The 228,223-nt window shown below is 43.9% G+C and overlaps 7 protein-coding genes, 1 long non-coding RNA gene, 1 other non-coding gene and 1 pseudogene across 24 annotated transcripts; 6 read left to right on the plus strand and 4 right to left on the minus strand.

The window, feature by feature from the left end:
- The first annotated feature begins 45,743 nt into the window (after positions 1-45,743).
- On the plus strand, positions 45,744-154,282 carry ITSN2 (intersectin 2). 9 transcript variants are annotated; one of them, XM_059660415.1, is made up of 40 exons: positions 45,744-45,861; positions 67,338-67,401; positions 75,615-75,707; positions 76,640-76,703; positions 77,749-77,912; positions 79,262-79,468; positions 79,610-79,706; positions 81,011-81,150; positions 82,661-82,724; positions 84,009-84,146; positions 84,589-84,674; positions 85,382-85,644; positions 86,430-86,579; positions 89,041-89,181; positions 90,648-90,735; positions 92,252-92,391; positions 93,390-93,470; positions 101,025-101,161; positions 102,461-102,597; positions 104,260-104,357; positions 104,754-104,926; positions 106,151-106,295; positions 107,940-108,145; positions 108,922-108,986; positions 112,950-113,116; positions 114,914-114,959; positions 115,046-115,167; positions 117,730-117,826; positions 118,263-118,454; positions 141,165-141,286; positions 142,442-142,548; positions 143,599-143,782; positions 145,964-146,062; positions 147,740-147,907; positions 148,295-148,510; positions 149,572-149,693; positions 150,367-150,449; positions 152,307-152,390; positions 152,786-152,959; positions 153,388-154,282. In XM_059660415.1, exons 2-40 carry the CDS (start codon positions 67,371-67,373, stop codon positions 153,543-153,545), a joined length of 5,049 nt encoding a protein of 1,682 aa, XP_059516398.1. In that variant the 5' UTR covers positions 45,744-45,861; positions 67,338-67,370; the 3' UTR covers positions 153,546-154,282. The 9 variants fall into 9 exon arrangements, with proteins under 9 accessions (XP_059516398.1, XP_059516399.1, XP_059516397.1 ...); XM_059660416.1 differs by lacking the exon at positions 45,744-45,861 and adding an exon at positions 45,916-46,049; XM_059660414.1 differs by lacking the exon at positions 45,744-45,861 and adding an exon at positions 46,019-46,157.
- On the plus strand, positions 97,264-101,008 carry LOC132213592 (uncharacterized). Its single transcript, XR_009448032.1, has 3 exons — positions 97,264-97,758; positions 98,000-98,849; positions 99,133-101,008. It is a non-coding gene; the product is annotated as an uncharacterized LOC132213592 (long non-coding RNA).
- A 600-nt stretch (positions 154,283-154,882) lies between the features above and the next one.
- LOC132213591 (protein FAM228B-like) lies at positions 154,883-167,308 on the minus strand. Of its 2 annotated transcripts, none has more exons than XM_059660424.1 (9): positions 166,607-167,305; positions 165,840-165,908; positions 164,583-164,774; positions 163,846-163,926; positions 160,831-160,918; positions 160,580-160,736; positions 158,822-158,929; positions 155,906-156,044; positions 154,883-155,045 (listed from the first exon to the last, which is right to left on the minus strand). In XM_059660424.1, the coding sequence occupies exons 1-9, from the start codon at positions 166,703-166,705 to the stop codon at positions 155,016-155,018; spliced, it is 963 nt and encodes a 320-aa protein (XP_059516407.1). In that variant the 5' UTR covers positions 166,706-167,305; the 3' UTR covers positions 154,883-155,015. The 2 variants fall into 2 exon arrangements, with proteins under 2 accessions (XP_059516407.1, XP_059516408.1); XM_059660425.1 differs by lacking the exon at positions 154,883-155,045 and adding an exon at positions 155,245-155,314 and having other exon boundaries at positions 166,607-167,308.
- Positions 159,949-160,055, plus strand: LOC132214142 (U6 spliceosomal RNA). Its single transcript, XR_009448219.1, has one exon. It is a non-coding gene; the product is annotated as a U6 spliceosomal RNA (small nuclear RNA).
- Positions 167,309-172,645: 5,337 nt separating the features above from the next.
- On the plus strand, positions 172,646-179,544 carry TP53I3 (tumor protein p53 inducible protein 3). Of its 2 annotated transcripts, none has more exons than XM_059660427.1 (6): positions 172,646-172,803; positions 174,456-174,598; positions 175,655-175,922; positions 177,146-177,358; positions 178,246-178,442; positions 179,182-179,544. In XM_059660427.1, the coding sequence occupies exons 2-6, from the start codon at positions 174,461-174,463 to the stop codon at positions 179,362-179,364; spliced, it is 999 nt and encodes a 332-aa protein (XP_059516410.1). In that variant the 5' UTR covers positions 172,646-172,803; positions 174,456-174,460; the 3' UTR covers positions 179,365-179,544. The 2 variants fall into 2 exon arrangements, with proteins under 2 accessions (XP_059516410.1, XP_059516411.1); XM_059660428.1 differs by having other exon boundaries at positions 172,651-172,807.
- Positions 179,545-180,594: 1,050 nt separating this feature from the next.
- SF3B6 (splicing factor 3b subunit 6) lies at positions 180,595-185,416 on the plus strand. Its single transcript, XM_059660451.1, has 4 exons — positions 180,595-180,814; positions 183,818-183,936; positions 184,847-184,985; positions 185,154-185,416. Exons 1-4 carry the CDS (start codon positions 180,785-180,787, stop codon positions 185,241-185,243), a joined length of 378 nt encoding a protein of 125 aa, XP_059516434.1. The 5' UTR covers positions 180,595-180,784; the 3' UTR covers positions 185,244-185,416.
- Positions 185,417-189,366: 3,950 nt separating this feature from the next.
- Positions 189,367-199,309, minus strand: FKBP1B (FKBP prolyl isomerase 1B). 2 transcript variants are annotated; one of them, XM_059660450.1, is made up of 4 exons: positions 199,117-199,309; positions 194,815-194,862; positions 191,602-191,714; positions 189,367-190,188 (listed from the first exon to the last, which is right to left on the minus strand). In XM_059660450.1, the coding sequence occupies exons 1-4, from the start codon at positions 199,151-199,153 to the stop codon at positions 190,144-190,146; spliced, it is 243 nt and encodes an 80-aa protein (XP_059516433.1). In that variant the 5' UTR covers positions 199,154-199,309; the 3' UTR covers positions 189,367-190,143. The 2 variants fall into 2 exon arrangements, with proteins under 2 accessions (XP_059516433.1, XP_059516432.1); XM_059660449.1 differs by having other exon boundaries at positions 189,367-190,143; positions 199,117-199,304.
- A 1,333-nt stretch (positions 199,310-200,642) lies between these two features.
- On the plus strand, positions 200,643-215,019 carry WDCP (WD repeat and coiled coil containing). 5 transcript variants are annotated; one of them, XM_059660440.1, is made up of 4 exons: positions 200,647-200,905; positions 203,596-205,450; positions 209,625-209,742; positions 211,336-215,019. In XM_059660440.1, exons 2-4 carry the CDS (start codon positions 203,615-203,617, stop codon positions 211,551-211,553), a joined length of 2,172 nt encoding a protein of 723 aa, XP_059516423.1. In that variant the 5' UTR covers positions 200,647-200,905; positions 203,596-203,614; the 3' UTR covers positions 211,554-215,019. The 5 variants fall into 5 exon arrangements, with proteins under 5 accessions (XP_059516427.1, XP_059516423.1, XP_059516424.1 ...); XM_059660441.1 differs by having other exon boundaries at positions 200,890-200,960; XM_059660443.1 differs by lacking the exon at positions 200,647-200,905 and adding an exon at positions 201,070-201,173.
- Positions 212,235-216,074, minus strand: LOC132213725 (cytoskeleton-associated protein 2-like; annotated as a pseudogene).
- MFSD2B (MFSD2 lysolipid transporter B, sphingolipid) lies at positions 215,173-227,971 on the minus strand. Its single transcript, XM_059660446.1, has 14 exons — positions 227,870-227,971; positions 225,169-225,294; positions 223,363-223,487; positions 222,736-222,859; positions 222,374-222,452; positions 222,161-222,291; positions 220,671-220,761; positions 220,449-220,570; positions 219,670-219,753; positions 219,327-219,407; positions 219,114-219,223; positions 218,582-218,725; positions 218,020-218,196; positions 215,173-216,884 (listed from the first exon to the last, which is right to left on the minus strand). Exons 1-14 carry the CDS (start codon positions 227,954-227,956, stop codon positions 216,854-216,856), a joined length of 1,512 nt encoding a protein of 503 aa, XP_059516429.1. The 5' UTR covers positions 227,957-227,971; the 3' UTR covers positions 215,173-216,853.
- Positions 227,972-228,223: the final 252 nt, after the last annotated feature.

The raw sequence follows: 228,223 nt of genomic DNA on the forward strand, positions 1-228,223 counted from the left end.
ACAATTTAGGTCAAGTATTAGTAGATCATAGTAGAAATGATAAAAATAAATGTATGCTTCTGATGTTCAAGGAGCAATATTAAGACTAGTAAAGGGTAACTAAAAAGAGCCATTAAATTGAAGATATCTCTACGTAACTGTTATCTTTCAAATTTAATCTGTAATGATCTGTTTTAGTAGTTGCCTGACTAGTAAGTATATAGTTGTAATAAATGTCTTTTGTTTTATTAAAGAGAGCTGGTCTTTACGGGGGCAAAAAAAAGGCTGTCCCACATATCAAACAATCTTTGCTGTATTAAATAAGGAATTATTTCAAATGCTTACCATGGACACTACGTAGAATCAAATTAATTCCCTAAAGGCAAATTACAAGTTGGGAGAACGCAGCACAAGATATTCTTAATGTCTCCATTCTGATTCTGAGATGGAACCTGTACTTGATATGTGCCGATTCTATACACGATTAAGTGGAGCTGACCCTTCCCTCTCAGAAAATGGTTATCCTAGTTCCTGGGGAAAGAAACCGCTTAGTTGCTTCAAAAGAAGACCATTGAAGCCGGGATTTATCCAGGGGCAGGTGAGCAGAAATGGGTAATGTAAGATGAAAGCCGAGACACTGACAGGTTTTTGTACTGGGCCTCTAAACCCAAGGCCATTATTTAGGCTTTAGGGGCCTAGGGTCTCATTCAATCTGCAAACTTGTGTTTTGATTTAGCTCCAACATGTTGGTGTTTGTTTAATTTATTTGAATGTCCTAGGAGAGGCATGAAGTCTAGTTAACCCCAACTCCCTCCACTCCCAGTTGTTTCCGTACCCCTAACTCGTTCTGATTACTTACCTGGCCCTGAAATCTATGGAGTATGCAACCACTGTTAAAACAAATATGTTGCTTTAGGAAGGTGGTTTTGTTTTGTGGTCCCAAACATCTACTTCCCATCCACTCCCACCATTGATCCACGTATCCCCTGAAGAAACAAAAGGACCGACATTGTGGGTGAGTCAAAAATCTTGACTTTCTAGCACTTCAAACCCATCCCACACTGGAATATAAACTCTATAAGAGAAGTGATACTGTGCTGTTTTTGTTTTTTGTTTTGTTTTGGTTTGTTTTTTGTTTGTTTGTTTTTTTATGTCACCTAGTATCTAAAACTGGCACCTGGGAGGCAATTAGTAAATATTTGTTGAATTAATGAATGAATAAACAGCACCTTCTAGTCTCAGCATCAGCAATGCTCTACATTTGAAAGTTAATTACAAAACTTCTTAGTGCTTTTCTTTTGCACATATTTGCTGTTGGTGCCTGCTTTACGTGTAAGATAAGACGAGAAGAGCCGAGGATGCACCTGTATGCTCTGTAAAGAAGCCTGCACATGAAAGGGAGTTGGGGTTCAACACTAGGGTGACAGAAAGCAAAGAGGATGACAGGGAGAAGACCGTGTCTGGTTTTTAAATTAGCTCTAAAAGGAGAGAAGAAGGCAGAAATGGCCAAAGAGAGGGTGAGACGTGATGAAAAACTTCTGTCCCATCGATCCCTTTGATTGCCTAGCTCAACATTGTCCAATAGAAATATAATGGAAGCCACATATTAAATTCTCCAATAGCACATTAAAAAGATAAAAAAGGAACAGGTAAAATTTATTTTAATGATATATTTTATTTAACCCAATATACTCAGAAAAGAATTATTTTAGTATAGGCACCAGCTACATTTCAAATGTTCAAAAGATGTATGTGGCTAGTGGTTACCACATTGGACAGCACCATCTAATGTCCCAGAAACCCTTTCCTAAACTCCCAGGCCTCCCAGCACCCTGCTCAGTGATCGGCGCCTCTAGCCAAAATGTTTCCCCCCATTCTGGGTTCTCTTGCCATTCAACTTCCCCAACTAGATAAAATCTTCCTTGCTTTCTCCATCATTTTCTCCTTTGCCTTAAACAAGAATCTCACCTTCAGCAATGTACTCTATTTGACCTGCTCTAGTGAGAGACAGCGAGATTCCTTTCTGTCTTCCTGTTTCATCTTTGTATCCCCTGGCGTTTAGCGCACTGCCTGGCACACCTGCCTGCCTCGCATGTGGGTGGCTTAGGGGACATGACTAGGAGGGAGGTTCAGAGGCCGCTTCTGCAGTTGGAGGCAGCAGCGCCTGGTTTCGAGGCAGCGCCTTCCTGGGCAGTGCCGGCAGTGGCAGCAGCTAGCTCACCAGGCCAGTTCCGCAGTGTGTTCTGAAAGTCGTTACTGGATGCTTAGCCTACAGCCTGTTCTTTCAGCCTTTCCCATGCTTATAGGAGCTCCCCAAGAAATCCCTTTCTGCCTAAACTAGTTAGTATGGATTTCACTGTTGAAACCAAGAAACTGACCCAATTTTAGTTGACTATAGTATCCGTCTTAGGGTTTTTCTTTGTGCTGCTTAGCGTGTTCTACCTCTTTATCTGACTTATCTGCTTTAAATGCAATCTTTTGAGCCACCTGGCCTACAGAATATTAGGAAATCAGCATATATAGCCTCCTTAATTTTTATTATACAATCTCCCTCTGGCCCCAGAGTTCCCGAACTTGATAACTTTCCTAGGTAATGTCTGTAGATAGTCATGATCCTAACCACCAAATCTAGACTTCTTGGTGCCCAGTGGTCTGATTATCACCCCCACAGACATGATCGCGTTCATGCTGGCCCTAAGAAGGAAGAGTAATGGGGAGGACAGGGGATTCTTCCATTGAACATCAAAACCACTCTGTCCAGCTGATTACCCAGGTGCTAGTATGTCTCTCAATAGGATAATGAGAAGATAGAGGACTACTCACTTTTTCTCTTCTTGCTGATCCCTGGCTTGTATGTTTGGCCAATAAAATCTGATTTTTAAGTCATACTGCATGGTGTTGAGGGACTCACTTCTAGCCCCGTTTCACAAAGGGCGGTGAAAATGAAGGGGCTCACCTTGCTTTACAGTGAAGATCACTCCTCAGGATGTAAAAACCCAGAGGCCATCAAAGAAGAGATCCATGGCTACAAATTCGTGAATTAAAAAAAAAAATCAATGGAGCAATAACTACTATAAAGCGAAATAAAAAAAACAAGTGACAAACCGGGGGAAAAATATTTGCAACTTACATCACAAAGGGCTCATTTCCTTAACATAAAGAGTTCCTGCAGCCGAGGCCGGTTTGGCTCAGTGGATAGAGTGTCGGCCTGCGGACTGAAGGGTCCCGGGTTCGATTCCGGTCAGGGGCATGTGCCTGGGTTGCGGGCATATCCCCGGTGGGGGGTGTGCAGGAGGCAGCTGATCGATGTTTCTCTCTCGTCGATGTTTCTGACTCTCTATCTCTCTCCCTTCCTCTCTGTAAAAAATCAATAAAATATATTTAAAAAAAAAAAAAAAAAAAAGAGTTCCTGCAAATCAATACCAACACCCCATAGGTAAATGGGCCCATGATACAGATAGACAGTGTATAGAAAAGGAAGTACAAAGGAAACACTAACACAAATGATTCTTAAACATATGAAAATAGAAATATTATTTTAAAATATACAAATACAATACTCCATTTTTTGCCTCTTAGAATGGCATAGAACACAACGTATGATAAATAGTCCGGGGTCTTGACAAGGGCCTGAGGAAATGGGCAGACTCACTGATGGGAGTATAAATCGATACAACTTCTAGGAAGGGGATTTAGTAATATCCGTTCCAAGGAAAAATGCACATATCCTTTCAACCCATATTCCAACTTTAGGATTTATTCTGCAGGTACACTTGCACATACACAAACTGAGTGATGTACAGTTGCACTGTGATGAGAGCAAAATATTTTAAATCACCTGAAAACAACAAGGAGAACAAGAAACTATATCTTGGATGAAATGGCTAAGCCACACTTACCCTGAACCTTGACATGGATGAAGAAAGGTTCTGTTTTCTGCGGTGATAATCTAACCCGAGGCAGAAAGGAGATCCAAGCGGAGAGATTGTACACAGAGCTGGCAGGACTCAGAATATATCAACACTAGTGGATGCTCGAGGCGAAAAACCAACAAGGCCTTGCTCAGACAAGACTTTGTGCGGGCCAGCTGTTGAGGTTTCCCTGCGCCGTTTGAGATCACCGCGGAGGAGGGGCAGCAGGTGAGGGAAGGAGGCTGCAGACCCAGGCTCTTGGCATAGTGACGCCCGGCAGAGGAACAGCTGTCAGGAGTCAGCTGCCCTGCAGTTGCTAACCTTTTTCTGTGAAGAGCAGGAAAGGCTACACCAGCTTACATAAGCGCACATACAAACTCTGCTGGGGTCACAGGGGCTTGGGAGAGGTTTGACACATCACCCTGGCCCCTTCCCCACAAGCTTCAGCAACTAGGTTGTCTAGGCAGTGGGGTCTCCGGGACACACTATTCATGTGGTATTTTATGTGAACGGTGCCCCCCTGGAGAGAGTACAATTTGGATGTGGCCTGTGGCGGGCTGGCACGGCCATGGCATACTCAGCCCCACATTGGGCACCTTATGTGCGCCAGCTCAGCCAAGTTCGGTGAGCCGGGGGAGGGGGGGGGGGCGGCGTGGTGAAGGATTGAGAAAAGACAGACAAGAGAATGAAGCTGGGTCTCGACAAGAGGCTGCCCTCTCTGATGGAGACAGTGCCACGGACAAGCCGTGTCTTTATTTTATAGCAGATGCCACGAGGCAAAGTAAGGGCGTGGTCAAGATGTTTACAACATTCTCATGGGTTTCGATCCTACTCAATTACATGCACCTGAACTCTATCAAGCCCACATCACTCAGGCATGTGGGGTCACGTGTTCGGACCATAGGTTCAAGCTCGCAGCTATAGCTGTTGGCTATAATTGCGCTGCCCTCTCAGCTGGGACTCGCATGTGGCCATGAGAAGACTGTGCCCTCTCATTAGTCCGAGGCTTGAACCTGTCCAAACACTGTAGCCGCTCTCCACAGTTGTCCCTTGGAAATGTTTGGTGGGTCAGCTGTGAAGGAAAAAGTGCCCGTACCTAAAGGTGAAAAATAATCAAAGGGGAAATAGCACGGATCTTTGTTCTTTGTTTTTTGTTTTTTACAAAGAGGAAGGGAGAGGGATAGAGAGTTAGAAACATCGTTGAGAGAGAAACATTGGTCAGCTGCCTCCTGCACACCCCCTACTGGGGATGTGCCCACAGCCAAGGTACGTGCCCTTGACTGGAATCGAACCTGGGACCCTTCAGTCTGCAGGCCAACGCTCTATCCACTAAGCCAAAACAGTTAGGGCATACAGATCTTTACAAAATACAAAAAAAAAAAAAAAAAGGTGGGGGGGGGGGTGGAGGGAGAACATCAATAGGGAAAATGATTGGCAGACAAAGAACTGCAACAGAAAAATCTTGCCATAATGCCTGTGAAAATTGTGACCAAACAAACTCTAGGAACTAAAAAAAAAAAAAAAAAAATCAACAGGAAAAAATAACCTGTCTATAACAAGCACTCAAAACAGGGATATAAGTGTTCAAGGAGAAAATAACAACTAAAGTTTAAAAGCGAGTTAGCAATAACTTTGCTTCTTTGAGGTAGAATTTATTTGCAGTAAAGCCTTGGATGTATAGCTTGATGAGTTTTTAAAAGCTAACCACACCCAAGTAACCATCATTCTGACATGGAGCTGGAACATTACCAATACCCAAGAAGGCTTCTTTCTGCCCCCTTCCAGTCAAAGTGATTGCTCTTTTGACCACTATCATCTACCATCAAGTAGTTTTATCTAGTGTTGAACACCCTATGAATGAAAACATACATATATTCATCCACATTGTGGTGAACAGCAAGTCATTCTTTCTCAACATTACACAGTATTCCGTCATATGGATAAGCTGCTATTTACCAGTACCCACTAACATTAGAGTTCTTTCCAGTTTATAACTATTATTAAAAAAACAAAACAAAACTATGAACACTCTTATACATATCTTTTGGGATATATAAACATTCATTTCTGTTGGGAGTGGAATTTCTAGGCCATAAAGAACATGTATATTTACTTTAGAATCCTTAAAAAGTTTTCCAAAGTGGCTATACTACTTTAAGCCAGGGACGCATCCTCCACGTTTGAGCCTCGCCTCGGTATTGTTCATTCTTTTCATCTTAGCCATTCTGGCAGAATCACTTCTTTGTAGTTTTAATTTACATTTCCCTGGTGACTCATATGCAGAACCTTTTTATGTCCATCTTTTTTTTTTTTTTTTTTTTTGACGCACTGGTTCACGTCTTTGCCTATTTTCTATTGGGTATCAGTCTTATTTTTATTAATATGAAGGAGTTCTTTATATATTCCAGGTAGGAGTCCTTTGTCAGATTTATGTATAGAAATATCTTCTCCCAGTCTGGGTCTTGCCTTTTCACTCTAATGATGTCTTTTGATGAAAGGAAGTCCTTAAATTTTCATTGTCCAAATTACCAAAATTTAAATTTTTATTTAGTGCTTTTTGTAACCTATTTAAGAAATCATCGCCTACCTCAAAGTCACAAAAATATTCTTCCTTTTTTTAACCTCACCGATCTGAGGGAGGCGCTCTGGCAAGAAGAAAGTTCATGAGAAAGAACTCTCTAAGTAAAAGGAATTTCGGAGGAAAAAGAGAAAAACAAACATGACAGGATGTTTAATTGGGAGGTTTGACTGATGCACCAAGTTTTGATAGATTTCAGATTCCATAGTGAGGTGTGAGGCCATATGGAATTTCAAAGTAGGTGCCAAGAACAGGTTAGACAACTGACCCACACTGAGGCCCTAAGGTGCTGAGAGAGGAGAGAGGGAGGATACTTACTGTGAGGACGGTTTCTGTGGAGGCAGCTGTGAAACCTCCTCAAAGGCAGGGGGCCTTCAGCAGGCCCCCCTGAGGCTCACCATGCACTCCTTGTAGGATTTGTTACGGGGAGCCCGTGACTTGGAAAGCTTAAAAGGTTCTGGTGGTGGAGAAGAGGGACACAGGAGCCCCGACCCTAAGAGCACAGGGCGGGACTTCTGTCGTCCAGAGGACACAGGTGGAAAATGTTGGCAGAACAAGGGCAAAGCAGGTGCAGACAACAAAAAGTAAGGGCAAAGGGGTTGTCAGTGAAGGCCCAGGAGTGGGGTGTATGCTGGGCCCACAAAATTGCCCGTGAGCGCGTTTCAAACATTGCTAGGTCCAGAGAGGGATAAGACAGCCAGTATCAGTGAGTAAATATTTTCTCGCTGGTCACTTCTCTCCATTCTGACTCCCGGCAGAGCTCCTTGCAAGTCAGCAGATAGCTGTAGGGGGAGGCAGCAGTGAGCAAAGAGCAGCTATTCCCTCCCCCACCTTTCCTGGATCACAGACTCACCGGCAACAACCCCAGCTGAAGGAAGGGAGAAGTCTGAATGACTAGGTTGTAGTTATGGTTGTGACTTAACGCCACCGTAAGGATTTTTATGGCCTGAGAGTGGCCAGAGATCTGATGGAAGAGCTTGAGTCTTCACCCAGAGAGGAAGGCAAAGGCTTCCCACACCCCATGAAGAGCTTTAAAAGGACAATAGGAGATAAAAAATAAAGTTGCTTCTGGGAGCGCAAAGCACAAGCCCTGCTTACTCAGTGAGCTGGTTACACAGAAGGTTTAGTTAACATGGTAAATTCAAAGGCCCAAATTTAGTATATAAATTTTTTCATTACTCTTCATTCTAATTATTGCTTATCATGAGTGATTAGAGAGATCTATTAAGATACATAAAATGCAGGGAGTGATGGAGACCTGTGCAGACATCAAGAGAAAGAATAAATAGACTGAATGGCAGAACAACCAAACAACCAACCAATCAAAGTGTAATATGCTAATGATATGCTAAGGCTGCTCAACTGCTCACTATGATGTGCACTGACCACCAGAGGGCAGACAGTCAACTGGTCGACCAGTCGCTATGACGTGCACTGACCACCAGGAGGCAGATGCTCCGACTGGTAGGTTAGCTTGCTGCTGGGGTCCGGACTGAGCCAGATGGGCTGGACACACCCTGGAGCCCTCCCGCAGTTCCTCCCCAGCCCAATTGTGCACCAGTGGGGTCCCTTTGCCTGGCCTGCACCTTCTCACAATCCAGGACCCCTTGGGGGATGTTGGAGAGCCGGTTTCAGCCCGATCCCGCAGGCCACTCCCCTTGGGAGGGCACCAGACGCAGGGCTCATGGCTAGTGAGAGCTGCTACGGCAGCTGGGCAGCTCGAGCCTCTCCCGATCAGGACTGATTGGGCGCTAGCCCTTGGCAGGCACAGGGGGGCCGGGATGAGCAGGAGCAGCAGGTAGGAGCTGCAGGCAGTGTTGAACTGCAGGTTTCGGCCCAATCCCTGCAGGCCACTCACCTGTGCACAAATTCATGCACTGGGCCTCTAGTATTACAGATAACAAAACATTAACTTTTAATCCTTGTAGGTTATCCAAAGTCAATTGCACAGGTCTGTTTATTTTATTTTTGTTTCAGAACAATATATACCTGATTCTTTTCAAAAAATATACATGTATATATTTTTTATTTATTTCAGAGAGGAAAGGAGAGAGATAGAGAGCTAGAAACATCATTGATGAGAATCATTGATTGGCTGCCTCCTACATGCCCTCTACTGTGGATCAAGCCCACAACCGGGTCATGTGTCCTGACCTGGAATCAAACTCACGTATATGTTTGTAAGTGCACATAACTCTAAAAGCAGTGGCTACCTCTGGGGAGGGGACTTGGAAGTCAAAGGGTTTGGGGAAGACTTCTTTCCCATTTTCACAGTGGTTGGTGTTTGTTTTTCTCGCCATGTGTATATGCTACTTTTTCAAGTACAATAAAACCTTAAAAAGTGGGAATAAATACAAACACACATGCCCTCAACCCAAAAACCTAACTTCTAGAAACTTACACTCACCCAAGTGCAGATGGATGTGTCTTCCAGGTTGTTCACCGGAGCATTGCTTGTAAGAGCCAAAGACTGGCAACACGGTAAGTGGCCACCAAGGGGACACGGGTGGAATCATGCGATTATGAAATTGTGGAAACCATAGTCCCCCCATATCTGCAGCTCCTGACATTTCAGGCACCTACGGTCAACCACAGCCCAAAAATATTAAATGTAAAATTCCAGAAATAAACAAATCGTAAGCTTAAAATTGAGTAGGGTGGTGAGATCTCACGCTGTCCTGCTCCATCCCACCCAGGATGTGAATCATGCCTTTGTCCAGCACATCCACACTCTGTACTCTACCCGCTACTTAGTCACGTAGTAGCTTCCTTATTCATCAGATCGCTATCGTAGTATCACAATGCTTGTGTTCAAGTAACCCTTATTTTACTTAATAATACTTCATTCACATAAATTTTATTATAGTATAGTGTTATAATTATTTGATTTTATTACGAGTTACTGTTATTAATCTCTTACTGTGCCTAATTTATAAATCAAATTTTATCATAGAGATGAGCAGGAAAAAAGCAACCCTATATAATAAAAGCCTAATATGCTAAGTGTCTGACCTTTCCTTCAACCGTTCGACCAGTCGCTATCATGCACACTGACCACCAGGGGGCAGACGCTCCAACTGGTAGGTTAGCTTGCTGCTGGCATCTGGCCGATCGGGATGGGGTAAGATGGGCCAGACACGCCCTGGAGCCCTCCCGCAGTCCCTCCCTGGCCCCGTTTGTGCACTGGTGGGGTCCCTCAGCCTGGCCTGTGCCCTCTTGCAATCCGGGGTGCCTCCAGGGATGTAGGAGAGCTGGTTTTGGACAAATCTCCACAGGCCAGGCTGAGGGACCCACCAGTGCATGAGTCCGTGCACTGGGCCTCTAGTATTTATATAGGGGGGTTGCTACTATCCATGGTTTCAGGCATCCACTGGGGGTCTTGGCACATATCTTTTGTGGATAAGGAGGATTACTGTACTTAAAGACTATAAGAAAAAGAATAAAGGAGCTCTTATGAACCAAAATCAAAGTACATAAGTATTTAATGCAAGATATATTTTTAAAAAATATATTATTATTGATTTCAGAGAGGAAGGGAGAGGGAGAGAGAGAGAGAACCATCAATGATGAAAGAGAATCATTGATCAGCTGCCTTCTGCATGACCCCCACTGGGGATCAAGCCCACAACCTGGGCATGTGCCCTTGACCAGAATCGAACCTGGGGCCCTTCAGTCCACAGGCCGATATTCTATCCACTGAGCCAAACCGGCCAGGGCAAGATATATTAAGTTGAAGTAAAAGGGGGAAGACAATACTTACATTCATTTGCTTAAATGTGCATAAAATCACCTTGAGAAAGTAGGTCAAAAGCATAAAATGGATTGCTTCTCTGGAGGGAAACTGGGCATCTGAAGAACAGGAGTGGGAAGGAAAGACTTCACAAATATTTGTTTGTACTCCTTGATTTTTGAGCCATTCGAAAGAAAGAATGATCTATTACACAAACTCTGGATTTCCCTGGTGTAATATTACCAGTAAAGCTGCATGCTATCCCACAGAGGAGCTCACTACGAAAATAACCTTCTTTCTAAGGTCTCCTTTACCACCCTGAAGAAGTGGACCTGCCTTACCGTTTCATTCATGCCCGAACATGCACTGGGCCTGTGTCTAGCGGATGCTTCAGGTGGACAGACTGGCTGGCCAGTTCTCATGCGAGAATGTCACTGTGGCCAATGACAAAAGATTTCTCCGCCTTTATCAAGGGTGGGGACGCCTGGGTGGAAAGCACTGAAGTCACCAGAGGGAAGGCTAGAGGCACTGACTTAGGAATGAAGCTCTTCTGAAATGAACAGCTTATCTCCTCCAGGCTCAGCTGGCTCTCAGCCAGGCACAGAGATTATGGTCACACACCTGGTCACACGGGCCGGTCACACAGCCGGGCCAGCCTGTTGTGCCTGTTTCCCAGGACAATGCTGTTTGAGCAAAAGAAATAGCCAGAGAGATGCAGGCATCACAGTCTAAGGCCACCACTTTTTATAATGATCGGCTTATGGATGCCAATAATTTATCAATATTTTAAATGTCTTCACGATGATTTAATTCCATGAGAGTGAGAAATAACATAATTCAAAAAAGAAACTAATGCACATGCTCAGTCTTGAGGAAACTGTCCTCAGAACACATCGCCATAATGATGATTAGACTACACTGAGTATGTAACATGCAGAATGCTAATTTACATTCTTTTCTATGTTGTAGTATATGATGAGTGGCCATTATTACTTGAAGAAAAGACAGTAGAAATATTGCACATAATAAGCTATAAGTGCATTTATTCTCTATTAAATATGTTCCATATTCATTTTTATCACAGTGTCTGAGAATATTTCTTGGTCATAAGAGATCCTGGACCTATGCATAAGTCAGAACTCTTTGGGTAGTGAGTAAGACAAAATCTGGTCCAAACACTGGCTTAAACAAAACAGGAACTTCCTTGATTATGTAACTGAACAGTCCAGGAATAGGGCTTGCTGCTCGGCGGCTAACTCGGATGAAAAGCTGAAATGGATCACCAGGGTGCCTCTCTCTCTCTGTCACAGCTCCACTCTCAGACAGGTTCCCACACAAGAGATCAAGATGGCCACCACAAATCTGGGTCTTTCATTAAAGGTAAAAATATGGAAAGACAGAGAAAGAATCTCTCTTCCAGAAGTCCCAGCAAAAAGTATCATTATTTATCAATGATTCGGAATAAGACTTCTGTTAATCGATCAGTCTGGCCGGGAGAATGCAATATTTGGATTGATTTAGGTCACAAGCTCTGTGCCTGAGCCAGGCGTGGGCCCCAGCCAAATTAACTGCACTGGGGAGGCAGGGACTTCCACAGATGGGAACTAGAGCACAGTGGCCAGCAGAACGGTGGCTGCAGGGTGGGCATGAGGAGAGCAGCTGCCAGCAAACAGCTGTAGCCTGAGATAATTGGTATGCAAAGGAAACCCAATAGGAATGAGGATCTACTGAGAACAAGAAATGCACACTGAAAGCAAAAAGGTGGGAAATAGGAGATGTTTACATCTATCACTGGATATTAATATTTTACATTAAAGAGTCCATGTTTTGGGACTGGATAGGCAATTCCAAAAAGAAAGAATAATTCATGTTTCGGGACTTGATGTGCAATTTCAAAAAGAAAGAATAATTGCTTTATTCTTCAGAACTTAACAAACCCTTCATAAAATGAGCTCTGAGAAGAAAATTTTATCCTGAGGATTACTGCAAGTGTAAGATGACTCGCGCCTGAAAGCATGTCAGAAATGAAAGACAATGCTGGGAATCAGCTGCTGTCAGGTCTAGAGGGACTGTCTCATTCGAAAATGGTTTAGTCTTCTCCATGTAAGGCTCTTCCACAATATGTAAATTGGAGGTGATTCGTACAACTCGAGGAGCGGTAAGAGCTTGAGTTAAAAGTTTGGGTTAGAAGCAGAGTGACTTTTAAAAATACTTTCAAAGTCAGTTTCTATGCTCATCAAGCATTTAACGGCAAGAAATTTAATCCAAGAACTTTTTCTAAATCACTGCAGAGAATTAATAATTATCAGAGGAAGAAAAACATTGTACTAGTTTCTGAAGAGGTATTGTCCTGCCGTTGGCACAGGGCCGGATGGATTGAGCGTGTGTAATTTCTCCGCAGCGCCTCTGGCAGGGGCTCCTAGTACCTACCCAACGAACAGCTCTGCCCCACTTCTTTCTCGCTTAAAAAATAAATACACAAATAAAATAAAAGTCTTATCTCCCTTGGGCAATGATGCGCCCAGCTTCAGGGTCTGAGTAAATCATGCCGCCCTCATTTCCCTTTTGTCATTCCAATGATGGTCATGCGGTCAAGTTCTGGCCCAAGAAGATGGCTGAGAGCCTCGATGTTTCTTCCTGCGTAAGGGGACTTACAGGGAGAGACAGAGAAGGCCCTTCTCTTGGTCTCCTTCCTGCCTGCCTGGAAGCAGCGAGGCTATAATGTCTAGAGCAGCTGCGCCATCTGGCGGTCAGAAGGGGCAGGCCACGAGAACTGCTCGTTTGTGCAAGACACCTTCCAGCTGCTGAACACCCCAGACGTCACCTGCTTCCACCCGGTTATTCAGGGCATAGAATGGGTCATACGGTTTGAGCACTTTCAAGTGGATATCTTGTTGCTTTCAGCCAAAATCATTCATAAGTGATATAGCTCTCCCTCAAATTTCTGACTTGTGATTGCCATACTAAAAACCACACAGCTAAATTTGGAGGTTACATATTTGCCTTGCAAAACCTAAAACGAAAACCTCATTTTTTTAAAAAAATTCATTCTTGAAGAACATCTATTTCCTATACTGTCCTATTAAAGTTTGTCCGGTGTTCTCAGCACCACCCCCCAAAAATGTCAAGCCAGACCCTTTTTATCATTTCCTTTGGAAAGCCATTAAATAAATTTATCATTCACTATGTCATTCCCTCACAGCTGACACCTGTCCTGCTGTTTCAAATGTGACAATCAGTAAGATCTGAGGAGGAAAGTTCTGAGAACACGATAAGGAAAAGCCTTCACTCATAGCCACACACAGACACAACAGGCCGCTCCTGAAGGTGGTGGCAGGCGTCACACACAGAGGAGCTTAAGTAGAATGGTAGGACTTCATAAAGGAAGTTTAAGTATCAAATGGAATTCGACTGAATAGCCATTTTTGTTTCTATCAATTCTAATACTCAAGGATGGTATGTTCTAGGATCTCACACCTTAAAATGAAAAATATCTATTTTGTTTGATTCTACAGAACTGTTTTATTACCATCATCCCTCCTTAAATATTTTATATATACCTTTTTGTTCTTTGCTTTTTGAGTGCCTACTCATCATCCTTAATATTATGTAACCCAAATTCTATATCCAACTCTGTACTGAAATATTTTTAGCTTATTATTGACTAAAGATTCAGGTCAAATCCAACATATTTTTCTTAATTTTTATAATTAGATACTTTTTTATTATTAATTATTTTATTTCTGCAAATGTTGCAAAGAATCTACATGTATTTTTAGGATCCTCATTCTTATATATATACTAGTAGCTCTGCGCACAAATCCGTGTACCAGTAGCTCACCAGTAGCTCGCTGCTGCCCTCCAGTAGCTCTCCGCCTGCTGCCCCGCCCTCCTGTAGCTCCCCCCACCCCTCCCCTCTGCCCCTCCTCATAGCTTGCTGCCTTGCCCCCTCCTGTAGCTCTCCACTGCCCGCTTGTAGCTCACTGCCCCACCTTCCTGCTGATCCATGATTGGTCATTACACGGTCGGTCATTACGCTTCATGGCTTACTGACCATTTGCATATTGCATCTTTATTATAGAGGATGCCTACAATTTTAATATTTTGTTTTCTTATTTATTTTTTTCATTAGATTCCACACATAAGTGAGACCATATGGTCCTTGTCTTTCTCTGACTGGCTTATTTCACTTAGCACAGTACCCTCTAGGGCCACCCATGCTGTCACAAAAGGTAAGGTTTCCTTCTTCTTGATGGCTGAGTGGCATTCCATTGTTTAAATGTACCAGTTTTTTATCCACTGTCAGAGGGGAGGGGAGCTGGAGGGCTGGGTGAAACAGGTGAAGGGATTAAGCAAAAACAAAAATTAGCCCTAGCTGGTTTGTCTGGGGACCAAAGGGTCCCAGGTTCGATCCAGGCCAAGGGCACATGTATCTCAGTTGCAAACGCCTCCCCTGCCCAGGCCCTGGTCAGGGTGCATGCAGTGGGGAGGCAACCAATTGATGTGTTTCTCTCACATTGATGTTTCTTTCTGTCTTTCCTTCTCTCTTCCATTTCCCTAAAAATCAATGGAAACATATCCTCTGGTGAGGATTAACAACAAAACAAAACAACAAATAAAATTAAAAAGTCTAGTCACAGTATGGTGATTATCAGAGGGAAAAAGAGGATAGAAGAGGTTAAGGAGGGATAAGAGGTGACAGACAGATGGAGACCAGACTTTGGATGGTGAACACGTGATATAACATGCGGTGATTTTTATAGAATTGCAAACTTGAAACCTATAGAATTTTATTAACCAATGTAATCCCAATAAATTCAATAAAAATATATTTAAAACATGTTTTGAAGGCTAATTATTTAATCCATCATGCCTATGTAATGAAGGCTCCATAAAAATCCAAAGGCTGGGGTTGATGAACATGTGTTGGTGCTGGGGGAGTGGTTTTCCCCCGAGAGGGCATGGAAGCTCTGCGCCCCTTCCCATGTACCAAGCCCTGTGTACCTCTTCCTCTGGCGGTCCCTCAGTTATACCTTTTAAAAATATATATTTTTAATTGATTCAGAGAGGAAGGGAGAGGGAGAGAGAGAGAGAAACATCAATGATAAGAATCATTGATCAGCTGCCTCCCGCATGCCCCCTACTGGGGATCGAGCCCACAACTAGGGCATGTGCCCTGACCAGGAATCGAATCATGATCTCCTGGTTCATTGGTCGACGCTCAACCACTAAGCCATACCAGTTAGGCTATACCTTTTATAATAAATCAGTAACCTAGTGAGAAAAAAAAAAAGTAAACAATGTGGAAAAAAAACACACCTCTGTAACAGTTACTTACTATCATTGATATACTTGCTGCCTATTCTTTCTTGTTAGTTTTCACATGTGCCTTGCATTATTTTTCCAGCTTTTAAAGGTATTATTGACATATAACATTTATAATGCTTAAGGTGTACAACGTGATGATTTGATACACATGTACACTGCAAAATGTTTACCACAATAAGGTTTGTTAACACTTCCATTGCCTCACATAATTATCTTTTTGTGTGTGTGGTGAGAACATTTAAGATCTACTCACTTAACAACTTTCAAGTATATAATATAGTACTGTTAGTTACCGTCATGCTGTCCTTTAGATTCCCAGAACTTGCTCATCTTCCATCTGGAAGTTTGCTCCCTTCTTAATCTTTATCCTCCCTGGACTTCTCCTGCATCTGAGCCTGTCTTCCAACCCCTGCTTGAAAATTCTCTTGCTCCTCCCTTCCAGGACATTCCAGACACTCCAGAGGGCTTATTCCTTGTAGTTCTTATCGAGATGCAAGTAAATCATCCGGGGGAACTTGAATTCCACACTTGGAAGTTCTAGTCCAAGAATTCTGATTCAGTGGGTCAAGTGTGCGATGCCTTTGGCCGGTCACCCTGTTATTAGGGCAGACATTTCCCCTAATCCCTCTCCCATCAATTCTGTTTTGTAAGCAAGGGGAGGTGGGCAATGGCTGTTGGTTAGGCTATACAGTTCTGTTCAATATTACACAGTTACATTTGGATTTTAAACTAACAAGGAAAAAGGCTTGCCAGGGGATGTTAAAAAGGGGAACTTCTCAAGTAGTAGAAAGCCCACTAACCATAAGGAAAAGAAGGGTAATTTAAGCTGTGTTAAAATTAATAGCTTCTATTCATCAAAAGATTCCATTAAGAGATTGGAAAGTCACGGAATGGGAAATGATCTTTGTATCATATGTTATTGAAAAAAAGACTTGTATCTAGAATAAGGAACTCTGACGAACCCATAAGAAAACTATGGACAACCCAATGGATATTCACGAAGACTGGAAACTGCCCATGAGAGAGCGGTTTCTAACATTTACTAGCTCTAGATCACGTAAAGCCGTCTTACAAACATGTCAGCCAAGGAAGAACTTCTTACCCCTCCTCTTGCCTTCCCACCACTCCTGTTCTCACTTTTCTCCTGGCTCCTTTTAGAGTTACTAACAAAGAGCACATATCGAATAGTCAGAAAGGAGGAGAGTGAGAAAAAGAGAAAATCAGTACACACAGGGCTGTACCTGCAGCAGGTAGTAGCAGGGAGAAGATTTAATTAAGGCTGCTTTCACACAGTGTTTTAGTGGCCTTTTCACTGGGTATATAATTCTATGCTGACAGCTTTTTACTTTAGCACATTAAAGGTTTCATTCCTTAATACTTTGTCTTGCATATAATTGCTGCTGAGAATTCAGCAGTTCGTCCAACTATTACTTCCTTGAAAGTAAGTTGTCTTTTTGCCTCTGGCTACTCTTAATAGTTTCCCTTTGCCTTTGGTGTCCTCTGTTCCCTATGGTATGACTATGTGTGGCTTTCTTTATAGGATTCTGCTTGTGATTCATTGGGCTTCCTGAATTTGTGAGTTGATGGCTAAAGCTGAAAAATCCCCAGCTATTACCTCATTAAAAGTTGCTTCTGCGCCATCCTTTTATACTTGAGACTCCGATTGAACAAGTTAGACATTTTCACTCTATTGTCTTCTATCTTTTGCCACTCTTTTCTTCTCTTTGAACTTCATTTGAAATGGTTTATTTTTACCTGTCCTCATGTGTACTAACTCTTTCTTAACTGTATCTAATTTGTTTTTAAATCCATCCATCGATTTAATCTAGGTTACTCTATTTTTTTTGCTATTAGAATTTCTATTTGTTTGGTTTTTTTTACAATTCTATGTCATTTTTAAAAATACTGTACAGTTATATTCAAACTTTACTTTTATCTATTTGAACTTTATAAGCCTCGTTGCTTTATAATTTATATCTGGAATCCTTGAGGGTTTGTTATATTTTTCTTGTTCATGGTGTTTTATCATCTTATATACCTGGGTACTTTTTATTATGTTCTGACAATTGTATTTTTTATTATTAGTAAGCCTCCTATGATGTTCTCTTTCTACAAAGATAGTCTCTATTACTTCTATCAGGCAGTTAGAGGCACCAACAATCCAAGATAACCCCACTCCAGTTTTAGGACTTGAGACTTTCTAGGTTACCCAGATGATTCAATGCAAGGGTTGGTTTACTACCAATTCACCTTCATTTCTAGTATCTGTTCTTTTAGTCCCAACTCAAGGTGCTGGGCACTTACCCCTGGTGGACCCTAGATGCCAACTTTTGTCTCTGGATTATGAAACATCGTCAGGACAAAATGGTACCACACCATGGTCATCTTTGTGGATTTTCATCTTTCCAGGACCTTAGCCTAGTAAATTCTCACTATCTGTTACTTTGTTCATTCTAGAAAGATGCTTTTATATTTTGTTCAGCATTTTAGTTGTCTTCAATGGAGGGATGTGTCAAAATTACCTAACTCATCATTCCTAGAAGTGGAAGTCAATCTCAGCTTTTTCATTTCCTCCTACTTACCATCCTGTAACTTTTCGAGGAAGCACAGACATAGTAGAAACAATTAAAGTTGGGGTTTGCGCATTGCCCTCTCCATTAATTTGTTGTATGGATTAAAACAAATTAAAATTAACCCCTCTATTTCTTTAAGGAAGTTAAAGGAAAATGTTGAAGAAAAATATATCGCTTAGTCTTGAAAGAACTTTTGTACTATCCTCCAAAATGGTTTAGTCTGTGCTGATAAATATAGCAAATTGACAACCTATCAACTAAACAAACAAACAAAAATTGGGGTTACCCAGTTATTCAGATTTAATAAAAATGTTAAATAAGATTAAATTTGACCATGTTTTGTGTTATTCATACATGATATATTTTTCTATTGGTCTTTCTTCCCAGTCAAACATGAAAACATAAGATTTCCCTTGCTGCCAATATTTTTGATAATAGATGTTTACCCATATAAGTATTAAGCTTTCAAATCTGTATGAATGTCAAGGATCACAAATTATGTTTTAAACAATTGTGGACATTTTAAAACAAGGCTAATGAAAGGTAGAATTGTTCATGTGATAACCAAGCTAGCCTAGGTTATGCTGCAGAAATTGGCTTAACCCACTGAAGTTTATTTGTCACTCACATGAAGTTGGCTGCAGGAACTGTGGCTCTTCCAGGCAGATCCCTTCCAGGCATGCCTGACATCCAGGCTCTTTCCACCTTTTGGTTACACCATCTCGACATTTGGCCTTTGCTGTGGTGGTGGCAGGAACAGAGGATCAAAAACGAGCAAGTGCTCTTCTCGCTAGGCTTTGTCCCAGAAGTGACACACGCCACTTCTACTGACAGTTCATTTGTCATAACTAGTCACACAGACCCCCCCTACCTGCAAGGGAGCTGGGAAATGCAGGGGAGCACATGGATATTCAGTGATTAATACATTAAAATAAATCAGATCACTTCAGATGCGATTGAACTTAAGATGAACTCCTCGAAATATTTCCAAGTAAAAGTTATTCCCGAAACAATAGAAAAGCCATGATGTGATTTCCAATATTTGAAGCCGATCCCTCCCCCCTCCTCCCCACCCCCACCCCCGCCCCCCGACCACACACACACACAGTGGTTAATTTTTTTAAGAGGTTCTGACAGCTTCAAAACATAAAACACAGAACTTTGTTTATTCTTGGATAGTTGCCTTATATTTAAAAGAAAAGAATTTGACAGAGTAACCTCTCGTGTCACTTAAGAGTTCTTGAAAAGATTATTTAACAACCAAAGACGGTTACTTATTTCAACGCAGTGTAACTGTTTTCAAAATTCTAGTTTTTTAACCAAAACTTTAACTGTGCACCAGAAATTCCAGTTCCTTTAAAAAAAAAAAAAAAAGCATTTGACAAATGAACTGGAGACGCAGGTAAATCCCATGCATCTGGTTTGTATCACACGGGATTTCTATCCAAGGACCTTCATTTTTTTAAAGAATGCATTTTGTTTCACAACATAAGTTCTTAAAAAGTGAAACACCATTCCTCAGTGCAATGGCAAGGGGTGGTCAGCTTATTCAAAAATTAACAAGAACGTACACCCATAAAGCTCCTCTCTTCATATATAACATAGTGTGTCCGAGTTTTAGCAAGAGAACACTTCCGTAAGAGAATTTTGCTAATAATGCTTCCTGTGTTCTGTGTATTGGTAAATATATATATATAGAAATTACTGGTAATAGTCTCTAAACTTGTGGTTGCAAAATCAGATGTTATAGGGTCTAAACGGGTAGATGAAGCAGATACGTGGGAGTTGTGGAGATAGTCCAATTATTTGGAGTTCCTTGGAATATACTGAATTATGACATTTCTAGGGAAAGGCATAATATTTTAATTTTAAAACACCAGTAGGGCTGGAATTTGCGGGGCGAGCCAACTCGAGGGCTAGCAGGACAAAGGAATTGAGCTTTATACACGAGAGTGGTTATCAAGATGGGGTGGAATCTGAGCTGGGGAGGGAGCCCAGCAGTTCTGTTGCTGCAGAATTCATTACTGGGATTAATTTATTATGGGGATGACCCCGTAGGGCAAATCTCCCATTCATAGTTTTTCATTCAGACTCCTGAAGTCATTGCTATTTGCAATGTGATGCTTTTACTCTTGGTTTGTACTACTCATTTTAAAACATGCCTAATGAAATTAGCACTGCGTTTGTCTGTACTGCTCATTTTAAAACATGGCTTTAGGAAGGACCTTATCCTCTGCCCGGCAGGAGCGCAAATGAATGAAGAAGGACCCCACTTGACAGGCTGCTTTCCAGTCATGCTCCCATCTATCTTCCTCCGCAATGTGTGGTTTGGGCGGAAGCGTTTCTTCTCTAGCCAGGTGTCTGTCCTGCAGCAAACACAGGGCCTTGCATGTGGTCCCGCTGTGATAATGTGATCCCTTTCGTCTTTCCTTCGAGCTCATTCCTTCATAGTCCTTCGTTTTTTATAGGAGAATGCGTGCGCGCGGGATATCACACGCATGTTTCAGCGAAGAAAGATGCTGTGGGGACACGCTCGGAGCACGCGACCGGGTTTCCACGTGGTTGCAGCCGTGCGGCCTCCATTCACAGTCTCCCTCCCAAAGGCTGGTCAACAAATCCTGAAGGTGAGTATTCAGTGAGTTCTGAGCTTGCCTTATCGTGCCTTATTTTAAGCTGCTTGTCAATTCTATTATATTTCACTACAACACACACACACACACACACACACACACACACACACACACACACACATACACACACACACACATTTTTGTCTCCATTGTTTTAAGGAAAAGCCGCTTGGGCTCTGAGCCTGACAGTCTCTGTGCTCTGGGAAGAGGGTACTCAGGGTCAACGGTCAGATCAGGTGAGACTGCAGGCAGGTGAGCAGGCTCAGGTGGAGACAGCTCCTGTCAGGCCTCCCACAGCGAGCTGACTGCCAAGGCAAAGGACCTTGAAATTAGGGCGAGAATCTGATTCTGCTGAATCCAGAAAACCTCCCCAAGACAGGCGAAGGTGACGTTACCAGCTAAAAAAAAACCACCCCCAAACCTGCTCTGTCTGGTGTCCTAGGGCCCTGCAAACCAGGATCGTCCTCCCTCCGCTTTATCCAGGGCAACTTCTAAACACCAGGCCGACCTTGGGTTCATCCCAGGCGAGACTAATGCTAATTAAAGTTATTTGTGAAAGAAACAGAAATCAGTTGTTCAGTTAAGTCTTTAAGCCCTGAAGAAGGCAGGGGAAATTCCAAGAATTCTGGGTCTGAGAAAAATCCAGGAATTCCAATTATGCAAGGGGAACCTGTATCACAGTGTAATGACCACAAGCAGTAAGTCACAGTCTGTAAATCCCAAGAACTATTATGAATTGTGGAGGTGAAGGATGAGGAGAAAGCAAAGTAACAATCACCATGACCTATAAAGTTCTGTCTATCAAAGAAAGAGGTCAGAGATAAACATTAGAGTTGTATATCAATGTAATATCAATATTCTCAGTGAAAATAAATGACCTTTAAAATCAGACTGTACATTAATACATTTAATAGGAATAAATAAATATGAATATGTTAATCCCCTAAAAGCTGGAGTAGCTATAATTATTATTATCAGACAAAGTTGACTTTAAGGCAAAACCATTACTAAGGATAGAGAATAACTTCATAATGATAAAAGATTTTATTCACCAGGGCGATATAAAAATGTTTAATGTATATGCACTTTATAACATAGGCTGGAAATATATAAAACAAAAATAGAACTAGAAGGAGAAAGATACAAACGAAAAATCATTATGATGGATTTTAATATAATTCTTTCATTAATTCCAGGTAGATGATAGACAATTGTGAAGGCAAAACTTTAAAGCTCTTAGAAGATAAGTTAGGTTAACAATTTCATGAAACAATTTTCTTTAAAAAGATATAAATATTTTCTACCAAGACATAGAAATGTACTGATCATAAAAAAGAAATTTGATAAATTTGACCAAATTAAAATTAAGAATTTTTGTTTATCAAAAGATACCATAAAAATCTGAGGGGAAAAAGCTATAAAATAGGAAAAAATACTTACAATACAATACAACATTACAGTGTTGGTGATGTTCTTTTCTTTGACCTGTGATGATTGCATGGATGTTTGCTTTATAAATTATACTTAAACTATGCACTTATATTTTATGCATGTTTCTGTATGTATTATATTTAAAATAAAAATATATACAAAAGAAAAGAAAGTTGGAAAATTACTAAGTTAAGCATCCAACTTAAGATGTTAGAATTACAGAATAAAAGCAAAGAGTAAAAAAATAATAACCTAAGCAAGATATTATATAATGTAGCATATATTATATATGTATTATATATTTTATATGTCTATAAAATACATTATCTGTTTATATATAAACGTATTTATTTTATACAAAAATTTCATATTTTGTATAGAAATTATATATATTTATATACATATAATACATTAGATATATAGTTAAATAGAAAATAGAGGAGCATCGAAGCCAAAAGTTTAGTCATTGAAAAGACAAAACTCTTTTGGTTTTTTTAAAATATATTTTTATTGATTTCAGAGAGGAAGGGAGAGAACTAGAGAGATAGAAACATCAATGATGAGAGAGAATCATTGATCGGCTGCCTCCTGATTGATTGCCCCCTACTGGAGATTAAGCCCACAACCCGGGCATGTGCCCTTGACTGGAATCGAATTTGGGACCCTTCTGTCCGTAGGCCAACACTCTATCCACTGAGCTAAACCAGCTAGGGCAAGACAAACCTCTTTAAAGAATAATCAAGGCAAAAAAAGAAGGTAAAAATAACATTAGAAATAAAAACTAGAATATAACTACAAATGCTTAAGAGATTTGAAAAGGTAAAAACATATTTTGAACAACTTTTTTAAAGAAATAGTTTTAACAACTTTTAAAAATATATATATTTATTAATTTCAGAGAGGAAAGGAGAGGGAAAGATAAATAGAAACATCAATGATGAAAGAGAGTCATTGATTGGCTGCCTCCTGCATGCCCCAAACTAGGGATTGAGCCCACAATCCTGGCATGTGCCCTGACCAGGAATTGAACCCTGACCTCCTGGTTCATAGTTCGACACTCAACCACTGAGCCATGCTGGCTGGCCTTAACAACTTTTTGCAACAAATTTGAAAATAGAAAAATATAGCTCACTAAAACTGACTCAGGAAAAAATAGAAAGCCTGCAGGGTTTTATAACAATTAAAGAAAACTGAATCAGTTTAAAATATTCTCACAAAGAAAACAATAGACCCAGACAATTTTAGGAATAAGTTCTCTCAATAATTCCAGAAGTAAATAATTTCAGTCTTATTACAAACTATTCTAGAGGCTAAAAAAAGAATAAATACACATAACTCACTTTATGAGGCTAACTTTACTTTGGCATCAAAACCTTGACAAGGAGAGTACATGATAGGAAAATTACAAACCAAACTCATTCAAACAGAGAAACAAATATCTTAAACAAAATGTTAGGAAAAGGAATTTAGCCATATATGAAATAATGATATGCCATGTCCAAGTTAGACTTAACTCAAGAATGCAAGATGAGTGTGTATTAGTTATCTATGCTGCATTAAAAACAAAACATGAAAACAAAATGACAATACTCAAAAAAATTGTGGCTTGAAACAACAATTTATTGCTTCTCAGAATGCTATGGGTCGGCTGGGTTGGTTTTGCCTGGGCCACTTGCATGGCTGCCATCAGCTGGGAACTCAGCTGAGGGGGTGTGGCCTAAGATGACCCCACTCACATATCTGGGATCTCCTTTGGGATGTCTGAAATGGCTGGGATTCAGGGCCTCTCTCTCCATGAGGTCTATCACCCTGGGCTTTTCCATGTTTAGAGGAGCATTCTAAGAAGGAGAGAGCAAAACAACAAAGCTTCCTGAAGCCAAGGTTTAGAAATTACGGAGTGTCACTTCCACCATATTCTAATCAAACAAAACACAGGTCCAAGTAGATTCAAGGGGATGAATGGCGGGTCACAGGGCAAGAGGGTCGGAAGGAATTACACTACCCAATATTAAGACTTACAATAAAGCTTACTATAAAGTAATCAAAGTAGCTACCACGAGTTCAGTCCTCATATAGAGATTTTAATAAAGAGGAAAGTTTTCTTAAATATAAAAACGTTTATTATTTATTTAATTCAGTGGTTCTCAACCTTCTGGCCCTTTAAATACAGTTCCTCATGTTGTGACCCAACCATAAAATTATTTTCGTTGCTACTTCCTAACTGTAATGTTGCTACTGTTATGAATCGTAATGTAAATATCTGATATGCAAGATGGTCTTAAGCGACCCCAGTGAAAGGGTCACTCGACCACCAAAGGGGTCGCGACTCACAGGTTGAGAACCGCTGATTTAATTGTGTATATATTCCCCCTTCCAAAACAAAAAAGGATTTGAGTCATTTAAATAAATACAGTCTTGATTGAATGAATGAATGAATGAATGACAAGTGAAAACATGAGGGTAAAACAAAGTCCAAAAGTCACTTAGAAGTAATACACAACATACCTCCTCTCCACCCTCCAGAATTGCCAGCAGATTTAGCTTTCTAGCAGCCAGTCCAAAGAAAGAAGGAAAGTCTGTTGCAGGTCTGTAGTAGTTATAAGATAAACGATAAAAGCAGATGCTCAAAAGAAAATATTCCCTAATTCTGTGAATGACAGAAATGTCTCTCATTTAGGAGGACAACTGTGGAGGCAGTGAGGGTGCCAAATGTCGACAGCCTTGGAGCCAGCAGCCAGCAGCTTCCGTGGTGGCAAGAGGGAGCATTGCTGGCACAGACATCGATAATTTGACACCAGGTGTTGGCAGCCTGGGAACAGAGGACAGTGAGAGGCTGCGGACGGCAGTGGTGTGGCCTTCCGTCGGCCTCTGAAGACAGAAGAGCAAGAACCGGACTGTCAAGACAGCCGAGAGAACAAATACACACAACACTTGTGAGATAGCACGTAGAGGGTCCAAGACCTCTTTAGGCCAGTGATGGCGAACCTATGACACGCGGGTCAGAGGTGACATGTGAACTCATTTTTTTGGTTGATTTTTCTTTGTTAAATGGCATTTAAATATATAAAATAAATATCAAAAATATAAATCTTTGTTTTATTATGGTTGCAAAGATCAAAAAATTTCAAGGGGAGGGCAGGGGATTGTCAAGGGCGGGGAAAAAAAGGAGACATATGTAATACTCTTTGTAATACTTTAAGCAATAAAACAATAAAAATAAAAAATAAATTTCTATATGTGACACGGCACCAGAGTTAAGTTAGGGTTTTTCAAAATGCTGACACGCCGAGCTCAAAAGGTTCACCATCACTGCTTTAGGAGGAAACTGAGGAGGAAGAGAGAGATTGCTCTGTGACTATTATTTGGGACCTCAGATCACACATGTGATTTTTTTTCCCCATTTTTGTCAAATCAAGACATATATCTCTTTTAAAAAATTAATAGAACTGTTAGCTTACAGTGGGAAAAAAAAGCAGAATTCAGCCCCATTTGTGCTCACCCCCAAATTCCCATACCTTTTAAGGAACTTCTTTAAACTTTTGGTTGTTTCTTCTGGCTTTATCTCTATGTATCTAAATTATGTGCTTCCATTGCCATTTCTAGATTTTACTTCAGCTATGACACACTGATTTGCTACTATGGTAAAGATTTAGCTCTCTTAAATCGTCTCCCTCAAATGTAGCCACTCACATGTATTTACTCATTCCCATTTTCCAAAATTAGGTGACATTGGGCATTTTTTTCTAAATAAGTATTTATTATGTATATTATTATTATTAGTGTCTATTATTCACAGCTCTGATAGTATATAACAACATTTCCTTCCTGAACAACTTTGTGTTTTTCCAGTATTAATAATTGCCTTGATTTTTCTTACTTGTTTGCTTATGTATCCATGTCAAAATCACTAACGCAACTCCAAACTATATATATAAAAGCCTAAGCGACCGTTATGACCAAACAACCAGAATGACCGGTTGACCAGACACTATGATGCACACTGACCACCAGGGGGCAGTGCGCTCCCACGGCCCCTCCCCCGCCCCTTTCCCCCCCCCCCCAGCTGCCCCCCACATCAGCCCTGATCATCAGGGGGCCAGCCAGCCAATCTCCCAAGGTTCCTCCCCCCAAGCCCGATTGAGGGCAGGGGGGGTGGCAGGCCAACTTCTCACAGTCCCTCCCTCAAGCCGGCTGGCCCCCCAATAGGCCTTGATCACCGGCCAGGCCAAAGGACCCCACCCGTGCACGAATTCGTGCACCGGGCCTCTAATCCAATATAACTAAAAATTATTTCTGAATACATTCAAATAGTTGGAACTCCATACATTTAGTTTTCTCCCTTGGAGAAAATCTCTCTTGGAGCCCTCTGCCTTCATTCTCTTATCTCTGCCTGATGTTTACTAGGCCTGCTGCCCAGCTGTCATCCTGAAGCTTCCCATCACTAAAATCCTGTGAGTTCTTCCCCTCTTGCTTCTGTGTCAGATCTTCTGTTTCTTGGATATATTTTCTCTTTCTTGGAGTCTTCCCTTTTCACATCATTTAGTATTTCTAAGTAAAAGTGTCATTATTTTACCCTCATACCCAAGTGATAATTTGCCTAGGTATAGAATTTTAGATCGGAAATATTTTTTTCTCATAATTTTAAGGCACTGCTATACTTTCCCCCCTTAGACTACTCCAGTGTTCTTGTGTTTTGTTTGGCTTTTCTGAGTCCTGAATTGCTTCTCCCTCCTTTGAATTCTTGTTATGGCGTGTTTGCTTGTTTGTGCATTTAGTGTTAATTGTCTTTGTTTCTCTTGTTTGTCTTTTTTAAGTATCTAGTGATCTTTTGTTGTCCATTCAGATTTTAAAATAAGGCACTAAACCATTAATTGGAAGATCTGAGTGCATGTGCTGGATTTGCAACTGGTGAACGTTGCTGTGGAATGACTGAACACACATATTCAAATTTCTTTAGGGCTGTTCACTTTCTCCAGAGAAGAAAGCTTGAACCTTCTGGTTGGTAGGTTCAAGGGGGCAGATCCATCTGCATGCTGCCTTTCAGCTTGCTTGGCACTAAACATGTCAAGAGAGAGGGGTGGAGCGTCTTTCTTCACTATATGGACTTTGTCTTAACCCCATTCTATGGTGTGGTGCTTCTGCTTTGCCTACACTATGCTTGTCCCTGAATTGGGACCTGCTTTTTTTCAATTTATTCATAGATAAACCTCCAGTCTTCTGCTTTGGGCATGATAAAGAAATTACTATGTTATATCAAAGAAAATAGAGTCATATACTTCTACATAGGAAAAGATATTGGAAAAGGAATATTTGACAGCTAGACATGGCAGATTGAACATACGGCACTTATTTTTGTTGCCTTTAGAAAGTGCTAAAATGAGAATGGAAATTTTGAAATGAATAAGCACAGTAAAGGAAGAACATGAACAGTGATGTACCAGAGTTCTGGCAAGAAACAAATTGGCACACTCAAGGGAGAGCTGAATGGAATTTAATGAGGAAACTGTTTTAGGAGGTATGGACAGGATTAAGAGAGCCAATAAGGGGTGGAGAAGTAGCTGGGGACTGACAACATTGGGAAGCTGTCACCATCCCAATGTCTGAAGGGGCAAGTGGGAAGAATGACACTGGAGTCTGGTAAGAGCTATGGACGCAGGAGATGTGTGCCCAATAGGAGCTGTGAAATGGGAGAAAAATATTCTGCCACTACCAAAACAGTGGCCTTTCAGGGAGGAATTGTGGGAGAAGGTGGGAGGCAGCAATGAGAATAAACACTCTTACATCTACAATCCTGTCTCCTCCCACTCTTCAATCTCTGCCAGCTCCTCCAATTAGCTGAATTCAGTTCGAAGCCAAAATTCCAAGGGGCCCAAGTCCATAGAAGTTATGTTTTCAGGACACAGAGTGGGGCAGGAACAAGATGGCAAGTGGGTTTGGAGGAACACACCCGATAAATAACAGAAGTGCAGGTAAGAGATGTCAACAGATTTTTTAAGGATGAAAATGGGATGAAGGAATTACTAGAACTGTCACAGCTTAATACCAGAGGGGCATGCCACTGAGAAGAAAGCTGCCGTCAGCAGAGCATCTTGGAAATGCCCAGAATTTGGAGGCACCAGTCATCTCTACAGGCAGAAATTCATGGCACCACTGAAAAGGAAGGACTGGTTGAAAACCTTAAATGGCTTGCTCAGTTCTCCTGAACTCCATTCGGCAGAGATAGGTGGACCCTCTTTCCCACTCAAAACCACAAATTTGTAGGGGGAAGCCTACGAATTCGCATTTTTAAATGTACTCCTAAAAAAGAAATTATACTCAGATTTTAGGCAATAGTATGTATGTACATTTAGTTAGGTTTTCTAGATTTGGTGAGAAGGGCCTGTTCCTGGAACTTTGGGAAGATGGAACACTTGGACTTGGGTTGAATTAACCCAACCCTGGAGTAGCTGACGAGGTAAATAAGATATCTCTATCTCGAGATATCTTATGAATATCTTATGAACAGAGTAAGATAGGAAAGGGGGAAATATTTTCTACATATTTGAGGATTTTGATTCAGGGGTTGAATAGGGAGAGGGTGTTTGCTGTGTTCTGTTTTCAGGATGAAAGGTTGGCATGCTATATTATTCTAGTATGCTCATTGTGTATGTAACCCTGTCTGATGAGTTGGATTTCAGCATCATACAGCATAATTTAAAATGAAATAGAATGGATAGCAGTGGCTTTCAAAATTTAATGTGCATAAGAATTGCCTCAATCCCAGAAATTCTGATTCAGAAGGTTTGGGGTAGGACCCAGAAATCTTCATTTTAAATAAACACTCTAGGATATTCTATGTCCACAAAACACACTTGGAAAAACACTGGGGTTGCACTGGGCAGAACGTCATAACCTAACTCTCTGGCACCTTGGGTAGAACATTAAGGAAAACTTTATTAAAAACAGCTAAATTACCCATTTCATGAGTCCCAAGTGGAGAACTAGCCAGGACTGAAGAATCAGCTGCATAAAGTGGCACCCATGATATTTCTGATATTCTGCTAAGCTCCCTGGAGAACGAAAGCAACACCTTAGATTTCCTGACTTTAATAATAAAACAACAGCAACAACAACCACCGTCCGTCCTCCAACTCCCCGACCCAATTCGCCAGTCTGTAGTGTATGCACACTCTAACCACTAGGGGGAGCCCAAGGATTTTCATACACAAACTCCACTCCCGTGGGGCAAGAAATCTGATACTAGTCAAAGACAACTGGGGCTTTATTGCAAAGTGGGAAGCAAAGGATGGACGGAACTAAAAGGTTAAAAGCATTTGCTTAGCTTACACATGGAATGCCCTTTCCTTCTGTCTCCTATTTAAGTCTTTGCACCTTAAAAAGTGGTTCTTTCAGGTAACCAACCTGAGCTTGGTTTGCCAGGGTTATTAAAGAAAAAATTATTCTTACAATATGGTATATTTCTAAGTTGCTAAGAAAGTAAATCTTAAAATTCCTCTGCACGCCAATACAAAAAAAGTACTATGTGAGGTGATGGATGTGTTAACCAACATTTTTGTGTATAATATGTGTATGTGTATGATACCATCATGTTGTTCATCTTCAATTTATACAATGTTATATGGCAATTACATTTCAATAGAGCTGACACTTGTTAAAATGGTAAGGAAGACTTTATTCAAGATGATTGCAATCGCTGTCAAAACTATTGCAGTGGTTAGAGTGTCGGTCCACACACCAAAGGATTATAGGTTCGATTCCGGTCGAGGTCATGAACCCGGGTTCTGGTTTGCTCCCTGGGAGTCAACCAGTTGATGTCTCTCTCTCTCTCTCCCCCTTGCTCTTTCCCTCCCTTCCCCTCCTCCCCCCCCATCCACTCTTGCTGCAAAGCAACAGAAAAAATATCGTCAGGTGAGGATTAACACACACACACACACACACACACAAAGTTTAATAGGACTTGGCTGAAATAGTGGGTAGTACCCTCTTTTTCTCCTTTGCCAATAGAACCATAAACACCACAAGTGTGAGATTTCCCCTTCCCAGGACAGTACTATTTGGATGGACACTGCCAAAATTTATCTCAGAGATTCTCTTTTTATAAAAATATCCCCAGACTAACAAACCTGGATTTCTTTCAAATTACATCCTTAATGTCTACCGTCATAATCTGCACAGATCAGGAGCTATTCCTTAAAATAATTTTAGCCTACCTTTTCTTTGCACCTTTGTGTTTGGGTAATTTAACTCTGAAGATTTCCTTAATTTGAATGATAAGATCTTGTTTCCTTAATTTTCCTTTATTAAAGGGCATCTTATTTATTCCCCCATGTACAACAACTCTTAAGTATTAAATGTACTTTTTCAAAAATTAGGACAAAATATTCCAAACCAGAGGTGCAGGGGATAATGGAAAAATTAGGAATCATCACTGAGGCATCTAAAACTGCTCACCACTCCTCAATCAGGATCACACTGGGGCAAAATTCTTATGCTCAAATATGAAACTGAGTCCCTCCCACAAGAGGTAGAAGACAGTGGGCACAGGGCCCCTCTTGAGGTGGTCATAAGGCATTGCTCCTTAGTCATGGAATGGTGGTCTTGACTATGGATGGATATCTGGTCCCCTGATACAAGAATGGATTTTGTTTTTGAGGACTGAGACCTGGGGTGGCCTTCTGAGCCCTGGCACGAAGGTCTGGGACCCGCATGTAGGTCTGATACCCGGATGAAGGTCTGGGTCCTCGTACGAAGTCTGACCACTGGAAGGTGGTCTAGGGCCCGGGATGGAGGTGTGGGTCAAGGGCAGGACCTCTGGATCGTGGAATGTTGGTCTGGACTACTCTCGATGTCTGGACCCCGATAAAGGACTGGATACTGGGTTCGATGTCTCCGTTCGGGCATGAAGGTCAGGGACTCGGATGAAGGTCTGGGCTGCTGATGGAGATATATGTCCTTTGAGGGAGGTCTGGGCCCTGGGTAGATGTCTAGGCCAGGAGCTGGTCCTCTGGGTCATGGTATAGTTGCCTGGACTACTATGCAAGTCTGGGCACAATAAAGGACTAGATAGTGTGTTCGAGGTCTGGGCCCCGGCATGAAATTCTGGGACCCGTATGTAGGTCTGTGCCCTAGATGCAGATCTGGGTCTAGGGAGGGAGGTCTGGGCACTAGGGGGCTGTCTGAGCCTTGGGGGCAGGCTGGGTCAGGGACAGGGCCCCTGATAATGAAATGCTCATCTGGACTACTGTGGATATCTGGACGCTGATAACGGAATAGATACTGGGTTCGAGGTTAGGGCCCCAGGATGGACTTCTGGGCCCCAGAATAAAGGTCTGGGGCCCAGAAGGAGGTCTGGGTCCAGGGAAGGAAGTCTGGGCACTAGAGGACTGTCAGGGCCCCAGGGCGGTCTGGGTCACAGGCAGGACCTCTGGATCATGGAATGGTCGACTGGACTAGTATGGATATCTGGACACTGATTAAGGAGTAGATACTGGGTTTGAGGACTGCTACCAGGGAAGGAATTCTGGGCCCCTCCATAAAGGTCTGGGACCCAGATGTAGGTCTGATGCCCGGATGCAGGTCTGGGTCCTCGGATAGAGGTCTGGGCACTAGGGGGCAGTCTGGGTCCCGGGAGCGGTCTGGGTCAGGGGCAGGATCTGGGGATCAGGAATACTGTGGATATATGGACCCTGATAAAGGACTAAATACTGGGTTTGAGGTCTCAGTCCTAGGATGGACTTCTAGGCCCCGGCATGAGGGTCTGGGACTCGGATGGAGGTCTAGGTAGAGGGCGGGTGCTCTGGGCACTGTGGGGCGGGCTGGGCCTCTGGGAAGGTCTGGGTCACGGGCAGCACCTCTGGATCATGGAATGGTCGACTGGACTACTGTGGATATCTGGACACTGATTAAGGAGTCGATACTCGGTTTGAGGTCTGCTCCCCGGGAAGGAATTCCTGGCCCCGCCATGAAGTTCTGGGACCCGGATGTAGGTCTGATGCCCTGATGCAGGTCTTGGTCCTGGGATGGAGTACTGGGCCTAGGGGGCGGTCTGGGCCCCGGGGGCGGTCTGGGTCAGGGCAGGACCTCTGGATTATAGAATGCTCCTCTGGACTACTGTGGATATCTGGATCCTGATAAAGAATAGATACTGGGTTCGAGGTTAGGCCCCAGGATGGACTTCTGGGCCGAACCATGAAGGTCTGGGGCTCAGAAGGAAGTCTGGGTCCGGGGAGGTAGTTCTGGGCACTAGAGGGCTGTCAGGGCCCCAGGGCGGTGTGGGTCACGGGCAGGACCTCTGGATCATGGAATAGTCATCTGGACTACTCTGGATGTCTGGTACCCCATAAAGAACTGGATACTGGGTTCGAGGTCTGGTCCCCAGGATGGACTGTTGCCCCCCACCCCCCCGCCCCCGCAATGAAGGTCTGGGACCCGGATGTAGGTCTGATGCTCAGATGCAGGTCTGGGTCTTAGGATGGAGGTCTGGGCACTAGGGGGCGGTCTGGGTCAGGGGCAGGACCTCTGGATCAGGGAATGGTCATGTGGACTACTGTGGGTATCTAGATCCTGATTAAAGGACTAGGTACTGGGTTGGAGGTGTTGGCCCCAGGATGGACTTCTGGGCCCCGGTATGAGGATCTGGGACCCAGACGTAGGTCTGGGACCCGGATTTAGGTTTGGGACCGGGATGTAGGTCTGAGCCCCAGATGGATGTCTGGGTCCTGGGAGGGAGGTCTGGGCACTAGGGGGCAGTCTAGGCACACACACAAAATTTTAGGTGAGCAAATCCTTATTTATTTTTAATCCTCACCGGAGGATATTTTTCCTTTGATTTTTAGACAGAGTGGAAGAGAGAGGGAAAGACAAAAATATCTATGTGAGAGAAGCACATCTATCAGTTGCCTCCTGCATGAGCCCCAACCAAGGCCCGGCCGGGAGGAGCCTGCAACTATGGTACGTGCCCTTGACTGGAATCAAATCGGAATCAAACCTGGGAACCGTCGGTCCGCATGCCAACGCTTTATCCACTGAGCCAAACCGGCTAGGGCAGCAAATACATATTTTAAAATGAATAAGAATCAATCCATGTTTTCTGGTAAGTACAAAATAAAATAATCTGTCCAACAAGATAATGACTAAATGATCATTTTAAACAACTCTCTTCTGCATATACTCTATAAAAAAAATTCCACTGAGTTGGTAAAACAAGAATACCATAATATACTACTATACATGGACAGAGAATGCAAATGGTTCACAAAAGAGCCCAACTGGCATGGCTCAGTGGTTGAGCTACTACCTGTGACCCAGGAGGTCACAGTTCAACTGTTCAATTCCGGGTCAGAGCGCATGCCTGGGTTGCAGGCTCAATCCCCAGTAGGGGGCATGCAGGAGGCAGCTGATTAATGATTCTGTCTCATCACTGATGTTTCTCTCTCTCTTCCTCTTTTTCTCTGAAATAAATAAAAATATAAAATAAATTAATTAAATAGTTCACAGAAGAAAAAAATAATTTTATTAATAAAATGTAACAAAAATGTTTATCAGGAGTAATGATTTAAGAAAAACAAATTAAGTTGAAAAATTATTTTGCCTAACAATTTAACTTTTTAATGTAGTGAAATATAGTTTTGAGGAAGGTGTAGTGGAACTCGTATACTCCTACATGCAATGGCAGATAAATTAATGTATTTTTATAGAAACTATCAGTAATTATTTTCCTGTAGTAATTAAAGTTGTGAGAATTAATCCTAAGGATGAACACCAAAAAAGGAAAAACAATAACTATAAAATTTTTTTTTTAAATATATTTTATTGATTTTTTACAGAGAGGAAGGGAGAGAGATAGAGAGTTAGAAACATTGATGAGAGAGAAACATCGATCAGCTGCCTCCTGCACATCTCCTACTGGGGATGTGCCCGCAACCCAGGTACATGCCCTTGACCGGAATCGAACCTGGGACCTTTCAGTCCGCAGGCCGACACTCTATCCACTGAGCCAAACCGGTTTCGGCAACTATAAAAATTTTTATTGTGAAATGTTTTTTACGTATGTATAGGTGCTTAGAAAGGAAATATTATTTATAATGATAAAAAGTTAAAATCAGCCAGTGACAGGAGAATCATTAAGTAAACTATGGTGCCTCATTCAATAGACAGTATGTAGTTTTTTAAAAAAATATATAGAAAGTATATTATTATATTTGATATAACATTAATGAAAAAAGCTGAAAATAAAATTATTTTACATTATGACTACAGTCAGATAATAAGTACATATCCATATACACAAGTCCTAGAAGTAAATGGAAGAACTTTGATTTATTGAAATGATGCAACTACATTATTTAGAAACAAGATGTAATTCTAAGCTTACTTAGAATTATTGATATAATGTCTGAGTAATGAAAATAAAAATAATCCCCTTTTTCTCTGAATAAAAAAGGGAACTTTAGGAAAAAGAACATTATACAGAATTAAAGCTTGCTGGCTATGGGGAGTTTGGTTAGCAACTTTCTTAAGTACCAAAACAATGCAAAGCATTTTTCCAGAATGTAGAATTGAAAATTCTTTGTGCAGCAAAACAAAGAACTTGAAATTATTTTTTTGGAACAAAGTGAAGGATGGACATATAGATGGATGTATAACATTTACACAAAGGTTCTCATTAAGTACTTCTTGATGAAAATGAGATAATAGGCAATCTCTTAAAAACTACTTAATCTGAAATCCTTTTAAATTTCTCCTCCCACAAATGAGTCAATTCTAGGAAGAATATTTCAAAGTGTGGTAAAAATTCTGTTGCTTCAAAATGGACTGCCTACAACATTAAGCAAAAGAAGGCAGGCACAGATAGGTACTTGATTCTACTTATATAAAATTTAGAAGCTGGCAAATTTATGATGTGTGTATTTCACCACCTGTAAATTCTACCTCAATAATGAAAAAAAAAAGTGTGTAATGGGATAAGATCATTTCACAGAATTATAAATCAGATAGACATTAAAAAGATTTTATTTTCCTTAAACTGCCTATTTGGAATGTAATGAAGCTTTTCTAAGTATTTTGAATAATCTGACCTTAGCAAATTACCCTGGGTCAAGGTGGGTGGTCATGAATGGCAAGATGTTCATTTAATTAGTTATTATGGCTCACATTGGCAGGACTCAGTGTACATCTTTAAGGCCATTGCTCCCACTCCTCTTCAAACAATCAGGTGGATTCTCTTTTCTAAAGAGTTATGTTATTTATTTACCTGACTCTTAAGGAATCTAAGCAATAAGACCATGCAAAGCTGCACCCTAGAAACCCATGGCCAGCACAGAGAACAGGGGTGCACTGGACGTAGAGGGAGGAATCACAGGCTCCAGGAGGATCACACAGTGTGTCTGACTGCAGAGTAGAACTTGACCTATTTTGCATCTTATTTAGAATCAAGATGTAATTCTATGTTTATTTAGGATTACTGATATAATGTTGTATTTTGGGTAACTGTTCTTCCAAGATAAGTTATTTTGGAAGTTTTTACTCATGCATATTTAATACAAAATCAAAGAAATTATTGACACCGTAATATAGTGAGTGGAAGCAATTACAGAGGAGAAGGAGCATGGCCTTGATAGTTATAGAAATCAGGAGTCATATTCTAGCTTTCCCATTTCCTAAATGTGTGACTGTGAAAAAATGATCTAGGAGCCTACTTCCAGGCGCGAGGCTACGGCTGAGAAGAGCGGAGCGCGGCTGGTGGAAGCCCGTGAGGCAGAGCTGCGATTTTCCACGTTCCAGTTCTGTATGGAGGGTCTCGCACCGAAGCTGGCCCCAGAGGAGATGAAACGGAAGATGCACGAGGATGTGATCTCCATATGGAACTTCCTCACCTACGTAGCCCTGCTGCGAGTCATTCCTTTTATCTTAAAGAAATTGGACAGCATATCAAGACTGGATATTACATGTGAATGCATGATATGAAGAACCTGGCTACAGTTTCTACTCTGCAAATGAATAGGCCCAGAGAGATGTAAGAGACTGGCTGAATAGACATAAAATTTCTACTTGTTAAGAACAAGTTTGGTTGTCGTAACTGACCTTTGTAGCTAAAACTGAAAACTACTTGGGAAACATGGAAACACGTTTCTTATGCCTGTGATACTCAGCCTCCATGAATGTTGGTATAATGGTAAATAATGTCAAACTCCATTTTCTAGCAATTATTAATTATACAAGGGAATTATGTCTGCAGTGGCCCTGTCTTGTCAGTCATTTCTAGTGACCTTTTTACTTCTGTCAGGAATATATTGAAGAGCTCCTTATGATTAGTTATGTTTTATTGAAGCCAGCACACATCCACAACAACATTTAAGCACAGGACCATTAGTCTATATTTTTAATAAATGTACCAATTAAAAAAATGATCTAGTTTTTCTAAACTTCAGTTCTTCTCCTGTGATATGAGGTTTATAATACCTGCCATACACTGTTACCTTAAGGATTAGAGATGATATATATATGAGTGCCTGAAATATTCAGCAAACAATGGCGGTGGTGATGGTTAAGTGTTAGGACAACTGGATACTAGCCATTTTCAGCACACACGGCTAACTGGCTTTGTTCAAGGCCTGAAGTTTTTCATTTACAAAAGGAGCCCAAAATATCCACCTGTTCAGGAATAGCTTCTGAGGTTAAATTAATTTGCAAGTAGTCTATTTTTATTCTTTCTTGCCCTCCTATATGGGTCTACTGAATTAAGTACTTTTAACTTATAGGTACTAGTAAAAGGAAACTGGTCTATTTATTGTATATACATAACACAAAACGGGAAAAGAAATGGCAAATAGTGCCAAGTAGCCAATCGTCTGAGTTCCAAGGCAGAAAATTCTCCTGGTCTGGTCATTCCTCCCGAGAGTGGATGAGGATGGCAACCACCTTGAGGTTGCTGACCCCATTTGGGACAGTGATTTCATTGCTCTAATTTTTAGATATTCATCTTGTTCTTGAAAAGTCAAGACAGGACTCTCAATCTAAACAAGCAAAATGTGGCCTCCCATTTGCCTGGGTCTAGGCTCCTAAGTTCTCTAGCCCCAGAACACAGAAGGCTACCTCATCTCTCGCTCCGGAGAGGAGGGGTGGAGGCCAGCAGAGGGGCATTTACCCTTTTTTTATTTTACTGACTCAGGCTATCTTACTTAGGGAGAAGAAAATGGCAATACTGGAAATAAAATGTTTGCTAGCCAGGCTGGGCCAAGCAGTACAAAATGATCTGATCCATTGTGTATTTTAAACTAAAACATTGTTGCTATCTGAACCCAGAATAGTATCGCCTGTATTTCTCTACTTAAAAGAGGAAAAGAAAATCAAAACAACTAGGCATGAGAAAATTCCCAGCATAAGGCTGGCGCCTGATTTTACCTCTTTTTCCTCATACCAGCCAAAGTTTGATGATCACAAACAGAACTTTACCCTGCTTCCCAGAACTGTTGTGAAAATTAAATGAAATAACAAAATTACTCTGTCAAGTGCAAAATGTCACATAAATATCAGTTAGGCTATGACAAGAAGGGAACTGGTATCACTCCAAGTTTGTGCCAGAGACTGCAACAATAAAAGAAAAGACAGCTGAGCAAACTGCCAGACAGGAAGCCGCTCCGCTCAGGAGCCCAGGCTGGATTCCCTCTCGCTGAGCTACACCTGCCAGACTGGAAGCCCCTGGTTCTTTAGTCATGAATGAGCACGTCCTGGCCAGGAACTTTGGCTCCACCCTGCAGTGCGGGCCCAGGGCCATGTCTGGGCTAACTCCCCCTCTGGCTTGCTTAGTACTGCCTTTCCAATACCTTAGGCCTTAAGCCAGAGTCTCAAGTTTTGCCCCATACAAGTGGCCTAATAATGAGAACACCCTTTCCCCCGTGCCTGGGAATTTCCCTTCCTCCTCTTTCTTCGAAGACACTCCTATTTCCACTCCTTCTGTTTCACATCAGCCCAAAGTTTCCATTACAGGGTGTGGGAGGTCAAGAATCTGAGAAGAGAGCTAAGGAAGAAAATTTGTCCCATTGACTATTTCTCTGAATTGAGTCTCACCTACTCCCCACTGGTGCTAATTCCTAGCTAACTCCTTGTTTCCAGTAAGAACATAATAGATTCTTAATAACTACTTACTGAATGAAAACAAATATCAGATAATGAATCAGCAAACACTTGTCAAGTGAAGCCCCAGGCCTTTTCCTGACCTCCCCGCCCCATTCCTAACCTGCCTTTGGTCTGCTCTTATGGTCAGATTCTAGGGCAGCCTAAGCTTGGTTTCCCAGATTGCCTTTGACTTTAATTCTTTGTGCACAAAGGACTCCTGTCAGCACATCTATTCTTTTGTGTGAGTTTTGAGAGGAAAAAGAAACTGAAAAAGGAACAAGTCTCACTTTCCATTTATTTTTTTGAAGGGATGGAATCAATGTGACAGTATATAAACGTGTGTGTGTGTGTGTGTGTGTGTGTGTGTGTGTGTGTGTGTGTGTGTGTAGGTATGGTATGGAGAGATTTTGAACTTGTGTTGTTTTCCGCAGAAGAGATACCTTGTCTGGAAAGCACAGCTGCTGACAGTAGAGGCTGATTAACTCCTACCAAAGTTAGAAGTTAAAGGGCACAGCTTTAGATGCCCACCACTCACCATAAAGAGGCCAGGTCTTTCTGGATCACATACACTGGGAGAGCATATTTAACATAAACCCCAGACAATATTAGGCAGTCAAATATACAAGTAGGCCAATAGACATACTAAAAGACGCTCAGCATCACTACTCATCAGGGAAATGCAAATTAAAACCTTAATGTGATACCACCTCACACCTGTCAGAAAGGCTATCATCAATAAATCAACAAACAAGAAAAAGAATCCCTCGTGCACTATTATGGAATTATAAATTGATACAGCTATTAGGGAAAACACTATGGAGAGTCCTCAAAAAATTAAAACCAGAACTACCATATAACCCAGAAATTCCACTTCTGGGTATTTATCCAAAGAAATCCGAAACACTAATTCAAAAAGATATATGCACTCCTGGGTTCATTGCAACATCATTTACAATAGCAGGATATGGAAACAATCTAAGTATTCACCAATAGATGAATGGTAAAGAAGATATATATATGTGTATGTGTATGTGTATGTGTATGTATATGTATATGTATATGTGTATGTGTATGTGTATGTGTATGTGTATGTGTATGTGTATGTATATGTATATGTATTAGATAGACCTAGAGGGTATTATTCTTAGTGAAAGAAGTTAGGCAGAGAATGACAAATACCATATGATTTAACTTACATATGGAATCTAAAAAACAAAATAAGCAAACAAAACAGAAATAAACCCATAGATACAGAGAACAAACTGATGGTTGCCAGATAGGAGGGGGGTTGGGGAAATGGGTGAAAAGGTGAAAGGGATTAAGAAGTACAAACTGCCAGTTATAAAAATAGTCATGGGGATGGAGAGTACAGCATAGGGAATATAGTCAATAGTCTTGTAATAAGTAAGCTTGGTGTCAGATGGGTATAAGGCTTATCAGGTAATCACTTTCTAAAGTATATAAATGTCTAATAAGTATGTTGTACACCTGAAACTAATATAATATTGTATGTCAACTGTAATTAAAAATTAATGTAAATATAAATAAATTTAACAAGTTTATAAGCTAAAAAATTACATGTAATTGGAATGAGATGAGAGAGCGAATGGGGCAGAAAAAGTATTTAAGAAATAAATACTGCCCTAACCGGTTTGGCTCAGTGGATAAAGCGTCAGCCTGCGGACTGAAGGGTCCCAGGTTCGATTCTGGTCAAGGGCATGTACCTTGGTTGCGGGCACATCCCCAGTAGGGGGCGTGCAGGAGGCAGCTGATCGATGTTTCTTTCTCATCGATCTTTCTAACTCTCTATCCCTCTCCCTTCCTCTCTGTAAAAAATCAATAAAATATATTTAAATAAATAAATACTGGGGGGAGATTTGAAGATGGTGGCGTAGGTAAATGCTGTACTCACCGCCTCCCACAACCACATCAAAATTACAACTAACATATAGAACAACATCATTCAGAACCACCGGAAAGCTGGCTGAATGGAAGTCCTACAACTAGAGAAGTAAAGAAGAAAGCTCACTGAGACTGGTAGGAGGTGCAGAGGTGCAGAACAGGCTGGTCTGACACCCACGTGTGCCACTTTTTTAATAGGGAGGGAGATCATTTCTGTGGAGGCAACCCAGAGGAGCAAGGGGTCCCAGCCCCACATCAGACCTGTAGCCAGGGTTCCAGAGCTGGGAAAAGAAGTCCCTATGGGCAGTAAGAACTATGGGCTGTAAAAACCAGTGCAGATTGGGGCTCAGTGACACAGAGGCTGCTGGAGACCCAGCTATTCCTCTTAAAAGGCCAGCACCACAAACTAAACTTACAAGGTCCTGCTTCCTCTGAGCTCCAGCACCAGGGTGAGGCTCTAGGGACCACAGAAACACACAAGGAGGAACTGGATTGTCTGGCATCGGGGAAAGAACTTGGGGGCAGCTTTCTCCCAGATGGAGGTGCTCACAGAGATCATTATTCCTATGTTGGGACATCCCAGTTGGTCGCAGGGCTGACTGGTAGCCACTTCTGTTTGTTCTGCCCTGGGGATTCTCTAAGAGCCCGCCTCATCCAATTTACAACCCCACCCAAACTGTGTGCAGCAGCTTTTGCATATGAATGGCCTGTCCTTGTTCATCAGGCTAAAATCTCTCAAACAAGCTGCAGCTGGGTCAGGGAGCCACAAACATATCAATAAAAGGCACAAGATCCAGCACCAGCACCAGCCTGCCTTGTTTCATAGCTGGGTCTCATCTGGGCACTTCCAAATCTGATACAAAGAGGAGGATCTGCAGATCTCTCTGTAGCTCCTGCTGGGTGGCCCCAGGCAGTGGCTGACTTTGCACCTCCTTGGAGATCCAAGAGCCAGTGTACCCAGTGACTAGTGTCAGACCATACCAGATTACAACTCTACACATCCATAAGTGACACACTCAAGGGGCAGACTCAGTGAGCACCAAAGCCCCCCTGAAGCGAGTCCTGCTCCATAGGGGTATCTCCTGCAAAGCAGCTCTCCCACTGTAGTCCAAGCTGATCCTCACAGCCAATTGGCCTAGAGGTCAATTCCTCTCAGGGACACCAACAACAATCAAGGCTCAACTACAACAAGACTGTGCTCACAGCCCACAAAGAGGTGCACCTATAGCTCCCAGCTCAGGTGACTGGGGAGGCCGAGTCACTGGGCCCTACAGAATACATACTATACAGGCCACTCTACCAACTCAAGGAGACATAGCAGCTCTACCCAATACATAGAAACAAACACAGGGAAGCAGCCAAAATGCAGAGACAAAGAAACATGTCACAAATGAAAGAAATGGAAGAAAGCAAACTACTGGATATAGAGTTCAAAACCATGGTTATAAGGTTACTCATGAATCTTCTAGAAACCTCCAAAAAAATGGGAAAGGACCCATCAGAAACTAAGCATACACTGACTGAAATAAAGAATAATATACAGGGATTCAACAGTAGGGTAGAGGATTCTGAGAATCAAATCAACGATTTGAAATATGAGGAAGCAAAAAAAAAAAAAAAAACACCCAAAAAAACAAACAAAAAATACCACCCAACCAGAAGAGCAAAGAGAAAAAAGAAATTAAAAATATGAAGATAGTGTAAGAAGCCTCTGGGACAACTTCAAGTGTATGAACATCTGAATTATAGGGGTGCCAGAAGAAGAGAGAAAGATATTGAAAACCTATTTGAAGAAATAATGACAGAAAACTTCCCCTACGTGTGGTGAAAGAAAAAGACTTACAAGTCCAGGAAGCACAGAAAACCTCAAACAAGAGGAATCCAAAGAGGACCACACCAAGACACATCATAATTAAAATGCCGGGGCTAAAGACAAAGAGAAAATCTTAAAAGCAGCAAGAGAAAAGCAGTTAGTTACCTAAAAGGGAATGCCCATATGACTGTCAGCTGATTTCTCAACAGAAACTATGCAGGCCAGAAGGGAGTGGCAAGAAATATTCAAAGTGATGAATAGCAAGCACCTACAACCAAGATTACTCTACCCAGCAAAGCTATCATTTAGAATTGAAGGTCAAATAAAGAGCTTCAGAGACAAGAAAAAGCAAAAGGAGTTCATCACCACCAAACCAGTATTATATGAAATGTTGAATGGTATTCTTTAAGAGGAGGAAGAATAATAAAAAGAAAAAGATAAAAAATATGAACAACAAAATGGCAACAAATACATACCTATCAACAATTAAATCTAAAAATCAAAATAAACAAATAAGAAATCTAATGATCAGAATAAACTGGTGAATAAAATAGAATCAGAGGCATGAAAATGGAACAGATTGGCGATTCTCAGAGGGAAGGGGGGTGAGGGGCAGGAAGAGATTAAACGAAGATCTTATATGCATATATGCATTACCTATGGACACAGACATTAGGGTGGCGAAGGCCTGGGACAGGGCGGGAACCTGGTGGAGGTGGGTAAAGAGGGACATCTCGAATAATCTCAACAATAAAGATTAAAAAAACAACAACAAGGATTAATGGCTACCCTGGCTCAGTTGGTTGAGCATTGGTTAGATACGCCAAAGTTCTGGGTTTGAGCTCCCATTAGGGCACATACAAGAATCAAACAATGAACACATAAATAAATGGAACAACAAATTGATGTTTCACTCTCTCTCCCTTCCTCTCTTTCTCTGAAGTCAATATTTTAAAAAAAGAAATAATGGCTCAGAGTTTTCTTAATATAATGAAAGACAGAAATTTAGAGATATAAGATTGGAAATAAACACCCAACAGAATACATCATATGCTGATATACATCACATAGGTACAAATTATCGAAAACTAAAAATAAAGCATAAATCTTCAAAGTAGCATAAGAAAACAACATATTACATAGAGGAGAACATTATTTGAGCAACACCAATGTTAAACAGAAACCTTGGAGGCCAGAAGATAATTTTTTAAAATCTTTGTTTTTGTTTTTTTTTTACAGAAAGGAAGGGAGAGGGATAGAGTTAGAAACATCGATGAGAGAGAAACATCGATCAGCTGCCTCTTGCACACTCCCTACTGAGGATGTTCCCACAACCGAGGTACACGCCCTTGACCGGAATCGAACCTGAGACCCTTTAGTCCACAGACCGACGCTCTATCCACTGAGCCAAGCCGGTTAGGGCTTTTTTTAATCTTTAAAATGCTGAAAGAGCCCAGCTGATATAGCTCAGCAGTTTAGCATTGAGCCAAGAACCAAGAGGCCACCAGTTTGATTCTGGATCAGGGCACATGCCAGGGTTGTGGGCTCGATCCCCTGTTGGGGGTGTGCAGGAGGCAGCTAATCAATGATTCTCTCTCATCACTGATGTTTCTCTCTCACCCTCTCCTTTCCTCTCTGAAATCAGTAAAAATATACATTTTAAATAAATAAATAAAACCAAAAGACTTTTTTTATTGCCATTTTCCTCTTAATTTCTTTATAAGTTGTTTGTTTATAGCATTGTCTTGGGAGATTTAGTAATAGCAGATGTATAACATATGAGCTCCAAGTTCTCACAGCCTTCCAACTCTATAAGACAATATATTTATTTTATGGGATGCTTAGAGTCTCTGGAATTACTTCTGTTCTTTATTTTATCCTCTTCCCATCACTGTGGGTTTGTTGTGAAGGCAGACTAAGTAGGAATGGGGTGAAGAAAACGAAGGAAGAATGATAGAACATAGGATATAGAATACGGTTGGGGGTGAGGGATGATCAGTGCAGGGAAGGAAAGCAAATTGAGATTAAATGCTCCCATGGCAGAAGTAGGTTACCAGCAACAGGTCCAAGAATCTATCCTCAATTGTGGCAGACATGGGGAAAGAGAAACGTAAGATACCTAGTCCCTCACTAATTCCTAATCTTCTTTAGACTTGACAGGTCTGTCTAGATATCTGTAGGACTTGGCTCCCCAGGTATCTGATCTCCAGTTGGTGGGGAGATAAATAAGAAGTGGCAGATGCTGACACTAAAGAGAGATACAGTTCCACGGCTTGCCCTATGAGAAGGGGAAGTCAAAGAACTGGGATGGTGGATGGATCACCTGTGTGAATCATGAATATTGAAACAGTAGGATCGGATGAACAAACTAGCCTTAAAGTTCTGAATGAAACCCTGGGATGCTACAGTGTCTGGGATACTGTGAGCTCCTGGTTGTACACAGGACACCGATTTCCATCAGAGGCTGTTAGCTTTAGGTCTATTTTAGGGAGCGATAAAAAACTTTCTTTCTTTATATAAACGTTCTTTTCCAAACTGCACTTTTGTTCCACCACGGTTCTGGCACCTCCTTCAGAAAAAGGACTCGGGGTGAATCGCGCCAGGCCCAGAAACCAGAGACACAGATGACACTGATCAAAGGGTGGGCGGGAAATCGAGCCTGGCTCTCTGCCTATCAGGAATAAAATTTAAAAAATAGGTTTCACTTTCCAGGCTAACCCTCTGCAGCATTGTGCGGAGGAGGATTCCGGGGCTCCGGCTCCTGAGCAGGGGCGCTAAGAGGGGGCACCACGATCGATGGACCATGGACGTCTGCCCTGGCGATGAGGCCATGCGCCCGGCCCGGCCCTGCCTCGGGTGTCTTGTTTGCAGACCGACGGTTCCGGGAGGATGAGGCACCTCCCAGCCTGATGCAAAGGGTCAGGCCTCCGTGTGTCACTGCAGCCCGGGACCTGTCTGTCAGGTCTCGGACCGGTCCAGGTCCAAGAGAAGAGGAGGAAAAACACTGGGCGAGCGCGCGAAGCCTGCTCAACACCCACCCCTGATGTTTGCTGAGCGCACCGGCCATCCCGCTCCGGCCGGCCCTGCCGCCACCTGCCCCGCCAGGTGAGGGACGAAAAGCTCCTTCAGCGACACCAGCCGCGGGGACGGGAGCCTGGCGCCGGGCCAGCCCCGCTCCCCCGGAAAAGCGCACCGGCATCCGGGGTCGTGGACCCTGTGGGTTACGCCCCTAGGAACCAGGGACTCCCCCTCTAACCCCGACTACCAGCCAAGCCTCCCATATGGGGGGGGGGGGGGGCGACAGGAGCTGGAATTTGGGCTCCTGCGAGGCCAGGGGCCGTCCGGCGGCTGTGGGTGCGGGGTGTTCGCCACTGCAGGCCGGGAGGTGGGGAGAGATGACGGTGCTCCCGCTGCTCAGGGGGAGGATGGGGTTAGGGGGGCCCCTGCCTTGGCCTTTTGTGTGTGTGATGGAGGCGGGTAGGGGGTGCTGGAGCATGGCCACGGGGCACGGTTAGTCTTCCTGGGGTCCCAGGGGAGGGTCCGGGGTCCCTGGGAGGTCCCGAGGCCGGTAGGACCCCGAGGCAGGGCGGGAGCGGCCTTGTTCCCCACCGCGCCCCCCATTCCCGGGAGCCGCGCCCCCAGAGCAGCACGGAGACCCGTGAGGGAGGGGGCTCCCGGCCCCCGCAGGACGCCGGTCCCTTCCCAAACCTGGAGTCCGGCGGCAGGAAGCGCACCACCCAACCAACATGTCACCTCGGGGAGGAGGAGCCAGGGCCGTCCGGCTCCTGACGGGCCGGGCCGCGGTGCGGGCGTGGAGGCCTCCCGGGGAGCGCGGGGCCGGGACCAGACGCGGGCCGGGCCGGGCCTGAGGTGAGGAGCCGCCCCCGGCGGCCGACGGCGGGCCCGCGAGGGTGGGGAGCCGGGCCGCCGCCGGAGGGCCGTCCGCTGCCCGCCGGCGCCGCCTCCCCGCCCCCCGGCTTCCTGCGGAGGCCGCGGCCGCCATGTTGTCGCGGGGCTGAGGCGGCGCCGGCGGGCAGCCGTGACAGGCTGCGCAACAGGTTCGCGTTCGGCGGCGAGCGGGGTCTCCGGCGTCCGCCCGCCCGCGCTGCCGGGGCCGGGGTCGCGGGGTCGCGCTGCGACGTGCGGGAGGCGCGCGGAGGCGCCAGGTGGGTGAGGCGGCCGCCGGCTGCGGCGGCTCCGGGCAGGTGCGGGCGGCTCCGCGGCCGGGATGGGGCGGCTGCGCGCCGCCGGGGGCGCGGACAGCGCGGACGGGCCCCCGATGCCGGGCTGCCCCGAGCTAGGCCCCTGGCGGGCCGGGCGGCGCCGGGCGGAAACTCCGGACCCGGTTCGTGCCTCCGCCGCGCGGCCGGGGGGCTGCCACGGGGCCGGGGCCGGCGGACTCCCCTCGGCGCCCAGCCCGGCCGCGGCCTCTCCCGGCAGGTGCGGCGCCGCCGAGGGCCGGGGCCGGCGTGCCCCTCGCTCTCGGGGTCCCGGCAGAAGAGGTCCCTCCGGGGCACCCGCGCGCCTCCTCGGGGACCCACTCCGTCCTCGCGGAGTCGGTTTCCCTCCCCGGGAGTCCGGGTGCGGGACCCGCGAGCCGCATCCCGGTGCGTCCGCGGAGCCGGAGCGGCCGGGGCTCGGTGCCCGGCGCCGCCGGAAACCGAAGGTGGGAGACGGTACGACCCGGCGCGAGCGTCGCCGACCCGCGCGCGGGGTGTGCGGGCAGCTCGGGGCGATGCGGCCTCGGAGGCCGAGTAAAGTTCGCGGCTTTGCGTGATTATCTTTAAAATGACGCCTGTCACCCGTGTGCGTGGCGAAGGGGTCAACCGAGGCTCACGCCACCGGCGGCTTTGCCTGCTGTCAGAAGATGCCGGGCTTCATCGCCCAGCGAGGACTGCCGGGGCTGCAGTGCTCCGTTTGAGACTCGTATCAGTTGTGAATTCGGGATATTTTTGATAAGAGGCGACCGCTTTGTGATAGGAACTGAGGTTAACACAGAAGGTGGTTGCTTTACTTACCAAATGCTCTGGCTCGTGATTGCTGGTGTTGGCTCGCTTACCCGGGATGGGAGCGGTGCGACTCCAGATTCCGTGCGGCGTTCATCAGCTTAATTTCGGGGCATGGCTGGGGGCTGAGCTTCCTACCTCTCCCCGGGCGGGTTTCCTGTGTTCATCAGGGACAAAACCTAAACGCAATCATAAACCCTTACCTAAATGAAGAACGACGCCGTTCACATTTTAAAGGTAGTAGCAGCTCTCATGTGCACGCCTTTAGTTTTGGGTGTGTTTTTTTGTTGTTGTTTGTTTGTGTGGTTTTTTTTGTTGTTGTTGTGCCGACGATTTCCCTTGTAATTTCTCCCCCCCCCCCAGCTTTATTGAGATATGATTGCCGTATATCCCTTGTCATTTCCAAAGTATAGAAAGCGGGAGTTGTTTTTAAAAGCTTAATTTAAGAGCAAGCAGAATTTCATGTTTTTGAAGGACATGGGAAAATGTGCAGTGCCGCTGTTCTCATGTAATATAAATAAGCAGCTGAAAAGCTTGCCTTTTTTTTTTTAGCCTGTAATGCATGTACTTACTCCTCTTGCTCACCTTTATCACGAAAGGTAGAATTGTCTGAGAAAACTTGACCTGTACTGAATTATTGAGCAGGGAAGTGCTATTGTTAGTTCAACATATTTCAAGGCAAACATCCTGTTCCTCGCTTGAATAGGAAGAAATGTGTTAGGTATGCTTTGGGATTGGAATTATAGTTTGATTTCTTTTTAAATTTTTCATAAAGTAGAATAGTATAAGGAACCACCATATACCCATCACTCAAACCCAGCAGCTTTCAAGATATTCTTTATGCCTCTCAAGAAAACGATTGGCCTTTTCTTTCTATATTATTTGGCCATTTCACCCTATATATTTAATACTTCTCTTTTTTTTTTAAATATATTTTATTGATTTTTTACAGAGAGGAAGAGAGAGAGATAGAGAGTTAGAAACATCGATGAGAGAGAAACATCGATCAGCTGCCTCCTGCACATCCCCCACTGGGGCTGTGCCCGCAACCCAGGTACATGCCCTTGACCGGTATCGAACCTGGGACCTTTTAGTCCGCAGGCCGACGCTCTATCCACTGAGCCAAACCGGCTTCGGCAATACTTCTCTTTTTTTAAATACAAGGTGAAGATTTCTTACGTAACCTAGGATTTTTCTTTTTAATGTGTCTTTAAAATAGAGTTCCACAAATTTCCATCTTTCTAGTAAGGCAGAATATTTCTTGGCCATCTCCGTTAATGACTTTTTTCAGTATTGAAATATATTTGCCATGCCTGCCATATTTTATGTATTTGTAATATATAATATATACATATATATACATATATATATAATATATATATGCCATGCTTGTCACTTACCACATGCTAGGTCCTGTGCTGTTTTACATAACCCTTTAAAGCTCACAAACATTCTGTGAGTAGTTATTTTTCCTCCCATCAAATAGATAAGTGAAATGTTAACCTGGAGGTTAACTGACTACTCTAGGTCTCTGAGCCAGTAAGTACCAGAGCCAGGGTTTCACACCCAGACCCTTCCAACTGCAGCACCTGTGCAGGTATCTGGTATACTCATCTTCATTCAGGAATGTGTTTGTTTTTAAATGTTATTTGGGCATGCAATAAATATTTGTTGAGTAAATGAAAGTACATGTTAGTCCATTGATAAGTAACTACCATTTTTATATACTATATTTACTTGTAAAGCATTTGTATAAAGTTTTAGAATTATTCAGAGTATTATTCAGAATAAACTAATTACATTACTAAAAATGTGATATATTTATTACCATCTAACAGTACATTTGCTTGTCGTTTTTTCTCTCTTTTTTTGGCGTATGTGTTCTGATCTTTTTAATACCTTATTTCTGGACAAAACTGTGGAATAACTACTTTTGAAGAAAGGCTAAAAAGAAAGGCAGACACTTTTAGTGTGCTAATTGTTGAAGGTAGGAATCCAAGTGTGACATAGGGAAATGTTTAGAGTTCTGTAAGTGAATAGATCTAAACACGAAGATGCAGGAGAAATGCTGTGTTTTTTACTTGAGTGCATTTTTTACTTTATACCATCTTATAACTGCAGAGCACAGTGACTAAAGTTAGAGTCCTGTTGCTTAGAGTGTGCCTGTGGGTACTCTTGAGAAGGAGGAACTGGCCTGAAGGATCTGAAGGCAGAGAGGAAGTGGGGGAGGAAGGGAGGAAACAGCAAAAATAGGACTGTGAATACATCAGGAAATAATGTATTTTTACAAGTCTAAGAGGGCAGCATATTTCATTTGCAAATGTGTAGTATTATTTTGAGAAATTCACTTAAAAAAATTTCACAGTATATCAGGACACTGAGTGATTTATTTACTTGTGGAGCTATTCAGCCTTGGTTATGGTAGACATTGAGGGATGTATTACCAGATGGTAGACATTTAACTTGTTTCATTTAAGCAACTGTTTTATGTTTTCTAGATCATTTTCTTCGCTCATACATATTTATTTTAGAAAAATGCATGCTGTTTAATAAAAATTTTATTTCTTTTCATTATTATAGTAGATAGGGTACAGACTTTCAAGCTCCCAGCTCCAACACCAAATAACTTTGAGAAACTTATTTTAATTCTATAAGCTTGTTTCCTCATCTCTAAAGTGGGGATGATAATAACTATGTCTTACTATTATAGTATGTAATACGGAGTGCTTAGCACGGAGACTACTGCTTAGTATATTAAGAAATGATACCTGTTATTATTCCAACTTATTTTAATGAGAAACTTCAAACTAAATTGGCCTGAGTGTGTGTGTCTTTTTTAACCTAGTGACTGGAAAATAAATTAGTTTTTTCTCCTTAAGTTTTAATGTTACCTTCAAAAACAACCCATATAAGAAGGCTGGAAAATAGAGTAGAACTGACCCCCAATCTTATCCAACAAAGAATTAGCCCTTTGAATCCCCTTAATTTGGGGGGTGCGGACGGGGGAGGAGGACACCAAAAATATAACCTAAAGGAAGAAATGTTCTCTATCTGCAAAAGAAGCTACACTTCATCTCTTCAAAACCTTTTGAATCCAGGTGCTTATCTGATTTCCACTTTTCAGTGGGAGGAGTGCTTGACTAGTATGAGATTAATAATGGTCAGGACTGGTCAAGAATGGTAGCCATGTCAAAAGAAAGAGAAAAGAATAGTGGGCAGTGTCGGCTTGCAGATCCGGAATAGATAAGGACCCAGCAGGATTTGCTCTGGCGGTTTGGAGGACACTGATAACTGTTGCTTTATCATTTCTTTTTGGCATAGTCATTTGGACACTTCTCACCACCCTACCTACTCCTTCTCTCTTAAAAATGACTGCATAGCCCTGGCCTATGTGGCTCACTCAGGTTCAGTTCAAGGCCAAGTACCTGGGTTGCAGGTTCAATTCCAGCCCCAGGCAAGTGCAGGAGGCAACCAGTCCTATGTTTCTCTCTCTCCCTCCTTCCACTCCTTCTCTCCCTTCTACTCTAAAAAATCAATGGAAAAAATATCCTCAGGTGCAGGGAAAACAACAACAACTGTATAATATATAAGAATTAAGTAGGTCAAGTTAATACATTTCACAACTTATGTAACACTTAACAAGTGTAAAATACCTTTGGTGAATATGAGTGAGAACTTCAAGATTAATGAAATTTGCCCAGAATGATGCAGGCTAGGAATGCATGTGTAGCCTTCATTCTCTAACTTTGTGGTAAGTTCTGAAAACCTGAATCATAGAAGAAAGGCCCTTTTCTCACTTCATTGGCATGCTCATCTCTGGTCGGGTGGCTCAGTTAGTTGGATTGTCATTCCCTACACCAAAAGCTTGCAGGTTCCATTCCAGTCAGGGCACATACCTATGTTTCTGGTTCGATCCCTGGTCTGGGAGCACACGGGGAAGCAACTGATCAATGTTTTCGATGTTTCTCTCTCTCTTTCTCTCCCTCCCCCCCTCCGACTCCTCCCTCTCTCTAAAGTGGATTTTAAAAAATGTTTACTACTCTTTATATAGGTGTAAATTTTTTTCCAAGTTTGTTTCTTAGTTTTGTTTATAGATTTTTATAGTACCTCCTATGTATAGCACTATTTTAATTCATTATATTTATTAACTCATTTAATTTTTACAACATCCCTATGAAGTAGGCGCTATTATTAGCTCCATTTACAAAGTTCTCTGGCTTTGTCTTTTTTTTTTTTTCTTTATATTTTTATTGATTTCAGAGAGGAAGGGAGAGAGATGGAAACATCCATGATGAGAGAGAATCATGGATCGGCTGCCTCCTGCACACCCCCTCCTGGGGATCGAGCCCACACCAGGGCATGTGCCCTGACCAGGAATCAAACCTGTGACCTCCTGGTTCATAGGTCAATGCTCAACCACTGAGCCACACCAGCCAGGCTCTGGCATTGTCTTTTAAATCCCCACACGGCTTTTCCCTCTGTGTTTGCCCATTTCTGCTCCCAATTCTTAAAAATCTCTTTTCTCTTCCTAGCTTACTGGTTTATACCTATTTTTTAGTTCTTCATTACTGAGTTTAGGAGTCATTTCTTCTGGGATTGCTCACCTAACAACTTTCTAGTGGCCTAAGGTAAAGGTAGGTGCCCGCATTCTGTCCTTCATACCTATAGCATTTATGGAATTCTGAGTTTTGGTCTAAGTCCTCTTCTGTGTTCCTCGCTCTAATACATTTTGTACATGTGTTACACATCTTGTGACTCGGTAAATATTTGTGGATTTGAATTCAAGGTACACGGTATGTTGGTGATATCAAAAAGAGAACCAACCTTCCAAGTATATAGTCAAATAGCGAAACTTATACAGAGGAAGTAACATTGGCTTTGAAGGACAGTGGGAAGGATGGAGAAAGGGAGGGACCCAGAGACTAAAATTGAATGAAAACAGATGTGGAAATTTCCCATTCTGGGAACAGCATGTTATTTAGAGTGGTTTTGAGGATTATTAATCTTGCCTCTGGAAAGAGCCTGATGAAATAAATCCCTCTTTCACCCCAGTATGCCTTTTTTAGTGTTCAGAATATTTTAATTTTCCTTCTAGATCTCTTTTCCTATGAAACGGCTCAATTTCTCATCTGACATCCCCCTTTTTCCAATGTAATGGGGGAAGTTTGGAGGGCCCTGATGTAATCTTGATAAGATTTTAAAATGCCCAGAGAAGTTTGGTGAATTGATGGTGTGGGCATACTGGAAGACTTAGGGGAGAGAATAAATCCTGAAGCTTTTGTTTTTGGAGACTTCAGGTGCCATTCACATCTTTTCCTGACTGTTAAGACATTTGATTAGACCTCTCAACTCCTTTTCTCTCCAGCCTTCATTATGTTTCTGTTCTTCTAGCTATGATAAAAGACATTCTTTTAATTTTGAGGTATACTGCCTGCTGGTCTTAAAGAAGAATGGGTGAGCACTTTATATATTAACAATATGATTTATTTGTCCTCTAAAATAAATATTCTTTCAAACCCCTTTTCTCTTTGAACTTAACTTTATTTCTCATTAACTTAAATTTTTTCATTATGGAAATAATACATACTGAATGAAAAAAAATTGTAAAGTAGGAGAAAAAAATGGGACGTAAAAGTCATTCTAAGTCCAGCAACCAATGACAACCACATTTTTTGGTGTGTGTTTTAATTTTCACTCAAGGATATTTTTCCATTGATATTTAGAGAGAGTGTAGAGGAGAGAGGAGGGGGAGAAAGGGAGAGAGACACATCGATTGATTGCCTCCTACATACTCCCCTACCAGGGCTTGGGAACCCGCAACTAAGGTATGTGCCCTTGACCGGGAATCGAACTGGCAGAATGGAACCTTGTGACCCTTCAATCCATGGGTGGTCGCTCTAACCACTGACCCACTGGCCAGGGGGACAACCATTTTTTGGTGTCCTAACAACCTGTCTTCATTTTGTGTGTGTGTGTGTGTGTGTATCTACACTAATAAAAGAGAAAAATGGTAATTGGCGTACAGCGATACCCTTTTCATTGGCTAATCAGGGCTATATGCAAATTAACTGCCAACTAAGATTGGCAGTTAACTGCCAACAAGATGGTGGTTAATTTGCATATGTAGGCACAATGCAGGGAGGCGAAAGGGAAAGCAGGAAGAAGCCCCCTGCCACTGACAGTGATCAGAAACCCAGCGGGGAGCTAAGAGCTGGGGGGCAGGGCAAAGGCGGCCCTGGGGCCGCCTTTGCCCTGCCCCCCAGCCATGATCGGAGAATCAGGTGCCTTTTCCGCCCTGGCCAGTGATAGCAGGAAGTAGGGGTGGAGCCAGCGATGGGAGCTGGGCACGGTCGAAGCTGGCAGTCCCAGGAGCTAGGGGTCCCTTGCCTGGGCCTAAAGCGAAGCCCACGATCGCGGGGCCGCTGCAGCTGCGGGTCCCCGCTGCCCGGGCCGGACGCCTAGGCCAGAGGCGTTAGGCCTGGGCAGGGGTGGAGCCTGCAACCGCGGGGAGCTGGGGGTCCCCTGCCCAGGCCTGACACCTCTGCCGGAGGCCTCAGGCCTGGTCAAGGGGCCGATCCGGTGATTGGTGATCGGAGGCTGATGAGGATCACCTCCTCTGGCCGAGGCATCAGGCCTGGGCGGGGGCCAAAGCCAGTGATCGGGGGGAGATGGGGGTCCCCTGTCCAAGCCTGACACCTCTGGTGGAGGCATCAGGCCTGGGCAAGGGGCAGAGCCAGCAATCGGAGGGGTCTGGGGGTCCCCTGCCCAGGCCTGACGCCTGGGCCAGAGGCATCAGGCCTGGGCTGGGGGCAGAACCAGTGATGGGGGGAAATGAGGGTCCCCTGCCCAGGCCTGACGCCTCTGGCAGAGGCGTCAGGCCTGGGCAAGGGGCCGATCCTGCGATTGGAGGGTGATGGGGGTCAACGCCTGAGGGCTCCCAGTATGTGAGAGGGGGCAGGCTGGGCTGAGGGACACTCCCCCCCCCACACACACACCCAGTGCACGAATTTCGTGCACCGGGCCCCTAGTGTGTGTGTGTGTGTGTGTGTGTGTGTGTGTGTGTGTGTATATATATATATATATATATATATATATAACGTGTTTTACAATACAACATTGTAGCTAGAAACGTGACTTTTGCTGTCTGGGATTTCAGTTCCAGCTTTACCTTTTATTCGCTTTGTGAGTATAATAATCTCACTAAGCCTCAGTTTTCTTTAAAAAGTAAAGATTTCATAATAATAATTTATCCATGGGGGTGAAGATGTTTGTTTAGAGTGACCCTCTCATAATAAATTCTCCATAAATGTTACAGTAATAATCAGGCCTTTCTTTTGGTTAGGTTAGCTAAGTGTCTGCTGTGGACTGTGCATGGAGGGAGGGGGCGATTCAGGAGCACTGTTCCTTTCTTTTCTGAAATAATTAAAATTCAATTTCAAAAACAATTTTTAACATTCTCAAGGGCACTGTGAAAATTTTTATAGTGAGGGCTCCTTTAAAATGTTATTTGTCTTGGGCCAGGCCTTTGACCCTTTTAGAATGTCCTTGATAATGATGAAAGCAATAATAACATGTAAAGACCTGAGTGTAGGGCTTGGCATTTGGTAAGTATTCAGTGATTGTTGGCTTCTGTTATTATTTTCATAATGATAAGTACATATTTGCATTATATCATACATTTTAAATTATAAAGAAATATAACCAGTTTCCATGTTATTACATAGTCTAGCTGAACTTGTTTTTTTAAAAAATAGGTTTACTGAAATATATTCACATAACATTAATATGACTTAAGTGGCAGCATAATAATTTGGCTCAGTTCATTCCCCCATTGTTGGACTCTCATTTTCATTTTTTTTCTATAATAACAGTAACCATAGTGAATATCTTTATAAATAAGGCATTCCCCATATTTATTATTTCCCTATGATAGATTCCCCGAAGTGAAATTATTGGCTTATTAGAGGCCCGGTGCATGAAATTCATGCATGGGTAGCGTCCTTAGGCCTGGCCGGTGATCAGGGCCGATCGGGGCCTTCTGGCTGCCGGCCAGGGCCTCCCTTCATTCCACGCTGCCCCCTGGTGGTCAGCACACATCTTAACGAGCAATTGAACTCCCGAGGGGACACTGCATATTAGCCTTTTACATGTATAGATAGGATATGAACATTGGTAGGATTCTGTATATTTTTGCTTTGCCTTCTGGAAAGCTATACTAATTTGCACTTTCACAAGTGATGTCCGCAACTTTCATTTCCTCACACCTTTGCAGCCCTGAGTAGCCTAGGCTTGTCTTTTGAAAAATCAGTTTATAAGGAGAAACAAAACAAAGCTGCTTTTGTATTTTCTTGATTATTAGTGATGTTAACATTTATTAGCCAGTTTTGTTTCCTCTTTGGGAAAGTGTCTATTTTTTTGTGATCTTAGTTTTTCATTATCTATTTTAATACCTCTCTCTTTGTATATTAAAAATATTGACGATTCCCAATTGCTTACTTTTGAATTTTATTTTCAACTTTATAGTATTTATATACTTGAATCTTTTTACTTTTTACTTCATGTTTTTTGAATGGCTTCAAAACTTGGAAAGTTTTCTTGTTTCAAAGAGGTGATATTTTACTTGAAGGTGAAGCATCTGTAAGAGATTTTTTCCCTCTGTACTTCAAAGTCAAGTAAGTAGTTTTGCTTTAATATTTGGTCCTGATAGGAGATAGTAGAGAATAGGTCAAATAGTTGGCTCCCCCCTCCTTACCATCCCCTTATAGCAGTGAGGGGCTGAGTCACAAGCTATTCTTAAGTGCTTTTTTTGTGTGTGTATGGGTGAATTTTCTTGTTCAGAGTTGTTGACTAATTCTTTTAAAAGTTGGTTTAATTCAAATCTTCAATATAATTGTACATACTATTTCAGTGTTAGTTTACCATTTCTGTTCTTTTATGACCTCTTTATAAGCTAAATTTAATGTTTATAAAAGTCCAAACTTAGAATTTATATGTAAACATTGTAAACTAGAAATGCAAAGTTACAGATCTAGAACTAAGAGTTACCTTCTTCAAAGCTTTTAAGTCTTGATATGCTGTGTGAATTTGGGTCCCTACACCTCTAGGTAGAAATAATAGTAACCCTTTACTCAAATATTGATTAAATAAAAACATGTCCTTTTTATTAGTAATCTGTACAGCTGTATTGTATCAATTCAGTGATATCAGGTTAACTGTTGTAGTTGAAATAATAGTAGTAGTGTTGTTATCAGTGGGGTGCTCTCCTGATCCCTACATATTACCAGTGAAAGTGGAGTTCTTGCAATGTTGCAAGGAATTGAATTTCCTTATACTCTCACAGGAGGACGAGTGATCTTTATTTCAGTGGAATTAAACCCCTGGGTTTATACTGTTGCGTTTTCCTTCACCCCACCATGGGAAAAGTCCAATCTTATCTTCAGCAGGCAAGAATTAAGGCCTCTGCCCAGAGGCTTTGCTCCATATTAAAGCACAGTCCAGTCCAACATCTGGCTAGTTTAGTTTGTGTTCCCTGCTGCAGTCCATTGCATGTGGGGATCATGTGGACTTCTACCACATGGCAGAAAATCCTATCCATTCCAACTCTGAAATGCCTACCATATTTTCCTGTGTATAAGACACTATTTTTTTCTAAAATCATTAGACTGAAATCGAGGGGCGTCTTATACATGGAAATCAGCCAAGGAGGGAGCCGGTTTGGTGTGTAGCTGCCCATACCTTGTCAAACAGGCTTCCTCCAATCATGAGCCTTATTGTTACTGCCGTCAGCTGATGCAGTAATTGGAGGTGGAGGCAGAGAGTGCGCAAGATGCAACAGGGACCAGAGCATTCTGAGCTCATAAAGATGTCAAAAAATCTATATATATAAAAGCACATAATATGCAAATCGACTGGATGGTGGAACAACCAGTCACTATGACATGCACTGACCGCCAGTGGGCAGACGCTCAATGCAAGAACTGCCCCTAGCCCACAAGCCCCAATCGCCTGATCAGGGCCTGCTGGCCCACCTCTCAGCCCCTCCCCACCGCCAGCAAGCTCCAATAGCCTGATGGGAAACAGGGACCCAGGGGTGGGTGGCGGGGGTGGGTGGCGGCAGACGCAGGGGGTGCCAGGCCAAGGCGGGTGTGAGCAGGGCCCCGATCACCCCACCAACTGCCCCACACACAGAGGGCGACCAGCGGCGGTGGAGGGCGGGACTGGCTGCCGGCAGCTGGGGAAGATCGGCCTTGATCTCAGGCCAGGCCTAGGAACCCTACCCATGCACGAATTTCATGCACCGGGCCTCTAGTAAAAAGATATGTACCAGTAAGCAATTGTCTTACTCTGCAAAATTCAAACTGAATGTAATCAACTATTCAAAAGAGCTACAGAGAGGAATCAACAGAGCTACAGAGAGGAATCAACAGAGCTAAGGAGAGACAATTTGGACCTCCAGCCACTGAGTGTATGAACAGACAGTGGAGGAAACAGAAAGAACAACTCCTTACGATGCCAGATAAAGAGGAAGGCCTTAAGAGGAAAACCAGCAAAACGTTTGAAATACTGATTTCTTAATTTGGGGTTGGAAAAGTGGGAGGTGTCTTATACAAGGGGGCATCTTATACATGAAAAATGCGGTATTTTTTATTGCTCAAATTCAAATTCTCACCACTTGGATTATGCCAGTTACTTCATAACTGGTGCCCTGTCTCACAACATTCAAATCTAGTTCATTTCCTATACTGTTTGTCAGAATTCTCTTCCTCTGCCTTGAAAAGACCAGGTTCTTGTTTCTTATATATGCTTTCCCTGGATGATGTCATTCTTTAACATGATGACAACTATTCCCCAATCCCTGGTGACTACCAAACTGGGTCTCTAGCTCAAACATATACTATGCTTTAAATACTGGCTTTCCATGATTTGCACAGTGAAGTTCAAAATCAATAGTATGACATACTTTGTTCCTTAAATTGTGTTCTCTTGGCAAGTTACTTCGTTGCTTTGGTTTCTCTTTGTTTCTAAAATGGAGATGGAATTCAGTATGTTAACTCTTTTTTTAAAAAAATCATAAGGTAAAATATAGATAAGCCTCAATATGTAAAACACAAAAACAAAGCTACTTTCATTGAAGTTGCTATCCTCTCCCAATCCTCCATTCCTCCTCCCTACTCCACTTCTGTTGTTATCTCCTTGAAATTTCTAGAACGCCAAGGAGCACATTTTGAAACTACTGGGTTTCTTAAGTTTTCTTCTAACACTTACGATTAAGTGAGTTCTTTGAAATCACATCACTCTCAAATCGCACTCTCTTTCAATGGGAAAGATTCTGTTATACTGGCTATTGTACTTTCCTTCTTTTTACCTTAGGCTCAGATACTTTTCCTTTCTTTGTTAACAGTGCCACACACACAATGTCTATCACTCCAAGAATACTTAGAATCCACTTAATTTGCCACTGACCCCATGTTAAACGATTCTTACACAAATATTACCTCCTTTATGATAAATACTGTGTACATTGATTTACCTTCCAGTAGTATTAGTTCTATCCTTTGGATTCTCATAGTATCCCCCCCCTTTTTTTATTGTTTACACTATGACAGCTGTCCCCATCAACCCTCCCCCCTTAGCTCATAGCATTATTTAAATCCTTACGTTGCCGAAATCGGTTTGGCTCAGTGGATAGAGTGTCGGCCTGCAGACTGAAGGGTCCCAGGTTCGATTCTGGTCAAGGGCATATACCTGGGTTGCGGGCACACCCCCAGTGGGAGATGTGCAGGAGGCAGCTGATCCATGTTTCTCTCTCATCGATGTTTCTAACTATCTCTCTCCCTTCCTCTCTGTAAAAAATCAATAAAATATATTAAAAAAAATAAAATAAATCCTTATGTTATAGTGACTATCCATGTTTGATGAATAAATAAGTAGATGAATGAAAGAAAGAATAGATGGGGAACAGGTATGGAGAATAATATGTGTACTCTGTAAATTTCATCTTACTGTACAAACTATAAAGAAGTAGGTAATTTTGCTCCAATCATTCTCTCCTAGAACTGACCTTATCTCCTTGGAAATCAGATGAGGAAGGAACATTTTCCCGACTAATCGGCAACTTTCGAGAATTGGCTTTGTGTACTTAGCATGTAGAGTGGAGGAGGACTGGAGAAAGTTTTACAAGCTGTGCTCTCAGGAACTTGATTATCTTGCTTGTGAATGTCAGACCTTCAGTCAAATTTATTTAAACTTACCAGCATGATTCGAAGTATAATTGAGAAACCTAAGGCTTTCTTCCCCTCCCACTGTAAGGCTGTCAGAATTCAATGGGAAATAAACCTTTATCTCTAAAAGTATACTTCAAAGAAAAAGAAAAACAAGTTACAGAAGGGCCATGTTGCAAGGGACAGTTTGCTCTAAAATCCACAGCTCTGGTGCCTGCAGAATTTCATGGAAGAAATTTGGGGCCTGCTCTGCTTTCCTACCGGTTTCTCTGGTGTAATATTCAACTCAGCATTGCCCTTCTCCATGCTTCACTGACTTTGTTTGCTTTTTTTTTTGACATCCCAACCATGTTACCATGTTACCATGTTACTCATTTACCCAATTTATTTGTTCTACAAACATCTATTGAGCATTTTCTCTAGGAAATCTGGTTTAGGCATTAGACATATAGTGGTAAATAAAAATGATCTCTGCCCCGTGCAAGTAAATAGGCAAATGTGTGAAATATGTGAAATTGAAATACAGTGTGATAAATGAGCTATTTCGGGATGAATAAATGTATGGACATACCGAGGAGACAGTGACTAACTACCTGGGAGGACAGAAGCCTTTTAGAGGAGAGGTGAGTCCTGACCAGTATGGCTCAGCTGGTTGGAGCGTCGTCCTGTGCAGGGTTCCATTCCTGGTTAGGGCACATACCCAGGTTGCAGGTTCCATCCCCAGTTGGGGTGTGTGCAGAAGGCAGCCAATCGATGTTTCTCTCTCACATCGATGTTTCTCTGGCTTTCTCTCTCTTCCTTCCTCTCTCTAAAATCATTTAAAAAAAAAAGAGGTGACATTCGAGTTGGGAGTTGAAGAATGATAAAGAAGTAGTGATTGACAGGAAACAGCTCTTTACAGAGGAATAGGGAAGTGAAAAATACTGTTTCAAAGGTTGGTATACTTAAGACATCTGAATCAAGGGGAAGTATCTAGACATGTATGTGGTAAAGTAGATTGGGGTGAGATTCTGAAGGGTGCCATATTTCATACTAAGAAGTTTGAGCTTTAACTTGTAATTAGTTGATGAAATTAAGCAAGAGAGGGTCATTAATGGGTGTGGTTTTTTTTTGGGGGGGGGGGTGACACAAAACTAATAGCCCCGTGGAAGGGTCTGTTAAACAAAAATAAAAGGCCAAAATGAAAGGCAACAAACATTTATTTGAGATCAAAGAATAGCTATTCAGAGAGCATTGATTCAGGTAGAAGCCCAAATAAAGGCACGAAGTACTTCTGAGAAAGAGTTGGGAAACAATTACATCAATAGAAGGAAGGTATTTCTATTGATGCAGATATGCTAACATAGTGATGCTAATTCCAATGTTTTTAATTTTCAGTCCCATCTGCTTTATCTTTTTTTAATTAAAAAATTTTTAATTACAGTTGCCATACATTATATTAGTTTCAGGTGTACAGCATAGTGATTAGACATTTATATAAATCATGAAGTGATAGCCCTGATAGGTTTATACCCATCTGACACCATATATAATTATTACAATATTAGAGGCCCAGTGCACAAAATTTGTGCACTCAGGGGGTGGGGTGGTCCCTCAGCCTGGCCTGCACCCTCTCACAGTCCAGGAGCCCTCAGGGGATGTCTGACTGATGACGTAGGCTCGCTCCCCGGAGGAAGCGGCTCTAAGCTGGCAATCGGACATCCTTAGTGCTGCCGCAGAGGCCGGACAGGCTCCCGCCACTGCCACTTTGCTTGCCAACCGTGAGCCCGGCTCCTGCATTGAGCGTCTGCCCCCTGGTGGTCAGTGTGCATCATAGCAACCGGTGGTTCTGCCATTTGGTCGCTTTGCATATTAGCCTTTTATTATATAGGACTAGAGGCCCGGTGCACAAAAATTTGTGCACTCGGGGAGGGGGGGGGGTCCCTCAGCCCGGCTTGTGCCCTCTCCCAGTCTGGGAACCCTCGGGAGATAACGACCTGCTGGCTTAGGCCCGGGTGGCAGAGGGCAGGCCCAATCCCTAGGTGCAGCCCCTGGTCGGGCTCAGAGCAGGGCCATTTGGGGAGTTGGGGCACCGCCCCATGTCATGCACAGAGCAGGGAGGATCAGGAGGTTGCGATGCCACCCTCAGTCACGCTCAGGGTAGGGCCGATTGGGGGATTGGGGCACCGCCCCCTGTCACACTCAAGGCAGGGTCGATGGGGAGGTTGCGGTGCAACCCCCTGTCACGCACAGAGCAGGGCCAATCAGGGGGTTGGGGCGCTGGCCCCTGTCACTCACAGAGCAGAGCCCATCAGAAGGGTTGGGGCGCCGCCACTCTCACACTCAGGGCAGGGCCAAAGGGGAGGTTATGGCTCTACCCCGTCACACACAGAGCAGGACCCGTTGGGGGGGGGGGAGGGGGTTGGGGCACTGCACCCTGTCACACACAGAGCCGCAGAGCGATCAGGGGGTTGGGCAGCTCCCCCCTATCAGGTACAGAGCAGGGCTGATCAGGGGGTTGGGGCGCCTTCCCCTGTCCCGAACAGAGCAGGGCGGATAGGGAGGTTGTGGCCCCGCCCCCTGTCGCACACAGAGCCGCAGGGCGATCAGGGGGTTCAGGGGGTTTGGGCACTGCCCCCTGTCACACTGATGCCGGTGCCGGGAGGCCTCGCGGCTCCGCTGATCCCCGTGCACTGGGTGTGTGTGTGGGGGGGGGAGTGTCCCTCAGCCCAGCCTGCCCCCTCTCACATACTGGGAGCCCTCAGGCGTTGACCCCCATCACCCTCCAATCGCAGGATCGGCCCCTTGCCCAGGCCTGATGCCTCTGGCCTAGGCGTTCGGCCCGGGCAGCGGGGACCCGCAGCTGCAGCGGCCCCACGATCGTGGGCTTTGCTTTAGGCCCAGGCAAGGGACCCCTAGCTCCTGGGACTGCCAGCTTCGACCATGCCCAGCTCCCATCGCTGGCTCCACCCCTACTTCCTGCTATCACTGGCCAGGGCGGAAAAGGCACCTGATTCTCTGATCATGGCTAGGGGGCAGGGCAAAGGCAGCCCCAGGGCCGCCTTTGCCCTGCCCCCCAGCTCTTAGCTCCCCCTGGGTTTCTGATCACTGTCAGTGGCAGGGGGCTTCTTCCTGCTTTCCCTTTGGCCTCCCTGCATTGTGCCTACATATGCAAATTAACCGCCATCTTGTTGGCAGTTAACTGCCATCTCACTTGGCAGTTAATTTGCATATAGCCCTGATTAGCCAATGAAAAGGGTAGCTCGTACGCCAATTACCATTTTTCTCTTTTATTAGTGTTGATTATTGATGATATTCTGTTGTATTTACAGAATACATGATGACTAGGTAGATTATCAAACTAATTAAGGCTTTGTGACTGGGATGCTATTCCTTATTTGTCTTTCATAAGTCTGCTTTTCTCCAAGTGATCTTTGGTATTTTACATGCTTTTGTGCAGTTATAAAATGCAGGTGAAGAGGTTTCTTTGGGACACAGTGTTGCTTTAGGCCCAATGCAAAGTTTATTAAGCTCTGTTTTAATAATCCATAGGTTTGAGGTCTAAAACATGGAAGGAGGCTCCTCTGGGATAGCAGCTCTGGCTCCATTTTAAAGTGGCTCCGTTTATTTTATCTTTTACAGGTCTCAAGGCAGGAAGAACGTTTTAGGAGGTTCATACCCTCATTCACATAATGATCTTCTTAGTCACAATCTCTGAGTGATAGGCCTCAGAATCTGTAGAAATAGTAAATGTCCCACCCAGGTTATATAATCAGGGAAGTCGGGAAACTACAAAACAGGATATTGGACATAAGAGATGAGGTTTCGAGGACCAGTTTTGCTACTGAGTCTGTGAGCTTGTACAGATCTCTTAGTTTTTACATCTTGAAAATTGAGGGTTTGGACTCAATAATTACTGGAATTCGTTACTTCTGTAATCCAGTGCTTCCACTCAAACAAAAAAATCCAACTTTAATTGAGCTACTTTTCACTTATAATGGCTACATTTTTTCCTCTTCTTTTTGGTCTTATTGACCCTTTGTAGCAGAAGGATTTCCTACTCCTATTCAAGCATTTCTACTTATGTGTACCTTAGTATGAATATATTTCCCACATTCTCCAAATTGCATTTGGATTATATTAAATCAAAACAGTCTTCTTTGCCTTATTCCTGTTTTCTACTATACATATCTTAATTTCTAAAAAGGTAACAATACCAGTTCTCAATTTATAGTAAGCAAGAAAACCTGCACATAAATATTCTAAAACCATAGGTAATTGACAGTGATTAAATTATATGATAACTGCAAGCTCCAGGATTGCCTTTCATTACATGTTACCCCCTCCAAGGAGCAGAGAGGTGTTTATTGGATGCTGCCTTCCATCACATGTGCCTAAAACAGGCTTCAGACATGTAACTTGGGAAATGCTGCTTATCCTTTTCTTCCTCTCAAAAGGTTACACCTAGAGGCAAGAAATAATTAGCACTCCCCACTTGATGTATGTGATTGATGTAGACTCTCTGACTTGTTTTTCTTCTCCTCTACAAATGCACCAACATTAAGTTGACCTACTGCTTGCAGGAACCCACTCACTTGTCATTAATTATTATCCATAAGAGAGGAAAAGGCAGATAGAGCCCATGGGAAGTTCATGGGCTTTAGAATTAGACAGATTTGGGATTGCATACTAGCTTCTTCACTTACTGAAGTTAGGAAAGTAATTTAACCTTTCAATTTCTTTATCTATGAAATAAGTACTCTGTCATCTGCCTTGCTGTGATATTGTGAGGATTTTTAGTATTATCAAAGGGATCTAGCAGTACCTGGTCCTGGTAGACTAGTCTATAAGGTCCTCTTGGTCTGAAGCTCCTTGTATAAAACATAGAACATATTGGGTTCTCAATGAATATTGAGCATGACACATAGTAACTAAGGACTTAGCAAATGGTAATTGTTATGACTACACAAAGTAAGACAGTTTTACTTTTTTAAAAATAAAATATACATGTTACATTTTTTAAAATTTCAATTGTTATTATTTCTCTGCAAGTAGATAAGAATTGTTAAACATGAGGTAATTATTCTACAACAGGGCAGAGTTGATGTAAACATAAGAGATATGAAATGGTATGCTTTAAAAGTTTATTGGTTCCAACAAATTATGTTATTCAGATGTTATCACTGTAAGTCAGATGTTCCATCCATCCATGTGTCCATGTTACAATACACTGTAGTACAGTGATGGCAAACCTTTTGAGCTCGGCGTGTCAGCATTTTGAAAAACCCTAACTTAACTCTGGTGCCATGTCACATACAGAAATTTTTTGATATTTGCAACCATAGTAAAACAAAGACTTATATTTTTGATATTTATTTTATATATTTAAATGCCATTTAACAAAGAAAAATCAGCCAAAAAAAATGAGTTCGCGTGTCACCTCTGATACGCGTGTCATAGGTTCGCCATCGCTACTGTAGTACCTGCATGCATGGGTGGCTAAATCCCTTGTACAGGTGAAGGTTCTGTAATACCAGGACCTCAGCTTCACTGAAGGGCTTTGCCCTCCCTGTTCATTATATTGTTATATTATTTGGTTCATTCTTTGATTTTATTTAAGGATTATACCTGTGATTATTAGGTAGCATTCTGTTTTATTTACAGAATACATGATGACTAGATAGATGATCTAACTAATTAAGGCTTTGTGACTATGGGATGCTATTCCTTATTTGTCTTTTTTAAGTCTGCTGTTTCTCCAAATGATCTTTGGTATTTTACATGCTTTTATGCAGTTCTAAAATGCATTGCAGGTAGTGCTTGGAGGATTTTCTCCTGCATTTTAAAATTCTCTCTCTCAGTTACAGAGACCTGGTAAAATAGGGGCCCTTACCTATTGCATCTCTATAAGGAAATAGTTTCTTGGCAGGCATATGATGTATTTTGGTTTAACATTACTTATGATAATTTAAAATTGGGGAAGTAAAAATGTGCTTGTTTGTAGGATTTCTTTATTTGAAGTTGTAGTCATAACTTGATTTATGATACTTCCTTCTGTACCCATGTTTTTGTTTTTTTGTTTTTAAGACAGTTCACCCAGTCTCACAAACCATAATTCTGAGAGTCATCTCTTTGATTCCTTTTACTCCATAATTTAAACAATCCCTGAGTTCTACCTTTCTTAAACCATTCATTGTTCTCCATCCAATTCATCCCATCTTCTCTGTTTCTGCTGCCACTATTCCACATCAGGTGCCAGATACTGTTCTCAGCTCCTTCCTAACTGATCTCCCTACTTCAAGCGTGCCCTTTTCTTCACAATTGATTGTCTTAAGTGATACCTGACTCTATCCCTCCTCTTAAAACCTTTTAAAACTCCTTGTTAACCACAGATTCAAATTCAAGGTTCTTAACATTACAATTATAAGTAACTCTTACTCTTTAAATCTCAACACAATACCTCCTTAAGGGGTTTCTGACCAACCCACCGCGGTTTATATTACCTTTGAGAAAGAAGTGAAGAAAATCAACTTGTGCGTGGGTGAAATTTCCTCCTACTTAAGAATAGTATAGTGACAGGTGAAGTCAAGTGTGGTAGCAGGTTTAAAGTTCCATTGCAGTAAAGGTTACTAACATCTAAAGAAGGAGTGTGAACTTTGAGAGGAGAGTGATATACAGTGGTAACATAGAGAAAAGCTGGGAGTCACAAGAGTAAAACTGGCAGTGCCAAAGCATTACTGGAGGCCTGCCCATCCCTGTTACCCAGCTTTTGCTATTCCTGTTGTGTAGGTAAATGTATCAGAGTGTCTGCCTGGTGCCAGTAAGTATTCTAATCACAATTAAGTCCCTTTGCACAGTTTAGTAGATGATAGTTTGCTTTAAAGGAGGAAATAAAGCTGTTAAATTTCTTGTTTGGATTTATATACCAGTGTTTTTGTTTGTGTGACTCACTTTTGGTGGTTACACTGATAGAGCCATATTTCTTCTTGAGCACACCGAATTCACTAAGATATAGTACCTTGTAAACACTTCCTGGCAGCTAATCAGCCAGCTCCTCTGGTGACGCCATCCACCACGATGTGCAGCTCTTTATGCCCACCTTGTTCAAATGGCTTGTGCAAACACTTTTCTGTAGGCTTCTAAAAATATTAATATTGAAATGATTTGAGTAAATAGATGAGCTACTGAGTAGACTATTAATATAGTAGTGTTTCCCTACAATGTTACAATTCATGGTTTATATAACTCAGTATATTACTATAAATTTGTTAGGTCTTCACTCTCCCTAACTTTTCCTACCCTTGAGTTTCAAGGAAAAAAATTTAATTTACTCTGAGTAAATTAATGAATTTAGGGTTCAGATTTATATTGCATTCTCCCTTCCTGGGCACCCAGAAAGCTATTTATTAAAAACCCACTGTGTGTCAGGCAGTGTACTGCATTATGTTTAATACTTTAAAAAATATTCCTGCAAAGTATTTTTACAGATGAATTGGAGACTCAAAATAGGTTAAATAACTCTTCCATGATTACAGCTGGGAAAATAACAGAGTTGGGATTTGAACCCAGAGCTATTAAATTTCTGAATTTCCTCTCTTCAAGTTCAGAGCACTTGCCTAGAACATTTAATTATGTTTAAATAAAACATACTTCTAGACCATTTTTCTAAACCTGTGGAACTTGATTAAATAGCTATGCTATATTCATTTTGGGGATTTTTCTCGTTTGGGGATTTTTTTTTTTTAAGAAGAGTGTTATGGATTTTATTGTTACTTACATTTAATTTATACAGTTGATTTTTCTGAAATAATTTCTTGCCTAGTTATAACTTCCCTCTTTCCCAAATTAATTTCTACAAAATTAGTTCATGCCAAGAGTTTATTCAGTATTTGCTATTAAATATGTGACTGTTTTTCTTTTAAATGGTTCCATTTTAAAGGCCGATCCATTGCCCAACAAAATCTCCTCCCCTTTCCCAAATGTAAATTCTGCCTGTTCAGCAGCAGCAGCAGAAGCTCTGCATTGTTTTCTGTTGGAAGTGTAAGCTGAAGGGGACAGACATTCCCACTGCTTGGCGGGTGCTCTAAGCTGTGATCTGCCCTTGTTGTATTATTAATGGCACAATGTTTTTATGTTGCAGATGGCTGAGAGCTAGCAAGGAAAATTCAGGAGCATGATGGCTCAGTTTCCCACAGCTATGAATGGTAAGCGTAAGCAGCTTTGTGCTTGTCGGAAGATAAAGAGGTTATGAGATTGGGGGTGGGGGGGAGTAGAGGTTATAAAATATTCTTTTGTGATATTTTTTTTTAAGTGTAAAAATGCAAAACTTAAATTATTTTTTTAACTTAAAGTATTCTTATTGAAAATATTTGGGCAGTCTATTTCAAAACACTGCATATAGCTTCTATTACAACTCATTGTAAGCATGTTCTGCTGTATCATCTGGAATGTATGCTTAAGAATAACTTAAATTGGGCGGGGGGATAAAATGGATACATATGTAATACCCTTTGTAATACTTTAAGCAATAAAAAAAAAAAATTAAAAAAAAAATAAAAAAAAAAAAGAATAACTTAAATTGCCCTGACCGGTTTGGCTCACTGGATAGAGTGTCGGCCTGGGGACTGAAGGGTCCCAGGTTCGATTCCGGTCAAGGGCATGTACCTTAGTTGCAGGCACATCCCCAGTGGGGGGTGTGCAGGAGGCAGCTGATTGATGCTTCTCTCTCATCGATGTTTCTGACTCTCTATCCCTCCCCCTTCCTCTCTGTAAAAAATCAATAAAATATATATATTTTTAAAAAAGAATAACTTAAAGCCATATTGTGTTTGATGTATAAAACTGGAGGACAAAAAGCAGAGTGCTATGAGCAGCAGAATATTAAAGGTGTTTTTTATAGCATGGGATGATTGTAAATTGATTAAGCCAATAATTGTAGTGATAATGTGCTCTAACAAATTTGAGAATTTCTATGCCCCATACAAAGGAATTTGCATTAAAAACAGTTTAGTTATAAACTTCAACATGTTAAGCAGGTTTATAAATAAAATGAACATAATAGAAGGCAATACAGCAGGTCCTCAAATAATGTCCTTTCATTCAATGTTTCAATGTTGATGAGAAAAAGAAAATTGATTCCTACCCGGGACTGCTGTCTGTGTGGAGTTTGCATGTTCTCCCCACGTTTGGCTGGGTCTTCTCTGGGGACTCCAGTTTCCTCTCACATCCCGAAGACGTGCATGTGAAGTGAATTGGGTGTCTAAATGGTCCCAGTCTGAGTGAGTGTGGGTGTGTGTGTGAGTGGCCCTGCTATGGAAGGATATCCTGTCTAGGGTCTTGAGCTGTCAGGAGAGGCTCCAGCCACCCGGGCCCTCAACTGGAATAATCCAGTTGGAAAAGAATTCTCTTTTTGGTTTTATTCATCTTTCATAAATATATAGAGCTCTACATTTATTTCAGTGTTTAGTATTAGAAGTGTTTTGGGTCTTAATTTAGAAGCTTGGTGACATTTTTGTGACCAAAAATATGCCATAGGAACTTAACTCTTGTTTATATCAATTCGCCTATGGAAACATTAGTTTCATTACACATGATTTTGCTTAAAGTCACGGTTTCCAATAACCTATTGACCATGTTAAGTTAGGGCACACTGTACATGCCCAATGTTTATTCATTTTGTTTCTTCCATTTCCTTAAACATTATGTTATTGTTTTAATGGCTAATACCATTTGAACTTATCTCTGAGTGCCCTAGACCAAGCTGATTGTCAAAATGCTTCTGACGTGTTCCTCAATTTTTGCCATGTCTACTTTATTATCCTGAAACTAACCATAGATTTTTGGACTTCTTTGGTTCTTACAGAGCTGCATTATCTAAGATAGTAGCCACTAGCTACATTTGGTTATTTCAATTTTAATTTAAATTAATAAAAATTAAGTAAAATTAAAAATTCAGTTCTTTAGTCACACAGCATATTTCAAGTGCTCAAAGCCATACGTAGCTAGTGGCTATTGTGTTAGTGCAGACACAGAACTCACCATGGATTTTTGTTTCCTCACCTGTAAAATGAGGATATTAATAATACACAATTTTCAGGTACTGGTGGGAGTCAATGAATTATTGCATATAAAGTATCTGAAGGGTAGTCAGGGCTCAAGAAAGGTGAGCTGCTTCCATCTTTGTCATCTTTTGTTATTGTCATGTTTTACCATCATTTTTCTAGAGTCATATAGTAGTAAATCAGTCTGTAGCCACACTATTTGCCTTCCTAGTCACAAGAATCGTGACATGTTAATTTATTTATTTTATAATAAACTGATAAACTAAGTAGGTGTTTTTTTTTTTTACTGTGAATGTGGTATTTCTTTATTTAGAAAGTGTGTAGGTGTAGCTATTTTAGGTTTCTAGTTCTTCAGTACATATGTTTCTTTATTTTTAAATCTAATCTTAAAACTTGTCTTTAAGAGAGGATGCTTATAGATTTTTTTTAATCCAATCATTTAGGGCTAATAGTGTGTGTGTGTGTGTGTGTGTGTGCAGTAAAGACTATGTGACCTGGGCTTAGCAATACATTGCTTAAGGCAGACAGTCATTACATGGAAGAATTAGTGTTTCTTTGGCTCTAAATAATTTATTGGGGGTGACATTGGTTAATAAAGTGATGTAGGTTTCAGTTGTATAATTCTACAATATAGCATCTGTATATTCTATTGTATTGTGTTCCCCACCCCAAGTCAAGACTCCTAAGTATGTATTAAATCAAATATATCATAGTGTTTTGAATTATAGTGGACACCTACATTTCAATGATAAGCATTCCTGGAAACAACTTTGTAAGGGAAATTTTTTTATAATGTAGGCAGCAAACATACATGAGTTTATATACCTAAGCATATTTAGTTTCTTATTGGTAGAAGGTGAATTTGTAAAGTAGTCAGAAGTGAAAAATAGATGGTTATGAGCCACATTGAATGTATTGAGCTCTAAAGACCTGCTTAGAGGGCTGGTATAATCGTATGTGAAGGATAGACCACAAAAAGATTGTGGCTTTTGTGCTCCCCAAGTCCTGATCTTGCCTGTCTTGTTTTCTGCTCCCTCTTTTATTCATTCACATGTTTATTCCTCAATCACTTTTAAGTGTTTGTTCTGTGCTGGGTACTCGGCTGGTTCTGGGAATAGAACGGTAAACACACAAAGCTCCTGTTCTCCAAGGGCTCATAGTCTGGTAGGACAGATGGAGAGAAAACAATTCCTGCACCTTTCTAAGTGCTCTGTGGAAGCATGGAGTAGCCTCTTGAGAATCTAGAGGAGGAAACAATTAATTTGACCTGCAGGTATTAGCGACCTCCTAGAGGAAGTGACATCTGCCCTGGACCTTGAAAGATAAAGTTTGAAATAGAATGGGGTGGTGTGACTGTCCAAGTAAAGGGATGTTATGTATATGGGATTTGTGAGGATTTACTTTTCTGAGATAGTGGTATATCAGCATTTCTTTATCCTAGGTTGTTTTTTCTCTTGTTATATATTAAATATATTTATAGTAGTGTCAGTTAACATTGTTTCACCTATTTGTTATATCACCCATGTTCAAAATTTTTTTAAGGTACAATTCCAAGGGAAAATTTGGTTTCTTTGACATGTAAAAGAGACTCATCAACACTAATAAAAGAGAAAAATGGTAATTGGCGTACGAGCTACCCTTTTCATTGGCTAATCAGGGCTATATGCAAATTAACTGCCAACTAAGATTGGCAGTTAACTGCCAACTAAGATTGGCAGTTAACTGCCAACAAGATGGCGGTTAATTTGCATATGTAGGCACAATGCAGGGAGGCAAAGGGAAAGCAGGAAGAAGCCCCCTGCCACTGACAGTGATCAGAAACCCAGGGGGAAGCTAAGAGCCGGGGGGCAGGGCAAAGGCGGCCCAGCCATGATCGGAGAATCAGGTGCCTTTGCCGCCCTGGCCAGTGATAGCAGGAAGTAGGTGTGGAGCCAGCGATGGGAGCTGGGCATGGTCGAAGCTGGCAGTCCCAGGAGCTAGGGGTCCCTTGCCTGGGCCTAAAGCGAAGCCCACGATCGCGGGGCCGCTGCAGCTGCGGGTCACCGCTGCCCGGGCCGGACGCCCAGGCCAGAGGCGTCAGGCCTGGGCAAGGGGCCTATCCTGCGATTGGAGGGTGATGGGGGTCAACGCCTGAGGGCTCCCCGTATGTGAGAGGGGGCAGGCTGGGCTGAGGGACACTCCCCCCAACACACACACCCAGTGCACGAATTTCATGCACCGGGCCCCTAGTATTTTTATATTTAAATATCCATTTAGTTGCATCTCCTTTACATTTTGTTACTTATTTTTAAATGACAAAAATAATACTGCTAAACTAATATCAATATCAAAGTAATCAGGAAGGTAATGTGGGTAGTAATTAAGAGCACAAATTTTAGAGCTATAATTCTAAAGTACAAGAAAATTCTAGCTATAAGTTATATTAGCTGTATGGTATTAAGAAAATTATCCAACCACCCAATGCTTCAGTTTTTCCTTCTGTAATACATGTAAAACCTAGTCCATGTAATTGTTATAAAAATTAAATGTAATATTAATATACTTAGCATGGTTGCTGGCATAAAGTAATACTCAGTAGATAGTAGTTGCTGCTTCTACTAAGTACTGCTATTACTCTGCTCATGTTAGACTTTAAAAATAAATGATAGAGAAGGTTATTTTCCTAAGATAGCTGGTCAACAGTTGAGAGCAGTATGGTAAAGGGGATTAAAAAAAGACCTGTGTGAGTTAGGTGAGATGAACTCATCTTTTAACAGGATAAACGTGAAGGGTGTTTGCATCCTTAGGAGAAAGAATTTTCAGATACTGGACCCTATCATTCACTTTGACAGCACTGTTGGCCAGGTGGCCAGAGCTGGCTGGGAGGTAAAGGTGGAGCAGACTGTTCTGTGGAGGGATGGAAAGAAGAGGAGGCCGTGTGCAGCCCTGGCTACACAAAAGCACCACCTGGAGAGCTTTTTTAAAACTCTGAAGCTTGTACCGCATCCCCCAGAGATTCTGATTTAATTGTTCTGCTAGAATCGCTTCCCCCTGCCTCCAAAGCTCCCCAGGTGATTCACCTAGGGGTGAAAACCTCTGGCGTAGGACACTGGCTAGTCAAGTATTGCCTGGGACTACATATACCATTCTTACAACAGTCCTAGGTAAGGATTCATGGAAGACCTGTCTAAGTCACAAAACTGGTTAGCGTTCAGACAAGGGCAGAACCTCCCTCCACCCTAGTCCTTTATGCTCCCCTGTGCTGTTAACAAAGGAAGAGGGCAAAGGTGTATTTGGAGTAGTAGAAGTTGAAAGAATGGGTCTTATTTTTTTAAAACAAATGGAGAGCATTGTTAAAAATCATTGTTTGCTTGTTTTCTGTGGTTTGAGAGAACCTCAGAAATGTTCAGATTTAATGAGCCATTTTCTGTTTTAACATCTCTAACAAAAGAATACTTTCCGAGGAGTTGGATCCCTCTTCAGTAACAGCCCTAACTTTCTCAAATATGGTTGTCCTGTTCCTAATTCCTATAGGGTATCAAATAACTGTATTATACATAACAGCTTTTAAAAATACTTAAAGTGGCTACCATGTCTTTTTTTTTTTTTTAAATATATTTTATTGATTTTTTACAGAGAGGAAGGGAGAGAGATAGAGAGTTAGAAACATCGGTGAGAGAGAAACATCGATCAGCTGCCTCCTGCACATCTCCTACTGGGGATGTGCCTGCAACCCAGGTACGTGCCCCTGACCGGAATCGAACCTGGGACCCTTCAGTCCGCAGGCCGACGCTCTATCGACCAAGCCAAACCGGTTTCGGCTACCATGTCTTTTTTAATCTTTGATTCCTCTTGCCAATATTTTAGTTTTTTAACTGCCTTATAGAAAAACTAGAGGCCAGTGCATGAATTGGTGCACAGATGGGGTCCTGCTGGCCTGCCCCTATTGGGGCGATGGGCCCGGCTGGCCAGAGGAAGGGGCCGTGGGCGGTCCTGCCCCCTGGCCGAACTCCCAGTTGAACTCCTGGTTGAACTCCTGGTCAAGGGGGCAATTTTCATATTAGCCTTTTATTATACAGGATATTTCTAGACCCTTCATTTTCTTGACCACATTTTTTCCTGTAGCTGCATCATTGTTCCTGTTGTGTTCACTCATAAGAACACTAAGTCTTGTTTCAAATTAGTGGTTTAAATTCATATTTTCTTTTTTCCTGGATCCCATTTAAATTATCAAAGAAAACATTTTGTTTTTAATCTGAGGTAGCTTTAGGACAGGAAAGGCAGTGTATCAGAAACTTTGAAGAGTTTCCAGAATTTATGTAGCTGATTAGATTGGATTCAATACAGGCATAGGTACAATTCCATTAAATGATACAAAGTGTAAAAGCATAGGAGATTTGCATCCAGTAAGTAAGTGGACTAATGTTTTCAGCAAAGCTCTAGAGTAAAGGGGGCTGGAGTTCAGAGTATACCATGGGACTGATGGCAAATCAAAGGATTTCCATACTCCACCAGTGGAGTTGGAACATTTTCTACAGAATCCAATCTCAGACTTTAAGGATACAATCAGTGCTCTAAGTAAAGTGGAGGAATGTAAAATGTATAAAATGATGTTACAGAAATCAGTTAAGATTCTAGTGAATTCCAAACAACAAGTGAAGACTAGCCTGTCAGTCTGGAAGAACTGGGGCCGCAGACCCAAGGGGCGTTTATACTTACTCTCAAGCTGTTTCCTGTGGGCATCAACCAAAAAGACTGGGGACGGTGCAAGAGACCAGAATGAACCCCCACCTAATATTGCAGGCAACTGTAGGGGGACAGGCACAAAATACCATGCAATTTTCTGCATCCTTCTACTCAGCAAAGTCTTCTTTTAAAATTATATTTTATTGATTTTTTTACAGAGAGGGAGAGGGATAGAGAGTTAGAAACATTGATGAGAGAGAAACATCGATCAGCTGCCTCCTGCACACCCCCCACTGGGGATGTGCCCGCAACCAAGGTACACCTTGGTGTACACTTTGACCGGAATTGAACCCGGGACCCTTCAGTCTGCAGGCCGACGCTGTATCCACTGAGCCAAACCAGTTAGGGCTCAGCAAAGTGTGAAGCTACTGTGGTCACTGGGGAAGGTGTTAGCGACGATCCATCCCAAGGGCACAGGCAGAGACCATTGCTGGGGTAAGGGTAGAAGAAAAAGCTCTGTCACTGAGGTGGGGAGGGAGCCTTCTTGGGCCTAAGATTCTGTACTGACGCCAAGTAGAGTTACCGTTCCTACTGCTGTTGGGGGAGAAGCAGGAAAGCCCTTCCCAAGACCAAGGAGGAGGAGACACGAGGAGTTTGGATGCCACGGGATGGAGGGGCCGCAACTTAGAAATCCACACCCCTTGGGTCCAGGTACACAGGGCCTGCGTAAGACTGAGTGTGGATCAGGACCAAATGGTAGTCAGAGCTGTCTTGGGGGTGGCAGGCTCAGCAGTCAGTTAAACTTAAGGTGCCTCCAGTAGTTGAGGAGAACCACACCAGAGCATTTACCTTTGGGAAGAAGGCTCCAGGGCCAGCCTGGAAGTTAAAGTTTATTAATGCCGCTTCTACCCTCAAACCTCTCCGTGTCGAAGGTGTTTCCTCCTCAGATGCCTGGTTGTTACTCTCTGCCACCACAAAATCTAGGTGTTCCATTTGGCTATAACTTCACTGTGATCAGAAGGGTTAGGTGAAAGAAGGTCAAGGATATTTCCGTACACCTAAACAGAATTAACTTTGAATCCTCTAAATCCCATTTTAGCTGAGCTGCCTGAAGCTGGAGGATGTACCAGCCAGGCCTTCCTGCAGTTGCTGTTAGAAAGAGGGATGCATCATGTCCAATAATGGTCAGGCTAGAATCCTGAATTTTCACCATAGATCTCTATGTTCCCTTGGGCCAGTCTGTCTATGTTCTTGACTATATCATTTCTGTTGGACAAGCAAGGCTTTTGGGTTCTTCTCACTTCGTTAGTTGTGGAATTCAAGTTGACCCATTCCAAGGATGCTTCACAGTTTTACATGGAAAATACTGGAAGTTGTTTTCTAGAGTAAGAGTTCCTTGAGGATGGGAACAATATTTTATTCATCTTTTTGTTTTCAGTATTTATCTTGTTGCCTGTTTCCGGTGAGTGGTATACAGTAATAGTTCAATAGATGTTAACTGGATGAATGAGTGAAAAGCCTTGGGGCTGTGCTATATATGTTTGTGATAGAGCTTTACTCTTAGTGTCACTTGGGTATTAAGTACTGTCATTAAATGGGCATTTGTGATTCATATTTACATTTTAGAATTGTGTATTTTAAGCACTCTCATATGTACAGTATAATTTCTTTGTCTTCCATTTATGTTTTAGGAGGGCCAAACATGTGGGCTATTACCTCTGAAGAACGGACTAAGCATGACAAGCAGTTTGATAACCTCAAGCCCGCAGGAGGTTACATAACAGGTTTGTGTTTATATTTTATTTGTGACTTATGCTCCTTTTCATGTCATATCTTAGAAATAGTTTTGATTGCTGTTAAGTTTGATTAAATGGTAAAATTTATACCAAGATGAAATATTGCCATTTGCAACAACATGGGTGGATCTCGAGAGTTACATGCTACGTGAAACAAGTCAGATAGAAAAGGACAAGAACTATGTGATATCACTTACCAGTACCCGTGAGATATAAAACAAAAGCAACAAACTTTATTATTAATGACACAGCTGTTAGCATGAGCACTAGCATGTTTCTGTCAAACTCCCTTGTACCCTGAGTCACACACAGACCATGCAGAGATCCCAGAAGGATGCTACACATGCAGAGATTGTGTTGTAGGAGAGGAACACTTAGGTGAAGGAACCCACTATGTTTTAGCAAGTGGTAAGTTAGTTTATTCTTTGTCCCAGAGGGAAACATTACCTCGTCCTTCAAGATAGCTCACTGTAAACCCAATTCTGAGAAATGACCCAGGTAGAGAGCAGTTAGGATCTCCCATTGTTAGCATACACAGCCCTATATATAAGATTGTGAGAAGATCCACGGAGAGCTATTTAGAACTCTTCTAAGGAATAGTGTTTTAAACTATACATTTTATTAAATAGAAATATATCTAATAAGACTTCAATTATTGTGAAAAAACTGAGATGAATAATGTAATCTTTTATCACTGATTAATCATATAACTAGTTGTGACTTTTTTTAGAACATCTAAGTCTTATTAAAGTAATATAAATAATTTTATATATGTATTTCTGTTTAATTTTTTAGTGATTGGAATTAAAATTATAATAAACCAATAACATTATTGTTGCCCATTATTATTATTATTCAGAGGCATTGGAAAAATTCCTACCACTAATATGCTGCTTGATTTTTGTTTTTATTGCCTTCAGGTGATCAAGCACGTACATTTTTCTTGCAATCAGGCTTGCCGGCTCCTGTTTTAGCTGAAATATGGTAAAATAATTTTGTTGTAGATGATCTTAAATTGCCAATTGTCTGGTTTTGTTTTGTTTTTAATACAGTTTAACATAAAATTGTTTTTACTTGTAATCTGTTATTAAGTAAGAGTATTTCTTCAGCTTGTTAGAAATACATTTGATTGAGTAAATGATTGAAAATCAATTGGGGTTTTATTCTATAGGACAAATTTTCTAACCTCCTTAGAATTTCTAAGGAAAGAAAATGTATACATTTTCATCGAAAAACATTTCTTTATAATTTGACAGAATCTCAAAATTTTCTTTCTGTTATTTTGTTGTTTCATTTATTTCATCATCTACAAACCCAAAGTTATTCCTCTTTTCTTCTGTTCCTACCTTAAAGAAATTATGCTTTATGATATCTATAATAACATTTGTTTTTTTAATGTACTTAAAATATCAATTTCTACTCCATTTTTCTCTCCACTTGCAATATTCCCAGCTTGGCCAAGTACCAGGCATATAGCAAGCATTCAATAAATATTTAAACAAATGAATAAGTTTAGAAGGATTATCCTTTTCTAAAAAAATTCTAACCCAAAGATATGTTTTTATTGATTTTTAGAGAAAAGGAAGGGGGAGAGAGAAAGAGAGAAACATTGATGTGAGAGAGAAACATTGATTGATTGCCTCCTATATGCACAGGGGAATGAACCCACAACCTAGGTTTGTGCCCTGACCGGATATCAAATCCGCAGCTTTTTGGTGTACTGTATAATGCTCCACCCAGCTAAACCACCCAGCTAGGACAGAAGGATTATACTCTTGAATAATTTTTTTCCATTTGCATGATGGAATTAATTTCAAAGGTCTCTAGATTCTGTATAGACTAACAGTATTTTATTATATACTATTTCTGGTCAGTATTTCTTAATGTATAGGTTCCCGCTTTTTGAGATACACATGCACATACTTAATTGATGATCGATGTGTGAATGCTACATCATTGTTTTTATTTTATCATCCTCAAAAGTAATGTTAATGCTATGTACAATCTACCCACCTCATTGTCCTTTTAGGGCTTTATCAGACCTGAACAAAGACGGAAAGATGGATCAGCAAGAGTTCTCCATAGCCATGAAACTCATCAAACTAAAGCTACAAGGCCAGCAGTTGCCTGTGGTTCTCCCTCCTATTATGAAACAACCTCCTATGTTCTCTCCATTAGTTTCTGCCCGTTTTGGTATGTATTTATTAGTTTAATTAGCTGCATTTGATAATTAAACTTGATTCCTAGGCATAATATTTGGTGATCAAAAAAGGATTTGTTGGTATAAAATGACAATCCCCAGACTCCAAGTTAATTTCATGTCTGAGATAAGAAATATTAAATTCGCTGTCATACAGATGATTCGACTTTGGGTGGTGGGCACACAGCACAATATACAGCTCTTGTAACATAGAAATCCATACCTGAAGCCTATATGATCCTATTAACCAATGTCACCTCAATAAATTTGATTTTTAAAATGATAATAATAAAATAAAATAAAAATTGCTGTCATAGCTAGGGTGTCCATGTATCCCAGTTTTCATAGGACAGTCCTTATTTATGTCTGTTGTCCTGGCTTCCATCTGGTTAGTGTGCCCTTTCATAATTCCAAGTTGGATGATAAATTATAATATCCCCCTCGCCATAGTTGATCCTAAATACTATTCTTAATAAGTTTCCTCTATATTTTGTATGAGTAACAGAAAAAGTGTCAACAGTTTTAAACTCACTTGAAATAGTTTAATTTGGGAGGGGCGTAATTTAAAATTATGCATAAGTAGAAATTTCTTTAATTTAAAGGTTAGCCAGCTAATTTTAGGGCTAAAGGTTGAAGACTGTGCTAATTAATTTACATATTCATCAGAGATAACCAGTTTTCCATTCATTTTCATTAGCCAATTTGTTATTTATTAATTATATGTGAGAAGCACTCATTGAAATGGAATATTCAACTAGATAGCTCTGTGTACCTGAAACATGTGCCTCTACACCAAATCTTAGATCTTAAAATGCTAGCTAGCTTCTTTCACTATTGTAGTGAACTCTAGAGATAAATACCAAAGCATTGTGTGACTATATTTATATAATGTACTTAGTATTCTTCAGTTAGTAAATGAATAAGAGTTGTCACTTTGTTCCTTTGGGTGGGGGCAGTTTGGCTGTGTGTGTGTGTGTGTGTGTGTGTGTAATTCAATAGCACTGTATTATCCTCACATTGGATCAGGTGATACAACCTCTCTCTGAGGTTACTAATATTTAATTGGAAAAGACTGCTTAATTTGGTCATGATACTGGAAGAGAATTTTTAACTCCTTGGTAGGCATTTTCTTAGTTCACGCAGGTCAGACTATTGATATTAAAAGCAGTAGTTTACCTTCCTCACTGCTGGGGTAAAGCTGCTTTTGTGTATTTTTAAGACTAGTTTGCCCATAGTGTTCCTGTGAATATGGGGTCTGCTCATTGCACTATATACTTGTTTTCTGGCATGTGTTTTATAATTGATTTACTAGCACTAGAAAATATGTTCTTTTTGCCTTTAGGAATGGGAAGCATGCCCAATCTGTCCATTCCTCAGCCATTGCCTCCAGTCGCTCCTATAGCAACAGCTTTGTCCCCTGCAACTTCAGGGACCACCCTTCCTCCCTTAATGATGCCTGCTCCCTTGGTGCCTTCTGTTAGCACTTCATCCTTACCAAATGGCACTGCCAGTCTCATTCAGCCTTTATCCATTCCTTATTCTTCTGCAAGTAAGTACTTTATGTCTAATAAATCAGTAGTTCATATGAAGAAAGAAACTGTTCATGTTCCAATAGAGGCAAATTTCTTTCATAATTTGTAATATTGTTTAGTGTGAACCTTCTTCATTTTTTCTTTTCTTTTCTTTTTAGCATTGCCTCATACGTCATCTTATAGTATGATGATGGGAGGATTTGGTGGTGCTAGTATACAGAAAGCCCAGTCTCTGATTGATTTAGGATCTAGTAGGTATGAATACTTAAGCTTCCAACTTTTTATGTTTTAATAAGGAGTATTTAACAAATGACTATTTTTTAAATCTCTGACCTTATCCAGGTTTTACTTTATAATGGCCAAATGTAAACAATTAAGGTAAATTTACTTATTTATAACTCACATAAAATAATTGTTTTTATTTTTAGAATTATAAATGCCTGTGGTATTTTACCTTTGAAAAAATGTTCCATGTAAACAAAAAATATTTTGCTATGTTTTTAATCAGTCAAATTTTTTGCCCAGAGCTACATATTTTTCCTTTAAAAAAAAGTATGCTTTTAATAAATCTTATAACCATTGTACATTCTTAATTTCTTTCTTGAGCAAATTCTTCTGCTTGAGTATTCTTTAATTTCAGAAAACATTAATGTTCATTCCTCACCCCTTCTATAAATCACAATAATACCCTTTTTTTTATAAATTAAAAAGTTTTTCAATTATGCAGATATTCAGAATTATATTAGCTTCAGGGGTATAGCATAGTAGCCAGACATTTATACAATTTATGAAGTGATCCTCCCCCAAAAATCCAACACCCCCTGACACCATGCATAGTTATTACAATATTATTGACTGTATCCCTATGCTGTACTTTACATTCTTGTGACCATTTCTGAACTGCCATTTTTACTTCTTAATCCCTTCACCTTTTTCACCCAGGCCCCCACCTGGCAACCATTGATTTGTTCTCTGTATCTATAAGTTTCTTTCTTTTTTATTTGTTCCTTTATTTTGTTTTTTAAATTCCACATATAAGTGAAATTATATGGTATTTGTCTTTGACTAATACCATCTAGGTCCATCCATGTTGTCACAAATTGTAAGATTTCACTCTTTTTTATGGCCTAGTAATATTCCATTGTATATATTGACCACATTTTCTTTACCCAGTTGTCTCACAATAATGCTCTTTAAAGCAGTGACCCAGAAGAATCTTTGAATCCTAGCTTACTCACTGAATGAATAACCTTTTTTTTCTTAACATCACTGAACCATATAAAAGCTGGGACAGTAATACCTTTTAAGTTTGTCAGGAGGATTAGAAGTAATATTTGTAAAGGCCCCAGCACATTATGGGGCCTGGTACATTGTAGGTTCTTGATATATGGTATTTGCTTTCCTAAGAACAAGGATAATTGTTTGAATTTTTTTCAGTATCAAATACAAAAGCAATTACTGTTGTATTATAGAAGATATTCTTATTGTCTGCCTTATATGGTTGAACTAAATATATTTTATTTAGTAACATAAAATTTTTTAAATAAATTTTGTTATAGCTCAACTTCCTCAACTGCTTCACTCTCAGGGAACTCGCCCAAGATTGGGACCACAGAGTGGGCAGTTCCTCAGCCTTCAAGATTAAAATATCGGCAAAAATTTAATAGTCTTGACAAAAGCATGAGTGGATACCTCTCAGGTAAGTGGCATACAATGCTTAAGAATGTGAGTTAAAGTTTTTTTAAATGGACTTCTATTGAAGAAATTTGAATTTGTACTTTATAGCTCATCTAAAATTTTAACATCAAAAAAATTTGGCAGGCATTGGATATATGCAAATAATGTAAGTTGTATAAAAATTCAAAAATGGATATAACCTGATGGTTTTCTTCAAAGTTCTTACAATGAAGTTGAGCACACAGATGTACATGCAAAAGACTTCACCCTTGAGAAGATCAAACCTCATCCTCCAGAGTAGGGAGTGAATGGAGATGCTCACACGACAAGAGAGAGTGTGTGGGACTTAGCCTCAGTTCCCTGCGAATCCCTGTCCTCATGGGTCTTTCTCTACTTGCCCTTTCTAAAGGCACATGAGCATTGCTTATCCTTTAATGCTCAAAGGTAGCCATAAAACCTGGCCTTAGGCCCCCATAGAATATTGAGTGCATGCTAGAACAAACATCCAAACTTTACTAGTTGAAAATAATGAAGGGGATATAAACAGAGGGTAATAGGCAAATAGACTTCCCACCTTCTGACTTTCCCCTCTTTTCACTCATCAGTGAAGTACAATGTAGGCCAAGCAAAATAAGTGTTTAAAAGTAATAGAGCTTTGCCGAAACCGGTTTGGCTCAGTGGATAGAGCGTCGGCCTGCGGGCTGAGGGGTCCCAGGTTCGATTCCGGTCAAGGGCATGTACCTGGGTTGCGGGCACATCCCCAGTGGGAGATGTGCAGGAGGCGGCTGATCGATGTTTCTCTCCCATCGATGTTTCTAACTCTCTATCTCTCTCCCTTCCTCTCTGTAAAAAATCAATAAAATATATTTAAAAAAAAAATAAAATAAAATAAAAAAAAATAAAAGTAATAGAGCTTTAAAGTGCTAGGGAACATAGAATGGGATATATTAATACTGATGTGATCAGATAAAATAGCTATAGGAAGGTTTATGTTGGGAATGTACATTTGGGAATCACTAGCCTCTAAGTGCTATTTACAGTCATAGAAATGGATGTGAATACTCAGAAAAGAATGTCCAGGATAAATCTTTGGAGAGTATCAACATTTACAAGTCATTTAGAAGAGGAAGAGTAGAGACAAAGGAATGATCAGCGGGGAGAGATATGAAAAGGCTAAGGAAGCAGTGCTTCCGGTTGCATTGGTGTGCCAGGAGGCTCCAGACTAGAAGTTGGCCTCTAAATACTTTCTGTACTGGTGGCTCAGTCCTGCATCCCAGTCACTTGTGTATGGTTATCTTCTGAGCATTTGGCTCCATTAATTCTGATTTTAAATTCTTTGGGGACAGGGACTGTGTTGTTTTGATTACTACTGAATGCTCAGTGCCTGGCACATGGTAAAAATTTTTATGTTAAAAGTTCCCAGGATAGCAACAGTGTTATTTTACAGGTACAGCTATTTAGGTTTGTGTGACTTTAAAGAGGCTAAAGAACTTTCTTTTATTTCATTTTTTATGTTTTTCCCACTCAATCAGGTTTTCAAGCTAGAAATGCCCTTCTTCAGTCAAATCTTTCTCAAACTCAGCTAGCTACTATTTGGTAAGTTTGCCCATTAATTGTGATTTTTAACTATACATCCTCTATTATAAGATAATGTTTCTATAAAAGTTTGTGACTCCAAGATGTTCCATAAAAGTAGCTGCTTGAAAGTTAACACAACCTTGAAAGCAAATAAAATTGTGCAAAATGTTATTCATGAGAACTTTGCAATTAATTATTTTATAAGTAAAACTAGTTTGCTTTATATAATGCCTTTTATGGAGAATTAGAAAATATCTCATTTTTAGAATTAAATGTGATTTGAGTCCTGGCCAGTGTTGCTCCGTGGTTAGAGGGTCAGCCTGCACACCATAGGGTCACACTTCATTTTCTGGTCAAGGGCACAAATCTGGGTTGCAGGTTCATTCCCCACCCCCAGTGGGGGCACATGCAGGAGGCAACTAATCAATGTGTCTCTCTCATATCGATTTCTCTCTCTCTCTCTCTCTCTCTCTCTCTCTCTCTCTCTCTTTCTTTCTTTCACTCTCTCTGAAGAGCAATGGAAAAAATTTCCTCAGGTGTGAATTAACAACAAAAAAAAAGTGATTTGCTAGGTGAATTAACCATGAAAAAAGGCAGTCCACATTTTCAGAAGGAATAGTTTTCTTTCTATTTAAAAGTTGTTGTTTTTTCTCTCTTTAGTGTTTTGAAATTAAGGGTAAAAATTAACTCACTTTTCTGTATCTCTACATTTTACTAAAATATGTTATGATAACTATTTTACTATAATTCTTTTTTTAAAAGATTTTTTTAAATATATTTTATTGATTTTTTTTACAGAGAGGAAGGGAGAGAGATAGAGAGTTAGAAACATCGATGAGAGAGAAACATCGATCAGCTGCCTCCTGCACATCTCCCACTGGGGATATGCCCGCAACCCAGGTACATGCCCTTGACCGGAATCGAACCTGGGACCTTTCAGTCCGCAGGCCGACGCTCTATCCACTGAGCCAAACCGGTTTTGGCATAAGATTTTAAAATTGATTTTTAGAGCGAGAGGAAGAGAGAGGGAGAGAGAGAAATATTGATGTGAGAGCATCAATCGGCCACCTCCTGCTGCATGTCCCCTATAGGGGATCAAGCCCGTGACCCAGGCATGTGCTCTGACTGGGAATCAAACTGCCAACCTTTCCATGCATGGAACAACGCCCAACCAATTGAACCACTCTGACCAGCACTATCATTATTATTGTTTTAAAAATAAAAAAATTGAATTATTTTGAAAATATTTGATTTCAAACTGAGACTTTATTTCTCACTTGTGAGTTTTCACATTTTCTTTAGGAGTCTGGCTGACATTGATGGGGATGGACAACTAAAAGCTGAAGAGTTTATCCTTGCGATGCACCTCACTGACATGGCCAAAGCTGGACAGCCTTTGCCTCTGACTTTACCTCCTGAGCTGGTCCCTCCGTCTTTTAGGTGAGTGCCCTTCACCCCTCAGGTGAAGAGGGGTGGTTTTGATCACTTGGCAGACATGAGTACTACTTTGGGATTTCCACTAGTTTAGTGGAGAGTTAAACATTTACACTGACATTTGATTTTGGAATTTAATGAATTACTGAGAAGTAATAGATATTAGAAGTAGTTGTGTTTTCATTGTTATCGATAAGAAAACTGATGACTAAAGAGAATAAATTTACCCAAAAAAACAATTGGCTGAGCCATGATTTGATCAGATCTCTCTGGCTTGACAATCCATATACTGCTGTTCATTATAACTACGGACCATACTGTGTTTTAAATATCTTTAATATAATGTTCTAAATATTAATTTGCTCTGGTCATAGGTAATCTATATAATCTAGTCTAAAAATTCTCCGACTGCATGATGCTAAATTTATTTGTTGTTTGCTTTTCTTAGAGGAGGAAAGCAAATTGATTCCATTAATGGAACTCTGCCTTCATATCAGAAAATACAAGAAGAGGAACCTCAGAAAAAATTACCAGGTAACATTGAGTGTCTAAGTTGTATATTTATAGTGACTTCTCTTAAATTTTACCATGAAATGCAAATGAATATTCAGAATTTTTATATTTTAAATATTTTATATGCTATACAAGAAACTATTTGATAAATGGGGTGGATTTTGACATCAATGAAATTAAGATTGTCAAAATTAAGAGAGTATGTATGTAGGAGGAAGAGACAGTGTGTGTATTTGGCAAGAATGTGTGTATTAGCATCCTACTTAAAGTGTTTCTCCCACTTCAGGAGAAATCATTAGAGCAAATTTTGCAATGAAATCTTGAATTTTTAAAAATAGTTTAAATATTAGTTGAAAAAGTACATATGTAGATATTGAAAAATATTAATAAGTTAATGGCACATGTCAAATAAAATAAATATATAGCCATCCAACTTTGGTTGTCCTTAAAGAAATGTTGAGAAAAAAGTTGAAAAGTATTTTTATTGGCAGAAATAGTTAACATTATTTCTCTCTTGGGTGGGTTCAAACTTAGAAATCTTTTTTTCTAAAAATGAATATTCTTAGAGCAGAAATAGTTTACTATTTACATTTGGGTTACAATGATCCTTAGGAGAAGTATCCAAAGAGTAATAGCCAAAGGGTCACAAGGCATGTGTATGTTGAAACTGAATTGCAGGTTCAGCAGGCTCTTCATGTGTGAGGATGCTTATAATGTACCTTATTCAGTTACTTTTGAGGACAAGCGGAAAGCCAACTATGAGCGAGGGAACATGGAACTGGAGAAGCGACGCCAAGCCCTGATGGAGCAGCAACAGAGGGAGGCAGAGCGTAAAGCCCAGAAAGAAAAGGAAGAGTGGGAACGAAAACAGAGAGAATTGCAAGAACAAGAATGGAAGAAACAACTTGAATTAGAAAAACGCTTGGAGAAGCAGAGGGAATTGGAGAGACAACGGGAGGAAGAAAGGAGAAAAGAGATAGAAAGACGAGAGGTTATTTTTAGGTTATTTTATTTCCTAAGAAAACAATTTCATTTAATAAGTGACTATATTTTCTTCAATTAAAAAAATGGTTGGTTTTATTGTGGCTTATCCTCGTTCATACTTACTTTATACAAATCTGAATCGTGCCTGTGAGGGGTGTTCAGGGCCAATAAGTGGTAAGAGAAAGCATGTCTTCAGGTGACATCCCAAAGGAGAACCGATTGCAGAGAAGAGTGAGGAGCTAAGGTTAGTGAGCCAGGGGAAGAAGTCAGTTTGATCGGGTCATCAAATGAACACAAGCTTAGGATCCAGAGTTAAGAGGCCAAGGAATTGGAGAGGCAGAAAGATGAGAGTGGGGAGACAGAGGTCTAGTGAGGAATCAAGAGGCTGGGCTTGCGCAAGTCCTTGGGATAAACAGTGTTGTGTGGGGTTCCTAGGAGGACAGGCTGTGTTTTAAAGGGCTGGGGATGGAGCACCGTAAATTATAAATAATATGAATAGAAGTTGTTTTCTTCCCTGGTACCAGAAAAAGGTGCAGTTATTCCTAGTAACACATTTTTTACGAAATCATCCTTTTGTTTATTAAAAGAAAAGTAACTTCCCTGTGAGTCAATCCATAAATCTGATGGATGAAGTCATTTTTGTGGAAGTTCTTTAATTAAGCCCATTGATAAAATTAGGTCTGCCTAGTCACCCACAGGCACTCAGTTCCTGCCTCACTTTTGTCATCTCATCGGTGTTTGAATGATGCAAAATTGTTTATGGAGAAATTAACTTTAATTCATTATTCTCAGGCAGCAAAACAGGAACTTGAAAGACAACGTCGTTTAGAGTGGGAGAGAATTCGCAGACAGGAGCTCCTCAATCAAAGGAACAGAGAGCAGGAAGAAATTGTGAGGTTAAACTCTAAAAAGAAGAGTCTTCATCTCGAGTTGGAAGCACTGGTATGGATAAAGTTTAAATGAAATTTATCTGAATGATGCTCGAGTTACCTGTTGAGTAATGTCATTGTTTTAAAAATCCATCTCATGACTATATCATGTTTTAATGCAATTAAACAATTATATTTTCCTATGTGCTTTTTAACTGGACAGTATAGTTTCCTAAAAAGGGGTAACTGGCTCAAAGTGCTGAGAATTATGTGTGGTCTCAGTTTAAATGCTGGCAAACCGTGTACTCTTGGGTAAGACATTTCCCTTCTCTGTGCCTTACTTTGCCCTTCTATAAAATAAAAGAAAGTGGTGCTGGCTCAGTAATGGTCTGTGGAAGGTGGCCTACAAAGGGATAGCCAGGCGGTGGGAGTGGGGAGCCATGGAGCCAGGGCAGTGCTCACCCTTCCCAGTTCTTCCCACCTTCACAGTAGGGAAGCTCCACATTTGTCTGTCTTACTTTTAGTGGCATTTTATCTAAGATTTGCTTGGAAAAATGATTCTACTGCTAAAAATAAAAAATGATTAGAAACTGCTGACATAAGTGATCTATTACAATTCCTTTTAGTTCTGTAAGACTGTAGTTATTAGCTAATATTAGCCATTATACTTACTATATTTTACACATCAGATGTCAGAGGGTCAGGTTATTAAAAGACTTTGAAATGCAGAGTGAAAAACTATAAAGGATCTGGGTAAGGCATACTATTCTACTAGATCCTAGAATCACAGAAGTCTGATCTAATGGTGCAGTAAGGTATTGCAAAAATGCATTGTAGCCATGTGGTAGAGCCAAATTTAGATCTTAATTTATTTATTTGGTGGGTGACTTGAAGTAGATTTTTTAAATTATCACAATGTTTTTAGTTATAAAGGTACTATATTAAGCCTTCAAATGTGTGGGAAAGCATACCACAATAACTTTTTTTTATTTTTTTCTTTATTGATTAAGGTATTACATATGTGTCCTTATCCCCCCCATTGAATACCACAATTATTAATCATGCCATAGTACTACAAAACAGGCCTAAAAAACTTCAATTTCTCTATGTAGTTAATTTGATATCTGTCTAAACCAGCCGTGGGCAAACTACGGCCCGCGGGCCGGATCCGGCCCGTTTGAAATGAATAAAACTAAAAAAAAAAGACCGTACCCTTTTATGTAATGATGTTTACTTTGAATTTATATTAGTTCACACAAACACTCCATCCATGCTTTTGTTCCGGCCCTCCGGTCCAGTTTACGAACCCATTGTGGCCCTCGAGTCAAAAAGTTTGCCCACCCCTGGTCTAAACCATCATCTTGACTATATATTTTTCCTTTAAAATATAATGGGAGACTACCCTAAGATTGATGATTTTTTCCTCAAGAACTGGGTAACACACCGAGCAGTAATATAGATTATTGTGTAGAGTCTGAAAAGATCCAGAACCTATGCTTACACGTGCTGAAGATAACATAAGCTCTAGGATGAACACAGCATGTATATCTTTCGTGTATACTTCTCAAATAGGAAATTTTGATTATTCATGATCTTTTTCCACATCCTACTGTATTAGTTTGCTAAGGCTGTCATAACAAAATACCACAAACCAGTGGCTTAAACAACAAATTTATTTTCTCACCATTCTGGAGGCTATAGGTCTAAAATGAAGGTATTAGCAGGTTTGGTTTCCTTTGAGGCCTCTCTACTTGCAGATAACAGCCTTCTTACTGAGTCCGCAGATGGTCTTTCCTCTTCTTCTGCATTTCTGGTATCTCTTTTGTGTCCAAATTTTCTCTTCTTGTAAGGACACCAATCAGATGGTCTTAGCCCACTCATATGACCTCACTTAACCCTTAATTTCCTCTTTGAAATCCCTTTCTCCAAATACAGTCACATTCTGAGGTACTGGGGGTTAGGCTATAACATGAATTGGGGTGGACAGAGTTCAGCCCATAACACCTCAACCCTCTTCTTAGCTTCCATTGGAAATCTCTGCTCTCTATTTCTTTTCTGCTTCTCAGAAAGAACGGAGAGAGGAATATTGTTATAGGAAGAGAATTGTAGCCAGAAAGGCCCTCCTGGACATTGTCTGATTAGAGGACATTAGATGGCAGCAATGAGGTTAGAAATAAGCTCAAAGAAGGTAATGCTAATGCTGCATGCAAAATTTATTCCTTGTTATTCTTTAAGCTTGTCTCTATTTTAATATTATAAAAGTGCCTCAATGCTGAACTCAGAAGAAACTTAGTGTGTTATATTTGTACTTTCTCATCCTAATATATGGGCTCTTACACTCTGAAAATGGTGCATTTCCTGCTAACAGTTCTCTTGAGTCAAAAGATAGAACTCAAATACATACTCCACTTGGTTTTAAACATTTATCTTAGACTGAGTATAAATGACATTTAAAAATTTAAGTAGAATATTTTCCTGATAACATTTTCTATTAGCATTTTATGTTATCTTATATTTGTATGCTCTTCCTGTAGAATGGCAAACAGCAGCAGATCTCAGGCAGACTTCAAGATGTCCGACTCAGAAAACAAACTCAGAAGACTGAGCTGGAAGTTCTGGATAAGCAATGTGACCTGGAAATTATGGAAATCAAGCAGCTCCAGCAAGAACTTCAGGTAAGTCCTTTGCTGCTGAATTGTCCTTCAGCATGAACCGTAATTAATAATTCCTCCTAGTAGAGTTGTTTTGATTTTTGGTATCAAGAACCCTTTCAGCCGAAACCGGTTTGGCTCAGTGGATAGAGCGTCGGCCTGCGGACTGAAGGGTCCCAGGTTCGATTCCGGTCAAGGGCATGTACCTGGGTTGCGGGCACATCCCCAGTAGGAGGTATGCAGGAGGCGGCTGATCGATGTTTCTCTCCCATCGATGTTTCTAACTCTCTATCTCTCTCTCCCTTCCTCTCTGTAAAAAAATCAATAAAATATATTTTAAAAAAAAAAGAACCCTTTCAAGTCTCTGATAGACCACCTTCCCAGAAGGAAGTGAATATACACAATCTTTTGTATAATATCAGGAAGTTCAGTGACCACCTAAAACTCTGGTAGACATCTGGTTAAGGTCTGCTTAATATCTATACATAAATGGACATTTATCATTTTGTGTTTTAAGTTTATATATCTTAAACTAAGGTTATTGCTACTACTTTAGGAAGTTTTGACTTAACATTATTCTTTTCAGAATTGTGGAAGAATGTTGACTATGTCCCCCAGGGACTTGGTAATTCTATCCTGTACTTGTGCATTAGGATCTAGTTCAGTTGCCATCATTTGCAGAATAGGGACTCTGAAAGCATTCTGTATCTCTAGAGTCCTCTTAGCAAATTTCCCTTTTATATGGACTAGCAGTTAATAAGCTGTTTTTTCACTTTGTCACCATGGATATAGGCAAAGATTCAATAACATTTCCCATCTGATTTAAACCTGCTTCCTTAGTTATCCCAGAGTTATTAGTCCCTCTTTGATATACACTTATTTATTCTGGAGTGTCTTGGCCTGCTTACACATACCATGTAGCAGATACCAAAGGCACCTCTTCGCCTGGGCCCACTGCCATCCATCATTGTGCTGAAAAGTTTAAGGCTCCAGTTGTACCCCATTAACAATGGCTTTCTTCACACCTTTTAATTTCAGCCAGCCATTCATAAATGGATTTATGTTTAAACATTTGTATTTTTTGTTTGTTTATTTGTTAATCCTCACCTGAGGATATTTTCTCCAATGATTTTCAGAGAAAGTGGAAGGGAGGGGGAGAGACAGAGAGAAGGAAACACATCGATTGTTTGCTCGATTGATTGCCTCTCACACGCGAGCCTGCAACCAAAGTACGTTGACTGGAATCGAACCCACAACCCTTCAATCTGAGGGCTGATGTTCTATCTGCTGAACAAAACCGACGGGGGCTAAATAATTGTATTTTCAGTCATGTGTACTCCATTCTAGTTTATTCATAAGTTGTGAGCAGTTTACAGCTACATATTATTCCTATTCTAAGTTTTAAGAGTGATTAAATCATGTTTTGAAGTTTGCAAAAAAAAGTATAGGCATTACAGTTTTAATCAAGCACTACTTTTTCTTTTTATAAGGAATATCAGAATAAGCTTATCTATTTGGTACCTGAGAAGCAATTATTAAATGAAAGAATTAAAAACATACAGCTTGGTAACACACCTGGTAAGTCTCTAAGGTTTGTTTTGCCTTTTATTCTTTTCTGAATGACTGACTGTATCAGTATATTCTGTTACTTTTTAAGATAGCATTATTCTGTTATAAATAACATTTTTTGTCTGCAGTTAAAAATTTCAGATTAATGTGAAAAATATCACAGATGTTAGAACATTATATTAATAAAAATAAGTAATAATTGTGGTATGTCCTCCAATCTTGATAAGATTTTTATTTACATATTTCAAATATTAATCAAATAAAATGCCAGAGTACAATTAAACAAGATCTAGGTTTGGCTCTAACACAAGACTGTACATTTTGGCCATATTCCTGCATGAATTGTAAAGAACTGTTTTGTAGGAGATGTTTACTAAATTTAAAGCAAATTGTTGAGCAATGTAGACAATATGAGCCCATTAAAATCCTTTGGAAATAAATATTGATTATGCACATATCTAAATGTAAATGCCTAAGAGGGGGATAAGCTGGGAGTTGAGATAAAGGGGAGTTTTTTTACTCTTTAATGTAAAAGAGTAAAGTGCCTTTCTGAAAGTGTTTTATTTTACACTAGTTTTTAAAAATATTTTATAGTTTTATACTAGATGTTTATACTTTAAAAATATAATAAAGTTTAAATATGTATGTAAATAGTAAGATTGCAATTTTAATTTATTGTAATGTAATCTGCATTATATATTTCTTTAAAAAAAATACATTCTTATTGATTTCAGAGAGGAAGGAAGAGGGAGAGAGAGATAGAAACATCCATGATGAGAGAGAATCATGGATCGGCTGCCTCCTGCAAGTCCCCCAATGGGGATCGAGCCCACAACCCGGGCATGTGCCCTTGACTGGAATCAAACCTGGGACCTTTCAGTTCCCAGGCAGACGCTCTATCCACTGAGCCAAACCGGCTAGGGTTGCATTATATATTTCTATCTAATTTCTCCATCCCTGCCTGACTCTGTAAGAAAGGTTATCTAAAAGGAAGCCCTCTGTTCTTACTTCCTTGGGAACATTACTAAATAATCCAGTTTGTAATATTAATTGAGTCCTTGCTATGAATATTCCCCTGTTCTTGGAAGCACGAAGAATATATCGAAAGCTACTTTGACAGTAGCTGCTGTTAATTGAGTATTTACTGTGGGCCAGACTCTATACTAATGGCTTTATATCCATCACCTCATAAATGAGATCAGAGATATGATGCTCATTGTATAGAAAGAGAGCCTGAGGATCAAGTTAGTGAAAAGCCTTACCCCAAGTGGAGCACCACTTCAAGTCCTATACTGTTTGAGTACACAACCACTCCTTACACATTTCTATATGAAGAGCTTCCCAGGATCTGATTTGAAAGGGGGTAATGACCACTGAGTTTTTATCTCTTCCGCTGATCCACATTATACATGTACATTCTTTGTCTTTCTCTAGTTAGACCAATTTGACCAGACAGCAAATGCCAATTACTTGTAAAGAAATGGGAATTTCTACCAAATGTAAACTGTCTGATTCTGTATTTCAGATTTAGGAATGAGTCTACTTCATAAAAAGTCATTAGAAAAGGAAGAATTATGCCAAAGACTTAAAGAACAGTTAGATGCACTGGAAAAAGAAACTGCATCTAAGCTATCAGAAATGGATTCATTTAATAGTCAACTAAAGGTATTTATTATATTCTATTACATTCATTTTTAGTTAGTTGCCTTCTTACCTTCCTAATTTTGACCTAATAGAATGAATATGTGAAATTATTTTTATAGATAGTACATTTTCATAATTTATTTTATAATTTGAGCTGTATTAGAATTGCAAGATTGTTTTACATGTTCTTTGTAGATGTAAACATTGTGTCATGTAACTAACCATCATTTACTATAGTTTTCAGTTTTTGATGACTGTTTTTATTGGGCATTTTCACATTTTAAGAATAATTGCCTTTGTCAGTATCAAAGAATGGATCTCAGCCAGCATGATCTTGGGCAAAATTCTAAAATTGGGAATATGGAAAATTTATAATAGTCCTGGTAGAAGCTCTTCTAACACACTAAATTCTTTTCTTGTTTCTTTGTTACAATTTAATTTACTTAACCTTTGTGAAATAATATAATAATCAGTGAAATCTAAAGCATACTCTGGCACTATAAACTTTGCATGAAAATAAGCTCATGATTCATTATTTGCTGCAGTGCAGAGCAGAAGTCCAAATTATATATTATATGTCTATCATTCTGTGAAGAATTAGTTGTATACTAAAACTATTCCTATGAAAGAAGATATGAAAAGCTAAAAGCCAGACTGATGGCACATCATTCAAATGTGGGAGTTATTCCTTTCTAACTGAGCATAAAGTTTTCAGAGCATAAAGTATTACATAGCTTTTCAGGCAGCTATGTGACTTTTATCTTGCTGACTATTTAGAATAACATGAAACAAACTCTAGAATAAACAAATAGAGAAAAGAGGTGATGTGGGTTCAGTTAAGGAAGAGAAATTTGAGGTGCGTATTAATAATACATTTCACACACGTATATATTTAGAAAAAAAATTTAACCAAATAATTCGTCATTGATGTACAGACAAGCCAGCCAAGTTAACTTCCCTACATTATTTTTTTAATCTGTACATAGTTTAATTGGCTTTTTATCTGCCTTATCTTGCAGTGTGGGAGTATGGATGACTCTGTTCTTCAGTGCCTTTTGTCTCTGCTCAGCTGTCTCAACAACCTCTTCCTCTTACTTAAGGTTATTTTCTAATATCTAGCTCCCTTGCTTTGAGTTACTTTACTGTTTTCTTTTTTTTTTTAACTAGACTATTTTTTGCATTTATCTGAATATCTTTGTTTGAAATAACATATACTATATAGACCCTTTTTCTTCCTGCTTGCTTGAATATCCTTCTGCTATCTAACTGCCTGTTTGAGTCTAATGCCAGAAATCAGTATGATTGCCTTTCTCATAAAGAGCCCAGACACTTGGAAATATCACCGGGTTCCCTTACATCATCCTTGTGAGCTGGGTTAGCTGATTGGATGATCACTGATTGAATTAAAAGGAAAGCTAAAGGAGTGTGAGATTAAGTCATTTACCCATATCACTGTTTAAAATAAAACTTTTACTTTCTGAAATTTAGGACTAGGTTATATCATACATATAATGGGTTGCTGCTTTCTAATACCGCTTTATGGAACGATTTTAACCTATAATGCAGGGGCAGCTTTAGTTACATCTAGTTACCAGGCTTCATGTTTAGACATGCTTGCACTTAAGATAAAAATGTTTAAATCACATGTATAAATAAAGAGCTCACTTTGTCATATATAGCATATGGGTATTTAAAATACTCAATGAATTCCTGTTTTAATATACAGCATGTCCTCAAATAATGTTTTATTCAATGTCGTTTTGTTATAACATTGATGAGATACCATAGAAACTTAACTCTTGTTTATAACAATTAGCCTATGGTAAAATTGGTTTTTCTATATGTTGTTTCACTTAAAAGTTGAAGAACCTATTGACGATGTTAAGTGAGGACTTACTGTAGTTTAAAAGAAAGGTGCTTCAACTGTACCATGTGCTAACCATAGTAGATTTTGACTGCATTCAACCTGGGACTAAAATGGACGGCTGTAGGCAGTAGTTTGCATATGCACAGCCAAGACAGGGATGTGATAAATAGAGCTCATTTGTTACCTAAGCAAAAATAGGGCAAATTGGAATGACAGCATCAGCTTTTCCTTTGTGGTTATGGCAAAATGGCCAAATTATCTGATTTGTAGAACTTTTCTACAAATTACACAAAAATTTAAACTTAAATATCTTTGTCTGTAAAATGGGTTTAATGATGACTTGTGGATTATCATTCTTTCACATAACATTTGATTCTCCACAGGCCAGCAAATTATTCTTACCTCTTGTTTTGCTTTTTTCGTTCTGCTTCCTGCCTTCTAGCCTTTCACTGCTTATTCAAACTTTCACCAGGGGCAATTAGAAAACTCAAAGGGGATGAGACCTATACTGTCAGAGTGCTCAGGAGACTGGCCGTGGTGTCACAGAAAGCAAGGATAGAGTCCCTCTGTAATCATCATGGTGAAGTGATACAGAGCAGTCAGTTAACATAGTAATGAAAAAGACCCATGGAATTGTCAACAAAGAGACCTTTGAAGGCCTTTCTGAAAGTGCCATTTCAGTTGAGTGACTAGCAGAAGCAGGATTGCAACAGATCAGGAGTGGGAGTTGAGGAAGGGTTGAGTGTGAGCAACTTTTAAGAGGAGAGTGAACAGAGTATGAGGTCAAAGGAAAATTTTGGTCTTTGGAAGAAAGACTTGAAGGATAAAGGGTAAAAAGTTTGGTTATGTAAGATGAGTAAGTTCTGGGATCTAATGTATAGCAGGGTGACTAGTTAACAGTACTGTTTTGTTTCATTGAAATTTCCTAAGAGGATAGATCTTAAAGTTCTTAACACTGAGGAGAGAGAGAGAACTATGTATATGAGGAGATTGCTATTTTAATGAGATCGATTGTGGTGATCATTTCACAGTGTATAAAATATATAAATTTTTGTCGGTTATACCTCAGTAAAGCTGGGGGAGAAAAAAGAAAAATTAGGACCAGCCTTGGAGGTTTTATCAGCTCTCTGTGAGGCATATGGCTACATAGTAAAGGGATAAGACAAAAGGATGGACATGGTGGTTAGGCAACCATATCCAACTCAATGTCTTAATGATGATTGACTAATTTCATTGTCAAATTACCAGCACCTAGTGCATGGAAGATTGTGGGTGGCAATAAGTACATGTTGAATGAATGAATGGTTTTAAATGTTCTCAGTCAGAAATATGCAGCATTTAGGGTTACTATGTAGAGTTTATGAGAAAAAAAGCACAATGAAATTAGTCAAAAAACAGCAGAGAACCATGTACTAGTATTTCACATTTTAGGAACACTTCTGACTCCATGTAATTTATTCTTTTAAGTAAAGGCTATTTTTTAAATGCAAAAGGAATGGAGGAAGAAAGACAGATTTGAAGGAGATGATAATGAGAGAGGAAGGACCCAGCCAGAGTAGCTCAGTGGTTGAGCATTGACCCATGAACCAGAAGGTCAAAGTTCAATTCCTGGTCAGGGCACATACGCAGGTTGCAGACTCAATTCCCCAGAAGGGCGTGCAGGAGGTAGCCAATCAATGATTCTCTTTCATCATTGATGTTTCTATCTCTCTCTTCCTTTCTTTCTGAAATCAATAAAAATATATGTTTTTAAAAAAGGAAGGGAGGAAGGAGGAAAGAGAGAGATTGAGTGACATTGAATATATAAAATGGCAGTTGATAGAGTAAAGTCCCTAGGGAAGCAGATTAAGATAATCCAGAATTTAATGGATTAAATAAAAAGAATACTTCCAGTATAACACATGGGGGATACAATTTAACAAAAGGAAGATAAATGATCCAAACAAAAAATGGGCAAAGGACCTAAGTAGACACTTTTCGAAAGAGGGCATACAGAAGGCCGAGAGACATATGAAAACATGCTAAAAGTCACTAATCATCCAAGAGATGCAAATCAAAACAACCATGAGGTACCATCTCACACCTGTCAGAATGGCTATCATCAACAAACGACAAGTGCTGGCGAGGATGTGGAGAAAAAGGAACCCTTGTGCACTGCTGGTGGGAATGCAGACTGGTGCAGCCACTGTGGAAGACAGTATGAGTTTCCTCAAAAAACTAAAAATGAAACTCCCATTTGACCCAGTGATCCCATTTCTAGGACTATATCCCAAGAAACCAGAAACACCAATCAGAAAGGATATATGCACCCATATGTTCATAGCAGCACAATTCACCATAGCTAAGATCTGGAAACAGCCTAAGTGCCCATCAGCAGATGAGTGTATTTAAAAACTATGGTACTTCTACACAATGGAATACTATGCCGCTATAAAAAAGAAGGAACTTTTACCATTTGCAAAAGCATGGATGGAACTGGAGAGCATTATGCTAAGCAAAATAAGCCAGTTGGAGAAAGATAAATATCACATGATCTCACTCATATGTGGGCTTTAATGATCAACATAATTTGATGAACAAGAATAGACCCAGAGACAAATGGCAGGAGTGGGAGGGGAGGTTAGAGAGCAACCAATGGACACACACAACACTGGGGCGGTGGGAGCTTGCCCGGGGTGGGAATGGCTGGATGTGGGGGAGTCAAGCGGGCAAAAAGGAGACATATGTAAACCTTGAGACAATAAATAAAATAAAAGAGAAGTACAAATCAAATAAAAAATCACATGGGAAAAAAGATGGGTATGAAGGCCGAAACCGGTTTGGCTCGGTGGATAGAGCGTCGGCTTGCGGACCGAAGGGTCCCAGGTTTGATTCCGGTCAAGGACATGTACCTGGGTTGCGGGCACATCCCCAGTGGGAGATGTGCAGGAGGCAGCTGATCGATGTTCCTCTCTCATCGATGTTTCTAACTATCTCTCTCCCTTCCTCTCTGTAAAAAATTAATAAAATATATTTTTAAAAAAAAAGATGGGTGTGAAGTTAGATTTGTTGGTGGAGAATAGGAAGTTGACAGCTTCAAGACTTAAAATTAGAAGTAAGTTGGGCTATTATAAGGACTCTTCCTGGGCAATTGAGAACATGGAGTAACTCAAACTAGACTAGAAGAAGATGGGTGCAGATGCAGGAAGTTTTATTGATTTTGAAATGGAAAGAAGAGGGAGTTGTAGTCTGATGGTTTAATGAGGCAAGCTTACTAGCTGGTCTTGCAGAGAATGGATGGAAGGAAGATTAGGAAGTTTCAGGGCAGAGAAGTAGACATCTCTGGAGTGGAGGGTGCAAGCTTAGTAGAGGAAAACAGGTGTGCTGAGCAATGTTGAATGCCTGTTTGAAGTTGGCGATCTTGAATTTAAATTGAAAACAGCATGTCTAATTGTATCATTTTTCTCCACCAATTTCAGCTGCTTGGGTATAAGCGCTGAGAAGGCTGATGAAATAAGTTCTTAGGTTTATGCAGGTTTGAGGTTTGTTTTTTTGTTTTGTTTTTAAATATATTTTATTGATTTTTTACAGAGAGGAAGGGAAAGAGAGAGTTAGAAACATCGATGAGAGAGAAACATCGATCAGCTGCCTCCTGCACATCTCCCACTGGGGATGTGCCCGCAACCAAGGAACATGCCCTTGACCGGAATCGAACCTGGGACCTTTCAGTCTGCAGGCCGACGCCCTATCCACTGAGCCAAACCGGTTTCGGCGCGGTTTGAGGTTTTAACAGAAATGGCCAAAGAGGAAGGGACAGGGGGGTTACAACCCTGTGACACAATAATTATTATAAAGAGCTCTGAAATATGGACTGGACATGAATGGATGTGAGGAGAAGTAGAGGTGCTGATGAAAAAAAGAGAGCATGATGGGGTCAACAGAATGGAGGTCTAAATGAGTTTGGAAAACTGTTGAAATGGTGTACTAGATATAAGAAAAGCTCAAAGAATAAGAAGTTGTTTGAAGAATGGGATATTTGATCAATGGTAGTTCTGTTTCTGATGTTGACAAGATGTAGGTTATAATGTGAATAATGGATTAGATGGAGTAAAAGATCATTGTTGAGGAGATCAACCTGAGAGTTGAGGTTTTGATTTGGTCATCTATGTGGATGTCAAAGACTTGGAGAATGGTAAAGAGGAGTCATTGTGGATCAGTGACCAGGTGATCAATACCTAACAATAAGAGGAAAGGGAGGGTGGTATTGCTAGATGGTACAAGCCTCACAAAAATATAGTTTGTAAGAGTGAGGAGAAATAATATTCTGTAAGTGACAACAAAGAGCAAGGAAAAATACTAAAGTCACCACTTGGCCCTAATTTTATGGACTACGTGATAATCAACTGAGAAAGAACTAGAAGAAAGGCATTATCCTAAGGGATCAGCCAGAAAGGCAAGGAGGTAAGGGACTTTCCATTCAGAGAAGATATGTGGCTTGTGGGAGTGTCCTGACCACTAAGAGGAAGTTCTAGGGCATTGAAGGGGTCTGAGGAGAGGAAGGTTGGGGGATTGGGTCAGATCAAGGGGAAAGCAGCATTAAAAGCAGAGAATTCAGGTAGTAAAGAATGACAAGGTTATGAGAAACAGCGATCAGGCTATCAATCCCCAGAAGGAAAGTAGGGGAGGGTGGGGGTAAGGGGAAGAGATCAACCGAAGGACTTGTATACATGTATATAAGCCAAACCAATGGACATGGACAACAGGGGGATGGGAGCATGAGTGTGTGCGGCGGGGGGGGGGGGGGGGGGGAAGGTTGAGGGTTAATGGGGGGGATGAGGACACATTTGTAATACCTTAACTAATAATAAAAATAAAATAAAAATCTTCTACTAAAAAAAAAAAAAAAGAATGACAAGGTTAGTTGGCAGGTGAGATGGAATTGGTCGCAATGGTCTTGAAAGAAGACAGACACTTAGTTCTAGCTCTATGACCCTTTGGGATAGTAGAGCATCTGGTCACTCCTTTAAGCTACTTATGGCGAAATATGAGTAACATTAAAAGTATCTTTAAAGCCCTAGCCAGTTTTGCGCAGTGGATAGAGCAATGGCCTGCAAACTGAAGGGTCCCGGGTTCAATTCCAGTTAAGGGCACGTACCTCAGTTGCAGGCTCCCGGGCATGTGAGAGTCAACCAATCGATATGTTCCTCTCATGTCTGTGTTTCTCTCTGTCTCTCCCTCTCCCTTCAACTCTCTCTAAAAATCAATGGGAAAAAAATATCCTTTGGTGAGGAAAATAAATCTATATATATAGAAGCCTAAGTGACTGATCAACCAGTTGCTATGACACACAATGACCACCAGGGGGAAGACGGTCAATGCAAGAGCTGCCCCCTGGTGGTCAGTGTGCTCCCACAGTGGGAGTGCCACTCAGCTGACCAATGGGTGTTAGACGCAGGGCTCACATCTGGCCACTGCAGCCCAAGACCGCAGTGGAGCAGCAGTGAGCCCGTCAAGCAGTGGTGGTGGCAGGTGCTGCGGGGCCTGGATGAACAGGAGCAGCAGGCAGGAGTGGCAGGTGGTGTTGGACTGCCAGTTTCCGGCCTGATCCCCGCAGGCTATGCTAAGGGCCCACCCCACCAGTGCACGAATCTGTGCACCAGGCCTCTAGTAAATAAATAAATAAATAAATAAATAAATAAATAAATAAATAAATAAATAAATAAATAAAGTATCTTAAGAAATTGTTTTATTGGATTCTGTAATAGACATATAGAAGATCAGTGATAATTTTTACTCCTTTGCTCAAATCACACTAAGACATATAGCAAAGCCAAAAGATGAGACATTTGATAGGCCATTATTCCATTAAGGAAATTCACACAATATTGTATCTTTAGCAGTGAGGAACAATGAGAAAAGTACTGGCCTAGGAATCTAAAGAAATTAGTTCTGGTCTCATCCATGTCATTTGCTAGTTGTGTAACTATTTGTCATTTAATCTTCAAACTTTGCTTTCTTTTTCTATAAAAGTAAGCTGACAATATCGGCTCTTCCTTCTTTGCAGAGTCTTATGAGGATTCAGTGAGAGCATATATATGTGCTGTCCACATATTTTGTTGTTCTTATTAAGAAAGGGACTATCATGAATCTTCAAAATATCTTTAGTGTGTTGGAAAGTCACCACTGTTGACTTTGGATAATGATTGGGGGGTACTTTTCCTTAGAGGGAAAGACCTGTCAGTAGAATCTTTAGTGGGTTAGGTTCTTCTTAACCTGTGCTCCCAAAGTTCTGGAGTAAAAGCAAGGTGAGATTTTAATTTATACAGGTGACAGTAGGATAACTAATTTGGAGATCAGGAACAGTAGTCCTTTGGATTTTGAGTAAAATCTTAAATAAGCTATGTACTAGATATACTCGATTAGACTACTATGTAAAAAATTGACTGAATGAAATTCCTCTTAAGATGTTATAACAAGTACATTGTTTTAAGAAGTTTTAATGCATTGCTTTTATATTAAAAATGAATTATCAAATCAAAGAATTGGTTTGTAAAGATTCTGTGTTCCTTAGAAATGAATTAATACACAAGTAGATGATTTTTAACAGGTATTTGTCCTCAGTGGCTACATGGCTTAAATATATATTGTATTCAGTTATGTTTTTAATCATTTAGATGTTTTTAAACTGTTAATATTTTTACTTTAGTTTATCTTGCTTTAAGATTTTTGTCTTTTAATGAAAATGACTCACTATATAAAAAAATATTTAAATCAGTGGCCTAATTGACTTATTTTCTTTTCTCCTTAGGAACTGAGAAAAAGCTACAATACACAGCAGTTAGCTCTTGAACAGCTTCATAAGATCAAACATAACAAGTTAAAGGAAATAGAAAGAAAAAGGTCAGAGCTAATACAAAAAAAGAAACAAGAAGATGAGGCTATAAGGTAATATAGCTGATAAAGTTATTATACTATTAGAGGCCAAGAGCATGAGATTCAGGCACTGGAGCAGGGGGGAGGCATGTTCCTCAGCCTGGCCTGCGCCCTCTCACAGTCCAGGAGCCCTCAGGGGATGTCCAGCTGATGGCTTAGGCTCGCTCCCCGGACATCCTTAGTGCTGCCGCAGAGGCGGGAGAGGCTCCTGCCACTGCCACTGTGGCGAGCCATGAGCCCGTGAGCCCGGCTCCTGCGTTGAGCGTCTGCTCCCTGGTGGTCAGTGCGCATCATAATGACCAGTCGTTCCACCGTTCAGTTGATTTGCATATTAACCTTTTATTATTTAAGAAGATATTAATCTAAGAATTCTAATTTTGTTACCTATACCTCTAGTTTGACTACAAAAATTGAAGGGGAATAAAGGATAAATAAAAGGATTGTCCTAAGATACTAGTTAAATTCTAAATTTTAGAAATTCAGTTCTTCTTTTAGGAATTGAATTTAAAGTAACCAATTTTATGTTTCATTAGTGAAAAATATGGGCTTTGGAATCAGACCTGAAAGATGAAAAAAAAAAAAATACTTAGTTTTGTAGAGTGATAAGACTGATTGTAGAATTTCATGTTGTGCAGTTCCCTTTGTACCACTGAGATTTATCAGTTGCCTCCATTTATAGCAAAGAAAAGTAGGACAGTGTGGTGTCTGAAACATAGAACCCTTCACTTAGAGCAGTGATTTTCAGCTTTTCATCTCATGGCACATATAAACTAAATACTAAAATTCTGTAGCACACCAAAAAATATTTTTTGCCCATCTGACAAAAAAAAAAAATAGATATAGCTACTCATATCTCTTTGCTATAACAAATATATAATTACCGTATAAGAGTACTAGAGGCCCAGTGCAAGAAATTCATGCACGGGTGGGGTCCCTAGGCCTGGCCAGCAATCAGGGCCTATCAGGGCGCCTTGCCTAGTCCCGATCGGGGCCCGACTGACCGGGGCCTGCAGGATGGGGGGAGGGACTGCGGGAGGTTGGCTGTGGGAGCTCACTGACCACCAGGGGGCAGCTCCTGTGTTGAACGTCTGCCCCCTGGTGGTCAGTGCACATCATAGTGGCTGGTCGACCGGTCGTTTCAGTCGTAATGGTCGCTTAGGCTTTTATAGATATAGATACTTAAGTATATATTATCTTACATCTAAATAGATGTAATATTTCTTCAGTTTGTCAAGAGCACGATCTATTTTATTTTTATTTTGTTTTTAAAAAGTTAGGACATTGTGCAAACTCTTTCTCTTTTATGTGAAGGAAAGCAAAGCAAGGAAAAGAAAACTTATGGAGAGAAAATCTTAAAAAGGAGGAAGAAGAAAAACAAAAGCGGATCCAGGAAGAAAAGACCCAAGAAAAAGTTCAAGAAGAGGAAAAGAAAACTGAGGAGAAACGATGTAAGGATGCGGGTAAAAATAAGATTTGATTTTTCTGAGACAGAGCAACAAAAGGAAAAAGAAAGATTCTGATGAAAGGCAAAAAGAAAATTAAAACAGATAATTATCTTAGAATCAGAAAAAAAGTTCTTTTCTAAATTAAACTTGGATGAGAACTGTGTAGACTTATTTAAACAAACTGAGGGTAGCCCAGCAGGTATGTCTCAGTTGGTTAAGTGTCGACCCATGAACCTGGAGGTTGCAGTTCGATTCCTGATCAGGGCACATGCCTGGGTTTCGGGATTGATCCCCAGAAGGTGGTTACAAGAGGTAGCCAATAAGTGATTCTCTGTCATCATTGATGTTTCTATCTCTCCCTCTCCCTTTCTCTCTGAAATCAATTAAAAAATATACTAAAGAAAAAAAAGACTGAGTGTAGAAATCTTAAAACAACATTGAGAAAAAAAGGTAAGTCATCACTATAAACAGACCATGATGTGGTTTTCATAATCTAAGTAAACAGTTTCAAATATTTTTTTCAGCTAGTGTAACTAAACTGTTTATATATTTTTTTTATTTCTTTATTGATTTCAGAGAGAAAGGGAGAAGGGGAGAGAGAGAGAAACATCAATGATGAGAATCATTGATTTGCTGCCTCCAGCAGGTCCTCTACTGGGGATTGAACCCGCAACCCAGGTATGTGCCCTTGGCCGGAATCAAACCTGGGACTCTTCAGTCCGCAGGCCAACGCTCTATCCACTGAGCCAAATCAGCTAGGCCTAAACTGTTTATTTTAATGAAACAATAAAATTTTAAGTCTTTGCACATTAAAATTTTTTAGAACATTACTTTGTTTTTTATATACCATTCCTAAAATATTTTTTATTATTATATCTCTTTTAAATGTATAGATCATTAAATCCTTGATAATACAGTGTGTTGAAAGTTTTATAAGCTAAAACATTTATTCTACAAATGACCAAAGTAAAATATCTTAATTTTATCAAGTCTAGTGTATTTGTGAGCCCTTCTGTGGTTTTTCTTTTAGAGCCATACTGTAAATATATAGATCTCCCTTTAGTCAACCCTGGTTACTTGCTAATCTTCTCATCTGTGACCTCCCTTTTTGTGCTCTTTTTCCCTATTATATTCTGACGTCACAGATCAAACTAATAAGCCACTTGCTGCTTCCACTTTGCATGGCTCAGCCACCAACACTCCCTTAGATCCCTGCGCATGGTACACCTGCAAGTTATCTCTTTGTTTTACTGCAGGGGTCCTCAAACTTTTTAAACAGGGGTCCAGTTCACTGTCCCTCAGACCGTTGGAGGGCCAGACTATAGTTAAAAAAAAACTATGAACAAATTCCTATGCACACAGCGGCGGCAAAAACACCCGGCGGGCCGGATAAATGTTTTCGGCGGGCTGCATGTGGCCCGCGGGCCGTAGTTTGAGGACTCCTGTTTTACTGCCTCCAACTTTACTTAAGATGAACATCCTTGTTTGCTTTTATAGTGATTCTAAGACTATTCAAGATATTTAAATCCTAACAAGACTATACAAATGGATTTTCATCATACAGTTTGGTTCTCAGTTTTCTTTTTTCTTTTACGTGTTCTTTATTGAGTCATAGCAAAATGTATACATGAAAGTAGCAAATAATGACAATTGTCTTCTCTTTAGGTGAGCCAGCTAGTGAATTGGTGAATTATAGAGCTTTATATCACTTTGAAGCAAGGAGCCATGATGAGATGAGTTTTAATTCTGGGGATATAATACAGGTAGGAACAAAGTCTTTTTATCTCATGAACTGAATACAATGTAATATCTTTTTTATCTGCAGTTTCACTTTCTGTGATTTCAGTTACCCTTGGTCAATCACAGTCTGAAAATATTAAATAGAAAATTCCAGAAATAAAACAATTCATAAGTTTTAAATAGCATGCCATTCTGAGCAGCATGATGACATCGTGTTCCGTCTCGGGTGGGATGTGAATCATCAGTGTCCAGCATATCTGTGCTGCATACACTGCCCACCCCTTAGCCACTTAGTAGACATCTTGGCTATCAGCTTGACTCTAGCAGTGTCACAGTGGTTGTGTTCAAAGTCTGCATCCCTTTACACTGTAAAAGTGTGGCTTTCTAACCACTGTTAACCCTTCTTTTCGTTTCCACAGGTTGATGAAAAAACCACAGGAGAACCTGGTTGGCTTTATGGTAGTTTCCAAGGAAAGTTTGGCTGGTTTCCATGCAACTATGTAGAAAAAATGCCATCAAGTGAAAAATCTGTGTCTCCTAAAAAGGCCATGCTTCCTCCCACAGTATCTTTATCTGCTACCTCAACTTCTGAGTAAGTTTTTTTTGTTTTGTTTTGTTTTTAAACATATTTTTATTGATTTCAGAAAGGAAGGGAGAGGGGGAGAGAGAGAAACATCAATGATGACAGAATCATTGATCGGCTGCCTCATGCATGCCCCTTACTTGGGCTCAAGTCCTCAACTCGGGCATGTGCCCTTGACTGGGATCGAACCCGGGACCCTTCAGCCCATAGGCAGACACTCTGTCCACTGAGCCAAACCAGCTAGGGCTCTGAGTAAGTTTTCAGCTAACAGTGGAGTTTATATAGCTCTGCAAATGAGTGAATGCCCAATATGTATTTATGTCAGCCTGTGACTTAATTGTTTTATCATCTGTACTGGACTCTTCAAGAGTACCTCCTGTTCTAATGTTAATACTGAAACTTGGTAATTTAAACATAGGTCATTAGTTTGTACATGAATTCTTTTTTTCCACGAATTGTGTTTAAACATTATCCTATATCCTATATAATAAAGAGGTAATATGCAAATTGACCATCACACCCTCGCACAAGATGGCCGCCCCCATGTGGTCACAAGATGGCCGGCAGGGGAGGGCAGTTGTAGGGGACTAGGCCTGCAGGGGAGGGCAGTTGAGGGTGACTGGGCCTGCAGGGGAGGGCAGTTAGGGACGACCATACCGACAGGGGAGGGCAGTTGGGGGCGATCAGGCTGGCAGGGGAGCAGTTAGGCATCGATCAGGCTGGCAGGGGAGTGGTTAGGGAAGCCGTGGGCAAACTACGGCCCGCGGGCCAGACCCGGCCCGTTTGAAATGAATAAAACTAAAAAAAAAAAAAAAAAAAAAAAAAAAGACAGTACCCTTTTATGTAATGATGTTTACTTTGAATTTATATTAGTTCACACAAACACTCCATCCATGCTTTTGTTCTGGCCCTCTGGTCCAGTTTAAGAACCCATTGTGGCCCTCGAGTCAAAAAGTTTGCCCACCCCTGGGTTAGGGGGTGATCAGGCTGGCAGACAGAAGCAGTTAGGGGCAATCAGGCAGGCAGGCAGGCGAGCGGTTGGGAGCCAGCAGTCCCGGATTGTGAGAGGGATGTCCCAGATTGGAGAGGGTGCAGGCTGGGCTGAGGGACACCCCCCCTGCACAAATTTCGTGCACCGGGCCTCTAGTATATTATATTACAAATTGATACATTGGTAGTGCTTTATTAGATTCTAAACAATTAAGTATACTTATAAAAGTTTTATATTTACAGATCACTTTCTTCAAATCAGCCAGCATCAGTGACTGATTATCAAAATGTATCTTTTTCAAACCTAACTGTTAATACATCATGGCAGAAAAAGTCAGCTTTTACTCGCACTGTGTCCCCTGGATCTGTGTCCCCTATTCATGGACAGGTATGGATCTTTAATATTTTTTGCTTTATTTTTTGACATTGCTCCTGATTCATATAAAATAGAATGAAGATTTTTTGTACAAAGGCATCATTTACTAGTTTAACCAGAGTTTGTAGCACTTAGTTTTGTTCTTATTATTCACATGTGATATGAAGAAATTATTATTACTTAGAGGTTTTTCAACAATTCATTCTCATGGTATCAAGCTATTAGCAGCTAAGATTTCTAACCTCAAAATACCATTTTCACAAATCAGATTATAGTATTCATAATTTTTAGTTATTTTAAGAAGAGATTTGGACTTGGTTTTTTTTTGTTTTTTTGTCTTTTAAGTCATTTGTGTGGGAACTGTGTTATGTATATTTAGCCTCTAACTTAGATATATAACTATTGCAAGCATTGTTAATTAACATTATTTTTAAAATTGCCGACTTCGTCAGAATAGAGTCCTAGAGATTTCACCTTCACTCAAAAAAATGTTTATTGTGTGACTGTAGGTTCCAGGCATTTTATTATGTGCTAGAAATTTAATGGAAAAAATCCTTGCCATTAAAAAGTCATAATCTAATGAGACAGACATATAAATAAATAACTGTAAAGGTTTTAATTATGAGGAACTGCAAAGGTTTTAATTATGTCAGCACCGTTCAGAAATCAGAGAAAATAATGTTTGGAAGAAGCTTTTGCCTTTTTGTTATCGATGACCTCAAGAAGAAGTATAATGGGTGCAAAACCTAAATTAGAATGGACTAAGGGGTGAAATTGGAACGCAAGTTTAAGACTGTTCTTTAAGAAATTTGGAAGAACAAGTAGGTAGAAAAGTAAAGAGATGGAAGAGATAGACGATTCAGGAGAGGGACTTGACAGTGTAACACTATTTTGAGAAAATTGGAGGGTGTACAAGATTAGAGCTCAGGTAAAGAGATTAGCCTTGCCAGCCAAACAAAACCACTCCTGCTCTGAGGAGTCACCTGAGTCCACTGCCGGAGGAGACATTGGACACTGGAGGAGAGACAGGCTTGCAGTAACTTTTCCCTTTGCATTTGTTCTGTTAGCTACAGAGTAGCCAGTGCTCACTTTCTGTACCAGTGGTACTTAATGCCAAGATTTGTCCTTGCCTGGTAGGCATTCAGTCTAACTTACCAGAAGGCTACTCAGATGGTTGTCTGTCATATACAATTTCAAGTCAGTAGATTAAGGTTGTCTTCAGTCACCATCTATCTATATATATAAAAGCCAAGCAAGTGGAACGACCAGAACTACCGGTCGCTATGACATGCACTGTGGCCAGCCAACTGGCCCGATCAGGGCCCCGATCAGCCCCCACCCCGAACAGGGATGGGGCTGGCCAGCCAAACTCCCACGGCCCCTCCCCCCAGCCAGCTGTGTCCCCCCACCCCGGCCAATCCCACCCTCGATTGACCCCCCTCATCGCTATTGGGGGCAGGGCTGGCTGGCCAACCTACCACGTCCCCTCCCTCTGACCAGCATGGGCCAGCTGGACCCCACCCGTACATGAGTTCATGCACCGGGCCTCTAGTTAGTTATAAGTCACCACCATACCAAACTCATCTGCTGTTTGAACAGGAAGTATATCCTGATTATTAATGTTTTGTTTCTAATTTTGTGGTTTTGTATTCACAGGGACAGGTTGTAGAAAACCTAAAAGCACAGGCCCTTTGTTCCTGGACTGCAAAGAAAGATAACCACTTGAACTTCTCAAAACATGATGTTATTACTGTCTTGGAGCAGCAAGAAAATTGGTGGTTTGGGGAAGTACATGGAGGAAGAGGATGGTTTCCAAAATCTTATGTCAAAATCATCCCTGGGAGTGAAGTCAGACGGGAAGAGTAAGCATTTCTGAGTGTTCTCACGATGAGTCAGCCTCCTGGTTCAGAGGTCATCACTCAACCACTGAGCTATACTGGTCAAGCAGTGCTTAAAAGACATTATTTTTTTATTGTCTGATGTTGTTCAGTAATATATATATTTTAATGTGGTGTGCTCTAAACCAATAGTAAGATTTATGTATTACCCTTGTTTTTCCCTATACTGATTCATGCTCCATATGTAATTTACCAATAACTGCCCATTTGTTAATGCACTCATGTCTTTTTTTTTTTCTTTAAATTGATTTCAGAGAGCAAGGGAGAGGGAGAGAGAGAGAGAAACATAAATGATGGGAGGGAATCATTGATCAGCTGCCTCATGCCCCCAACTGGGGATTGAGCCCACAACCAGGCATGTGCCCTTGACCACAATCAAACCCTGACCTCCTAGTTCATAGGTCGACACTCAACCACTGAGCCATGCCAGCTGGGCACTTATGTCTTTTAAGTCCCTTTAGAAATGCAAAATAATACATTTGAAAAACTTGATAAATCATGTTGAAATTACTTTGATATATTTAAAAATTTAGAAGTTTGATATTTGGCAGTTCTTACTCTAGGATTTTGTGTATGAGAATATTTGTAGCCTGTGTACTGAGGTAATAGTTAATTTTAAAAAGCGCTTAAAAAATGTGCTGCTAACACCTGCTGTATTCATCGAATACCTTTCTTGTTTTTTGATTATTGATGTCCCTTTTTGTTTCTTTGTTTTATCTGTTTGTGTGTTTATTTGGCAGGCCAGAAGCTCTGTATGCAGCTGTAAATAAGAAACCTACCTCCGCAGCCTATACAGTTGGAGAAGGTGAGCTTTTGACAATTTGTATATTAGATGGGAGTCAGATTACCAACTAACTTCCCACAGTTGTCATTCTCCATGCTTCTCTGTCTTCGTTGTTGAAGTGAGGTTAGGAAAACCAGCCCCTTGCCTATTTCACATGAATATTGAGGATATATAAAACATATGACTGAATATACTTGACACTTTTAAAAAATCATTACTATAAAATTTCACCATACACTGCCTCAATAAGTAAGATCTACACTAATAAAAGAGAAAAATGGTAATTGGCGTACGACGATACCCTTTTCATTGGCTAATCAGGGCTATATGCAAATTAACTGCCAACTATGATTGGCAGTTAACTGCCAACAAGATGGCGGTTAATTTGCATATGTAGGCACAATGCAGGGAGGCGAAAGGGAAAGCAGGAAGAAGCCCCCTGCCACTGACAGTGATCGGAAACCCAGGGGGGAGCTAAGAGCTGGGGGGCAGGGCAAAGGCGGCCTGCCGCCCTGGCCAGTGATAGCAGGAAGTAGGGGTGGAGCCAGCGATGGGAGCTGGGCACGGTCGAAGCTGGCAGTCCTGGGAGCTAGGGGTCCCTTGCCTGGGCCTAAAGCGGAGCCCACGATCGCGGGGCCACTGCAGCTGCGGGTCCCCGCTGCCCGGGCCGGACGCCTAGGCCAGAGGTGTTAGGCCTGGGCAGGGGCGGAGCCTGCAACCGCAGGGAGCTGGGGGTCCCCTGCACAGGCCTGACACCTCTGCCGGAGGCCTCAGGCCTGGTCAAGGGGCCGATCCGGTGATTGGTGATCGGAGGGTGATGAGGGTCAACTCCTCTGGCCGAGGCATCAGGCCTGGGCGGGGCGCTGAGCTGGGGATTGGGGGGATATGATGGTCCCCTTGCCCAGGCCTGAAGCCTGGGTCAGAGGCGTCAGGCTTGGGTGGGGGGTGGAGCAAGCGATCAGAGGGAGATGGGGGTCCCCTGCCCAGGCATGATTCCTGGGCCAGAGGCCTCAGGCCTGGGCGGGGGCCAGAGCCAGTGATTGGGGGGAGATCGGGGTCCCCTGTCCGAGCCTGACACCTCTGGCGGAGGCGTCAGGCCTGGGCAAGGGGCCGATCAGGTGATCAGAGGGTGATGGGGGTCTACACCTCTGGCTGAGGCATCAGGCCTGGGCAAGGGGCAGAGCCAGCAATCGGAGGGGTCTGGGGGTCCCCTGCCCAGGCCTGATGCCTGGGCCAGAGGCATCAGGCCTGGGCTGGGGGCAGAACCAGTGATGGGGGGAAATGAGGGTCCCCTGCCCAGGCCTGACACCTCTGTCAGAGGCGTCAGGCCTGGGCAAGGGGCCGATCCTGCGATTGGAGGGGGATGGGGGTCAACGCCTGAGGGCTCCCAGTATGTGAGAGGGGGCAGGCTGGGCTGAGGGACACTCCCCCCCCACACACACACCCAGTGCACGAATTTCGTGCACTGGGCCCCTAGTCATAAATAAAAAGTATAGCAATGGGATAGCACAAAAGTTTTTGTTTTCCTGCAATTATATATATCCACATTATTGATGTTTAGGATGTAAAGAAATTTTAGTATATTTAGTTTATTTACGAATTGCATTTTAATTACAGTGTACCATATAAATTATTAAGTAGAATTTGAAATCAAAATACACTTTATTATAAATATTACAAAGAATATTTATAGCCCTTAGAATTGTTTGACTAATAAATTATTTTGATCTTGTTATTCTGAAAAATTAAATAGAGATTGTCTACTGTCTTTGCAGACATTTTTTTTCCATGAATAGTTACAATACAGGGTGGGGCAAAAGTAGGCTTACAGTTGTGAGTACATGAAACAGGGTTTATTTTTGTATTATTATTTATTAATTATTGTATTATTTTCCATGCAAACAACTGTAAACCTACTTTTTGCCCCACCCTGTAGGTTTATAAGTGAATTGTATATGTTCATTATAAAATTAGTTGAATAGCTGAAGTACAATTTATGTTTATGTTGCTCAAGAAAATCAGTTTAATGGTAAATTAAACAAATTCGTCAGTATCTCCTCTAATTAGAGATTCTGTGCTACAGCCTGAAATATACAAGGATGAATAAAACATAGCCTCCAAGCTCACAGAGAATGGGGAAATAGGCATACACTTGTACTAAATTCGCTAATGAGTGAACAAAACACTGTTTTGAGTGGGCCCTGTGACTCCACAGAGGTGGCATCCTACTAAACAATGAGTAGGCCTTGCACGGTGACAGAGGAAGAAGATCTTGTGGACAGAGGGAATGTCAGGAGCCAAGGCATCATTGTGAAAGGGAGTTTCAGGTCCCCAGCGAGGCTGGAACCCCACATTTACTGTGGGAATGAGTGTTGTGAAATGAGCCTAGCAAGGTAGTGAGGAGCAATTTGAAAAAGGACCTGGCTTGTTGCAGCAGATCCAAATATTATAATCATTTTTATTTTGTTAAATCAGCTAAATTGGCTAATACTGGAAATGTGAATAATAAATAGGTTCTAGATCAAGCATGTCAAACTCGTGGCCCACAACGAATATTTTTGCAGCCCAGTATGTAAGAAACGTTTTAATAAAAATTTTGTAACTTAATTGTTAAAATATCCTGTTATACATAATCTATAATAATAAAAGCGTAATATGCTAATTAGACTGGACGACCTTTCAGGTGAAGCCAGGGCTGTGAGGGAAGCCAGGGTCTCGGGTGCCAGAGGGAAGCCGGTGCCAGCAGCCAGGGGAAGAAAGGCCTAATCTTGCACGAATTTCGTGCATTGGGCCTCTAGTTATTAATAATGAACTACAACATTCGCTAATGACTGATTACTATAATTGTTTTGCATTCATTTCCCTTACATGCCTTATGCACAGGCACACCATTTCTTTCCACTAATACTAGCAGCGAATATTTTAGCAACCGATTGCCACATCATTAGTCTTGTACTGACTTGTTTTGGTGTGCGCAACAGGAAATATTTCGCTTTCGGAGAACAAAAATAGCTTTATTTGCATTACACTTATTAATTTGTGCAGTTATTCAGTGTCTATTAAGTAAATGCTCAAGAAAAAATACTAATTTTTATTAAAATGTTCTATTATGTTAACGATGACTCATTTATTTCAGCCCTTTGTGTTCAGCATGTCTCTATCGAAATAAGCTTACGTTTCTATGAAAATTGAAGCTTTTGTTTTTTTGTGACCCACATTAACTTAAACCTTGTTTATTTGGCCCGTGTGAGCCTTTGAGTTTGACATACTTGTTGTAGGTGGTGTTTCTGGTCATCTCCAGTTGATGATGTATAGATCAAATCCCATGTTGACAAATTAAAACCCTAAAGAAAGAAAGATCTCTAAAACCTGGTCATTGACTGCTTCTCCTAAATTTGCAATCATAGGAACCAAAAACAAAGCCAGTATTAAAAGTTAGACATTTCACTCAAGGTCTTTCATTACGAAATATTTATTGAGCTTCTACTCCATGCCACACACTGGGCTAAGAGCTGAGTCCTTGTGATGGAATTTGGCCTCTAATACTGATGTCGGCTGAATATTGGGCATTTCTACAGGTGTGTATATAAAATAATTAAAGAGAAAACAACAGGTTAGAATATATTTTCTGTAAGAGGTTAAATTTTTTTTTCATATTTTGACTCTGTAAAGTGGAGATACTGATATCTCTTCGTAGTTTTGGGGTTATTCTCTGTGATATGATGATAATGATGGTAATAATGATGATACAATTAAAAAAAAGAAACCCCACAATAAAGCTTTATGTGAAATCAAATCTTTTTCTGATAAATTACTAAATAATTGCTTCATTCTTTTTTCTGTCTTAATATCTCTTTATATTGTTTCCTTAAGTCGTAAGATCTTTTACAGTAAATTTATTCAGGATCTTAGAAATTAACACAATTTTTTAACTTCTGCAATTTTTCAACCAAAATTTGTTCCTTTTTGCTTTGTTTCCTACAGAGTATATTGCACTTTATCCATATTCAAGTGTAGAACCTGGAGATTTGACATTCTCAGAAGGTGAAGAAATACTGGTGACTCAGAAAGATGGAGAATGGTGGACAGGCAGTATTGGAGATAGAACTGGAATTTTTCCATCAAATTATGTCAAACCAAAAGATCAAGAGGTAGAGTTCATTCCATTTTGTTTATCAAGATTTATACTTAAAACCGAGACTCGTGAATATGGTTTTGGTCAGGCTGCTTTGGTTACTAGAAAACCACTCAAGGTAGTTCCAGTAAAATAGAGTTTATTATAGGGATCCTGTTAGAGAGAGAAGGGAGGCAGGATTTGATGAAATTATAAGAACAAGAGACATAGGTATGACTGGGCTTCATGGCAACTCCCATAATCAGGGAGGCTTTATAAGGAACCATCTTGAAGGAGTTTGTAAATCTTTAAGATTCTGACATTAATATGACTCAGCCTATATTGAGTTCCTATTTCTTTTTATCCCACCAATAATATCGTATACTGCAGCAGTTCTTAAATTTTTTTGTTTTGGGAACTTTTTACATTCTTAAAGAGGTTTTTTTTTGTTTGTTTTTGTTGTTTTAATATATGGGCTATATCTAATAATACTTTCCATAAAACTGAAATTTTAAAAATATTTTTGCCCTAGCTGGTTTGGCTCAGTGGATAGAGCGTCCGCCTGCGGACTAAAGCAGTGGTCGCCAACCATTCGGACCTCACAGACCACCAGTGGCCCGCGGACCACCGGTTGGCAACCGCTGGACTAAAGAGTCCCAGGTTCGATTCCGGCCAAGGGCACATGCTGGGGTTGTGGGCTCAATCCCCCCTAGTAGGGGGCGTGCAGGAGGCAGCCAATCAATGATTCTCTGTCATCAATAATGTTTCTGTCTCTCTATCCCTCTCCCTTCCTCTCTGAAATCAATAAAAATATTTTTTAAAATATATATATTTTTAAATTTATTTTAACATAGAAAAGTTAAACTCATTGCATAGTAACATAAATAACTTGCTTTTTATGAAAGAAAAAAAAAACTATATATTTCCAAAAAAAAATTTAGTGAAAAGAGTGGCATTGTTTTGTTTTTGAAAACCTCTTTAATGTCTGGCTTAATTGAAGACAGTTAGATTCTCACATCCACTCTGCTTCAGTACTGTTACTGCAGCTGCATCCACTAACAGAAAAAAATTTAAACTCTTTCACTTCTTATTCAGATTCCTAAAAAGAGGAAATGTGATTGGCCCAACTTATCCTGTAAAGTCAAACAGGTGATAGTTGCTGGAGTAAAGATCTTTTGTTCTTAGGTCAGGTTCGGGGGGGACATAGCAAAAAAAATTAAAAATAAAAACATTTTATTTTTGCTCCTATGCAGCAGGAGCAGAACTCACATATGCCTTAATGCAGTGGTCGGCAAACTGTGGCTTGTGAGCCACATGCGGCTCTTTGGCCCCTTGAGTGTGGCTCTTCCACAAAATATCACGTGTGGGTGTGCATGTACAGTGCGATTGAAACTTCATGGCCCATGTGCAGAAGTCGGTATTTTGTGGAAGAGCCACACTCAAGGGGTCAAAGAGCCGCATGTGGCTCACAAGCCGCAGTTTGCCGACCACTGCCTTAACGTATCCAGGACACATAGACTGTATGTGGTGCTAACATAAATGGGGCATATTTGGCCTGTGTAGTCACATTGAATATTCAGGAAGAATTCAGAAATGAGCTATTCCTGTTGTCGGGATACACATGAGTCACTTGTCTCTATAATGCTCTGTTAGCAGACTAGAACTCCCCACAAGTGTTAGATTCTTAACTTTTTTGGTTAATGTAAGGTTAATTGTCATTTTGCTCTTCATTTAAAGAAACCAGGGAATTAGACGTCTCTAATTCCTAATAACCTTTGTACTTTTACATCTGGATTTTTGGAAAATGGTAAAACAGTATGTCTTCTCCTTACAGAGTTTTGGGAGTGCTAGCAAATCTGGAGCATCAAACAAGAAACCTGGTATGTATAGTGATGAAATGAAAAAATTACTGAAGTGCTTCATAGCCTGGAATTCATAGTTTCTTTTTTTTTTTTTTTTTTTTCAGAGATTGCTCAAGTAACTTCAGCATACGTGGCTTCTGGTTCGGAACAGCTTAGCCTCGCACCAGGGCAGTTAATACTAATATTAAAGAAAAATGCAAGTGGGTGGTGGCAAGGGGAGTTACAGGTAATAATCTTCAAATAACATGTATCGGTTTTTATTATAAAACTAGTGCATGCTCATTAAAATCAAAACTAATAAAAATTTTAGATCACCATTTAGAGGTGGTCTACATGAACATGTTAGTGTATAATGATTCTCTCTAGTCTTTTCACTGTTTATTTTTAGCATAGTTGAATTGATATTTTAAGTAAGAATATATGAAGAATATTTTTCTCTAAAGACATAATTGTTTTCCAGTTATACCTGCTTTAATAAACCACAGGTCACCTTCTTAAAGGAAAGCATAGCATCATCTTTACCTGGGATAACCCCAGGCTTACAGCATGGCCTCTGGGAGAAAAAACATGGTCCAGGCCAGGGGTCCTCAAACTACGGCCCGCGGGCCACATGCAAATACAAATATTGTATTTGTTCCCGTTTTGTTTTTTTACTTCAAAATAAGATATGTGCAGTGTGCATAGGAATTTGTTCATAGTTTTTTTAAAAACTATAGTCCAGCCCTCCAACGGTCTGAGGGACAGTGAACTGGCCCCCTTTTTAAAAAGTTTGAGGACCCCTGGTCTAGGTTGTGCCCTGAGAAAACACTACCCATTGGACTTCCCCCTCATGATCTTATGTTTTTGAAACATCAGTGCAAAGAAAGGAAGTGCCGGCATCAGTGAGCCTGTTTTTTGTCCCTGCAATGTTAGCAGAGACAGTTATTGCATATGTTTTGATACAGAGTGTTTTTTTTTCTCTCTCTCTCTACTAAAATTTCATTGTTAAAATTAAAGAGCATTGTAGGATTAAAAGATGATGAGAGGTACAATAGTTGTATTTTTTTGTAAGATTCATATATGATTGTGATGAGGATAAACATAGCTTCATTCTTGCAAATTAGTCTTACAATTTCTAAAGAATAGTGGATGTTCAAAATTCAGTACCTTTTTGAATAACCCCCTGAAATCCCACCTTCTGATTTGCTTTGAAGATTGACCCAACTAAGTGGGAAACATGGCTATCCACAAATTTTATTTGTGGTCTCCTGATTAACGAAGTTCCAAGAGGTGTTTACTGTGGGCTGTGCTATTTTAAGTGCTGACTTGAACTTATTACAAGAACTCTAGAAAAGTGTTTTTAGTTTATAAATATTACTTGTGTGAAATATGCAGGTAATTCTGAGCCTGAAAGATCTCCAAATAGACTTCCACAAATAGTGTTTTTTAGCTGCACTTTGAGCTGCATGTTGAGTCTTCCAGTTGTTTGATATTGACCTGGAAGGCCAATGCAAAATTCATGGCTTCCCAAGACCACCCTTACTTTTGACACCAGTTTTAAGTTTGAAGGTCTCTGGACCACTCTGAAGTTCAATAATTTGCTAGAACTCACAGGACCTACTGAAAGCAACAGTAGTCCCCAGTGGATGCCTGAAACCACAGATAGTACTGAATCCTCTATATACCATGTTCTTTCTTTTACATATATACCTATGATAGTGGTTAATTTATGAATTAGACATATTAATAGATTAATAAAAACCAATAGTAAAATAGAAAAAGTATAACAGTATATATTGCAATAAAAGTTATGTGAATGTGATCTGTCAAAATATTTTATTGTATTGTACTTTTCACTTAAAGGAAGACCTTTCTAGCTTCTCTTTGGCATATCCTAATTGCCTGCATCACTACTCTTGTGCTTTTGGTCCATTATAAAATAAAATAAGGGTTACTTGAACACAAACACTGCGATGCCATGACATGACAGTGGATATGATAACCTAGATAACTACTGACTGACAGGCAGGTATTGCATACAGCATGGATACACTGGACAAAGGGATGATTCACGTCCTGGGTGTACAGAGAGGGATAGTGTGAGATTTCGTCACGTTACTCAGAACAGCATGCAACTCAAATCTGAAGAATTGTTTATTTCTGGAATTTATTACTTAATATTTTCAGACCACATTTCACTGTGGGTAACTGAAACTGTGGAAAACAAAACCATGGATTAAGGGGGACTACTGTATTATACTCATGGTTACAGTTTATTACAGCAAAAGGATGTAGATTAAAATTAGCCAAGGGAAAAGATGTGTGGGGCAGGATCAGGAGGGTTCCAAACACAGAGCTTCCAATTCTCTCCCAGTGGAGTCCTGATCAGCACTAACTTCTCCTTCCGACAATACCCACAGAGTACTGCCAACCAAAGGAGCTCACTTGAGCCTTGCTGTCCAGAGTGTTATGGGGGCTCTATCACATAGACATGGTTGGCTGCCTGTATGGCTGAACTCAGTCTCTCCAGAGGTTGAGTTCATACTACGTGACCCAGAGCACCCACCCACCATAAATCACATTGTTAAGACTCTCTGGCATGGTCAAGGCCCCAGGTAAACTCAGACACTCATCAGTCATGACATTCCAGAGGTTTAAAGATTACCTCCCAGGAGCCAAAGACAAAAACCAGACCTTTCTTTGAGCAAGGTTAAATTCTTTACTACACAGGATTTTTTTGTATGTTTTGTTCTTGTCTCAGTAATTTGTTTTAATCTCATCTTTCATACTCCTTTTGCTAATATTACAGGCCAGAGGCAAAAAGAGACAGAAAGGATGGTTTCCTGCCAGCCATGTTAAACTTTTGGGTCCAAGTAGTGAAAGAACTACACCTGCCTTTCATCCTGGTATGGAATGAGTTAACTTGTGTTTCATCATAGAGAATTTTTGTTAAAACTTGCAACTTCTCAGAATAGCTAACTCTGAAAAATATTAAAAATTTGTCCTTTCTAGAGAACTTTCTTTCTAAAAAGTTCTGTGTAGAAACAGCCAGGTGTTAAATGAATACTTGAACCTCTTCACTTCTTAAAATTTCTCAAAGTGGAATTACTGTACCATCAGACTTAAAGTGAAGAAGCAGTTCACTTAGATTTTTAACTGTAGTTTGAAAATGATAGTGTTTTTAAAACGGAATGGCCAAAGGAGCGTGGGAGAGAGCAACCAAAGGGCAATTTTAGGCAGATTTAACCTTTAATATTAGAGTAACTTATATCCTAGGGGAATTTTGACAGGTGAGCCTATAGGAATAATTAATTTGTTATCTTGTTTTTCTTTTTCTGGTAGTGTGTCAGGTGATTGCTATGTATGACTATGCAGCGAATAATGAAGATGAGCTAAACTTCTCCAAGGGACAACTTATCAATGTTTTGAACAAAGATGATCCTGACTGGTGGCAGGGAGAAATCAATGGGGTGACTGGTCTCTTCCCTTCAAACTATGTTAAGATGACGACAGACTCAGATCCAAGTCAACAGTGTGAGTAAATCAAACTATTTGCCTCTCAACTAGTGCAAAAGCTTTCATCTGCAACACTGCATTTATTACTGTTCTGGGTCATATGTTAAACTCGGCATTCTTAGCAAATGTATATGAATGTTTAAGAAATTGCCAAAGGAAAATTTCCACAATTTAGAAGTTATATTGCTTTATTTTAAATATTTGTTTCCTAGCTTCAGACCTTGCTATTAGATTTCATCTGAAAAACATATCATTCTTTTATGGGTTCTTTGGTACGACAGCAGTCTATACTGCAATTTCCCTTTACCACCATCATTGCAGTGGGCAGTGATCTTTTTCAACTTAATAAACAGTAGATAGTAAGTATCCTACTTACCTATTAAAAATTACCTTTTAGTGTATGTGCTATTAATTTTGCCACCCTTGCATTTATTTCCCACATATTTACACATCATCCAGTTAAGAATAAAATTTGAAAACTATTTAAATTGACTGTTTTCAAAACTCTCCTTAGATGATTATTTACATCACTAGGGGCCCGGTGCACGAAATTCGTGCACTGGGTGTGTATGTGTGGGGGGAGTGTCCCTCAGCCCAGCCTGCCCCCTCTCACATACTGGGAGCCCTCAGGTGTTGACCCCCATCACCCTCCAATCGCAGGATCGGCCCCTTGCCCAGGCCTGACGTGGGGACCCACAGCTGCAGCGGCCCCATGATCATGGGCTTCGCTTTAGGCCCAGGCAAGGGACCCCTAGCTCCTGGGACTGCCAGCTTCGACCATGCCCAGCTCCCATCGCTGGCTCCACCCCTACTTCCTGCTATCACTGGCCAGGGCGGAAAAGGCACCTGATTCTCTGATCATGGCTGGGGGGCAGGGCAAAAGCGGCCCCAGGGCCGCCTTTGCCCTGCCCCCCAGCTCTTAGCTCCCCCCTGGGTTTCCGATCACTGTCAGTGGCAGGGGGCTTCTTCCTGCTTTCCCTTTCGCCTCCCTGCATTGTGCCTACATATGCAAATTAACCGCCATCTTGTTGGCAGTTAACTGCCAATCTTAGTTGGCAGTTAATTTGCATATAGCCCTGATTAGCCAATGAAAAGGGTATCGTCGTACGCCAATTACCATTTTTCTCTTTTATTAGTGTAGATACCTCATGCCACAAGAGGTACATGAATCAAGATCTATTTCACTGTTTTTAGAACAAGGGTCCAGATCTCTAAGTGTGATCTTTGGTATTACATCAAATTATCCCTTGGTAGTTATCTAGCCTTTCTTATATTTGACAGTAAACATGAATTAATAGTAAATTAGACAACAGACAGTACTTGGACATACTTTTACCTTTATAAAATGGATGTCACTGTCCTCCATCTTTTGGATTTTTTTTTTTTTTTTTTACAAAATACTCATGATTTATAATTTTATCATTCTTGAGAAATTATCTAATAAATTTGACCTTTCATTGTAATTTAGTTTTTGAGAGGATATAAATGGTAACCAAGTCAAAGCTGAGATATGCTTACGATTCAGTGCAAGTATTGCGAATTTCTTTTATACTATAATTTTGAAATATTCATGCATTATTTTTACTTTGGAGCTTGTAAAGATGGTCCTCACCCGGAAAAAGACTTTCCTTTAGATAACACAACTAAATTTCCCAATTTGGAGGTTGGAGGAGTCTAGTTCTTTATGGTTTGAACATCCCCAAATATATCTCAGGGTTTCAGGAGAAGTGGTAAACTAAAATATAACAACCTGGGTTACCTAAGTGAATGACCATTTTAAGCTCTGCGGATGGTTTGGCAGTTTTGGGTGCTTGCCAGTTGATGTGATCAATTAGGAATGCCCGAGGCACCTTTCCTGAATCAGAGAGAGCAAGAGACTTTCAGACCTGCTGGGTCTGGAAGAGCTGTGGCTAGTGATCCCTGAAGGCATTCCATATGTTCATACATTTGGTTTTTATAGTGTCTATGATGTAAAGTGATGGTTGTCCAAAGGTTTCGTTGTTGTTGTTGATCTTTTTTTTCTGTGGTGGAACACTTTTTCCAATTAAGCCTCTCTAAGGAATATAAAGAACAAATAAAAGCTGTTCTAAAGGAAGGACAGCCAGGCGTGTATGAGTCAGTAAAAACTGGTTAAATTTTAGATTACCATTTGCATTTCTTGCGCCCTTAGAAGTATTATTTTCATTTCCTTATGTAATTAGTATATAGTCAGTGTGCCGCATAACGACATTTCTGTCCAAGACAGACCTTGTATGTGACTGTGGTACACCATATAGCCTAGATAGTAGGCTCTACCATCTCTGTGTAAGTGCGCTTTGTGATGTTTGCACAATGAGGAAATCGCCTGATGTTGCATTTCTCAGGAAGGATCCCCATCGTTAAGAGGCTCATGACTGTATTTTTTAAAGGTTGAGAATAGTAATAATTCAAATTTGTTACTAGTTGATGTTGCATGTTATTAGTCAAATTTTTTCTCACCCCTTAATTTGCTTTATGTTCATTTTATTCCTCATTTTTCTTTTTATAGGACCCAATGTTGTCTTCCAGTGTGAAAGCACCCCAGAGACCCACTATCCAAGTTTGACTCTAGCGTGGAGGCAGGGCAGGCAGCCCTGATCAAATATCTCCTACACAATCCGTTAACTTCGGTTCGAATGTTAGAGCCACTTGTGATTATTTCTTTGTGTTTCTAACTTACAGTTAACATTTATTTGTAACAAATGAAAGGATAGTGGGTCTTTGTGTGGCTTTCCCTGCTGTTCACTCTGGCACCCTTTAGCATTTTTCTCCTTTTTTAATTTGGTAATTGTAGGTCATTAGCATGCACATTGAGTTTTCCCCGACATGGTGGGAATTCAAACACACAAAGACCCACTATTTGCACAAACTGTTCTCGCTGGTTTGGAATGAGCTGCCATGCTTTTCTCTCTAATGTTATTGCAACTTGTATATTGATTACAGAATTCAGATTAAATTTGCTTATGTTTTGCTCTTATGTTTGATCGAATCCTAATTACAGTGAGCTTTTAATTGGTTCAATGTGATTTGTCCCCAGATATGCAGTGTTTAATTTGTTACTTTCTAATATGCCACTATTCAATTTGTTAAATTTAAAGGCCAAGAACTGGAAACAACCTTTTATGTATTTTCTGTGTATTTGGGGGTAGAAGCAATAACATTTTGGGGAAGCTTTTCTTATCTCAGAAGAAGACAGTGGCCTGTCCATCAGTATGTGCAGAATGGGATATGTTTCATCGGTTAAGTTGCCCAGGAATGAGCACAGTGCTGTGGTAGTGACCTTAGATCTTTATGTGCTGTGGACATGAAGATGCTGCATCATGTCCTGCAGCAGTTAGTTGTTACTTTTTCATTAATGAGCTAAAATGTATTATTTTGGGGGAATGAAAGCTCCCGTCACTGACCATCAGATATGAAACTTTCCCTAGCTTAGACTGAGTATTTATATCTACGATACATGTTAAAGTCAAAAATTCCTGTTACCTATTTTAACTAGGTGACCACATGTCTCAGGTCACAAAAAGACACTGGTTGACATTCTTCTGAATATATTTAGTAGAGATCATAAGGAATCTTTGAAGAGTTTAAATGCCCCTGAAGCAGGCACACAGGCTCCATCTGCCTCGTCAGGAATGAATTCGGGTGAAGGAAGGAGAGGTGTGTGTGCTGGCGTTCCTCAATGTCCGTAGAGCGCTTTGAGGCGAGAAGATTGACTTTACCGTCCAGAATTCTCTGGCTAATCTCTGTTTAACCACATTGGCTACTTTGGCACAGGATTTTATTTTTTCTTGAATGGAAACACTTTAATGATGCTAAACATTATTAAAAACTAATAAATGTGAGAGTACATAGCTAAAACAAAAAGGCATTTTAGTGGACAGTATTAAACTATTTTTGAAAATCAATGAGAAGCTTATGCAATTTATAATGTTTACAAACTGCAGTGCAATCTACTGTTTATGAATGTCAAAGTATTATCAGGAAACGTGTACATACAGTCACAGTCTTATTTCCTCACAGAGTTCTTTAAGAGTGAAATATGTTTTTATATCTTTGAGTTTAAGTTAAAAACATATATTGTGCAATATTTATGTTGATGTGCCTATACATTATAAATGAATGATTTCAGTTATACATTGCCTAAATCATAACTTTACAACACTTGAGAAAGAATCAACAGTTTAGTTACAACTTCACGAAGTTGAAATGTCTGTGTTCCAAAATTTTTCACATTATTGGGATGTATGGTGATTTGTAGGTGTGCTCCCTGGGGTAGGGATTTGTAATTATCAGACCAGCTCGATTTTTAGTATTTGGCATCATCATGATACTTTTAAAAAATATGACGTTAATAGAAAGCAATAATATCACTTTACAGGTGGAATAATAGATTCACCTGCAGTCAATAAAAGGGATAGTACAAAGGTTGTGTCCTTGTGAATTCAACCAATCCTTCAAATTGTACAGATTACTTGGTCTTGCCTTTTAATGTTCTGAGCTTTCTGCATTTGCATCCTTTAGTTGGGTTCAGATTATGAACAGTTACTTTAAGTCCATTATAAACCCTGAGATTAGAAATCACCACTGATAATTAGCCACATGATTTAGTATAACATTTCTGTATAATTATTTTTTGCATATGGACTTACCTAATATATTAATAAATTATTTCAAAGGTATTTTATAGTGCAGATCATTCACTTTTACACTGATTAAGTTTATTAAGAATGACATTCAGGTAGAGCTTAGCATCTGTAGTCAATTTGAAAAAACTGTATTCAAAGGTACCTATGGACTAAATCGCATAATGACATATTTAAGCTAAATGTCAGTCTGGGAAACGTATTTACTGTATTTACTGAAATACCTCTCCTTGTGTAGGTATTTTGTCATATATTTGAGAGAAAGCTAAAAAATAAAGGAAATAGGATGACATATAATCACCTGACCTTCTTAAAAGTGCATGCAATCCTTTGCGATACCTCATATTCTGCCACATACTTGCTTTCTTCCTCATGCAGTATGAGGCAGCTTTCAATTTACTTAGAAAACAATGTTAGAAGGAAACAATTTTAAAGTGGGAACACCACTGAATAAATCTGAACTCTGTAGGAGGTAAAGTTTATTTAAAAATTGTAGTATGTGAAAATCATTTTTAAGTATGTGATCAAATTTGATGGGTTTTCCAGCAGTAAAAAAATCAGTTCTAAAACCAAACCTGATTTTTTAGAAAATTTAAATCGGTCTTACTCATTGTAGAGTTTCCCCAAAAACTTTGTCTTAAAGTGTCATTTTAAAATAATAGAGCTATTAAAACAGTATAACTGCTATTTTAGTGTTCTAAAATACAGTATGAATACTGATAGTTTAAAGTAAAGAAAGTGGAGGAAAGAAAAGTAGAGAAAGAAATGCCAATTCCAGTCAAAGCTTTATTTGCCAAATTTTTCTTAGAATGAATTTTACCAAGTTACAAATTCTTGTAAATAGAATCTATAATGGAAATTCTGAGAGACTTCTGCCTAGCGTGGCATTGTGGGATGCTGCTGTGATGCTACTGTAATGTAATAAATTATTAAATTGTTGCAAAGTGCTGTTTTTTGCCTTAAATTTTTATTTTGTGTGTCTTAAAAACTATAGAATCAAACGTATTAAGATTTTAATGCTGGGCACGCTTGGCATGAGGTAATCTGTTTTTATTTTTACAAAGTTGTAATATAACTATGCAAGTGTGTTTATTAAAAGGACACAAACTACATTACTTGTATTGTGTATTTCTTTGGAAGCATCCTTTAAAATTTATTTTTGGTTGTTTATATGTAGTCATGATTGAATTTCTTTGGAATTTTTCTTTTTCCTTAATGTAGTCTCTGGATACAGACCAACAAATCCTTTATATCACAGGGGGCAAAAGAAATTTTTAAGTGGTCAAGATTGAAGTAATTTGATCCTAGACAAAATGTATTTCAAAAGCAAAAGAAATGTTGATTTGAAAGTAAAGGAAAATGTCTACTCTGTTACTTATAATTTGTACTGCAGCTTTTTTCTAAAAAGATTAGAACGAATTTACAAGTTGATAGTCATTGCAAATGTAATTAAGACATTTTAGTACAAAGGAAGTCTATATAAAAGAAACTGCCGTGAATGCTTAAACAGTATATTACACCTAAGTGATCAAGTTGCTGATTTCACCTCTACTGAAGAAAAAAAAAAAGAAACAGATCAAAATTCAACCCACCCATCAATGTTTGGCATAAATAACCTCTTTCCGTAAAAACCTTTCTACATCTCTGGAAAGTCATTCAACTAACTTGTATGGAGCGTTTGCATAAGGCCAAGATGTTACAATATGCCCAGAATATGGAAATGAGGGTCGGATGGTCCTAGCCTCAGGGAGTACCTAGCTCTGTGAGAGGATCTGGCACATAAGCAGGTATTTACTAGACACCAAGAGAGTACAGAGAAGGAATGCCTGATTCAGCCATAGATTGGTGAATTAGAGAAGACTTCCTGGAGGAGGCAACCACCAGATCCCTAGGTAAGAGTAGGCCAGATTAGAGGGCAGAATGGTGGAAAGTATGATAAAGACAAAGACAGAGTAGGTGCAGGAGTCGGGAGGTGTGATTATGAGCAGTTCACTAATGCTAGAGGTGGGAAAGCAAAGCCTGGAACAGGGAGAGCTCCTGAGGCTAAATCAGACATGCAGTAGCTTGGCTGCTCATTGTAATCCCCTGGGAAGCTTAACAAAGACATTGATGCCTGACTTAAATGGCCTAAAGAGGGCCCTCAGTACAGTGGGGCCTTGACTTACTGAGGGTCCCGACTAACGAGTTTTTTGAGATACCAGCTGCCTCTCTGCCGATTTTTTGCATTGATAGAGTAATTTGAGTTAACGCGCTCCCTCGGAGGAATTAAACTGGTAAGTCAAGGCCCCACTGTATGGGGATTTTTTTAGAGCTCACCAGATGATTTTGTTTTAAACATTCTTATTGATTTCAGAGAGGAAGGGAGAGGGAGGGAGAGAGAGAGAGAGAGAGAAAGAGAGAGAAACATCAATTATGAGAGAATCATTGTTTGGCTGCCCCCTGCACGCTCCCCACTGGGGATGGAGCCGGCAACCTGGGCATGTGCCCTGACCAGAAATCAAACTGTCACCTCCTGATTCATAGGTCGACAGTCAACCACTGAGCCACGCCAGCTGGGCTCACCAGATGATTCTGATATGAAGCCAAGGTGGAGAAAAAGTGACGAAACAGTTAAGAATTGTTTTTGAGGGGAAATTGGGGATTGGTGGGATGTTTGGGCAAGTGGAAGAATCAATATCTTGGTGACAGGGTGAATAATGGTGCCACCAAATGCAGTGAAGAATCAGAGTTGGGGAAGAAGATGAGTTTGGTTTTGACCACCAAGTTCCTGTGGGACATTCAGGTAGGACCGTCCAGCAGGCAGTCAGATATAACTACGACACACAGCATCAGATGTACATCAGCTGGGGGAATGAATAGGATGGTGATTGAGCCAGTAAAGGTAAATGAGATAACGGGGGCGGGGGGGAGAAAATCAGACCCCTTGAAGGTATTAGCAGTTAAGTGTTGGATAGTGAAAGAAACCCAGGGAGACAGGAAACAGGTTCCAGGAGAACAAAGATTATTGTGTTAATATTGCCACCATCTATACTAATAAAAAGGTACTATGCTAATTAGACCAGGTCTACCGGACATCTTCCAGATGTCTGATTTCCGAACAGTTAAGGGGCAACCAGGCCGGCAGGGGGGCAGTTAAGGGGCGACCAGGCTGACGGGACCAGTTAGGGGGTGACCAGGCCAGCAGGGGACCAGTTAGGGGGCAGTCAGGCCGGCAAGCAGAGGCAGTTAGGGGCGATCAGGCAGGCTGGCAGGGGAGCAGTTAGGGGGCAACCAGGCCAACAGGGGGGCAGTTAGGGGGCAACCAGGCCAGCAGGGGGGCAGTTAGGGGGCTATTAGGCCGGCAAGCAGAGGCAGTTAGGGGTGACCAGGAAGGCAGGTAGAGTGGTTAGGGGCAATCAGGCAGGCAGGCAGGCTAGCAGTTAGGAGCCAGTGGTACTGGATTGTGAGAGGGTTGTTCAACTGCCTAAACCTGCAGTTGGACATTCCTTGAGGGGGCCCGGATTGGAGAAGGTGCAGGCCAGGCTGCATGAATTTCGTGCACCGGGCCTCTAGTTTTTTATAAAATGAAGTCTGGCTGCACAGCCATCACTCATAACAGTAAAAAGAAGGAACGTACTTTTTATTGAGTACTTAATAGTCTGGGTAGCTTTCTAAGGTCCTCAAACGTATTACTTCATTATTAGTTTCTTTTTACAGATATGGAAGTTAAAACAGACCAAGTTACTTGTCCACGGTTAGATAGCTAGTAAGTGGTGGAGCTGCATCCTCCAGTGGTCTGACTTGAGTCCATGCTCTTAACCTCTCACTAAGGCAGAGTGTGCCGATATTGCCATCATTGAAGTTCCTGCAGTACAACCACCACTTGAACCAATGAGAAGAAAAGAGGGAAGTCTGCGGCATGCACAGAGTTTTCCCTGTAAAATCTGTACACAGAGAAGAGACAATGAGGCAACAACTGAATATAATAAACAAGGACAGGAATCCACAGGCATAGTACCCAGAAAGATAAAGCTGAACAAAATCACTTTTTTCAAGAACAGCTTTATTGAGATGTAATGTATATACCATACAACCCCCCCCCCAGGTTATAATTCAGTGGTTTTTAGTATATTCACAGAGTTGTGCAACCATTACCACACTTACATAACATTTTCATCACCTCAAAAAGAAACAATATACCCTTTAGCTTTCACCCTCCTATCTTCCTGTGCACCCCAACTCCAGCCAGAGGCAACCACTGATAACCTACTTACTGTCTCCATAGGCTTGCCTATTCTGGACATACCATGAAAAATGGAATCATAAAATGTGGAGGTTTTTTATATTTGGCTTATTTCACTTAGCATAATGTTTTCTAGATGCATCCATGCTGCAGCCTGGATCAGCGCTTCATTCCTTCCTATGGCCAAATAATATTCCATTGTATGGATATACTATATTTTGTTTTTTCATTCGTTAGTTGATGTATGTTTGGGTTGTTTCTACTTTTTTTTTTATTACAAAGAATGCTGCTATGAACATTTGTGTACATGTTTTTGTGTGGATCTATGGTCCATTACTCTTGAGTGTATACCTCGGAGTGGAATTGCTGGGTCAAATGGTAATTCTATATTTAACTTTTCGAGGAACTGCTAGACTGTTTTCCAAAGTGGCTGTACCGTTTTACATTCCAGCCAGCACTGTTATAAGGGTTTCTGTTTCTCCTCACACTTGCCACCACTTGTTATTATCTGACTTTGTTAAAGCCATCCTTTTGGGTGTGAAGTGACATCTCATTGTGGTTTTGGTTTGCATCCTCTTGATAACTAATGATGTTGAACATCTTTTCATGTGCTTTTTGGTCATTTGTGTATCTTCTTTGGAGAAATGTGTATTCAGATCCTTTGCCCATTTTTTTTTTTTTTTTTTTTTTATTGCTTAAAGTATTACAAAGGGTATTACATATGTATCCATTTTATCCCCCCGCCCTAGACAGTCCCCTAGCCTCCCCTATCACCCAGTGTCTTATGTCCATTGGTTATGCTTATATGCATGCATACAAGTCCTTTAGTTGATCTCTTACCCCCCTACCTCCTGCCCCCCAACCCTCCCCGGCCTTCCCGCTGCAGTTTGACAATCTGTTTGAGGCAGCTCTGCCTCTGTATCTATTATTGTTCAAAAGTTTATAATGGTCTCTATTGTCCATGAATGAGTGAGATCATGTGGTATTTTTCCTTTATTGACTGGCTTATTTCACTTAGCATAATGCTCTCCAGTTCCATCCATGACGTTGCAAATGGTAAGAGTTCCTTCCTTTTTACAGCAGCATAGTATTCCATCGTGTAGATGTACCACAGTTTTCTAATCCATTCATCTACTGATGGGCACTTAGGCTGTTTCCAGATCTTAGCTATGGTGAATTGTGCTGCTATGAACATAGGGGTGCATATATCCTTTCTGATTGGTGTTTCTGGTTTCTTGGGATATATTCCTAGAAGTGGGATCACAGGGTCAAATGGGAGTTCCATTTTCAGTTTTTTAAGGAAACTCCATACTGTCTTCCATAGTGGCTGCACCAGTCTGCATTCCCACCAGCAGTGCACAAGTGTTCCTTTTTCTCCACAACCTCTCCAGCACTTGTCGTTTGTTGATTTGTTGATGATAGCCAGTCTGACAGGTGTGAGATGGTACCTCATTGCTGTTTTGATTTGCATCTCTCGGATGATTAGTGACTTTGAGCATGTTTTCATATGTCTCTTGGCTTTCTGAATGTCCTCTTTTGAAAGGTGTCTATTTAGGTCCTTTGCCCATTTTTTGATTGGATTGTTTATCTTCCTTTTGTTAAGTTGTATGAGTTCCCTATAAATTTTGGAGATTAGGCCCTTATCAGATATGTCATTGGCAAATATGTTTTCCCACACAGTGGGTTTTCTCGTTGTTTTGTTGATGGTTTCTTTTGCTGTGCAGAAGCTTTTTATTTTGATGTAGTCCCATTTGTTCATTTTTTCTTTAGTTTCAAGTGCCCTAGGAGCTGTATCAGTGAAGAAATTGCTTCGGCATATGTCTGAAATTTTCTTGCCTTTGGATTCTTCTAGAATTTTTATGGTATCCTGTCGTACATTTAAGTCCTTTATCCATTTTGAGTTTATTTTTGTATATGGTGTAAGTTGGTGGTCTAGTTTCATTTTCTTGCATATATCTGTCCAATTTTCCCAACACCATTTATTGAAGAGACTATCTTGGCTCCATTGTATGTTCTTGCCTCCTTTGTCAAATATTAATTGAGCATATTGGTTTGGGCCGATTTCTGGCCTTTGCCCATTTTTTAAAAAATTTTTCTTTATTGATTAAGGTATTACATATGTGTCCTTATCCTCCTGTTGCCCCCGGACCTCCCCATTTGTGCCCTCACTCCCCTGGTGTCTCTGTCCATTGGTTAGGCTTATATGCATGCAAACAAGTCCTTTGGTTGATCTTTTCCCCTCCCTCCCACCCTCCCCTGCCTTTCTCTGAGGTTTGACAGTCTGATCGATGCTTCTCTGTCTCTGTATCTATTTTTGTCATCAGTTTATGTTCATTATATTCCACAAATGAGTGAGATCATGTGATATTTATCTTTCTCTGATTGACTTCTTTCGATTAGCATAATGCTCTCCAGTTCCATCTATGCTGTTGCAAATGATAGAAGTTCCTTCCTTTTTACAGCAGCCTAGTATTCCATTGTGTAGATGTACCACAGTTTTGTAATCCATTCATCTACTGATGGGCACTTAGGCTGTTTCCAGATCTTCGCTATGGTGAATTGTGCTGCTATGAACTTAGGGGTGCATATATCCTTTCTGATTGGTGTTTCTGGTTTCTTGGGATATATTCCTAGAAGTGGGATCACTGGGTCAAATGGGAGTTCCATTTTTAACTTTTTGAGGAAACTCCATACGGTTCTCCGCAGTGGCTGCACCAGTCTGCATTCCCATCAGCAGTGAAGGAGGATTCCTTTTTCTCCGCATCCTCACCAGCACTTGTTGTTTGTTGATTTGTTGATGATAGCCATTCTGACAGGTGCAATATGGTACCTCATTGTCGTTTTGATTTGCATCTCTCAGATGATTAGTGACTTTGAGCATGTTTTCATATGTCTTTTGGCCTTCTGGATGTCCTCTTTCAAAAAGTATCTATTCAGGTCCGTTGCCCATTGTTTTATTGGGTTGTTTGTCTTCCTTCTGTTAAGTTGTATGAGTTCCCTGTAAATGTTGGAGAGTAAACCCTTATTGGAGATAACATTGCTTTGCCCATTTTTAAATTGAGTAGTTTATCTTCATAATCGCTTCTTAAGCTTTTTTTTAAACAAGAACAAGCTTTGAAAGATGTGCTTGAGAGAGATGTCTTAATGCTGTTGTCAAAAGGAAAAATTACTTAAAGAGATTGATAAAATCAGCCCTAGCAGGTTTGGCTCAGTGGATAGAGTAGGCTATTCAGTAATACTGATTAAAAAATATATATGTATATGTATATGTGTATATGAAACTCCTATTGCCCCAGAACAGTACTGTATTCATAAATGTACTGATACAAACTGCTGAAGTATGTGGAACAGTAGGTTTGAAATTGGCCATTAGATACCAGCTACTGAGTACGTGTTGGACAGAGGAGAGGTCTAGATAAGGGACCAGTATGTCACTTAGACACAAAAAAGAGTTAACGGAGAGTTAAGGCCCTATTGGCTTTTTCGTGTCTTTGAGCTATTTGGCATTCAGAATATTTATACTAAACCCATTTATCCTCTAGAATTCAGTTAAGCAAACATAAGACCAGGTTAATTTTTATACTAGTACATGCTATTGTCAATGGTTTGCCTCCAAAAGGGTTGCAATGTAAGTCCATTTAAAATGGCCTGGCATTTCAAAGTGTAAGACTTGACTCAAGAGACCTAGATTTAGGGATTTGGTAGCTCTGCATTCTACGGTAAGTCACTTAGCCACCAAGCTTCCGATTCTCCACTTATGCATACACTAGGGATCAGAGTTAGATCAGGTATTATTCAAAGGAATGGTCAAAGGTGGTGGATTGTCATACACAGGTTGGTAACCGTTATGTTTATTGTTAGAACTGAAAGTTCTGTGTTGGGTGAGCATGAAGAAACTCCTGTTTCGTGACATCTCTTCATAATATTCTGACTAGTACATTAATTCCCTTGGTTGAGCTGGTGATCTTACTCTGGCAGACTAGAAGGGATACAGATATCAGCTTGAATCAACTGCTTTCTGACGCCAAGTCTTCTCCTATGTCTTACCACTGGGAGGTCTTTGCTGTCTTTTAGGCTAATGATGTTTCTCACCAGAGATTTAAGAATAAAAGCAAATTTCTTTATCCACTTGCACTTATCAACAGAGTTGATTTGGGAAGTTCTAGAATTTTTTTAAATTGTGAAGCCCAAATTTATTTCTCTTTTAAAGTGCTTGAGAGACTTTTAAAAGGCCCAAAGGCATCCCGGTTTAATTTAAGATCACCCTGAGATGGTGTCCATCCATTTCTCCTTTAGTGAGGCATCAATTTGATCCTTGTTAACGAAACACCTCGATAATTCTAGTTGGATCGTGGCGATTTCTTATGACTCCAAGTTATCTGTCATCAATGGCCATCAGGTTGAACGATGAGGAACGTAATACCATAAATCATCATAAAACATCTGCAGATTCTACTTGAATATCCTTCCTGCATTATTCTTCACAACCAGGCCCAGTGATGATCAATTTGAGTAGCGGAGACCATGATGAGTGTCACCTGCAAAGATGGCATTAAGTGCAGCTCTTTCAGAACAGAAATCAGCCAACACCCTTCAAGATGAAACACCAGCGATAGCCAGATGACTTGCTTTCTGTTGGTCCACAGCATTAGAATACAATACAAACGTCTTCCCTTTTTTATGCTTAAATGAGCAGCCTCACACCTGAGGACGGTGAACTTGACAGGCAGCATAAAAGACAGGAGAGTTTAAAAAATTATTCACAAAGTATTTAAATTTCCAAAACAAAATCACAAATATCCATATGTCTTCCTGGTGGCAGCATGCTACCTGGAACATAGCTTGCACTCAGTAGATATTTGCCAAGTGGATAAAGGCTATTCTTTCATAAAACAAGGATCGCCAGTCATGTTCTAGTGCCCTGATAAAACTTCAGTATTCACGGCAGCCTTCAGAAAATGCACAGGTTAGTCATCTGGACTTACTGTTAAAATCTTGTCCTTCCACTGAGCTTAACACAGTGAGATTGAAAACCATTATGTGATTTTTCAATCAGGTTGCTTACTTTTGGGCACACGGAGAATAGCTTTATTCAGTGGCGGTGCTCTCCTCAAAGTGGACAAGGACTTTTTAGGACTTGATGACACAATCTGAACAAGTCCCCTTTGTACTAGTCATCACAAATTGTCTTTTGTCCTTTACCTTTCGGAATCTTTGCAGATCTCTCTCCTCCCCTTTCATAAGCATTCCGCTCGCCTCTCGTTCTTGCTTGCGCTGTAACCTAGAACGGTTGCCCCCAACTACAGTGGGACAAGTTTCACAACCATTATACATTATTCACAATTTGTCTCTCAGTCTCCATAGCCGAACACTAATGTTGGGGGTCTTGTGGCCCAGCACACCACTAATTGTTTCTCTGGAACTTTGACCCAATAATAACCATGATCTCTCATTTTTCTTACTTTCCTATTCTTCCTGTCTACCAGAAAGAACTTGCCAGGAAGTTTTCATCATTCTCACTGCCTATAGTTAATAGTGATATACGGTCTCCCACAGCTCAGAATTTATCTGCATATCACATTCTATAAATACTTGTTGAAGATCTACCATGTGTCAGACACTGGGATACAGCAGGTTGTAAAATAGACCATGGAGTAGGGTAAGACAGAAAACAAACAAAATAAGTAAGTATGTGTAGGGTCTTAGAAAAATAAAGCAGGCTAGGGAAAGGGAACGCGGGGAGGGTGGGTCCTGACACCATCTTACACAGACCCGTGAAGCCTGTTGTGTCTTTTGTTAATGAAGCCTCCCCTGCCGCTCCTTTATATTTTGTATGTGTAGCTTTCCCAGCCCTGGTCACATTTCTGTAACGTTAGGTGTCTTTGTAAACAGCATCTGGCTGAAGGTTTCTGTTCAATCTAGAACAAGCATGTCAAACTCAAAGGCTCACATGGGCCAAATAAACAAGGTTTAAGTGTATGTGGGCAGAAAAAAATCAAAGGCTTCAATTTTCATAGAAACATAGGTTTATTTCGATAGAGACATGCTGAATACAAGGGGCTGAAATAAATGAGTCATCGTTAACATAAAATAATAGAACATTTTAATAGAAATTAATATTTTTTCTTGAACATTAACTTACCAGACACTGAATAACTGCACACATTTATAAGTGTAATGCAAATAAAGCTATTTTAGCTGTTCTCTGAAAGCAAAATATTTCCTGTTGCGCACACCAAACAAGTCAGTACAAGACTAATGATGTGGCAATTGGCTGTTAAAATATTCGCTGCTAGTATTAGTGGAGAGAAATGATGCGCCTGCGCATAAGGCGTGTAAGGGAAATGAAGGCAACACGATTATAGTAATCAGTCATTAGCGAACGTGTAGTTTGTTATTAATAATTATGTATAACGGTATTATAAAAATTAAGTTACAAAATTTTTATTAAAGTGTTTCTTACATACCGTTATATTGGCTGGGCTGCAAAAATATTCATTGTGGCTGAAACCGGTTTGGCTTAGTGGATGAAGCGTCGGCCTGCGGACTGAAAGGTCCCAGGTTCGATTCCGGTCAGGAGCATGTACCTGGGTTGCGGGCATATCCCCAGTGGGAGATGTGCAGGAGGCAGCTGATCGATGTTTCTCTCTCATCGATGTTTCTAACTTTCTCTCTCTCCCTTCCTCTCTGTAAAAAATCAATAAAATATATTTTTAAAAAAATATATTCGTTGCCGAAACCGGTTTGGCTCAGTGGATAGAGCATCGGCCTGCGGACTGAAAGGTCCCAGGTTCGATTCTGGTCAAGGGCATGTACCTGGGTTGCGGGCATATCCCCAGTAGGAGATGTGCAGGAGGCAGCTGATCAATGTTTCTCTCTCATCGATGTTTCTAACTCTCTATCTCTCTCCCTTCCTCTCTGTAAAAAATCAATAAAATATATTTAAAAAAAAAAAAATATATATATATATATACATACATATATATATATATATATATATATATATATATATATATATATATATACATATATATATATATATTTATTCGTTGTGGGCTGCTTGCGGCCCACAGGCCGCAAGTTTGACATGCTTGATCTAGAGCAGTGGTTCTCAACCTTCCTAATGCCGAGACCCTTTAATACAGTTCCTCATGTTGTGGTGACCCCCAACTTCATTGTTACATATTGAACATAATTAAAGCACAGTGATTAATCACAAAAACAATATGTAATTATATATGTGTTTTCCGATGGTCTTAGGCGACCCCTGTGAAAGGGTCGTTTGACCCCCAAAGGGGGCGCAACCCACAGGTTGAGAACCGCTGATCTAGAATCTCTTTCAACTGGCAGATTTAAACTATTTATTTTACAGAAATATTTACTATTTTATTTATATTACCTTATTGTATATTTTGTTTATCATGCATATTCTTTGCTTTTTTTTCAAAATTCGCCTTGAATTTACACCAACCTAGTCATTATTATTGTTTTATACTATCAATAATTGTTTTGATTTTTCATATATTTGCTAGTCTTTGTGTTCACCATTCCTTTTCCTTTTTTTAAAAACCATTCCTTACACCTTTTTTTTCCTTCTTATTCAGTTTCCTTCTTCCCAAAATGCAATTTGTAATAGTTCCTTTAGTCACAACTATAAGTGGTAAATGCTCTCAGACTTCACCTGAAAATGTCTTTATTCCTCCCTCATCCATGATAGTCTAATTAGGATTCTAATTTGACAGGGTTTTTTTCTCAACAACCCCTATTGTTGGCTCAAGAAATGAGCAACCATTCTGATTGTTGTTCCTGTGTAGTTATTTTACTTTTGCTTTCTGTTTTAATTTTTTCTTCCTCCTTTGTGTTTTGCAGTCTAAGGATCCCCACCACCAAAATCAGGAGTCATTGTTCCTCTTAAATCTGTGGAGTTATATCTTTCATCGGTTCTAGAAAGTTCTCAACCATTGTAATTCAGTATGACCTCTTCCCATTCTTTTTATCCTCCCATCCTAGATTCCTATTAGATTTTGTTGGGCCTTGTTATTCTGTCGTGTGTGTGTGTGTGTGTGTGTGTGTGTGTGTGTGTGTAATCTTAAAGATAGAAAGGGAAACATTGATGTGAGAGATAAACATCAGTCGATTGCCTCCTGCATGTGTCCTGACCTGGGATTGAACTTGCCACCTTTTGGTGTGCGGGACGACACTCCAATCAACTGAGCCACACCAGCCAGGGATGTCCTCTGTTTTATGTTTTATGTATTTTATAACCTGTTTTATGTTTTCTATCCTTTTGTCTAAGTAGTTTCTTCAGCTCTGTTTTCAGACTTACTAATTCTTCAGATGTGTTGGATCTATTAATTTATTATTTCCATGATAATGTTTGCCATATTTATTCATTTCTTTTTCCAATCTGCCTATTCCTTTTATTGAATCTGCTTAGGGTTTCCAAGCCCTTCATATATGTCTTGGGTTATTTTAAACATACATATTTTATATTTTTTATTCTATATTTTGTTCTATATCTTATGTTCTTGGGGTCCTGATCCTCATTTTTTTATTTATGGTGCATCATTTGTTGTTTTTTGTAATTTTTAATTTTAACTCACATTTAGTGAGATGGTTTTTCTGTGTAAATCCTGCATGACCAAGGCTGTGAGAGCAGTTGTATATTTTCTTTAGCCACGCACCTAAGGGTATCACCAATTTTTGTGTTAACAAAGTTCCCAATCTGAAGTGTGGAAAGAGAAGAAACTTTATTCGAATAAACAGTTTGCAAACTAGAGGAATGCAACCTCCAGGGAAATTGAAAGTGCACTTCACCAAGATGAAGGGAACAGCTGCTTTTTAGAGAGAAAGTTCTCACCTTGTTTCCTGATTGGTCCATTTTGATGCAAATGAGGAATCAAAATACCACAATTCTGGTAGTTCCAAAAAGCATGGTTCTGATTGGTTGGAATCATGCATTCTGATTGGTCAGTGTAGATGCAAATGAGGGTATTGTCACACAGTTCCCATTGGATGGGCAGATCTCAGAGCCCACTGGTCAAGAGAGGATACTGGGAAGTCCTTTCTAACAGTTGATGCAGACAGCAAGAGCACAGTGGGGAGGCCGAACGTTCGGCCCATAGCTTTTCCCTGAAATGCAGCGTGGGTGAGTGGCCCCTGTCAGCAGTGGCTGCTAGACCCTCGTTAGGAATCTGTGCCCAGTTGACCACGAGCTGTCCTTGGAAGATATATTCCTTCTCCAGGTCCACATGTGTTGATTCATCAGTGAAGGACTTCTTCAACTTCAAACTTGTGTGAGATGCAAGCCCCGCATTTCTATTCTTTACCAAGCAGAGACTAAAAGCTTTCTTATAATCTGGCAAGAGATTTTTTTTTTCCTAGTCTGCCTGGTAGTCTTCAGTCTCCTGCCGGAGCCTTCTCTCATTGGGCAAGTGCAGGCAGACACCAACTAAATTAGAGCTTACAAAAGCAGCCTGGGGGTTGGCCTTTGTGCAGGAGCAGAGCAGGGGAAAGGTGAGGAGTGGGTCTGGGGAAAATATTTCCTGACCTCTGCCAAGTTTGAAATAAAGGAACGGTGTTAGGCACAGTCCCTGACTGCATTGGGAAAGACAGGCATACCGACAATATACAGATGAGCTACAATACAAGCTACATCTTGTGAAGTGTTAAAATACAGACACACACCAATTCCATCGAAACAAAGGAGAGGCAGTCTGGGGTAAGAGAGACAGGATGAGAAAGGTTTCCCCAAGGTAGGATCACGTGAGCCGCACCGTGACAGGTGGGTAAGATGGCTCTGTGCAGAGACTGTGTGTAAAGCACATCATGAGGTCGGGGCTCAGGCCAGGGTGGCTAAAAGGTGGTGGTGGCTGCATGTGGAGACTCCGGCACCCGTGCCACCAAGCGAGGGCTTCCTCCTGCAAATATCCAGCCACCGAGCATTCTGTTCGGTCTGAACATAACAAAATAATAAGAAATGTTGCAGCTGGCTTGAGCTGTTCAATAAAAATATAATGTCAGTCACAAATGCACCCCCAAATGTAATTTTAAAATTTCCAGCAGCCACACTAAAAAAAGTAAAAAGAAACATTAATGAAAATAATTTTTTTCTTAACCCAGTATTATCCAAAATGTTAGCATTTCTGTTTTTTAATATTTTTTTGCATTTAATTTTTTTCAATTACAGCTTACAGTCAGTAGTAGTTTGTATTGGTTTCAGGTGTACAGCATAGTGTTTAGACAGTTGTGTGCTGTACAGAGTGTGCCCCCTGATACTTCCAGGACCCACCTGGCACCATACCCGGTTATTACCATCGTACTGACTGTATTTCCTATGCTGCAGCTTACATCCGTGTGACTGTCTTGTAACTACCGATCCGTACTTGTCCATCCCACAGGAACAGTTTAGCGTGTGATCAGCTACTTTACACCCTGGGTTTTCTGTGCGAGGTCTTTGCACTCGGCCTTTGTACGGGGCATTGTACGCGGGCAGCACTTCTCTGTCTGGGCGGCCACAGTTCCAGTGCTCCGTAGTCCCACGTTGCTATGGCTGCCACATTGGACGGTGCAGGGACAGAGATTGGCAAAGGTGTATTCTTCCCACAAACCCTGACTCCTCCGTTCTCAAAAGGCACTTCCCCTCTCCTCCAAAACGAGGGAACCCTCTGGGTTCATCACACGACATGTTCCTGAGGGCAGGCCCCTCCCAGGGGAATCCCCAGGCTGCGGCATTGTCCGAGTGCATTGAACTCCCAGGAGAGCAGGGAGCCTGGAGGCAGGCAAGAGGCACAGGTACAGAACAAAGCACCAAGCACCGTGGTGATGAGAGTCACAAAGGCTGGGGGCGGGACTCCTCCTGGGGTCAGTGTTGTGGGCAGGTGGAGGAGGTCACTGGATTTGGTAATGGCAAGGTCATTGTTACCTTCACCAGAGCAGTGTCCATGGAGCAGGGGGACAGAAGCCAAAGTACTCGAAATTGGTGAAGTGACAGGGAGAGCTGGGGGGATTGGCCATTTGGCTGTGAGACCAGAGCGAGGGTGCTTGAGGAGGGAGTGGGGTAGGAGGGACACTGAACCGCGCGTCTGGGCTAAAAAGGAACCCGTGGATACTGACCCTGGAATTGTGAGCATGGGGAAGGGTCCTGCAGGAGAGGGTCGGTTCAGGATGCTGGCTGGAGGGAGGGATTGACACAGTCCCATCCCTAGGCACAGGAGGGAAGTGCAGGGGCGCGTGAGCACGAAGGGAAAGGGGCATCTTCCCTATCATCTGCCGGAAGAACATCTGAAAGTGAAGGGCAGGGTCCGGATGGAAACTGGAACAGAGAATGACATGCAAAAGGGCCAGCTAGGGGGTGGGGTACAAGACTGTCCCCAAGTCACCCTGATAAAGTTAATGTCACATATGTCCCAGCCTTAGAAAGGGTAAAATATCTGAGATGCTCCCTATTATTCTGAGGCGCAGAACAGATAGAGAGGCCGATGCTGGTGGGTTTTAATGTCATCGCTCCCCAAAGCGTGGCACACGTGTCCAGGTGGCACACAAGCAATGACATGCAGAACAGCACCCGAGAGGACTCACTGTAAAGGTCATTTATTATTAGAGGAAACATAACCAGTGCATCCGATCCATAGCTCCCTAGACGTTTAACTCAACGTGAGTACATTTAGAGCAGTGGTTCTCAACCTTCCTAATGCCGCGACCCTTTAATACAGTTCCTCATGCTGTGGTGACCCCCAACCATAAAATTATTTTCGTTGCTACTTCATAACTGTAATTTTGCTACTGTTATGAATCGTAATGTAAATATCTGATATGCAGGATGTGTTCATTGTTACAAAATGAACATAATTAAAGCATAGTGATGAATCACAAAAACAATATGTAATTATATATGTGTTTTCCGATGGTCTTAGGCGACCCCTGTGAAAGGGCCGTTCGACCCCCAAAGGGGTCGCGGCCCACAGGTTGAGAACCGCTGATGTAGAGGAAACGGGTGAATGAATAACTAATAGTGGAGCTGGAACATGGGTGTGGTGGAATGCGCATGACTGAAACTTGTGAAATTCTAGTGTAAGAGAGGAGGTCGCCTTAGACTGCTCTGCTGGCTTCCATCGGAGTCGGCTGGCAACTCGGACCCGTGACATGGACCGCATCGGGGTCAGAAGCGCTCCGTCCGGTGTCAGCGCACACCGCCTCCTTGCGACTGACTGTCCGGTCTGACAGGCATGTGCCTGCCCTGCTGGTCCAGAACCTCAGTCGTTCCTGCGGTTCTCCCTGGTGGAACCGAATAAAATACAACCCTAGGAGAAGCTTGATGATTGTGAACATGACAGAGGCACTGTTTTCTTCTTGGTAGCACCAAGCCTGCCTTATTCAATTTTCGTTTTACTGTGAGAGTACTTTTTTTTTAAAGCTGTTGGCAACATGTGCAAAAAATAGAACAGCTGCCTTCATTATAACTACCAGTAAGCCCCAATCTGTACAAAGTATATAAATATTCACAGGCCACCAGAAAAAGAAAGCCCCTTTATTTTTTATTTTTTTTTAAATATATATATATTTATTATTATTATTTCAGAGAGGAATAGAGAGATAGAAACATCAATGATGACAGAGAATCATTGAACAGCTGCCTCCTGCATGCCCCCTACTGGGGATGGAGCCTGCAACCCAGGCAGATGCCCTTGACTGGAGGCCGACGCTCTATTCACTAAGCCAAACCGGCTAGGGCAAGAAAGCCCCTTTAACAGCCCAGTCTGATCCTGGCATTTTCTGCCTCTGTGGCTTTGTCTGTTCATTCCCAGTGCTGGCCAACCACCTCCCCGTGCGGTACGGCTGCATCTGTCCAGACGCTGCCCTATCCACCTGGGCACTGCCCAAGGCTGCCCCTTCCTCCTGCCGCCCTCCCTGATTGCCTCTCCTTCAGAAGTCACCCACGCCTCCTTCACTTTCTCTCTCCAGCTTGTAGACCTGCACCTCTTGCTGCTTGGTGCTGTAGCTGTTGGGAACTACCTGCCTTTTCTTTCTGTCTGAGACCTGAGCTGTTTTCCCCTGTCGGTGTGCACCAGCTGCTTACCGACTGGTTCTGGATTATGTCACTTCCCAGTCTGACATTTCGTTCAGCTCCCATGTGCCTGTAAATCGATCCCCCTCTCACCCTGACGTGAGGCGGCTCGTGTGAATCCCAGACCGCCAGTCCTCGTGGGTTAAGTGGTCTTGTTGGGAACCGGTGGCTGCTGGGAGCTGTAGGTTTCCTGACGTAGCACTTGACTTTGAGAAAGCTACAGAAATGTTTCTCAAACACGTTTTAAGCCGCAGCTCACAGTAGGAAATACATTTTACATCCCCACATATGTACCTACCTAACATTTTTCAGAGAACAGTGCTTGCACGTGACAGCTTCTATTTACAAAACTAACCGGATATCGTGACCGGTGGGGAGCTCATGACCTGTGGCTTGACAAACACTGGTCTGAAGCATGTGAGTCATTTAACCATTTCAGTATCTTTGGAAATGTCTTGAGACGTGAGACTGGCATAGAGTCTTCACAAGCTCAGCCCACTGCTGATCTCTCTGAGAATTTTGTTTAAATCCTTCATCCTGTCATTTCCTCGTTGGAAAGGAAATTGACCTGTTATAGGTGTTGCTGATTCGCTGCTTGGGAGCCCCGAGTGGTCATTGTCCGCAGGTGTGCGCCGCCCGCGGAAGGCCCGGGCTCTTTGGAAAGCTGTGTAGTTCCTGCGAGGCAGCATTTGGAAACCCAGCGCATCTGCTGACAGATTTCGGTTTTCTGCAGAGAAGATTAAAGTACTATTTTGAAACGCTACCCTGTGTTTCCATAGGGTGTGCTGATCTCCAAACGCTGGACACCATGCAGCCGATGGAGAGGAAGAGGCAGGGCTACATCCACGAGCTGATTCAGACTGAGGAGCGGTACGTGGACGACCTGCAGCTGGTCGTGGAGGTGAGGGGCCCGGCTGACCGGCTCTGGGAGCGGAGGGGTGGGGGCCTGTGAGTTCACAAGCAGTGACGGGAGTTCTCACCCTCTCAAATGCTTTCCCTGCCCGTTGGAGAGGGCTCAGATCTGAAGCCAACTTTTTCCCAGATTAGGTAATTCAGAGTGGAGAGAGAGAGAGAGAGAGAGAGAGAGAGAGAGAGAGAGAGAGAGAGAGGACGCACAAGAGGCACTCAGGCGCCTCCGTCGGAAGTGGTAGAGGCCCATCTGGGAAGGACAGGGTACCGAGTAGGTGGGAGGGCACTAACTTTATTTACACTGCTGTTTTGACACCTGACATTGTCATGAACCCTGATGGAGGAATTATTAAGCAGTGGGAGTGTTCCCCTCACGTTTGTATCCGTTTGGAAAACCAGCGAGGGCCATATTGTAAAATATCTCCCAATTGCCATCTAGTCACTGTTTATGTTTGTGCCGGTTGAGGTCAGCAGTGGCCCCTATGCTGACAACGGCTGTTAGCGTGGTTCTTCAAGATGATGTGTGTTTGAGTAAATAGAGTGAGGCTTTATAGTTTTGTTTCCATGGCTTTTAGTTAAATAAACCACCTAAGGAGACCAGGGGACCCCTCCTCCCCCAACACACACGCACAGGCTCAACAGGTGCATCGTCTGCCTGGCCATGCGCCTCCTGGTAACAGCACGGAGCAGAAGCTGCAGCCTCCTGAGCCTGCCTTTCACCTCCCTGTTTGCGTGGTTGTCAGTCTTGGGGGTGACATAAGTCTCCGCTGTTTATTTTGCTGAACTTCGACAAACTGCTCAGGGAACGCTGAGGTGCTCAGCCTGACAGCGGGCCGCCTTCACCAGCTCCGCAGGCTGTCGGTGCAGGTGCTGCGTGCAGGAGTTCCTTTCCCCTCCGCAGCGGCCAGGACAGAGTGTGAGAGCCACTTCTCCCGAGGCGATGGCCGGACTCAGTCCTTAGGACCCCCCTGATAGGAGCCCAAATGGCAGTCAGTAGGGAAGCCAGAGAGGTTAACCATCATAAACACGTTTACTTAGGAAGACCATGATCGGATTAGCTCGTGTCTGAAGGTGTTGTTTGATGTAGACCTCATAGGTTGTAAATTCACACTTCAGCCAACTTTTTCCTTTCGTGTTTAAAACTTAGGTTTTTCAGAAACGGATGGCAGAGTCGGGCTCGCTCACCGAAGGAGAAATGACCTTGATCTTCGTGAACTGGAAGGAGCTCATCATGTCTAACACGAAGCTGCTGAAGTGAGTGCAGAGCCTCACCCCTCGTGGCGCCACCCCACCCGTCCCCAGGCCCCAGACTTGCGCACGGAACTCCCCGCAGGGCCCCTTAGCGAAGGACCTTCCACTGTTCTCTGCTCTCTCGGGCTTTTCATTTTATTATTATGGTATGAAATGCCCTGTAACTGTAACATACCTCATTATCAAAGTAAAGAAATATAACAAAGAAAATACTTTGACGAGACAAAGACATTAAAGCATTAAACACACTGTATCAACATATACTTGACTCTGTCTTGGGTGGAGTCAGAAGTGGCAGCTCCTGGCCCACACATAATTGGCCAGTTGGGCAGCCCCTCGGCCACTCCTTGGGGAGATTTTCCGTCCCTGTGCCCGTGCGGACAGACTCCGGGGAGGAGGATCAGCGGTCCCAGCTCTGGCTGCCTCCTCCCTCCTGGGGCCCAGCAGCTGTCCTGGGCAGAGGCTCCCTCCCCCTCCACACCTGGCCCTGTGGGCTCTTGCTCCCTTTGTCCCTAGAGCAGCGGTTCTCAACCTGTGGATCGCGACCCCTTTGGCGGTCGAACGACCCTTTCACAGGGGTCGCCTAAGACCACCCTGCATATCAGATATTTACATGACGATTCATAACAGTAGCAACATGACAGTTATGAAGTAGCAACGAAAATAATTTTATGGTTGGGTCACAACATGAGGAACTGTATTTAAAGGGCCAGAAGGTTGAGAACCACTGCCCTAGAGAGTGAGAACAAGTTGGAATTTGTCAAAAGAAACTTTGCTAAGAAACTAAGGTGAAACCACAGCAATCCCAAAGGCATAGAAATGAGTCAGAAGAAACGCCCATGTGTACTGACCCCGTGTGCTTATTCTTCTTTACTGACATTTCACCCAGGAGGGCTTGGCCAGCAGGGCTTTCTGGCCAAGCTGCCTCCTCCTCCTTCTGACTGTGCCCTCTGGGTGCCAGAGGCTTTCCCGGAACTCACTGGTTATCACTACGTTAGGTCCTCACGGGACAGTCACTCAGAAGCAGAAAGTGAGAGAGTGTGTTGGTTGCAGGGCCCTGCGGGTTCGGAAGAAGACCGGGGGCGAGAAGATGCCGGTGCAGATGATCGGGGACATCCTGGCGGCCGAGCTGTCCCACATGCAGGCCTACATCCGGTTCTGCAGCTGCCAGCTCAACGGAGCCGCTCTCTTACAGCAGAAGACCGACGAGGACACGGACTTCAAAGAATTTTTAAAGGTAACGCCATTCTGGGGACCATAACATGCCAGCCTGTTCTGAGGCGGAGGGGGAATCACAGTCACGGGGGTGGGAGGTATCCCCATGTTTCCCAAGGAGATACAAATATAGCAAAGAACGTTCTGGTTGCTTCGTGTAGCCTTTCATCTTGAGTTTATTTTTCTTGGCACTTGACCATGATTTTGCCCATCTTAATATAGCAGAGTGTTTTTTTAAGCCTGTTTACAAAACTCAGCTACTTTATACCCCCCAAATTCAGAATGTCACTTTCTTAATACTGTAAACTTATTTATATTAGACCCATCTTATTCCAGAAAGAATACATAATAGCTTACTGAAGTGTATAAAATGTAACAAGATAAAATAAAACTTACAATGAGTGGATGAATAAGGAAGTGTGGACAAAAGGAAATGGTGATGCCAGGAATTAGGATAATACATAAAACGCATGTCTGTGACCCTATACATATACTGGACGTGTACACAGATGTCATCAAACCTTGCAGAATGACTGGTTCCTGGTGCTGTGGCCATAACTTACAAGCAGGCAGTGCGTGAGCAGAGAGCCGCACTGCACTCCGCACTGCGCACGGTACAATGAGTCAGCGGCATCCCTGCAGTGACACAGCAGTGAGCAAAGATGGGGCAGGGGTTATAACACAATAGCTCTTATAATATAGTTGTTAAAGTATAATTTAAAAACAGTGAATAGAATTAAGTATCATATGGAAAGAAGAGTCTACCACAACCAAAAAGGTTTATCCCAGGAGGCAAGAAAATATGCTTAGAACAAGAAAGGCTTCAGAATGGGACAGTGAGGTTGCAATCCCAGCCCCACCCACTGTCCAGTGGGTGACCTGGGTAAGTCACTTAATGCCTGATGCCTCTAGTCCCTTCACCTGTGAGCCAGGGATGACCCGATAATACCCTTCAATACAACAGCACAGAGACCAGCCTCTGTAAGCGCTCAGTGGATGCCAGTTACATTGGCTTCCTGAGGATGATCTCAGCGGTGCACCGATGGTTCAGTATAAGGCTCTGAGGACAGGTAAGGGGCTGCCTACAGATGAACTAGAAGAAACAGAAAGGAACCAAGTTTGTAGAAACAAGCATTGATCAGATTAGGTAAATGTAAAATTGTGAGTGCATCTGAATGTTTTCATGTAATAATCAATAGTAAAATAAAAAATCGGACATTTACCTTCTAAAGCAGGGGTCCTCAAACTACGGCCCGTGGGCCACATGCAAATACAAATATTGTATTTGTTCCCGTTTTGTTTTTTTACTTCAAAATAAGATATGTGCAGTATGCATAGGAATTTGTTCATAGTTGTTTTTTTTAAACTGTAGTCCGGCCCTCCAACAGTCTGAGGGACAGTGAACTGGCCCCTGTTTAAAAAGTTTGAGGACCCCTGCTCTGAGTTTTCAGAGAGAAGTATGAATTAGCCAAAGAGCAGAAGAATGAAGGGCCAGGACTAGCAAAGGTTAATGCATTCATTACCTGACACAGTTAGGTGCTCAGTAAATGGTAGCACTTGTTACTAATCAAGTAAGGACAACGGGCAGGCGTGTGGGGGGGCGGGGGCGGGCAGGGGAGGCAATCAAGACCTACTTAGAAGAGAGATTGGCGTCAGTGGTGACTCCCAGGCATGGGGGAAGGTGGGTGGGTGTAGAACGGTGCTAGCAGCTCTGATAGGCATAGGGGTAGAAAGGAAGGCTTTTAGGAGGGGAGATGAGGACTTGGTGTTGGGTATGTTGAGGTATGGAGGGTCTTTGGGGCTACAGGTGAGAAGGAGAGTAATGTGGTGAGCTTCAGAGAGGGTCTGGGTTATGGACTCAGGTTCTCCGCTGCCGGGGAGGGACCTGGGGCAGCACCTACCGTTCAGAGTGGGTAGAGGAGAAGGGAGGTGACTGAGGTCGGTGGACTGGGAAGACAGCTGAGTGGTTTTGGAAGCAAAGGAAGGAGTGATTCGATCACGCGGGCTGTCAGACACCTGTGAGAAGCAACTGCGAAGCGTCGTTGGGTCGGGCACACGAGGTGAGATACTGCTATGCTACTCCGAATGCATCACCATGGACCCTGAGTTTTGAAAGGAATCTGAGATCTAAAGGGTCAGGAGTACAGCTGTTTCCTTGCTCTCCCGGGCGGTGACTCCCCCACGAGCCTCTCTTGTTTTGCAGAAGCTGGCGTCTGACCCGCGGTGTAAAGGCATGCCCCTCTCCAGCTTCCTGCTCAAGCCCATGCAGAGGATCACCCGCTACCCACTCCTCATCCGAAGCGTGAGTGCCCGCCGGGACAGGGCAGGACCCTGCGAGGGCCACAGAGGCCGACAGGGAGCCTCAGTACACCAGCACCCTCTCCCCGCCCATCACCTCCCTCCACTGCCTCCTGGACCAGGCACGGGGGGGAGTGTGTGCGCGTGCATGTGCACGTGTGTGCGCACCATGAACACCCAATACAATCTGAAGGGCTGAATCCTTGGACGTGAGCAATGAAAAGAAGCATCACTTGGTAACCTGTCGCCCCTTCACGGGGAACCCCGCCTCTCAGAGTCCTGAGTGTGTCTGGCAGGTGAAGCCCCTCTAGGTCTCCTGGGGGGAAGCCCGCCTGGAGCCCAGGGTCCACCAGCAGCACAACCTTGGGCTCCAGTCTTTCTGCTGAAACTTAAATTCATTTACCAACTGAGCACCTTTGCCCAGTGTCCCAGGGTGTCCCGCTCAGCATGTCCTAAACAGAGTGCGCATCGTCCCCTCACCTCCACGTGCTGACGGAACAGTCCTAACATCCCACCCATCTTTCGTCATAAGCAATGTGGGCCTCTTGAGCCAATATAAGGCCTCGGGAGGAGGCAGACGTAACGAAGGATTATTCCACACACATTAATATTTGATGTATATTAACCACCTTGCAAAGAAAAACAGTAGTAATAATACAAGACTTGCTTTTATTGGTTCTCCCTTGACCATGGTTGCTCTGTAGCCATGTTAGCTCACTGTAGGCCTATGTTTCCGAGCTCGTGTTACAGTTATGACACCAAACAGACACAGTATGTGTTAATCTACACCGTCCCTGAAACGAAATATTTTGGGCCCAATATGTTTCAGAATTCAGAATGTAATTCAAACACTGTATACTATATGATCCCCCAAAAAGCCTGGGCAGCACCGGTAGCCAAACACGTTAATATTCCTACGGTGAAAACGTGGGTAATCACTGTAAGTAGAAAAAGTAAATGCATCTCTTCAGTTCAGGTGAGGTTTTTCTCCCAGTGAGTGTTAAGAAAGCCTTTAGGCTCCAGGGCTTTCTCACTTTGGAATTAGGAAAGAGCTCTCCTGACTGGGGAGGCCAGAGGGGTCGTCCACTGAGGGCCGCTCATTTCTGGAGGGACACACTCAGCTCTATTCTCCCTCTGGCCTTTCACATTTGTACTTTAGTTTGAATGAACCGAGTGTGTTTTCCTATATCCTAACCACATAATTGTATTGTTTTCTTCCTGTAGCAGGGGATTCATTGTTTTTATCAGATTTTTCAAAAGGTTCAATGACCCCAAAAATGTTATGAACCATTGCTATTCAGCAAACTCACAGATTTTTCAGAGCTGCAGCCCCTTTATACTGGAGGGTCCACCCTAAAGGCACGTGGCTTCAGTCACTGGGGGAGAGGGAGGCGCCCTCTAACCTAGGGCCTCTTACCCAGGCCCCGCTGGAGAGCCGGCAGAGCCCCACAGATTTCAGGGCACGAGATCCATGTCGCACTCGGCACACCCTCTCGTAGCTGTGTCGCCTGTCTCCCCAAGGACTCGGGGGAGAAAGCTTCTCGAGAGCTAATGACGACTTGCTCGCCGTTGGGTTCTCAGTGCCCAGCCTGGCACCCAGCACATCGCGGCAGCCGTTGGACGCCCGGGTGGGGGGTGGTAGGCACAGTACACCCCACGTGACCCGGCCACTCTTTCCCAGATTCTGGAGAACACGCCAGAGAGTCACGTGGACCATTCCTCCTTGAAGCTGGCCCTCGAGCGGGCAGAAGAGCTTTGCTCTCAAGTGAACGAAGGAGTCCGGGAGAAGGAAAACTCGGACCGCCTGGAGTGGATCCAGACGCACGTCCAGTGCGAGGGCCTCGCGGAGGTGAGGCCTGTGGTGGGAGCCGGGCCGCCGGGCAGGCCCTGGGTGGGGACCGGGGCCAGCCTCCCCCAGTGTGGACCGCCTGCACCTCAGCTCAGCGCAGGTGCACGCAGGGCCCACCTTTCTGGGCCGTCGTCCTCCTTCCTCGTACAGAGGGATTTGGCGCTTATGTCTTGAGGTCTTTGAGCTCAGCTGCTAGAGCCAGGACTGTGGGTGTGAGTGGCCGTTCTCACTGCGCCCGCTGGGAGAGAAACACCGTGTGTGCAGGTGAATGCTGTGTCCACATTCCCATAGAGAGGGCTCCCACAGAACCCTCGGGCCCGGCTCCCGCCTGGGATGCCGGACGGTGCGTGTTGGGACTTACACACTGACCGTGTCTTTCTCCTGAAGCAACTCATTTTCAACTCCCTCACCAACTGCCTGGGGCCGCGGAAGCTGCTGCACAGCGGGAAGCTGCACAAGACCAAGAGCAACAAGGAGCTGCATGGCTTCCTCTTCAACGACTTCCTGCTCCTCACCCACCTGGTCAAGCAGTTCGCCGTGTCCTCGGGCGCCGAGAAGCTCTTCAGCTCCAAGTCCAACGCTCAGTTCAAAATGTATAAGATGGTGAGTGGCCGTCCCGGCAGCAGCGGCACCGGCACCTCCTTCCGGGCCTGGCCCTTCCTGTCCCCGCGGCCCCACCCCTGCTCCAGGTGGCTCACCTCCCTTGTCCCTTCCCGGGGAAGGGCCCGTGTGGCTGGGCCTTCACTGCCCTGACAGCCACCAGGGGCTCCAGCTCGGGTTCTGGCAGCCGTGACACATGACCCGCCTCTCGCATTCAGCATCGGGTCTGGGGGTAGAGTGCCAGGTGCAGTGTGCGGAGGGGAGGCCCTATCGCGGGAGCAGTCACAGCTCGGAGCCCCTGTCCTCGGTTCAGTCACACCTAGTCCACCCCCGATAGTTACCTTCACAAAACGGAGGCCGTTTCTTCCTCCCCAATAAGCCTCTGGAAGCTACACCCCCCTCTCCTTCTCCAAGAGGCACTTTTTCTTTTTTAATGTAATCTTTATTGTTGAAAGTATTACCTGTGGCCCCTGTTTCCCCCCATTGGCCCCTTCTAGCCCGCCCCAGGCCTTCACCACCCTATCGTCTGTCCTCGGGTTATGCATACAAGTTCATTGGTTGATCTCTTCCCACCCCCCACCACCATCCCCCACCTTCCCCCTCACCATCCCTCCACACTCCCCTTCGCCATCCCCCCACCCCCCCTCACCACCCCCCACCCTCCCCTTCATCATCCCCCCACCCTCCCCCTCACCATCCCCCCACCCTCCCCCTCATCATCCCCCCACCCTCCCTCTCACCATCCCCCTCCCCTCCCCTTCACCATCCCCCCACAACCCCCTCCCCCCCCCCCCCGCCCTCCCTCTGAGATTCCAAAGTCTGTCCCATGCTTCTGTCTCTGGATCTGTTTTGCTCATTGGCTTCCACATAGTGTGAGATCATGTGATACCGGTCTTTCTCTGACTGGCTTATCTCGCTCAGCATATGCTCGCCAGGGCCCTCCTGCTGCCCCAGAGGGTCAGACAGCCCTTGGCACGAGGCTCTGGAGGACAGACAGAACTCCGGGCGAGGGGGCAGAGTGTCTGGCCCATCCCACAGCCTGTGTTCTGGCCTAACTCTTTCAGCCCATTTTCCTGAATGAAGTCCTGGTGAAACTGCCCACAGACCCGTCCAGCGAGGAGCCTGTCTTCCACATCTCTCACATTGACCGGGTCTACACCCTCCGGACAGACAACATTAACGAGAGGTCAGTCTCATGGCCTCTTATGACCAGTGCCCTGCCCAGCCCGCTGGGAGGCTGATCCCAGCCACCTCCTCACACAGCATCTTCCCGCAGGGCAGACCCACATGCACTCGCTGCTGAAACCCCTCAGGCAGCAGCCAGTGCCCCTCTGGTCTCCAGAGGCCCTGCTCGCGCCTCTCGGACACAGTCCCATCGCTGCACCCACAGGACCGGCCGGACCGGCTGCCTCCCCTGCCCCAGTGTGGACTGCGGTCCTCCTCCCACGGCCTGGCCAGCCAGGCGGCCTCTAGGGTGGCGCTCAGACAGCGCCTCTGATGGCAATGGGTGCACACCCCAGTGTGCGGGGACCTGTCACTGCTAAACACCATTGATGCAGCTGCATCTTCCCTCTCGTGGGGCACCTCGCAGTGTCTGCCGAGTCCGGGCGCTCGGAGCGGTGCCCGCCGTGTCTAAGCGGTGCCTGCCCTTTTGTAAGTGGTCAGGACTGTCTAGAAATGATCAGCTCGACCTCAGTTAGCAAACGAATCTTTGAGCTGAGCGAATATTAAGCCTGTGATTGGGAACTTGTTTAAGCCGAGGTTAGCCAAAGAGAGGAGAGGGGTGCCGGGCTTTGGCTCCTGGTTGACCTGGGAGGTGCGGGGAAAGCTGCCCAAAGGTTGTGCTCTGCTTTCCCCAGGACTGCCTGGGTGCAGAAGATCAAGGCCGCTTCTGAGCAGTACATCGACACGGAGAAGAAGAAGCGAGAGAGGGCCTATCAAGGTAGTCGGGCGGGCCCTGACTGTTGGAACCAGCCACCAGGGGGCCCTGAGGAGTGGGGGTGGGGGGAGTGGGGGGTCCTTACCTTCAGGACGCAGCTGTGACAGTGAGGGGTAGAGGGGGAGTGAAAGGCCAGACTTGCTGCAGATCAGCTGCTCTTCCCACCCCCAGGCTGTTCCAAACCTCCTGGGCCTCCGGAGCCCCTCACCTGCTGCCCCCAATACACACACACCTCTCCTTGGGCAGCAGCTGAGTCCCATAGGTTCCCCACTGTTCTCTTTCCCATTCACCTGGTCCTTTCCTTTTCCCGTGACACAGCCCCTACAGTCCCCCTCCCAGGCTGTAGCACGAGTCCCCCGTGGCCCCATCGCGCCCCTTCATTTCTGGAGTATCTGCTCTCAGTATCTCTCTCCCTCCTTACACATCTTCCCTGTTGCTGCCCAAGTTAAGGTCAAAGTTCTTACCCTAAACTCAGGGCCCGGACCGTTGCCTAATTGAACAACTCACCTTTGAAACCCTGTCCGCCTCCTCCTCCAGGCAGTCCCCCCATGTGTGTCCCTGGCCGCTATAGTTGCAGTTCTTTATGTTTTTTTATTCAGGTTTTCCTTATTTTGTTACATACTCCTGAAAGGTATGTGTAACTTGGCTTTTACTAATTGTGTCTTGTTTTAATGGTATTTTAAAGGCTTGCTATTGGGAAATCAAAGATTGAATCATTTATAAAGCATACAAAGATCTATCTCTTAATTGGTCAGGGATGTAAATCAAAGTTTTTCCATGTTAGTTTTGCTTAACATCAATACCTGTCCATATGCATTTTCCACATGTTTAATTCTTCAGACACTTATTGATTACTTACTCTGTGCCAGGCCCCATGTGAGTCTTGACCAGGCCTACAACGTTGAACAGGCCCAGCCCTGCCCACCTGGAGTGGGCACCGAGGAGAGGCAGGCACCTGCTCATAGAGCAGGTTCTCCTCGCCCTGGTAAACATCAATAGTTTGCCAAGCAGACTTTTTGTTCGTCTTTTTACCACCCTGAGAACAAAACCTGCTTAACTAGCTTCATATTTACTAAGGTAGATTGAGTTCACGGACTCACTCTCTCCATATGAAAAGCATTTTTAGTACCTCCTTAAATAGAATGAAGGCTTCAGCGAAACTGCCTTGTGAGCTGAAGTGTTTACATATCATTGGAAGTGCGGCCAGTACTTAAGGAAATAGACTTTGGTACCTGATGTTTAAGTTTCGGCCTGCCGTTTAGAAGCTGTGGGCCGTGAGCGGCTCCAGTCCTTCCCACGCCCCGTTTTCTCACAAATGGAGATAACCGTTACAAAGAGCTGCCTTAATTAACCTGGGGCGCCCGTGCAGTTTCAGTAGCTTACACAAAGGTCTGGCACATGCCTAGCACAGAGTAAGTATCCAATAAATGTTAGTAGGTATCCATGTGCTGAGCGAATATAATGTGCCGTAATTTTATTAATATTACTGTCTGTTGGTTCGTTGAGGGGTTGATACAAGGTGAGTAAATAGTCTGTGCTCTGCAATGGCTCCTCCTAGCGGAAGAGACGGACATAAACATAGAACTACAGGCCCGGCCGCTGGGGGATGCTCAGAAGCCAGGGATAATGGAAGCTGGGGGGGGGGGGGGGGGGCCGAGATGACAGGCCACACGGCCGGGCAAAGGCACCAGCAGCCAGACGCTGGTCTGCTGGGCCCGGGGCAGTGGCAGGTGAGGCTGGGCCGTGTGAAGGTGGCTCGGAAAGACCGACTCTGAGTATGAACAGCTCAGCGTCACCACTGCACTTGCTGTCTGTTTTCTCAGAGAAGAAGTTAACGTGACTCGTCTTCCTGTTTTGTAGCTCGCTCTCAAAAGACTTCAGGCATTGGGCGTCTGATGGTGCATGTCATTGAAGCTACAGAATTAAAAGCCTGCAAACCAAATGGTAAATGCTTCTTTCATTCAACAGATGTGGCGACAGCCCCGCTCTCTGCTGAGGCCTCTTCTGAGCGTCGGATAATGGATGCTTTTAAAGTCATGTGTCCAAGCCACTAACGTGGTTTGGGGCCAGTATCATTACCACTGTTTCCCACTAAGCACATGCCTCCCCTCAGTGCTTCTGGGTGGAGAAAGCATGAAGCAAGTTGCACTGACACTTGCCTGGGCTCGTGGGGAGCAGCTGGGGCACCGGAGCCCACACGGTCACTCCCGGGTCCTGGCCCTGTCAGCTCCGGGGACAGGGAGACCCCAGGCAGACACGGGCCCTCCGGCAGCGCCCCCTGCTGCCCGGTCTGTGCCACCTGACACGTGCCACCTGTGTCCTTGTTTGTTTTGGTTCAGGAAAGAGCAACCCCTACTGTGAAATCAGCATGGGCTCCCAGAGCTACACCACCAGGACCCTCCAGGACACACTGAACCCCAAGTGGAACTTCAACTGCCAGTTCTTCATTAAGGACCTGCACCAAGACGTGCTGTGTCTCACCATGTTCGACAGGGACCAGTTCTCTCCAGACGGTAAAGTATGACGCGTCCAGACCTCGGGCCCTCGGGTCGGAGCCGGGCGCCCGGCATTGCCTCCCACAGACCCTCCATCCGCACGGCTCCCTCGCCTGGCAGCTGTGCGGGCGCCTCCTGGGGAAGGGCAGCCTCAGGGTGTTCAGGGGTTTGACCCCGTCACTCCCCACGTGGGTCACAGAAACTGTGCCACGCGCACCTGCTGGAGGGTGAGAGGTTCCCGACCAGACAAGGGCTCCAGGCAGGCGGCTTCCCTCCCCGCGTCCATCCTCCCCGCACCTCCACTCAGTCCACACAGCCCGTGACCAGAGGGAGGGGCTTGTTTGGGATTTGAAAGTTGTATGAATCCTGTTTCAGACACAACTCCTGGGGTAGTTTCTTCACCAGCTTTATCAAGAAGGCTTCTGACTCTCGCGTTTATTCACCAGATTTCCTGGGTCGGACTGAAATCCCAGTGGCGAAAATTCGAACAGAACAGGAAAGCAAAGGCCCTACCACCCGGCGACTGCTGCTGCACGAGGTCCCCACCGGGGAGGTCTGGGTCCGCTTTGACCTGCAGCTTTTTGAGCAAAAAACTCTCCTGTAGGGGCCTCGGGAGGGCGTCTGCCCCGGGCTGGGGCTGGGAAGACGGTGGTGCTGCCCCGTGGAGGACGGAGGTCACTCAGCTTCATCCATCGCAAGGCCGCACGTGCGCTGGGGCCTCTGTAGTTTATCGCACACTAAATCGCTAGCCATCTATGCAAACACCTTTCCCATGAGTAAACCGAACCCCGCAGCGGTGCCTTGTGTGAGTGCTGACGTGTTTGGGTGCCACGGCTTCCATTTTCAGGGCTATCACAAGTATTATGTGGAGCTGAGGCATCGGACCCCCAGACGTTACCACTTGGTTGAATGTGTCCACTGTGGGCGGTCTTGGTGACGCTGTAACCATTCCACGCCCTGTGACCTCTGCTGGTCACAGCCACTCAGGAGGCCGAGGACTGGGAGGAAGGCTGCGGCCGCAGCGCGGGGCCAGCCTGATGCTGACACAGTGTCCACTCGTGCACTGAACAAAACCAGGCTGGATCCTTGGGCTCCTGGTCAGATTTCTCCTTCTCTGCTGAGACAATGTAGTTGGAAATCTAGGGGGAAAGCTTGATTTACTTTAAATACTGTGAACGCTAATGATGTGGGAAATATTTTTCAACTTTAATTTTCTGAAGTATAAATTATTTATGTAAATTCCTTGTTTTTGCATATTTCATAGGACTTGCATCTTTAAGCTTTATCATTGCCAATATGTACAGAAAGAGAATAAAACTATACGTTTATGAATGTCACTTCTCTCGGAGCTTGACCAGTTGACTTCCTACGTGAATGGCTGCTTATAATGGAACCAGGTTTCCTTCCGGCAACAGTGGGAGAAACCAAGGACCCACGGTGGGAGCGCGCTCAGGAGGCGCGGGCCTCGGCTGGACTCGCCACTGACCTGCCCTGCGACACACTGTTTCCGGGGCTCAGTGTCTCTGATGCTAGACTGGAGGGAGGAGCGGCTTTTAATGTCGCCTCTGCCTACGGAACACAGAGCTGCGCCCTCAGGCTCCAGGTCCTCGTGTCTTCCTGGGCCTGGAGTCAAACTCCACAGGAGCCAGGGGCTGCGCAGAGCAGAACCTGCACCTGGGAATCTCAGTGAATGGTCACATTTCCCAAAGACTGCGGGAGACGCCTGTGGGGGGGGGGGGGGGGTCCTAAGGAGGCCGACCAAAGGCAGCGCCCCTTCCTCGGGGGAGACCGGGCCCCGAGATGGCCCTCGGGAAGGGAGCTGCTGACTCCTATCGCACCTTTCAGCAATGTCTCTTAGCCTCTGGGGAAACATTTCCAATCGCGGTCCATACATGGAGGTGGTTTCTCAGTTCTCACCCTGACACTGAGCTCAAACGTCAAGTGAGGTTTATTGCAGATGCTTTTCTCAGACCCAGGACGGCCCTGAGCGCCTCCCGTGGTCCTCACCCTGATGCCTGCTGCCAGGTGGCTTCCTCCAGAGCAACCTTCCCGTGTCCTCTCGGCCAGTCCGGGGTCAGGATGTGTGTTCCTTGGCTGCCGAAACCTTGGGAAGGTTCACAGAAGCGTTAGGTGTGGAAGAGGGTTGAGGGGCTTACAGAGCAGAAAGCTCCTGGGCTAAGCTGAGCTGATCCAGCTGAAGGGCAGTCCTCCCGACCCAGCTGAGCGGCCCGTCCAGCAGGCAGGGCTCCCACCTGAACCTCCTGAGAGGCCAGCGCACTGCCACAGCCGTTACCGCCCAGACACGGCCAGTGAGTGAAGGCAGGGATCAGAGACGGCCCCGAGATGTTTGTCCTGAGCCTCCCCTCACTCCACCTGGACTCAGAACCAGGCAGAGACTTGGGGCCACAGCCCGTCCTATTGTGTGTGATATTATTTGTGGATCCCCGCCCGCCCCCCCCCCCCCCCATGGTCCTGCACCAAGTTTAACGAGTGCCTTACGATGAGAAATCTGCTCTCTATAAACACCTATATTTCTATACATTTTACACTTTAGGGCTTTTACTCGGTAAAGTTTACTACTTTAGTTTAGTATATGGTCCTTCTGAAAGCTTTCTATCCTGGCTGAATTATGAGGAACAGAACACTGGGCCTGGCCTGGGTGTGACAAGTGGGAGATGGCAGAGATGGTAGAGGTGGTGGAGAGAGAGGAGGGCACTGAGGAGGGAGCTGGGAAAACCCTCCAGCCCACCCACCAGAGGGCACCCCCAGGTGTAGCTCCCAGCGCAACTCCATTCCCTCTGGGTCAGGGACGCCTCCCTCGGCCTCTCCTGTTCTCTCCCTGGCCTTCCTTTGTCTGAGGGTTCGGGGGCGTCCGCTGCCGCCTCTCTCCCTGAAATCCTGCCGCAGGGAGAATCGCCCAGCTGCTGCCTGGCGTCATGCCCCCGGGACTTCCCCAGCGCTCACCGCATCCTGGTCTTCCCTCCGCTCTGCCTTCAGGCTGAGGCTCAAGGAGGGCCTTTCAGCCTTGGCCTCCTCGGGACTTGGACGCTTTCCCTGCTGAGAATGTAGCAGTCCTTTTTCCAGAGAGCATAACCCTTCGTTTCTGTAGGGAGGAGCCGGAAAGGAAAGGGTCCCCCCCACGATCAGCTCAAGTGTAGCATTTTATTTTTTTTTTTTCAATTTGCAGATGCGTTCTATATGAACTTGCCTACTTTTATGAAAAAGAAATCCAAAGAAGTAGCATCGCCTTGCTCCAGTCTTATTTTCACCTGAAATCTCTGCTGTTTCACCAGCTGAGCCAGAGTCCTTCAGGGGAAGTGGCCTCTCACAGGGCCGACCCCGGGCCTTCCCTGGGCAGGTTTAACTCTTCTGAGGACAAACACCTTCTCCACCCGGATCCAAGTCTGGGATGCCTCCCTTATTTGTGGAAGAGAATCTAAACCTCCTCTTCCGGGGGGAGTTCGTAGACTTACACCTCTAGACTAAAATATAAGCCCTGCACGCTTCAACAATGCCATTTTTTCCTTCATGTCTGGGGCTCACTCTGCTAGAAGAGGTATTTGAGGACAAACTCCCTCCTCCTTTTATAGCATACTAGAGGCCCAGTGCACAGAATTCGTGCATGGAAGGGGGGAGGGAAGGGGAGTCCCTCAGCTAGGCCTGCACTCTCTCCAATCCAGGACCCCTTGGGGGATGTCTGACTGCTGGTTTAGGCCTGATTAGGTCTCAATCTGGGACCACTGGCTCCTAACTGCTCACCTACCTAATCGCCCCAAACCACCTCTGCCTGCCAGCCTGATTGCCCCCTAATTGCCTCTGCCTGATGGCCTGATCGCCCCCTAACTGCTCCCCTGCCAGCCTTATTGCTCCTAACTGCTCTTCCCTGCTGGCCTGATCACCCTTAACCACCTATGCTTCGGCCCCTGCCACCATGGTTTTGTCCAGAAGGACGTCCAGAAGATGTCCGGTCTAATTAGCATATTACCCTTTTATTAGTATAAATATAGAAATGAAATAGGATGAAGATGTTCATTACCCTAAAACCTGGCCCAAATAGGCCTGTATAAGACCATGGCGGTTAGGGATAGGGGAGGAACTTACTCTTTTGGACCCTAATATACAAGAGTGATTCTGGGTCATTTGGTCTCTGAAGGCTGCAGCTACGTTGAGTGGGGCTTAGTTCAATACTTCCTATTACCCCTCAATGTCAGTTCCCATCCACAGGCAGCAAACCTCATGGCTGCCCCACCCCCAACAGTCATCTGCTTCTACTTTAAATCACTAAGTAATTTTGATTTAAATTTAAAATTGTGGCCTCTTTGCTGGACACCCAGCATCAAGCATCTCCGAGAGCCCTCGGCTCCTGCCACACTCATTTATTCACCGAGCTCTGAGCCTCCTCGGGGAAGGGAAAGGGAACCTGCTACAGCTTCCCTCCATGCTTTTCAGGAATGGAAAATCGTAGGCCAGCCTCCCAAACAGCTGCATATGAGCTCACTTCCCTCCCGCCTTGCTAGGGTCTCTTTTTTCATGAACAGCTTTACTGACGTGTAATTTATACCCCATTTGAATTGTACACACCAATGATGTTTAGTGTATTTGCAGAGCTATTTTAGAACATTTCCATCAGTCCAAGACCTCACAGTCCTTTACAATCACTCTCCATTCCCAGCCCCAGCCCTGGGCAACCAATAATCTATTTCCTGTCTCTATAGATTTACCTCGTCCAACATATGTCATATAAAGAGACTCAAACAATAGGTAGTCTTCTGTGATGGTCTCCCTTCACTGAGTATAATGGTTTTGAATTTCATCCATGCTTTATTAGAACTCCTTTTCCTTTTAATTGCCAAGTAACATGCCCTGTATAAATGCACCACATTTTGTCCATTCGCCAGTGATGAGCAACACTTGGGCTGTTTGCAGTTTGGAGATAGCGTGGCGAGAACATACACGCCGGACAAGTCTTTATGTGAATAATGTTTCCATTTCTCCTGGGTAGAAACCTAGGAGGTGAATTGCTGGGTCACATGATAATTTCATGTTTCACCTTTTGAGAAATTGCCAAACTGTTTTCCAAAGTGACTGCATTGCCGAAACCGGTTTGGCTCAGTGGATAGAGCGTCGGCCTGCGGACTGAAGGGTCCCAGGTTCGATTCCGGTCAAGGGCATGTACCTGCGTTGCGGGCACATCCCCAGTGGGAGATGTGCAGGAGGCAGCTGATCGATGTTTCTCTCTCATCGATGTTTCTAACTCTCTATCTCTCTCCCTTTCTCTCTGTAGAAAATCAATAAAATATATTAAAAAAAAAAAAAAAAAAAAACAAAGTGACTGCATTGTTTTACATTCCCTCCAGCAATGTCTGGGGATCCCATAACTTAATCAGATAGTTAACAGGTTCTGTAACCATGTAGAGAAATCTCTTTCTTTTAACTCCATAACCAGTTTCTGGAGCTGACTCCCCAGGTTACACGCACAGTAGTACATACCACTTCTCTGCTTATAGCACCTCCTCACTCTGGGTACCCAGCTGTAACAGCTACTACCCCTCAAAACTAGTCCAAAGTTACACTTTACTGTTCCGATTCAATTCAAGTCACTTTTAACTTACACGAGTCGTTAACCATTTTTTTTCTGTCTGTGCTTGTCATTTCTGAATGTGTTAGCTATCTTTTCCTTAAAACCAGGACAAGCTGCAGAAAGCTGCCACCACACCCAGGCACCGGGGTGGGAGGTGCCTGGGGTCGTGCCACAGGAGCCTGGCACCTGCCTCAGCACTGGCTCCAGCAGCGCGAAAGGATGGCAAAGGGTGGAAACACAGCCTTTAACACAAGCATCTTAAGTAAAGGAGGGGCCGAGCTATGGAAGAACGGGCTTACTTGCAAAGAACTGCTTTTTCTCCTTCCTGGGATCCCGGAAGATGAGGCACTTTGGTCACGTGTTTCAAATCAAAACTACTAGCGTTGAAATTACTCTTCACCTTTAACCTTTAACAAGACAACATGTGTGAGGATGTTTGCAAAAACAATACCGGTTATACTATTTCAGAAATTACTGTTAACCTTTGACGCTGTGTATATTGTCTAAAACAGCGGTCACCAACTTGTGGTCCGTGAGGTCCGAAAGGTTGGCGACCGCTGGTCTAAAATACCATCACTTCAAACTTGTGTGACGTCTCGGGCATGTGAGAGCTGCTGAAACCAGGATGGAGGCTGGTTTACTCTTTACTGAGAACCTACTTGGCAAGGCAAAGTTTGCAGCACTCCCTATCCACTGGGGGTTTATACTCTAACTAGAGGCCCGGTGCATGAAATTCATGCACTGGGGAGGAGGGGGTCCCTCAGCCCAGCCTGTGCCCTCTCGCAGACCGGGACCCCTCACTCCTTACTGCCCACCTACTTGCTGCTCCTTAGCACTGCCAGAGGTGGGAGAGGCTCCCGCCACCACTGCTGTGCTCACCAGCCGTGAGCCTGGCTTCTGGCTGAGCAGTGCTCCCCCTGGTGGAGTGCACTGACCACCAGGGGGCAGCTCCTGCACTGAGCGTCTGCCCCTAGTGGTCAGTGCGCATCATAGCAACTGGTCATTCCGCCGTTTGGTCAATTTGCATATTAGCCTTTTATTATATAGGATGTAAAAAGAGGGCATAGAGATTGTGTCATTTATGCCCTGGCCATTTTGGCTCAGTGGATAGAGTGTCGGCCCGTGGACTGAAGGGTCCCAGGTTCGATTCCGGCTAAGTGCATGTGCCTTGGTTGCGGGCACATCCCCAGTGGGAGGTGTGCAGGAGGCAGCCAATCAATGATTCTCTCTCATCATTGATGTTTCTATCTCTCTATCTCTCTCCCTTCCTCTATGAAATCAGTAATATATATTTTTATTAAAAATAAAATGGAAATACAGAAATAAAAATCATCACATCAGTGGGGAATAATCCCTCTGATAGGCTCTTCAGTATATGGGGCACAGCTGAGGAAAGACTCAGTGAACTTAAAGATAGGTCAGTAGAGTGCTCGCTTCGGCAGCACACATACTAAAATTGGAGCGATACAGAGAAGATTAGCATGGCCCCTGCACAAGGATGACATGCAAATCCGTGAAGCGTTCCATATTTAAAAAAAAAAAAGAAAAGAAAAGATAGGTCAGTAGAAATTGTCTAATTAAAATACAAGTAGAAAAAAAAAGAACAGTATATAAGAGCTATGTAGCTATGGGACAATATCAAATGCTCTAATATACGTATAATTGGAATCTCAGAAGCAAAAAAAGAAAGAATCGGATATAAGAAATATTTGAAGTGATAATGGCCTAGAATTTCCCCCAAAATAATGAAAGACATCAAACCACTGATATAAGAACCTCAAAGAGCCCTACATAGGATAAACAGAAAGAAAAGGGGACAAACACCTAGACACATCATAGTTTAGCTAATGAAAACCAAAGACAAAGAGAAAATCTTGGAAGTACCCAAGACAAAAGAAACATCACATGCAGAGAAACCAAGACAAGAATTACAGTAGACTTCTCATTAAAAACCAAAAATTTAAAAATAATAACAATGACAAAATTTATATCACTATCTCAAGAAAAAGTTTTCTAATCACAATGGGTTCCATAATTTCTACAATATTAGCCATTACCTGCTCCTTTTACAAAAGTCACTTTCTATGTAGTTTGCAGACAGTTTAAGCCAATCATTTGGAGTCACAAAGCACCTTGAATTAGAAAGTTGTGGAAATCTGCAATACAGTTTGGCCTTCTCAACCTCTTTAAATTCTTTCATTGTATGTATTCTGCCTGCAAGAAGTTTAGCAGTATAAATTAGCACAGTTAAATGCAACTGTCATTGCTCTTGACTTATGAAATCACGTAACAGTTGGAAACTACGTACCAGTCTCACACTGAAGAAGAGTTCTTTTTTCATCATCTTTGTCATATTGTGCCTTTTTCAAAGGGTCACGAAATGGTGGGATGATAACCTACAAAAAAAACACATTTCTTTGAGGACTGGGTTTCAGGTCTTTTTCAGTCTATCCTAAACATCCATTTATGACCCTTATGCCAGAAGAATCAAGAATACAATATCTACAGCCCTAGCTGGTTTGGCTCAGTGGATAGAGTGTCAGCCTGAGGAATGAAGGATCCCGGGTTCGATTCCAGTCAAGGGCACATGCCCAGTTGCCTGCTCAATCCCCAATAGGGGGCGTGCAGGAGCAGCTGATCAATGATTCTCTCTTATCATTGATGTTTCTATCTCTTTCTCCCTTCTCCCTCTCTGAAATCAATGCAAATAAAAAGTAAAATAATAATAATAAAAGAATACAGTATCTACAAACAATGGCAATCTAACCATTATGTACATTTAACACATCACAAAGAGAAGGAGGCATTCCGATACATCACTTAGTGAGGCCTTCCAACCTGGTTAGTTCATTTTAGTAGCCTCTCCAGATCACTGTGGCTATTCTAGATAATATACCCAAACTCAACAGGTGGTAGTTTCTTAGAGATTAGTTATACTGTAGAATCTGAAACCATATCAATGAAGTATTCAAACTCTGCTACATTAAAGTCCATTGGTCTGTCTTGAACTTTGAGTGGATCGTTTATCCATGTCACGAACTGATGGTTTGATAATAATCAGATCTGTGAGTTATGTGAGATCTTCCAAATGTTAATACATTTCATTATACAGTAACCACATTTACTAATATTATTACCAAACTCATCCGTAAAGCCTTTGAGTATTGGAACACTGTCATATTCAATATGATTGTTCCAAAATTCACATTAAAAGCTCACATTGTATCACTGGCAACAAATACTGTCTGTTGTTTTTAAAGTGACAGACTCACTTTGCTAATTTTCCAGAAAATGTCGGCCAAATACCAGAGATTTAATAACCACAGTTTTGTAAGTTGTTCTTTCAAAAAACAGTGTTCCATGAAAAAGACCAACCAGTCCAGCTCACAATTTGAACAGTCCTACTGCGTTCAGTTTGCAGCAGTAGTGCTCTCTGCATACTTCCCATTCCATTGCATGCTATTCAAAAGATGTACTCAAGGATCAAGATTTGATAAAGTTAATAATTTTGGCTGTTTGATCAAAGATATTCTTAAGTGAAACTGATTTTTTTTTTACTATGGGTGCATGGCAATGAAGAATAGAATGACTTCCCATATAACTTGGTAACACTGACTTAAGCTATTCTAAGGAAGGCACCAGCAGTTTTATGCACCATTGCTCTTGTACCATCAGAGCAAATGTCAACACAATGAAAAAGGCAAAAACATTTGGCTCTATTATGAAAATATATGGCCTAACAGACCCCAAAAGAGGTTTCAGGCTCTCAGAGGTCTATGTACTCCACTTTGAGAACTGGTGCTTTAACCTCAAAGTGCTCAGCTTACCTTAAGAGGTCACCTGCCAGCTGCATTTGGAAAGGCAGCGTTTATATATATAAAAGGCTAATGTGCAAAGTGTCCCCTCAGGAGTTGGACGGAGAGACTGGGAGTTCAATCGCTTGCTATGATGTGCACTGACCACCAGAGGGCGGTGCAGAATGAGGGAAGGAAGGCCCCAGCTGGCAGCCAGAGGCCACAATCGGCCCTGATCACCGGCCAGGCCTAGGGACCCTACCCGTGCACGAGTTTCATGCACCAGACCTCTAGTGGTAAAAGAACAGAATGGAGATTTGGTATCAAAAAGATCTGGTTTCAAATCTCAATACTCCCCCATACTAGCTGTGTTACTAGTTAGTATATCTAAGGTTCTTATTCTAAACTCTCAGTTTAACTTTCCCCTATAATAATGGGGAAATTATATACACACGGACACATACTCCAACTTGGGAGGAGAGAAAAAATGACCTGCTTTGCATGCAAATGCCAGCAGTTTAAAATGTCTATGACTTAAGGTAGGTTTTTAAATTTTGTTTAACACTATCCATTATTAGCAAAAGTATGCAAAAATGGATTCTCTGGTGAGGTTGCAAATTTATACATTCTGAAGAACAATTTGATAATATGAATCAAAATCAGGCTTAACCTTTAACTCAGCAATTCTGCTTCTAGCAACTTACTGAAAAAAATTAAGAAATAGGGATGTTCATCACAATGTCATATATAACAGCAATAGGTCGAAAACAATCTAGATATTTAAAATGAAATATGTCCAAAAAAATGATGGCTTAGGAAGATACCAGATATGGTTAGAAACACATCTATGCTATTTGCAGCTGTGTGACCCTGGACCAGTAACCTAACCTATCTGTATCTCACTTGTGTCATCTGTAAATTACCTGACATGGTAGCAGTGAAGATAAAATAAAATGAAAGAAAAAAAGTCCTAACATTTAGGAAATCCCTCAGTGCAAGATAGCTGCTACTAGTAATAGAATACCAGGCAATTAGCAATTATTAAAGTTATATATTTACACATGTTGACAAAGAAGCAAATTATAAACTATTAAGGAAAAACACAGGTAATATAACTTAATGTATGGTATAATCCTATTCTTGTAAAATAAAAATGTGTGTTTATACCTACATGTAGAAAGAAGTCTTAAAAGATATACAGAAAATGGTTAATGTTTTCATTCTGGGTAATGGAATTGAGTGGTTTTTAAATTATTTAGCAATTGATTTTATCATGAAAATGTGTTACTTTTGTAACAAATTTAAAAGTCTATGAAAATTTTAAACATTACCGATTACCCAATCATGATACGGTATTTTCAAATTTTATAGAAGTTTGCTTGAATTTGCTCCTTTCTCAGACAGGGAGATGGGAAACTATTCTTAAGATGTTACCACATTCTTAGGGAATTACTAGACGACAACTCGCATATCAAAAAAGCTAATACCAAAGACATAACACCCAAGTTAAAATAAGAAATCTATCCTACCTTCAGGAAATCCAGGTCCTCTTTGTGCCTGTAGAAAGGGTCGTACTCTTTTGGGTCATAGTGCTCTATGAATGCACTTCCCTACGGGAAGGAAATAAGACACACATAAGAACAAGAGGTGCACAATTCATTCTGAGCATAACAGGACTCTCAAGAGTCAAAACACAAACCCATTTTAATGCTTCTGAATGGCATCAGTAACAAGTACAAAAGGGAAGGGAAGACCAGATTCTAAGTTATATTTAATGTATCCAAGTAATAAACACTATAGTGATAGGCAGAACTTACCTAAAATTTGTAAGATTTTAATAACGAATTTTGGAACACTAAAAGATTTGGGAATTTGTTTTTTAATGCCTACTAGTCAAATATCTCAGATCTCTTAAAAATGCCAAGAGACCATAAATATCGTATAGCTTTGTAAATAATAGAATTCCAGAAAAAAAAATATATATATATTCTGAACCTAGAGTTCAAAATTTTTTAATTGGTGTATAAAATTAACAATTACCTGAGTACAAAAAAGACAACTGATTCTGATGTACACATTTAAATCCAGAACTAACCCTCCTCCTCCATCTGTTCCACATGCCCTGGATTTAAGAGTAGTGTGTGCTGTAATAAAATATTACTCATATATAGAGTGGGGAGGGGCAGGCTGAATGATTATAAATAAAGATAATCATCGTTTTTAAACCAACTGGGGCGGGGGAGAGTGTCAAATGATCTCTTAATACCTTTTTATTTACGTATTTTAAGAAGGTATCTAATTCCTGGTGTCTCCTTTTTTTAATCTTCTCATGTGAACAAACTTTCTCCATGATTTTTTTCTGGAGAGGACCTGCCACATGGTCAACCCATCTTTTGTATAACATCTCTTTTCTTCTTGTATTTAAGAAGTCATGATGCTGTAAATACTTTTCTAATTCCTAGTAAACAGGGGTGTAAGAGATAAACATGTTATCTGAAATCTTTCTTGTTCTAAAATGTAAATGAGAAGCATTTCAGATGGGCCTTAAAGAATGAAGAGTTATCTAGGAAGAGAAGAGATGACAGAGAAAGTGGAAGAAGAATAGTCCATGGGGAAAAAGAGATAAAGCAAAGAGACAGGAGTGTAGCACAGCCTAGTCCAAATGGCCTGCGAAGAAAATGCCTGGTTTAGGCTATAAATTCAACCATTCTCACAAAACTTTTTTTCATCAAACCAATGAAATCATGTAATTTTTGGGATCAACAACATAACATTTAAAGTGGGGGGAAAAAGGCCCTGAGAGCTTCCTACTTTGTAGGGATTACCCCTTCCAAACTTCAGGTCATAGCACACTTCAACCACCCCTTTTTAGACAACTCTGAAGAAAATCCTTAAAAACAAAAATGGGTTACCTATCCCAGTGTTTAGTGGACATTCACCTTGTCTGATAATTAAACCCATCCTGCTATAGTTCAAGCCTTGTTCTTACCTAGGTTTCCATGAGTAATACTTGGTTGCTGTGTACCAATAACAGCTCTTAAAGCTCTTACCAATACCTAGTGACTCCATCAAAGCCCCACTAAGATGAAGGAACAAGTGAGAAGGTACCTGTGAAAGAATCCCCACAGAGTATCGGAAAAGAGGAAGTCAATTAAAGCAACCTCAGAGGCCCCTTAAGTTTAATCCCAGGGGCTAATGAGTGTTTTTTTAATTTTATTTTTAAAAACTTGCATAATGATGATGAACTACATGTAAAATGAGAGAAAAAATTACAAATATTTTTATTGATTTCAGAGAGGAAGGGAGGGAGAGAAAGAGATAGAAACGCCAGTGATGAGAAAGAATCATGGATGGGCTTCCCCCTGTACGCCCCACACTGGGGATGGAGCCTGCAACTCAGGCAGGTGCCCTGGCCTGGAAGTGAACCATGACCTTCTGGATCATAGGTAGATGCTCAACTACTGAGCCACGCCAGCCGGGCAAGAAAGAAAATTAATTGAAACATTCTATAGTTAATTCTTACCTTATTTATATAATTTTCTCTATATAATATTGATTTAATAGCTGCATTAGTATCTTCTCTGGCAAATGCCTAAAATGACAATGAAATTTTGAAAGTCAAATCTCAAAAAACAAAGTGTTAATACTATTGTGACTTATATTTTACATGACAGACATATCTCTGGAAAATTCTCCGTAAATCCAGTTTTTATACCTAAAACAATATCATAAAGTACTATTTAAAGAGTATTTGAATCTTTCTGCTTTCAACTAAACTCATTCTAGGGCCAAAAAAAAAAATTAACTATAATGACAGAAAGCAAATCCGAGATGGTCTTTATGGCTGGCAGGGAGGGAGGGATTGGCAAGGACACAATGAAGAAACTTCGGGAATATTGACTCTGTTCATTACCTTGATTGTGGTGATGGTTTCGTGTGGGTATACATGTTAAAATTTATCAGACTGTATACTTTAAAAATAGGCAGTGGATTGTATGTATATCACGTATACCTTTATAAAGCTGCTTAGAAAAAATAACAATCTTAAAAAACACACAATATGTATAAATTGTGTGCTTCAAGAGAAACTCTGTAACTTTGCTATATTAGAAAACGTATATAATCCATGACCCATGATTCCACCTTGAAGAAGCTGGAAAACCAAGAGCAAACACAACGGTAGCCAACAGGAGAGTTAAACAGAAAACACAGAAAAAATATTACATTTTACACAAGCCAGTTCTCAATGCAACTACCCAAGTATAAACTTGCAGGCGCCCCACCCTGTACCTCCACGAAAGGAAGTGGCTGCGGTTCCAACCATTCTTTGGAGCTCTTGAGTCTGGGAGGCTTGTCAATGAACAGATCTTCGCTGTCTGCACCATTCATGGCGGTTCCCGAATAGCAGAGCCCCTGGAAAAACTAAAACGTTAGCTTATTTCGTAACGAGAAGTCCCCATCTCATCCTCTTCTGTTGAATGAATGGTCATTGCTTGTGACCACCGACGGGCGGGAGCGGATTCGGGACATGAGCCCTCCCTCCATCCGCACTGTCCCTGGCAAGGGCCTGCGCCGTGGCTTCGGATCACGTCCCCAGAACCAGGGCGGTTCCCTCTGCCCGGACCCGCGTGCCCCTGAATTCCAGGCTTCCCACCTACCCCGACCACACAGCCCCTTAGCAACAGTGTGGCAACCGAGGCCTGGCTGCTAGGAGTCCCGCCGCCGCAGTTTTCTGACCAAAGGTCCCGAGTTGCAACTTTCTGGCTACCGGAGCGCACAGCGACCGGGCTGCCTGGAGAGGCGAGGGGCTTTCGGACAAACACGTGCTTGTCCCCAGGGCCCCGCCGCCAGGACCGTGTCTCCCGGGACGCTGCCTTAGGGCGCGCGCGGTAACCCTCCGGCACCCGGGCTGCGACCCTGCCCTCCGGCGTCAGCAGGTGCGCGCGGCCGCCGCCCGCCTGGCTCCGCAGGGCCTTCGGCGCCCCCTCCCGAGACCGGCAGGACCTTTGGCGACCCCTCCCGAGACCGGCAGGACCTTCGGCGCCCCTGCCCCGCGCGGGGTCCGGCCCGACCCACCACGGCCCCGAGGCCGCGGCGCCTGGAGCGTGAGCCCGCGAAGAGAAGGACGTTTCGCGTCGGCGTCTCGGGTCGCCGTGGCAACGACCAGTCCGCGCGGCGCGGAAGCGCACGGAGGACCCGGCCGCCGGCTCCCGAGCCACGGGCGCTGCCTCCCGACCCCCGTGCAGCTGCGGCGCCGCGGCCCCGTCGGGAGGGGGAGAAACCTGGGAGCCCGACGGGCGGACGCGCGGGGGGTGGGGGGCAGATCCCGGTTGACGACCCGAGTGGGAAAGCTTCTCGGTGACCGGCAGCTGTCGCCGCCAATAGCGGGCACGTGGCCTCCCGCCCCGCCTGCCCCCGCGTCCGCGGACGGGTGGTTGCCCGCACACCCGCGGGGCCGAGCGCTGGGCTCCTGCCCCAGAACCCGGGGCTTCCGCGCCCGCCTGGCCCCCGCGCTTCCCGAGCCCCTGTGCTTCCTGCGCGTCCCCGCAGCCCACAGCGCAGGTATTAACCGCCGGCCACCGCCCTCAGTCCCGCTCCGGGGACCCCTACCCCCCACCCCCACCCCCTGGACGGGGCGCCTGTCCTCTGCATCCCTCGGAAGGACGAGTGTCTGGATTTGGCCTGATGAGGACCATCCGGGAAGGCTTGGCGCCTCGTGCGGGAAATGTAGCTTAAGCGTGTTTAGTTGCCTGGGGTGTCCACAGGGCCCGATGCTGGTCAGCGAGAAGGGAATGCGAGGACTGTATGTAGCTCGTTTACCTGGTTCAGTGGTTGCCCACCCCAGCAGGCGTTTGTCTTTTGGGTTTTTGTTTGTTGTTTTTTAGTATATTTTTTATTGATTTCAGAGAGGAAGGGACAGGGAGAGAGAGAAACATCCATGATGAGAGAGAATCATTGATCAGCTGCCTCCTGCACGCCCCCCACTGGGGATTCAGCCGCAACCAGGCATGTGCCCTGACCAGGAATCCAATTGTGACCTCCTGGTTCATAGGCCTGTGCTCTACCACTGAGCCACGCCTGCTGGGCTGTTTTTTGTTTTTTAATCCCAGATGATTCTGATGCAAACCACTGACATAGCTGGAAAATTATGACTTGTGATTTTCCAAACTCACTGCATCACCTGCTCTGTGTGAACTGTGATTTTCTATGATTCTAGGGTTTTATTTTCCTCTTTGAGTTTTGGTGGACACCAAGTGATGGACTGTCACTTTCACTCCTTCTGCTGATTCTAAAACTGTCTGAAGTATCTCGGGAGATCTGCACTCACAGGCCTTTACAAGGCAAGTCAGAGCGGAGCCTTTAACTGCAGCCTCCCTTTTCCAGCTGCGTGAGCGTAAGCCATTTGCAGGGCTTACTGTCGGACTCCCTCCTGGGCACCAAGCATGTGGACAGCACAGCCCATCCACCTCCAGGAGCGGATCGGATCCTGTGTGTAATCACCAGGGTTTAGTGTAAGAAAAATGTTTGGGCGTAGAGTTTAAAATATTTTTTTTTTAAAGTTTGGGAGTAAGAGATTTAAACAGACTTTTCTGTAAAGAGCCACTGTAAACATGGTAGGTTTCCAGGCCATATGGTTTGTGTCAGGACCATACAACTACCTGCAGCTGTAGTGGGAAGCAGCCATGGACAATACATGAGAGAATAGGCATGACAATATTCCAATAAAACTGTTTAAATATGTTATTATTTACTTCAGAGAGAGGAAGGGGGAGGGAGAGAGAGAGAAAGATCGATGAGAGGAACATCCACCAGCTGCCTCCTACACACCGCCACTGGGGATCCAGCCAGCAACTGGGCATGTGCCCTGACCGGGAATCTAACCTGCAACCCCCTGGTGCATGGGGTGGTGCTCAATGGAACTTTATTTATGGGCACTGAAATTTTCACTTCTTGTGATTTTTACACACCACAGAATATTATTCTTTTGCTTTCCATCCCCACACCCCCACTACTTAAAAAAGTAAAAAGCATTCTTAGCTTGCAGACATACAAAGACAGGTAGTGGGACAAATGTGGCCAGACTGGCACAGTTCGCTGACGCCCAGACTGTTTAACCTGCAGGTGAGGCCAGTGATGTCCGGACACGTGTGAATGGATTCGCCACGAACCCTCTGCAAGCCCGAAGGGAAGGACTGTATTTCAAGGAAAAGGACCAAGAATGTGTCCGGCAGGGGATTGTCCTCTTTATGCTACGTACTGAAGGTTTGAAGAACCTTAAGCAAAGAATTTGATTTCAGTTTTCGGTTCCTGACTGTACGACAGACTTAGCCCATTATTGCAGTGGCAGTGTTTGCAATGTTTGCGCAGTGGTCTAGTGCCAGGAGAGCATATGGAAAAGAAAGCACGAACAGAGAGCCAGGTCTGGGGAAATGTTCGTCCCGGAATCTCTCAACTAAAGCTGCCTGAACTGCCTCTCTCCACTACAGTCCATCCTTCATATTCTACATCCTCCTTCACACACACACACACACACACACACACACACACACACACACACACACAGGGCCCTAGCTGAGTGGCTCAGTTGGTTGGAGCATCGCCCCCTCCGCCAAAAAGGTTGTGGCTTCAATCCCCAGTCGGGGCAACTGATCAATGTTTCTCTCTCTCATTCAGTGAGTGTATGTGTGTCTTCCTCTGGCTCTCTCTCCCTGCCTCTCTGTCTAAAACAAGTAAAAACATATCCTCAGGTGAGGATAAAAAAACCTGACATCAGCCTGTGCTCAAAGCCTCTAGGCTTTGTGTTGCCTGTAAGGATTTAAGGAGATGAATGAAATCACACTTACTGGAGGCCCCAGTTATAACTAGGCAGCTTCCTCCACATTATAAACGACGCAGCCTCGTTTTACAGATGACGAAACTGAGGCTAAAAGAGAGAAATGACTCTTCCACAGACAGTCATGCAGCAGAAAACGGAGGTGCTGGGGTTCAAGCCCAGAGCTGTCCACTGGGGTAGGGATATATTACAATCAATTGGGGAACTTGTTCAAAATACCCATGCTGTCCTGACAACAGTCTGAAATGTGGTGAGCAAAGACAACTAAATTAGTGGAACAAAGTCCAAAAACAAATGTATGGACATACGGCAGCCAGGAAATGGTGAAAAACATGGCTGGAGCGTGACTGCTTGTCCTGTGATTAGAACCCAGAGAAGGACATTCCATTTTATTCTTACCCAGGAAAACACAGGTGTGGTTGTTGTGAAGACCGATCTGCTTGTATCTTCTGGTGGCGACTTACCCCGAGGGCATGCATCCTAGCATCTGTGCGGAAGCCACAGCGAAGCCGGGTGAGTGTGCCTCCCAGCCCCGGTTTTGTTCCCTATGGGAGTGGTGTCTTCTGACTGCAAGTGACAGAGACCAAGTCAGCTGGGACGGAAAGTCGGACTTGATTGGGAGGAGACTGGAGGTACTTCCAGAACCTCTGGAAGGATGGGGTCCAGCTGAGCCGGAGGGAAGGCGGATTCCAGGGACGGTGGAACTTCTCCCTGGTCTCTCCTGAGAGGGTCAGGTTTGTTCTCTCCCATTCCACTGCCTCCTTTCCTGGCTTGTATCATGGCCAAGCCTCACAGTCTACCTCTTGGTTTCTTTTAAGACCCTGATTTGACCCATCATGGATCATATGGTTTAGCCTTATATCATTCAGCTCGGGTGGGGGGAGGAGGGAGGCAACAGGTTTAGAGATGTATCTCCCGGGGGCCTCCCTATATAAACAGACCTTTTACAGAAAAAGAAATTACTGTGAGCCAGGCAGGCAGCTCGTTGGTATCTGCTGCATTCTCCTTCCGTGTCTACACATTTTTGAATAAAGATTTAATATAGAACTGGGAAATTATACCTATGAGAGTGGAGCTTAATAAACGGTATAAATTGAGTATGTGTTTAGGTTTTTAATGTAAATTGAACTTTCTAAAAATTTTTGGAATCGCATGAACACTCTTTTGAAATAGTAGAAGCCTCTACTTCTACTAGTAAGGAAAGCAGCAGTTCATTCATTCTTCCGACAAATACTCACTGGTCTACGATGTGTGAGGCACTCTCCTAATCCATCAGGAAAGCGCTGCTGGTGGAGACAGTCTCTGCCTCCGGGCCTCTGCGTGCTGTCCCATCTTCCTGAAATGTCCTTTCCTCTTCCCGCCTCTTCACATCCAGTTGGCAAATTCCTAAACACCATTGGAGGCCCACGTGAGACGCTGGGCCTCCCTCCCCTGCTGTGTTTTATGCAGACCTTTATGGTCACTGCCATTATAGTTCTTTGTTTTCCTGGACAGTGAGCCCCTAGGAGGCAAGAACTGGGTTGTAATCACTCCCCTTTCTCTAGTACCTGAGATGGTGTCCAATGTGGAATGGGCGATTAATCCGTTTGATGAACAAATAAATGGATGGCCCCTGCCTAACAGAATGAGGGAAGGCTCTGGAGAGCTGAATCTTAAAGGGTTAATTGAGAAATTAGGTGGCATCACAGAAACTATATATTCTTCTTTTTTTTTTAGAGTGTCACATTTTTAATACTCCCATTGTCCTATTGTATATACACATCACACACACAATGACCAGTGGTTCTTAACCAGCAGCAATTTTGCCACCCCCACTCCCACCACCACCCCCACCACCCCAGATATCAGGCAATGTTTGGAGGCTTTTCATATTTCTTGACTGGAGTGGGGGGGGGCAGTGGGCGGGGCGGGGGGGGGAATGGAGACCAAGGATGCTGCTAAACATCCCACAATGCACAGGGCAGTGTTTCACAACAAAGAATTATCTAGTTCAGAATGTCGATAATGCCGAGGTAGTCTATTTGCACAGCTTTTAACCAGCCCACATCATCTCATCAGGCAGCAACGGCGGGGGGAGCACTTCCTCGTCCCCAGGAAAGAGGTGGGAGAGCAGAAGTGGTCAGGACCCCAGGACCGCGTTTACCTTCCCTTCCCGCCCCCCCCCCCCCCCCCCCCAGGACTCCTCGCTCAGCACCACACTGCCTACCCATCCCACTCGAGATGCCTGGCCACAGGAAGGGCAGGACGCCAGACCCACAGCGCAAAGGGGCTAAAAGCCTGGCCTGGCTGGGAAATGGACCGACGGGGGGTCTGGTTCCCTAAAGAGAGCGAGGCTTTCTCTTCTTTCAGCGAGAGCTGGGAGCAGCATTTCCTGCCAAACCCAGAGAAAGACTAGTTTCCAGAGACTCAAAGGGAAAGGAAATCCTACTTGCTGTCACCAGCTTTGCATTGTAAAGAGGGAAGGAGGAAACGGAAGAGAGGGAGAGGGTGGGTCCTGGTCTGCCCCACCCCTTGCGCACTGCCCAGCTGCCCAGATCCAGCCCACAGGTCGACAGGTTGCTGCCCAGCAGTCCCAGGGCTCCGGGCTCGGCTCTAAGGACCCACAGAGATCACAGGACCACGCAGTGCTGCCTGGAGCCGCCGAGAGTTCTGAGTAGGTAACCCACGGGCGCCGGGCCAGTGACCGGCCGGGCGGGCGGGATGGAGATGGGGAGGGGGTGAGTTTGTCCAACTCCAAGGGAGTGGACTTTGCCTCGTGCTCTGCATCTTCCACCCGGTTAGACCATCCCTACTTCATCCACCCTGTCCCAGGGGGTGTCCTCTGTGTGGGGCCCGTCTGGATCAGCTGGGCCCTCAGAGGAAGGAGGGGAAGGGAGGGAGGGGGGCAGACCTCTCGGAGATGGACGAGGGGCCTGCCGCTTGGGCGTGGGCGCTGCGCTCCTGTTATCCCACCGAGGAGGTCCGTTTGCCTGTGTGCCAAGTCCAGTGAGACACGACAGGAGTGTGCAGCCAGGAAAGTCCAGACTCATTCAGGAGATGGCACCCTGCCCAGACCCACAGGTAGTTCATGCTCAAACCTGGCTCTCAGCAGGTTTCCAGGGGTGATTAGGAGGAAAACCATCAGTCATGGTGAGAATGGAGTTTGGGTCCTGGTCTCTCCTGATGGGTCCGTGCTGGGGGAACTGATCACTGCACCTGGCCCTGGTGTCCGCCTTGAAGGTGCCCTGTCCAATTCGCCAGGGTTTGTTCTGTATGTGAGCACTGCATCCGGTCCTGATGGGTGAGTCAGGCACTAGGTGAGACCAGTTTGAGTCAAAGCTAAAAATTAAAAAATAATAATAATAAAAGGCCAGATTAAAGAAAATAAGGTCTCCGGACACGTACACCAGTGACACGCCGGGTGGGGATTCCAACTCGCAGGGAGTGGAATTTGCCTCGAGTTCCTGAGTATTTTCCTGCTCCGCAGCCAGCACCTGTGAGGCCATGGCTACTTCATCCCCCCTGTCCCAGGGCCGGCCCACAGGGGCCCTGCGTGGGCTTGGACGCTGCATTCCTGGTATCAGACTGAAGGGGTCCATTTGCCTGCACGCGTCAAAGCCCAATAAGACTCAAACAGGAGTTGGCGGCCAAGAAAGTAAGGATGTGTGAAGGAGATGGTGCCATTCACGGAGTCCCACGTAGCTCATGCTCAAAGACCTGGCTCCCCGTGGCTCCCAGGGGGTGGGGCAAAAGTAGGTTGTGAGTAAGTGAGACAGAGTTTGTTCTTGTGTTATTATTTAATTATTGTATTACTTCCCATATGAACTATAAGCCTACCTTTGCCCCACCCTGTATAGGACAGAAATCCTTAGTCATGGTGACCAATGGAGTTTGGGTCCCGGTCTCCACTGCTCGGTCAGTGCTAGGGTAGGGGGTATTTATCACTGCAGCTGGGCCCGGTATCAGCCTTGGAGTTGCTCTGTTCATTATGGAAAGTGATTGTGCTGGGGGATTGTTCCACTTTCCTGTGTCCAAAGCTAGAACACAACTGAGGCCACGATTTTATGTTTACCTCTGCCTCAGTAGTCACAGACCCAGGACCTTGCTCCTAAGACGCCTAATTGTTAAGCAGAACGCCGTTGTCCTGGTGGCTTCAAGATTCAGCAAAGGAGAGGTAGGTGGGTGAGCCAGGGCACTAGGTGAGGCCAGTTTGAATCAAAGCTAAAAATAAAACTAAGAGGCCAGATTAAAGAGAATAAGGTTTCTGCCCTAACTCCTGGAAGGCCCTCATGAGGCTCCCTGCCTCGCTGTGCTCTGTGTCCCCAGGAAACATGTTAGCCGTGCACTTTGACCAGCCGGGAGGACCAGAAAACCTCTACCTGAAGGAGGTGGCCAAGCCAAGCCCAGGAGAGGGAGAAGTCCTCCTGAAGGTGGCAGCCAGTGCCCTGAACCGGGCCGACATTCTCCAGGTACTCAGGGGCCAGGGCAGGACTCCAGAGCCTTCAATAAACATTCAGACAGATAAGGAGCAACCTAGGGCACTGCCAGCGACGCTCATGGTGAGGTTACGCTGGGGGTGCTGAGTCCTAGAACCATATACACTCCTTTGTTTACACAAAATGCAGGGATACAGTATTTGCAAAGCAGAATTCACCCTGAGTTCATCCGTAGCCTGCTCAGGCTTCCGGAGAGGGAGAAGGGATTTACAGTTTGTTGAGCAGCGGTGTATGGTAGGCCATGCTCTACTCATTTACTCCACAGGCAACCCGGTTTACCATTTGCACTCTACAGGTAAAGAAACGGAGGGTCCGAGAGGTTAATTATCCAAGACCACAACACTAACAATCCCGGGAGCTGTGATTAAAATTGAGGTCTTTGTGGCTCCAAAGCCTGCTCTCTTTCCATTTTGAGGGTTCCGGAGTGGGCAGGGAGCAGCACCCAGAATTTCTGTCTGCCTGCTATTTGAAGAGCTGGATTGGTAGGGGTATTTGAGAAATGTACACCAAAATCACCTGGGGCTTTTTTCCTAAATAAATGTGACTGGCACCCAGGCGTGTGTACTTAGAAGAAGCTCCTCGGATGGCACACTCCTTGTTCAGTCCCTCTGGTCCACAGCCCTGGTCAGAGGCTTCTGAGGATCCCAGGAAGTCCTGGCACTTGATATACGAGAACTGTCACTTAGGTGTCATGGTTTTGTTCCTAGTCCCGCTACTAAACTTACTTTGCAAACTTAGACAAGGCATTTCCCTGCCTAGGCCTCAGTTTCTCCATTTGTAAAACAGGGTTTAGGTGAGAGAAAAAGCTAAGGATCTTACTAATGTGACACCCACTGATTATGTGACCTACTGTCTCTTATTTGTATGAAACAAATGATCTCTCCTCTTTTTTCCTACATTAAAAAAAACCCTGACTTTATCCTGAATTTTCTATCAGAAAATAAAAGGGGATGGCTATTGGAAGAGGGCAAGGATGGTGACACCGATTTCTGAGCATGCTCACCACTTAGTGCGATCCTCTCTCTGCAGAGACAAGGCCAATATGCACCACCCCCAGGAGCCAGCAGCATTTTGGGAATCGAGGCATCTGGACATGTGGCAGAGCTGGGGCCTGGCTGCCAGGGGCACTGGAAGATCGGGGACCCAGCCATGGCTCTGCTGTCTGGCGGGGGTCAGGCTCAATATGTCACTGTCCCTGAAGGGCTCCTCATGCCCATCCCAGCAGGACTGACTCTGCCCCAGGCTGCAGCCATCCCAGAGGCCTGGCTCACCGCCTTCCAGCTGTTACATCTCGTGGGTGAGGAGCTCCCCCCTCCCATCCCCTCTCCATGCTTACTCCATGCAAATGTGTTCAATTCCTTCCTGACGGAGCCACCTCAAAACCCAGTAGTCCTCCAGGGCAGCTTTGTCCTGTCCTGGCCACTGAGCCACACCCAAACCCAGCATCTCACCCTACTGTATCACCTGTAGGGTCAGGTCCTCATACCATGTTAGCAGTGGCTCGAGAGTTGAGGCTGAAAATCACGGTTATCAGATAGAAGGCCTGAATAGCACTGGATGTGCGCATCATCACACTGTTGGCCCACCAGTCACCCTAGCTTCTCTAAGTCATGCTGAGCTTCTCTCTGGGAGCCTTAGTGCCGCAGAAGGAGCCATTCAGTCGACTCTTACTCCTCCCCAGTCCCATTGAGGCCAGCCAAAGGTCATGTGAGGGAGCCCGAGAGGACTCCTTTAGGGGCTCAGTGTAACTAGGAAGACAAAACGTGCACAAGAATTAGACAACCGTAGAGTTCAGAAGGGTGGCTCTGCCTGCAACTACAAAGCTTGAGATGGGAAAAGTTGGTGTGGGCAAAGGTGGCCAGGAAGGGCTTTCCGGAAGAGAAGAGAAGGGTCGCTAGAGTTGTGATGGACAGAAGACAGCCACAGTGACCTAAGACAGGGTGTCTTAGAAAGAAAGGTGAGATTGGCTGCTCTGCTCAGACGTGAAGGATGACAATTATCACTTGTGGAAAACGAGGCTGGCACTAGATTGTGGTGGCTTTGAATTGCAGGCTGTATGGACGTGATACAAAAGTCACTTGAGAGCCACATTATGTTCTGGGGACAACGTGACATAATGAGAACTCCATTTTAGGAGGAGCCCGGTGGCTGGCGGGTAGTGCCTGGGTTAGTGAGATCAGCTGGAGGCCAGTTTCAGACTGAAGAGGGACCGGACTCTGGAGGTGACAGTGGGAATGGTGGTTACTCTCACTCATTCAGGTATAGGTCAGAGATGTGCGTTTTGATGTTATTTTGGGTAAAACAAATTACAGATGGGGTTGCTAATAACTTGCAAAAAGGTGATTTCCACTTTGATCAGAGGCAATAGGAAAAAAGAACTATCAATATGTTCTCCGAAGAAAGCAAGGCATTTGGCATTTGGTGGTCTTTGGGCCAGGTGAGCATGGTAGACGATGCCTATGTGGACAATGGGTAGCAGTTGCAAAGTAAAGAGAATGGTCCCTGTACTTTCTGTCACAGGAAATGTTCAGGCCGGAGACTCCGTGCTAATCCATGCAGGAGCAAGCGGGGTGGGCACAGCTGCCATCCAACTCGCCCGGATAGCTGGAGCTATTCCTCTGGTCACAATTGGCTCCCAGGACAAGCTTCAAATGGCAGAAAAACTTGGAGCAGCTGCTGGATTCAATTACAAAGAAGAGGATTTTTCTGAAGCAACAATGAAATTCACCAAAGGTAAACAACAGCTTCTGCAGCTCAGCAGGAATATCAGAAGTGATTAAATGAAATCCTCGCCAGCCTCAAGGCCAGTGCTCTAGATCTGACTGGCCTCCGCTAAATGCACGAAAGCTGCCCTGGCCAAGTTCTGGTACGCTAGTGTTGGACCTTTGGAGATAGTCAGGCAATATTTAGGATGAAGTCAGTTTCCATGTGTATCCTTGTGATCTGACTCATACACGTTTTAGAAACTGGATAATCAGGCAGAGTTGGCCCAGAATGACCCAGGACCTCTTATTCCCAACCAGCCAGTACACAGTGAGTTGAGAGGCGACATGGGGCAGAGACCAGTTGGGAGGTGGTCATAGTAGGTAGTGTTGCGAAGGTAGTTTCCTAAATGGATGAGCCTCTGTGTTCCAAAGCCAAATCTGAATATTTTGGGCACTTCCCTTTCCATATGAGTGAAAAAGGAGAGATGACGCCAAAGCTACAATTCAAACAACCCAGTCCAGAGGCTTCTTAACTCAGGTGTGAACTACCAGCCTGCCCTATAGGCTGGAGTGGACTTCTCCGGTTCTGTTCTCACTCATGCCCAGGTGCCAGTGGGTTTTCTACTTATGTGGGGGTTGGGGAAGATGCCAGAGCATGGTGTTGCCCCATGTCCCTCTTGCTGTGGCTAGAGAGCCTAAGAGATGAACGATTTCAAGCACAGATGGCAAAGTTCAGCTACCTAAACTCCACTTACAACAACGTTTCTATAAGCAGTGTTTCCTGTTCCAGTTTATCGATTTACCACTCGCACCTGTATTTATTTATAGCCATACATCCACAAATATACTCTGGGAATATTATTCTGCGTTGAGCTTTCTGTGTCTGACTAGCATAAATTGTGTTTCCTGTGGAAGGTGCTGGAGTCAACCTTATTCTAGACTGCATAGGAGGATCCTACTGGGAGAAAAATGTCAACTGCCTGGCTCTGGATGGTCGCTGGGTTCTCTATGGTCTGATGGGGGGAGCTGACGTCAGTGGGCCTCTGTTTTCGAAACTGCTTTTTAAACGAGGAAATCTGGTCACCAGTCTGCTGAGATCTAGGGACAAAAAGGTGAGTGATGAGCGAAAACTGTTCCCCAGAGAAATGTGATTCATTTTCATAACCCCGGCGAAGGGAAGATTTGGCACATCTCAAGTTAGGGAGCCTGTGCAGAAACCTGCCCCTCTGTGGATGAACAGTTAACCCAGTTTCACAGAAATAATTAAAATTGGTCAGTAGAAGCCTCAACATCTTAGAAAGAGGGTAGAAAACACTGCATATATGAGACCTGGGGAGTCTTTCTAGCAATGAACAAAGCCTTGACCATACTTTTAAGGAAATACTTTTAAAAACAGTTCCAAGACTGTTTAGCAAGGCAGAACTGTTCTGTTTGCTGAGAAAGCCTCTTAGATAAGTAACCCTCCACCTCAGCCTGAAATCTCCACGTGCCAGCTTTGGGAATGTCTCCCAGCATAAGGTTTCACATCACTGGGGGACAGCAGAGCTGAAACATCCCTTTCGAGCTGAGCCTATGTAAGACCTGTCTGTGGCTGCTTCCCACTTGAAATCTGTATTTTAAAAGTCCTCAGGGAGTCAGTGACACTTATATTTTACTCCAGGCTGCAGCCCTTACCTGGTCACCCATTTGGGGGCATGCACATCCATGCTGGTAACGGAGGGGTTAGGTACTCCTGTGTGCTTTTGCAAATGGGTCCGCTTTTCAGAGAGACCACAAAGGCTAAGCAAGATGGGGGGTAGCAAGGTCAGGCTCTGTCCAGGCTGATGGTCTCCTTTTCTGTATCTTACTTAGTACAAGCAAATGCTGGTGAAGGCTTTTACGGAGCAAATTGTGCCCCATTTCTCCATGGAGGGCCCCCAACGTCTACTGCCGGTTCTGGACAGAGTCTACCCTGTGGCTGAAATCCAAGAGGCCCACAAGTACATGGAGAGCAATAAGCACATGGGCAAAATCGTCCTGGAGCTGCCGCAGTGAAGGAGGAGGGGGCACTAGAGGAAAAGGGCACCTCAGCCCTTCCCAGAGCAAACTGGGTGAAAATTCTCTGAACGCAGGCAAGAGACCAGAGGCTACTCCACGCCCACCTGTAGCCCACTGGGCCTTCCTGGCCTCATCAACTGATCTGTGTAAAGCTGGTCTAAGGAAATAAAGAGTAAAGGGAGGCTGGCTCACTGTGCGTGGTTGTGAGTGCGGATGGAGGCCAACGGCGGAGATGAGGTGGGAGAAGGGGTGGGTGGGGTGGGGAGGAGGTGGGAGACAGGGCAAGCATCGAGGAGAGGCAGGGATTAGAGGAGAGGCCAGGTCAGCAGATGCTCAGCTCCAGGAGCTGCGCCAGGGTTCCGAATGCGGAGACAGAACCCTGTAGCACTGCCAGGGGCCTGGGACCCGCACACCCCCCCCCCCCAACACCGCACGCCCTGCAGCCGGGTAATTCAGTCCAGCCCGCCCCCTGCCGGAAGCCGGTCCATCCTTGCTGCTTGACACAGTCGCTGCAGGGAAGAAACATCTGCACAGCATATGTTTCAAGGGACCTGGCGTATATGGCACACTGTTCTTAATATGTTTGCTCCCCTTCTTGGCACTATGTGTTTTAACCAAGGTCACCTCTCCGAGAAAGGTTGTTTCCCCAGGTAGGGATTTTTCCCTGAAGTTAGGGAGAGAATAAAACACCTTAACTAAATGCCAGGCGGGTAGTTAATCGCTTTAACTATGAACAATCACCCTTAAGCTACATAATCTTTACTCCCTGGAATGGAGATAAGAAACGCCCTACCCTTTGGAATAGAAATTGGCAGGATTAAAATCAACTGGTATAAATACAGATGTAACAAGACAATAAAACACAGAACCTGGCTGGAGAACCTGGCGGGAGGACCTGGCTAGGCTGCTGATCAACTGAACGCTGCCTCCGTGTCATTCCTTCTTCGACGACTCCATCCACACCTTTGGGGACCCCTGGACCTGCTGGGGTTGGACCCCAACAGCCCCCTTCCAGAACGCACCTGCGAACAGCCCCAGCTCTAGTCGCTCTCCTCAGGTCCCGCCCCCTCGCCAACTTCCTCCGCTCAGGGCCGCCCTGACAGGAACACCGCCCCTTCTGAAGCCAGGCCCCGCCCCCTTCAGTGCGGTTCCCGGAAGCGCCTCGGGCCCTCGCCTTTCAACCTTCCGGCCTCCTTGCGGGCTGGGGCTCGTTTTGCCCGGAGTCTTTTCGAAGGGGACACTGCGTCAGCACGTCTGCACGTGAGCGGCGGTGTTCCTGCGCGTTATAGCCGCTTCCGGCGGAGCCTGAGTGTTGATGTCCCGCGTCTGAGGCCGTGTTGAGCTGGAAGCTGAGCGAGCTGCGGAGGAATAAGGGGAATTCTAGTGTTTGCCGCGGTAATCTCATCAGCCCGCCAAGATGGCGATGCAAGCGGCCAAGAGAGCGAACGTAAGTAACGGGGATGTCTGCCGAGGAGGGAAGGACTCGCCGTGGACTCGCGGCGGCAGTGGATCAGGGCATTCCCGGCCCTTGTCCGTCCCCAGGGCGGGGAAGCCAGACGTTCCCGTGCTGTCGGAGGGGAGTTCAGCCGGGCCTGCTCCTCGAGCCGCATCTCCGCCCCCACCCCTTTGGGGAGTTTTCCTTCCGTCCCTTCCTAGTGTCAGCGATAGCGTTAGCCCGACCGCCTTTGTAGCTTCGCCTTCAGCCTGGCGTCTGCATCTTCCCGGCTTAAAGGCCAATAGCACAGGTAAGTCCCCAATAAATAACCTAATGGCCAGCAGGCGACGAGAGCCTGAGAGTCTTCTCATCACGGAGCTCTTTGGACCCTTCATGGGTTTTTTAATTTAATTTTTTACGTATTTCATTGATTTTGGGGAGGGGGATGAGCGGGGGAGAGAAAGAAACATGGACTTGTTGTTCCACTTACCTATGCTGTCCTGTTTGAAACTTGTATGTGCCCCGACCGGAGTTGGGATGACGCTGTAACCAGCTAAGCTACCCGGCTGGGCGGATCCTTCCCGTTTTAATTCAACAACACTTTTAAGCAGCTACAATGTACCAGACTTGCGAGATAGGAGACAATTCATCAGTTACAGTAACTGAAAAGCTACCAGGTGCGAGACACAAGTCTAGGTATTGGAGATGCAGCAGTGAATAAAACAAAAAGCCCGGCTGCTTGCGTCCTGACGTTATGGAACCCTAAAAAAAAAAAAAAAAAAAAAAGAATCTCAAAAAAGTGTTCAACTCTAAGGCGCTGAAAGGTATAGTGAGATGAGGGCAGATAATGGAGACTTTGGGTGACTTGGTTGATTTTCACGTCCGTGGGTGAAAACAGCAGTGGAGGGATGTCATCGAGGATGGAGGTTAAGAAAGTGGAGGCAGTTCCTTCCACAGGTTTGCATGTGGGCAGGGGGAAGGTGAGTTAGTTGGTGGCTGGCTTTTCCTCCCTGAGATGTGTGCATACGGCGTCTTTGTACGCCAGTGGGGACGATGCTCTAGTAAGTGGGAGAAACGGATGGTGTAGGAGGAAGATGGGTTAGGTGCAGGCGGTTTGGAGTGGATGAGGGGTTGGCATGGCACTGAGAGGGGAAGTGGGTGCATATAGTGGGATGAAGGTAGGTCGGCAGGTTTGGTAAGGTGAATATAAAGTGTTTACCATTTGGTCATACCTATTTTCCCCAGTAAGCAAGAGCCCCGTCCTCTCAGGACGGGCGGGGAGGAGAATGCCCAGCCCAGCTCAGACACCAGAGGGGGTGGTGGTGGAGAGTGGGAGGAGAGAAGAGAGTGTGATTTAGTGGCTTGCAGTTGGAGAAAGCAGATTTACTAGGGGAGTCTATGTGATGGACAGTGTTGATCATCTGTTTGAACTTATCCTTGAATCTTAAAATCTAAACTTTAGTACTTGTTTACCATTCATCACCGCTACTAGGTTGAGGGCAGGGAATAGGTATATTATTCTTGGATTTATACAGCACAGCTTAGTGCCTGACCTAGTTGCCAATTTAATAAGTAGTGAGCAAATTAATGACTATTGCGTAACTGTTCATAAGGAGCACAGAATCTGGTGGGGTCTACACATTTGAGAGTCATCCACTCAATGTGGAAATCCTGTCTGTGGTGAAGAGACTGTGTAGAATTTGGGGGGTACATGAAGGGTCAAGACAAGAAGTCTAAAGATAAAACTCTGTGGAAAAGCATATTTTAATGGCAAAAAAGACTGAGAAGAACTAACTAGCCAGAGCGTTAGGAGAAAGCCAAGGAAATAGTATCAAGCAGGTCATAGTCAATAGTGCCAGAGGCTCAGGGAAGTTAAGTATGTGAATTGGACGCTGCAAGTAAAAGTGTTGGTGAGTAAAAGCACTCCCATCAGCGTTTTGGGTTGGAAGCTACATGGTGGTACACTGGTGAGTATCAGTGAAGTAGAGTATGAGGCAGTAACTGTAGACTTCCTCTTTCCAGATGCTTGACTGAAAAAGAAAAAGAGAGCAAGATAGACTAATAGAGAGCTACTAAGTCTGGGGAAGGCAGAAACCTTGTCTTCCTTCCTTCACTGTGTAACCCTAATACTACTATCCTGGTGTATGTGTAAAGAAGGTGCTCAGTAGCCCTAGCCGGTTTGGCTCAGTGGATAGAGTGTTGGCCTGCGGACTTAAGGGTCCCGGGTTCGACTCTGGTCAAGGGCACATGCCTGGGTTGCAGGCTGGGTCTCCAGGGGGGGCCATGCAGGAGGCAGCCAATCGGTGATTCTCTCTCATCATTGATGTGTCTATCTCTCTCTCCCTCTACCTTCCTCTCTGAAATCAATAAAAAACTTATTTTAAAAAAAAGAAGGTGGCTGAGACCGATTTGGCTCAGTGGATGGAGCGTCGGCCTGCGGACTGGAGGGTCCTGGGTTCGATTCCGGTCGGGGGCGTGTGCCTGGGTTGTGGGCACGTCCCTGGTGGGGGATGTGCAGGGGGCGGCTGGTCGATGTTTCTCTCTCATCGATGTTTCTGACTCTCTGTCTCTCTCCCTTCCTCTCTGTAAAAAATCAGTGAAATATATTTAAAAAAAAAAAAAAGAAGGTGCTTAGTAAATATTTTTGAATGAATGAAAAGGAAGCCAAGTAAGTATTTTGTTTTCTGTCGTGATGGCAGTACATAAGCAAACTGCTCACCTGAGGAATAAAGAAACCAGTTGAATTGGCAATCAAATCTAAATAAATGATAAAGGTATTGACTGAAAGCCTGGGTTTTGTAGTAGCCCCTTATTTCTACTAGTAGTCTTCCCTATAATCAGTGCCCAGTTGCTTTTCCAAAGAGTATGCCATTTTCAGTATAGCAGATTATAATTTTAAGTCTTGGCTTTTTTGTTTATTATTTTTTATTATGAGAATTTCTTGTTCACTATGAGAGTTTTTTTAAATGGTAGCATTCTCCTAATTATAATGACAATACATGTTTCTCATTTCAGATTCGACTTCCACCTGAAGTAAATCGGATTTTGTATATAAGAAATTTGCCTTACAAAATCACAGCTGAAGAAATGTATGATATATTTGGGAAATACGGACCTATTCGTCAAATCAGAGTGTGAGTTTACTGAAACTTTCGAAATGTTGTTTAAATAAAATGATTGTGTAATCTATAACCTTGGAATTATAGCTGGCAAGGGGGCCTGAGAGCCTCCGAGGCTAATTGAAGTCAGGGAGATGAGATTTTTTTCCTTTGTTTGTTTGTTTGTTTGTTGTTTGCAAGGGGGAAATACCTGCTGAGGCCCTTATGATCCAGCTCAATGGGAGCCAACTAATTGTGAAGTTACTGAGAGCATGAATAGTTTGAGGGGTCTGGAAGGGAAGGAAGAACTAACATTTATTGTACACCTGCCATTTATAAAGTCAAAAACTATGCTGTTATATGCGTTAACTCTAATTTTTTCAACAGTCTTCACTGTCTCTTTTACTGACTGCAGAATTTCTGAATAAACTGAGTAAAGGGATATAAAAGTAACTGAGAACAATGATTTTTTTTTTCAACTACAGCTTCCTGTGGAAGCTTTAAAAGTATAGGGAACCCTTTCCCTGATCTGCTCTTTAAAATAAATATTTTTTTTAAATAACTATTTTTTTTAAAGAAAAACTCCATTCAGACATAGCTGACTAATAGGAGCCATCACTCCTCAATACTGTACTTTCCAGTGTAAGACTGAAAATTGGTTCTTAGTGTGAGAAGTAGGAAAGACTAGAACATGAAGATTATGACAAAGTTTCAAACTAGTTTTTTGCTGTTACTGGTTTAGCAGCTATATTAGTATTGTTTTTTTTTTTTTTTGAAGTATTCTTGACATAACAGTAAGTTTAACCTATAGCTATTTCACTTAAAAACAAAAATTACCTAATTCAAGAAATTACAGGATTATCCAGTATACCTTTCCATAAGGTTTATTTCCTCTAATGGTTTTCAGGTAAATATGTGTTTAATTAAGTCTGATTCAACTCTGCAGGGGGAACACACCTGAAACTAGAGGAACAGCTTATGTGGTCTATGAGGACATCTTTGATGCCAAGAATGCATGTGATCACCTGTCCGGATTCAATGTTTGTAACAGATACCTCGTGGTTTTGTACTATAATGCCAATAGGGTAAGTATAGCACAGTTCTCGTCATGGGGGGAGCCCACATAGGAATTCCTGCAGAACTGCACCCTTAGGGGAGATGGGTACTCTGAGCTCCTTTGTGGCTGGTGCTGTTAGTGGGAATCATTTGACTATAGATTGGTAACTTAACTTTGGCACTTACCGCATTTTCAGGCATTTCAGAAGATGGACACAAAGAAGAAGGAAGAACAGTTGAAGCTTCTCAAGGAGAAATATGGCATCAATACAGATCCACCAAAGTAAACTTTTTCTGCATTTTTATTTTGGACTGAAAACCCATGAATCACCACCCTACCCTTTTTTGATTTTTAATTAATACTGAGTATTGCAGTTTCTTGAGGTTCAGAATTTCGTTCCTGAAACCTTGATACATGTTAGAATATATTGTTAGTAAAGTTGCAGCTTTTTGTAAAACATGTCAGTGTTTTCTCTTGAGTTTTCCCATCCTGTTTGATACTGGGGGTGGGGGTTAGGGGAATAGCAGTTGAACCATCTCAAGAATTCTATGGGGGTGCGTGGTCCTAGGGACTGAGCTTCTTGAGCAGAGAGCTTTTTGTGTTCTTAATGCCTCCAGTGTGCAGTCCAGAGCTTAGCCATCAGGGAACTTGCGAGAGGGTCATCATTTATTGAATGGCTATTAATAATGAAATCTTCTGCCGAAGCCGGTTTGGCTCAGTGGATAGAGCGTCGGCCTGCGGACTGAAAGGTCCAAGGTTCGATTCCGGTCAAGGGCATGTACGTGGGTTGTGGGCACATCCCCAGTAGGAGATGTGCAGGAGGCAGCTGATCGATGTTTCTCTCCCATCGATGTTTCTAACTCTCTATCTCTCTCCCTTCCTCTCTGTAAAAAAATCAATAAAATATATTTTTTAAAAAAATAATGAAATCTTCATAATAACTCAGTGAAGGTAGGATCTCCATTTTGTAGATAAGGAAATCAAAGCTCATCATGTTGGCTGAATGAATAAAAAGCTGACATTAAGAAGTTGCTGTAGCCGAAACCGGTTTGGCTCAGTGGATGGAGCGTCGGCCTGTGGACTGAAGGGTCCCGGGTTCGATTCCGGTCAAGGGCATGTGCCTGGGTTGCGGGCACATCTCCAGTGGGAGGTGTGCAGGAGGCAGCTGGTCGATGTTTCTCTCTCATTGATGTTTCTGACTCTCTGTCTCTCTCCCTTCCTCTCTGTGGAAAATCAATAAAATGTATTTTTAAAAAAAAAAAAAAAAAAAAAAGAAGTTGCTGTAACATCAACCAGTTATTAACCATGCCAGTACATGTGGATAATACTTTACAGTTAACCAAAAGACCTTTGTTGATATGGGTATCCTGTGTTTAGAACAGAGTTCTATTCTAGAAATGGCCAAACAACAGCACATTGTTAGAAATTTGAGAGCAAGCAGCTTGGGTAGTGTTGGTTGTTTCATGTGTGAGATTTTATTAATGTAGTCTTTCTGTTTAGTTAATAAGTGTCTGTGTATATTTTGGACTTTAGTTTATAGTATATCTTTTGCTATATAAAAATATGTGATGCTTATCCTTATATCATGAGTTCTCGTGGCATGGAAATAGTATAGTTATTACCACATTCATCATAGTCTGGCAGCCTGGAGGAGTTAGCTATAATTTTCTTTTGATAGTTTAGGCATGAGCCAAATGGAAAAACATGGGCTAATTATATATATATATAAATATAAAACTATAACCCAAAACCAACTTGAAGGGTACAAGGACTAAATCATTTAACTGGACAAAGAGCAGCTATTCTACTTTTAAACGCACTTAGCTTTGAAATCTATCATTACTTTAAGAAAACAGGCTATTACATCTTTTGTACTATCTTCTCAAAGCCTACTATTGAAAATGAGAAAATAATTGTCTTATTATGTCAGAGTGCTTTTTGAAAGCACTGTAAGAGTCATTTCTAAGGACAGGCATGACAAAGGAGCCACAGCTGTAATTTTCTTATGAATGCTTTTGTGAATTCCATATCAATTATTGTAATGCACGATGTGCCTTTAGGTATTTACAAGTGTAAAAATAATTTTCTAAAAGACATTTTTGTACAGGGAAAGCAAATTAGACTTACAGTATGATGTGTCTAAGTGGCAGACTGGCTTGCCAATAGTGTAGTTGTTTTAAATTAACAAGGGGAAATTCCTATTGGCAATTATGGCCAGTCCATCATTTGGTTTCATATATCTGTTGGCTGAATTTCATGATCTTAAGATTTTTTAAAATTCTCTGTAACTGTTTGGCAATTGTGTGGCCTGTTCTAGTTAAGATATAAGAACTTTAATTTAGTGGACAAATATTGAGGACCTGCTCAGTGCCAGGTCTGTGCATGCTAAGATGCTGAGGATACAGTTACAATTCACCCTCTGTACCAGACATCGAAGGCTCGGTTTTTCAAACTGCTTTTAAGGATGGAAGGAATGATTGTGTCCGTGCATATGTATGTACACACACGTCTGCCAGAGCTGCTTTACATTCTTCGAGGTTAAATTTCTAGTTTCTGAGAAAGATGTTGTATGACTCGAGGGTGTGTTAACCAGAAGTTTGAAAATGACTGATATGACAGCTCATCGTCACTCTCCTGTTTAACAACTTTCAGTGGCTCTCTCGGGACAATGTCCAGACTTGTGAGCATACTGTATCGTGATTCTCTGCATCATCTTTTAAGAGTGTCATTAGAGCGGGGCCTGCGAAGCCTGGCATGTCCTTTCCAGGTGCTAGCCAGTAGGTATTTGCAGTTTTTTGTTTGTGTTGGTTCTTAGTGAGTGTCTCCTTTTAACACCTGTGTTATACATAATCTAGACCAGCCGTGGGCAAACTACGGCCCGCGGGCCGGATCCGGCCCGTTTGAAATGAATAAAACTAAAAAAAAAAAAGACTGTACCCTTTCATGTAATGATGTTTACTTTGAATTTATATTAGTTCACACAAACACTCCATCCATGCTTTTGTTCCGGCCCTCCGGTCCAGTTTAAGAACCCATTGTGGCCATCGAGTCAAAAAGTTTGCCCACCCCTGATCTAGACCGAGATCTTTTATATCAGCGGTCGCCAACCTTTCAGACCTCACGGACCACCAGTAGTCGGCAGACTACCGGTTGGCGACTGCTGTTTTATATGACTCCTAATGGTCACCTCCGGTGGCTTTTAGTTATCCTATTGGTGTCACATGAGAAAACAGGCTGAGTTCTCAGAAATTATCATAGACATTTGTGTTATCAAGGAAAGCTCCAGAAAGGAGTGAATGCAGCGCTTCTAGCTTGCCTAGTTCTACAGTAGAAGTGAACCCAGGGACTGGGTGATTAAAAGCAATGCAGCCCCTTTCTCATTTCATTCTCCCCGTCTTAAAGACTGCTTCTTTTTAACACCTCAGCCCTCCGCAGAGGACTACAGCCAGGACTTCCTGGAGACAAAAGGGTAGATGAAGTAATAACCAAGATGATGAAACCCCCGCCCCTCATGTATATGACATGAGTCTGTGAAGGAAACTAATAGTACCTGTCCCCAGCCCCTTCTCAGTCATAACAATCTCAAGTTAAGAGATTGCTGACAGAATACTCCTCACTAAGCTTAAAAACTATGCCAACGAAAAGAAATCTCCTAGCCATGTTGCCCAGGCTCCTTTGATGAGCACACCAATAAGCGGGCTGATTTAAAACCTACCTGAGAACTCCCGTGAGTTACAGCTAATGTTGATTAAATTAAACAGTATATGTGGAAACGATGCAGAAACATAGTTTCTTCTCTTAAGTAATTCCCAATGTAAGTTAGAACAAATCTAGATGCAACTAAGCAGTTAATGTGAAAACAATCTCAGAATCGCAGTCTTATCAAAAGTAACTTAATGTGAGTTAGAGTGTGGCTCTAAGGCCTACCACACCTTCATTTGTTCAGACACACATGTTCTTTTTCCATCTGGGTGAAGGGAGCTCATCCCTTTAAGTCCGAACAACTACAGATCGCAAGGTCCCAAAGTGCTGGAATCCCACATTTGATGCTAGGCTGTGGGATTTGAACACAATATATTTTAGTTATTCAGAGGAGACTTGAGCCTGTGAGATGAGTGGCAAATAATACCTACTTCGTAGGGCTGCTTAGAGGATCGGTGACCAATTTACTTTAAAATATACAGAACAGCCGAAACCGGTTTGGCTCAGTGGATAGAGCGTCGGCCTGTGGACTCAAGGGTCCCAGGTTCGATTCCGGTCAAGGGCATGTACCTGGGTTGCGGGCACATCCCCAGTGGGGGATGTGCAGGAGGCGGCTAATCAATGTTTCTCTCTCATCGATGTTTCTGACTATCTCTCTCCCTTCCTCTCTGTAAAAAATCAATAAAATATATTTAAAAATAAATAAATAAAATATACAGAACAAGGCTCAGCATGTATAGTGCTCACATTGTAATTATTATATTTATTCTCTCTCCTGGCGACTTGGAAGGCTCCTTTCCACTATTTTCCCAAGGGCGACTGGCTTATGTGGTCCTTCAAGTACTTCCTATCTACAATAAGGATGGACAGGAATTTGTCAAGCACAGAGCCTTTATTTTACATGTCATTTCCAAAGAGGACAGTTTGTAAGTCAGCAGCCAACAATTTTTAAGAGAGAAAGTGACAGCAAAGGTAACTGGCTCAAGTCCCTCTGTGTACGCCATGTACATCTCGTGTCTGAGCACCTTGTGTGTCTGGCTTAAGTGAGGGTAAGGCAGTGTAGATTGTGCAAACAAGGAATCTGTGTTCTGTTCTCAGGAATGGCTGTTACATGCACCACGCAAAATGTACTGCCTGCAATGTTTTGATCTGCAGCCGAAGTTTCCTCAAGCAAAGATGCGCGTGAACAATGACCAACACATACAGAGCAACTTGGGCAGAGAGAATGGATAATGTTGCAGGGCAGCGAGGTTAGCACACTGATCAAGAGCCCCAAGCAGGAGGGGCCGTCCCAGTGGCAGAGCAGGCTAGGAGGGTGAGCAGCAGCCATCTCCAGCCACCTTAAGTTCCTGCCTTCACTCTAAGTTGAGCAGCTCCACGTCAAAGATGAGGGTGGCATTGGGAGGGATGACACCGGGGTGGCCAGTGGCTCCATACGCTACATCAGGGGTGCAGGTCAGCTTCGCCCTCTGCCCCAAGCTCATCTAGCAGGGATGGGGGCAGATGGGGAGAGGAGAAAGAGGACCCAGCTTGATTTAAAAGAAAAAAGTAAGGTAACTATGGCATTTTCCCAAACCATCCTCGTGGTAACTCTGAAAATCTGAGATGAATTTTATGCATGGCACACATATATGTTTTATGTTAAAATATGTTGTAACACATACAGATTCTGCCTCAGAAGAGCAGAAACTTGACTGTGGGACAGTAACTTCCACCAAGTAGTCTCAAATTCATTCATCCAATAAACTGCTGGTTATCCATTAGTGTGTGGCCCAAACACTTCTGTTGTTCATCATTGTTCCCACCCTCTTCCTAAAGAGGGCGTCTAAAGCACACACTCAAGTAGGTGGCAGGCAGTTCATTAGAGAACTTGAGCTTAGAGCACAGCAAGGCGGAGAGGGCCGAAAACTACAGTGGAGCACCAGATGGCCTCACAGACCCAGGAAGCAGAGCTTGAACAGCGGTCATCACAGCAGTCATCGAGACCCATCTGGTGCCCAGCCAGTGTGCTCAGTGGTTGAGCATCATCTATGAACCAGGAGGTCATGGTTCAATTCCCGGTCAGGGCACATGCCCAGGTTGTGGGCTCCATCCCCAGTGTGGGGTGTGCAGGAGGCAGCCGACCAATGATTCTCTCTCATCGGTGTTTCTATCTCTCTCCGTCTCCCTCCTTTCTGAAATCAATAAAAAAATAAATAAATAAATAAATAAAAAAAAGACCGGCCTGGCATTAGTGAGACTTGGTGAAATGTGAATAAACTGATTTTGAAATACTAAATATCTGACTCAAAAATTTTAATGGATTAGTTAATAGTATTGTAACAATGTTAATGTCCTGATTTTTATCATCTATAATAATAAAAGCGTAATATGCTAATTAGACTGGACGAAGCCGGGGCTATAAGGGAAGCCCAGGTCCCAGGTGCCTGCCGGCGACCGGAGGGAAGCCTGGGTTCCGGGTGCCAGAGGGAAGCCAGTGCCAGCAGCTGGGGGGAAAGAAGGCTACTCTTGCACACATTTCATGCATTGGGCCTCTAGTTGTACTATGATTATGTAAAATGTTGCCATTTGGGGAAGCTGGGTAAGGAACATATGGGAACTCTACTATTCCTGCAATGTTTTTGCAAGTCTGAAATTGTGCATTTCTTTTTATTTTAAAGTCCACCTTGGCCTAACCTACCCCAACTCTTCTGCCTTGATCAGGGACAGCTGGTAGCTCACAAGCCCCCCAGTTAGTTTAATTCTGATCAAACCCAGGGGATGAGCTTGAGATATAAGAGGCCCCAGTGACACAAAAGAGTCATGCTGGCAACAAAAAGGGTGGGGACAAAGCCAGGACTGAAACCAGATGGTGTGCAGTAGTGGTCTGTGATAAGGTGGGGTTAGTGTTGAGCTCAGATCCCGACTCCTCAAATCCCCCATAAGAAGGATCTTCATCCTACCTGGGCTGCACCCTCTTCAAAACCCTTGATGACTTCTTGTTTGCCGATTCTGAACTTGAAAGGTTTGTTTCTGTCTCTGGATGAATCAAATTTCTTTCCATTTTGGAGCATTCCTGTGAAAACAAGAATAAGGTGGAAAAGAGCTGTGGTCATGAGTCAGTTGCCAATTCAGGCTCAACGCTTCTAAAATGGAGTTCCTATTCTGCACTAACCTCTTCCAATCTTCCCCATCAGTCCTGTTGCCCAAACAAGGAACATGGACTCTTCCCTCTGCCTTATCCCATACACAGCCTATCAACAAGTCCTTCCTATCTTTGGAATCACCTATTTTCTCCATTTCTGTTACCATCCTGGGGCCTCGCCGAGTCTCCATCCTGTCTCACTTGTGTATAGGAATAACCTCCAAGGGCCTTTGCCCCATTCGTACTTCAGGATCTGGCTGTTACCTGCCTGATAACCCTCTCTCTGCCCTCCACTTCCTTCCCTTTCCCCGCCATGTCCTATTCAGGTCACACCTTTCTCAAATACCTCTGCACTTAAACCTGTTAAAAATAGGACAACAATAAGAAGGCATGCCATAGCATGGGAGATGTTTGAAATGGTATAACCAACAAAAGACTCATCTAGAATAAAGAACTTCATAAATCAAAAGACAATCTAATGTTTTTTAATGGTCAGGATTTAAGCAGGCAAGAGGATATCCAGATGGCCAATAAGTACATGAAAAGGTACTCAACTTAGAGTCTTTTTTAAAAAAATATATTTTGATTTTTTACAGAGAGGAAGGGAGAGGGATAGAGAGTTAGAAACATCGATGAGAGAGAAACATTGATCAGCTGCCTCCTGCACACCCCCTACTGGGGATGTGCCCACAACCAAGGTACATGCCCTTGACCAGAATCGAACCTGGGACCCTTCAGTCCACAGGCCGACGCTCTATCCACTGAGCCAAACCAGTTAGGGCACAACTTCATGAGCCTTTAGGAAATGCAACTCAAACTCACAATGAGATAACACTGGGCACCCAGAGTGGTCCAGAAACAAAACAAAGCTTGATAAAATCAAGTGTTGATGAGGATGCAGGAGAACTGGCACTCTCAAACATTGCAGGTGGAAGTGGAAATTGGCACAACTACTTTGGAAAGCTATTTGCAGTATCTGAGCAGGCATAACCCTATGCCCTAGCGATTCCACTTCTGGGTATATGGCCAGCCAAAATGGGTACAGATGTGGATCAAAAGAAATCTTACAAGGCTGTTCAAAGCAAAACTGTTCATGATAACCCAAAACTATAAACAACCCAAATGGCCATCAACTATAGAAAGGATAATGTGTAGTAGCCTATATAATCCCATAGAATAAAAGGCTAATATGCAAATTGATCAAATGGTGGAACCACCAGTCGCTGTGATGTGCACTGACCACCAGGGGGCAGATGCTCAATGCACTCCCCCTGTGGAGCCAGAAGCTGGGCTCATGGCTGGCTCGCTAGCACTGCGGTGGCAGGAGCCTCTCCCGCCTGCACAGCAGTGCACCCGGCCTCTAGTATTCATATAATGAACACAGAGGCAAGGAATGGTACAAAAATAGAAAAGAACAACCATTCTGCACAAATCTCACAGACATAATATTGAGTAAATAAGCCAAACATAAAAGAGCACACACTCTAGCCCTGGCCAGGTAGCTCAGTTTGTTCCATACACCATAGATTGCAGATACCATCCCTGGTGGGCCACAGATGGTAAGCTACCTATCAATGTTTCTCTCTCTAAAAATAAACATATCCTTGGGTGAGGATTATCACAAGAATAAACTCTGATTCCATTTATATGGCATTCAAAAACAGGCAAAACCAATCCATGCGAACAAAAGTCAGGACACTCACTGTCTTCAGGGAGGTGTGGTAACTGGGAGGAGACAGAGGGGAGACTCCTGGGGGTGCAGGAAATGCATATGTTGATCTGTGTGGTAGTTACCTGAGTGTGATCACTTTGGAAAATTTCATGGAGCTGTACATTTTAGATTTATGTTCTCTACTGTATTTATATTTAATAAAAAATATTTAGCAAAAAGTCCCACATTATCTGCCGTGATGAGATAGTCCCTCCTCAAGCCAGAGCCACTCCGAGCTGAGGTTAGTGTTTAATGCATGCTGCTGCTCTCTGTATGTATTGTGAAAAGTCTTTGCAGAAAGATGTTGTGGTTTCAGTAATTTGATAAGTACAGATCTGTCTGCAACATGTAGGACAGATAAATCGATTACACAGGTCAGAGGCCCCAGAAGACTCACGGTAATTAGGCCACACCGCTGGGAGATAAAACACAGCTCCAGCCACTGACGTCAGCGACCAGCCACACAGCAGTTGAGAAAAATACCCCCAGTATCTGTCTAGAATTAACCTGCACTTCACACTGGCCCAGAGAACTGCTAAAAAATGGCCCCATTTCCATACATCTTAGGAATTAAACTGGCCTTGTTGTCTGCTAAGTGGCTGTCATCAGGTTTGAGAAGCAGGTCGCATAGCAGAGCACTCCCCCTCCCCCCTGCCTTGGAACAAACACCTGCTTGTGATCTTCCTGCCAGCAGTCTTCAGGAACTCCATCTAGAATGTTCACAGCCCACCTGCCCTTCCAATACAGACCATCCCAGAGGGGTCAGCAGGGACGCAGCCCCTCCCCTGGCTCCCACAGCAATGCTGTCACCCCACCCCTTACACTGCACCAGGGCCTTGCATGACTTGTCTGCCCTCTCCCACCCCCCACAGCCCCAGTGCCCAACACAGCATTTTGCACACAGTAGGTGCTCAATAACAGCAGGCTGAATTGAATAGACTTTCGGGGGGGAGGGGGGGGGAGTCTTGAGGAAGCCTCCCTCCTCTAATAACACCATACGATGCCAAGGGAGTCTGCAGGGACGGTCAGGGCTCCCGGAGCTGTACAAAGGTATTTCCAGACACCAAACAGAACCAGGAGGGCCAGGGCTCCACTCTGCCCTCACAGAGGCGAGGAACCATGGATGACTTGCTGGTATAAGTGGGGAGGGGTTAACCTTGCAAGCCCCCTTCCTCATTCCCACAAGGCTGGCTGGGAGAAGTGGGGAACAGCTGGCTTTGGGCCTGATTCAGGGGAGCAGATGTTTCTGGAGAGGAGTGTTAGAGGAGAGACCTACCTTGGGAAGGGCAGTCTGATGAGGGCTAGGGGAGCAAGGCCTACCTGTGTAGTGCACCACACACGTCTGGCCCTTCTTGGGGAATGTCCTTCCTGCAAGAAGACATGAGGGCAGATGAACAAATAAGGTAGAAAACGTCACCTGGGACATTTGGGTGTGAATGACCATCCCAGGAAGATGACCCTGGCCCTCGTTCTGGCTCTGTGCCTTGTATAAGCCAGATTAACCACATCACCTCTCTGGCCTTGATTGGAACTTGATTTCCGTGGGTTCCTCAACTCCACTCTCTCCTGGTGCTTTTCCTCACTTTGATTGCTCCTTTTACTTTCCTTCATCTATTCCACAGGCCTTCACTGACCGCCTACTATGTGCCAGGCCTGGATTAGATTCCAGAAACAGAGCAATGTATGAACTTATGATGAAGTTAGGGAAACAGACACATAAATAAGTAGATTCTGAGGCAGGGTGATGACTGTGATCAAAGATGAATAAACACAATCATTCACAAATATTTACCAAACGCCAGGACCTGATTTGGGGGATACAGCAGTAAACCACATAGGCAAGATCCCCACTCTTTTTGGAGGGGGACTAATAGTCCTCAAATAAACAAGATAATTACAGATTGTGATAAGTTCTCTAAAGATGAATTAAAGAGAGAGACAGTGGGCAGGCCATTTTAGAAAGGGTGGTTCAGGATGGCTTCTCAGAGCTGAGACTTGAGGATGAGCAAATGCTGGAAAACCATGGCGGGAGAAGGATCAGTAAGTGCACAAGCCAGAGGCAGGAAAGGATCGGTGCATTTGTAGAATAGAAAGGAGGCCAGGACCTGGAAAGAAGGGCGGGAGGAAGAGATGAGTAGGAAGGAGCCGGGCCATGCCAGGGCTTGCAGAGCTGGGTTTAATTCTAAGTCCAACAGAAAGCCACGGGAGGGTTGTAAGCAAGAATGACATAATCTGAATTAAGATTTTATAAGATCACTCTGGCTGCTGTGTGTAGGATAGACGGTCAGGCGCCTGTTGCAGTAATCCAGACAGGAAATCAATGATGGCTTGAATTAATGTGGTGGCAGCACAGAAGAGAGCCAAAGAGATAGGAGATATATTCTGGAAGCGGAGCTTAAAGGGTGGAGATGGGGTCTAGGATGAGGGAGAAGGAGAAGTCACGCACAATGCTAGCTGAGATTAGCTAAAAAAAAAAATCAATCTTTTTTTTTAAGATTTTTTATTGATTTCAGAGAGAAAGGGAGAGGGAGAGAGAGAGAGAAACATCGGTGATGAGAGAGAATCATTGATCAGCTGCTTTCCCACCGGGGACCAAGCCCACAACCCAGGTATGCGGGTGGCAATCTTGAGATGCCTTATTAGACATCTTAGTTTAAATCGCAAGTAGGCAGATGGAGAGTGTGCACTGGAGGTATCAATTCGGGTGGAATTTAAAGCCAGGAGGCCGGATAACAATGCCTGGGGTGGGGGGGGCCTAGGGACTGAGCCAACACCTGGAGGACGCTATGGGAACCCGCAGGGGGGAGCAACTGACTGGGTGTCAGGGAAAGCATCAGGGAGAAGATAATGGTTAAACTGGGATCTTAAGAGATGGGTAGTTTGCCAGAGGAAATAAAGAGAGATCATCTGGGAAGAGTGAACCACACGCTCAAAGGCCTAGAGTCAGCATCGTGGGAGTCCTGTCTGGTTCACTGCTGTAACCCTAGGGCCCAGCACACAGTCCATAGTCAACAACTATTTGCTGAATAACTGATGTCTCTTTAACAGCTTTCCAGGCAGCTTGCTAAAACGAGAAAAAATTGGTAGTGGGGGTAGGGACTGGTAATAGAGACTATGCTCTACCATGGACGGTAAGAATAGGTTATCTCGCCCTGGCCGATGGCTCAGTTGGTTGGAGCATCGCCTTGTGCACCGAAAGGTTGCGGGTTCGATCTCCCATCCATGCACGTATGAGAGGCAACCGCTCATTGTTTCTCTCTCACATTGATGTTTCTCTCTCCCTCTCTCCCTTCCTCTCTCTCTCAAAATCAATAAACATATCCCCCATGAAGGTTTAAAAAAGAAAAAGGAATTTTTTTTAAAAGAAAGAAAGAAAAAGAATAGGTTATCTCACCATCTGCCTGGAGAAGGAGATGGAAGTTTCGCTAAAATATTTTATGCCTGCCCTGGCTGGTTTGGCTCACTGGATAGAGCGTTGGCCTGGGGACTGAGGGGTCCCAGGTTCGATTCCAGTCAAGGGCATGTACCTTGGTTGCTGGCACATCCCCAGTAGGGGGTGTGCAGGAGGCAGCTGATTGATGTTTCTCTCTCATTGATGTTTCTGACTCTCTATCCCTCTCCCTTCCTCTCTGTAAAAAATCAATAAAATATATTTAAAAAAAATAAAATATTTTATGCCTGGGGAGGGACATGGTCAAAAAGGCTGTGTTGTAGAAAAGGAGTCGGAGTGAGGCGGGAGGCCAGATGGAAGGCAGGGAAGTGGGCCTGGAGGTGGGAGGAGCAGCAACTTGGAGGCTGTGCAGAAATCCAGGTGAGCGATGACGGAGGCCTGAACCGAGCGGGGGACCAGAGCCTGGCGATATTCAGCAGAAGGACCTGAGAGAACTTGGTGTGAGGCTTCATCAAGACAGGCACCCCAGCACTGCGTGGGCGTACGTGGTGAAATATGGATTTGCATATTCCCTGCTGGGTTACACACAGCGTGGGTGCCGGCCCTTTTGTGCTTCCATGACCCAGGGTTTTATTTATGTGTTGTTGTTAATCCTCACCAGAGGTTTTCCCCATTTATTTGATTCCCTCCCTTTCCCCGCAATTGATGTTTAGATGGGGTGGGAGGAAGGGAGAGAGAGAGAGAGAGAGAGAGAAAGAGAGAGAGGGAGAGAGAGGTGGTTGCCTTCTGCACGCACCCCGACCAGGGCTGGGGATCAAGACTGCAACCGAGGTACATGCCCTTGACCGGAGTCGAACCCAGGACCCTTCCTTCCGTCTGCAGGCCGATGCTCTATCCACTGAGTCAGATCGGCTAGCTAGGTCGACTCAGGGTTTAAAACAGGCTGAAAGCAGGAAGCCAGGTCTCCAGGCTTTCCTAAACTCTCATCCTCCTCAAGAGAAAATGCTCCTGTCACTGGCCAGAGAGGGCGGGTAAGGAGAGGAAACTCTCCCGGAGCCTGGGAAGGGAGGAGAGGTCTCCAGTCCCCAGCAGAGCTGTGTGGCTGCCTGGAGGCCACCAGGCCTCAGGGACATGCTTCCTGGAGGCAGCACCCAGGTTCCCTTGTGGGGGAGCTGTCCCCCGACCGTGATCCTGGGTAGAGCTGGGACTTTAGGGACCACCGCCTTCCATCGGGCCCTGGGTTTCTGGGGTGGGTGTCAGCAATGCCTGACATGCAGCTTGCCTGTCAAATCCTGCGGAAATGGGGGCTCCGGTCTGAATTAAGTTTTGGTGAAAAAATAAAGGGATAGCCAGCTGTTCCTGGCACACGCAGACCCAGCTGTGCGAGGGTGACGCCCGGCAGCGCTAATCCCAGAGGCGGACAACAAGGAACACGGAGGAGAGCGAGTTCTGTTTTGGACCGGCGGACTGAGAGGTACCGGTGGGGCCTCCAGGGAGAGGCTTAGCCGCAGCTGGGTCCATGGACCCCCGGGGACTCGGGTCGGGGTCCGGGCTGGAGCCTTCCATCTGAAGGCCATCGGTCTGCAGCCGCGACTGAGAGTCCCGGGAGCGGACAGGCTGGCGGAGAGGCGGAGTGCGGCGGGGAGGACGCCGCGAGATGCAGGGGCGGGGAGGGCAGCTCCCTTTCCAGCCCGGCCAGGTCCCCACCGCGTCGCGCCGCCCAGCCCGCAGGGGGCCGCCGGCCGACCGACCGCAGGCCGGGCACGGGGCGCGTTAGAGGGGAGTTGCCCGGCAGAGACCCCACAGCCTGTCCTTCCCCGTTTCCAGAGCTCGCCCCGCAGGGCAGGAGCAGCGGGGCTGACACCTGGCCCTGGGAAGTCGGCGGCAGCGGATAACCGAGCGTTCCCGCCGCGGCGCGGGGGTTGCGGCCTCCGGGCGGTGGCGGCTGCAGACCCCCGCCTCCCGCCTCCCGCCTCCCGCCTCCCGCCTCCCGCCTCCCGCCTCCCGCCTCCCGCCTCCCGCCGCCGCCTGCGCTCCCCCGGGCGAGCCGGCGCAGAGGACCGCAAGGACCGGCTCTTAAGCCTCCCACGACCCCGCCCGGGTCTCCTCCGGTGGCCCCCATCCTAAGCCCTCCCCCCGTTCCGGCGCCCTGCACCGGCCTCCGAATCAGACCCCCGCCCGCCCGGCTCCGCCCGGGACCCGTCCTCTCCCACTGCTCCGCCGCCCGGTACCGTCTCCCGGGGAGATGGTCTCGATCTCCACGCCCATCGCGGTCCCACTGGCCCCGCCTCCGAGGGTCCCCGCTGCTGCCCCGACCCCGGCTCGGCTCCGGCTCCCGATCCCGCTGGCGCTCCGACTCGCCTCCCCGCCGCCACTGCAGAGCCGGAGGAGGTGCGGCGGAGTCGGGACCTGCGCGGGGAGGGGCCACGGGAAGGGGGCGGCGAGGAAAGGTGGGGTCGGCCGGGGCGGGGCCCCGGGCAAGCGACCCTGACCCGCGGCTCTGGAGCCCAGCCAGGCTAAGGAGCACGGACCCGCAGACGGGGAGGATGCTGCGGGAGGCATGCAGGCTTTCCCGCATCCACCGCTCACCTGCATACCCATCCCTTCATCCATCCCTTCAACCCAGATCTATCTCTTGGGAATCTACTTGCTCCCACACACTAGGGGAAGGCCAGCAACGAAACCAAGTCTAACTAGTGGGGCTCACTCAGTGGGGTTCGGAACGTTTGGAAGCACCAGAGAGGGACCTGCCCCAGCTGGGCTGCCTGGCTCTGCACGCGCAAGCTCAAGTGTGGGGTGGGGTGGGGAGGGAGGGAGGCTCATTGCCCACCCTTCTCCCCCACTCTAAGTTCCTACTCATTATCCCAGGCAGCTTTGCCCCACGCACAGGTGGATTCCCACCTTTCAAGCCAAAGAACTGCATCCCGGGACACCGTTTGCATGAAGACAATCGCTGCCCTGGAGGAGCTAAAACTGGGATGGGCAGGGACGCGTACAGCGCCGAGCGATCCGCGCTGGGGATGAATGAATGAGTTCGACCCTGTGTTCCTCCTCCACCCAAAGGAGGTCCAGGAGTCTAGAGAGACGTTTGGAAAAGTAGCATTTGCTCAAAGAAGGAACGGGACTTTAAATTTTTTGTTTCTAACTCTTGGCTACATTGTTCCAACAATGATGTGAAGGTATGATTCTAACACGTGGCGCTGCAAGGTCGGCCGGGGGAGAAGAGCCGAGCAAGGAAGGGTGTGCGGAGAGGCCCCGGCGGTGTTCTTCCCCATCCTCCCCGGGGTTACGGAAGGAGACGGCAGGCTAACGGCGTTGTTGAAAGAGGGTTGGCTGTGTTGTCCAAGAAAGATGATGATCAACTGTTCTGTGAGGCTCAGGATCTGAAACCCCCCACGGGCTGCTCCAAGGTGTGGCCCACATTCTCCCAAGGGTGTCACTCGGTCTAAAGACGCCTAGTGACACTCTAGTCCATGGGCTACGGCCATGGGCAGACACTTTGGGGTGCGTATAGAACAGGGGTGTGTAACTGGAACAGGTCAGTGGAGTGGCTTCAATGGGATGCACAATATTTTGTGTACAGATAAGAACATTTTTCAAGAAAAACAAACCCCGCAACATTTTTCTGAGAAAATTTTGTAGTTTAAATAGATCCTCAACCCCTTCCCATCCCTGACTCCCCATCTCCCCCCAAAATACTTAAGAAACCGTCTTGACTTTAGGGCCCCTGGACTCCTTCTTAGACTAAGAAAACCGATAAGAAGTGAGGAAAGGCGATAACCCTCTTAAAAGAAATTGCGTGAGGCTTACAGTAAGGATTTTCACCTGAACTACAACTCCCAGAGATCTCTGCGGAAAAGCCCGAGCTCATTGGTCAGTGGAAAAGACCCTCTCCTAACGCGACACACATAAAAACCAATAGGCTGGCGGCGTTCCCGAGCTTTGCCCGACCATCTCACCTATCAGAGGCCTTGGAGTCGATGCTTCCGGTACCCGCTGCGGACTTTGGAACCGCGTTGGGTGAGTTGGGGCGGCTCCGGGGAAGCTGGTTGACTGCGGGGCAGTGAGTCCAAAGGTGCTTTGTGTCCGCTGTTGCCCAGCCTGGCGGGTGTGGGGAGCCTGTGGGTGGGCGGGGTGGTTGGTGGAGGGGCTGGCCCGTGGGAGACGGTGAAAGACACTCAGGCGTGCGGGCAGGATGGGCAGAACGGTGGGGGCCGGCGTGCGGGGGTTAGTGGATGCGGAGGAGCCGCGGGTGCGTTCAAAGGAGTGAATATATTCCCCGTGACCTGTGAGTGACATTTCAGGGAATATATCCTAAAGTGACCATCCGAAAGAAGAAAATGCTTTATGCATAAAGGTCTTTATAAAGCGTCATTTATAATAGGCTCAAGGGGGCTGCAACCGGGTGTCTCCGCAGTGAGCGAAATTATGCACCTTCACCGAGTGAATATTAAGTGGCCTATAAAGATAATTTACAAAACTTTTAAATAATATGGGAAGATGCTAATATATAATGTTAAGTGAAAAAAACAACAACAACGCGATACAAAATTGTAAGGTGTGATTGAAAAAGTTTAACCAAAACTGCGTGGGAAAGTCTGGAGGTGTGTAATCAGAATTTTCTTTGTGTGTGAATATACCTTTCCTGTGTGTTAATTCTTTTTCCCCCAAACACAAGCGAAAGTTTGCTTAGAAAGTAACAGGTATAAAAGGTGAGCCAGCTGGGCTGCCTGGGCTCAGGAGACAAGTTATAGAGGAAAAAAGGAAGGGCCCTTGGAGGGTAGGAGAGAGAAAGGCCAAGACCACGCACCTGGAGGGGGGGGTGGGGCGGGAAGAGTGGAGGAAAGTGTAAATATTTTACAAAATACCAAATAATTGGAGGCCTCCTGAAGGTCGTTTCAGCTTTTGGCCTCTTGGCTTTTTGTGGGGAGACTCTCTCCCCCCTGGTTGCTAGAGCAAAGGGTCTGTGAACTGAGCTCAGCCTACAGGAGTTCTGACTGTGAAGCATTGCCATCCGGTGAAGGGGCAGTGAAGTTGATTCTCAGCTGCTGAGAAGTTAGAGTCTCAGCTGACTAGAGAGAGGGGCAGCCGTGGTTTATCGTGCCTAGCAGCCTGTTTTCTGAGCCTGGTTCTTGAGATGATGATGATGATGATGATATGATGATGATGATGATGATATGATGATGATGATGATGATGATGATGATGATGATATGATGATGATGATGATATGATGATGATGATGATGATTATTATTATTATTATTTTATTTTGCTTAAGTTAACCAGAGTGGTTTCTGTTGTTAATATCTGGGAACTCTGACTTATACCCCATTTTTGTCCAAAAGAAAAAATTTAGTCCTGGACGGTGTGGCTCATTTGGTTGGACTGGACTCATGCACCAAAAAGGTTGCACATACCTAGGTTGCGGGTACAGAAGGCAACCAATGGATGTTCCTCTCGCATAGATGTTTCTCTCTCCCTCTCTCCTCCACTCCCTCTCTCCTCTGCTCCCTGTTCCTTCCCCTCTCTCTAAAAAATTAATAATCGTATTCTCCAGTGAGGATTTTTAAAATGTAGCACATATAAAATCATATATATGTATAAAGAAATATACACATATTTCTTTAACAGATTCAAAGGCTATACACCAAATTGTTAACAGTGCTTTTTTTCAAGGACTTAAGATTTGGGGGACAGGGTGGTGGCAGTAGTCAAGAGGAGTTGGAGGAAACATTTTGTTTTACTTTAGACGCCTCTGGTTTGTTTGAATTCCATAGCAGTGAGCATGTACTTTAGTAATCTAAATGTCTGGGGGGGGGGGGACCTTAAGAATGAAAAATTTGAAAGTAATACTTGCCTAGCCTGGTTTACATTATTGTGAAGGATTGTTGCAAGGAGCAAATGCAATCGGGAATGTGAAACTATTCTGAAAATTAAGTGCTATTTGAAAATGATGAAGTAGAAATAGCAGTGGTGACTTTTGAGTGTCCTTTCAGTATAGAGATAAAGGCCATTGAGTCGTGAATATCATTTATTTATTGAATTGGCAGTGAAAGGAGAATAGAAATTAGATGATGGAGACTTTTCTCAACTTTTTAATTTGAAACTTTTCTAGCCTAAAAGTTCAAAATCCCATGAATACTGACATAGTCTCAATCTGAATTCAGCAATTACTAACATTTTGCTACATTTGCTTTAGCGCTCTCTCTATATATACACCAAGTATGTACATACATATGTTTTTTGATACATATTTTGGGGGGAGGGTTTTGTTTGTTTTCTAAAGCATTTGAAAGCAAGTTGTAGGCATTATGACACTTTATCCCAAATACTTCAACATACATTATCTTAACAATAAAGACATTTTCCTACATAACCACAGTACCATGGTCACACTTAGGAAAATTATTAACTCTACAATATTATCTAATATCCATTCCATATTCTAATTTCCCCAGTTCTACAAATATATATATATATATATTTGTAGAAAATTTTATTTCCTCAATTTAAGATCCAAAGATTATATGTTGCGTTTGTTTGTTTGGCTCAGTAGTCTCTGTGAACCTGCCACACTCCTCCTATCCTTTTATCCTCTCACAATACTGACCCGTGAAACGTCTAAGCCAGTTGTCTTGAAACATGTCCTATATTCTGGATTTCTCTGATTACAGTCTCAGGATGTAGCTTTTCTTTTTAATTATTTCAGATGACCTTTATCAGAAAGGATGGAGTTGGGAAAAGGAAAACTTCTCAGGAGTGGGCTGAATGCATTGTATCAAGCAATACACCCAGTTCACGGCCTTGTCTGGACCGATGGGAAGCAGGTAGTCCTGACTGATGTACAGCTTCAGCGTGGAGAGGCCAAGTTTGGGGACTCGAAGGTCATTGGGCAATTTGAGCATGTGTATGGGGTGTCGTGGGCCCCACCTGGGATAGCTGACACGCCCCCTCTGCTCGCTGTCCAGCACAAGCAGCATGTCACTGTGTGGCAGCTGTGTCCCGATACCACGGGAACAAGCAAGCCGCTGATGTCTCAGACCTGCGAGATTAGAGAATCGCGCCCTGTCCTTCCCCAAGGCTGTGTGTGGCACCCACAAAGTGCTGTTCTGACGGTGCTGACTGCACGGGATGTCTCCATTGTCCATAACGTGCACTGTGGTGACTCCCGAGTAAAAGCGGACGGCAGCGCCCAGGGCCTCATTCACTGTGCGTGCTGGACCCAGGATGGCCAGCGGCTGCTGGTGGCCGTAGGCAGCAGCCTGCATTCTTACATTTGGGACAGTGCTCAGAAGACGCTTCAGCGGTGCTCCTTCTGCCCGGTATTGGATGTGCGCAGCGACGTGCGCTCCATCGGGGCCGCTGTGGACTCACAGGTCGTCCTAGCCACTGAACTTCCAATAGGTAAGATTTGTGGCTTAAATGCAGCTGAAACATTTGGCGTTCCACCCAGCAGTGAAGACACTTGTCTGTATACGTCTCCGGTTATTGATGCGATGCCCTCCGTGGATAAAGGGGCAGCCTCTTGTGGAACCAATTCCGACACATCAGTGTCTCCCTTTTCTTCTTCCGGTTCAGATCCTCTGGATCTAACTCATATACGTTTCAATAGATCTGAGCCTGAGAGCAATGCCCTCATTTGTCTAAGAAAAAAGAATTACTTGGCAGGAACCGATCTGGATTCTTCACATTTGATTCTTGTGACCTTTGCGCAAGTGGTGACCCAGGTCAAAAAAGTCACCATTCCAGGCATTCTGGTTCCTGATCTAATAGCATTTAATCTGAAAGCAAAGGTTGTAGCCGTGGCTTCCAATACTTGTAATACAATTTTTATCTATTCTGTCATTCCAGCGGTTATGCCAAACATCCAGCAAATTCAATTAGAGGGTAGTGAGAGACCAAAAGGCATATGTTTCTTGACAGATAAATTATTATTAATTTTGATAGGAAAACAAAAATCCACTGATTCGACATTTCTTCCTTCTTCAAAGTCTGATGAGTATGTCATTCGCTTGACTGTTAGAGAAGTAACGTTGAAAGAGGAGTTTCCAGTAACAGTGAGCGAAACCCAGAGTGGCTATACTACCCTCAGTGCTCTGTTAAATAAAGCAGAGAGGAAAAAGCCAATTGAGAGTCTTTCCCCAGATATGTGTCACCAAAACACAGGACTCTCGTTAACAGCTAATAGCAGTAGTCAAGGTGAAAGGCCTGGAAGTACTTTTATTAAAGAAATCGAACGCCCTCCATCCAGTGTATGTGATGATTCCATAGCCCTGGAAACTCTAGAGGCCGAGCCTGTTGACGGGTCAGCGACACTGCCCAAACCCAGCAGCACACCAGACTACACCAGCACCCTGGGCCCTCTTAATCTCCCTCCAAGAAAGAACTTACAGCGGGAAAAGGAAACTTGTCAGCTCTCTAAGGAACTGGAAATTTTATCTAGGAAACTGATGGAAGTACAGCGAAGTCTCTCTGAACTCACAGACTTCCTACACAATGGAAAGAAGTCCTCTCCAGTGTATCCGCTCTCTCAGGATCTGCCTTACGTCCACATCTCCTACCAGGTAATTCCTCCTTCAGGAGCTACCGCTATACATAAGCTCCCGCATCCAGTAGTCACTGCCAGAAAAATGGTCGTGAAAGATTGTGTTTAAATTGAACTGGGCATGTTATGTTACAGGCAAGCTGTTACACCTTTACAGGTTGGTTGCCTGCCAACCACATGGACACGCATACCAGGATACACTGATTTTTATCATGTGCATGGTGTGAAAACATGAATGATTGCACTTATTCTATCAGTTCATATTTAGAAAAAAAATTTTTTTAGTTGTGCTATTTCATTGTGAAACTTTTTTCTTATGCAGTGCAGACCCTCTTCCATTTATAAGAAATGTCAATGCATCTATTTATGCATGCATATGCAAACGTAGTATTACATAAATAGCATCCTGTCACTTTATCACAGCGGTTCTCAGCCTGTGGGTCGCGACCCCTTTGGCGGTCGAACGACCCTTTCACAGGGGTCGCCTAAGACCATTCTGCATACCAGATATTTACATTACGATTCATAACAGTAGCAACATTACAGTTATGAAGTAGCATCAAAAATAATTTTATGGTTGGGTCACAACATGAAGAACTATATTTAAAGGGCCAGAAGGTTGAGAACCACTGCTTTATCATGAACACTTTCGTTCCCTATGGAACTGACCTCTGCTCCTCCCCACTTAACTAGCAGCTTAATGTGAATCCTTCCATGGTGTAATTCATACTCATAATCTTACACAGTTCTTTGCATAAATAGATACATAGGTACAAGCGATATATAGGTTTAGGGGTGGTTATTGTTTTATAGAAATAGGGTATATGGTGTACTCTTTACTTCATGCTGAGAGTATGCTGTTTATTCAGGCGTTCCCTGTTGATGGACATTCACTTTGTTTTCAGTTGCTTAGTGCTGCAATAGTACTCTTGTATGTATCCATTTGTTTTCCTACTTTTGTTTCTATTGGGTTGGTTCCCAGAAACAGGAATGCAATTTGAATATATGTTTCTACTTTTAAAAAAACTTGCCAGATTGCCTTTCAAAGATTTTTACTTAACAATGTGTCATTACATGCTCACCAGCAACCTTTTCCTCACATCCTCATGAATGTGATAAATGTGAAATAGTATTTCACTTTTATTAATTTCTTTTTCCCTTTACTGTTAGTGAATTTGAGTACATAGGTCTTCATGTTCTGGGGCCAATGAATGAGTTACCTATTGCTCATTTTTTCCCTATTGAGTTATCAGTTTACAAGAAGTTTTTGTATATTATACAAATTAATATGCATGTAATGTCTAGATTTTCTTGCAATATATTTTATTTATTTACCTATTTATTTATTTATTTATTTAATCCTCGCTTGAAGATATTTTTCCATTGATTTTTAGAGAGCATGGAAGGGACAGGGAGAGACAGAGAATGAGAAATATCTATGTGAGAGAGAGACACCTATTGGTTGCCTCCCACATGAATCCTGACCAAAGCTGGGGATCAAGCCTGCATCGAGGTACATGCCCTTGACTGGAATCGAACCTAGGACCCTTCAGTCCAAAGGCTGAGGCGCTATCCACTGAGAAAAACCGGCCAGGGCGCTTGCAATATTTTATTATTTTGCTTTTTACATTTGTGTTTTTTAATTGATTTGAGAGAGAGAGTAACATTAATTTGTTGTTCCACTTATTTATGCATTAATTGGTTGCTTCTTGTATGTGCCCTGACCCGGTATCAAACCAACAGCTACCTGGCCAGGGCCTACATTTACATTTTCAGTCTTTAATTAAATTTTTGTGTATGGACCACTTCTATTTTCTGAGAGTTAGAAGTCCTCTTGAGTTGGACTCGCCCGCCTGGTCCCCCAATATTCCCAAATTATCTCGTGTCTTTTCTTTTTCATTTGTTGTGCGGCTCCTCTTCCAGACCCGAACCCTGAACCACGCAGGACGTGGAGGGAAACACTTACGACATGAGAGGATTTTTGTTACATTGTCTTTAGCTAAAGCAGTTATTTAAATGGTTTTATATAAATACCTGAAGTTTTCTGTAAAAAAGTTTTTTAGTTTTTAAATAGTATTTATAGATGTGAAATTTAGATTCCACTTTTTAAAAATCCCCCTCCTTTCTTTTTCTTTTTTTTATCCCCCCCTTTTTTCCTCTTTTTGAATAGTTAATTCATTTACCTGTTTAAAAAGGGAAACAATTTAATAAAAAGATAGATATATACTGGGAAGTCTTACTCTCAACCCATCTCTGTGCAATCTGTTCCCCTCACCTCCTATAATTAACATTTTTATTTTTATTTCTTTATGCAGATACTAGTAGATCTTACTATATATATATATATATTTTTTTTTAATGTATTTTATTGATTTTTACAGAGAGGAGGGGAAGAGGGATAGAGAGTTAGAAACATGGATGAGAGAGAAACATCTATCAGCTGCCTCCTGCATGCCCCCACTGAGGATCAAGCCCGCAACCAAGGTACACGCCCCTGACCAGAATCGAACCTAGAACTCTTTTTCAGTCTGTGGGCCGATGCTCTCTATCCACTGAGCCAAACTGGCCAGGACACTATATATTTTTATTTCCTCTTTTACACAAAGTGTAAGGCATTATATCCAGTGTTTTGCATCTTTCTTTTTCCATTTAATAATATATCCTCAAGAATTCTCCATATCGCCCTAGCTGGTTTGGCTCAGTGGATAGAGTGTCAGCCTGTGGACTGAAGGGTCCTGGGTTCAATTCTGGTCAAGGGCATATGCTTGGGTTGTGGGCTCGATCCCCAGTAGGAGGCATGCAGGAGGCAGCTGATCGATGTTTCTCTCTCATCTATGTTTCTAACTCTCTATCTCTCTCCCTTCCTCTCTGTAAAAAAAAATCAATTAAAAAAAAAAAAAGAATTCTCCATATCAGTATATAGAGCTTTTTTCTTTTTCTACATCTGCACAGTATTTTTTTTCCCTAATTACGAAAGTAATATTTGCTCACTGAGGGGAGGAAGGGAATGTAACCAATATAGGAATAATTAATGTTGAAAGTAAAAATTCTGCATAATTGAACCCTTAGAGAAAATCACAGAGTTAGTTTTAAGTAAGTCTATATTTCTTCTACCAAATAATAACATATTTTTTCTTTTGTAAACATTTGTAAATGTGAAATTCTATATATTTTGAGTAAAAGAAATATGGGGTATTTTGCCTTTTCAGTTCTTCAGTTTCTCAGTTTATAATGAACTGATTGAACCAAGCTGTTATCAATAATTACCTCTGGATGGGACTTTACTTTCCACATTATAAATTTATGTTTTACTCTATATTGAGGATATATCCCTTTTGTAATGAGAAAAAAGGCAAAATAATCAATGGCAAGGAAGAGTTTCTCCTGTAATTTCCAAAGTGACATTTTTCATAGAATTCAAATAAATGATTAGTTGTTTCTGGCCTTTATAATTTATTAATATTTAAAATGTTAAAAGTAGACATGCTCTTTTAGTTGTTTATTCTTCCACCAATGTAGTACAGTTTATCTTCTATCGTTGAAATTATAAAACTCTTCTTCAAATGCTTACAGGAAGTTATTGTTGCAAATAACATATAATTAGAAGTTATATTTTTTATTCTATGATTATACCTTTGGACTCTTAATATATCTTAAATTAGAACTGTAATTATTTTATATTTTCTATATCTAGGGATATTTGAAACCAATTTTAAAGAGTTAATGTTTAATAAGACTTTAATAATCATTTTTATTTGTACGTTTTCTAAACGAAGTGAATTTTGACCAGTTTGTTTACTTGTGCAGATCCTTAGGGCAGTCTTTCTTGGCATTTTTCCCCCCAATAAAGAGAGCATTAAGTTTAGTGAGTTATAACTAAAATAGCCAGGCACCTGTTCCTCACCATCAGATGTGTCTCTTAGGCTGCCGTCCATCACCTGTAGTGTTATTAGTCAGGTCCTAGGACAGCCAGTTCCTAGTGACAAAGTTCTAGGAAAAGTAAATTAGGGGTTGTGTTCTGGTCTGACCCTTTAGTTGTGTTAAATAATAGAGCAAAAAGCTCCTGACATAAAACTGAAGTCTAATTGATAGTGGTACTAGATAAGGATTTTTAAAAACGATTTACACTTTCTAAAGAAATGTTAACTCCATTGCTTCTGCAATTGGCTTAACAACTTTTTTTGTATTTGAAGAAACGTTATTCTGTAGAATCTGTTGTTGAAAAAAGAGACGTGCTTCTCTGCAGTGGCAAGCTGAGGCTCAGTACAGTGCAGCAGACTTTCGGCCTCGCTCTTGTTGAAATGCTGCATGGTAGGTAAAATCAGAAACCAACCCTGCCCAGCACCCTCCTTCCACCGTCTGTTTTGTTACTTTCACTGGCAATGAAAATGATGTGTACTGATCGTCCCGTGATTCTCCAGATAGTTAACAACTACTATTAATTGCCTGCCGCATACCCAGGCCTGTTACACCAGACACATGGAAAATATGTGTTCTGCCCTTAAGGAACTTATCGCCTAGCTGAAAAACCTAACTGTATACATGAAAAACTAGAAAAAAGTTACAAAGCCATATACAGGGTGGGGCAAAAGTAGGTTTTCAGTTGGTCGTATTGAAAATAATGCAATAATGAGTAAGTAATAATACAAGAATGAACTGTGTTGAGTAATCATAGCTGTAAACCTACTTTTGCCCCACCCTGTATAACAACTGCAAGGAAATGACATAAAAACCTCATGTATACCTGTTGCACTAGAACATGAAGATCATAGCAACATTGCAGAGTATTTCTGAAAGGGGTTGTTTTAATGTGCAGCAAACATACGGGCATGAGGGACACTTCTGGATGGTGAGGGACTGAGTCATGTCCACGTTCCATCAGGTTTTGGTTTTCTTAGGCACTTGACTGGAATCGAACCCGGGAGCCTTCGGTCCGCAGGCTGACGCTCTATCCACTAAGCCAAACCAGCTAGGACTATATATTTTTTTCTTTTTTTAATATGTTTTTATTGATTTCAGAGAGGAAGGGAAACGGAGAGAGAGAGAGAGAAACATCAGTGATGAGAGAGAATCATTGATTGGCTACTTCCTGCACGGCCCCACACTGGGGATGGAGCCTGCAACCTGGGCATGTGCCCTGACCGGGAATTGAACTGTGACCTCTAGGCTCATAGGTCAACACTCAACCACTGAGCAACACTAGCTGGGCTGCTATATTTTCTTTGACATTTTGGTGGGTTCCAGTGTTGGCCCATTATAAATAACATTAATGAAAACCTCTCTATTTTACATGTTGTTTTTGGAAAGTATAGATTTTCAGAAGTGAAATTACAAGGTCAAAAGGTTAAGACACTATAGACTTGAAAGAGCCAGAGAAGGTCCAGGCATGCTGATGGCCCTCGCTATCCTGGAACTAGCCATTCAGGATGTTCTGGGCCATTCTAGTCTAGCTCTAGTCATTTTTGCCTCCTTGGGTGTCCAGAGGTTGGTATGGATCTAAAGAGTAGAGAAGGTTCCTCCATAAGAGTGGCTGTTCCCAACCTCACATATTTTCTGGAGAAACTGATTAAGAGCATGTAGGTAAGGTAGGGACACTCCACACACAACCCCTACCGTGCGTGCAGGCAGAAGCCCAGATGCATACCACTGAGTAATAAATGCCCAGCCGGAGTGAAAAGTGTATGTCCTTTAGCTCTGCCTAAGTCCTCCGCATCCTCTTCCTGCCATATTACCAGACCCTCCGTAACAGTCCTTCCATCTCCCCATTCTCTAAAGTCTCGTGGTGATCAGGCTTAATATTATCAACTACTAAATTCTTCCCCCCAAAAAGTCATATTTGTTGTTTTTCCTAGTGGAATAAGAGGAAATATCCTAAATTGCCTATGTGTTCATTTTACTTTGCAGACTCCCGCTGGATCCTTCTCTCTGCTGATAGTGAAGGCTTCATCCCATTAACTTTTACAGCCACACAGGAAATACTCATCAGAGATGGCAGCTCCAGGTCAAATATCTTCAGAGACTCTTTGTCTCAGAGTCTTGATTCTGGTCCTTGTCTTGAAGTCTTTGGAGAACGTACAGCCCAGCGTTTAGATGCCACCAGCTATTCCAACCATCTAGGCTGATACTTGTTTGTAGAGTATTTGCTGCATAGCTTTTCAGATGAGACCATTACAAACAAGATCTGTTTTCCACTGTGGGCTCTCCCCTCTCACACTGTCACACAGAGGTAAGCGCTTGCCTGGTTGGCTCGGCCACTTCTCCATCTTCCCCAGAATGAGGCTCTCAGAGCGCAGCCTTTGTTAGATGGCTCAGAAAGTGCTTGCTTATGTATTCATGAGGTGTGGTTTTGTCTGAAGGCGGAATTCCCAGAACAAGACAATGTAATGGTGCCCTATGGATTGTGTTTTATGGTTTCTCTGAGGCTTTCTGTCCCAGCCCAGAGCTGTGTTGAAGCTGTCTTAGAAGCACTTAAAAGGTACCTCAGCACTGTGATAGATCTTTCTCTTGGCTTAAAGATGAGGATAAGGAGTGCATATCCTCCAGCATATTCTTCTTAGCCCAAACCAGCAGAAATCTACAGAGCTCAAAGGAAGAAAAAAGCCACTGACTGCTCCCTCCCTCCCCCGCTCTGCTCCCTAGAACAGGATGGACCTCCCAGAATGTAAACCTAACTCTGTTGCTTCCCTAGAAAATTCTGGCTGACTAAGGTCCGGATACTCCTAAAAACTGGCCCCGGGCAGATTTCAAAGGACATTTCAGTGCTTTGACCCTTCTAGACCCCTCTTGGGTGTGTGCTGATGTTACTAGTACAATGCCAAGGACAGGCGAAGTCTAAGGCATGGTGTAGTAGACACATTATATTTAATTAAGCAACCCTCCCTAGTTTCTGTGTTGGGGGTTTTAACATCATTGGTTGGATCTTTTGTTTTGTGTACTTGCTCTTTTTTACAATCTTGAAATACCACATTTCTATGATGTTTATTTTCCATTTCAGGTTTTCCTGACTCTAGATTAACACCAGTATCTTCAATGTTGACTTCTTGGATTTTTTCCTTGGTTGCACAAGCCTCCTCAAGATTTTCTCCAAATTTAACTTTTTCTTGACTCTTCATTGTTAGAATATCTGCAATTGCATGTCGCATTTCTTCAATAGGCTGAGCTCCTGCCAGAATGGCCTTCTCAAAGACTGAGATAATATTTTCAATAGAACTTGTGAGTGGTTCAACACATGCAAGGCATATCCAATACTTAACAATTTTTTTGGCATCTGGAATATTTTTAATCAGGTCATTCAGTATGTTTAATACTTCTTCTTTGGGGCATCTCTCATTAATCAGGTTTAGGCATTCAGAAAATGTCTTGTTTACTTTTTCAGTAAATAATCTTTGTTCTTCTTCTTCTGCCAGGGTAGTCCAAAATGACCCAATTGGTTTTTCATTCTGTCCTTCAGCTTCAGGCTGGGTTATTACTGAGCTAGGAGGCCTTCTCAACATTTTTCCTTTGCTAGCTCTCCACTCACTCAGACAAGCTGTTCTTTCTTCTACGGTTTCTTTGGGCTGAGCCCTTCTATTGATAGTTGCTTTTGTCTGCACTGCTCAATGGTTTTTGACGTTTCTATCTGTTTGATATTAGAAGATGAAGCAGGCCTGGCTATCATTTCAGATGTGATGCTTCTTGATACTGTCTTATTTCTTTTTACTTCCTGAGAAGAAATGGTTTTGACACTAGATAAAACTGTATTTAATTGTAGTAATTCTTTCTCATGAGACCCTTTCCATATGTAACATTGGCAATGCCTTGTTTCAGGTAGTCCTGGGTATTATGAGTATTACTGTGGTGACTTCTAATAGGAGAACATAAAAGTTGTTCATTCTGAGATGTAGCCCTCACAAATTTAGTTGTAGTCATCATATTTGAGGCTCTGTGACTTTTTGCTGTTACACTGCTGGTGTTTATAGGCTGGTGTTTTGTGGCCTTAGAGATAGGAGTTGAAAGTTTCTTTGTTATTGCAGAATGCTCATCTTTGACTTGTACAGGTTTTCTAAATGAATTAACCTTAGATTGAACAATTTGGCCATGATAAGATCCAAGCACAGGTTTCTTGAGCACGTTAGCATCTTGCTTTGGTTTTTCTGTAGTTACTTGTTTCTTTCAATTACTGTTTTTAATGTGAAACGCTTGGCTTAATGTCATACGTTGACCTTGGCGATCATTTGTAATTGGTAACAACTGCAGAGTTTGATTATTCCCCAAGTTATATGTATCAGTGGCTGTAGTTGAATTGGTTAATTCATTAGAAGATTTTAACGGAATATAATTTTTTCCCATTGTTACATTATTTTTGCTCCTTGTAGGTCTATGGACATTTTCTTTATTGGCCATTTTTGTCTTAAGTTTCAGAACTTTTTCTCTCTTCTTGGACCAGACCCTCAGATGCCATCATTTCCTCGTTTCTACTGGAGAATTTCTGATTTTCCTGTTTGTATGCAAAAAGAGTTTTTCTTTTTAACAGATGCTCCTTGAGTTTTTGTTTTCTTTGCTCTCTGAAGGCGGACTGGGCCCTCTGACTCGGGGGAAGCTGCAGGTCGCCTGGAACCGCTAGGGATTCTAGCAGTAAGCCTTCCAGGAAAATCCTCTCCTGCTGCCGGCCTCGACTCTTAAATTGTAGCTTTAATTTTGGTATTTTTCTTTTCCTTTAGTCAAGTTTTAGAGACTAGCATAGAGTTTGTGAGAGAAAATATTTCAGAAAGGTGGAAATTTCACTGAATCTGGGATAGCCCTAAAAAGTACCAGTTATTATAAATAAGGGCTAAAGGGCCAGCTTAGTAGAGTGGAAAGAGCCCTGATCCCAACTCTAGACAAACACAGCACTCCTTACTGCCTTCAGACACATTATAAATTTCATTTATTGCAGCATAACCAATCGGTCTGTGTGGCTAGTCATCACATCTGCAGACCCTTGTTTCAGCCATAGAAGCTCCATTAGCACATGGTCATTTTTTTCCATTGCCTTTAAAATTATCTGGAAAGAAATATTTTGCACCCTTGGGGACTCCTGTCTGTTACAGTTTATGAAGATGGAGCTGGGATAGGAAAGAAGCAAGGGCCCATTTTGTGGTTCAGATGCATTAGAGAGCTGGTGGGATAATGGAAGAGGAGGCCACTTGTCTGTACTCAGTTGCCTGAGAGCAATGTCTGAGGATAGTCTGAGGCCTGGCTCCATTTTCCGGGTGGGATGAAAGCACATACTGTGAAGCTTAACGAGGGGGCTGGGGGACCCCATAGTAAGTTCAAGGTGTGTGCCTCAAGGTGTATGTTACAGTCAGCGTTTCACTGGTCAGTCTTCACTAAAATCACTCATGGGCCGAGACCGGATTGGCTCAGTGGATAGAGCGTCGGCCTGCGGACTGAAGGGTCCCAGGTTCGATTCCGGTCAAGGGCATGTACCTGGGTTGCGGGCACATCCCCAGTAGGGGGTGTGCAGGAGGCAGCTGATCGATGTTTCTCTCTCATTGATGTTTCTAACTCTCTATCTCTCTCCCTTCCTCTCTGTAAAAAATCAATAAAATATATTTTTAAAAAAATCACTCATGGTTGATGCAGCTGTTGTGAATGTTTTGATGGTATTTTCTTTGTGATCATTGCTGTTATACAGAAATATTCTTGATTTTATATTTGTGTATGTTGTCTGTATTTCTTCCTCTGGTGGATATGTCACCAGAAAGGAACCTGGTGAAATGAACCACCAACCACCTAATTTAAGAACTATATGAGGTTCAAGACCATCTACCACCGCCATAGACAAGCGGCTTAAGCTCTCTAAGCCTGTTTCCTCATCTGAATAAGAGAACACTAGTTCCCGCTTCATAGTGTGGCTGTGAGGGAGAAATGGTAGGATACCTTTTGGCCAGCCCATGATGGCCCTATCTCTGAGATCTAACCCCTGGTCCCCAAGGCTGTTCCCTGCTGCCGTATAGCTGCTCCTTGAGACTGCACCCTGGGAAATGTAGGTGATATAAAATGTAGCACATCATTAGTAGATGAGTGGATAAAAAAGTTGAGGTTCATTTATACCATGTGGAATACTATGCAGCAGTAAAAGAAGAATCTCTTACCCTTTGAGACAGTATGGAGGGACCTGGAGAGTATTATGCTAAGTGAAATAAGTCAGAGAAAGACAAGTATCACATGATCTCATTCATATATGGAATCTAATTAACAAAATAAACTGATGAACCGAATGGATCCAGAGACATGGAAGCAGGGAACAGAGTACGGAATCTTGGAGGGAAGGTAAGGGAGGGTGGGTGGGAGGTAATCAACCAAAGACCTTGTATGCATATATGCATAACCCATGGATGCAGACAGGGGTGGTAAGGGCACGGGGATGGGCTGGAGGGGGTCGATGGGGGAAAATAAGGACATATGTAATACCTTTAACATTCTGCGCTCTCACTGGGAGGTCAGCTCCCTGTCTGTGGAGGAAGCCAGAGGCTTAAACCGAGCTCTGACGAGCATCTGTGCGTGAGTCTGAGTTCTGGCAGCCTACGGGGTCTCTCACCTAAGAGGCCGCCAAAGGCCCGAAGAGGCAGTGGAAGGGAGCCTAGCCCTGGGCCGAGGGATGATGGGGGGCTGCCCGCCATCACACTTGACTGACTCAGTAGAAGACAAACCCTTTAATGCGGTTTTTTTGTTTATTGAAAAAAATAAACCTCAGTGGATCTTTTTTAAAGATATGGCTTCTAGAAAATGGTGGTTCCTGTACTTTTTATGAAAGTTCAGAAAAAAATATTCCCACAAAAATAACGACTGTTCATGAAAATGATCCATCTCTGGTGGCTGGACAGTCTGTGCCCACCTCTGGGAACAGTCATCAGCCCGACAGAAAGGCTTGAGAACACCCCGTGCCCTGCTCCTCCTCATCCCCACTGCTGTCCCCTTCTCTCCCCTGGGGTCTGCCGGCCTCCCTGCATCTGTCTGTCCTAACAACATCCCCACTCTGCCCATTCGTGTGACGTCTGTCAGTCTCTCTCTCAGATGTCCACTGGGGCATCAGGAAAAACAAAGGGGCTGTCTGTGTGTCTGTCCTGTCAGGTCAGCAGGTGGCTGGGGAGTCTGCAGGCCAGGCTGGCTGAGGCTTCCTTTTTTTGCAGGACAAGCTGCTATTGGGATGCTTTCCAGGTCAAACGTCACCTGGAGCCGGGTAGTCAGGGGCACAGGTTTATCTGAAATGGTCTGTGGTCAACAGGTAAGAAAAGACAGGTGGACCCCAGGCCAGTCCCTTCTGGAGAGGTCACTGAAGGCGCCATAGCCCAGGGAAAAGGTCACGTGCACGCTGCGAAGTGGGGGTTCTAAACGGCTGAGACGAGACGGGGACTTTGAACCCAGACGGTGCGGCTCCTGCGCTTGGGCTCACGAAGCTTTAACTTGCAGCGAGGCTGTAGCTGGTCCTCCTGCGGGAAGGGGAGAAGCCCAAGAGGATGAGGGAGGGGGGTCTGCCCTGCCGGCCCCGTGGAGGTGTCAGTGGCTGTTCTTGTCTTCTAGCAACTCCTCCCCTCACACACACCCCCAACCCCGCGTGAATAAAGCCACAAGCTGTTTCCCCAAGTCCCATCAAGCAGCCGTGTCACTCCCTGAGTGTAGCCCGTGAGGTCAGCATTACTTGGCTGGAGTCTTGAGACCAGCCATGCTGAGGGATGAGGGGTGGATGATGATGTCACTTCCTGTCTCCCCCGTGTGATCCTCTGTGTGTACATGTGAGTGCATGAGCATCTACAAAGATGTGGACATGTGCTCATGAAAAAGTGTGCGGGACCATGTTGATCCTGCAGCACCTGCTTGGCCTCGGGCTCTGTGCTAGGCTCTTAGGACATAAAAATGAATAAACACAAAGATATGGCCTCAAGGTCCCCACAGTCTACGGGGAAAGCCGGACAGTGAGCAGATCCTCCCTGCAGTGGAACCAGTGCTCTGGGAGGGGGAAGGGCAAGGCTCAGAGAGCTCTCAGCACAGCCTGTCGGGGGCAGGGGGAGGGGGGTAGGAGTGGAAGATGATCCATCCATCCATCCCCAGGTTTCGGCTCCCAGACGGGAGGGTGGTGGAGCTGACTGGGACAAGACCATGAATTCCTTTGGGGGATCATTAAGACTGACTGCAATGGTTGTGGGACGTCAGGTGGAGCTATCCAAATGAGAGCCAGGGGTGTGGATCTGGAACTTGAAGGCAGTATGGGAGTGGGGTGGTAGGGTTGGCAGGAGGACAGCTATAGGAGTCAGCAAGCACAAGAGGTGCTCGGGATCAAGCAAGTGGAAGAGGTGCCCGGGATTATGGAGAGCAAAAGGAATAGGGGTGAACAAGGGAGCCCTCCCATACCACCATCCTACTGGTTATCAAGAGAGACTGAGCAGCAGAAGAAAATTTAGATGGCGTCACTGAAGCTAAGGCAGAGTCTCCAAAGGCAGGATTGTTCAGTGGTGTAAGCACTGCCAGGAGATCTGCGGACTGGTTGGTCTCACATCGGCACACTTCTGTGTGCCTCCGGGGGTGCTGGTAGCTATCTGTGTGTACCCGTGTGCATGGGGTGCCCACCTTCGAAGGCTCAGCTGGTGAGAGGAGTCCTGGCTTGGCACCTTTGGACCGGGGCCAACCATGAGGATGCAAAGACCGGTGAGGATCATGCAGGTGGGCACAGCACCGATGAGGACCTTGAGGGTCACCACCACCTGCTCTGCCTGCTTGCAGGCTCCTGCCTCATACCCCGCAAACCTGGAGAAACACCATCCCATCATCCAGCCCAGACCCTCCTGAGCCTGGCTCCCTGGGGGAGGTGTCCCAGATCCCCCGCCTCCACACTCTCCTGAAACTTGGATTCATTTCCTGGCCAGATCAGCCTAGCCAGGCTGGAAGGGAGTGTTGAGGGAATGGGCTGGAGGAGTTCAGAGAGAAGTGAGAATGTGGGGGGCTGAGGCTTCAGGAGGGCTATGGCCCTCAAGAAAGGCCCCTTTCAGTCACACTCCCAGAGCCAGCTGAGGAGGTGTCTGCCCCGCACTCTCGGTCCCGGTCCCCGGGGTTGGCTGGGGTGGGGGACTCTGCCCTCCTCCCACCCAGCTGGTCTTTTGTGCCCCTGCCACAGCCCAGCTCTGGGACTCACTCAAGACTGAGCGTGGAGATGCCCAGAGCCCCTGCGCCCGAGAGCTTCGTGAAGAAGACGTAGGACGAGTAGAAGATGGTCTCTATGCCAGGGCCATGCTGGTGCTGCAGCTGGAAGTCATCCACCACGTCTGGGAGCATGGACCTGGGGGCGGGGCTGCAGAGTTACCCCCTGACCCCCCTGGACAGCCACCAGCCTGCAAGCTCTCTGGGGGCAGAGACCAAGTCAGGGTCATCCCTGAGTCCTCACTACCCAGGGCCAGGACTGGCCCACACAGCGCCAGGCACTGTGTGTTTGTATTCCACCCGCACCTCTACACCCCCACCCCGGCTGCCCACCGTGCCTGCTGCTGGTGCTCTTTTAGGAGGGCTCCCAGGACGGAGCGGGTGGCCTCCATCCCTGCCAGTGGGAGAGTGGCTCCCCAGCACAGGCTGGGCACGAGGGGCCCGGGGCACCAGGTTGACATGAAGGAGGGCAGACGCATCAGGAAGGACATGAAGCCCCCACGTTCCCTTCCCCTCGCGCAGCATACCAGGGTAGCAGCAAGGACAGAGCAATGCTCACGCCAGACACAAAGGCCACGACGTATGCCACGGGGGCTGTGGGCACAGCAGCCAACAGGATTACAAAAGGCACCATCACCTGGGGAGACAGACACAGATCGACCGGCCGGCCCCCAGGAGGCTCCGGCTCCAAGGTCAGCCTCCCCCAACCCAACTCCAACCTGGCTTCCTGCCTCACTCACACAGATCCCGAAGGCCGACACCCTCTTCCCAAATCGCTGCAGAACCCACTCCCACAGCGGGGTGCTCAGCACAGCTGAGACCTGTGGACAGACAGAACCATCACAGCCCGGCCCAGGCCCAGCGGGCCAAGCGGCCGGCGCCTCTGCCCAGGTTCTCACAGCCCTGGCTTGTAGGTGGGATGCCCGGCCTCCATGTTGCCTCCTGGTTTGGAACCAGCGGCTATGAACTGTATGACCCTGGCCCCAGTTCCTCTGCCGGAATGTGGGTCCAGAATGTTGCCCCCCAGAACTCTGGCCACACATGTCATGTCAGGGACCACACGTGTCACCCAGGTCTCCTCACCAGGATGGTTAGCACCAGGCTCTGGACGTGGTCATGTAGCTGGGAGGCGTGTGTACAGAACAGGACCAGGTAGCTCTGCTCCACCTGAGGAGGGTGACGGGAGGTGGGTGCGTGCAGGAACGGCAGGACTTCAGAAGGCAAGAGCAAGGCCTGGCCTCCCTTTTGGGACCTTGAACCCTGGTTGGTGCTGCCATCGTGCAGTCCCTGTCCCTACAAAGGTTGCTTATCCCTGACACAGGCAGAAACACCACTCCTAGCACATTGTATGCGGGAAACGTGTTTACACGATTTACGTATTTATACGTCCTACCAGTGTAGTAGAGCGCGGGACACGTATTAATACGTTTTTTATAGACTAGCGGTAGAATGCGGGTAACGTATAAATACGTCAACTAAAGTTATCGTAATTTTACTGAACGTTGCCATTTGCGCAAAAAAATTAGCAAAAATGGCCCGCGCCACCTGTTAGCGCGCGATAAAAACTACCCGCAAACAATGTGCTAGTCTACCGCCCCCCTCGCACAGCTAAGATTGGGTGCACTTCACCATCCAGACAGTGTTCCTGGTGTCTGGGCCCTGACCCTCCTCATTCCCAGGAGCTCTATCTAGATCTCTCTCCTCCCAGCACCACCTTCTCTGGGCCACACCCCAGCTGCTGCTCTCTCCCTATTACCACTCAAGCCTAACTGTGATGCAGTGGATGAGAGGCTGAACCTGAACCCACGCAAGCTCAGTGCGGCTGGAACCAAGCCAGGGGGGATGCGCCTGGCCAGAGGTACCTGGACGGCTGCTGAGATGAACAGGAAGGAGATCACCAGCTTCAGGTAGGGCGGGTGCCGGACAATGAGGCCCAGCCCAGCCAGGAAGCTGATGCCCTGGCTGGAGGCTGGGGCAGAGGGGTCTGCAACACAGGAAGGTGACATCTGGACTTGGCAGAGTTCCAAACCAAAACCCAGGCCCACGAGCAGCCCTGCCCCCAGCTTCTGCCTGCACCTCTGTACCTGGCCGCTCCTTCACCCCCAAGCAGAGCAAACCACCGCACACGGGGTAAGTCACAGCGACCGCGGCGGCTGCAACGGAGTAGAGACAAGTCTGTGGAACAGGACAGAGCTGGGGTGGGGTGATGTCTCCCACCCACGGAGGGAGGACACCCAGGGGCAGGGCGCCGCCCAATGGGAGCAGGGGGACCCTCAGCCCAAGTCCAAGAATACTGGGTACTCCTCCCAGTGAGCCCAGTAGGAGGGGGAGAGCTAAGGGCCAGGATGGACCTTCTGCTGACCCTGTGCCTCCTGCATGCAGCCATGCACCAGGGTCTGAGGATCTGAGTTCTCTCTCTCTCTCTCTCTCTCTCTCTCTCTCTCTCTCTCTCCCTCTCATTTTAAAACAAGCATTCATTGTTGCTGATTCTCTATGCCAGACCCTGATAAGTGACCCCTGAGCATCCACAGTGAGGGGCTTGGAGTGTGGGAGGAAGACAGATGCATGAGCACAAGTTACAGTGTGATGCGGGCTGACCCAGATAAATGTCAGAAAAGAGACAGAAGCTGCCGAAACCGGTTTGGCTCAGTGGATAGAGCGTCAGCTTGCAGACTGAAGGGTCCCAGGTTCGATTCTGGTCAAGGGCATGTACCTGGGCTGTGGCACATCCCCAGTAGGAGATGTGCGGGAGGCAGCTGATCTTTGTTTCTCTCTCATCGATGTTTTTAACTATCTTTCTCTCTTCCTCTCTGTACTCTGTAAAAAATCAATAAAATATATTTTAAAAAAAGAAAAGAGACAGAAGCTGCCTGGGTGGTAGGGGGGGGCGGGGGAGGGGAGGGAGGGCTTCTGGTGCGGGTCAGCACAGCTGCACAGGGCCCCACACTCAGAAGGACCTGCACTCGGGGACCTGCTCTGCGGTCGCTGTCTGGAACTTCTCGATGCTTTTATCTATGAATTCATTTGTTTTGTAGGTGGAGTCGATGGGATAACAGAGCTGGAGCCGCCAAAGGCGCCTGAATGTGCCTTTGGGGGTGGGTTCTCGGCCCTCTCTCCCCGCCCTCCCTCACCCCCAGGTGAAGGGCAGGGGCTGTGAGGCAGCGCCAGGACCTGGCGTGGATGCAGAAGAGTGTTGTCCTGAAACATGGCAGGATTTGGCAATGGGCTGGGCTGAGGGAGAGGGAGGATTAGAGGATGATTCCTACGGTCCTGGGGGTCGGGGTGTCATTTGCTTAATGGGGCCAATGGAGAACCTGATGGCTGAAGGAGACACAGCCCCCCCCCCCCATACCCCACCTCCCGGGAGGATTCCCTTCTCCTTTCACCCGGGGGTGGGAGGCCCCCCAGGAGGGCTCTGCCCAGAGCTCCGCAGGGACCCCATGCCCCCTGCCCTCTCCCTGCCCCTGCCTGGGGCCTGCCTCCTCCCCTCCGGATGCGCTGAAGGTGTTCACGGTGAGAAACCCCCGGGGCAGAGGGTCTGGTGGGAGGACGCACGGGTCCGGGGAGCACTCACCGCGTGGGGGGAGACGGCGCCCGGCCCCGGGAACTCGGCGTCCTCGCAACTGTGGGGACCGTGGGCCCCGGACACGATGAGTCCGTGGGCCGCAGCTCCCAGCAGCGTCCCCGCCATCTCCATGGTCATCCCTGGGTCACAGCGAGGAGCGCTCAGGGGACCGAGCTTGCAGCCCGGGGCCGGCGCCACCCTCCACCCGCCGCGCGCACTCACGGTAGGCGGTGGCGGAGTCCCGCTCCCGGGGGCTGGGCGTCAGCAGCATGGTGAGCGCCGTGTAGGGCACCTGGAAGAACTGGGGCGCCCGGAGCTTAGAGGACGCCCCCCTCCGCCCAGACCACCCCGTGGACGCCCTGTCCCAGCCACGGATCCCTTCAGGCCAGAGCACCAGCCCAGAGCCCAGTGGGCGGAGGAGCTCCAGGAGATGGCCGGGGCTGGGAGCAGGTGCAGGAGGGGGGTTGGGGGGGGGGCGGGGAGGGTCCTCCTGACACCCGACCCAGGACACTCTCGCTTCACAGTGACCACGTGCCAGCAGTGGGGTTCCAGGGGCCCAGGCCCGGGAAGGCGGCCCGGCTTACCGTGGACAGAGCCTGGAAGAGGCAGTAGAAGGTCATGTACCAAAGGCCTCGGAGGTTGGTGAAGGGGGGCAGGTACCACAGGAAGAAGTAAGCCAAGGCGGTGAAGGGCATGCAGCCCAGCACCCTGTGGGAGCACACGGGGGTGGGATGCCCACCAAACCGGGCCTGGGGCCACCTCACCCCCCTGGGCCTCAGCCCTGGGTGGGCCTCTCAGGGTGGGAGCCGTGTTGGGGGGGGGGGGACCTGAGGTATCAGGACGGGGGCTGGACTCTGGCTAGGACACGGGTGCTTGGTGGTGCCATTCCCCCCCCCCCCCCCCCCCCCCCGCAAGGACCCTGGAGCACAGGAGTCGGACCTACTCTGCAAGACCTTCCCTGGCCTCACGGAGACCCTGGGCCAGGCCTGGGAGTCTTGGAGGCTTTGTCTACCTGCGCCATCTGGTGAGGGAACATCCCCAGGAATGTCTCTGACTCCTGCATGATGGTCTGGCCCAGCCCGGTACTGTCACCTACTGTCCAGTCCTATCACCCGCTGTCCCGTCTTGTCCTCTAACCATCCACAGGGTTTTCTACTAAGAAGCAGGGCTATGACAATCACAGGGACCTCAAGGACCATGGGGCTGCTCACCAGGGCATGAGTCGTCCAGACCCTGTCCTCCTGCTTCTGCTGATGAAGAACCCAGCCACAGGGTCAGCAGCTGCTCCCGACACCCTCCCTCCAAACAGGACAAGTGACACCTGGGCAGCAGGGATCTGCAATGACAAGGGAGGGGATAGCCAGGGACTGGCAGAGTCAGAGAGGGTGTCCAGGCCTGCCCACCCACCAGGAGGGGGATCTGGGAACCTGGCTGGGGCCAGAGTGTAAGGTCCATTCAGCCTGCTCCCCAGAACACTAATCCAGAAGGCGCTCAGGACATATCTGTGCACGTGCGAGAAGCGTGGGAGGGAGCCGACAGCCACGTACAGGCACGTCTCCATTGTTACTCATGCCCACTCACTTCTGGAGAAGACACTAGGGAGCCTCACCTGAGGTGCTCAGTGCAAGAAGGATGCGCCCAGGCTGACAGTCACAGGTAGATTTTTGTCTCGCAATAAATTTGTTTTAATTTTTCTGATTACATAAATGATACACTCACTATAAAGACATTCAAACAGTACAGAAAAATATTGAGCAAAGCTCATCTGAAATCCCACCATCCTGAGACAACGCCAGAAGCATTTTGATGATCATCCTTTCATGCATTGATATACATTTGCAATTTATATAATCTTATATAAATGCAACCATATCAGTGTCACTTAAAAAACCATGAATACCACCCAGCTGGCGTGCTCAGTGGTTCAGTGTCGACCTATGAACCAGGAGGTCACAGTTCCATTCCCGGTCAGGGCACATGCCCGGGGTTGGGGCTCAATCCCCAGTAAGGGGTGTGTAGGAGGCAGCCAATTAATGATTTTCTTTCATCACTGATGTTTCCATTTTTCTCTCCCCCTCCTTCCTCTCTGAAATCAATAAAAAAATATTTTTTAAAAATAATGAATACCTATTTAAAAAAACATTTTTTGCCTGCTCTCTATCCTCCACCATTCCCTCCTATAGCCAACATTAATAGTCTGGTGTAATTTCCTGTACATTTTCTCCATGCTTATTTTTAACTAGAAGCCTGATGCACGAAATTCGTACAAGGGGGCTCAGCCCTCGCAGCCCTGGCTTCGTCCAGAAGGTTGTCTGGAAGGATGTCCGGAAGGTTGTTCGGCTGTGCGGTCTAATTAGCATATTACACTTTTATTATTATAGATCATGTACTGACACATACACACATATACTCATGAATATACATATATGGGGCATGTCTTTGTTTTGCTAAAATAGGATCATTTTGTATATTCTTCTCTAAAACTAACTTTTCTCACTTGATAGTGCATCATGGAAATCCCTCTACGTCAACTGGTATTGATCTAACCCAGTGGTTCTCAACCTTCTGGCCCTTTAAATACAGTTCCTTATGTTGTGACCCAACCATAAAATTATTTTCGATGCTACTTCATAACTGTAATGTTGCTACTCTTATGAATCATAATGTAAATATCTGATATGCAGGATGGTCTTAGGCGACCCCTGTGAAAGGGTCGTTTGACCTCCAAAGGGGTCGCGACCCACAGGTTGAGAACCGCTGATTCTAACCCATTCTTTAAATGGCCACATGATAGTCCATTATATGGAGATAGTACAAGTTATTACTCAACTGCTTCTATATTGGTGGGCATTCACATTGTTTCCCATTTTCCAGTACAAACAACCCACAATAAATATCCTTAGCTTTTTGTCAGGCTTAGGTCAAAGGTGCTATCTGTTATGGATCAGGTGGGGGTGGAAGGACCAGACACTAAGGAAGATGGGAATAGGGGGCCCCGGGCTGCTGCCCACACTCACCTGTGCCACATCTAGCAGGAAGAGCTGCAGGTAAAAGGCCGTGGCGCTGGAGGCCACCTGATTGGGGACGCCGCCAATGCCATAGCAAACCTTCGTACAGAATGAGAGGCGACCAGCTCTTCTGTCCTGGGGGAGACACAGGAGCTAAGCCCCACCTTCATAGACACACAACAGCTCCCCACACCCCATGACTTCCATAAGCATCCCGAGGTCCCTATCTCTAAACTTTTCCAGGGGGAAGTTCTTCCTTATATTTCCCCCTTAGTGCTTCCTGGTTGTTTTATTTTCTGAGTCAACAAGCCTGAGTGAACTGGGGGTCAGGAGACCCCCAACTTCCACACCAGCTCCCTGTGTGACCTTGAATAAACCACTTTCCCTCTCTAAGCCTTATCCGTCAAATGGAAAAGTCCTGCCGACATCACAGGGCTGTTTTGATAAGCAAATGTGGTCATGGCTCTGGGAGCTGATTGTTAAATGGTCAGGACTCCTGCAGCCCGTTGTTGAATGACCAGTAGCCTGAAATCATTCATGGTGAGGGTATTTACACCACTGTAATCAGCCAACAGTACAAATCAGAGCTTTTTTTTTTTTTTTTCTGGAGAGACTGTTTACCAATCCACCACTGAAATGAAGTAATGTTTATAAGCCCAATGTGTGTGTGTGTATATATACAATTTGCAAGCCCTAAGCTATCCAGCACACTCCAGACTCAAATATTCGACTGACTACTCACAACCCTATGTGGTTGTCTAACAGGCATTGCAACTTAGTATGGTCAAACACACAGTTTCTGGCTTCCATCCCATTGTTTCAACCAACTCCTAACCCTGTTGTCCCCATTGCATTAAATGACCCCCATGTCCATCCAGCAGCTCAGGCCACAGACCCAGGAGTCACCTCGATTCCCCTTTCCCCATTCCCCTGTCTAATCCATCAGTGAGAGCCTCCTCAGTGGCTCCCCTGCTTCTGCTCTCAGTCCTATTCCTCAAAAGTGACCATGCCTGTTGCTGCCCCAGGGCCTCTGCACTTCCATTCAAGTCTAAGCCTAAAGGTCATCTCCTCAGAGAAGCCTTTCCTGGCCACCAAAGTCTGTTTTCCAACTGCACTTATAAGTTCTCTGAGAGATGACCTATTCACCACCATGTCTCCAGTACCCAAAGCAATGCTTGACATGTGGCAGATGCTTGGTATATACTAGTATTTGTTGAAGGAATCAATGCCACAAGAACACTGTGTAAAGTGCCATTTCTCTGAAAGGTGCTGGGAATTCTTCTTCCTCGTCCTTTGCTTGAGGATGGGTGGGGGAGTGGAGAAGACTGTGACTTCACCCATTTTGGTATCTTGCAGGACACCCAGATGGGCCCTTTGGAAGGGAAGGTCTTCCTAGATAAGAGTTTATCATACCCTTTGCACACTCTTTCTGCCCACAGAAGAAAACCATACACGAAGCAGGATGTGGCCTCCTTTTCTGACTTGAACATTATTTCAACTTCCAGAAAACTGTTAACAACAGGCAGAATCCACCGTCACAGCCCTCCTGCCCCCTCCTCTCCATAATGGGAATTTTGTTTCCCCCTAAATATGTCTGGCAAGTTTCTGGCACATGGCATTTGAAAGGGGAAAAAAAATTCCAGCGGAAACTAGGTACATGATATATGGTTTTGGAATCTTGACAGTTTTATGCACTTAAATCATAAACCCTTCACAGTTGGCGGAGCACAAGTCTTAGCATTAGACACGCTCAGAGTCCCGTTCCGCGCCTGCCGTTTCTAGCTGTGTGACCCAGGGCCAGTTACTTTCCGGGGCTGTTTCGGTTTCCTCACATTTTAGCTGGAGGTAGTACAACCTCACAGGGTTGTTCTGAGAATGAAATGCTGCCACTGCATTGGCAGTGTTGGCTTCCCTCTTGCCATCCATCTCACCCTGAATTTCTCACTTTCACTGGAAAATGAGAGTCCTCAGGGAGCCTCCTTATGGGACTTTCTTTCTGGGGGGCCACAATCCTTTGCTCTGAGGTGCCTGGGAGGAGGGTGTGGAGTTGAGCTGGTGGTGAGGTGAAGCCACAGGCAGGGGGGGGGGGGGGGCTTCATTTGGAGCCGCAGGGGATTTTGCATTCAGCAGACACCAACTCCAACACACCCACCCTTGTGGCATGAGCCCCAGCCAGCCCCGCCACCCCTGGGTCCCCACCTGCCCTCTGCCCTCACTCTGGGGCCTGGTAGCCAGAAAAGACATGGCTGGGGGCCATCTCTCGAAACAGAGCCTGGTGCCAGGGCAAGGCCAGGGTTGGAGAAGGTGGCCCAGCCCACACCACCTGCCTGGGGTCGGGGAAGGAAGGCTGCTGCCTCAGGCCCAGGGTGCAGGGGATCTCTGGGAAGACCCGGACCGGAAGGTGGGGGGCGAGAGCCTAGACGGGGATCAGGAGGCCCGCCCGGCCGGGTCCTGCCTGAGCAGTTGAACTTGTCTCAGGCTGTTTCGCGTGCTGTTGTCTTTGGGGCTCCCGAATAGCCTCAGTCACTGGGCTCTCAACGGCCACCCCCACTGGGGCGGTTCAGGCGAGGACCCTGCGGGGCTCCCTCTGGCTGGATAAAGGGCCGCGATCAGACGCCCTCAGGGTCCCCGGCGCCCCTCTGCCCCGCGCCCCCTCTCTCCGCGGGGCTGCCCACAGCTCCCCTCTGGCTTCCCCTCGCTTTGCGCTCACCGAGCGGGGCTCCAGGGTCTGCGCCTCCGGCTGGGGCGCGGGCGCCTCCACCGCTGGGGCCGGGGACCCTCCAGGGGCCGCCTCCATCGCGCAGCTGCTGCGCCCGCGCCCGGGGCCCTGGGTTGTTATCGTCCGCGGGGAGGGCGGCTCCGGGAGTGGGCGCGGCGAGGGGCCCCTGACCCGCGAGAAACCGGGGAGCTGGGAAGGTCCCCTTTTCCCGAAGGGCAAGTATCTAGAGCTCAAATTCGCTGGGGGAACGGCCGGGCAGCCCTGGGAACCCTTCTCCTGGGGACGCGTCCGCAAGGGGTGAGCACCAGAGGCGGTTCCGCTAGACCCTCTCCCAAGTCCTCATGG

The sequence above is a fragment of the Myotis daubentonii genome, chromosome 12, assembly GCF_963259705.1.
Source record: "Myotis daubentonii chromosome 12, mMyoDau2.1, whole genome shotgun sequence".
Lineage (NCBI taxonomy): Eukaryota > Metazoa > Chordata > Mammalia > Chiroptera > Vespertilionidae > Myotis > Myotis daubentonii.

Coding starts and splice junctions, on each gene's coding strand:
- FKBP1B (XM_059660449.1), bottom strand. CDS start 199,153: ATGGGCGTGGAGATCGAGACCATCTCCCCGGGAGACG. Junction 194,863..199,116: donor GACCATCTCCCCGGGAGACG/GTACCGGGCGGC, acceptor GTCTTCTTGCAG/GAAGGACATTCCCCAAGAAG. Junction 191,715..194,814: donor GTGTGTGGTGCACTACACAG/GTAGGCCTTGCT, acceptor TTGTTTTCACAG/GAATGCTCCAAAATGGAAAG.
- TP53I3 (XM_059660427.1), top strand. CDS start 174,461: ATGTTAGCCGTGCACTTTGACCAGCCGGGAGGACCAGAAAACCTCTAC. Junction 174,599..175,654: donor ACCGGGCCGACATTCTCCAG/GTACTCAGGGGC, acceptor CTCTCTCTGCAG/AGACAAGGCCAATATGCACC. Junction 177,359..178,245: donor AACAATGAAATTCACCAAAG/GTAAACAACAGC, acceptor TTCCTGTGGAAG/GTGCTGGAGTCAACCTTATT.
- ITSN2 (XM_059660415.1), top strand. CDS start 67,371: ATGATGGCTCAGTTTCCCACAGCTATGAATG. Junction 106,296..107,939: donor TGTCCCCTATTCATGGACAG/GTATGGATCTTT, acceptor TTGTATTCACAG/GGACAGGTTGTAGAAAACCT. Junction 108,146..108,921: donor AGTGAAGTCAGACGGGAAGA/GTAAGCATTTCT, acceptor TTTATTTGGCAG/GCCAGAAGCTCTGTATGCAG.
- SF3B6 (XM_059660451.1), top strand. CDS start 180,785: ATGGCGATGCAAGCGGCCAAGAGAGCGAAC. Junction 180,815..183,817: donor AAGCGGCCAAGAGAGCGAAC/GTAAGTAACGGG, acceptor TTCTCATTTCAG/ATTCGACTTCCACCTGAAGT. Junction 183,937..184,846: donor CCTATTCGTCAAATCAGAGT/GTGAGTTTACTG, acceptor TCAACTCTGCAG/GGGGAACACACCTGAAACTA.
- WDCP (XM_059660440.1), top strand. CDS start 203,615: ATGGAGTTGGGAAAAGGAAAACTTCTCAGGAGTGGGCTGAATGCATTG. Junction 205,451..209,624: donor ACGTCCACATCTCCTACCAG/GTAATTCCTCCT, acceptor TTGTATTTGAAG/AAACGTTATTCTGTAGAATC. Junction 209,743..211,335: donor TCTTGTTGAAATGCTGCATG/GTAGGTAAAATC, acceptor TTTACTTTGCAG/ACTCCCGCTGGATCCTTCTC.
- LOC132213591 (XM_059660424.1), bottom strand. CDS start 166,705: ATGAATGGTGCAGACAGCGAAGATCTGTTCATTGACAAGCCTCCCAGA. Junction 160,737..160,830: donor TCTTCTTCAGTGTGAGACTG/GTACGTAGTTTC, acceptor AACTTCTTGCAG/GCAGAATACATACAATGAAA. Junction 158,930..160,579: donor GACTTTTGTAAAAGGAGCAG/GTAATGGCTAAT, acceptor GTCTTGTTAAAG/GTTAAAGGTGAAGAGTAATT.
- MFSD2B (XM_059660446.1), bottom strand. CDS start 227,956: ATGGAGGCGGCCCCTGGAGGGTCCCCGGCCCCAGCGGTGGAGGCGCCC. Junction 222,292..222,373: donor GGACTCCGCCACCGCCTACC/GTGAGTGCGCGC, acceptor GCTGTGACCCAG/GGATGACCATGGAGATGGCG. Junction 218,197..218,581: donor ATCTCCACGCTCAGTCTTGA/GTGAGTCCCAGA, acceptor GTGTTTCTCCAG/GTTTGCGGGGTATGAGGCAG.